This window comes from Mustela erminea, chromosome 2 (genome assembly GCF_009829155.1).
Source record: "Mustela erminea isolate mMusErm1 chromosome 2, mMusErm1.Pri, whole genome shotgun sequence".
Taxonomy (NCBI): domain Eukaryota; kingdom Metazoa; phylum Chordata; class Mammalia; order Carnivora; family Mustelidae; genus Mustela; species Mustela erminea.
Genome location: NC_045615.1, coordinates 103,226,684 through 103,450,464, shown reverse-complemented (window position 1 = coordinate 103,450,464; position 223,781 = coordinate 103,226,684). Strand labels below are relative to the sequence as shown.

The following is a 223,781-nucleotide window of genomic DNA, read 5'->3' as shown; positions in this document are numbered from 1 at the left end:
ACCCTCTTGCCCCATTCTCTTGCTCATGATTTTGATTCCTTTTCCTCTGAGAAGGTAGAAGCAAATAGGAACCTCCCCGACCCCTACCAGCCTTTCTGTGTCTCTAGGTTGCTCCCCCGAGTAAAACTACAGCTCTCCACACACACCCCTGTCCTCCCCACCAGCTCTGTTTCCGTCTCAGGACAACCACTGCCTGACCTACTCTCGATTGTACTGGTTTCCTCATCCAGATGTGAGCTCCCTGGCCTTTTGTCTCCCGTTTACAGTTATCTCCCTTGAGCCCAGGACAGTGCCTGACACTTGGTGATGCTCAGCAAATAATTGTCAAAAGAATGTTCTTGAAATATCTTTTAGTCAAAATATTGGGCCTCCTGGATAGATCCTCTAATTTTTTTCTTCTCTCTCTAGAATCCTGTTCAGTCAGACAACTTTTGTCCCCGTGACTCCACTGAACGAAGCTGTGTCCAGGTCCCCACTGCTCGCCCAGGGGTCCCCACTGTAGCTGACTCCTGGGCAGTACTGGCAGTCCAACAGTGAGTCAAGGCCTCTTTCCTCCATGAGACAAGCATCAGGACAAGCTGGGTGGTCTGTTTCTCTAGATTCCCATCGGCTCACCGGCTGCTCAGTCTCCATCTCTTTCTCCATTCTCATCAGTCTACAGTTGACAGCTGGGGTGCCTCTGAGCCCAGGTCCGGACCCCTTCCTGTCCTTGCTACCTCGCTGGGCCATCTCCTCACATCTAATGAGTGCTTAAAGGCTGTTTGCTCACGACTCTCAAACTTGTGTCCTCCAGGGCCTCCCCTGGCCTCTGACACCCAGCTATCTCCCCATCATCCTCATCTGAAGGTCCAGTAGGCCCCCCCGTCTGAAAACTTTCCAAAACCTAGGCCCTGATTCTGCCCCCTACTCTTTCTGACCTCATGAAACAGCAGCTTAATTCTTCTTGCTGCTCAGGCTAAAAGCCCTCGGAGTTGCCCCTCATCCATAAACACACGGAGCGCCTCCTGTAAGGCACTGGGGCCTCTGCAGGTGCTGGGTTTGCCTGAGGCTCGAAGAGAAAGACCTGCCCAGGCTGAGGGCCTCCCCTTGAATAAATCTGCTAGACAAAGGAGTTTGTTCCTGTAGAATAAAATTCCAGGGAGCCATTAATTTCAAATCTCTTTTCATTCATATTTCCGGTCTCTTCCCTTTCTCCCCTTATCACTCTGCCCCATAGCTTGAACTGTAATAAAGAAAAACTTAACAAGTGGTGAAAAGACTCAGAAGAGTGTGAAAGTGAGTTGGGACAGCTCAAATTATCTGACAGGGACAGGCCTGGATTTTGTGGCATGCACAAAGCCTGGGCCAAGCGTGCCCTCCCCTCTCTGGACATCAGTGTCCTGACTGCTACGGCATGAGCCCCTCCAGCCTTAGTGCTTTCTGAGTCTCCGAAAACAGCCTGCCAGGGCCAAGAACTGCCTTTCCTATTACAAAATTGGGGTGCAGAGGTCAAGAGACTGGGCAGGTCTCCAGAAGAACCCAGCATCTTAGAATGTCTGAGCTGGAAGGGGCCTTAGAAATGATACCCTGTTTCCATGGATCTCAACTTCCTGTGAGCTCAGCTGCAAGGTTTCCCCTGTGGACTCTGCGAACAGTACAGATTTGGACATTTTAGGCAAGGCCTAGGAATCCTCCTTTCAGCAAATTTCCCAGATGGCTCTGAGGCAGGTAGTAGGTGTGAGGTGCAAGGACCGGTCCCGCAGAAACCTTGGTCTTGTCTAGATCCCTCGCTGGACTGATGCTCTGAGATGGGAAGCGGTTTGCCCGGTTACAGCAGCAAAGACACGTCGTGTTTACCATGCACCAGGCACAAAGGAACTTGCTTTACTGGAGTCTGCACTTGTGAACACCGTAACCTGTGAGGTTGGTCCTGGGATCCCTCCATTTACAGATGAGGAAAGTGACCCCCTGAGGTCTGGGATCCCTGTGTCCCAGGGCATCTGGGTGGCAGAGCCTAGAGCCAGCACCAGTCCCAAGCCTGCAGGGCTTGCCTGCCTGGTGTTGATGGGCTGTGGACAGAACCACCTTCTGCCACGATATTCATGAGACTCACAGCCCATCTCTCCGTGGGGGTGAATGGCACCTGTCCTCTGTTTTATTTTCTTCTTTTTTCTGAGTCCTTAGACAGCAGAGAAAAATCAGAAAATATGTACAAGTAAAAGGGAAAAATGATTTCATCAGCCAGGGGTGATGATGAGGCTGATGAAGACTGAACCTGTCCTGACAACAGGGGCCAATACCTGCTGAGACTCTGCCCAAGCCTGGCCTCGGCCCTTCCCGGGCTCGGTACCCCTTCCACATTCCGCGTATACACCCTGGCTTGTTTCCCTGCAGCTGTTTTCCTGTGCGCTCAGGTACAAATCAATCTCGCCACTTAGACCTGTTTTTAATCGGCTTGTACCATGCCTAATCCTCTGCCTTTTTCCGCCACACATTGTGAGAAACCTCTTCCCTTGTCCCAGAAACGTGCATTGCCATGCACACCTTGAACTCGCGTCTGATATTCCCATCGCGCTTGCCCTCAGCTTGAGGATATTTGCGACGGGCCCTGCCGGGTCCTGGGCTCTTGGGCAGGTAGCTGGTGCTCCACAAACAAGCTCCCTGCCCTTGAATTTGCAAGTTCATCTGCTGGCCGCCCTGGGCGCTTCGTGGCGGCTTTTCTTCCAGCCACCAGATGGCGCTATAGCTCCTGACAATGCGCCAGAGGCGGGCGGGGGTGGGGGTCGAGGGGTGCAGTCCTCAGCCTTCCCGCAGGGAGACTTCTTGCTGGGCATCCCCCCCCCCGCAACCCTCGCAGCACCCTGCAAGTGGCAAAGTGCATTCCCCCTCCTGAACCCCCTCAAGCCTCCCAAGCCACCTGCTGGCAAAGCAGTGTTCTCTTCCCCCAGTCTGGAGGGATGCGTCCTAAGAAGGGAAGTTGCCTGGTCATGGATCACTTGTCCTTGTTGAGTGTCCTTCCGTGTCCTAGTCTCCAGTGTTCACCCAGGAGATGCCCCGGGAGCCCCACAGCCTAGGCCCTCCCCCTGCCCAGAAGCTCTAAGAGGAGCCCCCACTCAACAGCGTTGTGAACTCAGCCCAGTTCCCTGGCTTCTCCGTGTCTCTGTACAAATGAGCTTACATGAGAGCTCTAACACATGGGTAACCCTCACTAACATGATGCAACGTGAAGGAGGCCAGACCCGGCGGGCCTGCGTGACGTGATTCCATTCACATGGAATGTCTAGAACAGGCAAAGCCATGGAGAAAGAAAGCAGATGCCAGGGGCTGGGGGAGGGGTAGTTGGAAGTGATTGCTCACGAGCTTGGGGTTTCCACTTGGGGTAAAGACATTCTGGAATGAAAGAAAGTGCTTGTTGTGGACTGAATTTTGTCTACTCCCCATCCCCCCAAAATGAGGCCATAAGGCTGGGGTCCTATCCCACAGAACTTTGGAGAAGAAGAAGAGATGCCAGAGCTAATCAGGAAGTGGGGCTCCCCTCTGCTCCCCGGAGAGGGAGAATGGGGCGCCTGTCTGATCCCCCTACGTCAAACCGCCTTCTCTCCTTCCTCTACCTTCGGGACAAAAACATCCCACTGGCCTCACTACCACCTGAGAACATTCCAGCTGGGCCTAGCCTGTGACGAGCCGACGGACAGAAGACAGGAGTTCTGAAAATCCTGTCTCTCTGCCTCTTAGAGCAGATCTTCTTCAATCCCTTGGTCTTCCTCTTTGCTTCTTCCATAATATTCCTAACCTCCTCCCATCCCCACCCAAGGCAGATGGATGCTTCTGGCTATCAAGGAGGACGGTCGTGTTCTCGGAAGTGAAAGAGAATAAAATTAATAATTTTCGAAAGAGCACCCTTCCAGTTAAAGCATAAACCTGACTCACCCTGGGGCCGCAGGAGTACAAAATAATTCTTGTCTGTGGACAGGTAGACTCCGTCCTGTCCAGCTGAGCCTCAATGGGCCGCTCTCCGCAGCGAGGAGCCAGTCCTCTCTCCACTTCATATTCATGTCAATGTTCCCCATCTGAAGATGTGTCTGTTCTTTGGATTCTCTTTTGAATCAGTTAGAACATCTGCCCGGTTCTCTCCCTGATTAATGTGTTAAATAAAACCTTCAACACATATGCATAGTCATATCTGTATGAGAAGCAGGATTTCACCTTTCTCTGAAAATTATTTTTAACAGACTTCCGAAAGGGTCCAGATGTAGACAAAAATTTTCTCTTGTTTACTGTCAATGCCTGAATTTGGTAGGTTTCCAAGCACGGAAAGTACTCGCTTGCTAGGGCTGCCATCCCAAAATACCACAGGCTAGGGATTTACACAACAGACATTGACTCTTCCAGCATTCTGGAGGCCAGAATTTGGAGATCAAGGTGTGAACAGGGCTGGATCATTCTGGCCTTGCCTTGGAGACAGACGTCTTCTCCCTGTGTCCATGTCCTGACCTCCTCTTTAATAAGGACACGGATTATATTGGATCAGAGCCCACCGAGATGACCTCATTTTTCCTGAATCATCTCTTTCAAGGCCTTGTCTTCACCTACAGTCACATTCAGAGGCACTGGGGATTTGGACTCGGATCTGAATTCAGCGAGGACACAAGTCAGCCGGTGACACAGTGCAACAGACAGGGTGGGCTCGAGTCAATGACACGGAGAGGCGGCCGCTGGAACACCCCGAAGGGCCTGGCCCGGATATCACGCCGGGTGACCCAGTTCATCAGTTCGCCTGTGTCTCCCAGACCCGAGAGGGAATCAGCAGCCAGGCTACCGACACGCAAGTCCAATTGCTAAAAGACCTGGTCCTTTTACTTTTGGTCTCTCAGAATCTCAGATGACCAGATGTTCTTAGTGCGTTTGCTTTGGACTGCCCGACCCTTCGGCTGTAGGCAGATGGGCAGAGAGAGTGGACCGCCAGCTCTGAGGAGAGACATTTCCTCCTGCTGGCTGATCTGCCGGTGCTGCTCTGACCTCAGGGTTTTCTCAACAGTCTAGGCCATGGGCTCAGGCATAACAGGCTACATGGGAGCCCAGTGCACAGAGAAGAATCGAGACGCTCTGACTTAGGGAGCAGGGGGTCCCCGAGCCCTGTGTGCTGGACCCCTCATCACTGTCCCCACTGCCACAGACCCTGAGGGGGCTTGGGGACTCCAAAGAGAACAGGGGGAAGACCGCAGGCCTCAGGGACCAAAGGGACGGCTGGGAAATACCAGACCTGCACGACACTGCATTTCCTGCCATTTGGGCTCCCGTACATCAACACACAATAGTTCCATTATTTCATCGTTTGTGGTCAAGACCTGCTTTGCACCCCCCCCCAAAAAAAACCCTAGAAATACAAATAAATGTTTATATTTCTTAAGTATACAAGGAGAAATGGAGGCAGGGATAAGGGGAATCCAGGAGCGTGGTTGTTACATGGGAATGTTTAACATATGGTGATGGGTGGTGATGCATTCTGTGTTTCTGTCCAACTCCCCACGCTAAGTCACCTGGTCAAGCCCTGCCGCCAGTGTGGCTGTATTGGAGATGGGGCCTCTAATGACATGATTAAGATTAAAAAGTTCATGAGGGAGGCCCTGACACTCCAGAGAGCCCCCTCCCTGCCCCCACACACACCGACGTCTGCGTGAGAACACGGCAAGCAGGAAGGAGGCTTATCCCACACCAAGTTACACTGAAGTCCTAACGCTCAGAGCCTCAGACTCGATCTTCTTTGGAAATAGGGCTGTTCAGATATAATGAGCCAAGTCAAGTCATTTTGATGAGGCCATACTGGAGTAGAGTGGGCCCAACTTGGGATGCCCGGTATCCTTAGAAATGGAGAAATTTGGACACAGACACACACGGAGAGAATTCCATGTGGAAGTGGGAGTTCTGCCACCCCAAACCAAGAAAATACCAGAAGCTAGAAGAAAAGCCTGCAACACACCCTTCTCTACACCTTCAGAGAGGGTACAGCCCTACAGCCATCTTGATCTGGGTCTTCTGGTGTCTGGCCTCCCAAACTGTGAGACCATAAATTTCCATTGTTTAAGCCTCTCAGTTTGTGGGACTTTGTTCTGGCAGACTGAGGAATGTACATGCGGTCCTGCCAATCAACCATGAGCTTCACCTTTAGCCAGGAGCTTCCTGGTGGCCAAAGCAAAGAAGAACTCTCTTACTGGAATTGGAGTAGCACTTGTGTGCTAAGCTGGCCATCTTAAGAGAACTGCTAGGTCCAGAGTGCTCTGAGCAGTGTCTAGCACCCAGGTAGTGCTGAAAAATAAGTGTTACCTGGCATTTTAATTTTTCTTAATTTTTCTTATTTTTAATTTTCTAGCCACTGAATTTTTTCCCCCCAATATCATCCCTTTGGAAAACAGTAGACTAGAAGCTGCCTAAATTTCCCTCTAGCTCTGCACTTTTAGATTTTATAATCCTCTTCTAGTGGCTAATGTTGGTTTTCAGTCCAGAGAAGTCGCTGATAAGGGATCCGTGTGAGCTGTGGGCTTGGGCAAAGCCACGGGGCCAGGCACAGCCAGGCTCCGGTGCAGAGAGAGGGGTCCTGTTCCCCAGACGTGTGAGGTGAATGTCCCGGTGTCTGAGGCTGTGGCCCGAGGTCAGCGGTGGGGAGAGCATCAGAATCAGATATGTGATTTCGGTCATCTTCCCCGGTGGCTGAGGGAAGTGTCCTCGGACAATTTGAATTCTGCTCCTTCCAGCTGTGCTGCACTGGGGCAAGCATGCACTCTCTCTGGGCCTTGTTTCTTCCTTTGTGAAGTGATGGGGCTAGACCATCAGGAGTTTCCAGCACGTATTGGGCTCACCCAGCCCCACGTTTCGGGCAGACCCACCAGTCGATCAACCCCTGAGTTCACATGGATTTGGGGATCCTTCTCAACACCATGCTCCAAACACTGCAGCCAGACCGGTTGTCCCAAAGGGAAGGTCTTTGATGCCCCCAGAGGACATGATCCATAAAGCTCCATCAGGAGTGCGTGTTCCAGAACATCCTCATTTCTGGGATGGGCCCCTGACCACGGCTTTTCTTATCATCTGTGTTTTTGTTCTCACAGTCTGGTGGGCCTTTGAGGCGGTCTTTGTGTTTGGGGGTCTGACCATCTCTGACTAGGTTGTGCCTCCCCCCAGTGGACGCACGTGGGGGCGCCTCACAGCCCCCGCCGCCCTCCCTCACACCCCTGCGGCTCGCTCAGGCGCTGGCGCCCCCAGACTCAGATGGTTTGTGCTCACGAGGAAAGAGCCACGTATATTTCTGGGAGCTTAGGACACCACCAGCCCCAGTGGGCGCACACGACATGGGCGGATGGACCAGAGGGGTCCGGCAAACCCACTCCTGGGCATATATCTAAAAGAACAGAAGGCTGGGGCTCAAAGAGAGGTTTGCACACCCGTGTTCAGAGGAGCGTTGGTCCTGTGGGCCCCGAGGTGGAGACAATCCAGGTGTCTGTCCACTGACGGAAGGAACCTTGGTGTGCCTTCCTTGGAATGCTGTTGGGCCGCAGAAAGGAAGGAAATCTCATCACGTGCTGTCACACAGATGAACCTTGAGGCTCAGGCAGTTGAGCACCTGACTCTTGATTTCAGCTCAGATCATGGTCTCAGGTCGTAGGATCGTGCCCCGGGTCAGGTTCTGTATTCAGCATAGAGTGTGCAGGGATTCTCTCTCTCTCTCTCTCTCTATCTCTCTCTCTCTCTATCTCCCTCTCCCTCTGCCCCTCCCACTCTAAAAGAAGAGATAAGCACATATGAAAAACGACCAGTTCTGGACTTAAGACAAGGACTTTGTGGAACAGGGTGATTGGTTTGGGGAAAGGGCTCGAACCCCCAGCCTGGCAAACACCCTGAGGCCAGGCAGAGAAGGGCATTCTTGTCCTGGCTGGAAGGAACCAGTGGGGGGGGTGGTGAGATGGTCATATTGATGGGGGTGGGGACAGGATCTCAGAGGGCATCATTCCTGGTGCCTGTCATTGACCAGGTGTTCTCAGGAGGCCACGGGGCACTGCACGCTGGGCCAGGCTGGGAGCCAGCCTGCTGGGAGGAGAGAGGCTTCATGGGGTGAGGGGGTGGGGCACGTTGGGACCTTAAGGGACAGACTGGACAGTAGGGACAAACAGGTCAGCTTTCATGCGCAGAGAATGGGAATTGGATGGTTTGTCTCTGGCCTTGTCACAGGTAAACAAGGGGACATCTGTGAGTCAGATCGAAGTCACATGGGAAGTCTGGTGCTTTGCAGTAAGCTGTTTTTTTCCAGAACACCAAAGGGCGGGAGGATTTCTGAATCCTTGCTGTTTTCCAGGAGCGCGGGGCTCAGGTAGAATTCAGTATCGTTGACTTAAATAGGCTGGACTCCAGATGTGCTGTCCTATGGGTTTTTCCTGGCACAGAGTAGACCCTGAATAACACTCAGGGGACTGGTGCATAAGTGAGTCCATGGCAGGGAGCAACCACCGAGCCTTGGAGAGATCTGAGGAGGTGGCAACCCAAGTGTTGTGTGGGGCCCCAGGGAACGGCTGGTCCTCTCACACCTCCCAGCAAAACGTTTATGAGGGATGGGAGGGCAAGAGAACCAGCGTTTGTTAGGTGCACATGCTGGACGAGGGCCCTGGACAGATCCATTGGGAAGACAGAGGGCTCTCTAGTAACTCCAAGCAGGTCCCAAAGCTGTTGAAAGGTGAGGAAGATTGGACGTCGGGCCCCGTGTCCCCTCTCCTGAGACCCCTGCTGCTTTGTTCCCCACCTCCCCGCCAGTGCCAGCCTCCCCACAGCCGCAGGCTAGCACCCCAGCAAGCCGTCTGGCATTTCCTGGAAATCCCCCACAGGCCGTGAGGATGGCATCCAAGCTTTTCAAACAGATTTCCCACCCGTACAGACCAGATCCAGGGAGGCTGGCTCCCATCCAGCTGCTCTGATGGGAGACCGGCTCTACTCGCCAGCCTGGCTCCTCCTGGGCTCCGGGGAGAGGAGCAGGAGGAAGCCTGGGGCATGGCGACAGATGCCCACCCTTCCTGCAGCCTGGGACGGCCTCAGAACGGCACCTGGGCCTCTCCTCTGGCCAAGGTGATGGGCGAGGCATCTGGGACAGTCACCCTAGGGCCTGGTCTGGGCCACCTGCCGGGTGCTATCATCCCTCACCCTCCCTGCACCACCTGCCTCCCCGGCCAGGGCCCCCACACGCCCCAGCGTCTGTGTGGTACCCTTTGGTCCTGATATGAATGTGCTGGAACAAAAGGCTCAGGAACCAGTCAGGCCATGGTGCCCAGAGGTTCCCAAGGGAGCCAGTCTTGGCTTCATCGACATCCGCATCCGTGTTGAACACACAAGTGAGTTGAAGCAGAGTGAGAAGGACGGCAGGGGTGGGGTAAGGGGGGTCTGGGAGGAAGTGAGCTCCTGCACGTTGGGAAACAAGTTTACGGCCCGTGGGACAGGCAAATGCTCTTGTATAAAAGATTCATCAGGATAAAGTGGCCTCGCTGCTGTTGTTCATTAAACCCGATCTTCAGGGTCCGGCTTCCTCGCGGTAGGAGCCCAGGGAGGATCCCCCGTCAGGAAGATGCCTCCACCGGCTTCCTCTCCCCCAGGGGGACCAGGGGGCTGGTACCAGGTGCTCATAAAGGGAGGTCTCCCCAGCCCCCCAGGAGGAGGTGCAAGCCCCATGGGCACACAGCACAGCCCCACAGTGAGAGACAGTGGAACCAAGTGTGTGCTTCCTTCCAATCTGCCTGGTGCACTCTGGTGGGTCTGTAACTTCTCTCACCGTTATCTCGGGATCAGCGCTCTCCGGCCTGGCTCTTGGGGGTGGAGGGTGTGCCCTGAGTCTCCACTGCCCCCTCTCGTCTGGCAGGGGTCTCCCATGCCCTGGGTGCGCCAGTCTCCCCCAGCCCGACAGCAGGACAGTCTGCCAGAGCTCACGTTCACTCTCAGCCGAGAAATGCCCCAGCTGTGGCCAACCCCCATGTCCCACCTGCCATCCCTCCAGGCCCTGGCCTCATCCCCACCACTCCCCGCACCCCCCAAACCAGAGCCCACGGCCGCGGGCAATACCTGTTTGGGCCCCCAGCGGTCCAGCCCACCGAGACCCCGTCTGCGAGCCCCACGGCCAGCCGCATGGTCCAGATCCTTTCCCCCACCCACCGCCGCCGGAGAGAGCCGGAGGGACTCTGCGGGTGTCACGACGGGAAGGATCTCGGGGTGGAGATGTTCTCCGGGATTATGTGTCTGGGCCCTCTGTGTTATCACAGGGGTCTTTACAAGAGAGGCAGGGGACAAAGGCTGTGCAATGTGGGGAGCAGAGAGACTCTGATCCTAGGGAGGCTCCGTTCAGTGGGAGGAGCCAAGTAGCAAAGAACGAGCAAGGTATTTTCAGAGAATGACCAAGGCTGGGGTGGGGGGCACATGGTCCGCTCAGAGAGCCGGTGCGGGGATGAGGTAGGAGGGCAGCGTGCCAGGTCCCGAGTTCCTGCACGCGAGCGTGTGTGTGTGTGTACACTCGTGAGTAAGGTATTCATGTACACATTAGCTACATTCAGGCATGACACACAGGTGGGATCAGGCTTTTGCTGCCCAGATACTCTTCCCACAAGGGCCCAGAACACTCTTGCCAGAATCCAGGGGTTTTCCCGCCTTCCACACGGCACTGTTGCCCTTCATTCATTTATTCCCTCAGTCAGTCAGTCAACAAACACCTCTGCAACTCTCCTTACCTTGGTTTGCCGTCATCGCCTCCTTTGAGCTCCATAACCCTCCCCCAGGCCCTGATGCCCACCGAATGGCAGGACTCCCCTCTGCAGGGCAGTCCCAGCTGCTTCTCACCTGGAGGAGAGAATGCTCATCCAGAGGTGTTTCTCAGCCGCCCCAGAGGAGAAGGAACACCTGGGAGTCGGCAGGCCCCACCCCACTTGCCGTGGAACCCTCTGGTCCAGGCGGGGGTGCCTGGGAGCACGTGGTCCCAGCCTGTTCCTGGGAATTCTGAGTTTAGGAGACACCGCGTTTCCATGTGTGCACACAACTACCTGGGGCGGGTTAGACGCAGAGTGGAATGCAGCAGTTTGCGGGGTGGGAGGGGGGGTTGCTGAGTCTGCACTCCCAGCCGGCTTCCCAGCGGGGTGAGGGCGGCATGCCCAAGGACCTCCTCCCTCACCGTCTCTGACACTCCCTTTGTCCCCCAACAACTACTTTCTGCTGAGCCCTTCCTGGGAGTGGAACATCCTAAGGGCTTTGGGTACAGTGTCTTATTGATGAGTAATAGGCGCCTTTTACAAACGGGGAAACTGAGGCACAGGGAAGTTAGGCACTCACCAAGGGGTAGACTGCACTCAGAACACCAGAGCAGGAAAGGACTGAGATTTTCTGGGCGACGGCCGTGTGCCAGAAGAGTGTCCTGTCCTGCTGTCCTCAGAGCAGCACCATGGCGCACTTGTTAGAGAAAACTGAGGCACGGGAGCTCACAAACTGGCCCCAAGTCGTCAGTGGGCCCTAAGAAGGCAGCGCTGGGTTCGCGTCATCAGGGGGTCTCTGGCCTCCACACGTGCCATGCACAGTCCCTGAGCAGAGCCCGGGCTGGGGCCCCTTGGTGACCTGCTTCTCCACCTGCTCCCTCACCCCTGCCCAGCCACAAGCCAGCCCTGCGCTACCTGCCTGTGGCCGCTGCAGCAAACACCACCAGCTGGCTGGCTTGGAATAACAGAAATGTCCTCCTTCCCAATCCTGGGGACTGGTGGTCTGAGATCAAGGTACGCAGGCCTGCGTCCTGTCTGACGCCTCCAAGGGGAAGACCCTTTCTGGCCTCCAACTTCTAGTGGCTCTGGGTGTTCCTTGGCGTGTGGCTGGCCCACTCTGATCCCTGCCTCCACTGTCTCGTGGTCTTCTGCCCTGTGTCTGTCTGTCTCCTCTCCCTACGAGGATACCAGCCCTATCCGATCCTACGTGATCTCATCTGAACGAGTGATGTTTGCAAAGACCCCATTTCCAAATGGGGCCGCATCCTGAGGACCCACATGGATGGAATCCCATGGGGATGCTCTTCAGCCCAGGATAAGATGTCTGTCTGGTCTGGACCCCAGGCCCTAGCACCACACAAGAAACTAGGAGGGGTTGGGGAAGCCACCCGTGGACCCCACAGAGCCATGTGCAGGGCCAGCTGTGCAGTTCTGTCCTGAAAAAACAGGGACTTTTCCTCTTGGCTGCGTCACCATCCTTTCTCAAATGTCCCCCCCCCCCCCCCGGGCCTTTCCCTGCCATCTGTGGCTGGGAGCTCCCGGGCTGTTGCCGTGCTCGTGAGAAGGGAGCAAAGGGTGGCTCAGGGAGATGTTGTGAGTTACCAAGGCTGAAGTGTGTCCGTCACCCTGTTGGCCCAACAAATACAATTTGAACCTAGATACCATTTCTTGTCTTTCTAATTAGTGGATTTTTTTTTTTTTTTTTTTTTTACCGTAATCTCCAGTGCCAGCAGGGATGTGCTGAAACAGTATGTTCATGCAATGCTCATGGCCTCTTTTAGAAAGTAATTTGATAATGTTTCCCAAGAACTGCCAAAGGATGGGGCGCCTGCTCTTCCATTGCTCTGCACCTTTGCTGATGCTCTTCCCTCTGTCCCAAATCCACTGCTTATTTATTTACTCCTAGAAAACTCCTATGCATCCTTCAAAACCCAGATTGGTTCCTGTCTCCTCTGTGAACCTTTCTCTGACTATCCCCAAGGGACTTGGAGTTTCCCTCCTCTGCTTCTGTAACCTGTTTAAGAACCCAACAAAGACAGCAAGAGGCAGAGCTGGTGTTGTCTGAATCCAAACAGGTCATGTTCTTTGTCCGACACCTGGATCTGCTTCCTGGGGCTGCCGGAACAAAGCATCACAAACTGGGGGACTCAAACCAACAGAAATTCGTCTCACAGTCCCGGAGCCACAGGCCTGAAAACCAGGTGTCCTGCAGGGCCGAGCTTTCTCCAGAGACCCTGGTGACAGTCCTTCTTGGTCTCCTCCAACTCCTTGTGCCTCCCAGTGTTCCTTGCCTCGTGGCCGCGTCACTCCCATTTCCACCTCCACTTCGCACAGCCTCATCTGTCCTTCCTGCGAGTGTCTTAAAAGGACACTGCCCCTGAACGTAGAGCCCACCCAGGTAATTGCGGCAGCAAAGCCCCTTTGTCCGAATAAGGTCACATTTCCAGGTCCACAGAGGTTAGGGTGTAGACGGCTCTTTTGGGCAGTCAACTTTCAACTCGTGACATATACCTATAGCTCCCGAATTTCTGATGCAATTCGTCTTGTTTCTATGGAGTAGATTTCGTTTGAACCCAATTCAGTTCCCTCGGTGTTGATTAAACACCTGCCATGGACCAGGCCTGACCAAGTTCCAGACATGAGCCGTGTGGGCCCCTCCCCAGAAAGGGTCCCCACTCTGACGAGGGGGGCTTGCAGGAGGGGGCAGCTGTGGGCCTGCAACAGGGGTGGGATTGCCAGAAAAGATGACTCTTGAGCCCAGTCGGGGGGCTGAGGAGGAAGAGCCAAGGGACCGGAATGTCCCTGGCACAACCTCGTGAAGGCCCTGGGTGGCGGTTCCTGGCGGAGTCCAGTGGAAGGTGCTGCAGGAGGCGGCTGGCGCTTCGGTCACAGAGCCCCCCGCCCCGGGGTGCTGGCAGCTGGGCTCTGCGAAGTGGACTGAGTACCCCCAGGGTCTCAGAGAGCCCTCTGCCCTCCCCACCCGCACCCACCACAGGCTCCCCAGGACCCAGTGTCTGCAGGCTGGCTTCCCTTTCTCTCCTCCTAATGGAAGCCCTTGGGCTGTGGCTGCCTCATGGTGTCCTTGGGGCCGCCCCGGGACTATGACACCGGACTCTCTTTACAATGAAGGAAAGGGCGACCCAGCCCGCAGTGGTGCTCCACACCTGCTCCCACCGGCCTCCGTTAGTACATTAGCACATGAGTTAGTTGAAAAGCTTTCTCGGTTCTTCCTGCCCTCTCCCCCTTGCTGGCCCCCACCAGAGCCATTGTGATCCAAGCCATTGTGATCCCGAAAAGACAGTCCAAGGAGATGATGAAGGGTGAACGCATACAGATCTCCCTGCCCATCCTTCAGAGTGTGAGAGTTCCTGTGGCTCTTTCCAAGAGCACCGAGTTCACTGGGACCCCCTCTCCCAGCCCCTCCACCCTGAGCTCCTGGGGTCCAGATTCTAAGTCCCGGGGAGCCCCACTGTGAGTTGCTGGAAGGTGGAACCACATCTCCCTGCACACTCGCTTTCCTCTGTCCATCCATGCTGACCCCGCCTCAGGCTCCCACATCCCACTCATTCCTGAAGCTGCAGTGATTTCTCCAGCCCCAGTGGTGTGCTCCGCAGGGCCCCTGTGCTCGGGCCTCGCACCTCCTTCTGAGCCTCCCCGTGCGCCCCTGTACAAAGGGGATAATGGTCACCTCTGTTTCACTGGCTTTTCTTTAAATTGAGCTAAAATCTATATAACCTCGAATTTACCACTTCGACCATCATTAAGTATGCAATTCAGCGGCAGGAAGTACATTCGTACTACAGTGCAGCCATCACCACCGTCCATCTCCAGAACTTCCTCCTCTTCCCAAAGTGAAACTTTGTCCCCATGAAATTGTTCACACTCCGGGCCGCCGCACCCACCATCTCCTCGCCACAGCAGGGTTCGTCGGCTCCAGGACCTCGAAGATGTGCACCCAGCAGTGTGTGTCCTTTCGGGATCGACTTCTTGCATTTAGCCTCCTGTCTTGGAGGTCCTTCAACATTGAAACAGCTGTCAGAGCTTCCCCCGAAAGGCTGAGCCTGAAGGTCTTGTTCTCCGTCCACCGATCCAGGGACACTTGGGCTGTTTCCCCCTCTTGGCTGGCGGGAGGATGGCTGCTGGGAACTTCACATGCAGATCTCTGTTGGATTCTTTTCTCTTCCTGGTCAAGTCTTTGGAGTAGATACCCAGAAGTAGAACTGGCTAGATCTCCAGAGGGGAGACTGCTGGGTCATAGGAGAAATCTATGTTTAGCTTCTAGAAGAACAGTCAGAGGATGGCCCTTGGTGGCTGCCCCATTTTTCCTTGTACTCCAGAGGGTTTTAGGTGAGAATCGAGGGGGCGGGGAGAGCAGAGCTCCGCGAGCAAAGGAGGCCTGCAAATGTTGGATCCTGGTGTCTCCTGGGGCTCCCCATCCTCTGCGGGGGAGCTGAGCTCCCTCAGCAGCATCCCAGGCCTCTCCAGCCCCCCAGCACCTTCTCCTGCCCTGCCCCCACCAAACCCTGGCTCTGTTGGGAGCCCCTGACAAGGAGACTTCAGTCTTGGTTTGTGCCAGTTCCTCTGCCTGACCCAGTGGCTTTGCCCAGCAATATTCAGTTACGTGCCATCTCCTACAGGAAGATGTCCTGGTTGTCCAGACTCACTTAAGTGCCTTTTAGTGAATCCCTGAGGGTGTGAGAGGAATAGGAAGGAGGAAAGGCTGGAACCCTGGGTGTTTTATTCATCTCTTGACTCTGCCGAAAGCTCCCTGAGAATATGGTGTCTCTGGTCGTTCTGACCCAAAGCTATCCATCCCGCTGATTCGTGGTGCAGTTCAGGGAATCAACACATCTATGGCCATTGATATGTGCTCTGGTCAAGGGTCCCCTCCCTGGTGTGGGGCTGGGGTGCCGAGCGGGGCCCGGGGGGCTGGGAGCGTGCTCAGGAGGCTTGTGGTGTGAGGCTGCTTTGTGGCCTCAGGAAGGTGACCTGCATTCTCCAAGGCTCACCCAGTACCTGCTGAGATCCTGTGAGCATCAGAGATCATGGGTGTGGCCTTCTGTCCGGGTGGTCCCTCTTGGATGGGCTGGTGAAGGGACTCCTCCCCATCCTGGGAATGTCCCCCTCAGAGCTCACAGAGGTGCTCACAGCTATCTGTCAGCCCCAAGAGGGCAAGGCCAGGTGTCCCTTTAGAAACACACCTACAGGGGCACCTGGGTGGCTCAGTGGGTTAAGCCTCTGCCTTCGGCTCAGGTCATGATCTCAGCGTCCTGGGATCGAGTCCCACATCAGGCTTTCTGCTCAGTGGGGAGCCTGCTTCTTCCTTTCTTCTGCCTGCCTCTCTGCCTGCTTGTGATCTCTCTCTCTAATAAATAAAATCTTAAAAAGAAAAGAAAAGAAAAGAAACACACCTACATACAGGTGCACGCAGAGGAGTGGCACCTCAGTCACGAAGAGAATTCCACCTGTGTGGGACAGGCCACCAACCAGCATATGCCAAGAAGAAAGAATGGGAAGCATTCAGGGTCTGACAGACCCAGACAGATATGGCAGGTTGGTGACCTTGCTGTGGCCTCCCAGCTCCTCATAAAAAGGCTTTCTACTCTCAAGACCTGAGTCCCACGAACATGGCCGTGGGGCTCCCAGTCTTCAACATCTGCAGAGCGGAGAGGGTGACCTCGTCTGGAGTTTGCAATCCCCGCAGGCGGAACCCCGGGAGCTCTCCCGGGTTCGTTCCCGTTCATTCCTCCCACGGCCTCAGGAAGTGCAGGATTTTATTATCATCCCTATTTGAGAGACAAGGAAACTGAAGCACGGGGAGGTTAATTCCCTCGCCCAAGGTCACATTGCTCATGAACAGCAGCACTGAGATTGGAGCCCAGGCAGCTAGCTCCAGGTGCTGGGGCCACAGTCTCGGGCCCTCCTGCGGTCCAGACACGATGTGGCCTGGAATGGGGGGTGCTCCCGCAACGGCAGGTCGGCTGGCACCCCCTGCCGCATCTGCAAACAAGGCTTGGGGAGACCTCCGTGTCCTGTTAGAGACGCCAAGGGAGGCACACCTCGAAAAGCCGTGGGCTGGGGCTTGTTTAGGGGACATGAGGGGGCCAGACTCCTGGGAACCAGTATCTCAGCCAGGGAGGCTGTCCCACGCAGGTGGGGTGGGGGGCCTGGAGGCTTTGCCAAATATGGTCAGTCCTGCTGGGAGGCGGTGAGGTGGAACATTGTACCTTTTTGTCTCTCCTGCCCTGTGTTTGGGCCGCTGTGAAATCAGTGGCTAAGCATTTGCAAGCCCCTTATCCACACCTAGGGCAGTACTCATTTTAAGCCAGAATGGGACCTGTCTCTGTCCCCCGAAGCCATCCTAAAGTTAACAGACATGCTGAGACGCTGCTAGGGTGCCCACGGTGTTTGGAAGCTCCCTGGAACGAGGGCCAAGAGCAGAGCCAAGTGTTGCCCACCCCCCGCTTCCATGAAAAGCTGGGGCATTTTGGTAACATCATGAAAAAAGTCCCCAAATGAAGAGGTTTAGCCAAGGTTAAAAGCGGGGGTACTCTGGAGCCAGGTTGCCTGCGGACCTGTGTGATGCCTTATTCCCCGGCTGATTGCGGGTGGGTAACTCCCGTGTGCTCATGTTCTTCTAGGTAAAACAGAGTTGATGATGGTTCGTCCTTGCTGGTTGTTGGAGAAGCCCGTGAGCTTGTCTTAAATTAGGGGTTGGGTGGACAGCACCACGTTGGAAAGCATGCCACCCATGAGCAGCTGAACACCTCCTATAGCAGGAGGGGATGTTGCCCACGGGGTGACCCCCATGCCTTCTTGCCCAGGACTTGGTCATCCCCGGTTGGGGCTCCTCCTCTGCCCCAGCCTGTACCCTTGGGAGGGAGGAACCTGGCTGTCTGTATGGAGCATTTGGCCTCACAGCTCACAGAGGTGGCTGAGCCCTTTGCACACGGCTGGAGTCCCTGCCTTACTGCCTGGTTCATTGTCTGGGAGGAAATAACCCAGGAGATGCCCCCCAGGGCAGAGGTGGGTCTGACTGGGGACCACAGACTTGCATCCTCGGCCTGGTAGGCGCACATGTGGGAACATGGATGCTGAACTTTGTGGGGGAAAACTTCTGACAGGGGCTGCCCCCCGCCCACATACCCTGAGCACCCCGAAACTTCCAGCTCTGTACTCCTGTCCCCTTCTCCATGACACAGTTTTCCCAGATTCTGTCCACTCCCCTTAGCATAAAGAGAAGAGCCAAAGGGACATGGGTTCAAAACCCACTTTCCCTGCTTGCTGCTGTGTTACTTGCCATCTCTGGACAACTTCTTCCTCAAAGCAGGGATCATGATGCTTTCCAAAAAGGAGCTGCGAGTGAATTCAGTGAGCTCAGGGAGGACTCAGAGTGTTGATTCCTCCTCAGATACAGTCAGCCTCCTCAGACCTCCCGTTCTCTTCGCCCGTGTGGGCCCCTTCTGCCTCGGACCGTAGCTAATGCTGTGGGGGCTGCACACCCACCCGCCAGTGAGGTCCCCGAGTCAGAAACCCCGCTGTGCCCAGCAAACACTCGCTGATCAAGTACTTGCTGCTGGGGATTCACATACCCGTCCGCATGGACTCCTTCCACACGTGGCTGTTAGAATCCTGTGAAAAGAAGCAGTGAATGTCTTTCAACGTGTTTCGGGTGGAGAAACAGAGGGAGAGAATCTTTCCGTGTGGAGTGTCAGGTGTGGGTGCGGGGGAGGCTGCGGATTATGGGGCTCCGGGTCGGGTCTGGGGCTGCGCAGCTGCCGCATGGACACAGCGGGGGCAGGGGTGGGTGGTAGGAGAGCAGATCACACCATTGTCAGGGCTGTGCCCAGGGGCACAGCACCCCACACACCAGACACCACTTAGGAGCCAGTGGGCTGAACTTCTCAGTCCTCTGCATTCACCTTATTTGGCAAAAGGGTCTTTGCAGGTGGGATTAAGATAAGGATCTCCGGGCAAGATAATCCTGGATTATCCAGCTGGATCCAAGATCCAGGAACAAGTGTCCTCCTGGGAGGGAGAGCACACAGAGAAGGAGGCTGAACTTGAGAGATGGGGCCGCTCTCACAGAGGGAAGAGCAGGAAAGACTCCCCCGCCCCTGGAGCTTTTGGAGGGAGCACGACTCCACTGACACCCCGAATCTGGGCCCTGGGCCCCCAGACTCTGAGAGAGTCAATCCCTATCCTTGTAAGGCCCCCCACCCTGTGGTGTTTGTTCGCGTCGCCGCAGGAAGCCAATCCTGAGCTTTGTGACATGCAAGGACCCCTGAGTCTTACAGGTTTCAGCCTCCCTCCCCTGTCAATAACACCGAACTTAAACAGTTGTCCTAAGGATTGATCCAAGTATTTAGGCTGAATTATATCAACTTGCCATTTTTACAAGTCAGAAATAACTGGATGTTGGCGGCTTCCTTGGAGTCAACTTACTGATCTGTGCAAAGCACTTGAAAAGGCATCTGGCCAGCAAGAAGGGCTCAGCAAACATGGAGACACACCCTCAGGGCAAGAAGGGATTACTAGTCAGCTGGGGTGTCAGGACCTCACTGTCTTGGGGTGCAGTGACATTCCTGCTGGGCTCTGAGAGATGGCAAGGAGATCATACAAAAATGGGGCCCCTGGGGGACACCTCCCCGAGACGGGGCAGGAAGGGAAACTGTGGCTTTGGCAGGTGCTGGTAGAGGACAGGGGCAGCTCACCTGGGCAGAGGGGTGCAGGGGTGATGTGTGCGCCTGCAGAATACAGAGCGCTCTGCACCTGCTCAGCCCCCAAGGGGAATCACTCCCCTATCCTGTCACCAGCACGATTTTCCTAGGACACCTGCTCAGACCCCTCATGGGAGCAGACCCTGGGAGAAAGCTAAGACCTCTTTAGCCTGGTATATGAGTTTCCTGGGGCTGCTGGAATGAATTACCCCAAACTGGGTGGCTTAAAATCACAGAAATGAGTTTTATTGCAATTCTGGAGGTCAGAAATCCAAACACAGTGTCACAGGGCCAAATTCGTGGTGTCAGTGGGATTGTGCTCCATCTGGAGTCTCCAGGGGAGTCAGTGTCCAGCCCCACATGCCTCACATTCCTTGGCTGGTGGCCCCTTCCTCCATTTGCAGAAGCAGAAGCTTCTGCCTTCTGTGTCAAATCTCCCTCAGCCTCCCTCCTCAAAGGACACCTGCAGTGACACTTAGAGTCTGCTTGTATAAACCAGGGTAAACTTCCCCTCACAAGAGTCTCGGTGTAATCATATCTGCATGTCCCTTGCCATATACAGTGACAGGCATGGGTTCCAGGGACCCGGACCAGAATACCAGGGGGCTGTTATTCAGCTCACCACAGCTGCTATTCTAGGTCCCTCCTGCTTTGGCCTCTGTCTCCTTCTGCAGCTTCTGCTCCTCACCTTCCCACATGCTCCACCTGCTCAGGGAGGCCAGTGACCTCCTTCTGGAATGCTCTCCCTTCCCTTCCACAGGGTTCCTCCTTCTGGGGACCTCTGTGATGCCTCCCTGGCTGTCCCTCCCTGGTGCCCCCAGAGCAGTCTATCTGCACCCCTCATCCACAGCATCTGAATCCCCCCGTGTCAGTTCCAGACTACCATGGGAGGGACACACCATGAACAAGCACATGACTTTGAAGGTAGGAGATTGGAAAGAAAGGGACAGGACAGGTGAGAGCAGCTGGAGGAGCCAAGAATGCCCAGAACAGACACAGGTCAGGAGCAGAAGTACTCTCCGATGGTCAGTATGAAAGCTTGGAGCTAGCATTGACTGAGGTCTCACTCTGTCCCAGCCACATGACGGTGCCAATGTAGTCCCCACGATGTCCCTAAGAGGGAGAAACCGTGATCAGGTCCACTTGGTAGATGAGGACACAGAGGCTCAGAGAATTTTAGTAATTTCTACAAGGTGAGCAACCCAGAGCAGTCTAGCTCCAGTGACAGGTGTTATCCGGTACGATGTTACAGAGAAGAGGGCATGAGGGTGAGCCTGGAGCTCCAGAGCACAGACCTAAGCAGAAGCCAGAGCTCGGCAGAGGGAAGTGTCCAGGGAAGTGGCTGCTGGAGCGACAGATGGGGTCCCCCTCAACCCCTGCCATGTGACACATGATCACTGTTGGTACACAGTAGCTGTTATTGCCCATGACTAGCACAGTTGACCATGGTAGGAAAAAATGGCATGACGAGTGAGCTCGGTCCCTGGTGGGAACCATACTCACACAGCTGGAGTCATCCCCTAAGAAGGAGCACAACCGGGAGTCACTTAAGGAGCCCTTCCAACTCAGGGATCCCTAACTGAGGTGCCAGCAAGCACTGAGCTCAGGGAGCATTACTGTGTTTTAGGAGGAGAAAGAGGGTCTGGCCCCTGGAGCATATTGGTTGGGGAGAGAGAGAGAGGAGCTTCTAGACCAGATTGACCCAGAAAAGAGAGAGAAGATGAATTATCAATATGCAGAATGAAAGACGGGATGACAGACATTAATAGATGAAATGGACCAACTTTTTGAGATCTACAAACTACCAACTCATGCACTCTGAACCTGTTATTCTAGGTCCCTCCTGCTTTGGCCCCTGTCATATTTATTACAGACTTTCAATGTTTAAAATGTGGTACAAAGAAAATTCCAGGCCCACATAGCTTCATCAGCTTATTTTACTTAACACATTAGGATGAAACTACTATTCTTCAAGAAAACTGAAGAAGGAAAACAATTTCCAACTCATTTTATAGGATCAGCATGACCTAATAGGAAAACCAGACAACATTACAAGTTAAAAACAGAAAACAGGGGCGCCTGGGTGGCTCAGTGGGTTAAGCCGCTGCCTTCAGCTCAGGTCATGATCCCAGAGTCCTGGGATGGAGTCCCACATCGGGCTCTCTGCTCAGCAGGGAGCCTGCTTCCTCCTCTCTCTCTCTGCCTGTCTCTCTGCCTACATGTAATCTCTCTCTGTCAAATAAATAAATAAAATCTTTTAAATAAATAAATAAATAAATAAATAAATAAAATCCTTTTAAAAAAAAATCAGAAAACAAAAAGCTACAGACCAAGATCTCTCATGGATGTAGATGTAAACACTGACAAGACATTAGCAAATCAATTCCAGCAATATATAAAATGAATAATACTATATCATGACCAAGTGGAATTTAAGGAAGGAATTTAAGGAATTCCAAGTGGAATTCAAGGAAGGCTCAGCATTTGATAACTGATCCCTTATAACTCACCATGTTAAAGACTAAAAAAGAAAAGCTACAAGATCACATCAACAGATGAAGAAAAAGCATTTGACAAAAATCAATATCTATTCATGATTTAAAAAAAAAAAAAAAAGCCCCAAACCAAAAACTGTTACCAAACTAGGATAGAATAGAACTTCCTTAATTGGGAAAAAAGATATCTTCAAAAATTCTACAACTAATTCACAATTAATAGTAGAAAAATGAATGCTTTTCATGTTCAGAATTGGAAAAAGGCAAAGTTATATACACTTACCACTTCTATTCAACATCATAGTGGAAGTCCTAGACAGTACGATAAGGTGAGAGAAAGAAATGGCATATAGATTGGGAAGGAAGAAATAAAACTATCCCTATTTACAGAGGACATAGAAAAGCCTCTAGAAATAAAAAGTTAACTTAACAAGGCCACAGGACACAGGGTCAGTATTCAAAATTCAATCATATTTCTATATACTAAAAGCAAACTCTTTGAAACTAAAATTTTAAAAATGGTGCTATTTATAATTACTCTCGCCCCAAATAAATAATTAGGTATTAACAACAAAATATGTGCATGACCCGTATGTTATAACTGCAAAAACACTAGTGAAAGAAATCAAAGAATATATAAATAAGTGGAAAGATATACTATATTCATGGATTGGAATAGTCAATACTGTAAAGTTGCCGAGTCCCACCAAATTGATACATAACGCATCCCAATCAATATGCACAGGTTTTTTTTGTAGTTATTTACAAGCTGATTTAAAATTTATATGGAGGGGCGCCTGGGTGGCTCAGTGGGTTAAGTCTTTGTCTTTGGCTCAGATCATGATCTCAGGGTCCTGGGATCATGCCCCGCATCAGGCTCTCCACTCAGCGGGGAGCCTGTTTCTCCTTCTCCCTCTGCCTGCCTCTCTGCCTACCTGTGGTCTCTGCCTACTTGTGCCTACTTGTGATCTCTGTCTGTCAAATAAATAAATAAAATGTTAAAAAAAATAAAATAAAATTTATATGGAAAAAAATTCTCATGTTTTCCATGAGAAAGAACAAAAGACAGCCCAAACAACTTTGAAATAGAAAACAAAGCTGGAGGCTGACACTACCTGATTTAAAGACTGAAAACAATCAAAATACTGTAATCAAAATATTGTGGTATTGGTGAAAGGATAGACACATAGTTCAGTGGAACAGAATAGGGTTCAGAAGTAAGTCCATAAATATATGGTACCTTGATTTTTGTTTCTGGGAAATACCCCATTGAGATAGAATTCCCATACCATACAATTTACCGATTTAATTTTTAAAATATTTATTTATTTATTTTAGATAGAGAGCAGGAGGGACAGAGGGGGAAGGAGAGAGAATCTCAAGCAATCTCCAAGCTGAGCACGGAGCCCAACAAGGGGCTCGATCTCACGATCCTGAGATCACAACCCAAGCCAAAACCAGGAGACAGATGCCCCATTGACTGCGACTTCCAGGCAGCCCCAATTTACCCATCGAAAGCATAGTACAATTCAATGTTTTTAGTATAACCTCAGAGTTGTGCAACCATCACCATAATCAGTTTTGGAATGTTTTCATCACCCCCAAAAGAAACTCTGATCTCTCAGGCCATCATTCTGCCTCCCTACCTAACCCACGCCTTAGGCCAACCACTAATCTACAAATCTCTATGGATTTGCCTATTCTGGACATTTCATATAAATTGAATCATACAATCGGTGGTCTTCCAGGAATGGTTTCCTTCACGTGGTGCCATGTTTTCAAGCTTCCACCATGTTGTAGCGTGTGTCAGTGCTTTCCTTCTTTTTATCGGTGAATAATATGCCGTTGTGTGGATATATCATATATTATTCATCGATTCATCGGTTGGTGACACTGGAGTTGTTTATACTTTTTGGCTGTTAGGAGCAGTGCTGCTGGGAGCATTCACGTACACATTTCTGTGGGGTCACATGCTGCTATCCTCTTGGGTATACACGAAGGAGTATAACTGCCGGGTTATATAGTTAAGTCAGTTTAACATTGTAGGGAACTGCCAGACTGCTTCCCACAGCAGGTGCATCATTTTCCGTTTCTAGCAGCAGAGCCTGAGAGTCCAACTTCCTTACATTTGGGCCAACACTAGTCATTAACTGTCTTTTTAATTATAACCATCCTAGTGGGTGTAGAGTGGTATCTCGCTGTGGTTTTAATTTGTATTTCCCTGATGACTAATGATGTTGGGCATCTTTTCATGTGCTTGTTGGCCATTTGTATATCTTTTTTGGAGAAATATCTATTCAGATCTTTTTCTCGTTTTTAATTGGGTTATTTGTCTTTTATAATTGAGTTGTAAGAGTTCTTTATATGTTCTAAATACAAGTCCCTTATCAGATATTTAACTGATTTTGACAAAAGGACAAAGGCAATTCAATAAGAAGAAATAATCTTTTCAGCAAATTATTGGAATAATTGGACATCCTTGTACAAAAACAAAACAAAACAAAGACCTCCACCTATACTTCACACCTTATACAAAAAATTTAACCCAAAATGGATCATAGGCCTAAATGTAAAATGTAAAAAACTATGAAATGGTTAGAAGAAAGCATAGGAGAAAATCTTTGTGGCTTCAGTTCCACAGTGAATTCTTAGGTAACAACTAACAATAAAAGAAAAAAAACTGATAAATTTACCTTTATCACAATTTGAACTTTTGCTCTTTGAAAGACACATCTAAGAAAATGAAAGGAAGGGTACAGACCGGGAGAAAATATTTGCAAATCACACATCTAACAAAGAACTTCTACTCGGATACTAAGGAATTTCCCAATGTTACCAACGACAAAAGAACAAGCCACCTAACTTTTCAAATGGGCAAAATTTTGAGTGGACACTTCGCCAAGGAAAATAGGTGAACACCCAATGCATGAAATATCCTCAACATCATTAACCATTAAAGAAATGCAAATTAAAAGCATAATGAGATACCACTAAAAACCCATTCAAATGACTAAACACACACACACACTCACAACCAGTGCCAGTGCTGGAGAGGATGCAGGGAGATGGAACCCATGTACATTGCAGGTGGGAATTAGGAGATTAGGTTTCAACTCATGAATTTTGGGGGGACCCCCCCAACCTTCAGTCCATAGCTGGCTGACATCTGAATCCTGGGCTCTAGCTTCCAGAAATGTGGGAAACGACATTTATGGGACTTAAGCCCCCCAGACCATGCTGGTTTTGCTATGGGAGCTCAAGCTGGGTATCTATTCTCTGTGATTTCATTTATATGGCCTTCTGGAAAAGATAAAGCTATAGACATGGAGAACAGACCAGTGGTGGCCAGGGGACTAGAGACAAGAGGTTTAAGCTACAAAGGAATTTGGGGGTGATGAACTCGTCTTTGTATTCCCACAGTGGTAGTGGTTACACAACTCATAGAATTGACCTCTTCAGAAAGTGAATTTTACAAAAATATGCTTCGTGTGACAGGGAGAAAGCCCCATCTGGCTGTTGTTTGGAGAAAGGACTACACAGAGAAGACGAGTAGAAGCAGGAAGAACAACCAGTCATCCACAAGGCAGAGATGGTGAGCATAAGGCCGGGTGCCATTGAGAGGGAGGGCTGGTCAGATTGGGGCTGTGTTTGGAGGTGGAAACAACAAGATTTGCTGATGGGCCAGATGGGAGTGTGGTGAGAGAAGGAGAGAAATCGGCAGTGACATCTGAGTATTGGTTGAGCGTCTCCCCATTGGAGAAGACCATGTATGTTGGGGGGACACAATGTTCAGTCCATAATAGTGTGGTAAGCCTGAACAGTATCTTTCCACCTAAGTGTGTCTTCATCCCTGGAACCTGTGAATGTTGCCTTACATGAGAATGAAGGACAATGCAGACGAGATCAAGCTGGGGTTGAGATGGGGTTGAGTTGGGGTTGAGATCATCCTGGATTGTCCAGATGGCCTCACATGATCAGCAGGGTCCCCATGCAAGGGGACTTTGTCGGGGGCAAAGGAGAGGTCAGTGTGACTGCAGCAGAGATTGGAGTGCGCTCTTTGAAGGTAGAGGGAGGGGCCTTGAACTGAGGAATGTAGGAAACCACTGGAAGGTAGGACAGGTAGGGAAACAGATTCTCCCTACGAGCCTCCGGGAGGAAACAGCTTTGCCAACACCTCAACTTTGGCTGGGTGAAGCTGATTTCAGGCTTCTGGCATCCAGAACTGTAAGAGAAGATGTTTGTATGGTTGTAAGGCTGTGAGTTTGTGGCAGTTTGCTATGGCAACCCCTGGAAACAAATACAGCCGGGATTAGGTCTGACTGGGACAGAAAATCCCACAGAACAGCAACTCAAAGGCAAGAGCCAGAGGCAGAGTATGGAGGCTAAGGGGCCAGGGCTGTGGGAGGCTCCATGAAGTCCTTGGGGGCCCAGCTTCTTCCTGCCCCAGCTGCACCATCCCCACTGGGGCCCTTATCCTCATGCTCCAGGAAGGCAGTATCCACATAACAGGCAGCAGGAGGGACAGGTGGGAGGAAGGGACAGAGGGGACAGAGGCAAGCAGTGGGCACCTAGATGGTGACTAGCAGCCACCGTGCAACGCTTCTCTTTCCAGAACTTACTTTCCAGAATGTACTGTGAGGTCATGCCTCCTTGCAAGGAATATGAAACCGTGGCATTTTTAACCTGAGCAGACATGTGCCTGGAGGAGATTTTTATTATCAAAGAAGGGGAGAACGTACATTGGGGAATAATTCTCATTTCTGGTAAACCTAACCTGTTTGAGCCTCTGTGAGTTAGAAATTGCTCAGTCTCAAGGAACAAAAATCCTGCCCCATTAGGGCCTGAGCAAATAAAGCTTGGTTTTCTCTGAGAACAAGAAGTGTTTGCTTGCTGGTGCAGTCTAGTCACTTGGAAGATGACCACACTTGGAGGTTTGGTTTCCATCATCAGACTTAGAACCTCATGGACAGAAAAAGGCTGCTGTGGCTCCAAGCATTGCTTTTGCATTCAAGCCAGGAAGAAGGATGAAGAGTACCGCCAACCTGCATGTCCCTCGTCAACAGGAAAACAAAAGCTTTCCCACAGACACTCCCAGAAGATGTGTGTGTGTTTTGCTTATTGGCCAGAACTGAGTATCATGGCTTCTCTAGATAGAAGGAAGTCTGGAAAACCAAGGATTTCACTTTCCAGCCTTCTATCAGATAGTAGATAAAAAATATTTGTGCCCTTTGACCACCGATTTCACTTCCAGGAATTTCTGTAACAAGAAAGCTGGGCACTGAGAACGGCATATGACTAAAGATGTCCATTACGGTATGGCTTCTCAGTGTGGAAAATCAGAACCATCCTGTGTGTTCAACATGTGCTGTTTGGGGCCCAAACAGTGTGCCAGTCATTCAGTGTCTGACCCCCGCACCTCTGCTACTTCATCTGGAAAACAGAAGAAAATAGGACTTATCTTTTAGGTTTATGGTGAAGACCAGAGATAAGAAATAGTGTGTAGTCAGTGGTCATGCTTTTTAGTCTACAGCCCACCCACTATCCACCCCATCTTTTACCAACCAAAGCTATGCAGAACTGGCTGAAACTCTTTCCTCCCAATCTCTAAACTCAAGAGGGAGAGTTGCTCTGGGACAGGGTCGGGGCAGCACCGGCTTTGAGGCAGGCTGTCCCTGGGTCATGCGGGCGTTGGATGACATCCGCTCTATCATCCTGCTGGGGCGACTCTTGGCCCTTCTTCTGTGCAATGGACTATCATGAGGTTTCACGAGAAGAAGTGTCCCAGGTACAGTATTTGTGATCTAGCAAACCCCAAACAGACAACAGATGTTGGAGGAAGCTTGCTTCCCCTGACCCGGAGGCACCCTGACATCAGCACTGAGAACACTGTAACATGCGTTCTGGCTGGAAGATTCCCTGGCCTGAGCCATCTCGGGCTCCTGCCTGAAAGGTGACCCAATTATTAATGAACGCTACAGAGATGAAAGCGAAGACATAATCCACCCCTGAATGGATTCGGAAGGAGCAGATAATGGGACAATAAAATTAATCTTGTAGAAAAACACAATTAGCTGTATCGTTTATAAATCTCCTCTCCTTCTACGTGGGGTGAAGCGGGGAGCTGCTAAGCCTGAGCCATTAGCAGCTCGACCTCCATTGCACACGGACCAATGTGTCTTTCACTGGGAAAATATTTTCATTTCACATTCAAGGGGCATCGTTAGAGGTTCAAAAACAATCTCTGGAAGCCAAGATGACCCAGAGAACAGAACGAACGCAGTGGCCTTCCATCCCCCCAGCCGGATTTCTTGTCTATCTCAAGTCACTTCCATGCAACCTGTTCCACAAAGTCTCGGTGATAGGCCTGGAGGGCTTATGAGGAAGCCTCCGATCACAGGGACACCTGAGACACAGGCCCAGCCCCAGCTGTGCAAGCTTGATCAAGTACTTCACCTTGGTAAGCTTCAGTTTCCTCAGGGGTAACATGCAGCATGTAAAGGTGCCTCCCTCATTCCCAGGGCTGGGGGTGGGGGATTAGATGAAAGTCTGCAGAGCCGCCCTCCCCCCGCCCCCCAAACCCCACCCCCCCAGCTTGGGGCAGGAACCGAAACCTGGGTGACTCCCGAGGCTGAAGAGTGGGCCCTGTCAGCTGCAGAAGACAGGAAGTCTTCTCACTGGGGTCTCCTCATGACTCTTACTTCTCAGAGGCAGGAATTGAGGCTCAGGAAAGGCAAGTGACTCCCACTTCACTGGAAAGCGACCAGATCCAGGTCAGAGCCCTGCCTGGCCGGTCTGGCTTGGAAGCCACAGCTCTCTTCTGCGACATTGCTCTATGAACAGTTGTGAGCTGAATTATGTGTCCCCAAATTTCACATGCCCAAGCCCCAAGCCTCAGGACCTCAGAATGTGACTGTGCTTGGAGATGGGATTTTTAAAGAGGTGATCAGTTACAATGAGGTCATCTGCGTGGGCCCCGAGCCATTAGGACAGGTGCCCTTACAAGAAAAGGAGATCAGGACACAGACACGCACAGGGATGAGCACGTGAGACACAGGGAGAAGATGGACATTTGCCACCAAGGAGAGAGGCCTCACAAGGAACCAGGGCTGCCCTCGCCCGGGTCTCAGATGCCCAGCCGCCAGGCCAGGGTGGGGAGACATGTTTGTAGTGTTTAAGCCCCCTGGTCTCTGGTGCTTTGTCATGGTGGCGGAGGCGAGGAACTCGGGGTGTCCTAGGAACGGGGAGCTGCGGCAGCCTGGGTAGCTTCTTGTGGGTGTGCAAGACATAGTACACCTGTGTGCAGAGTTCCCGTGTGTGCGCACGCACACCCCAGCTCAGTATACACACATGCTCACACGCACATGCACTGTCACCGCGTCACGCCGCTGGCCACCACAGTGGCAGGGAGGGGTCTGGGGGAGTGTCAGCCGCTCCTCCTGTGCTCGGTTTCCCCACATGTGAACGGCTCGGCGGACAGCCCCTCCTGAGCATGCTTGCAGCAGGTACCGCGTGCCAAGCCTCGGACGTCCGCCAGGTCTTAGCTGCGTGCCTGCCCGGTGGGTGCTGGACGATGTTAGCAGCCGGTCCTGCTGGGCCTGAGTCATGCTGTCGCCGCCCTCCTTGTCATGCTGCCCCGTCCCCAACTGCTCATGCTCCAGCCATTTAGGACCAGCCAGTTTTTTTGTTTTGTTTTGTTTTTTGAGACTTAACTCATATACCATTAAACGTACTATTCCCTGGTTTTTAGTGTATTCAATGCACCCAGCACACCTGCCTAATTCTCGAATATTATCGTCACCCCTGAAAGAAGCCCCATGTCTGCTGGTGGTCGCCCCCATTCTCCCCGCACCCCCAACGCCTACTACTACTACTACCCCCAACGCCAAATCTACTTTTTGTCTGCGCGAACTTGCCTTTCCTGGACGTGTCACATCAGCGAACCGTACAGCACGCAATCTTCCATGGCCGCCTACCTCCGCCCAGCAGGATGTCGCCAAGGTCCATCCAGGGCGCAGCCCGCATCCACACTTCCCTCCTTTCCGTGGCTGGGCCAAGCTCAGTGGAAGGGATGGCCCACGTGTTGTGTATCTCTCTGTCAGCTGGGGGACACTTCGGTTGTTCCCCCCTTTGGCTTCTGTAGTCTGCTTTTATAACATCGTGCTCCCCTGTTTGCATGCACATGTGCTGGACGGCAGTTTAGGAGGGACTGCCGATCCGATGACAAATCTGTGTTTGACTTTCTGGGGACACGTGGCTGTTTTCCACACTTTCCATGGTGGCCACGCCACAGGACACTCCCACTGGCCATGGGTTAGGGTTCCGAGTCCCTCACCTCTCTGCCAACATTTGTCATTGTCCTCTGGTGCTGGGGGTGGTCACCACCACCCATGGGGTATCTCCTGTGTTGCCCCCTCCCTATCACTGCCTTGGCCCCTCCCCCCTTTCCCTTCCTCAGGTCCCGGGGTGCCACCGCGGGTTTCTGATTTCAGGTCTCACTTCCTTGGGACTGCAGGATTCCCAGGGGCCCTCCATGAGCTTCTTCTGTTTGCCAACAAAGGCTTCTGAGCTGCTGGGTCACCCTGCGGGCAGGTGTGGACCATGGCATAGCCCAGGAATGTGCTCATTCCTGTCTGTCCCTCCGTTTCCCCACCTGTAAAATGAGGTCTGGGTTAGATTAGGGTCTCACATTCAAGTGCCTGCAGGTGCCAAGCAGGTTAGGTGGCCCCAGTGAATGAAACAGAAGCTCCTCTAATGCAGGGGTGAGGCAGCTGTGGGGTGGAGGCGTGGAGGGCAGGTGTGGGGGTCAGGCAGCCATTATCATTTGCAGCAGATTTTTGCTCTATGGGAATGTCTTTGTTGTTAGATGTCTCAGATTTTCGAATAAGTAGAATCTGGATGTTTTGTGAAATCTCCCTGCTTTCCAATAAAAGCAATTTTTTTTTTCTTTTTTTGAGAGAGAGTGAGCATGAGCAGGGGCCCAGGAGTTTGCATGTCTAACAAGTCCCCAGGTAAGGCTGATGTCCCCGGTCTGGGGATCCACTCTGGAAACCACAGCCCTGGGCTAACACTCTCTTGAGTCCACTCCAGCTCAGGAATACAGGTTCAGGATTCTAACATCCAAAATGCAGCTGCTCCCCTGGGGTGGGGGACAGGGGTAGAGGCATCACCCACAGGCAGGGTGTGGACAAGGAGTTGGCAAGCTCCAGTGAGGACGGAGGACTACCCTGCAGAGACCAGCAGCCATGCCCCTTACCTCTATCAGGCTTCAATCACGCAAATTCACGCCGGGGTGGGGGAGATGCTTTGAAACTCCAAGCGGATATTTTAAAACTGCATCTGATGTCAACATATTCAATAGATGAAGATGTAAAGCTTAAAAGCATCAGGTCAGCTCTTTGGGCTGTAGAGTTTCTGTGTAAGTTTCTAGGGCCGTCATCATAAATGATCGTTGTAGGCAAGGGAGACTTTCTTCTGACCTTCAAGGTCTTCCGGCTGCAGGAAGCATGAAAATGAGGGGGGCCAAGTTACCACGAGGGAAAAGCAAAGTTTAATGACACGTGTGCGGAGGACCTGTAATAAATGACCTAAAGAAGTGACCAAGCAGGCAGTTTTTATTCTTTTTAGGCAAAGAGATAATACATCGGTGAGGTCCTGACAGCATAGGGAAAACTGGAGCTTGGGAGCTTCCATTAGTGAGGAATTCTAAACAATTTGGGCCGGGGTAGTCAGGTGGTAAAAAGTGATCAGGTTTGTTTTTGTAGCCTTCCCAATTCCAGATGTCCTATCTCTGGTGACTGGGGTGTCTCTGTCCCTCCTGCTGCTGGGAGGGTTCTTTTCACAGGGAGATTTATCCCTGCTTTCGGGGGATGGAGGGGTGGTCTGCATGTCCTTGCACTTGCTATCTCTTGTTTGTAACTTTTGTTTAAAATAATGCCGGGGCGCTGGGGTGGCTCAGTCAGTTGAGCGTCCAACCCTTGATCTCAGCTTAAGTCTTAATCTCTTGGTCCTGGGTTCGAGCCCCATGCTGGGCTATAATTAATGCCAAAGCAGTACATTTTGGGGGCAGCTTACCCTTTGCCTCTATACTACAGACTGGAGGGCTTAAAACAATGGAAACCTATTCTCAGGTCTGGAGGCCAGAGGTCCAAAATTAAGGTGTCAGTAGGTCTATGGTCCCCTCCCCCATAGCTCTAGGGCAGGATCTGTGGTGTGATTCTCTCCCAGTTTCCAGTGGCTGGGGGCACTCCTGTATTCCTTGGCTTGTAACTGTCACCTGGCCTGTCTCTCTGTGTCCTCTGCTCCTCATAGAAGGATACCAGCCATTAGCTTTTGGGCCCACCCAAATCCAGGGCAGTTTCATGCCAGGATCCTCAACCAATTGTATCTGCAGAGACCCTGTTACCAACTGAGATCACATTCTGAGGTGCCACAAGGACACAAAGTTTTAGGGGACACATCAACCCACTGCAGTCTCCTTACTCTTTTTCTTATGTGATTCTAATAAATGGGGCAATTTGGAATGTCTGTTCCCAGAAAATCCTGGGAATGGAATGAGAAGTGAGGAAGGTCCCAGGCGGTCCCCTGGCAGGACTGGAGGTCACAGAGCTCCCCAAAACAGAATCAGCACTGACCAAGCCCGGTGTGAGGGCTCCCAGCTCTGTGCAGAGAGCTGACCTGATTTTCCAAGAAGAGATAAGATTCTTTACAACATCTTCTGCTTCAGAAGGCAAGGGCAACGTGCCTTGCATTGTAGAATAAACTGGGTCCAAAATTAGGACCATTGGACCGTGAGAGGTAAAATTTCAATTTGGAAAATCCGCTCACAAGGATCCCACTCCCCTTCCCTAGCTGGGTGAGAGAAACAGGGGAGCCTGCCCGACAGAGAAAAGGTCATAAATTATAGATGTTAAAAAAAAAAAAAAAAAAAAAAGGGTGCCACGGCCAGAAATCCTCGGTCAACTCAGAGCATGCTAATGTTGTTGCGACCCAAGCCCAGCCCAGCCCAGCCCAGTGCAGCTGCTGAGCGGAGACATCGCGGATGGAAAAGCCCCATGAGGTCATTGCCAAGCTGCCTGCAATGCAGCTCAGCCTTGCACTATGCTGTCTCCAGCACACCCCGGGGAGCCTCTGAATTTTAGACACTCTCTCAGGGACCCTGGCTCCGCGGAGCGTGGAATGAATTGCACTCATCCATCTGTGGGCTTTTAAAAAATTCAATAATTAATTCAAGCGTATGGCGGTGTTGTTATTAGAATTTGGCCTTTCTGTGGTTCTTTACTTTGGCAGAGTGCTTTTATAATCAGTTACCAGCTAAATAATTTAGTCCAAGTTATCGCTACACGCTGGAACGCTGGTGCAGAAGCCAGTGCTGGCAATCACGGAATACTCTGGAACAGGGCAGGGGAAGAGCCGAATGAAATGATGCGGCCCCCAGAGTTTATGACCCAGGTCACGTGCAGTGCCTTGACCTCCACATGTCCCCGGTAATCTTGACTCTGATTCGCTTTGGGCTGTACTTTCCATGGTGACTGTGACCAATGAGACGGGGACTTCTAAACTGGAAGGGGAGTAAGTGAACATTCTAGCCCAATCCTCTCATTTTGTGGATGGGGAAACTGAGGCCCAGGAGGGCCCCTGTGCTGTCCAAGGCCACACCACCAGCATGACCTGCCTGCCCACGATTAAGGGAGTGACGGCACCATGAATGCTGGTCCTGGGGGCAATATTCAGGTTTAGGGAATTCCCCACTCCCACCCCTGTTTTGGGGGTCTAAGTGGACCATGGAACTGGGACACCAGAGGCGTAGCCAGGTCCTCAGGGTCCCTGGCACCCGCGTGGGGCAGGGCTGGGCCTTGGATGGCAGGAGGGGCTGCAATTTTGTCTGAAGTTCTTGAAGCATCTGGTATTCTCCCTTCTTTGGCCAATGAGTCCTCCAAGCATCTTTTTGACAACACTGTCACCTAAGCCCCTATGGCGTCTATAAGACCAGAAGCCCCCCCCCGCCCCAGAGATGGTTGGAGGGCACCGAGAAACAGAGCACAGAAAGTGCCCGTCAGCACTCCCTGCACGTGAGTCCTTGCTCACAGGGTCATGTCCACCCGTTGTGATGGCTTCTTGAGCTGTAAAATGGGTATAACCATACCTGCCCCTTCCCCCTCAGAATTTCCATGAAGCTTGGAAAGAAAAGAAGATGGCAGAGCGAGATCACATAATTCTTCACCTTGGAGGAGGCTCGGGGAGGGTTGACTTCCTAGCGGCTCCAGGGAGGATGGAGGCAAGAGCAAGAATGTTCTCCCTTTGAGATGCTGAGGGGGGGACAGGCGTGGGGAATGGCTGAGTGGGTCATGAAGACTACATACACAAAACACCAAACAAAACTCAAAAACTCCCCAAATCTAAAACACAAACACACATACACAGAGCTCTGTTTCACTTGGTAACGAGTCACCAGGTGACGATGAGCCCCACAGTACTATTTACTCAGTTTCTCTAAGGACAAAGAAACAAAAATGTCCTTCATTCATTTCCTAACCATTGCCTGCGTCCTTGGTAGGCGTTAAGTGTCGGGGATGGAGTATGAAGGTAAACAAAACACTAAAGCCAGTAGGAACTGAATTTATGATTTTGTCTATACCTTAGGTATTTTTAAATAAGGTTTGGAGTTTTCCAGAAGTGAGCATTTGCAGCAAGGTTGAATCTGGGGGGAGAAAGTCACCGTGATGTCATGGGCAAGCCTGCCTTTGGCTTGAATTAGACCATGGATTTCCTTACTACTCACTCGAGCTTGGCTTTACAAACCTGACATTTAAATGTCTGAATCTACTGTGAATATGAAATGAAGGGATGCCAGTTTCGCGTTTGTTTCCAGGTCCTTGCTATAGGCTGGGCTCTGTTCTAGTCTCAGGGGATGTAAAAATGAAAGATTAAGTTGTTCCACCAGGATTTGCTCACGATTCAGGGAAAGGTATAAATACAAGAACCCAGCAGGAGAGAAGCACAGAGAAGGGCCAGGCGAGGCTCAAAGAGGAGGTGACATTTGGTCTAGGCTTTGAAGGATGAGGAGGAGTTTGTGAAATGCAGAGGGGATGAGGGACCTGTTCCCTGCCAGGGAGACAGCATTGGCCCAGGCCTGGAGGCAGGTGCTTTGGGAATGGGGAGGTGGGTGTGGCTGGAGTGTAGGGTCCAAGAAGAGACAGGGAAGACTGCCCAGGTGGGCCCCGCTTCTCTCCCTAGTCCATGTCAGTGTACTAACCCACTCAGAATTAAGGATGGGGCAGAGAGACTTGAAACCATCAGAAAGGAGGATGTGTACCAAATAGGCAAGTCCAGAGAAGGTAATTAGGTAGGTCTTAAACTTCTTAACCCCACCCCCACACGAGGGTACTAGACATGTTAACTACGCTTATTGTCGAAATAGCTTCACAATCTATACGTACATAGAATCACCAAGTTGTACACCATAATAGACACACTTTTATATCAGTAAAGCTGGGGAAAATTTTTAAAAAGAAAGGGTCTTGGCACTGAAAGAGAAAGTAGATTTGTAGTTGCAGGGGGCTGGGGGACAGGGAGAATGAGAGGGGCTGATAACAGGGACAGGTGTTCTGGAATACAGATGTTCCATACAGATGTTCTGGAATTAATGGTGATGGTTGCACGACCCTGTGAGTATACTAAAAACCTCAACAATATGTATACTTTAAAATGGTGAAATTTGTGGCACGTGGATTATTTTTCAATTAAAAAAAAAGGGGGTGAAACTTGTCTGCCCCATCCTTAGTCGACATGGTCGGGCCTTGGACTTTCCCCCTCCTCCCTGCAGCCGCAGCCCCAGGTGGCCCTCGCCTGTGCCAGGGGCCAGGCTGCTAGCAGGGAAGCTGCAGGGCAGCCTCACCCCTGCCTGGGCTCCACTCTTCTGCCCCCTCCGTGGCCTGGGACCAGGCATTTCCTTCTCTGAGCTGCGGAAAGTCTCACCAGGATGCTAGGGAGAGCCTTTTCAGTCCCTGCGAGCTCGAATCCTGTGCCCACAATGAGCGCCTGGCGCCTCATCCTGGCTCCACGTAAGTCTCCTGGGAATCAAGATCAAGGGGAACAGAGCAGCGAGTAGCACTCAAAGTCGTGGCCGCAGCCAGAGTAGGTGCTGTTGTTTAAAATCATGCAGTAGCGCGTTTGAGTCTTCCAGCACCCCTGTGATGGAGGTATTATGACGATCTCCATTTTATGGATGGGGAAACTGAGGCCCAGAGAAGTCAAGCAACTTGTCAGAAGTCACAGAGCATGGAAGTGGGAGCAGCAGGACTGGAAATCAGGCTATCACACTGTCCCCCACCCTCCACCCCACTGCCATGCAGTCTGGACTTGAGCCTCTGGGCAAGGGCGTCATGGAGAGGCTTGAACTTGGAAGTGGCACCAAGTGGCAGTTGACTGCCCTGTGAACGGGAGCCTGGCCGGATGGGGGTTGCGGTCATTGTCCAAGAGGCGGTGGGTGTGTGTCACAGAGTCATTTAGGAAAACCAAATACATGACAAAAACCTTGCAAGGAGGTCTCAGTGAGACTGTGTGTATGCTTTAAAACACCCAAAATCGGTCCCAGAAGCACTGTTGTTGGCTCAGATGGCCCCACTTCTGTGACCCCCGCCACTCCAAGCAGACCTCTTGCCCAGACCCTGTCTCCCCAGGGCCACCTGGGGTCCCTGAGCCCCTTGAACTGTGGTCACCCCCGCAGGCTCAGTACCCAGGTAAATCCAGGTGCGGCCCCCCAAGACATCCGTGCACAGCCCCCAGGACTTGCGAACGTATCTCACAGGTCATGCAATGATGGCTAATCCTGGGTCATGGAGTGGGTCCCAAATCCAGTGAGCAGCGTCCTCATGGGAGACACCCAGGGAAGAGGAGACAGTGTGACTGATCCGGGGGTAGGGAAACCAGGCCACAAGCCCAGGGACTCCCAGGGCCTCAGAGGCTGGAGAAGGCAGGACCATTGTCCCCTGCAGCCTCCGTAGGGAGTGTGGCCCTGCTGACACCTGAGTTTCGGACCTCCGACCTCAGGACCTGAGAGACTATACATTTTATGCCCCCAGTTTGCGGTGGTTTGCCGTGGCGGCCAGGAAACTAAGTGTCTTGCACATCCCTTTCCTCCCTGCGTTCCCTCTGCCCTCCCTGGGGCTGTCGCACTTTGTCCACAGCCTCCCGGCAGTGACTGTGACCCTCTGGTGGGTCCCCTGTCCACCTAGGCACTCACCCCCAAGCTTTTGCTGGCTGGGTTGTAGGTCTGTTCACCGAGTCCTTCCCTGCATCCTTCCCCCGGCCAGATGCCACTTGGACACCACACAAACTGAGACTGCAAAGTCCACGTGAAAACCCAGGACAGCACGAAAAAGCAAGACTGTCCCCTGCTGTCTCTGTCGAACCATGGGTCCTTTGTGTCCCTGTCCTCCTTTGTTCACAGAGCCTTTGAGGGCAGGAGAGGTACACATGGGGTTCTGGGAGGCCCACCCTGCAGCTCCCCGTGTGAGATTCTAGCCACAGTGTGTGTGTGTGTGGCTCCTGTGTTGGGGTCAGTAAAATGCCAACACCCGAGATGGGGACAAAGCCACTTCCTCCCGGAAGCAAATAGGGTTTCACTTTACAGGTATCACTGGGTCCGGTGCTGTGGTTTAAAAGCCTCTGCCGGAAAGATGCTGGCGGCCGCACCCAAGGTCTGTGGTGGGGGCCAGCACCTGGGACACCTGCTGTCCGCAGGCTGGCCAAGGGTAGTGTCTGCCAAGATCCTGGGTCCCACCAGGCTACCCTGCAGTCAAAGGCCCACTTACACCCTGTTGGGGAGCTGGGGCAAGTGGAGAAATCCAGGGACCTCATGTGTCAAAGGGGTGGGGCCCTTCTGGGGATTTGGAATTGGGGCTCCCAGGGCCAGGTTTCTAGACTGGGCTGCAGGCTCAGGGCACAGGCAGGCAGTGGCTGCTCCCGCCATCTCCGGGTAATCCCTGCGGTTCTAGGGGAGGGGAGGCAGGTTCCAGTGATGGTTCTCAGTTGGCTGATGGAAAAGACGCGGCCTCAGCCTTCAGTCGTGCAACTGAGGTGTGGAATGGAAGTAAGACTTCGGGAACCCCTACTCTGTGTTTCCAGCAGGGCCCGAAAGAGACAGGTGCCTGCAAGGTACCGATTCCCCTGCAGCGGCCTGCCGCCAGCTTCTGGTCTTGCCCGCACGCCACGCGCGGTTTCTCGTCTGGGGAGTCCTGCAGCCAGGGTTGGCTCCAGGTCCGCAAAATGACGCCCTAATCTGGGCAGCTGCGATAGCGGCTGGAAACCCCCGCCCTTCATTCCGCGCCCCCCATCCTCTGCGACCTGGATGCTCCAGGCTGTGGCTGCAGCGAGGAACCCCCCCCCCTTCCTCTTCCTCTAACCAACAGACCAGAGAAACCTTTCCCTTTCCCTCCAACGCGGCGCAGCGCGCCAAGCGCTCTCTCTGCCCTGAATACCCAACCCTCGGGCAGCCCCGCGGCGTCCTCTCAGCCGGGCGCCGTCCCCTGCTCAGGAGAGCTCTCCCCCTCGTGCCGAAGCATTAGCATTCGCGCCTCCTTCCCGCGGGGACACCCTACGCCCTGTTTTCGGGGCCCCCTTCCCAGTCCAGCCGCGCGCCACCGGCCCGCTCCCGTGCCCCCCACTCTGGCGCTTCGCTCCATCCCTCCACTCTCCCCCTTCTCGCCGCGCCCCGCCCCCGCAGCCGCCCCGAGCCTCGGGCCCGGCGCGCCCCTCGTAGTCGGGTCGGGCTCGGGTCCCCAGGGAGGGCTCCTTTGTGCTGCCCCGCGCGCTGCGTCAGGGCGGAGTTGCCGCCACCGCCACACGCGCGCACTCACCCGCTCACGGGCGGCCCCGGGGGCGGCAGGAAGGGAGGCGGCGAGCGGGAGGAGGGAGCGGCCGCGAGCCCAATCGCTCGGCTCCCCCGCCCGGCCCCGCGCGGCGCCGCCTCCGCCATTGCTGCGCGCGGGAGCGGCCGACGCGGAGGCTCGCTGCGCGCTCGGAGCCAGACCTGCGAGCCGGCGTGGGTGAGTGCGGCCCGCGGGCCCAAGCCTTCCGCCCCAGGGCGAGGTCCGCGGGCCCGAGCCTTCCCTCCGAGGCGGGGTCCGCGGGCCACCGGTCACCCAGTGGGTGGGTGGGGAACCGGGGTGCTCCGCGCGGGTCCCCGGCGCCGGGACGGGGCGCGCCCCCTCCTCGGCCGCGGTGCGCCCCTGAGCCGGGCACTCGAGTCCCGCGGGGGGAGGGCCTGGGACCCCCTCCTTCCCCTCCTACCCCAGTCCCGGGCCCGCGACAGCTGCGTCCTCCCGATCCCTCCTCCCCGGAGGCCAAGGGGGAGCCGGCGAGCTCGCGGTGACTCCCGCCCGGCCCTCCCTCGCAGGCGGCAGCCTCGGGTCTCCTGGAACGATGGTGAAGTTGGGGAACAATTTCGCGGAGAAGGGCACCAAGCAGCCGCTGCTGGAGGATGGCTTCGACACCATCCCCCTAATGACGCCCCTCGATGTCAATCAGCTGCAGTTTCCGCCCCCGGACAAGGTGAGAGCCCCCCGGCACCCCCGCGCTGCCGGGTGCGCACCCCAAGCCTCGGGCGGCGGCCGCAACAAAAGAGACGCGCGGCGTGCGCGGGAGATAGGAAGTGGGGGCGAGCTCGGGCGGAGGGAGGAAGCCCCCCGGGAGGACCGCGTGCCGGCGCGGGATTCCGGATCCGGAGACAGCTCCGTTCCGACAAGGGAGAGCAATCGGGGGAAGGTCCCTTCTGGATTTTTGTAGCAGTCTTGTCCGAGAGGGGCCCCCGGTACCAACGCGGCGGCCCCGGCCCTGCTTCTCCCCGCCCATACTACCCCCCCAAGATAGAAGGGGACTGTGGGTGTGGGGTGAGCCTTGGGGCGCGGCTGCCCCGTGCGCCTGCCCAGGTGGGGCGGTTTCCGTCGGATTCGCCCCTCCGATTCGCCCCGTGCGGGTGAGGAGGCTCCTCTCCTTGGCCAGGTGGACCCTCGTTAAGGGGCTGGGTTCCCGTCCTCACTCTCTCCGTCTGCCCCTCCCAGGCCGGCTGTAGATGCTGCAGGGCGTCTGTTCTTCTCGGGAGCTTCCTTCTTCTCTTTGTTCCTTTTGTGAAATCTTCTAGTAAGTGCTCTGCTGGCCGGGTGTTAGCCTAACTGGGGACAACCCTTCATCATCGTTTCCCCAAAGTGGTCTTTCCTTTTCTGAATTTAGAGCCCCTTCTTTTCCTGAGTACAGTATCCAATCAAGTAGTTTCTGTATATGAAGGATAAATTTTTTCAGGAGTTAACGTCTTAAAAGGTAAATGGCAATGATTGAAAGTCTCGACAATTGTATTCCAAAACTCAAACCTAGAATAATGAACACAGCATTCGTTCTGACCACCTTGCTGCCGCTTAAAAACCACCCAGCCGCGAGCGAGTTCATTCTATTCCCCGAAGTGCGTTTCCATTTATTGTCTCATTTAGCTCCAGCGAGGACATTCTGAGTCAGGTCTTTGTCCTTTATTCCGGCTCGCTGGTGATTGCTGACCACTGAACCGGGATGGGGGGATATCTTGGCGGCAGCAGAGGGTCCTTCCCTTCTGGAAGATTCCTTTATTCCCAGGTGCACCCTTTGACTTACTCAGCTGTCTAGAGTAGAGTGGTTTCCATCCCCCGAACTCTATTGTTTGTGTATTGGGTGGGGGGGTGGAGGAGGAGAGGCGGCTGATGGCAGGTGTTTCGGTTCAGAAAGAGGATCCGCAGGGCACACCTGTGCAGGTAGGCCATGTGGGGCCAATTTGGGGTACTGAAGGTCTAGAGGAGGCTTTAGGGGAGGGGTGGGGCAGGGCAGCCAGCTGCCAGAGGCACATGCCCCTTCCCTGACTTGCTGGGCTAGCTCAGCTGCCCACCCCCCACCTTTCCCTCCCTCCTCAGCCCCAGAGTGGTGGTGGCCTGTGCCAGGAATGCTGTGTCCCGAGGCAGCACCTCTGTCAGGTGACTCCCTCCGCTCAGCCTGAGTCTCCTCTTTTGCCCTCAGTCTATTGCATTCCAGAATTGTCTGGCACACAGTTGTCTTCTACTGGCGGGGGGCGGGGGGTGGGGGGTGGGGTGGTGGATTTCAGGTAGGTATGAAATCCTGGCCAACCAATTGGGCCATTTCGAAGTAGCCTAGGTAGATCTGAAAGGTAGTGAGTCTCCCATCCCTGGGAGTGTTCAAACAGAGGGAGGGAATTGGTGGGAGTGTTCAATCAGAGGGAGGGAACCCCCTCTGGGGCATCCAGGAACCAGTGGTTGGGTTAGAAGATTTCTGAGGTCACAGATGAGGAGACTGAGTCTCGGAGAGTTCGGGGGATGGGCCCAAGGTCACACAGTGGAAGACCACAATCCCCTCTCTCTGTACAGAAGCTTCTGGCAGGGTCCCACGCTCCATCCTGCTTGGGACGTTACCTCTCATGCAAGACCTCGCTTAACACGCACAACAGTGCTGTGCTGCTCACAGGCAGGGTTCAGGGGAGGTGATGTCTCTTGTCCCAGGTGCTGTGGCTGGTGGGGTCAGGCTGGTGGGGTCAGGTAACACAGCCAGGGTTGTGAGTGGAGCCTGTCCTGAGAGCGAGCACCGAGGGCCGAGGGTCGCTGGTGACAGTGGAGCTGGCAGCAAGGCACGGGCCGGTCTCGCCTGACATTTGTTGAGTAACTTTACTGTCATGGCCCCCATTTTACACATGTGGAGATAGAGGGTCTAGTTCGAGGTCACCGAGCGTGTTAGCGGCAAAGGCGACTGAATCCGGGCCGGTAGAGTATCGACCGGGTTCGCACTGTGCTGAGGGTTGTGTGGACGGCCCCCTCCTCACTGCAGTGGGCTGAGATAGGCCGTGGTCCCATTTCACAGGTCAGGGCACTGAGGTTGGGAGAGGCCAGGCAGGTGCTGAAGGTCACATAGCGAGTCAGGGACACTTGGGATTTGAGGACAGTAGGGGAATGCACAAATGCTCCCTCCAGAGCTGGTGGGCACCCGCACGGTTTCACTCGGCGTGCCCGCCCTCTCGGCATCCAGAGAGCCTCGTGCATGGAAGGGACTGAAAGGAGGGAAGGCAGGAGTTGATGACAGGTTTTGTGGCCCGTGGATCACTTTTCGGTGGCAGCTGGCATGGGTCACTCTCTCTCCCGATTTCCTTCTCCCGGCTGGATCCAGGGTCACAGCTCAGTCCTAGAGTCCCTCCGGCAGCCCCCATGGCTCGCTATCCTGATTCTCCCCTGGCTCTTCCCTGGGGCCTATGGTTGCAGAGAGACGGTTTCCAACCCCGCTGTCTTAGGGTGGGTGGGGGGGGGGCATGGGTGACTGGCCCTCTGCAGTCCTGCTGCCGCTTCTTGTCTCCTGGATTTGAGGTGGAGGAGTGGAGACTAGAGCAGTGGAAACCCTGAGGCCTCCCTGGCCTGTGGGGACAGAGCAAGAAACCGTCCGACAGGCGAGTGGAGGAAGGGGCTGGAGCCTCTGAGGGGGGAGGATGGAGGGCGGGTGGGGGCTGGTGGGAAGCTGCTGGGGGAGCAGGGAAGGGTGTGTATGGGGCAGAGTGGGGCAGGTGCGTGGGGGGAGAAACCTCTTCACTTCGCAGTAGAGAGCAGGGGAAGAAGAGCAGGGAGATCCTCCGGGGGCCGTTGCAGGGGCGGAGCGGGGAGAGGGTGGCGGGGTGGGGGCTGAGAGATGGAGGCCGGCTCCTGCTCCTTCCTAATCTCATTGCCTCTTCCCTCCCTATACCCACAGTGGCACCGAAAGACCCATGGAAGCCAAGGGCACCCCCTGGACCACCGGGGCTTCTGCGGCATCCTGGGTGGTGGAAGGAGTGCGGTGGCAGGAGTTAGCCCTGCCCCCTCTTAGCTGGGGGCCCTCTGGCCGAGGAGCTTAACTTCTCCAGCCGGGAGTGACCGTCTTTCCTTCCTGGGGCTGCTCTCGGGATTACTCATGGGCCATTTCTCCGAAAGTCCTGGCCCCGAGATTTCAGGCCAAGGACGGCTGTTTTCCTTTTCTGTGAAATACTTGCGGGTGAAATGCTGGCTGGGCCCCCGGGGTGCCCATGCCCATCCTCGGCAGACAGGTATGTCCACGGGCTTCGGACCACACCGCTGACGCTGTGCTTCTCTGCTTCCCGGCCAAGGTGGTTGTGAAAACGAAGACCGAGTACGAGCCTGACCGCAAGAAAGGCAAAGCGCGTCCTCCCAAGATAGCAGAGTTCACTGTCAGCATCACTGAGGGAGTCACCGAGAGGTTCAAGGTGAGTGGCCCTGGCCGTGGGTGGAGGGCAAGCTGGCCCCTGGAGTGATAGGACCGGATGCCGGTTGTCTGGCCCCTGGAGTGATAGGACCGGATGCCGGTTGTCCGGCGATCCCAGCTGTGCAGAACCCACTCTGTGGTTTTCCAGATTTTCTTCTTTCTTTCCTTTGTCTTCCGGAATGACCACATACAAGTTCGTAGGAGTGTTTTTTGGTTTGAAAATTTTTTAAATTTTAATTTATTGTTTTTAAAAATTCTGGCATGATTAATACACAGTGTTATGTGAGTTTTGGGTGCACAGTATGGTGATTTGAGTCTGTCTGTGACACAGTGCTCGGCAGGGTAAGTGTTTTCTTCATCCCCTTCACCGACTTCACCCCTGCCCTGGCCTCCCTCTCCTCTGCAGCCGCCAGTTTGTTCTCTGGAGTTAAGAGTCTCATTTTGTGGGGGTGTTTGTTTGTTTGTTTGTTTGTTTTAAAGATTTCATTTATTTATTTGACAGAGAGAGAGTGAGAGAGAGTGAGATCAGGAGCACAAGCAGGGGGAGAAGCGGCTCCCCGCTGAGCAGGGAGCCCAATGTGGGGCTCAATTCCAGGACCCTGGGAGCGCAACCTGAGCCGAAGGTAGACGCTTAACGACTGAGTCCCCCAGGCAGCCCTCTACCTGCAAGACCCGCTTCAGGGCCCCTTCCTCATGCTTCTGAGCTTCTGAGCTCAGGGAGCCTCCCCAGAGGTCAGGACTGCCCTCGATCCGGACAGTTGTCTAGGGAGGAAGAGCTGCTGGAAGGGGCAGGGTTCCAACCAGGCTGGGGGGTGGAGCCTCCCCTAACATCTGGGTTCCTCTGAGGGTGGAGATGGCTGCAGTGGAGGAGAAAGTTTGGATACGGATCTTCTGAAAGCTTGTTCTTTGAGGACACACGAGAGATGGTAAAATCCCTCACCCAGTTTCAGAGGGGTGATTTGCGAGACACCAGTGGTCGCCCCGACCTTGCAGAGTGGCCGTGGCCGCCTCTCCTGTGGCTCTGTGTGGCTGTGTGAGCAGATCGCTGATGTCTGGGAGCACAGACACCTGGGCCCCCCGATCCCTGCAGTTCCCAAGGCACCTCTGCATACAGTGTCCTGTCCCATGTCCCAGAAACTCCATGGATTGGTTCCTAGCTGCACACAAAGCTAGCAGAGCTGAGGTGGCTTCACGGGCCGGGGAGGGATGCCAGGCTGGGGCGTGACCTTGAATCCCTCCTTCGTGTCGCTCCCACCGGCCGCGCAGGCTGGAAGAACACTGTGCCAGGCCTGCCTGGCTAGCGGACCCCCCTGAGTCGCAGTGTTTTCTGTCTGCGGGGTGTTTCCCCGGGTGATCTAGGTGTCCCGAGAGGTGGGTATGGCTTTACAGTGGCAGTGTTGAGGTGCAAAAAGCCCCATGTCTGGGGCTCTTGCCAGTGGTGTAAGGATGGTGTAGGAGCTGAGATGCTCTTCGGGGGGCTCCTGGCTGTGCAGTCTACATGTACCATTAAGTTCTTCACCAGGACCAGATTGGGTTGACCCAAGATTGACATCTCTCTTTCGCGCTGGTCAGCCAGCTCCGCTCAGATGGCCTGCATAGCCCATGCCCTGGGGATCGCCTCCTGGCGGAGGCAGAAGTGACCTCAATTTCAAGGTCATCCTATCCATCATTCTGATGGTGGAGGCCATCTGGATATCTGAGTGGGTCTGGGTTTCTCATGTCTGATGTAACCTTTGTTCCTCTCAGTCCTGGCATTTTAGGTACCCCCCCCCAAGAGTGGGATGCTGTCCTTTGTCTTTTGGGGTCCGTTGTGTGCCAGGCTCTGTTCCCCCAGCTCCCGTGTCCTTTGTTTGTGTTTTTCCCGCATGCTCACCTGGTCCAGGTCCCCGGGGCCCCTGTGGAAGGCATGGGTGACGCATACGGGCCACTGGGGCTCTTGGCAGCATTGGTGTGGTTACCTGGCTTCGGGTGCCCAGAAGCTGAGGGCTCAGAGGATCCAAGCCTGTCCCTGTGGATGGGGCTGTGGTGGCAGAACCCTGCCTCATCTCTGCCCGCACCTCCTGGGGGACGTCTAAGAAGGTGATGTATACAGTAAGTGATTGGTAGGGCACTGCATCGCAGTGAGCACAGTCTCCAGTCTTACACGTTAAACTATCTGGGCACGTTCATGTGCCCATGCCCATGGCCTCCATTGGGTTCACAGCCACACTGAAGGGCACAGTGCGGAGGCCTTCAAGTCCCGCGTGGTCACGGGAGGCTAGGAGACTTCTGACTGGTCTATGTCATGGGAGGCTAGGAGACTTCTGACTGGTCTGTGTCTCCAAGGCCAGTACCTTTCCTCCCTTTCTTCCATACTCACCTCCGCACAGGCCCACCTTCCAGGTCCTTCCAGGGCCAGCTCAGCCACCAGCTCCACCATGAAGCCTCCGGGGACTGACCTCACCCTCCTGAGGCCTGCGCTGTCCTTTGTTAGGAGCAGTAACAGGATGAAAACAGGGAGTGCTCCCATGAGTCACACACTGGGGCAAGCTCGTGAGACTTCTCAGCTCACTTAATCCTCATAAAAATCTTGTGAAATGGGCCCTGTCATCTCCGTCTCACAGTGGAGGGGAAACTGAGGCAGAGAGCTTGGCCCCTGGCAGCCTGTACTTGGCCGTAACCCCCCAAGGTGATGTGGCTTCCCCTGGGAAGCTCCCCGCTCCAGGCAGCCCATGGTGCTGCTTTTTCCCTTGTTTTATAAAGATTTTTAAAATTTATTTTAGAGAGAGGAAAGCCAGCACAGGGGGTGGGGTGGAGAGAGAGAATTCCAAGCAGATTCTGTGCTAAGTGTGGAGCCCACTGACCCGGGAGCTCAGTCTCACGTCTCTGAGATCATGACCTGAGCCAAATTCAAGAGTCAACTGACTGAGCCCTTCAGGCGCCCCTGGACTATTGCACGTCTAAGAATCCTTTGCCCCTTTGTTGATTTGAACCCCTCCTGGTGACCTCTGCCCTGGGGCCTCCATCTGTCCCCTGAGCCACACAGAACACAAATCCCCCTCCTCCCTGGCAGCTGCGGGATGTGGGGCAGGCCATGTACTTGAGTCCTTCAGTACTTTTCCTCTGGTCTCTTCCATCGTGTCACGGGGTCCAGGCTCCCCCAGTGAGGGGTCCAGACTTCTCTTCAGGTGTGACCAGGCATCTTGGTGAGGTCCAGAGGGGCAGCCCCTCTGCCAGCCAGAATAAGAGCCTGTCCTCTCTGGGGGTACGTCCTGGCACAGGAATAACCTGACAAGTCACTGGGTGACTAGTGATGGCACTGGCCTGGAGTGCACGGGGACTTGGGGAGATTTCCAGGGCATGCCTGTGGGACCCTCGCTCCCTAGGGATCCCTCTCTCTAGGCCATGTGTGGATGTAAGCCCTTTCCAGGTGTTAACTCATCAGTTCCTACCCGGTCGGGCAAATGACCCCCAAGGTCAGAGTCAGTGGCAGGGCGTGACCTGAACCGGGTGGCCTGGCTCACTTGGCTGGGAGCCCGGGACACTGACTCGCACAGCTGAATGCCCTGCGTTCCATGGGCACATCAGGCTTCAGTTCCAACACCCTTCTGAGCAGGGAAGGATGTGTACCTGGTCCCCCACACATCTGCCATGAGGTCTGTATGGGAGACGCAGCCCGCAGGGCACTTGCTCTGAGTGTGGTGGGGACTGCTTGCACTGGAATTGCCTGGAGGTTGATTTTTAACAGAGGGACCCAGGACCCTGGGAACGAACACTGTAATGAGCTCTGCAGGTGACACATTGAATCTGTGGCGGGCAGGCTCAGGAGGGCTGACACCTTTGGGAAATGCCAAGGGCGTTTGTTCACCCTTCTGGAGTATTCTCCCAGACTTTTCTTGCCCAGTTATGTGTTTGGCATCTTTGAGGAAAGCACACAATAGGGCCTGCTTCTCCTATGAGGGGGCAGCTGGTGGAGGGCTGGGGGGCGCAGCAGATGAACCTGCCACAGGAGGCAGGGAGGAGGACCTGCCTCCCCACCCCCAGCCCTGGCGGTGCCAGGGGCTCTCTCATGGCTGTGGTCTGGACAGAAGGTCTTCCTCATCCTGCCAGGGACCTGGGCAGCTTCTGTGTGGCGCCCGCCCAGTCATTCCTTGGTCCTTTTCATTTCCATGTGTGAACAGCAAGGATGTGATTGTGTCTTTTGGCTGTTGAAGCAACAAGTACAGAACGTGTCCTCCTTTGTCTCTAATTTGCCCACTTCAGGAGGAGGGAGCCGGCTGCTTTGCGCCTCCTCTTTATATACCTTTGGATGGCATCCTTGAGACGAGATGTCTTTTTGGACGTTACTTTATGCTTAGCGCTGGGGATGAAGCTCTTGGCTCTGGGGTTGCTAGGCTGGTTGCTAGGTAACCGCTGGGGGTGGGGAGGGTTCTGTGAGACTCCGCCACACTGGGATCGCTGGATGACTCACCTGGGGGCAGCGGCCAGAAGCCCAGGCTTCTGAAGAGGGTAGTGTCAACGAGGAAAAGTGCTCGTTTAATTAATTGAAGGTGTATTTATGCTGAGAATAAACACAGGCTGAGATGTAGCTCAAATTAAATAAACCTAAACATTCTTCTGGGGACCTGTTCCTGCTGTCCCCTCCCCCTCGGCAGAGCAGAGGGTCGGGGTGTGGCTGGGGGCTGCTGAGCCCGCTTTCCCAGCACAGAGGTTGGAGGGGCCATTATTAGGCCCATTTAAGGAAGGTTCCATCAGGTTCTGCTTTGTGGCTGCCTTGGCGGAGAGCTGTCGAAGTGTCTGAAACCCACATGCCTTCTCACCTGGCGCCAGCTCAGGGCTCCGGAGGGTCTGGGGCCAGCCTTGCATGGCCTTGCACGTGGGCGCCTTTCGTGGTACGCACGGAGCTGGGAGGATAAACCGAGTTTGTCTGAACAGCTCCCCACTCCCCTCGTTGGCTGGTGGTGCTGCAGCGGGGGTGTCCCTTTGCATCCTGTCACAAATGATTCCGTGGGCGGTTTGTATCTTTTTCTCACATCCTTAATGACCTTGAGCTTCCTGCGCGCCCGTCTGTTTTCCACACTCTCCAGTAATCCCCCGGCATGTTTCAAGATGCACTTGTTAAATATTTATGAACAGCAACACCGTTTCCTTGGCATTCGGCAGCGGGGGAGGTCTTCGTGCAGGGACACTGGGGACCCTAGAATGGCCTACCAACACCCCGTAGCCGTCCTCGGGCACAGAGCCCACGGTTTTCTGGCCCAGCTCTAGAGTGGGGGCCTCATCCAGAATCCAATAATAAGTGGTTTGAATCATCCTGGAGAGGGGGTGTCTGTGTGTTCACTTTTTTTGTGGGTTACCTAAAATATTTAGTGTTGCACATGCTTGAAGATGTCAGGATTCATCCTGTTTTTCCAAGTTTTTTTTTTTTTTTTTTTTTAACTGCATTACTCAGCAGAAAACACATTTCCTTTCCCCTCCTCCCTGGGGGTAAGGCAGTGGGAAGGGAGGAGGAATAACCTAGCCGCCATCGACCCAGTGCCCGCGGAGGCTCTGAGTGGCAGGAGTGTCATTCCTTTTCATGTTCGTAACACTCTGGAAGGCTGATCTTGCTGGCCTGACTTTGTAGGTGGGGAACTAAGGTTAGCGAGGTTAAGGAGCCAACTCCAGGTCAGCCAGCTAACCAGGGGTGGACGTAGGGTTCAGTCCCACACCCACCTAAAACCCTGAAGCCCACCGAGCTCTGTCTTCCACACCAGCTGCTGCACGAGCGCCATGGGATGGCTCTTCCCTGCTTCAGACATCCTGGTTCCACCCCAGCCAGGCAGTGGAACCCCCACACCCTCCGCCCACCAAGAAGCCCCCAGCAGGAGGAGAAGCCCCAGGCCAGGAAGAGCAGATGGCCACAAGCAGACTCAAATACCGCTCGAGCCCCCTGTCTGTAAAGTGGGGGAGCTGTCAGTTCCCCAGCAGCATGGTGAAAACTGGTGTGTGGACCAGGGACTTGTAAGTCGAGTGGCTGTATGAGTCACGGCTCGGACGGGGACACTCCGGAGAAGCACAGTGGACACTGTGCATTTGGGATGTGAGGGCAGGCACCACCGGCCAAGACTGTCCTAATAAGCATCCAGGAGATAGGGTCCCCCTTATAAACTCCGTATATAGTTCACCCCGAGGCCCCTAGCCTATTTGTTAGTTCCTTTCCTGGCTGTTCTTTCCAGAAAACATCCCTTCTGCCTCTGGGACAGGACTGCTGGGGCTGGGACTCCTCATCCTGCCAGGACCCCCGCCCCCAGGCCTGTGCCTCCCACGCCTCCCCTGCCTCGTCTCTCTCCCCTCACCATTAATCCTTAGTGTGATAAAATAGACGTGACATATGGGTCCCCATTTTTAAGTGTTCATCTCAGTGACATTTAGTACCTCTGTGGTATCGTCCAACCCTCACCAGTGTCTAGTTCCAGAACATTTCAGCACCCCAAGAGGAGACCCGTTACCTGTCAGCAGTCACTCCGTTTCCTCCTCCTGTCAACCCTAGGCGACCACAGACCTACGTTCTGTCTCTGGATGTCCCTGTTCCAGACATTTCGCATCAGTGGAGTCATATAGTACGTGTCCTTTGTGACTGCTGCTTTCACGTGTGTCCAGGGGTCAGTGCTTCCTCTTTCTGGCCGAGTCACATGTAGCTGTATGGCTAGACCGTCTTTTGTTTGTTCCTTCATCCAGCGATGGACACTTGGGCTGTTTCTACCTCTTGACTAGCGACTAGATTAGACTAGACTACCTCTAGTGTTCGCTGTGGCAAACACTCATGTACAACTTTTTGTTCAAAAAATCCTTGTTCCGTCCTTCTGGGTATGTACCCAGGAGTTTGTGGGGTAATTTTATGTCTGACCTACTGAGTAGCTGCCCCATTCCCCAGCCCACCAGTAATGTCCAAGGCTCCCAGCATCTACACATGCAGCCAACACTTGTCATTCTCGGTCTAATTATGGCCAGCCTGGTGGGTGCAAAGTGGTATCCCATTGTGGTTTGGATTTGCCCCTCCCTAATGGCTGGTGACAGGGAGCATCTGTCCCTGTGCCCCGACGGCCATTTGTGTATCTTTGGAGAGACGTCTATTCCGGGCCTTCCCATTTTTAATTGGGTGGTTTTTGTGGTGTTCAGTAGTATTCTGGATACCATGTTCTTGTCAGGCATATCATTTGCAGGTATCTGCTACTGTTCTGTGGATGCCTTTTCAGTTTTCTCCTCCTATTCTTTGCACACAATTTTTAGATTTGGAAGTACGATTTATTTTCTCTTCCCTTGCTTGTGCGTTTAGTGTCAGATCTAAGATACCACTGCCAAGTCTAAGGTCATGAAGATTTGCCTTTTTGTTTTGTCCTAAGAGTTTTATGGCTTTAGCTTTTATATTTAGGTCTTTATTCGATTTTGAGTTAATTTTTTAAAAAATTATTTATTTATTTGACAGATCACAAGTAGGCAGAGAGACAGGCAGAGAGAGGGGGAAGCAGGCTCCCTGCTGAGCAGAGAGTCTGATGTGGGGCTTGATCCCAAGAACCTGAGATCATGACTGAGCCAAAGGCAGAGAGAGGCTTAACCAAGCCACTCAGGCGCCCTTGAGTTAATTTTCGTATATGGTGTGAAGTAAGGGTCGAGCTTCTGGTGTAGATGGCCAGTTGTCCCAACACCATCTGCTGAGAGACTTCTTGCCCCACTGAATGGTCTTAGCATCTAGATTAAGAAAACCAGCTGATCACGGACATCGGGTTTTATTTCTGGACTCTGTTCTCTTCCATTTACATGGTGATTCTTATGCCAGTAGCACACCGTTTTAATTACTGTAGCTTTGCAGGACGTTTTGAAATCAGGAAAGATGAGCCCTTTGACTTACTCTTTGTTTCCAAAATGGCTTTGGCTATTTAGGATCCTTGCTATTTCCATTTCTGCAAACAAGGCTGTCGGGATTCTGCTAGGGATTGCGCTGAATCTGCAGATCAGTCTGGAAGTAGTCTCATCCTCACAACACGGAATCTAGAGTCTGTGAACACAGGACGTCTTTCCATTCACTTGGGTCTCTGACCTCTTCCAGTAGTGTCCTCTGGTTCACATTGTTCGAGGCCCTTCTCTTTCTGCTGGAGGTAGTGAACTCCAGCAGTATCCACTTTGCCTGAGGCTGTGGCCAGTGCGGCTCACACGGGGCTCTGTGTCCAGCTGCCACTGCTGCCAGAATCTTGGAACAGGGGTGTTCTCCTCTTTCATTTGAAATCACAGTATTTTTGAGATCTTGGTGTTTGCTGTGCTAATAAACAAGCACAAACACATGTGTACTTATCTATACGGAAACCCCACCCCAGGCTCTCCCTGATCCCTGCTGCTCTCATACACTGTCCCTTCCAGGCCACCGCCTCCAGCCGTGAGGCCCAGGCCACCAATAGCCACCACAGATCACATGCTGGGCGATGCTAAGTGCATACAGCTCCCACGTAGTAGCTCTAACATCTTCCCGCTGTGTCCTGCTGCAAAGCTCTTCTTGACAGCTGCACAAAAGTGATACAATTTGGGGATTATGGAGAATCTGCTCCCCCACCCCGCCCAATGCACACTGGTAGCAAACACGTCTTCCAGCCAACTGGCCACACATCCGTGGGCTATGAGAAATGGTAATTTGTCCCAAAGGGGCAGCTGCCTCCCAGCATCGTGCAGTGCCTGGTGGGTTCCTCTCCTCAATGGGGCAAACTGGGACGGGGGTCCCCTCCTGCAGGACACGGGCTGCTCCAGCCACACGAGCCGAATGCACCGTATTCCTTGATGCCTCTGGGCTCTGGCATAGCCTTCTTCCTCAGAGCACACCCCTTCCACCCTTCCTGCCCCAAAGAGCTGCTCTTCCTTCGAGGCCCAGACGTACTCCCTCCCCTCCCCCAGCCCAAGTCTTTTCCAGTACCGTGGGGGTCTGCCACTACCCACCCCAAGCCACTGTGGAGGAGCTGTGACAAGCCACCACCTTGTAGGAAAGGCCAGGTTGAAGCCGTGTGGCCAACGACATGCCAAGGGAGCCTCTGTCTTGTCTTGAGAATGTCCACTGGCCACCGGGGGATCCTAAGGTGGAAGAAGGCCAGGCCCTGGGCCCTGAGGGGCTTTTTGCTTTTCTTTGTGGGCCCCTTCCTCTTTAAAAAAAAAAAAAAAAATGGAAGAAGAAAGGACATTATTTTATGACCACCTTGGTCTAAAGAAGACTGTCATCTAGAAATCTAGAAAGGATTCACGATTATTATATAATTATTTCCAGTTTTCTAACAAAAGTAAAACCATTTTCATGGGTTGCTGAGAGCATCACAGGCCCCAGTCCTGGGCCTGGGCCTCACATGCCTCGTAGAGGCAGTGACCCTGCATCTAAGTGAGTCCCCTTCCGCAGCCCCTGGAGCTCCCAGGCCGGCCTCCGCCCCCGGGGGCACGGGTGGGGACCGGCGCTGGCTGTGGACCCAGACTCTCCAGGCCTCCAGCATCCCGGGTCCCGCCTCCTTCCCGTACGTGATCGTTTCCCTCGGAAAACCCAGACAGACTGGCACCTCAGCAAACTGAATTCATGTCCCATTGGATTCGGAGATGCTCTGGGTTGGCTCCGGGTACCCGAGGGTGGCTGGATAAGTGCCCCCGGAGAAGATGGAGCTGGGCAGCCTGCCAGCTGGATCCCTCCACACCCTCCCTCCCTCGGTGGGCACCAGGGAGATGGGCTCCAAAGGAAGTGAATTAGCTCCATGGGGCATCCAGAACCAAGCACCACCAGCGGGGCGGCTCAGAACAACACACATTTATTCTGTTACAGTTCTGGGGGCTCCGAAGCCCTGAATCCACGTCACTGGGCCACATCGTGGTGTTGGCAGGGGGCTCCTCTGGGGGCTCCAGGGGAGGATCTGTTTCCTGGCCTTTTTGAGCTCCCACCATCTCCCCATTCCTGGGCTTGGGGCCCCTTCCTCCACCTGCAGCCCAGCGTCCTCCAGTGTCTGCTGTCTCTGCATCCCTCTTGTAAGGACCCCTGGGCTTTCACTTGGGCCCGCCTGCATAATGCAGGAGAACTTCCCATCTCTAGATCTGGATTAAATCCATCTCCAGAGTCACTTTTTGCATATAAGGCAACATGCACAGGTTCCTGGGGTTAGGACCTGGGTGCCTTTAGGGGACACTGCTAAGCCGACCCAGCTGGCTTGCCTTGCACTGGTCACCTGCACTGGCTAAGCCCCAGTGTCCCTGCGGGAGAAATGCAGTCTGTAGTAGTGCCTTCGGGTGCTGTCCTGAGGGGTACCTCAGCTTTACTGAAACTGCCTGCCTCGGCACAGAGCATGGTGGAAGTCTCTGGAGCTATTCTTCATAGGGTACTTTGGCAGAAGGGGGCCAAGGCTGGGGTGGGAGCTTAGTCGCCCTGAGGCTCCAGAAATTTTCTGCAGAAGGGGATCCCCTGTTTACCCCATGGTGCTGGGCTTCGGTTGTGTCCCAAAGGATCTGGAAAGTTTTAAGGAATACCAGGGCCTAGGTATTGCTCCCAGCATTCCACTGCTGGGGCTCTGGCTGGGGTCCCATCTGGGGTCCCCTTGCTGGGATCCTCAGGGGGGGTCCTGTGATTCTCACACATAGCTGAGGCAGAGCCCTTGTGTTTAAGGCTGGGTCCCTGCATGTGGCTGCTGCTTCTCGTCTCATAGGCACCCCTGGGCTCTTCGCACCATGTGGTAGTCTTGTGGCTCGACCTTAAGGTGGGGTCTTTTGGGTGACTGAGCCTCCGTCAGGCCAGACGTGCACTGCAACAGTGTGTGGGATCAGGCTTCCCGCTGTGTAACAAGGGTTCACTCTGCTCCCTGGGGTGCCCAGTGGGGGGGTCTCCTGGGCACCCCTCTCTAAGCTTGGGTGCTAGGCTGGCCTGCCCATTTCCTTTAGAGAGGGAACCAGAGGTCGGGGACAGATGCCTTTTCCAGAGTTGAACCCCTAATGGGCCTAGCACGTGAGGCTGACATCTCTCCAAACCCTTGATCCCTAGTCATTCTCCCAGTGAACGTGTAAGAGCACGAGGCTTTGTTCTCCTCTCCAGAGATGAGATATGCAGGTGATGTTCTTAGGAACACAGCTGGCAGGTGGCAGAGCTGGGATCCAATTCTGAGCCGTCTGGGGATCTTTCTGGAAAGGGCCATGCTCTCTCCTCAGGCCATGATAACCACAGGGGAACATTATGCCACACAGCAAAAAGGAAACCCACATTTCTCTTCCTACCATGAGGCACTTCCCAGGTCTGTGCAGACATGGGGACAAGGAGAGGTTTGAGGTTTGCAAGGTGTGGGGGAAGAAGAGTGGGGACAGCCTCCAGGAAAGGGGTTTTGCCCCACCGGGCATCTCCTCCTGCCTGTCTATGGATTTCTTTCTTTGCGTCTCTCCCTTGACTATTCCTGGAACTGTCATGTTCTCTTTTCTTGGTTCTGTGAGCTCCTCAGTCATCAGGCCTGGAAATCCCAGATAAAAGGCCCAGGCCAGGTTCCAGGAGGAAGGCCCCAGAGAAAGTGGTTCCCCACAGCCTCGCTGAGAGATGGGGCTTATTTTTAAACCTAAACAGATGGGGCGCTGGGAACCAAACACAGTTGTGGCTTCCAAATTCAAGGGACAGGCTAAAGAACGCCCTAGGATGTAAGATTATGTGTGTGCGTGTGTGTGCGCGCATGTGCATGTGTGCGTATTTTCACTGAGAATTGTTTGACATACACCATTATGGTGATTTCAACGGTGTAACACAAAGACTCAATATAAAAATTGGATTGTTTGGTTTTTTGCTATTGAGTTGTAGGAGTTCCTTATGTATTTCAGACTTTAACCCCTTATCAGATACGTACAGCTTGTAAATATTTTCTCCTACACAGGAGGTTGGCTTTTCCATTTTGTTGATGGTTTCCTTTGTTGTCCCACTTTTAGTCTGATGTCCCACTTGCCTATTTGCAGGTGTTGCCTTTGCTCTTGGAGTCAGATTTAAAAAAAAAATCATTGCCAAGACCAATGCCAGGGTCTTTGGTCTTCCCTCTGTGTTCTTCTAGGGGTTTTATACTTTCAAGTCCTATGTTTAGGTCTTTAATTGCTTTTGAGTTAGTTTTTGTCTATCATGTAAGAAAGTGGTCTGGTTTCATTCTTTTGCCTTTGGCTGTCCGGTTTTTCCAGTACTGCTTACCGGAGAGGCTGTCCTTGCTCCGTGTACATTCTTGGCTTCTTTGTTGTAAATTAACGTATGTCGGCTCATTTCTGGGTTCTGTACTCTGATTTTATGTCCCAACCATACCAGTTTGATTGCTTTTGCTTTGTAATATAGTTTGAAATCAGGGAGCATGATACCTCCAGATTTGTTCTTCTTTCTCAAGATGGTTTTGGCTATTTGGGGTCATTTGTGGTTCCATGCAGATTTGAAGATTGTTCTGTTTCTGTGAAAAATGCCACTGGAATTTTGGTAGGGATTGGATTGCATTCAATCTGTGGATTGCTTTGGGCAGAACGGACATTTGAACAATATTCTTCCAAACCACGAACACAGAGTATCTTTCTATTATTTGTGTCATCTTCACGTTTTCTCATCAGTGTCTTAGAGATTTCTGTGTACAGGTCTTTCACCTCCTTGGTTACACCGGTTTGTAGGTATTCTTTAAGATGCAATTACAGATTTTTTTTTAAAGATTTTATTTATTTATGAGAGAACACAGAGTGTGAGAGCATGAGCAGGGGAAGGGGCAGAGGAAGAATTAGACTACCTGCTGATGGGGGAACCCAAGGCTGAACTCCATCCTAGGACCCTGAGATCAAGACCTGAGCTGAAGACAGATGCTTAACTGACTGAGCCACCCAGGTGCCCCAGATGGGCTGTTTTCTTACTTTCTCTTTTTGGTAGTTTGCTATTATGTATAGAAACACTGCATATTTTTGTGTATTGGTTTTGTGTCCTACAACTTTATCGAATTTGTTGATTCGTTCTGAGAGTGGAATTTGGTGGAATCTTCAGGGTTTTCTAATATGTAATATGTCATCCTACAGTAGTGACAGTTTTGCTTCTTCCTTTCCAATGTGCATGCCTTTTCTTTTTCTTAATTCTCTGCCTTGGGTTTCAGTACTGTGGTGAATAGAAGGGGTGAGAGTCGGCATCCTTGTCTTGTTCCCGATCTTAGAGGGAAAGCTTTCAGTTTTTCACCACGACGATGTTAGCTGTGGGCTCATCCTAGGTGGCCTTTATTGTGTTGAAGCACGTTCCCTCTATACCCACTTTGTTGAGTTTTTATCATAAATGTTGAATTTTGTTAAATGCTTATTCAGCCTCTCTTGAAGATGATCATGTTTTTACCCTTCATTTTATTCACATGATGGATCACATTGATTTGCGGGTGTTGAACCATCCTTGTATTCCTCGAATGAATCCCATTTTATTATGGTGTATGATCCTTTCATTGTATTACTGAATTCAGTTTGCTAATATTTCATTGAGGAGATAATATTCTAACAGGACTTCTTAACCTATTTTATGCCACAGGCCCCTTTGGAATGTTTTCAAATACCTAAAATAAAATACAAAGGGTTATGAGGCATGTGGCTGGCTCAGTCAGTTAAACATCCTACTCTTGATCTCAGCTCAGGTCTTGAGCTCAAGATCGTGAGTTCAACCCCGTGTTGGGCTCCATACTGGGCATGGAGCCTACTTAGGAAAAAAAAATACAGAGGGTTATGAAGGAAACCAGTTCTGTTAGATACAGCTCTTGCCACAGACCACCTTGGGGAAGGCAGCCTGGCAGCCCTGGACAATCCAGAGCCCCTGAAGCGGGCCTTGCTACCCCCAGGGGCTACTAGCAGGTGGCGGGGTCCTAGGCATGGAGATTGGGTTGGGGTAGACCCTGCATTCTGGTAGCTTGTGACCCGAGTGAGGGCAGGGGTGACGAGCATGACAGCAGCGGCAACAAGGGCAAATGCTTCTTAGCACGGTGCACACTGTGCCCAGGGGCTGGCCTCAGTCAGACCACATCAAATCTTCAGCCTTCTAATCCGCCTGGAGAGCTGGGTCCTTTTGGTGACAGGAACCAGACTCAGAGGAGCTGAGTACCTTGCCCAGAGGTGCCCATCCCGTGTCAGCATCAGCAAGGCTGCTGCTCTCGTTGGAAAGCACGAGGGTTCTGGCTGCTGCCTCTGTTACCATATGGCCCTCGGTCTGCCATCCCCTCTCCTTCCTTGCAGATTTGACTTCCTTCAGCTCGGCTCTCTGCTGCCTCTGCAGTCTCCCTGGACTGTCTGGGTCTGTGCTTGCCATGTGCCATAGTGGCCCCCAGAGCCCCGTGGTGCCTTTCCCGTGGGCACCTCGGGCCCCAAACTATCTGTGACTTCATCCTGTGCCCATGCGTCGGGCCTGGGCTCCCTGTGTGGCATGGACTGTCTAGGCGGACTGTGGTTTCTCTGACCTGGAGAGGGTCATGGCCTGGACAGTCCAGGTGAGGGAGGGTACCCGAAGGTCACAGGAAGGGAAAAGGCGGGTGGAGGACAGAGATGGTGATTGGGACGGGTGGGACTTAGGGATGGGGAGGCAGGGCCTAATGGGAGGTGATGCAGAGGCTTCTTGCCTGCCTGGGGCCTCAAGGGCTGTTCCCTGGGCCAGAGAACACAGGGGACAGGTGTTGCCCTGGCTGCTGTGAGCGTGAGCTGGGGAGGAGAGGGGAGGCAGGTGGCCAGGATAGGCGTGTGAGGGAAGGCAGGATCTGGGTGCTCGTGGGCCCTCAGGTGTGGGGGCTACCTGGAGCGTGTCTCATGCCCACCCAGTGCCAGAACGGGAGGGCGCTCCATGGGGGCTGGCCCCAGCATGGCAGGCCACGTGCTTTGCTTCTGAGTGGCCCAGCGCTGACCCCAGCCAGGGCTCCTGGCCACCACGACACAGGCCTGGCGAGGACCCTAAAGACTGGTGACGAGGAGTCTGGGAAACAGAGGCAGGGCCCTGGGGTGGGGCGGTGCTCACCATGGGACACACCACCATTCTCTGCGGGTGTTGCCCATCCATGCCTCCTTCCTACCCTCACAGCAACTGGGAGGTGGGGAGATGTTGTCTTGTGGCATGGGTGAGGGGACTGGGCACCACCACAGCCCTACAGTGGAACTGGGGCCACGGCGCCGTGCCTGAGGCAGAGGAATGGGGACGCATGGGGCGCCTGTCTGTCCATCTGTCCTCTGGGTGAGCGTTCCTCACACACATCTTCTCACGTGGCTCAGAGCTACTCTGTTCTCCTTTCACAGATGGAGAGCCAGTATGGTAACCGGGGCCCTGCAGGATGAGGGGACGTCTGTCCAGGGTTCCCGAAGCCCAGATGGGGCTCGGTGCGCTTGGCTTGAGGCCATGCCCAGCTTGCTGGGGGCTCATCCCCAAGCCTCTTTCACAGCTGCAGGGAGTGGTGGAGTTCCGCCGGTGCTTAGCAGCCTTGGAGCTATGTGCAGTGTGGAGAGGGAGCTCAGGGGACTCTGGAAGGGGAGGGGGAGGGGAGGAGCTAACCTTTACGGAGCCCCTGTCCTGTGCCAGCACCCAGGGCCCCACTGCCTTGGACTTTCTCCCCTGAAAGCTGTCTCTGCTAGCAGGGTGGGGAGGCTCCCCTGACCTGCCAAGGGGGCTCCCAGCAGCCAAGCGAGCAGCTTTGGTGCTTAGATCCCGTGTCATTTTGTCCCCCGTGCTCCGCATTCTCAGGCTGGGGCAGGATCTCCTGTCCCGCACCCATTTGCATGGGTTGGCTGAACCCATGCTATGTGCCGGCCAGCCTGGCATACAGCGGTGAAGAAGGCCGTGCCCCTGCACCAGCGGGGACGGCTCTCTGGGGAGGGGGCACACCTGACCACGCAGGAAGCTTAAGGGCAGAGGTGACGGGGGCCCAGGAGAGTCTGGCTTTCCTGCTTCGCTGGTCCTGGCCCCACGCAGAGCTGGTGGCCCGGGCTCAGGAGACATCTGGAATAGCTGATGAGCTGCTTGCTGATGAGTCACCTTGGTTACTGTCAGCAGCAGAAAGGCAACCCGCACCCCTGGCTCAACCATGCTTCCAAGTGTCTGTAAGTCTCTATCGTGTCTGTATCCTGAGCTCCCCAGACAGTACCTGGAAGACTAAAAACAGGGCGTTTACAATAAAGAGAGCTTGTGGATGTGGTGAGAAAGTTGTTCAGTGACAAGTGATTCTGCTGACCTCTCGTCCCCGAAGCCTCCTGGGACTACAGTGTGAGTCTCCTTCTAGAGACCGTCTCTTCGTGCACCGGAGTGTGTCCGTGTGTCTGTCTGGCTGCACCCGCACGCGGATCTTCACAGCCACCCTGATGAGCCCCACCTCTACCCACAGGTCTCCGTGCTGGTCCTCTTCGCCCTGGCCTTCCTCACCTGTGTTGTCTTCCTGGTTGTCTACAAGGTGTACAAGTATGACCGTGCCTGCCCCGATGGGTTTGTCCTCAAGGTAAGGCTCCACCTCCCCGAGGCCCCAGGCACCCTCCCAGAGGGGATAGGCACTTGAGAAGCGGGGGCTTCTCCTGCTTCTTCCGTCAAGCTGGGGGTGGGGGGAGATGGGGGGAGCATGGAAGGGAGGCAGAGGGGCAGGGGAGAAGGCGATCTGTAGCAAGGCAGCTCCTGGGACTTGAGCTCAAGCTGGGGGAGCAGAGGCCCTGAGGGAGGAAGGGCTTGCATGAGGGGGACCGGGGGCAGGGTTGGGCACATTGCCCACACACCTTGGCTGCCTGCTCCCCCTGGTGCCTGCTTGGCTGGGGTCCCTGTGCACGTGGAAATGCTTGCTTTGCTCTGATGCCTCTGCGTTCCAGAAAGTCTGCAAGGAGTACAGAAGCATACACCGGGGGCAAAAGGATTAAGTGAAGACAAAAAAAGGGCGGGTGTGGGGAGAGGTGAGGGGGAAGAGGTGAAGCATGAGGAAGTAAGATGGCCTCGCTGTTCACTTGCTCCTGTTTCCCACACACTAAGCATCTGGGCCCACATTTGGTTCTGAACTCTCCAGAGCCATTGTGAAGAGGGAAAAGGATGATTTCCTGGATCTGGTGTTGCCAGAACTAAAGCAGGAGTGGCCCACGCTGAGCACACACACGGACAGGCTTGGTTTGTCACCTGTGACCCGGTGACTTTGCTCGGTTTGGGTGATTCAAGGGCCACAGAACTCTCGCATGAGTTAGCTGGCGAAGCCAGAATTCACGCTGCCTTTCAGCCCTTTCTCTGCTGTGTATGTCGTTATGTCATGCCTGCCGTGGGCCCCTTGCGACTGCTCTTATTTGGGTGCTGAACTCCAGCCAGGACCCATTGGCTGAAGGTCCCCACCTTTGGGAAGCTCCCTGCTATTCTCAAAAGAAACGTAAAGTCAGTTGTACACCGAGTTAGGTTATAAGCGATGGAAAATAGAAGAGCAAAGCAGGGTTGGGGACTGCAGTTTCTAGAAGAGTGGTCAAGTTTGAGCAAAGCTCATAGGAGGCCAGTGAGGCAACTGTGTGGGGCACCTAGTGCCCCCCCGCCCATGCTGCCTTCAATGAACCTGTGCACCTCCTGGATGGGCTGGGAGAGGTTATGGTCTGCTTGGAAGCTCAGGAGATGCCATGGTTTAAAGGAGGCCAACCCAGAGGTCCTGGGGGCTTCAAGGAGGGGAGGGATGCCCTTGATCAAGCAAGCTCATTAGCAGACGCTGGAGACTGGCAGAGCCAACCCAAGCTGGCTGGGGAGCAGCGGTGCACAAGGGACAGCAGGGCTGTGCAGGTCTGGTTAGCTTGGAAGACTGGGGGCAGGGGGATGTGAGCCATCTATGGGCCAGGCAAAGGCCCTGGGGGAGGGCAAGGGGGAAGTGAGGACACAGCCACTCGGTTGCCTGTGGAGGCTGGAGGTTTGGTGAGATGACCCAGGAGGCTGCTGCAGGGAGCCTGGGGTGAGAGAAGGGTCTGGCCTGCTCAGGGTGCTGGGGACGGAGAGACGACTTGGGGGATGGGGTACAGGGAAGGAGGAGGGGAGGACCTGGTCCAGAGCTGGGTGAAGCAGAGTAGCTGATGTCATGGAGAGGAAGGAAAGCAGATGCAGGAGTGGTGCCCTGATGGGAACAGGGTGCACAGAGGACAGCTTCCTGGGGACTGGGCAGACTGCTTACAAACAACCAGGGCTGGCAACTCCATCGGGAGAACCCAGGGTTTGCTTTCGGACTGTTCTCTCTGGACCAGGGCAAGCTGCCTGCGTGGAGGAGGCAACAGGCTAAATTGCCCAGCCCACAAGGCCAGTTCTGCTGGAAAACCTAGGCTGGGCAGGTGGAGTCCACGAGAGGAGCCCTTGCAGGGGGAAGGGCAGGTCTCTGGGTATTCAGAGGCTCTGTGGGTGAGCCTGGGGCCCAGCCAGCCTTGGGAATTGAGAGTCCGGTAACGTTCTGTCACTGCATCTCCCGGGACTTGAGCATTTTCCACTGGCCTTTCCATCTAATTGGGGGCAGATGTCCTTCCTGGAAACCCTGGCTGGGAGGACTGAGGAGCTGCTAGTCTGTGTCTAAAAGCTCTTGGCTAAAGCTGGGGGTGGGAGGAAGGTGTGCATTAAGGGGGGTCCCATTGGACCCCCAGAGCCAGAGGGACCCCACAGGGGCCACAGAAGTCCTGGCATGAGCCTGAGGACAGCCGCCTGTGCTGTGGGTGAGGAGGTGCAGGCCACCCCCACCGGGAGCGTCATGGGGGGATTTAGGCAGGCAGATAGGGGCTGCGGGGATGCTCGGTTTCTGCTTTTTTCCTAAACCTTGAAGTTATTATGGGAGTACTATGGACAGGCTTTAAAAGGAACGGGAACTTGCCCAAGCTGCCCATTTTGAACTGTGGGTATTTCCTGTAGACTGTCCACACACAGTCTCACTGTGGTGCACGAAGGTGCATGTTCTCACCTGTGCACGAGGAACACTGATGAACGCTGTCCATGGGCCAGGGACTGCTTGGAACGCGCTTGCTTGGATTACCTCGCTGGGCCGATGGTCATTCTATCTGAGGGTGGAGGTGCAGGGAGCTTTGGTGACCTCCCCACACTCGCCCACAGAGGGGCATGAGGCTGCAATGTCTGGCCTGAGACAGGCTGGGTCAGAACTTCCTGGGAGCCCCTGGCCTCAGGCTCCCCCCAGAACTGGGGTTCTCGCCTACCACCAGCCCACCTCAGTGCCTCCCCGCAGGTTCCTCCAGCAGTCCGCGTGGGCAGCAGCAGAACCGTCCATCCTCCCTGGCCCGGCACCCAGAGGGCAGGGGGAGGGGAGACATGCTGTCAGGTCTAGAGGCCCCAGCCTAGCCTGGCGTGGAGGATCACATGGCCCAGGTTCTTGCAGGACTCTGTGCTGGCGAGTGGAGGAGGGGAGGACAGAGTGAAGGGCCGGTGGCAGCGCTGGCTGGGGACAGGGTGGCTGCCTGCCCTGCTGGACGGGCGCCGCTGCTTCCCCCCAGACATAGCCGGGTTTGAGCTGCTGCTGAGATGCAGGCGTCCCTTTGGTGGCGCCCCTACAGCTTTTGATCTTCTCTGTCCACTGTGTGAGCACGGACATATCACAGCTTCTTACCTGAGCGGTCCGTCGCTGCCTTTGGTCCTCATGGCCACCCAGGAGGTGGGGCTCCCCTGCCCCATGTCGTAGGCAGGGGAGCTGAGGCTGGGAGCAGAAGGAGCTGCGGTAGACATGACCTATGGCATGGGCAGGCCTCCATGGTCACGCTCTTTCCAGGGCATGGCTCCCGCTGCCCCCACTGACACCCTGGACAGGCAGACTGGGGTGGGCAGCACGCTGCAGACTGTCCTCTCCCGGAAATGGCTCCCTGTGTTCCCTGAGGGCCGGTAGGTAGTTGTGATCCTGGTATCTCGGGCAGTAGGGAGCAGGGAGGAGGCAGGAGGCCTGTATTCTGTGGGGCAGACAGTCCTGGGCTGAAGGGAAGGCCCGTGGTGACTATGTCCCATAACCAACCAGCCAGCAGCTCGGAGCCTCTCTCAGTCGCCCAGGCAGGAAAAGACACGAGGCACTGGCCTGGGCAACAGAGACACGTGGACATGCTGTGGACTGTGCTGGACCCCAGTGCTCTCCACGCGTCCCTGCAGCCCACACTGACCTTTCACCCCCTCACTACCCTCCCAGATCCACCAGTGAGGAAGCAGTCCCTTGCAGGCCAGGCACTGGACCAGCCACGCCAAGCAGGCACTGACCGTGCTCTGCTGAGAGGCCAGGCTTGCCACTTCCTGGTGTTGGAGCCACAGAGCCTGGGCTTCCCAGGGGAGGGCCACAGGGTGGGCGCAGGGGGCTAGCAGGGCTGGTGGCCTGGGCTTCGGCCTGGTGTTTTGGCATCCCCAGTGCCTGGCATGCTGGGCAGTCCACCCGTGGGAGAGCTGGTCCTCAGCCGTGCCTGGTCACTTCACACTGACACTTCTGTGCCCAGCGTCCTGGAAGAAGCATCCTGGGGGAGAGGGACCTTCATCATGAGAGGCTGCCACGTCTGAGTGCACAGGAGCTTTTCCACGGCTGGGGTGGCAAGCATCAAGTGCTCAGCCCTGTGCCTCTGCTTTGGACGCCAGGCAACCGCCAGGACCTGGACCTGCCCGCTGGGGAGGCCTCTGGGTTCAGAGGACATTACAGTCTGTCCCCCAAGAGGAAGTTGTGCAGGCTGTGGTGTTTACCTGGTTCAGAAAGCACTTGGCAAGCTGTCAGGGATGAAGAGAAGGTCAGGAGGGGAGAACAGCAGCGTGGGAGGCAAAAACCCCAGTCCGTTTTCTTCTGCCAGGGAGATGGCAGGTGGACCTCGGATCTACAGAAGACCTCAAGGAGCAGCCCCCCACCCCAATCTGCCTTTAGCTTTCAGAGACTGAGCAAGAGCTGGCCCCAGACCAGGGCGAGGCTCCTGGAGGGGGTTCCCCGGCTGCATCCCAGGGTGGCCCTGGGGTCTCCTGGCACCCACATCCACGGTGCAGCAGCCGTGGCTGGCCATCCTAGCAGTGGCCCGAGGTGCCCAGAGATGTGGTCATCAAAGGTCCTGTCAGTGTCCACATGGTGCTTGCCCCGGGGGAGGTGAATGGACACTTAGAGCAGCTGGGCTTCTTGCTGAGCCCTGTGAGGTGGTCGGAGTGCTGTGGGTGGGGCTTGGGCTTTAGGTCCTGGCTGTGCACCTGCCAGTTGGGTGGCTACGGCCAAGACAGGCCAGAGAGATGGCACTCAGGGCACTGAGCCTCAGAGTATCTGGGATGTTTGAACATACAGATGGCTCCCAGGCAAATGTGCTGAGTTAGACCTCTCGGGGCTGGCGGAGAATCTGGGCTGTTGAAACCCTTCCTGATGACCATGGAGGTGGCCAAGGCCAGGCACCCATCTTAGCTGCAGTCTCCCCTCACCATCTGAGAGAGGCGCCATGGTGTTCACGCGTGGCTCTGGTTGCTTAGACACGCAGGTTAACATGGCTTCCACAAGGTGGAAGTTGACCTCTCTCACGTTAAGGGCCAGCTGGAAGGCGGTGAGGTTCTGTGAGGTCATCCTGGAGCCCCGATTCTGTCTCATTGCTGCCCTGCCAGCTCCCAAGGTATTCTTCCCTGGGCAAAGGCAGCCAAGAAAGGGCCGCGGGAGAGAGCCAACATCCACTCCTGTCCCACTGGCCAGTGGTCCCATGGCCTCACCTGGCAGCCAGGAGAGCTGGGACATGTTAGCTGGGCGCCAAGTGCCTGCTTAGCTCTGGGGGGATGGCTGGTGGAAGACAACCCACAGCCCCACGCACCTCCTTTGTGGGCCTGAGCTCCACCTCTTGTCGTGTGGGCTGGCCACATCAGCCGTGGTGGGGCAGTGGCCTAGCTTGGCTCCTAGATTGATAAGGAAAGGCAGCCTGGGGTGCAGGGTTTTAACTTTTGGGGGTCCTAGACCGTTGACTAGCTGATGGAGCTGATGGTCTCCCCACCCCGTATCTCCCCAGGATTCTGTTTCTTGTAGGGGGCAGAGCCTCTTCCTTTGTCAACAGATGTCTGGGATAGCCCCTCCCCACCCCAGCATGCTGTCTGGGGTCCTCGGGGACATCTTGGTGCTCTCTGGATCACAAGGTCACACTGCTCCCTCACAGGACCTTGCAGGCCTTGTGTGGGACCTCTGGGACCCAGGCCACTCTTCCCAGTGTGTTCCTCGTGCTGCTGTGGACTGTCTTCGAGGCCGGTCTCCCCTGCCTCCAGCGCTCTCCCTCCGCCCCCCTGTTAAAAGCCTAGCTCCCAGGAGGCCTTTCCGACTTCCCTCCCTTCACTATTTGACTAGGCGGTTTCTGGTAGATGGAAGATAAATGACAACCAGGGTGAGATCTTTAGAGAAGCAGGAAGGCCCAAAGTCATTACACACATGCCCCAGGAGCCCAAGGACTGCTGTGTCCTGGCCTTGTTAGGGAGGTTGACCCTGTCACCTCCCTAAATCGGTGTCTGGTGGTTGCTGGGCTGTGCCAAGGGCAGGACCCCTTCCTGCTTTTGCGGATCCTTCTTTTTCTCCTCTCGGCCCTGGGAAGGTGCTCGGTAAACATCTGTGAGGTGTTACCTGGAGACACACACTGGCCTCCCCTCCAGCCTCGGTGCCCACGTCTCAGTGGCCTCTTGTTTTTCAGAACACGCAGTGCATTCCAGAAGGCTTGGAGAGCTACTATGCGGAGCAAGACTCCAGCGCCCGGGAGAAGTTTTACACCGTCATCAACCACTACAACCTGGCCAAGCAGAGCATCACGCGCTCGGTCTCCCCCTGGATGTCTGTTCTGTCGGAAGAGAAGCTGTCTGAGCAGGAGACTGAAGCCGCCGAGAAGTCCGCTCAGTGAGACGGGCAGGTTCCTTACTAGGTGTCACTTGAAGGTAACCAAGGGACTCGGAGGGACGTTTCATTAAATATAATTACCGATACTTTAGAGGTTACTCATTTATGGTGCAACTGCTTCTGTTTGCTGATGCTGCTTTGCAAATACAACTTGCTGCCGGCCACTCATGGGCATAAAACCAAGTGCATATCAGCGTTGCTTAAAGAGCTCTGACACCACTTTCCATGTTAAGGAATCTTCATTTAGTACTTTACTGGGACTTATTGGAAGCTATCAAAAAATAACTTTACACTGGATATGCAAGGGGTTTGGGTTCAGACAAATAATGCATTTTGTGGAATTGATTTATTTTACATGCCCCGCCCCCCTGCCCTTACCATTTGCAGTCCTTAGTCCACAGCCATATTCAGAGTGATCCCACGTTGCTAAGAGCAAGCTGTCCTTCAGAATTTCTTCCAACCTTCAGTCAGGCAGCAACAGTGCCATTGCTGAGACGCACAGTAGGGAAAGGTATAGAGAAGGAAGGAAAACAGGACATCCGGGAGTGGATGCACCCCTTCTTTCCCTGTGCTCATCCCTATGTGTGCACGTGTCCCGCTGCCGAACACTTGGGGTCTCTATTCCCCCCCCGCCCCACCGGCGTTGGCATCTTGGGTGGAGAGCACCATGTTTCGCTCCAGCGCACGTGAGGCTGTGGAAAGAGTGGTCCCTGGGCTGCGGGCTCCAGGACTCTGTCCCCCCATAGGTAGTCCGTCTGCTCTGTGACGTGTTGAATAGTAACAGAACCGCTTTGGTCTTTTGTTCTCTTTGGTTAGGAATAAATTTGCACCAGTAGCCCTGTTAGCAAGTTGGTTTTCAAAACTTATTTGTGTTGGAAAAGTGAAAATGTAATTGCTGGGGAGCCAAGACTGACTTATTTTGTGAACCAGAACTCCTTTACTGTAGAAGCAGGCAGGAAGGCTGAGAGGGGCTGGTATGGCAACTTGCAAACCCAATGACGACATTTCAATTCACAATCTTTGTAAGAAAATGATGATGTTTCAACCTGAATCTTGACATTAAAGTATATGTTTACAAAATTGCCAGTTAGATAAGTATGTAAGACGATTAAATAGAAAAAAGACATTCACAGACATTTTCTTCCATGTTATTTGAATGTGTTGTTTCTGGTGGACATGTCAAACATTTCACTGTTTTTTAGTAGATCAAAAATAAATGACAACTAGTGCAAGACCTGTTGCAAACAAGCATGGTGATCACAGTCGACTCCATTACTGTTTCCAAAACCCGATTTCATTATCAAGGGTGTTCTGAAACCAGGGCTGTGGGCTTGGGGCTGGGAGTCAGGCAGGTAGCGAGCCTGAGCTGCGCATGCAGTAAAGGCTGCGAGGTCCCTTGGCGAGCGGGGACCACACGTCTGTGAGCGTGGCCAGGCCATGTATGCGCACCGCTAAGGCAACACATCCCTTGGTACCATCTAGATGTTTTATTGGCTGTAAACTCACTCACAGGTAACTTCTGACACTTCCACTCTGTGCAAACAAGGAACACAAGGAGCCCGCAGCTGCGTGACAGTCAGTATCGCACATGGGTGTGGGGCCCCACGGACCACCAGCGAGCTTTCTGCACAGAAGTGGCTCCAGAAGTCTCGAGCTTCCCACTGCAAACCGGTGCTCCTGTTTCTTCAAGGGTCAGGCACACAGGTCGGGGAGCCGTAGGCTAGGTTCCAGCTCTGGACACAAGCTCCAGTGCCCCCCCACCCCCCGAGTGCCCAGAGTCTGTCCCCACCCTTCTTCCCCACCCAGCAGGCAGGTGTCCGCTGCACTTCTGTGACCCACTGACAGGACACGAAGTAGCTCTAGGTGCATTTATTACATTAACAGCACAATGGTTTGCTTCTAGAATATAGTGAGGCTATCACAGGGCTCAGGCAGAGAAGAAGCCACAGGAAACAAAGAAATGATCATTGTGAGAAGTTACCAACCGGCACTTCTCCCCGAAGCCACTGGAAGGGCAAGGCAGGAGCCTCCCTGAGCCCCGGGCCTCCAGCTGTAGGTGCAGCCAGTGAGCCCCCTCACCCCCACCTCACCCACCTCAAGTCAGGATTGCTGCTATATAGGCCACGTTCCACTTGTGTTATTTTCTCTTTCCGCTACCAAATGGGCTTAAAACCACAGGCCTGGGTGTTCCTTCTGTGAGAGTGTGCCTCTGTCCCAGCCCCCTCCCCCCTGAACAGCGCAGTGATGAAATCTCACAGTCCTGCTCCGATCCCGGCAACCCTTGAGCACGCGCCATCCGCCAGGAGCAGCCAGGACAGGCTAGCTGTCATACCAGTCCAGGAAGAGCAGGGAGAAGGAGCACATCACCAGGAAGAAGAGGACCCACACTCGGAAGCCAGCGTTGTTTTTAATGGCCTGGGAGGGGTGGGGAGGCGCACAGGGATTTGCGTCACAGGGGATCCTGGTTTCAAAGCCCTCCAGCACTCCGCCTGTCTGCACACTCCCCCTCCACTGGGTGGGAGCAGTGTATCGCTGGAGCCTATGCTGGCCGTAATTATTAGGCAAAACCACAGAGTGGGTCTAGAATCTGTAGGCAAACAGGTATTTCCCTGTTTCTCCCAGGAAACACCCAGAAACGGTCCACGTGTGTCCCAGAGTTAAAACTACACGCACAGACCAAGTGCACCGACCATGACTGGCCAGGCCGCGGCCCCCGGGAGTACAGTGCCAGTGGTGGCCCCATGTTAACCCAGCCTGAGCACCGTACCCAGAGGACAGAGTCCACCGTGGTGGCCCCAAAAAACAGGAACCAAGGCTCTGGCCCTTGGGGTAGGGAGCGGTTTCAAAAAGCTTCTCCAGTGGAGCCCACCCCTGGCTTTAAGGAGCTGGTCCAGCCCTTGCCAAGAGTGACCTCATATGCCTCTCACTGCTCCTTTGGAGGGCCGTGAGTCATGTCTCTTGTAATAGTGGGGGCCCAGGGTTTGGTGGGGATGGAGATGAGGCTGTGTGGTGCTATCAGGTGAGCCCTGGGGGCTGGGCCCCAGCAAGGCACTCAGGCAGCCAGCAAGACGGTGGCTGCTGCCCAGACGTGGTGCCACACTGGGGAGACCTGGGGGGCCCAAGAGTACTCACCTCTCTGATGTCTTCATTACCCTCCTTGATATTCTCAGTTGCTCCGACAACTAACTGGTGAATGCTGTCAATCTCGGCTTCCTGTGGAAGGACAGTGACAGGTGACCAAAACACTCTCTCTTTCCCTAAGTGTACAGACATCAGAAGCCAGCAGCTGCCACTTAGGGAGGAATGGGACTTTACACACATGAGCCTACGAGTCCTCACAGTGCCCCGAGGGGTAGCAGCAGCCCCATTTTGCAAAAGGGAAACTTAGGATTCAGAGAAGTTTAGTAACTTGCCCGAAGTCACACAGCAAGCATGTGGCAGGACCAGGACTGGAACCCAGTGCCTGTGCCCCATGTATCCCCAGCTGCCACCTGCTGTCCCTCTTGCTGGTCAAGAAGGGACAAACATGAGAGCTGCCTGCTACACAGTAGCCACGAAAAGCCAGGGGCTTTTCTTCCACTCTTTCCTCTACTCTTTGGACGTCCAGAGACAAATGCCTCCAAATGCATATGCTTTAAAACACATTAGCTCCTTGGGGCACCTGGGTGGCTCAGTGGGTTAAAGCCTCTGCCTTTGGCTCAGGTCATGATCTCAGGGTCCTGGGATCGAGCCCCACATTGGGCTCTCTGCTCAGCAGGGAGCCTGCTTCCTCCTTTCTCTCTGCCTGCCTCTCTGTCTACTTGCGATCTCTGTCAAATAAATAAATAAATAAATAAATAATCTTAAAAAAAAAAAATTACAAAACAAACAAAACAAAAAAAATCCCACGTCAGCTCCAGGAAAGTGCTTTGTGCTTCACCATTTTGTGTCTCTCTTAGAAAAGGAAAGAAAACAAAACACAAAACTAAGGCACCTGGGTAGCTCAGTCAGTTAAACCTCTGCCTTCCATTCAACTCATGGTTCCAGGGTCCTGGGATGGAGCTCCATGTCCGACTCCGTGCTCAGCGGGAGCCTGCTTCTCCCTCTCCTCCCTGGTTGTGCTTGCTCTTGCTATCTGTCATTATCTCTCTTTCTCTCAAGTAAATAAATAAAATCTTTAAAAAAAAGGGGGATCTGGGGCACCTGGGTGGCTCAGTGGGTTGGGCCTCTGCCTTTGGCTCAGGTCATGGTCTTTGAGTCCTGGGATCGAGCCCGGTGTCGGGCTCTCTGCTCAGAGGGGAGCCCGTTTCCCCTCCTCTCTGCCTGCCTCTCTACCTGCTTGTGATCTCTGTCAAATAAATAAAATCTTTAAAAAAAAAAAAAAAGGGAGAAGTTAAAATGTACAAACATTAGCTCCCATGTACTGACAGGCTGCCATGAGCCAGGCATGTGTACCTCTATACCAGCTCTAAGGGTGACACAGGGGACACCTGCTCCGCTCTGTGGAGGGTGGCATAGCTCAGGGCACCCTGGGTTGGAGCCAGTCTGTCTGACCCTCCCTGACCTCTGAGCTCTCCTCCCATGCTGAGATGCCTCTAGAAACAAGGCGTGTGCTCTGACAGGGACAGCTGACTTCACTTTTGTATGTATCAGGAGGCATCTATGTGAAGGTTAGCATACAGACGCCTGAAGAGTTCCTTCAGCGGGCTGTTTAAAAGGACAGCTCTTATGAACCTGAACTTCCAAACTGTTAGGCTTCATGTAATTTACAATGACTAATTTACAATGACTCGACTCTGGCTGTGAGGTTCAGGACAGGTTTTGGGAGTGGGGTATCTTAAGCCAATGAGCCCAGTTTCCTACAATGGACCAAAGTGATTTTGTCTTTGAAACTCTTCCATGGTCTGTGGGTATTATAAACAAAAGGACAAACCGAGCAGGTCTCTAACAGCTTTGCGTTACTGGCTGGAGAAATTTCAGCAGGGGAGGCAGGTACACATAACATAAAATCCTCTTAGAAGAATGATCCTATTTGCTGTGTGGATGTGACACCTGAGGGCACAGACCTGGTACTCGGAGAGGGCCAAGTCTGGGCTCTCGGAAAGGCCGACTCAGAAGCTACTTCCCCAGCAGGTGCTGTGCTGGGGGCTTTCTGGGGGCCCACCTCTGAGACTTACAGCAGCCCTGCAAGGGTCACAGCCCTGCAGAGGCAGCGGGCCGGCCTGGTTCCCTGAGGGCATGAGAACGAAGAGCGACCTGACTCCCGCCACCTTCGTGTGCTCCACCAAACAGCCTGGCTGGGCCCTCAGTTGGGTCTGGGCCACCCGAGAGCAGAGATGTCCCTGCCATGCACAGAGGCTGCACCAGGGGGACAGGAGGCCTTCCCCTGAGGAGCCCTCTGAGCACCCATGGGCCGCGTGCACAGGGCTCTGGGTGCTCGGGTGCAGAGACCAGGCCAGCTCAAAAGGAACGGCTGGACTTCACAGTACATTCATTCTTTGAAGCTAACACTTTGAACAACGATTTTTTTTTTTCTTTCTTACCTGTTGTAAAACCTTCTCTGTGAATATCTCCTGGAGTCTGGAGATTTCAACCACTCTCCCTTCGATTTGCCTTCATTTGGGGGGAATGAAAAAAAAGACGTTACAGACAACCATTAATACTTGGTAGTTCTAACAAGAATGCTATGCATTTCTAAAGGGATTGTCTAAGTGAGAAATGGAGGGGACACCACCACAGCCTCCAGAGAGGAAAAGGGACAGCGTGTCATCCGTGAGAGAGGGACGGGGCACCGTGTCAAGCTTGGGGGAGGAGACATACATTTTACTTCTCGTCTCTCCTCTTAAGTCTCCCAGTTTGGAGGGTATTGTGCCATTTGGAACCACGTCCTCCCCTGGAAGCTGACCCGCAGGGCCCTGGCGTGGAGTCCATGCCCCGGTTACAAAAGGCAGTCTTCTAGAAGGCCTGTACCCAGCCTAGTAACCACAGTAACATGGTGGGGATTCAAAAGAAAGCACCAGAATGTGCTGACAACTCAACTTTGTTACTGCTCAGTAGGTTGAGGGAGAGTCTTTCTGCCACTCTAACCAACTTCCTGTTGAAAGGAAAAACTGATTCCGTCTGAAAAATCTATCTGGGTTCAGCAACCAAGTGTCTGGGCTTCCTGTTCAGGGGCAGCAAGGGTGTCCCAGGGGTGGCCTGGGGGCTCGATCAGGCCTAGAAATGAGGATGAGCTCCCAGCCCAAGAGGCCTGCTGTGTAAGGGCAAGAGGCAGCCAATCATCCCAGGGCTTCGAGGTGTGGGAAGGGAGAGCGAGGTGCACAGGGACAGGGGTGGTGAGGGTGGAGTGTCAGAACAAGGACCAGGAGGCCCACGGAAGACAGACAAAGGCTACAGAAGAGCACGGGCCGGGTGCTGTCAGAGGGAAACATCTGCATGCAGAGTCCCCAGGGCTGTGTGGGTACAGTGCCGGGAGGCATTTTCTCTTGGGATGAGCCCACAGAGCAGCAGGGCTTCCCATTCAGATGCTTCAAACATTCTTGGGGGAACAGGCCCAAAATGCTTCCCCTGAGGACCAGCCAGCGATGGTTCACATGGGCAAACACAGCCACTTGCCTTTGGTGCCGCCGACCCCGGTGCTGGGGGAGCACACAGACCCTGGCAGAGCCAAGTGCAGGAGGCTGCCTCTGGTTGGTGGTTCATCACAAGGCCCTCATCTCACTGGGAGTCATGAGGCACAAACAACCCCCATGAGCTCCCCCTCCACAGTATTTGGTGCAATCTGCTTGAGGTCACTGGGAACAGCAGGAAAGGGGTGACGAAAGGGGGGCCCACAAGGTGACGGAAGTCAGTAAAGTTGGGCATCTGCCTTCACCTCCAAATGGCTTGGGGGGGGGGTGCATGTGGCCAGGGCCACAAGTGGACACCATGGCACCAAAGTGAATTTATTCCCCATTTCTGGGAAAGCCATCACGGAGGCCAGCAGCCCGGAGAAACCACATACACACCTCACTTCATCGAACAGGCTATTCATTTCACCAATGAGGCGCTGGTTTTCTTGTTCAAACTGTGAGGAAACAAACACATGAAGGGTGATGTCATACCCAACACAGCCAGAGGCAAGTGTCTAGCAAGGCCTCTGCACAGAAATCTTTGATCTGCCCTCTGAGGATCGCCACCGAGTCCCTCCTTCCAGCATCAGCATGACAACATCCCTGCGGCTGGACTTGTCCCCACCTGCGAGCCGCCCTGATGCCCACGAAGGTGAGCCTGGAGGCACGGTTGGGGCGGGGGGGTGGGGAGAAGCTGTCATCCCTCCCCCTGCTCTCCTCTGGCTCCCACAGGCCTGTGCTGTCTGCCGCTGGGGCCACCTGTTTTAAGTGGAGTGGTGAGGTCCAGCAGCTTAGCTGAGAGCAGGGCAGTGTGATTTCAGAGCTGTGCTTGGCCAACCCCATGATCAGAACACAGGCCCAGGAGACGGAGGAGCCGTGTTCCCAGGGCTCAGGCTAGCGATCAGGCATCGGGATGCAGTTCGGGTAAGGATGCTGCCCTAACACGCGGGAGCTCGTTGACTCTGTGAAGCAGACAGCTCTCCCCAGCCATTCTTCCAGCTCGACTCTGGCCCAACAAAGGACAGTGTGTCTGAAGCTTCGCCATGGTGTGGGGCCAGCCGATCTCCTCCCCCTCACCTACAGGACCACGCACTCCGCTTTCCCATGCCCACCCAACCCTGGGGCAGGGTTCCCACAGACCCAGCCCAAAGGCCAACTTCTCCGTGACCTACCCCGGGCCCCCAGGCTTGAAGCTAGTTTTTCTAACCTTGGCCTAGCACCTTCTGAACATCTCTTAGCATATTTCAGGCCTTGTCAGAAGCTGTGCACATCCCCAACTCCCTGTGGGACTGTGAGCTGCTCCGGTCCCTGTGGGACTGGAGTCAAACCCAACTCTGAAAAGGCCACACACCCATTCTTCCTTTCACATCTGTTAAAGCTGCAGCTGCATCCACAGAAACTTTCTGAGGATCTGTCTGTGGCAGGTGCTGCGCAGGGAACAAGTGGAAGCAAGCTCTCGCCATCCAGAGGCTTTGCCATTTGACTGAAGATCCCGCTACCCCTTGCTCCTGCAGGGACTCACAGTCTCCCGGCCACTCCATCCGGCTCCCACTTCACGGTCTCCCTGCCACTCCTTCCGGCTTCCCTCACAGGAAGGGAAGCAGCTGTGCTCGCTCACCCCTGTACCTGCCCAGGCTGCTGCCTTTGCTACACCTCCTCACCCCTCCCTGGGTTTCCCTGTCCTCCCTGTGCCTTGCTTACTCCCACTCACTGGAGACACGGGTTGGTGGGGGTGGGGTCACTTGCACGGGCAGGGCCTCTTAACAGTCCTCCACTCGTCCCTCCAGCCCTCCACGCGGGTGTCCTCTGTCCCATCTGCCACACCCTTGCTGCACCCATTCTTTGCTGGCACCTAAGCTCTGTCCTCATCATCTTTCAGTCTCTTCTCGTCTGTCTCCCACTCCTTGAGCGGTCAAAGTGAACTAAGATGCCAGTCATGTCACTTGGCAGCACACCAGCCCTGTCCCGTGGCCTGCAGATCAGTGCAGAGGTGTGGCCTTCTCCTGTGGCCCGCTGCCCCCCACCTCTGCACAGGCTGGCGGAGAGCTTGTTAGGCACCTCCTAGTGACCAGGCACCTGAGGCAGAATGAATCACCTTCCTCCATCTCTTATCAAAAGCTCCTCTGCACTTGGCCCATCAGCTGCACTTGTTGCCCCCGTTCTGGCGTCTTCCCTCCTGGGTCGGAGGCTTCTTCTCTGGCCTCTCAGCACAGGGCAGGGCCTGACACACTCCATGGCACTGGTCCCCAGCCCCACTACTTGTTCGAACACCAAGACACCTTTGCTCTACCCCAGACCCACTGGGTCAGAAGACCACGGACGCAGGGGGCTGGCTCAGCTTGTAGAAAGGGAAAAGTGCTGGGGAAGCACATGCAGGGTCGCCCTAACCCCCTCAGCAGGCCGCCTTGCTGGCTGCTGACAATGCACCCAGATGGCCCTTCTCCTTATGCGTGCAGCCAGTTATTTACGGGAATAGAAACTTCATTTCTGACTTTGAAAGTATCAACTCAGTTAACGGTCAACAGTTAATAAGGAAAAAATACAATTACTTCGGCCTGTAGGAGCTAATTTATTTTCAATAATTCTCCCAGGTACTACTTAGGGTTTTTATTTTTTGCTGGTGGCATTTTCTTATTTTTCTAAAGACAAAATATGGCCCTGTCCTTTTAAATCATCAGCCCTTTTAAGCTTTTTAAACTGTTCCTAAGCAAGATTAACTAGGGGTTTGAGGTGGTTTATTACGGGAATGTCCCCTGGGAACAAAGCTCTCTCTTCTACCCCAACTCCAGGGCACGTGGCCCCTGCTGCACATCCTTCTAGGCCTCCAGGTAACTATTACCTCTGAAAGACTCCTGCCAGCCCTGCTCAGAAGTGGGACCAGATTCTGGCTCTCATTTCCTTTCAAGCCTTGGGTTCTTAAGGGCACTGGCAAGCATCCAGTCCCTGGAGGAAGTGGGAGAAACTAATGCCTCAAGGGATCAAGCGGCAATAGCGCTGAGGAGAGAGGTTCGCCGAGGCCAAGACCTTCATGGAAAGCGGCTTCCACTGGGGTGGAAGTTACAATGACAGTGTGTTTTCCAAAACAACAAAACCTCTTTCCCACAGCCAAGTGCAAGGTGGTCAGTTCATGAGACTTGGTGGGTCTCGCTCGGGCAGATGAGGCAGTGGCCAGGCTGCTGACAACATTCCTTGCACCAGATCTCAGGGTAGTTTCCAAAGCTGTCTCAGTGGCAAACCCATACACCTCTCCTCTCATCTGCTGAGTAAGACAGGGAGTGGCAAATGCTGGCCGGCAGGGGCTGGTTGGGGACATGCCTGGGACTTCAGTGAGCCAGCCCCTACAGCCTCGTGGCAACTCCTAGATGACCCTGGACTGGTCACTGGCCTGTCATGTGACCAGGCCTCTTCGTCAAGAGAAGTGGTGATGATGCCAAGGGTGGGGAAGGAGGGCTCCTTTACTTTCTAAGCTGGACACCCTTGGGCAGCTTACTTTCCTGTGCCTGTCTTCATCACTAAAATGGGATGCTAACACGACTTAGTTAGCAGTTCTTTAACCCACTGAGCCACCCAGGTGCCCTAGTTAGCAGTTCTTAAGAGGAAGATGTGTGAATACATGTAAGTGGCTTACAAAGTGCATGGCTCACAGGAAGCTCTCACTGAGTGCAAGTTATTATTATTTAATTTCTCTGGAAGTGAGATTCCAGATCTGCAAAATGAGTCATGAAATGCTCTGAAGGCCACTTCCACCTCTCTGGTTTCAAACTTTAGAGAGCCGCTGTGACTTGAGGTCATCTCACTTGCTCCAGCATGAGAAACATTTATACCACAGTCACTGGGGCTCCCTGGCAGCTGCTGGCATCTGTCCCCCAGGAGGATGGGGACTTCACAAGGAGTGGTACCTAGCAAGGCCTGGGCTCCATGGTCAGCACCAAGGACAGGGGTACCTATAGGCCCTGGGAAGGCAAATTCCCCCGGGGGTCTAAGATACCTGTCACCCATCTCTGTGAGGCACTGGAGAGGGGGATGTGAGGCCTACATGATGGGTGAGGTGGACAAGGAGGGCCCGAGAGGCATGACAGCAGCCAGGCTTTGTGGGCCTCCTGCCATGGCTCTTTCCACTCCATCTTGTTTGGTCTCACACCAAAATGCAGCGTCTGCTCTCAGCACAGACCAACGCCCCCAGCAACCTCCCCCAACCCCTCAACCACAGTGGAAGGCACCACATTTAAAGGTTAGGAATGGGAGCTCTCCATTAAATGGGGCCAGCAACAGAACCTACCACACGGGTGGCACACACTAACGAACGCTCAAGTACCTGGCATGTGGTGTGTGTTACATGCGTGTTAGGCACTATTATTTAACCGCTTAACTCCATTTAGAAGTCAGTTAGACTTCCAAATAGGGGGCCCCAAAAGGGTTTATAATCTGGTTTAAAGGCTACAAAGCCACATTGTGAATACATTGTTACAGAAATCCTTTTCTAATCTAATCCTCTTTACTATAGTTTTAAAAAGAAAATCACTCCTACAAAGGCCTTTGAGTATAAAACGAGGCCAGAAGAGGTTATCTGCATTGCAAAGACGCAAGAGCAGCAAACTGAACAGAAGACTGTGAACCCACAGGGGCTGGAACCCACAGGGACTCAGCCCAGAAAGCACTCTGTCCCCTTGGCCCAGGACCTCTCAGGGGTCTTCCAGATAGGATTTCTTTGTGCCAAACAGCTTCATACTCATGGCTCTGTGACTCTCACCTCCACCCCTACATCTGCCCCTGTGAACCCGAAACCTCCCCAAGGTGTGGACTTCAGCTCTCAGCCGTGCAGTGCCCAGATTCTACCAACAACTCTCACCAGGAGGGCAGCCACAGATCACAAGCCCTGCCAACCAGGCACCTGGTGCTTCCAGGGGGGCTAGCACAGGGAACAGGGGCTAGGGACACCTTTCATACAGATTTGAGAACAGAAGTCACACGCACGTCTTTAAAAATCATGCTGAGGAATATATCAATTAATGCAGGTGGTTTCACTTGAAGCAAGAAGAATGACTGCAGCCTTAGAAAAGGAGGTATTTTCTCTAAGTAACATCAGAAAACAATTTGGTTTCACTCAGCCTGACCACAAAACATCTGCTTATATTAACTCAAACGTTAATATACCTGCATCATGGGTTATAAATGGAAATTTACTGTGCAAACCATATAACACTCTGCAACCATTTTGAAACATGTAACAACTGCTCCTATGGGTGAAATAATGAATTAAATTGGTATTATAGGGCTTAATTCATTATTTTACCCTGAGGAAAAATTCCAAAACAGTGATTATGAATTATGACCACAATTTGCTATAACACTTGCCAATTTAAAACCAATAGTGCCCTGCTTCTTTTCATGTTCAGGGTTGAGTGTATTAAGTAAGATTTGGGTTGGCCAGACTGTAAGACACAGAACTTGGCCATCACTCCCAATTAAGGGAGAGGTTAAGTGAGCATTAAATAGGCAGCCCTCAAAGTTCTGAGTGTCACCTCCTTCTGCCCAATCCACTTGCAGGAGCTCCGAACAAATTAGGGAGGTCTTGCTGGTTCCGATGGCTTCAGTCACTGATCCTGGGATCAGATTGGGAACGGTTGGTAGCACGTTTACAGACAGGGACTCAGGACCCAACAAGGAAGTGGAAGGATGGGGCACCAGCAGTCATTGAGTACAGAAAAGCCTAATGTTGGGACCCTTTGCTCTTCCTCTGCGTTGTCTACATCCCCTTCTGGAGAGGCGCAGTGAACGCAGGTGTGCCCTGGGGCCAACACGAGCTGAGCAGCTCCCATGGACCCTGCATGCTGCCAGGTACTCTGCATTCCCAGCAATTCTGTGGGGTGGTGGTTCTTGCCACACTCAAGTCCAGTGAGGCAAATCTTCTTGGCCCAAATTACACCGACAGACAGTGATATAAAGAGGATTTGTAACAGACTCTATCGAGTCCCTGAGCCCACACACTTTTGTCATCTCTTGCTGGGATAGGGCATCAGTGGATTACGGATGTCCTTGCTGCCAGCCTTTCTCTGGCCCATCCCAGCATGCTTTTAGAGGCTTCTAAGTGTCAGGCATCAGCAAAGGTTAACAAACTTCTGCTGCTCACCACCTCCTACAGGAGAAAGGCAAACTTCTGACTCTTACTCAAGCTACTTCATTTATGAAGTGTATAAAAGGGGAAAAAAAACCCAAACCTAACAGAAGGTAAATTCTGCCGGCATACCAATCATTCAAGGGACAGAGCTATGCATATTTTTTCTCCAGCAAAGAAATGCGGGTTCTGTCATATTATTTGGGGGAACGTGAGATCATTACTTTCATTAATAAAATTCTGTACAAACTGAAGAGAAACTGAGATTTTAAGAAACTTCTGCCATCATTTGGTTATAGGAGAAGGGAGTAAGGTCTAACCATCCTTCACTTGCACGGGCTGGCTTCTCCACCTCAGCCTCCCTCCCTGTGGAGGGTCCCCAAGGCACTGCCCTTTGCCTTGCTCCTTCTCCCCGGGACGCACTGCTTCAAACATCAGCAGTAGGATATCTCCCGCATTCACATCTCTAGCCTGAGCCTTGACTCCTACTGCCCACCAGACATTTCCCACGGATGTCCCAGAGGGTGTCTAAAATGGAATTTGGCATCCCCTGCCCTGCCCAGCCTGCTCTCCCTTCTGACTGCCAGCATCGTTTCTCCAAGTCGGAGAGCTCCAGGCTCCTCCTCCCAGTCCAGTCCAGTCCCCCAGCACCTTTCTCATTCCTGCCTCCACAGCTGTGCCCGGACGTACCTCTCGTTGCCTCCTGACTAACTAGAATCCACACCACAGTCCCTCCCCAGCCACCCTCCATACTCAAGGCTTCCGGCTGCCACATCTGCAGGGCCTGGGGACCACGGGAGCACCTACTCAGAGGGTGCACTCTGGAACACCGGAGAATCTAGAGGAAGGCAGGGGCTTGGCAAAGCCACTTGAAGTTGTTGACTTAGTCCCTTAACTCAGAATCACTTTTGCCTGTAAAGAACAAAGATAGCTCTGCTTGGTATTCCAAAGCAAATACCATAGGCTCCGAGGGAACACCCCAAAGCAAGTCCTAGGAAAGTCATAGCCAGTAGTACTATCACTGGGATCAGTTCTATGCTTCTAAGCTGACAATTTTAAAGAGGAACCAGTTGTCTGGGAGAGAGGGGTGGTAAATGTTTGTGAAACCAGATTGTGTATAAAATACATATGAATCGGGGCGTCTGGGTGACTCAGTGGGTTAAAGCCTCTACCTTCGGCCGTATCATGATCCCAGGGTTCTGGGATCAAGCCCCACATCAGGCTCTGTGCTCCACGGGGGGCCTGCTCCCCGCCCCCCCACCCCTGTCTGCCTCTCTGCTTGCTTGTGATCTTTGTCTGTCAAATAAATAAATAAAATCTTAAAAAAAAAAATACGTATGAAACTCCACTGAGCTCCAGCTGCCATGTGCATCACCCTCACTCAGTGCTCTCTGCACATGTGCATCAGTGACCTGAAAGCCTGCGCACAGGCCAGTCTCTTCTACCCTGAGCAGCAGACAGCTGGCTGCCAGGGAAAGGTGGGGGAACTCATGAGCACTTGCTGCATGCCTGGCACCATGACACACAACCCTCCCAGGCAGCTCGCTCAGTCATCAGCCCCACCGTGGGTCAGTCCTTTATTCAGCCTTGGAGAAGAAACAGCAAGTCTGGAGTGCAAGAAGATTCTGAGCCAGTGCTCTTCCCCGGCAGCTGCGATCCTAGGGAGTGGACCCGTGCACCAGGCCACCCTCACGGGGCCCAGGCTGCAGACCCGTGTGTGCACCACTGCTCAGTGGAGCCTGACTCAGTGGAGGACGACTCCTCTGCCAGGCTGCCCATGTCAGCTTGCCACACAAGAGAACATACGTAGAAGGCTCGGCATAGAGGGGGCATTCATAAGTACACATAATAGCAGTATTAACTTAGAGTTAGAATGTTCTAGTAATGCATACTGATGATCCTACTCATCAAAAGCACTCATCATTAGAACACTGTTCTAGGCTCTAGGAACATGGCCACGAAAGCAGATAAGCTCCTGCTCTCGAGGCCCTTGTATTCTAGTGGAGGGATGAGGGAATAAAATGGGGTACAGGGACAGAGGGGCTGGGGGCCACTGCAGGTTGGGTGGTTGGGAGGGCCTCTCTGAGGATCTAAGAGTTGAGACCTGCAAGCTATGAAGACAACAGTGAGGAGAAGGAGCCTGGCAACACAGATGCCTCAGTCCACGAGGCTCAAGGCTGGGACGAGACCGGATCCCTCTCTTACTTGACACAGCTTTGCCTCAGAGCTCTACTCCCTCTCTCTTCTGGAAAAGGAGAAAGATTAGAAATCTGGGGATGGAGGGTTAGTAAGCTCTTCCACTTATTACCAGGACCTTGGGCCAGACACTACTGCTTTTTGCCCAAGTGAACAGGAGACGCTGCTGTGCCCCCACCTGAGCGTGACTAGTGACCGGGTCACAGAGATGATGATACCAGTGAAGTTCCGTCCCCCCTCAACTGCTGCACAAGTTAAGCTGTTCTCATTTGTCAGATAGAGTCACTCAAAGTTTGCCTGTGGGAGGTGGGTTCCCTGCTCCGCAGGTGGAGGACAGTATCACGCCAGGGCCACTCTAGGGAACACTGCTCCTTGCCCCAGGAAGATGGACCCATTCAGCTTTGTCATGCCAACGTCTGCACGAAGTGTACACAGACACTGTTGTAAACGAGCTGGCAGGGGCCTGTGCCAGACCTATCAGTTTCCTTTTGAAACTCACCCAGAGAGGACAGCCTACAACTGGCAACTAGACCTCAGCGGTTCCAGTGTTGCTCTTCATTTATCAGTCATCACTTCTGCTTTCTCCACATTAGCACAACACCGGCAATGCAAACAATTAAAAAGCACCCCAGCAGTAATTATAAAAGACCCATTTAGTCTGGAGAACTCTTTTACTGCAGCTGAAAATAAGTCTATTATTAGTAAAATTATTCCAAGGCAATTTCTTCTTTAATTATGCTACTGCAAATTTAAAACTTATGAAAAGCGTATTAAGAATCAGGTGGAAAAGTTGTATCTAAAATATTTATTTATAACTTTGAAAACCTGATACAACAGTCAAAGCAAGGGAATTCAGGATGACCTCCTAACTAACACCAGTTAGCAACACCTGACTGGGCAGAAAAACCTTACCATTTGTATTTCTTCTGGGGATAATTCATCGTCACCTTTGCCCTCTCCCCAGGTGCCCAGTTCAGGTTGTGATTCGGCTGGAACCTTTTCTGTTAAAAGAAGAAGAGGAATGAGGAGGTGGAGGAGGAAGAGGAGGAGGAAGAGCAGGGGAAGAGGAAGGAGGAGGAGGAGGAAAGCCGAAGGCAAAATAATTCATTTTAGAAGAGGAGGGCTTGGGATGCAGGCACATTGTGAACATGGGATGGAAAAGGATCCTATAGCTTGTTCCACATCCGGTTACTGAGGCACCACACCACGGTTCCCCTACCACGCTTCGATGTGTGTGTGCACGTGCGTGTGTGCACGTGCGTGGGTGGAGTAGGCACCTCACACAGTGTCAGCACGGTGAACTCAGCGAGGTTGCAAACCAAAGGGACAGTCTCCAGAACCAGTCTTCAAGTGTATTTTTACCTCAAAACACAAATACACACTCACACGCTGCCTTTGCTTTCTAGATCCTGCCAAATATACAGGTTTTCTCATTCATGAAGATCGAGGAAATGACACACCGCTCCCTAACCCTATTCCTCTCCCAGAAGTAACCAGTGTCAGCACTCTGAGGCGGCCTCACAGACTGGACCTGGCGTGTTCACATACACACGGGGATGCAAGCCCCTGCTTCCCCCACACTTCAGTCTGGAAATAACATGGGGTTTTGTGTGTGGGGGGGTGCTTCCTGTCTAGCATACTGTTCTGAAACAGTGTTGCTGTTTCTGACTTCCCCGTATCTCAGGAGACTATCCTACCTCAGTCACCTAGATCTGGTTCTCTCTTTCAAAGTGCCATGCAGCAGTCTGCTGTAAGGACACGATGCTCCTTGCAGAGCTGCACCGCTGCAGAGGAACCTCGGTTACCTGGATTTCCCGCTGCAGTAATGGCACCGTGTGCCCGTCCATCCTTGAGCCTCTCTGGTGTACTCCAGGATAGACATTGAGCACCAACTGCTAACTGGAGGTGTAGGAACGTTCCAGAGAACTTTTTGACCACAATCACACAAACGGGGGATGGAAGCATTCTGAAGTGAACCAACTGCTCAGACTCCTAGGAAGGGCTGTACCACCCAGGACCACGCTAGAGAGGCCTGCCCGGCTTGAAGGGGGCTGCGGAGGGAACAGGGGAGTGGACGGAAGGGATCTGCCCCTGGTAGACTCTGTAACAGGGTCTCTCTTTCTAAAGGCTGATGTTGCATCTGGTGTCTCAATGCTGCCTCTATGCTTGTTGGGGGCTGCCAGGTACCGCTTCTTTTTCTTTTCTTCCTCAACCTCAGGAAATTTCCCAGAGCTGAGCTCAGCCCCATGAGATGGGCACCAGTCCAGAGATTCTGTTTTGAGACTGATAAGGGAACAGAACATATGACAGCACCGATTCAGAGAAAGCAGTTTAGGCCAACCCCGTATACAAGGTATCACTCCAGAAACATTATCACAAAAAACCTCCATGTCATCTAGAACATGGCTTAAGTTTAGAATAAACGGTGGTTTTGCTAGACCTGTATTTATAAAAGACATATTTCTATCTAACTCACATATAATAAATATACATGCAAATATAATAAACATATAACTGATATAGAAAAGAGAGACTGAAGGCACCTGTAGGAACTAGGGGGCTGTGTTTCTGAGCGGAATCTTCAGGCAGCAAACTTCGCACTTCGAACTCCCCCCACCTCCACCTCTAGAGCCCTCTGTTTCCTATATGACCTCATTATGGTATCCACGTCAAGCTTTTACTCTGATGTCAAGGGTAAGAACACCAAAATTAGAAACACAGGAACATTATTCACATCAGCTCCAAGGATAAATGGATTCTGAGCTGGAACGCAGAGTCTGGTAGGAGGATGTGTGCAGACTGCAGGCTGCTGACCTTGGAGTGGTTGGGAGCCACCCCGGCCTGCCACGGCAACAATCAGTGGGGAGCACGGCACTCTTCCCGCCACCCTCTATACAGCCCTCCCTTGGCCCAGCACCAGGCTCCATGTGCAGGCCCTCTGCCTGGCCAGGCCCCACCTGCCTTGACCGCTGGAGGCCCCACACTCCTGCCCTTTCCATGCACCGTACTGCCAACATCACATTCCACTCCATGCTTTCTGGCCTCTGCGTATTTACACACACTGTTCCCTCTGTCTAGAATCATTTCCATTTTAGGTCCAGACTCAATTCTTAGGGCATTTCCTCCTGAAGCCCCTCTGGGGGATCTCTGTTCTTCCCACCAGTGGCTTCTCTTAAGGCATTGCTCACGTTCTCGGGGGCTGGAATCTTGTCCTTCCCATCAATTGTGAGCTCCCTGAGGGCAGGAACCATGGCTCACTGGAGAAGTGTAGGAAGTATTCACAACAACCAGACCCATCTTAACGCTAGGGGAAACCAGTGTAAGGAAACAAACTGTAGACGGGAACAAGAAGGTGGTGCTTGAGCAGCTCAGTCGGTTGAGCATCTGACTCTTGATTTCAGCTTATCATGATTTCAGGGTCACAAGATCAAGTCCCTATTGGGCTCTGCTCTCAGTGGGGCGTCTGCTTCAGATTTTCTTTCCCTCTGCTCCTCCCCTATTTCCAGGTCGATTGTTCTGAAATAAATAAAATCTTAATAAAACAAAAAACAGGGCCATGCAGACCTCATGCTGGCATAGTAAGAATATGGAAGAAGGCGGCCTAACATCTGATGAGGACAGAAGGGCTGCATGACCACAGAGCTGCTTGATACCAGGGATTGCATGAAAAGTAACCAAGCCAGCGGCTTTTTTTTTTTTTTTTAATATTTTTTATTTATTTATTTGACACAGCGAGAGAGAACAGGCAGGCAGAGCGGCAGGCAGAGAGAGAGGAGGAAGCAGGTTCCCTGCTGAGCAGAGAGCCCAATGCGGGGCTCGATCCCAGGACCCTAAGACCATGACCTGAGCCGAAGGCAAATCTTTTTAAAGATTTGATTTATTTATTTGACAGAGATCACAAGTAGGCAGAGAGGCAGGCATAGAGAGAGGGGGAAGCGGGCTCCCTGCTGAGCAGAGAGCTGAGCAGAGATCCCAGAACTCTGAGATCATGACCTGAGCTGAAGGCAGAGGCTTAACCCACTGGGCCACCCGGGTGCCCCAAACTAGTGGCTTTTTTAAAAAAAAAACAGGAGTGTGGCAAGCTCTGCCCAAAACTATACCACCTAGTCCTCTCCTGAAGTATTTTTTGTCAAAGTTATAGCTCATGTTTCAAAAGAGGAATGAAAAATAGAACAGCTAGGCTGAAGGATTCCACATAGCCCAGATATAAGTCCTTCTGCAAATTGTAGGCACGCTTAGCACAAGGTCAATGGGCAGATGCATAAGCCCGCAGGGGGAGCAGCTAGGGCTGGGGGCACGAGACTGACCCGCCAGCATCAAGGTCAGGATGGACGAAATGTCAAAGGCCCCCAGACAACAGGGCAGCAGCTCAGAGGTGGCTGTAGGCTTCTCCCCTCCCTCACAAATTCCCGGGTGAGCACACACAGGCCTGGGGCTCTGCATGGCCCAGCCCCATGACACCCAAGGGTCTCCAGCCCTGAGGCCTCCCCTGAGCTCTAGGCTGTTTCCACCTGAAAATCCATCAGATGTTCCAGGCCTAGCACGCGCAGACAAGAATTCTGGTGCTGCCCCGCCTGCTCCTCCCAGCCCTGCTGCCAGACTCTGCTTCCTCCTGCCCTCCTCCCGGCCGTCCATCGGGCTGCTCGAGCCCCAGGCCCTGGTGCTCCGTCCCTCTGCCTCTCCCATCTCCCATCTCACCTACTCACTCATCTGCAGATCCAAAGTATGGCTGGAGTTGGGAGCGATTCTCTCGACCACCACCTCCATCACCACTGCTGCCTCACATGTGACACTGTCACCTGGCACCCAGACAGCAACAGATCCGGACGAGCCCCCTGCTGCCATTTCTTCCTCACACGGCTCCATCCCACGCAGCAGTCGGAGAGGCTTGGACTACAGTCTGATCTGCCCCTCTCAGCCTGAAAGCCTCCATGGGCTTCTGGCCACACACAGAATCAAAGGTAAACCTTGACCACAGCCCGCACGGCCTGCAGGCTCAGGCCTCAGACTCCGTCCTGTCTGTCCCTGTGCTGTCTGCATTAGGGCCTCTGCCTGCAGACTGTGCACGCATGTTTCCATGTGCCAAGCTCATTTCCCCTGACACCTCTTCACTGGCTGGATCTTTTGCCTGGAGAAATTTTACCTTCGCCACATCCCCTGTTGCATCATGCTTCACTTTCTTGCACATCACAGACACCGTGTTTTGTCAAAGTGAAGGTCTGTGGTAACCCTGAATCAAGCAAGTCTACGGGCGTCATTTTTCCAACCGCATTTGCTCACTTCATTTCTATGGGTCTATCAGTGTGGGGTATACTGCCGTTTAAATAACAAAAATTCTTCTCATTAACATACTTGGGATGCTTTTCCATTTATTTGGGTCATCTTTAATTTCTTTCAACAGTATTTTGTAATTTTCAAAATATAATTTTTTTTTTTAAAGATTTTTTTTTCTTTATTTATCTGACAGAGATCACAAGTAGGCAGAGAGGCAGGCAGAGAGAGAGGAGGAAGCAGGCTCCCTGCAGGGCAGAGAGCCCGATGTGGGGCTCGATCCCAGGACCCTGGGATCATGACCTGAGCCGAAGGCAGAGGCTTAACCCACTGAGCCACCCAGGTGCCCCTCAAAATATAATTTTTATACTTTGGTTGAACTTATTCCCCAAGTACTTTACTCTTTTTGGTGCTCTAAGGGAATAGTTGCTTTTTAAGTTCTACAGCTCTACAAACCAGCTCTACAAACCAACCTAAGACAGGTGATTTGTGGAACACCGACTGCACAGGCCAGACACTGCCAGGCCCTTCATACGCGAGCCCACGTGATACTCACAACAAACCACGGCCACATGGTACCACAAGAAAGCTTAGGCTGAGGGTTTACATAACACGTCCAGGGTCACAGCTCAGGACAGAGGCCAGGCTGTGAAACCAGGTCAGTCTGACCCCAAAGTCGCTTCCGTGACCCCCTGCTGCAGCCCTGTTTCTGCTCTTCCCTTACAGACCCACAAACAGGAAACAGATGAATGTGGGATACACAATGGTAATAGCTTTCTTTTGGGAAAAAAACCAACAACATGAACTATTTAAAAATCTGTTATATATGCAAGAATCTGTACAGACAGGAAATTGTGTACATTTTTAATATTCAGATTTTACTAGGCCTGGGGATGCCATGTACCTAAGGGAAAGGGGACTACATAACAAGCATCACTGAATGACCTGAAAGAAAAGGTGGTCTGTGCAGTTGCGGGGACAGTGAGGCTGAGCCAGCAGAAGCAGGCAGGTGCCAGGGTGCAGGGGAAAAGGCAGGAGAGGACTGGCCACAGGGCATCTCAGAGACATCCCAGGACCAAGAGATTGTGGGGGTGGCGGGGAGTGTCTCAAGATGCAAGGAGAGCAGTAAGCAAAGGCAACACCAGTGACAACTTCCTACCATCCCCAGGCCCCTAAAAAGTCGGTATCATCACCCTCATTTTAAAAATGGGGAACTGGTGCTCAGAAGTGCCAGGAGGTGTTAGAGCTGGGACCATGACAGCCTCAGAAGAGACACTCTTCATACCATCCTGTCTCCTATGCGGGGCTCCTGAGCTAAATTGGAGAGCGCACCCTTAGTATCTGGAGTGCTGGTTGCGTCAGGAGAGAACCTCATGATTATAAAACAACAAGTACTGACTTTAAGATGAGAATATAAACTGTGAGGAAGAGGGTTCTTTCAACCTGACGGGGTATTTCGTATTGCCCAGAGGCATGAGGTTCCTTCTACATGAGGAAACACTTCCACAGTAACTAAAAGCAATCGGCACTCCCAACCACCTTCCTGCTGCCTCTCGTGGTTTTCAGTGATGGATTGTTTCAAAGATTTATTAAGCGCCTCCTGTGTCAGGCACTGTTGTGGGTGCCAGGGTTAGAGCAGTGAAAAAACACAGAACTTTCCTGTCCTCGTAGAACCTACATTTTAGCAGGAGAGACAGATCATAAAGAACATAAATGAGTAAAACAAACAGGACGGCGGCACAGGCCAGGGAGAAGGATAAAGCAGGGAAGGTGGGAAGTGCTGGGAGGCCTCAGACCTTCATGTGCCCTTTACTCACCCTCATTCCGGGGGGATCCTAGCCTGTCACAGGGGATCGATGCTGCCTACGGACCTGCCCCCTGACCTCCAGACTCCCTACTCAACTCCGAACTCCCTACTCAATACCTCTGCCAGGCATCTCAAAATTAACATGCCTGACCCTGAGTTCCAGATCAAACCGATCTCCTGCATCGCAGTGAAGGCCAGCAAGCTTCATCCTTGTCCAAACCACCATAACCTTCCTTGGCCCCTCCTCCTTGCCTGTCCCATAGACAGAAGCGAATGCTGTGGCTCTACTTCAAGAAGTATCCAGAATTCCAGCACTTTCCCCTGCTCCCCTGCTACCATGTGTGTCGTGCTTGTCTCTGGGGGACTTCAGCAGCCTCTTCACTGTCCCTATTTCCCTTCTTCAACAGAGCCACCTATGGGGCCCCATTCTAACCCACTGGCTATGACAGTGCTGGCCTCCCCATGGCTTCCCACCTCCTTCAGAGTAAAAGCTGTAGTCCTCAAGCAGCTGGTGTCCTGGCCTGTCCTTGCTTGCTGTCCCTCTGCCTCGCTCTCCAGCCTCCAGGCTGCTCATCCACCCTGCCAGGCGTGCCCTCTTGTCGGGGCCTCTGATGTGCTTTCTCCAGCCTGTGACACTCTTGCTCAGAGAGACACAGGCCTCACTCCTCGCTGCCCCTGGGTCTCTACTGAACTCTCAAGCTCTCCGACCTCTCAGATGGGCCTAATCTCTCCTATGACCGGGACCCTCTATCGCACAGCACGTACAATGACGGTACACTACACTGGTGTGATTATGCCATTAACTTGTTTCCTGCTGGACTGTAAGCACAGGGGCCTTGTATTCTACTCAAGACTATCCCCAGCACCCAGCACAGTGGCCGGCACAGCAGCACTCGTGTGGGCTCTGGGCTCAGCAAGGGCAGACAGCTGGCCTCAGCTAGGTCCCAAGGATCTGTATGGGCTTCTCCCCACTCTCATCAGCCCTAACACCATTTCTCGAATGAATGATGGAATGAGTGTGCTGTGTGTGGCATGAGTAAATTTAGACATGCTATCACCATATGCTGTCTCGTGAAAAGCTGGGCCCCATTAGTTCATGAGTGATGCTGGGGTTTTTCTTTTATAGGGAACAGTGGAGATAGGACATGTGCAAGGCCTCTGGCCTATGGGAGCAAAACAGCCCCTAGAGAGGACAGGCTTGGGGTCTATATAGTGTAACCCAGGTGCTGCCCCTTTCTTGGTTTTGACTTTGGACAGGTTATATAATCTCTTCAAAGCTCGATTTCCTCACACATAAAATGACGACAGCACTACCTCACAAGACCCAATGAGACTCAATCTGTTGATGGCCCAGCATGAGCCCAGCACAGTGGAGGGCTCACTGGATGCTGGTCTCCCCACCGCTCCCCACGGACAGTTTCCAACTACAGAAAGCACCGCTGGCATCTTTCAGGTAATCATTCCCACACTGCATTCTAAATTCCCTCTCTTGTACAACACAGGGAGAAAATCAGATGGAGAGGCGGTGCAGATCTATGTACCAATCCTGAGTCTACCATTTATGAGCTTTTAAGTTTGCCAGCCTCTCCCAGCCTCTCAGAAGGCTCACCTCAAAAACCGGTCCACAAAACCCATCCCCGAGGGCTGCTCTAAGGATGGTGGTGGGGACTGGAAGGATTCAGGGCAGTGTCTGGCGTCCGGGAGATGCGCCAGAAATGATAGCCACTGTGATTAACACGGACGAGGGGACTGAGGAAGATGGCTGGGCCCTGGGGCCTCAGCACGCCATCATCCTGAGATTCATGCAAAGCAAAACCCCACCCCTGCTATGCTTCAGATACAGCAAACTAGGCACATGCTGCCTACACAGGGTGGCCACGCGGGGTCAGTGCTAAGAGGATGCTGAGATCGCAAGACAGGGCACCACATGGGGCAGGGGAGGCAGTGTCCCACCTTTCCTGGGGCTGGTGGGCAAGATTCCTTGAGCAGAGTGCTCTTACATTCCTCCTGGTTCAGAGTCCCCAGCCCCCACCATGGTGATGCACCGCAAGTCAGGCCCTGTCCCTGGACTCTGCTGGTTCTGGGGTGACTGGAGGAACCATCCTGCCCAGCCCCAATAGGTATGAGCTCCTAGTGGGACAGAAAAAAACGCTGTCCTTCTGTGTTTCCTTTGCTTTATGCAAGTACAAACACCACAAGATGTCTGGGACAGTGTTCCTTTCTTTGCTTTGTATTTTTGCCAACACGTCGTAAAGAAGAGATACGAGGCAAGACTTGGGTTTCAGTTCATACCTGGGTATTCTTCGGTAGCAGGTTTTTCTTCAGACTCTTGTGAAGGATGCTGTGAACCTTTCTCAGAAGACGTGGATTCTCTTGTCTTTGTATTTGGCTCTGGTTCCAGCTTAGATCTAAACAGATAAACGGCAATCATATAATTTGCTGACACAAGACAACAGAGGGAATCACGTGTGACCTCTGCACACGTGTCCTGTGCCCTCTGTAGGAGAGCAGGGTTGCTAAGCAGCAGCTATCCCAACACACCTCCCGTGGGGCACTTACTACAAGGGACCGGGGCCACCGCCTGCAGGGAAGGCTGGGCACCCTAACCGAAGCTTGCAGGGGAAAGAATGCAGTCAGTAGGTGCTGAAGGCAAGAAGGCACGAACCCACCCCACATACCGACACCACACTCAACACGTGCGCGGTGAAGCCTGACTGCTCAACAAATCCAGGACGCGATTGTTTCACACCAGTGCAAAAGTGTTGCTAAATACACACACACCCACACATCATGTAGTATATGTAAGTAGTATCTTAAATAAATTCACTACAAAAACTCAAGCGACTTTTCTCAGGAACCAAGGCCTCTGCATTCCTTCTATGCCTGTTGTATTTTCCACCTTCAGGGTGAGCCTCGATCTCACCTCACTCAGAGAGGCCTACCCTGACTGTCCCATCTCAAGCAGGCTCCCCCATGTCCCACTGTGCCATAGCCCTTGTCTTCTTCATTGGCAGGCAGCATCTGGGATGACCTTGCTAGTTCCCTTGTTTATGGCCCGCCTAGCTCTACAAGAGGGCACGCTATCAGAGCAGGGTCCTGGGCTGTCGGCCATTGTCACCATGCAGCCCCAGGTCCCAGATGGGTGCCTGGCATTCAGTGTTTAATAAATACAGGTTGAATGAATGGATATCTTCTGACAGTCAGTAATTAGCTAGCAAGAGAAAAAAACCTGTTGATTATGAACAATAAGCCTTGTAACAGATTTCCTGGGACCCACACAGCACTATAAAAATTATGGGTAGATTGCTAAAAAGATCTATGGTGAATTCCATATTACTAGCCAAGAAGACTACACATAAAAGGAACAATGTAAATATACGTAAGGATGATCTTGTTAATGCCAGCTAACATTCATGGAGGACTTATTATGTATTGGGCATTTTTCTAAGCACACTATATGGATACAGTTTTTTAATGCCATACATCCCTATAGGGTAGGCAATGATCTGACCTTCTTCCAGAGGAGGAACCGAGGTATATGGAAGCAAGGAAACTCGCCCAGGTCAACCATTTCATAAATGGCTGGGCTGGGATGTGACTTAAGGAACCTGTGTCAGAGGCTGCTCGTAACAGCTGCTCTGTGGACAGCAGAGTCTACCCACCATGTTCCATGAATAGGGACTTCTGGTAGAACGAATCAGAAAACCGAGTCAAAGCCAGATAGGGACTTTACAAAATTTTAGAGCCCTTAATAATGCTAAACTGTATTTTGAATTTCCAAAAAGGATCTTTCCCAAATAACCTGACTGCAGAGACCACTCTCATGGGGCTTTTGGAAGAAGACTAGTGTGCTAATAAGAAAGGCTGTTTAGGAAATGCTCTCCTACAACATTCCTAAAAAAATTTTCCAAAAGCAACTAACATCAACCTCCCTAAGCATCCAGCGATGGTGGCTGGGAAACGTCAGTCTAAAGCTTAGTGCCTCAAAAAAGCAATAATCATTTACTCTCCATCAGTGTTTCTGGGGCCAGAAATTTGGGAGTGGCTTGGCCGGGCAGTTCTGACTGTGGGTCCTTTCTAAGGGTGCAGCCCGATGCCAGCTTGCCACATGCCAGCCTGATGTCAGGGGGCCTGCCAAGAAGGCTCCTTCACATGGCTTCCAAGTAGGTGACAGTGGGGAGCCTCGTTCTCTTATCAGGGGTCCACGGGAGCATCACTGTCTCCCCAGAGCAAGCAGTCTCTGAGACTGTGGCAGAAGCCTAGGCACCTTTTATAACAGCCCAGAAGTCATATGCTGTTATTTCTGCCCAGCTGTCATTTCTGCCCAATGCCATGGCCCAGGCAGTTAAAATGGTCCCCTCAGGCTCAAGGGGAGGGGACACAGACCTCACACCTCCCTCCCAGTGGAGCAGCGACAAAACTGATTTTAATAAGACCATGTGGGATGGGATATGTTTAGATGCAGCCATCTTCGGAAAATACATCTGCTACTCCAAGTATCACAAATACGGAGATACAGTTATAAGGATATTGATCACAGCACTATTTACGATAACAAAACAATGACTTAAATTGTTCACCAAAAAGTGCCAGGTTGATAGGGAGAAGATTCAGGGAAAGAGAAAACACCATTTGTAAGAGCCAAAACAAAAGATAAAAGACTAGCAAGGACAACAAACATCACAGTATAGATTTAACAAGAAAAGCCCGAACCCATGTGTGAAAAGCTAAAAGATGTTCTTGAAAGATACAAAACAAATGGAAAGAGACATATTCTTAGATGGGAAAAAGAAATATAAAGAGGTCAGTTCTTGTGGAATTTAAGAAACACAACAGATGAAAATGGTGGGGGTAGAGAGAGGTAAACCATAAAACAGACTCTCAACAACCGAGGACAAACTGAGGGTTGTTGGAGGGGAGGTGGGTGGAGGATGGGCTAACCGGGGGAACGGGGACTGAGGAGGGCACTTGTGGTGACCACTGGGTGCTGTCCGGATGTGATGAATCACTCAGTTCTACTCCTGAAAAACCAGGAGAAACCTAGATGCAGCTTCCAGTTGTCTTCTCCCGCTGAAATACAACAGACGGCACCTAATTCTCCCAGCAACGGGAATGAATGCACATACAGAGTGCTGTCCACACGGAAAGCTCCCTGGGGCCTTGGCATATGGCCTTTTCACTGGGAGTCAGTCATGCAGCTGGGAGCATCCAAATAGCTAGCCTTAGTTACTCAGTCTTCAGTTCCTCCAGAGGTCAAATGCAAATAGTCTGGTCCAAGGCCCCTCTCATAAATCACACTGTTGGCATAAACTTTCTGGTGTGATGGTCTGAGGCTCCAGGTGTGCAAAAACAATACACCCTCTCATCGCGCAGGATACACCAAGAGCTTGGAGATTATCTTCCAAACACTGGCCCACAGCCAGTTTCTTCACAAGGTGCAGAGTTGGAACACCCTAATGCTATGGAATAAACCTTCTCTGCACAACTTCTACTCCAAATTTGCTAGAAGTTTTCATCATGAAGGCTTTATGATAACTTTGGGGTGTACTCTTGAGAAAGAAGTAACATTTTACCAGAGCAGAAAGGATATGGTAGGCCCAGGGAAGCTAGGAATGGGGCCACTGAGTCACAGGATGGTCTCTGCACTCTGGAGAAGTATTGGCTATTTTAATAAAGAATTATTTTATACTTTCACAAGCCACGGATGAGAGTTCCAGTTACGGCACACCTGTCCCCCAATATCTGTCATTTTTATTTGAGCCATTCTAATAAATATGAGATGGTATCTTGTTGGTTTTTTGTTTTGTTGTGAAACAATCACATGCAGAAAGATCTTCAGTATAATCTGAAGAACCCTTTCTCCTGAACCACCAAGAGTAACCTGCCAACCTGTCCCTTTCAACCCGAGTATTTTAGGGATTTCCTAAAAACAAGAGCATTCTTTGATACAACCAGAATACAACATAAGAATCACGAATCTTCATGTCACTACACTACTTCCAGCCTTTCCCTGGACCCCATTCTATTTTGCCTAGTCGCAATGATTCCCTTCCTGACAGAAAGATCCAGTTCAGAATCACAAAGGCATCTGGTTGTCATTTGTCTTCAGGCTCCTTTGGTTTAAACACTCCTATTCTCTCTCCCCAAGTTTCATGACCTTGATACATGGTGATGTGCCAGTTATCCTGTAAGACATCCCCTAATCTGAGTGTGTCTGATCTTCCTCACGGCTGGATTCAAGTTGTGCATCTTTGGCATAAAAAGTGATATTCTAGTTACGTTCTTTCTCAGTGCATTCCATCAGGCTGCCCATGGTTTCACTTTGAGCACCTGACTGAGGTGGTGGCTGCCAGGCTTCCGCACTGTGAGGTTACGCTTTCCCCCTTTGTGGTTAAGAAGTTATGGGGGAGGGAGAGCTTTGATACTAAGCAATTATCAATTTCAAACCCTCAAAGTACTCACTTCTGTACTCCTATGTAGATGGACTCACGATGTCCTATTTTATTCAGTGGGTTATCATCTGCTACTATCTTTTACTTGATGCTCAAACTGTCTCTAATTTGGCCAGTGGAAACCCCTTCAAACTGGCTTGGTCCTCCCTCCATGTTCCCATCATCTTTTGAGCCTTTTCTTGCTGTCTGCTGCAATAAAATGGTCCAGGTTCATGTTCTACCTTCCCTGCCCCAGCCCCAGACTGAGCCGTTTCCACAAGGAGCCCTGGTTCCTGGAAGCTGAACCAGCTTCATAGAAGCCAAGATCTGAGTGCTAAGCAGGCTTATGGCTACTGGGGTGTCCCTGCTTCCAGGCCTATTTGCATACCCACCCATACATACTCATTGACAACAATATTTATTTCTATTTCCACCTATGCAAACTGCACAGGAGTACACCCTGGTACCTTTCCTTCCAACCCAACACCGCAGGGTTCATTCTGGCCTCTTCCCTTTCACTTCCCCAACTGTGTGAAACCTGGCTTCTATCATCCTTATATATTTACTTATTTGATAGGTACCCCTACATAACCAACCTGTCATCTCCACTGCCACTCTTACCCCCACAGGGGCACGTCCCTCTGCTTACTCTGGCTGTGACCAGCCTTGGGAGACTGTGCCCCTCCACCCTCACCCATGCACTCACTCACCCAGCTCTGCCCCAATCTACAGGGGCAGGACTCAACTGTTTAGGAAGAAGGGCTTAATTGACTTTTAAATAAAGGGCTCCTGTAATGTCTATAATCCTTTGTGTCGAGAGTATGCTAATGGGCCAGTTTTTAATTTAAAATGAATAAAAGACTGCAATGCAGTAGACAAAGTAGAGAGCATTTTTTTCCCCTAAGTGATAAAAACAGATCTCATTATACACAGAATGTCTACTGCAATCCTCAGGGAAATTACAAATTAACTAGTTGAAGGTACTTTGAAAAAAGCAATTTTTAAAAAGTCATCAGAAAGATCAGTTTATGCCCCATGATTTATTTAAACTGTCTCTAACTGAAGGCTGAGCATTTCATAGCTGCAGTCAACACGGTTTCCACCTGGCCAACATCTGCTTCCATGTCCCTTATTTGAAAACCCTGGGATTCTATTTAAAATTTAAGAAGAGTAGAAAGAGAGAAAGAGGGAGAAATCAGGTTTCTCAGTTTTGAAACAAGAAGGTATGTGGAGGAAATTCTTTGCCTTATACACAAGTTAAAAGAAAAGTGATTAATATTCCAGAGTTAAGTACGGCTCTAACACTTCTTTTCTGCTCCCCATTAAGGCTCTCTGTAGAAAGAAGATATTTTTGGTACAGGGTATTAGATACCATCATTCCAGAAGTGGCTTTCCGACTCAGGTACCCACCCCAGTGCAGGCACTGTGCGCACACAGAACAGGGAATGCCTCCCAGTGCTGGAAATAAGCCGTCCTCACACCCACATGGGTGTCTACTGGGCATCCAGCCCCAACTGCACAAAGTGTGGTCCACAGACCTGTGCCAGATGACGAACTGTTTGTTACTGGTCGGCTATGAGACAAGCACAAAAACCAAGAGCAAGAAACATTTATAGCAATTTGCCACTGCCACAAAATCAGAAACATGTCCACGGAACAGGGTACAGAGTTTAGATGAGACTCCTGTGGTGGGGTCGGCTGCAGCATCGCCTGTGAACCTGACCTGTGCCGGGGAGTGCGCATCTGTGTACGATGGACAACAGACAACACATGACAAAAAAGCAGTCCCTCACCTCGAAGGTCTGTTGTGAGCCAGGGGTCAGCACACTTTTTCTGGAAAGGGCCAGATGGTACATATTTTAGGCTTTGGAGAACATAGATGACCTCCATCTTGTATTATTGGTTTCCTTTTTTGTTTTACGAACCTTTAAAAATGGAACAACAATGTTCAGCTCGAGGGCTGTACCATCACAAGAAAAGGCTGGACTTGGCCCAGACACAGTGGTGTGCTGATCCCCAGTTCCAGAGAGTGAGTGCAACCCAGTCATGGGTCGAGAAACAGGGCACATGCTTTCAGCTCTCGGATGAGTCAGATTTTAGGATGTCTAACACGGTGACTATAGTTCTAACACTATATTGTACAACTGAAACTTGCTAAGAGTAGAACTTAAACAATCTGACCCCCCAAAAAAAGAAAGACAGACAAATATGTGAGATGACAGGTATGCCCCTGGACGAGATGAACAGAAGCAGGAGCCATTCCACAATGTGCCTGTGTATCTAATCACCAAAGCGCACACTGTCAGCATCTTACGAGGTCACGTCACTTACACTTTGGTAAATCTGACATTTTTACAAGGGACAAAATCACTGCTATGGACCTCGTATCACATGGCATCACTTAGAGTTTTCCTTCATCTTTGTCATCATCCTTATCCCTCCCTCATAAAATTTACTTAGCTCTTAGTATGTGCAGGATCCTGGGTTAGGGGCTGGATTTTAAGAAGTAAAAGGCACAAGGCTGCCCTTGCCAAGCTTCCAATCTAGTTGAGACGAAGGAACTGAATCATAAATAATAATACAAGTACACTCTGTAAGGATCAAGTAAGCAGGGGAGAGTATGAGTCACAAGAGCACCAGTGCCTTTTTTCAAAAAGGAGGAGGAAAAAAGGAATGTAGTGAAATCTTGATCTTTCGTACCAACTTAAGGGAGTAAATAATAAATGTAAGGTCAAGCACCCAACCACGGGATCAGGCAGTATTTCCTGAAGTATGCTTGCCCGAGATTCAGGAGTGAAGGACTCCACAGTGAACAGGGCTTAGGAAATCAAGGTACGGCAATGTACGCTCAGTGTTCCTCAGGCTCATTTGACCAAGAAACTATCTTTAGAGTAACACTTACTTAGGTCACCAGAATCCCCTCAGGTACCTTAGGAAACTCTCACATTACCCTTCATTAGAATTAACAGTAGGATCTGCTAATATTCTGGAAATTAACTTTGAGCTACATGGGTAAATGCAGATGGTGCCTCATCCTTCCTCCGTAATGTTTCGTATCACCCAATGTAAGAAGTTCGGGCAGTGGGTTTGATCCTTCTCAAATCTCCCTTGAGTCAGGAGAAAATAGCCAAAAGTTCCCACTCTAAGGACATCATAGTACTAGTGAAAGTAAAGTGTTCAAATCTGGGCCTAAACCAGCACACTTTAAAGCCAGGTCATGGGTAGACACAAGATCAGATAATCCACCCCTGGGTAAGAAAGAAACAGAATTTACAGAGACAGGCCTAACAGTGTAAGTCTGAATCTGTTCCAGGGCTCCTATCTAGCCTACTGTGCCTCCAGAGACAATCCTCTGAACTCGCAGAAATGAACATCGGAGGTTTGTTCTGGTTTCTAGACAGCCACCTTAAACCTCTTCCCCAAGAAAAAGCCAGTAATACAGGACCTGATTACTTTCTGAAAAGGGGAAATGTTTCTGATTAATTCAGATGGCTTTTAGAGTATATTCCTGGGAAGGCATGTGATAGTTAAATTATAACCAAACTATTAGTGCTTTAAGATGGTTAGGATGATAAAGGGCATATTTCAAACCTTTTTGGGAAGACAAGGTCACTTATACCAATGTTGTGTCCACAACCTTTTCAACTTATAGGCTCTGACTGTGTAGACCTGAGGAGCCAGGCATTAGTGACCATGCCTCACTCCTTCCCTCACTCAAGAACCATTAATTGAGCACCTACTTTGTGGCAGCCTCTGATCAAGGTGCTGGGAGAGCCAGAGATGGAAGACACAGTGTCTCTGCCTTCAAAGGGCTCAAGGTCTTGGCGCAGGAGAAAGAAGAGACACGAGACCACAGTGAAAGTTCTTACTGGCTGTCAGGTCCAGCTGAAGACAACCAGCAGCAGGTGCCACTGCCAACTCAGAGAGCTCAGCTGCTGGGGAATGGGAGAAAAAAGTCACACTTGACAATGGTGCTACCCTTCTAAGAAAACACAGAGAGAGAAAGAACAGCAGAAAGATCAGCTGAGACCACTTCTGGCTTAATGAGCAAAACATTTCACCCATTTTGGGATAAGCGCCCTTTGCTACGAGAGACCAGCATGTTATCATCACTGTATGAAACGAACACCGGCAGAGAGTATCTTTCACTCTACACTATGAAAGACTTCAAATAAACAGCCTGACAGTTCCCTCTCTACCAAATATGCTTTACTTCTGCCAAGAACAAAAGAAACATGAGAATAGCAACTCTGCCCTAAAATGGGAGCACTCGGGTTTCTCGAATCTAGTTTAGGGGAATGATTTTTATCAATACCCATCACCAATCAAGACGAACAGTACAAAAACAACCCACAAATCCAACTTGTGAACTTATCTTTGGGCAACCTGTCCTTCACTCACCCAGCAGCCCTCAGGGAACGGCTTCCCCAGACTGGGATGGGCATCGTGCTGCGTGATGGGCTCGGGGGTCTGAGCAGCTCTCCAGAAGCGTACATGTTACACCGACGTGACAGTGTGCAGGGAACCCACACAGAAAGGAGCCACCAGCAAGGCCCGCGGGGGCCAGGGAGTCTTTACAGAGCAACCAACATCTTAACTGGGGCTGGAAGGATAAATAGGAGTTTGACTGCTGGAGGAATGGGGAAAAGAGGGGCAGAAAGTACAGGGATATGTGAAGAGCATTCTGGGCAGAGAAATGAGCAAGGATTAAGGATGAGGGCTTCAAAGAACAAGGCTTCCTGAGGACACAAAGTTATGTAGGGTCAGAGCAGAGATCCACAGGGACTGAGTGAGAAGCCAAGGCTGCTGTCTGACTGTAGTGGGCCTTGAATGTCATGCTATGAAGCTGAGCTTCTCTAAGACACAGGAAGTGAGGGAGTGGTAACACTCTATGTGTGTTTTAGGCCGTCGTCTTCTGAGATGAGGTGAGGAAAGAACAGGGAGGAGGCTGGACGGACTACATTGTGTGGGCCACATAGCTACTTCCCTCAAGGTCTTTTGCTCAAAGTAACTGGTACAGGCCAGCTATGCAGCAGGAGTCGAGCCTGTACTTGACTGTTGAAATGAGAACAACTCCCATCTGACTGATCTTAATTTGTCGAAACCTCTGTTGAGAACCAGGAAGTGAGGGGGCAGCAGCAAAAGCTTCTTCCCACTTTTACCTGGGGTACCTGCTAAGTCTCAAGGGTCAGGGTCCGCTTGGGTCAGGAAGCAGAAATGGGTGCCTCTCCCACTGGTAGGTGGGGGGCCGAGTGACCACCACCCTGGGGGGGATGGTAAGTCACTGGTGGCCAGGCCCACCCTCCTCCTCCAGCACGGCTCTGTGCATCCCACCACTTGCTCTCCTCCCCAAGCTGGGGCTGCTTTCATCCTCTGTCATCGCTTTCCCAGACCCTCCTCTTTCCATGTCCAGCACAAAGCCCATTGTTTGAGAAGTCGGCCACGTTACCCTGGCATTCAACCATGGTTCAGTTGTGTGATGCTGAGTAAGGAGCCCACATTCTCTGGGCCTCGACGTCCTCAGTAAAACCAGACACCAGTATTATTAGCAAGAGTAGTTGTGAGGATCCAATGGAACTGACATGCTAACAAGCACAGGGTGAATGCGCCATCGTAGGTAACAGCCCAAGCTAGTTACCACTCCGCACATCCCAGTGCGTTTTGTTCTCATGACCCAGTAAGGTGGGGATCTTGAATTTTTCCATTTTACAAGGAAGGAAACTAAGGTGTAGAGAAGTCAAGTGATCTTGCCAAAGTCACACAGCTTCTCAGTGGCAGAAGCAGGCTGCCCAGCTTGACTGTGAGCTCTGAGACCTGACACTATGCTACTCCTTAGCTCCCTTTCCCCCTCCTGAACTTGGTAATGGGCAAACTGTGACATATCCTGATTCAGTGGGCTAATTTATCATGTTTCCATAGCAACCCAGTCTGACTCTAAGCTTCTAGAGGGCAGAGACTCTTTCTCTCTCTGCCTATCCTCATCACCTTGCTATAATGAATAGTAACTACTTGCTGGTCGATGACTTGGATCATCTACTCACTATCCCCACAGATACTTCTGTCTGTTGGCATTACAATTTCAAATCTGCCTCACCAGTGCACAGAAGAGTTAACACAGCAGGCCTGAGACTGCCCTCCTGGGCAAGGCCTATGTGCAGGCTCAGCCCTGGGCCGGTGTCTGGGAACTGGGGCTTCGGGAGGGTTCCCATAGCCCTAACTGCTGAGGGGTTCCCTGTGCCTGAACTGTTGTAAGGACAGTGTGGTGTTTGCAGAAACATCTGCCTTCCTGCTGCGAGTCTGGAATTTGGGCGTGTGCCAACCAGGAAGGGCCTCTGTGAACAGCCCCCAGTGAGATCCCTGGCCGGTGAGTTTCCGGTGAGCTTCCCCAGCGGGCATTTCTCACGAGTTGTCACAAGTCTCATGCTGTGTGACTCCACTGAAGGGGACTCTTGGAAGCCCACTCCCAGTTTCCTCTACACATCACCTGTTCCCTTTGCCATTTGCTCTGCACCTCTTCACTGTGACAAATCCCAGCCACAAGTTCCGCAAGTCCTCAGCACGCCCCCTAACCCAGGACTATACTGAGGGTCTTGGCATAACCAGAATTAAGAAAACTTGTCCCCACGCAGTATGTTCTGTTACCTTCTCCAAGAATGCCCTAAAATAGTTCAAGGCCAGTTTAGAAGTGGTCAAGAGTTGAAGCTGGGACTTAGCACTGCCTGCTCATTTTAAGACTCCTAGCTCAGGCTGGGTGATCAGCTGCAAGGGAAGCAGCTTCGAGTCCCTGTGCTCTAGAAGCTGGCATGCACCCCTTTGGGGAGGACAGGCTGGGGAACAGACCCATGCCACAGGAGACACTAAAGGCCAGCACTGATGCTTCCTAGCTTTGTGGCCTTGCGCAAGTCATTTAACCCCCTGGGGGCTTTAACCTCCTCACTTGCAAAAGGGGGTTCCTAAGAGCACGTGGCTCTGTTAGAAGGGAGGTGCACACTGATGACCTAGGGAATGCCTCACAGGGGCGCACTGGCTGCTGGGCTCCCGCCTCAGGAAAGGACTTCGAGAGACCAAGGAGAGGCACCGGGGACAAAGAGAAAGACATACGATGGCTAAAAAATGTGCCAGCCACACAGGACTGTTACCACAAGATGGGCCAGAGCATGGATTCTGAATGAACAAACAGCCTGGGCTCAAAGGACGGTTCTGCCACTTCCTGGCTGTGGGACCTTGGGTGAGTTACCCAGCTTTGCCAGTGGCAGCCTTCCCCTCTGGAAAATGAGGATAAGAATGGTACCTGCCCCACGGGGCAGGTGGTGCGGAGTGAATCACGAATCTAGGACACTGCCTGGCACAACAGTCAGGGCTCCGTAAGCACTAGTTATAGCATTTAGTGAAGATATCCAAGCACTGTATGTTGCAAAGCATAAGGATTCTACAAACATAAGAGTTGCTATCACAACTATTATTAATTAAGGAACCCCAGCCGAGACAATACTTACAGTCTTTTCTTATCCACCACTCGTTTAACTCGGATGGCTCTCTGTTCTGAGTAAAGTTTACATACTCCTGTTGTAGGGAAAACACCAGAACAGAGACCATTTAAAACCATTTCGCAGGTAAAGGTGTCATTAAGTATAAGGAGACACTACAGTCTTCGGCTAGCACAGTTAAATTTTGCATCACGTCTATGGTGAAATGCCACATTCAACCTTTAAGATAAAATGAAATACTTTTTAAGTAATCTTCAACGAAATCCAGAACCGCGCTCCTGTGCTCCTTCACTTGCTGGGAGTGTATCTCCTTGTGGGCTGGAAGAGAAAAGGACAGCAGTCAGGTCTCTGCACTCGACTACACAGGGAACAATTCATCAGCTTCCTCAGAACAGTTTCTGTATGGAAAGTGTTTGCAAAAATACAGCGATAAGAAAAGTCTGCATCAAGGGACATTATATTTTTAGAAGAGGAAGATTTATTGGGCTTCGCAAGAATAAAAGATTTGGAAAAACTACAGTCAAAGAATGGTACCTGACGTGCCCCACTTCTTGAGAGCTGACCCCATTTGTAATACCAGCATCCAATGCTCAAGCTGACCTTCAAGTAACATGTTTAAATCGCACTCAAGCCCCACACTACCCCCACCTGTCTGAGCTGTTTTCAGTCTAGAACATTCTGTCTTCGCCCCTCAGCTACTCCCATTCCAAACCTTCCTTCTCCACGAAACCTTCCTTGACTCTCCTAGCTATAAGGATGCCTGGCTTCTGCGAACTATCATGTCTGCTTCAGGTCTGTGTCATTTATTTTGGTAGGACAGCTCTCATTTCCTGAGACTGAGTGCCTCCCACATGCAGGTGCTCCGCGGGGACATGACACATTTGACTGCTAAAGCAAAAGGCAAGCTGGAGGCCAAGTTTTTACACACAGAGAAGCTAACCAGGTTCAGAGTCAATAAGAAGCCCATGGTTTGGTACTTAGTTGCTGGTTTATTCATAATCATGTACTTCTAGATTATTTCAATGAATGTTTAGGCCCTTAAGGGTAGGAGACATGAATCATGTTTTTACTATTGGGCTGCTTAACCTGAGATTCATTCACATGAGCGACTATACACAAAATTCTGTGAGGATGTGTGTTTCTCTGGCAAGAACGTCCACAGCTTTCATCAGACTCTGAGTGGCCCATCAGGGCTATGATGGAAGCTTCCTAATAGAAATCGACGTCAAGAATTCAGCATCCTCTGGCCACTTTGAGCTCTGTGCTATTTAATGGAACCTGCCTCAGCACATCACGGAAGGGCCAAGGAAGATACACGACTAGGGAGGCTGTCTCACTGCCCCCGTGAGAATGAAACATCAGTGAAGACGACGTGCTACTGAGAGCCCAGGAGCCAGCCACAGTGCTAAGCATGTGCTGAACTCAACTGGATTCTCCTAACAACCCCAAGAGATACACCCTAGAACTGTCTCCACTACAGACAAACCAAGATGCACAACAACAGAGTGCCTTGCCCAAAGCTGTGTGGGTAGAAGGTGGTGGAGCTGGGGCAGGGGTGCACCAAACCAAAGCACCCACGGCTCCAGCGCCCTCCTCTTCAGCGCGACAGTCTGCTCTGGAAGTTTCCTACTCCAAGTAGAGAGCTGAGAATGCCCTCTTCGGTCCCTATCCACACGCCATTGACCACTGACCCCCTAAATGCCCCACAGAGCACAGGGGCGTGCAGAAGCTGTCCACTCTGGCCCTTAGGAGATGTCTGTGCGTGGAGAGGTCCTCCTCACCTCCCTCCTCTCACTGTTTAACCTGAATCACGGCCTTTTCATTACTTTCATGGCTGATCAAGAAAAGAGGAATTTTAAAGTTTTGGAAACCTAAACCTGAACAATAACACTGGAGAGACCTTAGCTGGGCGCGCCCTGTGAATACTGGCTGAGGCTTCACAAAGTCCCGGCGGGCGGACTGCGCTGCTTAGAGCACCTCACCTTGAGTTCTCAGCTGCTGAATCGCTTCAGAGCAGGTCCTCATGAACGTCTGAGCGTCCTGGTCTATCTGGTCTCGTTCTGTGTCTGTCATCCTTCCATATTCAGACATGACGTGGCTAATAAAAAGAAAGTGGGGTGGGGGACAAAATTTTGAAGCAGCCACAAATGACCACAGATGTTGTCTGGATGGGTTGTGAAGGGAAGAGAAAGCTTCCCTATCAACATGACATTAAGCCGAGGCTGGGTGAAGACGAACTGGCCAAGCCAGGAGGTGGGGGAGCGTTCTACACAGTGGAGGTGACGGACACGGAGGCCGTGAGTGGGCAGTGGGGCTGGGCATGGCGGCATGGGCCTGAGCGGGAGTGTGGGCTTCAGCTCCAAGAGCCACAGGGCCGCCAGTGAAAGGTCCCATGCCACACGAGGACAGGAGAACACCCTAGGAGCCACAGGGAGAATCACAGGGGCTGCTATCGGGAGCCTTGAGACATGTGTGGGAAGCTGATTCAGGCTGCCATTTTTTCCACGTTGACTAGCAGTCCTCATGACCCACAATAAAAGAGCTTTTGGAAACATTTCATTTCCCTGATGTTAAGTTAGAAAACGTGAGCTAGGGAGGGTGCTCACCTACACGAACGCAGCACCGTGAAGCTCAAGATACTAGGTTTAGAGTGCCTGCTCCTCTTCCTGACAGCTAGGCAGGTGTGGCAGCACTGTTATTAACAGTGATTCTGATGAGCCTAATTAAACACACTGGACATTGTAATGGAAATTTAAAATCACAAAATATCAAGTTAAAAGGGACCTCAGATAACGTACAGACTCAACTCATTCTGTTTCAATCTACTAGCCCTGCCAGTCACTCATCCTCCCTGAGAATAAAACACAAAGTACCAACTCAACATGTGACCTACTTCCTGATACTCACGCTCCTACCCTGCACCCCAACCACACGGCTGCTCTGCTGCCCACGATTGGCCACACCCACTCCTGAGCCTGCTGCAGCCTGGAATGCCATCCAGCAGCTGTTCTTCCATCAGATGTCCACACGCTTCCACCCCATTCGGATCTCAGACCACAGCCAGCTTCCCTGACCACGCCCTGCACTCTCCCCCTGCACAGACCGCTGTCGCTGATTCCTCAGTGCCTGTGCCAGACAGCACATTACTGTGACTGAGATCCAAAGGCCCCTTCCACCCTGCTTTGTGATACAGGGTCTAGGGCACTCCTCTACTGCCGTCTGTCCCTCGCTCTGCCTCATTCTCCTTCCAGCACTTACCACTCCCTGAAATATGGATGTCGATCTCCTCCCAGGAGCATGTAAGCTGCAGGAGAGCAGGGATTCTGTCATTTTCCCTTTGTTTCCCCAAACCGAAAATGCTGTCCAGCACACAGCAGGGGTCCTAATAGTAGCTGAGCTTGTCGCTTGCACCAGACACTACTCTCAATGCCTGGCACGTATTTCATGGACTCATTTAATCCTTGCAATTCATCCACTCATTTACCTCTATACTAAACCCCCATATGGCAGGCACCGTGGCAGGGACTGGGGGCCCACAATTGGAACAAGGCTTATTTCTGATCCCCGCAGAGGGCAGGTACCAAACCATGGGGGTGTTGACACAGAATCAAGGGGCACAAGGAACTGTGGGGGACAGTGTTGGTCTGCGAGTGGACGGGGGACCAGGGGGTGAGAGGTCAGTGCATGCAGGGGACAAGGGACAGCGGGAAAAGACCTACTACAAATGCCCACCTGCAGGTCACTGTTGGAATGACCATACAATGCATGGGCCACATGAGGATCGTCCAGAGTGTGAAAGGGAAAACGGGAGTGCACCAGGTGCTCCCCGCACACTGGACAGCTGGACCATGGCGTTCTCAGGGCTTTGCGCCACTGCAAGGGGCAGCATGCTACCTGTGCACAGTCAGCGTCTCCACACTGAACATCTAGTGCAAGTATGCTCTAGTTTTCAAGGGAATGTAAATGCTATTGTGATAAATATACATTTCTTTAAAATTGTACTGAAGCTACAACAGCTATTTCTCCAGTATTAATAGGTTTCCCCCAAATCGAACAATCATACAAATACTCCATTATCAACTGTAGAGGAGCCCACCAGGTACAGAAGCTGGGGACGGCTGGCATAGCCACTGGAGGACCTCAGAAAGTCTGCATTTTGCATGGGGCTAGCCTGGGGGTAGACGGAAGCAGAACCTGGGTGGTGTTGGGTGCAGGCATGGTCTATCTGAGGAAGCTGTCTTTGGCAACAAGGACTGGCTGGCTGAGAAGGGAAAGAGGAGAGACGAAGGTCCAGAGCACGGCAGGCACAGGTGTGGAAGGATAGACGTTCAGGCGTCAGGTCAAGGATAGCACAGGAAGTTTAGGACATGACAGATGAAGAGATGGAACAACTTGAAAGAGAGTTCAAACTCTCATTTTTCTGTGAGGATTTAAAAACAGCACCAGCTGTATAATGGGCCTTTGAAACACATTCATCAAAAGTAATGAAGCCCTGCCTGTGACACAGCCCCAAATTAACTATCACAAAAACAGAATTATTACTGTTTTGAAAAGGTTAACTATCTGGCAAATAAATTCCAAAAAATATATTCTCATCGGACATGCATACAGAAATTCATCAAACTTTAATTTTATTTCCTTTATGACTTACAGACGGATAATTTTATTATAGACCCCAATTTACCGAAATATTAGATCCAATTAAAGGAGACCAAGTTAGGTATAGGTCTAGATTAGTCAATTCACTTTAAGAAAAAGGGAGGAAAAAAATGGGCAGTAAGTTTATTGACTGGTTCAAAAATTCGAAGGAAATTTTTTTTTTTAATTATATGATCAGTATAAAGGGGCAAGTTCGAAATTACAAAATACCACTGACACCATGCCTATTACTTGAATATGCAGTTAGGTGCCTCCTAAAGATAGAGAATAGATAGAATAGTGTAAATTATTTTTTTAAATGATTTGAGAGAAAGAAAGAGCTTGTATATAGGGGTATGGTGGGTGGGGGTGGGCAGAGGGAGAGAGAGAATCTTGAGCAGACTTGCCGTTGAGTGTGAAGCCCAACACAGGTCTCAATCTCATGATCCTGAGATCATGACCCGAGCAGAAGTCAAGAGTCAGACACTTAGCCGACTGAGCCACCCAGGTTCCCAGTGTAAATGATTCTACTCCCTTTCAAAGGTTACTGAAAAGGCATGGACAAAAGTTGAAGGCCACAATCTTATTTTTGCTCTAAATATTACACCAGGGCAAGGACACGACCCTGTCCACAGTATATGCCTGACACACACCACAGATTACCCTGCTGATATCTAGGCTACAGAGATGAATATAGACCCTGCTCTCCATGAACAACATCACAATAGGTAACACTCACAGCCTTATGTGTACGTTTTTACATCACAAGCTAAAGGTTACATAAAGCCTTCTGTGCATTAATACTACTCACTGTGCTAAGTGTGTCACATACCCATTTAATTCTCAAAACTCCACAAGGTGGGTACTATTTACAATTCTCATTTTACATAGAAACCAATTGAGGCATAGAGAGGTTAAGTAACTTGCCAAGGTTAGACAGCTAGTAATTAGCCTAACTGTAATTCAAACTAACGCATCCTGGCTCTGGAATCTACGTTCTTAACCACCACCCCAGGGACCTCTCATGTCAAAAAGGTAATAGAGTTCAGGGGAGAGGATGCTTTTTCCCCACTAGTTGGTGGAAAGGAAGGTGACCTATGAACCCAATCTTGAAAGGCAGGATGTGGCCATGGGGAGACAAGCGTGGACAGTCTCAGTAAATAACAGAATGGAATCAGGAGACAGCAAGTCTGTCTGGAGAACAGTCAGTGGTTCCATCGGGCTGGAGCCCAGGCCAGGCGGAGCAATGAGTTTTTGGTGGGCCTTCAGCACTAGTCGAAGTTTCATTCTGTAGCCACTGGAAGGGCTGGGCTTGATGAAGATGAATACAGCAATATCTCGTTTGATGGAGGAGAGGGGGAAAGCTCGGGTAATAGGTTACCAAACAAGGCAGAGAAGCCTGCCTTACTCATCTCTGTCTCCTTAGCGCTGTGTAAGAGGGAGGTGCTAGTGCATTTCTGTTGGACTGAAATTTAAGAAAGGAGCAATGGCAGAGCGTGGGTGGTGGCAAGGACGGGAAAGAGGAGATGGATCTGAGAGGTAAAGCTGTCAGGAACAACCCAGCGTCATCAGATCCTGGGATCTGGGGCCTGGATGAGCAGCAGACATGGATAGAAACAAGGAACACAGAAGGAAGAGAAAAAGAGCTGGAAATATAAAAGAAAGAAACCACGAATAATGCTCATCCTTACAATGCAGTGTAGAAGGACAGAAGCAATGCTCTGGAGACCAAATGTTCCATGACCGACACTGTTTTGAAAAAAGAAACCAGGGCAAATGGACTTTTAGAACCGTTTGGTGATAAAATCTGGGATACTAAAGGAGATTTTAAGTAACAAAGGATGGCTTTCTGAAGTTCTAGGATCTAGGATCTAGGAGAAAGGGGTGTCACTGTGAGACACAGTGCCACGGCCACAGACTGAGGCAGGCCGGAGACCTAACAAACTGAACCACAGGAAAACAGAGGTCCCCTCTGAAACCCCAGAAACAGACTGCTGTCACGGGATGGGCACTCAAGAAATGCTTGCTTGCGTGGATCTTGCTGAATTGATCTGACCATTTTAATCCTAATCTCCAGAGGGCCACTCGTCAAAGTCTGGCTCCGGGAAGGAGAGGAGGAGGCCAGAAGTGGGAAGCCATGCTGGGGGGAACTGTTGGAGTCAGAGCCTGAGATGAAGGGGAGGGGTGGCAGCTGGAGGACCAACAGCTAATCCCTCACTGTTTGGCTGAGCTTAGGAACAAGTAGCAATCGGACAGACAGAGATCAAAACATTGGCTGTATCATAATGACTCAACTCAGGTGGTCCCCAAATGGGGCTTGGCAAGTGTGCTGCATGTCCCCGCTGCACGTGCCTTCCCATGCTTCCGGCCTGCTGTTCTTCTCTTCCCTGTGCACTCTTCCAACTGCCAGGGTGAGGGGTAACCGCTTCCTCCTTTCTGAGCTTGCTCCCAGGCTCTCTCCCATCTTCCTCTGGGCCCGCAGACACTGCCTTCTCTCTGCCTCACATGAGTGCAAGCCCATCTCCAGCTCGGCCCCTCCACCTGGCACCAGCTCGGCCCCCACAGTGCTCCGTGTCTCCCCTGTGCCACCGACCTTTGAAGAAGCAGTGTACACGGTGTCCAGACAGTGTGGGTGCGCAGTGAGCACTATGTGTATTGGTCACTCAGGGCACTTTTCCCCTGTCTACTGGATCTTTCCCAGCAAACATGGTGTTTTATCTCCCAACACGACCCAAACCAAACCAAACACTTCAACTCTATGTCTCCTACCAGCTACTGCTAGTCTCTCCCTTCATCTGGGTAAAACTTCTCTAACAGGTTTGTACCCCGGTCTCCATTTTCCTGACCACTGTTTCCTGATCCCAATCCAAACAGGCTTTATTCTCCCCACTCCACTGCTGTCCTCGCTCCTGGGGGCCCCGACTCCACAGCTGTCCTCACTCCCAGGGGCCCCCAAGGCCCCCATGCCAGATCAGCCCTTACCCAGTCACTTGGCACACAGAGGATGGAGCCAATGGCATCCCCTCCCTGGCCTGTGTTCTTCCTGTGCCCTTCACGACTCCACTCTCCTGATTTTCCTCCGACCGCACCTGCTGCTCATTTTCAGGCTTTTTATGGACACCTCCTAGCCCCCCGAAGACTTATAGATGGACAGTTCATGGTTCAGCCCCTGAATCTCTTCAGGGTCAACACTGTTCCCTGGGTGAGTCAGTCTGGTCTTCTGGCTTTAGCAGCACAAATACCAGCTTTATGCTTACAAGTCTCAATCTTGTAACTCAGTCTGAACCTCTCCTAGAACTTGAGATCCAAATCTTATTGCCTGATCAACACCTCCGCTTGGTTGTCGAATTTACCTTGTGAATATGCCCTCAACTGAGCCCTGGCCTGCTCTCCTCAAACTTCTGTTCCTTCCACCTGCTCAGGACCCACACCTCAAGTCCTCCTGACCCCTCTGTTTCTCTCCCAATTCCTGCCTAACCCATCAGCAAATCTCTTTGGCCCTACCTTCAGAATATTTCCAGAATCTGACCTCATGCTATTACACTCATGGCTATGTCTCTGGTTAATGGCACTGCCATCCCTCACCTGGACTTAACCGTGGTCTCCTAGCATGTCTGCTGCTCCAGCACGGTCCTATGTCCTAACATACCAGCCATACTGCTCCTGTTAAAAAGTAAGTTGCATCCTATCGCTCCTCCATATAAGACCTTCCAGTGGCTTCCCAGCCACGATAAAAACCAAGGTTCTCGCAAACACAAGATCCTTAAGACAACCCACAAGATGTGGTTCCTGCTATCTCTCTGAGCTCACCTTCATCAACCCCAACCCTCCTGCCCTCATCACACCAGACCCCTCACTGCTCCTGTGATGTCCCAAACATGCTCCTACATCAGGATCTTTATACTTGCCGGCTGCCTTCTTCTGGAATGTTCCTTCCCCAGATATCTATATAAACTGATCCTTTACTTCTTTTAGGTATTTACTGAATGTCCCCCTCTTAATGAGGCCTTTCCTAACCTACCTTTTCATAAGACTGATTCTGGACATATGCGAGCCACTTCCCCTGCCCCCTCCTCCTGAAAGCACTTACTGACCTCTAACACTCTACACAGTTTACTCTTCTTTCTTGTCAAATGTAAGTTCCATGAAGGCAAGGACTTTTGTCTGTTCATTGCCATATCCACCTCATCAAGAGCAAGGCATAGGATCTGGCAGGCTGATAAATCAGTACATCAAATCAAAAGCTTTCTGAATGGCCTGACTGAGCACATGTAGGACAGGCCTGATACCGGCTGCAACTGTGCTCCTTATAAGGCCACTCCCCAGCAGATTTTATCCCACCCGCCCAGACCCTACAGACCCCCTTGCAGAGCTCTTCCAGAGCCTTCCCTGGAAAAGCCATTGCCTCCATCTTTTTTTTTTTTTTTCTAAGATTTTATTTATTTATTTGACAGACAGAGATCACAAGTAGGCAGAGAGCCAGGCAGAGAGAGAGGAGGAAGCAGGCTCCCTGCCGAGCAGAGAGCCTGACTCGGGGCTCGATCCCAGGACCCTGGGATCATGACCTGAGCCGAAGGCAGAGGCTTTAACCCACTTAGCCACCCAGGCGCCCCGGCCATTGCCTCCATCTTGATGACAGCCCCTCCTGAGAGAAAAGGGAGGAGTAAGCTTGGGGTTCTCAGTCCCAGTCACAAGGGAAGTCTCCTGTGGATATGGCACCTTCCTAGCCCCCAATCCCAGCTCCTCATTTTCTGGGGGAGAGCTGGAATGACAGAAGGAAGCCCCTGGGTTCTTGGAAAATAGATGGCCCTAACCTCAGTGGGTAGTGAGGACCCACAGACCCACAGATCAGACCCACGATTCTCGGATCGTGGAAGAATGAGAGGTGAGTGTTTCCCTATCCCAATACACCCCAGCATTGCGTCTGCTTACCTAGTTTGGCTTCACATGGTAATGCCAGGTAATGCTTACAGAACATGCCCTACATAAGGCATATGCTCTGTCCCTCCTCCCCAACCCCCTAGGCAGAGCAGAGGAGAGAGAGCAGGAAGGAGGGGGAGGCCTCCAGTCTTGTGCTCCTTCCTACTAGAAATGGTCTCATCAGAATGGAGGCAAGAGGGGTCAGGGACAAGTAAACAAGAAAGGTACTCACTTCCAAGTGAACACACGCCCCGTGGGTGGAAGGGACCTATAAATGACTAATTCCAAGAATATTAGATTAACATCCTTCTACTCTATATTTTGATTTAATGGAAACTCAGCCCAATGAAACTGAAAAGGTCTAAAGGTTAATTTGACAAAACCGATCACTCAATTAAAAGGTGATGTTCCTTTAGGAACATTATACATTAACCTTTAAAGCTCGAAATTGACAGTATGGTTATTCTATTAGTAAAAACAGAAACCAAAGAAGTTTTCCCCCCAAGTGGTATTGTTTTGTTGCCAAGGCATTGCAGAAAAGGTACATCCACCAAAAGTGGAGACATTATTTTTAATTAAAATCATTCAAGATATCCAGCCAGAGGCTACCTCCGTTGCGTGCTGTTCTGCTCTAGTAAAATGTCATTACTAAAAAAAATTAAATGGGTCAATAAAGTCTGAGCTCTACATTATGGAAAAAATTACAGCTTCCTAATTATGTCAAACTAACATAGCTTTATGGGTCTGAAGGCAATTTTTCTTTCAATTCCATGTTCGTACTCCGTCCAAAATGTTCCCGGCCAAGGCCAGCACACAGCACTGGGAGGCAGGAGCAGTAAAGAAGCAGGCTGCAGACCACCACTGTCCAGAGGAGAACATGATGGGAGCCAAGAAGGACAGCCCTTCTCCATCCAGAGAATGCAGGTCGCTGAGGGGAAGCCTGCTCCCTAGTCCTCATGTTTCTGTGTGGATCAGCTCCCCTGGTGTGACCCCCAACTGCCTTCCTTAGCCTCCTGGCAGGGGAGAAGGGGACTTCTTTCTCTGATCGTTAAGATGGCAGAAGGACCCAGGCACGGGCAGGGACACACGCACGCACCTAGCCACATCTCCTTGCTCTCTCTCCTCTTCGGGATCTGCCTGCTTATAGACAGCGGACGCTCTGCTGTCGTCCTCCCTCTCCTGTGCCAGAAAGGGGCCTGCCCCCAGGGACTGCGACTGTTCAGTGGCAGCAATGGCTCAGTGAGCCTAATTCCGGAGCCTTCAATAAGGCCGCCCACTCCCAGACCTAAGCTCTGCCTGTCACTCTGTATTTTACCAGTGATCAAGCTGATCACTCTTCACCTCCACCGTGTGGACCTGACCTTGTATCCCACCCACCTACCTTCCTCCCTCCCTCCCACCAATCTCCGGCAGAAAGGAGAGGTGTGTTCTTTTCTAACTGCCCACCCCTCTAACTTCATCCTAGGTCACATGGGGTTCGAGTCCGGTTACCCTTCACCAAGGGACTTCTGTGTGTCAGGAGCTCGCACAAAGCACGTCTAATCCTCAGGAGACCGTCATCCACATGGAAAAAAGAGAACAAGCATGAGACGGGAAGTGAGCTCTTGGCACTCACATGACCTGGCAGGAATGGGGCTGAACTTAGGTGTGACTGACCCCCCCCCCACCATCGGCCCCGGGCCCCTGCTCTGTCAAAGGGACCATAACAGAGGCAGGAGTGGATGCAGAATGCATGAGCTGGCAATGAACAGCTGCCACTGGGAAAAGCAGTAAGGCTGAGTTTCTATAATGAGGTAATAGATTCGTCAAGACCAAGAAAGCCCCGGGAGCTAGAGTTCTATCTGACGCTCAAGACACATGACCAATAAGTGGCAGAGCAGGATCAGCCCTGGATCCCGGGCATCAGTCTGAGCGTCTGCTACCAGTAGCTGGGAAAGAGAAAACCCTGGGCCAGCAGCCAGCTGTCACGAGTGACATCGGGGAGAGGACTTGGAGTGATCTGTGAACCAGGACACACAGTGTGTGGGAGCTGAGGAGAAATAAATGCCTTAGTATCACCATTGTAATCACAAGTTTAAAACTACTACTGTTCTGTAACATCAGCCTTATATGATAATCTTATAAATGCACGCAAATGCACTGCATTTCAATGATGCTGTCTTATGTGAATCTCTCAACGAGCTAGTGAGGGGTCATCAAACCCTCTGTTTAGAGCAGGACTCCACAAACTTTTTTTGAAAAGGGCCTGAGAGTAAATACATTCGACTTTGCAGGCCACATAGTCTGTCACAGTCATTTAATTCTGCTGCTATAGTGCAAAAGCAGCCAAAGGTAACACATAAATGAATGGGTTTGGTGGTGTTCCAGTAAACTTAATTTAGAGACACTCAGATGGGCATTTCATTTGATTTTCATATGGGGTGAAATCTTGTTCTTTTCCCCCAGCCGTTCAAATGCTATTCTCAGCTCACGAGCTGTACGAAACAGGTGGCAGGGGGGACTTGACCTCCAGGAGGTGGTTGGTTAACCCCTGGTTTAGAGACGATGTTGGGTTTTACAGACTGATTCTCTCAGGTTCACAAGGCCAATAAGGGAGTGGGGTGGCCTGAAGGACACAAACATTTAAAACATTCGCCTTGTTGGATGCCTATTCAAGGCAAAGGGAAGTGAACAGTGGCTTTCCGTGAAAGGTGTCTACAAACACTTACATAAGATAAACAGAAAGGAGCTGGACCAAGAGGTTTAGGCCAGTTTTATTAAGCTTTCCAAAATGACTACAGCTTCCATTTTTATGGACTATACACTTGATATCCATGTACACCTCTGGAAATAAAGTTTACACTGCCATCTAGTGTTGAGCTAGTATTTTAACTGAGAACTTAAATAAGGTCTTCTTGGTACTAGGCACTAAGAGTGATTTACTACGTTCCAAAATTATACAATGAAATACACTCAGAAGCATAAAGCTTCCATTGATGACATTTCACATGTCCCACCCAACCTTCCCATTAATTCACATAGGACACTTGGAGTGCAGTCCAACTAGTGTTGAGCTAGTATTTTAACTGAGAACTTAAATAAGGTCTTCTTGGTACTAGGCACTAAGAGTGATTTACTACGTTCCAAAATTATACAATGAAATACACTCAGAAGCATAAAGCTTCCATTGATGACATTTCACATGTCCCACCCAACCTTCCCATTAATTCACATAGGACACTTGGAGTGCAGTCCCATGGTAGGCTATACCAGTGCCAGTGGGGCTCAGACAAGCATGGGACAAGGCGTCTGCCCTGTAATGCTCCTGCATCTGCTGAAAGCTGGGGTCTATTCCAGAACCCACTTTGGAAGTCTTGATCAAAATGCTTTCCTCTTTTGAAAAACCAACCTAACCAAACACTCCCTAGATGCAAGGATTCTAGTCACGCGTGTTTACATGACTTGCATCGCTCTGTTGTTTGCTTGATAAGCATGTACTGAGAAACTGTCTCATCCATGTCTATGTGTTTCACAATGTCTATGGTACCTAAAGAGAGACAAACATGGGAGCATCAGCACAGAAGGATGTCGTGACCCCAAGGACATGCGGGCTAGCAGAGCCTTCCCTGGATACAGGGGCTCCCACCTACTTGCAGATGCCAAAGCCAAACTGATCCTCCTCAAGTCAACTCTGAGTTAGTAAGTACAAAGTAAGGACAGAAGCTCAAATGGAATACAGGTATGGGAAAGAATTCAGTCACCAAAGACACGGTAAAAAAAATACGCACTTACCTATAAGCATTAATATAATCTTTCCTATGTTCCAGAAGAAAATCTCTCAGTTTGCCAATGTGTGAAATCTAGAATCAAAAGAACATAAAGAGTTTATATAGAGAGATATGTCACACTTGTCTGCAATAAATTTTAAATTAATAGACTATGGAATAGAGGTTGCAGACAAATTCTGAAGCTACAAACTGAACACTTAGGTTTTGGATTCTCACATGTAGTTGAGCCTTGAACAATACGGAGGTGAGGGGTGGCGACACCCTCCCAGTCGAAAATCCTTATATAACTTTTGACTCCCCCAAAACTTAACTGTTAGTGGCCTGTTGACCAGAAGCCTTACCAATAACATAAACAGTTGGTTAACACATATTTCATATGTTGTATCTATTATAAACTGTATCCTCACCAGAAAGCAAGCTAGAGAAAAAAATGTTACTAAGAAAATCATAAGGAAGAGAAAATCCATTTATAGGATTGTATTGTATTCATCAAAGTAAAATCCGCATAGAAGTGGGCCTACACAATTCAAACCCATGTTGTTCAAGGATCACCTGTCATCACTAACTTGTTGGTTAACTTGCCCAAAGTCACCCACATTCCTGGGCCTTAGTCTCCCATTGACAGTTCCTTCTTCCTCTAAGTGTTGTGATATGATCTAAGTTGTTAGAAGAGATAATCTCAAAGGAGCCTTGAGGTTAAATGAGGTAATGCATGTCTAGTAACTACACAGCATGTGCTCAATAAAGGCCAATTCCTTTCCTGATATGTCTTATATCTAAAATTTTATAAACAAATACTCCTTCTTCCAAGTGTCCTGGAGATGGATGCTAAGGCTGGAGATAGCAAGTTTATAGACAGGGCCCCACAGAGCAGCAGAGTTAAAAGCTTCAGGGGCAATGACAGCTCCTGACACAGCAAACCTCCATCTTCCCGACAGCCTACTTCCCCAGCTGAACAAAAAGGACACAAAGGTACAAAGGACTCTATTTGTGATGGCTGGCATCTAGTATCATAAAGCCCTACTCTAAAGCACCTGCCACATGGAGTTAGGGATTAAAATATAAGTAAAATAAAATTAAAAAGGTAGGAAGAAACCTACAACTATGGCTGATGAAGACCAAAGTGTTTCCAGAAGGAGAGAATGATTAACTAAGTCGGTGGCCTGCTCTGTCCTTTGACCACTGCTCACTCTAGCTTCCTCCTAATGCCCTTTGTACTCATTCCAAACATACATAACCCCAGCCTTGAAGGGTCCGTTGAACTTTCATCTTTTCCGTGAAAGTTTTTCTGTCAAGGGCAACTCAGGCTAATTTTCGCTTTGCTCTCAACTTAAAAGCACTTCTGCATACCACCCACGTGGCCTGAAGTTACAGAGGGCCCTGTCCTCTGGCTTCCCTGTCAGTGGGATTAGGAACCAAGCAAGCAGGACTGAGCTGCTTCCCTGCAGTTCCAAGCACAACACGCAGCACAGAGGGCGGTCCTTAAGTCTCTGCGGAACGAGTATGCGTCTAAATACAAAGATAGTATTTATCACAAAGGAAACGTTCAGCATTAGGCTGCAGATACGTCAATAGGGGTTGTTAAATTTCCCACAAAGTCGAGATAAATAATAAATATGGTTCAGAAAAGTACCTCCAGGCATTTGAAGGGCAGGACTCAAACTAAAAATGAAGTGTGGCCCTAACATTCACTTATTACCCAGTTAACAAACAAGGGCTGAGAGTCGGCCTGACACCCCTGACCCCGTGAGGTCCGTCCTCTCCCCCACGGCCCTGCTGTGGGCACGCACAGCATCGCTAATAGTAACCAGTTTAGGAGAGTGAACCTCACAGAGGCCAAGCGATTCATTGAAGGTGACACATATAGCACGTGGCCAGGCTTAAAGGGAAACTCAGGACGGTCTGAGTTCAAGTTCAGTGTGTTTTCCTACACAACACAGCTGCCTTCCTTACACCCTTACTCTGATCTACCCCTTAAAAGCACTATAAAATCTGACCTTTAAGACTGTGGGGAAAATATTTAAGAGAAGTACAAACAAGCTATTTACTGCCCCACATGTATGATTTGCAGGTTACTCTGCTGTTTTAAACTTTCAGTGGTTTATATCCCCTTCCCCAGCCCCTACCTACAAGGGGCCAGGTAAATAGCACATACGAGTAAAGCAAGGGAGGTGGATGGCTGTTGTACAGTTGGCAGTGGTAAATTCTGGATTTAAAATACGCTGAAGCCAAAAGAGGCAGCTTTGTGGCTGATAAAGTTTTCTGTAAAAAGTTTTAACAAGTCCAAAGGAATCTACCACACAGGCTAGATCTGCGGCCCATCCCCTCACTGCCCAGCACCCCTACCTTCAGCTAGCTGCACTTGACCAGGAAGCCACGGTGCACAGGCATGAGCACCAGCAGCAAGAAGGCCCCAGAGGCATCTCAGAAAACATAAACTAGAAAGCGTTTCACTTAAAGTATAACAAACGTGATCCCAAATTCTTACGTTCCGTAATGGCAAATTTCTATAAAATAAATTTATTAAACTGAAGCATGTTCCGTATAAAATGAAATTCTTGGTAAATTAAGAGGTAGTATGTAATTACGACTTAACAATATCACCAGTATGATTCGATACTTAACAGGAGTAAAATGAACAAAATAATATTTCAAATGCATAAAAAGAAAAAAATAAGTGAGCATTAAGATTTCTGTAGGTGGGGCACCTGAGTGGCTCAGTGGGTTAAAGCCTCTGCCTTCAGCTCAGGTCATGATCCCAGCGTCCTGGGATCAAGCCCCACATTGGGCTCTCTGCTCAGCAGGGAGCCTGCTTCCTCCTCTCTCTCTGCCTGCCTCTCTGCCTGCTTGTGATCTCTGTCGTCAAATAAATTAAAAAAAAAAAAAAAAAAGATTTCTGTAGGTATCTGACAGCCTTGAAAATTCTATTAGATTTCTAAAATAAATACACACATACACAAAAATCACAACAATCAGTAAGAAAAAAATATGTCAATAGGTCCTTGATGTGTCTAAATAGACAGACACTCTTAAGTCCCGAACAGTCCCTATGTGATAGGGCTATCTGCATCATGAACGATTTGACAGTTTAATCACACGAGCATGACCATGATCTTTGTAAAGATTCTTGGCCAAGCTCTGATCTGTTTAGTGTTGTGCTTAGTCCTATTTTTGAGAATAAACTGCCAATGATAGTATACTTCATATGATTCTGAACAGGCCCTTAGGTTTTCAAATTTTTAGAGGTTGAGTACTTGTATGCTTTCAATTCTGAGCACCTCTACACACACTGCCAGTTTTAAAAGAACCACCCATATGTGTGTATCCAAAGAGAATGCCTCTTATAAAAGTTTGAAAGGCCATTCCAGTGTCAAGTCTAACAAGAAAATCAGAGTAAAATGAAAGTGTTATTGCCCTGTAAAGATCTAAAACTAGTATCAATTTCTTAATCTTGGTGTCACTGAATGATATGGGGAGGGAGAGGCAGGGAGAGGGTCCTGGGAAGAAACAAGAGGTCACTGGGAAAGTCTGTGGCACCAGTGGGTGACAAAATGCAGGGGCTAAAAACAGGGAGTGCTCTATCACAGCCTCAGGCAGATAAGAGACACACCATCTTCATAGCTCTGTCCTTTTATGACTGCTCTTCCTCTGCCCGGAACAACTTTCTTTATGGCAACTCCATGCCACCAGAAGAATCCCTATTCATCCTGCAGGCTTCCACTTAAATGTCACCTCCTCCACGAAGTCTTAACACCTTCCTTAGTATTTTATAGATACCCATCAGCACTTCCCATAGATCATTAGAAGTATTTATCTGTGACCACTAGACTTCAACTGAGTTCCCTTGAGGTCAGGATCTATGCCCTATTCATCTCCAGGAGTGAAAAACGTTGGATGAGGAAAGGAGGGGAAAGAAGTTTGTGGGGGTTGAAAATCCAACAGAAAGGCCTTCAAGATCTGATAACTCCCGACATAGCAGTTGGATCAAAAAGGTATCAGAGGTATCACAAGACTGCACCTAAACAACTGTGAACAAAGTAAGAAAGATGAACATGTCGGCTACCTGTGAGAGTCATCCTCCCAGAAAGTCAGTGGCACGTGTTTTCAGAAGGTAAGCTCAACTGAAGACATGTAACCTAACACACTTCATGAGACAGGATCTGCTCTCACAAGGCTGATCGCCTCCAGTCTGACTGACAGTAGGCCCACCACCGGAGAGTTTTCATGACCATACCCGTGGTCTGACTACACTGCCGTATCATCTGACACATGTCCTTCATTTCTAACACAAACTGTCATCTAAAGTAAGAATGGAACTGTATCTAAAAAAGAAAAGAAGAGAGGAATGCAAGATGTATTTAATATCTGCGCTGTGCCAGTCACTTTAAGCAGGTTGTTTTGTTGAACTTGGACAACAACCCTGAAATAGATTCTTTTTCTTGGTGGAGAGAAACCAAAGCCCGGAGAGGTGGTATTACCAGTGGAGCTGGGGCTGGAACCCCTAATCACACTGAGTCAGCATGGGTTCCCTCAAAAGCGGTCACTTAATGGACAGGCCGGTGTTTTCTAGTTTCAGTCAAGTTACTTTCATGCCTGCTGTGTACTGTTATTTTGCCTGTTAAAGAAGGAAAAAGCCTCCCACTTAATACTGATATTAAGAAATTATAATTAATTTTTTCTCAGGTGTGATAACAGTAAGCATTATGATTATTTTAACTTTTTATGTTTTTAAAATTCTTACCTTGTAGAGATGTATACTGAAAAATTTACAAGTCAAATATACCACTTTTTTGTTAGAACGAAACGATACCACCTCTATCGTTTTGAATTTGCTTCAAAACGATACAGGGAGGGAGAGTATCAGATGAAGCAGGATAGGCCATGAGTCAGTACGTGTTGAAGATGGGGGTTCTTTATAGCATTCTGTCTACTTCAGTGTGTATTTAAAATCTCCCTTAACAAAAACATTTTTTTTTAAAGATTTATTTATTTATTTGAGATCACAAGTAGGCAGAGAGGCAGGCAGAGAGAGGAGAAGGGGAAGTAGGCTCCCTGCTGAGCAGAGAGCCTGATGCGGGCTCAATCCCAGGACCCCGGGATCATAACCTGAGCCGAAGACAGAGGCTTTAACCCACTGAGCCACCCAGGTGCCCCTAAAAACATTTTTTAAAAGTCTCCCATTTAGCATTTTCTTCCCCTAACACTTCTAGTCATTGGAAGTATATAGATCTGCTGCTGCCAAACTAGTAATACTCCATACTTGAACCAAAAACTAAATTCCATGTGAAATCTCTACCTACTTTATCTCTAAGTACTTTCGGTCTCTGCTTAAAGTTCCATTTACCAGGTCCGATGCCCCTTTGAAAAAGCAAAAAAAACCCCAAAACCTTCAGTGAGAGGGGGCCGTGTGCCCGGCGGTAGTCCCAGAGCTGCATGTGCGTTTGCTCCCTAATTCTCCCAGGCGTGATCGCAGGGAACACCATCACACCTGTTCTACAGATGAGAAAACAGAGTCAGAGACAGGATAAATAATGTGCTTGGGAGTGAAGTCTGGTATCAGACTTGAGTTCTTAACCTCCAAACCGAAGCACAGATTGTGCACAGGTCACAACTGTCGTCCCCCGACAAGGGGGACGACGGAGGAAGGTACCCGAGTGAGCGACGTCACGCTGATCCTCTCTTCCTCCATCCTACTCGGCAGTGCACTACACACTTGCAGACACCCAACAGCGATGGCCACATGCTGACCACCCGCCATGGGGAGGTCACACCGTGCGTCAGCTGCTCGGTCCATGTGCGCCATCGTTTACTCTGCTGGAACAACTGGACGACTTAGACGTGACCCCCGTTCCCGTTTAAGACACATGGAAACTGCGGCTCATGCAAGGTTACAAGGCTAGTGAGAGGCAGAACTGGGACGGATCACAGATGTGTGTGCCTCAAGGGTGAAGTTACCCGTCCTGTATTATCCTGCCGAAAGACTAATCGGACTAGTAAGATTTAGCTTACTGAAGTTTGGGGTTTTTCCTCACGATAATATAAGCTGTGTTTCATGTGGGAGTATGGGGGTACAATGCTGAATTTTAAAATGTTTAACTACGTGGATACAGAAAGATCCAAGAAAGGCTTCCACACACAGTGCTCATTTTAAAAGTCACCTATATGCTAGGTATCTCAGTAGGAAACTTCACATATCTAAAGGGAATGTGTCCACTGGCTCACGTCCTCTCCTTCCAGGTCAGCTGCCATGTGTTGGGTTTGGCAACATAGTAGGCTTGGGGTTGGCAAAGCTACCCGGATGTGGAGAGGAAGGCCCACAAACATAAGCAAGGAAACAGGATGGTCAGGAAGCCCGGCAGTGCAATGCTGATCAATTTGTTCTGAGTATCGATCATCAAACTACCACAAAACATGGCTTAAAAGAACAATGAAGACAACTTCCCAGACTGCTTTTCTTCCTGAGTGCCCCTATGGCCACCTCCATACAGTTCGGGCAGGGTCTGGGCAGAGGAGCACAGTCTGGGCGGAGCACAGTCTGGGCGGAGATCAGTGGGCAAGAGAGGGATGGGCAGGAAATCCAGGGAGGGCAGAGATTCTTGGGTTCTGACCTCTGCTTCGCCACCCACTGCTGAGGGAGACCCCGATCCCCACTCCTTAGGCTTTACATGCAGGGGCTTCAGCGGGACCAATATTCCTGGCCTCAGACAGGGGAGGAGCAACAATGTAACTGGCTTATGATTTGGAGAAAGGAATGAGCAAGCTCGGCTCTGTCTCGCCCTTTCCTCTGTGCACAGCAGCCAGCCAGCAGAGAGGGCATATTCTGACCCAAGCTCTCCCCATATTTGGCTACAAATCTAAAGCCGGGTTCCCCATGTGGCTTTTTCATGTTCTGACGCCTGTATTTCTCTTTCAGGTGGTTCCAAAATTGGGCTGAGAAGAAAGGGGTGCTTTTACAAGCTCCCCTAAACTCTTAGCCTTTGCCAACTGAAATTTTGAGCAAGTTGCTTAATCTCCCTGGGCTTCACTACAAAGAGAGGGAGTAAACATTGTTTTTAAAAAACAGTAGTATAATGAGCTACCTGCCAGCTTTTACTGAGTGCATACTATGCGGCAGGCCCCTGTGTGAATGCTCTGCACCCATGATCTCATGGACTCTTCATGACCCTGCGGCATAGGTTCTATTATAATCCCAGTTCACAGATAGGAAGACATGGAGGTATAATTCTGCGGAAATAGTTCTGAAGAAATGGGAGACTGTGACTCCCACACCAGGAACCTGTATGTTTCTAGTCTCTGCAAGTCTGTCCACGAAGATGGTTCTGCTGTCCCAGCTGAGCAAGGCAGGTCTGAGAGACTTGCTTTTACTGCAAGTGTAGATGGATCGTTCTGAGATAAAAAATGCCCAACACTGGACAGAGCTGTTTGGATTAAAGGCACGGGCTCTAGCTATGGGAGAGCACCAAGCTAACAGGCACACTCCAGGATCAGCCAGGATCTGGCTTTTTTGGGAGGCTGACACTTCACCCAACAAGGGATTTGAACTGCGTTCTAGAACTACAGGTGTTCATCTGACTCCTGTATTCCTTGTGTTTTCTGAACATCAACTGAGTTCACTTTTAAGTAGCTATATAAATTTAAAGACTCTTTCCCCAAATCAAGACACTGAAATTCTCCATAACCCATTTATCATAAAAGCAATGTAGTTTCTAAATCAGATGCATTTGACAGGGAAAAAAAAAAAAGATTCTCACATCATATGTCCTTACACAAAAAGGTTTTACTAGGAGGGACCAAACAAAACCAAAAACTTCCCAGTCTGCACACTCGTGAGATTGTGTGAGGTACCCTGGGTGAGTCTGAGCTGCCGACATAGTGGGTTTGCCCACAAGCTGTTGTTGGGGGGTGGGGATGGGAACGCGGCTTGTCTGAAACACACACTGCATGAACCATTTACAGAAAAGATGTGAAATGGCACCTAAAGTTGTACACACGCAGAAAGGAACCTAAAAGATCGCCCATCAAAATAACTGATGCTTGTCTGGCCGGTGAGACTCGGACATTTTGTTTTCTTAATATCTTTTTGTACTTTAACATTTTTCTACAATTAGTATGTATAGTCTTTGTAATCAGACAAAAAGTGTTTTTAAACAGAAAGGCAAATCTTCCCACATACTTCCTGACTAAAAGTGTACACTGACTCCCCATTAGCGACAAATCAGACCTAGCCTAAGCCTGAGGCCTGGGGGTCCCTCTCACTGTGGACATCTCCAGTGCAGAAGCGCCCCCCCCCCATTCCAGTCTTCTGCCTCAACTGCTCTGCTTAAGGGAGACACCTCTTCGAAGTCTTCTCTGCCACTTCCAGGCCAGGTTAAGACCCCCTCCTGTAAGCTGACCCCTTTCAGAGACGCTGATTAGCATCTTGTGGAATGTTTTTGTGTCCATCTGATATAAGCCGCTCAGGCACACACCGGCCCAAAGCCCTTCCTCAATGAGTCAGTGTTCTGAACCGCACGGATTCTCTACCCCTTTCACAACCTGAGAGCGGGGTAAAACCGCACAGTCCGGCGGCTCATACTGGACATTATCCACTAGGTGGCGATACCAGGACTGCCGCTGGGGCAACAGCAGGAACTCGAGAACACATCACCCTTTTCTCCCAAGGGCTTTTACTATTTCTCGGGTTCTTTGTTGTTTGATCTAGAATCAAAGGATTATTAAAGGTTAATTATTCTGCACAGGCCAAAGCTGAAATGACATTGTTTGAAAACTTACACGTGCACTTGGAGGAGTCCAAGACAACTTGAAAACCCTGCACTCGAGGCAGGGCGGACACAAAGGGAGCCGCAGGCGCATGGCTGCCATCTGCCGTCCCAGGCGGCAGGCCCAGCTCTGTTTACGTGTGTCCCCCATAGACCAGTCCTGCGAGCTGCTCCTGGCCGGGAGCTGTGTAAATTACCCAAAGCAAGATAAACTGTAAAACAAAAACCCTGGTACAAAATGGTGGGATTCTTCTCAAAGGATGACTGCCTTTTAACTGTGGGGCGAGTTCAAAGCGGTCACAAGTGTCCTTTGCTGGTCACAGCAGTGGTTTGACTTGCAAGCCACCCACCCCCCACCCCCACGATAGGAATTCTGTCTGCTGGCACTCACAGCCCTTCCAACAAAGCCCTGATTGATTATGAAACACTAAGTACCGATTTGCATAATTTGCCTCTGCAAGAAACAACCATTGTTCAAGATTAAAGAGACTCCAGTAGGTCCCTCTGGCATATTGTAAAAAGTTCCCTGTTACACAAAATCATTATTTTTTTTCATTCAATCAGTGGACACAGCTTGCTGTTCAGTTTAGTATGCAGCCAAAGGCACAGCCAGAACCACTACTGCCATATAAATGTTTGCCAACTACTGATAAGCTAAAATGATTTTTCACAAGGATTGTGTTCCCGAGTTTCATTGGGAGGCCCACTAACTAAATTCTGAACCCACTCCCTTCAGTTCTAACTGAAAATACATCAATACCAATTACAGCTGCAAGTTCAGAACCAAGGCGCCTGTGGAGCACGGCAACCCTGCAGCCGTCACGGCGGGGGCTGTCTGTGCCTGGTCCCCAAGCGAGAGAAGCTCCCCACTGACTAGTCACCCACAAAAGAGCCTGGCAAGGCCACAGACACCCACTGGCGCTTTGGGTCTCAGCAGCCGGCCTGTTAAGAGACCGCCTACATGAACCATTCCTTTCTTGCTTCCTTTCTTTCAGCAGCTGTTTAGGAAGCGAGAGCACACAGGCAGGGCCCCTCCCGGCGGCCCCCCTCCAGATTTCTATTGCAGGATGCTGCCACCATTCAATGACCAGGGGGCACTGGAGGGGCCACAGTCATGTAGGCAATTCTGGCCACTCCCTGCCTGCCTTCACAAATTCCTAATGCCCTCTCCCCAACCTCCCCCTCCGGAAGCTCCATCCTTCCTCTGCTTCCTGGACCCCACTCTCGCCAGGTTCTCCTAAACCTCTGGCAAACTTTCTTGACCTTCATTCACCGCCGCCTCTGCCTTTACTAACCTATGAGACATACTTAGGTTCAGCATGCTCACACGGCTGCGTGCGCAGAGACTCCCTCCCTCTCATCCACAGCTTTAGTCACCCTCCACAGCACACATCCACCTGCCTCTGCCCGGCTCCAGGCAGGTGCATATAACCTCCACCATGAGTCCGGCTGGTGCCTCCAGAGCAATGTGTCCCCAGGCACCAATAAACCAACCATGGACACTCCTCCCTCCTGGCTGACTCAGTCCTTCCCGTTCCTGGTCCCCGCCCTCCAAGAGAAAGAGCTTCTCTCGTGATGCCTCAAGCTAGAAAGGTCATTTTAGACTCTTCCCTCTTTTCCACCCCACAGACTAAACGGGTCAGCCAGGCCTGTCCATTGGAACTGAACCACCGTCCAAGCTCCGGCCCTTCCTGCACCCATCCCACGTTCCAGACCCACAGAGCCTTTCCCTCATGAAGACTTCTCTTCACTGCTTCTGCATGTTGGCCCCCACTATTCTCTCCACCTGCAACGTCTTCTTTCTCATCAGCTGGGCCCAAACATGCTGGGCCCAAGGAGGTATTAACGCACGGCATTGTGGGTTCGCTCCCACTTTCTCTGCATGAAGCCCTCCTTGAGGCACTCTATGTCTGTTACTTAAATGTTATAAGTGTTAGTCTGACGTATATATGTTATGCACATTATATACGTATGTGAAAATATACATGCATAAATACATAAATGTTATTAGTTCAATATAGAAAATGCTCTATTCCATCAATTTGGAAACCTCATTAGAAAAAAGACACACTTGATCATGACCTACAGAAAACTGTAATCAACCTATTCTGGATTTCTCTTGAGAACCAGTACCAACCTTACCAGACAGCAGTTTTCAGAATTCAGCATGTGCTGAGAGAGACAGACAAACACATGGAGACGGGGGAACGATAAATGTAAGCACAAAAGAGGAGAGAGACTGATGTTTCTATTTCCACCCTTCTATTCTGGCTTCAGTCTTGAGTAGCAGGCAGCTGGGATGGTTAAACTAGGAGTCAAGGATGACGAACATTTGTTGGGATGAATTTGGTGGCCTAATATCTCGTATTAGCAACCTGAAAAAGTATTTCTTCTAACATTAAGCTTCTATCCCTTTGAGAAATTTAGAAACTAAAAAAATAAAATCTTAGATTCTTCGTGTTAATGAGGTCATCAAAGAGTGTAGGACGTAATCTTGAAACCAGAAAGAGCACTAGACAGCATGTAGAGACGCAGGAGCTAAGTGCAGCTTTCATTTTAAAACAGGTCTAGGTTTCTTCAACTTCAAGAAAAAGCAGAAGCCTACAACCTTCCCAGCCTTTTTGTCCTCATGCTTCTGACCTCAACTTTTCTCTTTACATCTCCTGGTCTTCGTGATCATACCTCAGTCTAATTAAGCATCCTACGCTTGTTCTCCTAGCACCCCAAACTGCGTTCAAATGGCATTGCTAGCACATTCCCATTTCCAAACTCTGTCCACTCCTGGTCTCTTTGGCCTTTCTCTGTGCCTCATACATGCTGTGTGACACAAAGGGTATAAAGCAAGTAAACCTCTTCCTTCCTGGATTCTCAAGACCAGAAAGGGCCTGGATGATGCTTACCTGCTTTGTCTGATGGTGAGGAGCCCACTGTCTCTTCCAGGTCACCCATTCCACTTGGAACCGTGCCAAGTTCTTTCCCACTCTGAGCTAATCTCCCACTAATCTCCTCTGAATGTTGCAATGGGTCTCAAAAATCAAATGCGGTTCCCAGAACTGACTCAATATTCTGTGTGTCAGCCGGAAGTGCAGAGGAAAGCAGAAACATCACCCTCCTGTTCTAGCTTCTGGGCTTCTATTAAGGCTACCCAAGAGCATGCTCACTTTCATGTCACTGAGTGAGGCTGACTTCATACCAACTATAATCATTTCCTCCATGACTGCTGCTGCTTATCTATGCCTTCCCTATAGTGCTATTTTCCCCACTTCCTGTTATTTGCCACTCTCATCATTCTGCCATTAAAGACATCTATGACTAAAAATAATCAATTAGGGCGCCTGGGTGGCTCAGTGGGTTAAGCCGCTGCCTTCGGCTCAGGTCATGATCTCAGGGTCCTGGGATCGAGCCCCGAATCGGGCTCTCTGCTCAGCAGGGAGCCTGCTTCCTCCTCTCTCTCTCTGCCTGCCTCTCTGCCTACTTGTAATCTCTCTCTGTCAAATAAATAAATAAATCTTAAAAAAAAAAATAATAATCAATTAAACAAATGGGGTGAAAATGGAGCTGAAAGAGAAGTAAGGAGTTCTAGCCCCCTCCCCATGGACCGGCAGCTCAACCAGCCACATGTGCCTCCACAGTACAAATCTTCAGTTCATTTAAAACAATGTTTCCTCCACAAAAATATCACGGAGACTTTTATGACAGCCTTCTGAAAGCCCCTCTTCCCCGCACTTCCCCGCCTAGCAACCCGACACAAACGAGGCTGGCGGCGGGTACGGCCCCTGCTTCGTGAGCTAGGGCTGGATAATCTCACTACTTTCTTTTCTTTGTGCCTGGAAACCTTTCTTTTATTTCTTCCCTTGACAAATATGGCAGACCCGGAATGGGCCAAGCACAGTTAGATGGGAGGTAATAAAGAAGAAGAGAGGGAGGCAGGAGGGTGAGGAGAACAGGAAGTTTCAACTCAAGGGTCTTACATGGCTTCACACTGCTTTTCAGATCCCATCCAAGCCACATCTGGGCCAGAGACACCGTGCAGAGCGCATGCAGAGACTGTATATACAGAGCGTGTGCAGATGCTGTGTGCGCATACTGTGTGTGCAGACTGTGTGTGCACAGACTGTACAGCATACATGAGAGACTGTGCATGCAGAATGTGTGCAGAGACTGTGTGTGCAGAGACTGTGTATGTGCAGACTGTGCACAGACTGTGTACAGCATACACAGAGAGACTGTGCATGCAGAGTGTATGGAGAGACTGTCTGCTAAGCACGGAGACTGGGTGTAGAAACGGCATGTAGCGATGGCACATGTAGAGGGTGTGTGTGCGGAGTGTGCACAGGGCTGCATTCCTCCCAGTCCCGGTTGCCCGAGCACGGCTGACACAGATGGGAGTCTGGATCCTAGCTCCGCCACAGCTCTGTCACTGACCCGTGATATGGCCTTGCGCCAGCCGCTGAACTTCTTCAAACTGTAACTTCTGACCGTGTAAATGGGAAACTGACCCAGAAGGCGACCACAAGCCATCAACGTGAGCAGTGTCCATGCAGGCTCTGTCTCGGTGTCAAGCCCCTAGCACCCACAGCAAGGGGAAGGGCTGCCGCAGGGAGAAGGCAGGAATCTCTCACAAAGCTGTGGCAGTGGGGAGTGTGGCGAGTCACAGCAGTATAAGCAGCCGCAGAACTGGATGCAGCACAAACCCAGCATGACAGGAGACGAGTGGCTGTCGCACCAGTAACCACCGCTGACTGAGCAGCATACTCCACGCCGGTCTTAACCTATTGAACGCACACAACAACCCCTGTTGTGGGTGCCGCGGTCACCCCCGGGGAGAGAAGGAAACCGAGGCCAGAAGGGAGGCTGGACACACAGCCTGTGGTTCCACAGCAGCTCGCTGACGTCGCAGAAGGAATGCCCAGAGGTTCCGGCCCAGGGAGTCCATGGTGAACCTCCCCCTCGGTAATGGGTGGTCCTCGCGGGTTCTGAGGTCAGGAGCAGAGGTAGGCAAGGCCACAGAGTGACGAGCGAACGGCAGTGGCACAGGCAATCTGAGCTGGGCTCTGCTCCACGATAGCGGGGCATCTGGAGAAGCCCTTCCAGAAAGCAGCTGAGGGACGACTCCCCTGGGTACGACCAGGAGACGAGTGGCCGTCGCACCAGTAACCACCGCTGACTGAGCTCACTCCTGAAAGAGCTGCACTTGGCCTCACGCTGCGTGTCCTGCTGTAATCTGACCACCTCCACAGAGCACTGCCCCTGATGTCGGCTTAACTTGGGTGCAGAAGGTGAAAAGCACACACCATCCCTACGACAGAAGAGACTACACTGGGTTCCAGCACACATTTTCAACAATCTGCTCAAAACAGCTCATCTCCCCCACACTTGGAATCCATGGCTGTTTCTTCAGCTGCGCATCAGAGGAAGCGGCTGGTTTGAGTTTAGGAGCCATGAAGAGTGTGCAGATGCTCCTTCTCAGATGCTAGGATCCCAGGCAGTGAGCAAGATACTCTTACTAGCAGAGGCCCTAGGGAAACGAATCAGCGCCGGGGCCGGCGAGTCCCAAGCCCCATCCCGCCCTCGGTGCTCAGCGCCCACACAGGGTCAGACAGTAGGCACCACTGACATCAGCATTTCCTTTCCGCGGAATGCACAGATAACCTCCTGCTGGTCCTGTGTGTGAGGAATGCGCCTCCAGTGCCCAGCTTGCCCCTCCTGCAGCCCTACACGCTCCACCAAGTCTTCTCCCTGCTTCCCTCGCTGCAGGTGCTCTGCTCCGAGTCACCACACGTGGTCTCTGGGAACCACTGTGCACACCTGCACTCCACAGCCAGCCCATATCCGTTCTGTTCCCTTGGACAGCCCAGTGTGCTCGTGAGCAGGTATGCTGGACTCTTCTGATGCTCTCCCAGCTTCTCAGAAGAGCTTAAGGATTTAGGTCCTTGGGATCCTCGTTGATTCAGGTTTTCTGGCTCAGAACAACACAGCTATGGACAGAACCTTGGAGAGACTGGTCATAAGAAATTAGAAATATTTATAAAATTGTTCATAAGGCGTAGGTGAAAAAGTAGAAGATGTACCTAATGTGTACACATTATAAATATTGTTAGGTAAATGTTCAACAAAACAGTAACAGCAACCACTCAGTACTTACTATGACGCCAAGGAGAGCTACAAGGGCTTTGGTCAGATGACCCCACTTAATCCTCACTGGGACCCTCTGAGGTGGGGCCATCATTAATCCCTCTTTCCAGATGGGAGAGGCTCACTAGTAAGTGTCAGAGTTGGACTCCTAATCTCTGGCTCTTCCCGTTCCCTTTAGAACTTTGACAAGAGGGCTAAGAGGAAAACAGACTCCATTTATATCTGAGTTCTTCAAATTGAAACCTCAACTCTATCTTTAAAATTATTTATGTATCTTACAAAACAAATAGTGTAAAATTCAAATTTGTGCTTCATTGGGGGGGGGGTTTATATTCTTAATTTCTTGAGTTGCCCTTCCAAAAGAATCATGAATATTTACAGTCTTTTACCTTTTTACCAGGCAAAGAGGCCTATGAGCCTCTGGCAAAAACTATGTGCCTGATCTCTTCCCTACAGAAAACAAATATTCACACAGATACAAACAGACTTTCTGCTCACCATTTTGAGCTGCAGAGGCTGTTGGTTCATAGGAACTCGGGTCAAGAGCCTCTGATGATAAAACATGGTACAACAGGCTCAAACACAGGAGGGTCCAAACTTTCTGCAGACCCCATGCACATAAGGAGCAGCTCAGCATGAGGAGACAGCGGTGGGCTGTCTGTCTGCAGAGTCTGTCAGAATGGTAATGCTAAGCAGTCATGCCAAGGGGTGGCTGGAGATGGCACAGGCCCTGGGGCCTGCAGGGGTGGGAGGGGGGCAAGCAGGACAGCCACCCACACAACTGCCTTACAAAAACATGTACAAAAGGGGCGATGGAACTAACTGATCATTGTCACAGCATCATAAACATTTAGTGTTTATTATGTGTCAGGGCATGGCATTAAGCCCTTGCATTTAACAGATGAAAAACAGCTGAGGAAACTGAGGCACAGAGCCGTCAAGGAACCTGCCTCAGGACATACTTCTAGCAAGTTGAAAAGCCAAGGTCCATATTTCAAAGCCTATGCGCTTAAATTCTTCAGTCTGTGCCTCCAAATTTGGGCTCTGCAACGTTAAGACTCAAGCTGAAGAACCGTTCAGACCAAAGAAGAGTGGCCGGGCAGCCCCTCTACCACTGGCCACAGGCCAGACTCTAAACTCCCCGCAACAAAGCTGCCAACTGGTCAGTTTCGTTTATCAGCTCCCCTGGCAGAAAACACTAAGCACATAAAACACATTTATACTCCACAGCAGTGCATTCCACATCCCAGGAATATGGTCACTCCGTTTTGTGGTGAAAATTACAAGACCTTTAAAAAGTATGTATCCAGTGTTCATTTTGGATTTCCAAAGCCTGGCGAGGTTCCTAGCTCCACAAATGTCAGCTGAATGGGTGACACATTCTATTAAGAATTTGTCATTCTAAAACAAACATTAAAGAACAGCTATACCTAGAAGTAGTTTTTCTTTTTTAAATACAGAATTTTGTCACAGTTTTTGCAAATGTTTTAGTATACACTAAAGGCACACTCCCCTATGTAACAATCAGCCAACAACTATGCACAGTTGGTAACCAACGGCAACCCTCTCCACAAAAGGTGAACAGATTAGCAAGGGTATAAAGTTTGTGGCCACAAACAGCTTCTACCCAAAGGCAGATTTTTATTACTCAGGTTAAACATATGCACTCAAAAACATGAAATGCTGCCCTATTGACATTTTAAAAAATTATCTTTTTATTTGAATTATAATACCAACTATAAGAAAAAAATATTTGTGAAGATGACAAGGACCAGCACGTACATCTACAGAAGTGAGAAAACCACAAATAAAAATGACGTATCAGAGCCTGCTCCCACACTCATTCTCCTGGGATCCTAGCCCTGCGTAGAAATTATGAGCAGGGAACAACATGAAACCCCTTATTTGCAAGCCCAGGGCAAGAGTTACATCAACATAGATTAGTTCTCTGAATCTTCCACCCATCCCGGCAAGTACCGTTCCCGTCCACCAGGTGGTGACCTGCACCACCCTGTTCCTCCACCAACAGTATAGTACATCAAAATGACAACAGCCTGGTTTTAAGATGATTTGTCTCTTGAGGATATACATTTGGTTTAAGTTTCCACTGCAAAGTTAAAGTTCTTAAGATAGGTCATGCAGATCAATTGCTCCTGTAATCTGAAACTCAAAAGAGCAAGTAATATCTAAACAAGGGGAAGGGGTGGCCCTGAGCTTATAAGGTTCTCTAAAAGCCAGGAGACAGTCAGCCTGGCTACCTCTAATCTCATCATCAAAACTGTTACCTTGTCCAGTTTCTGCTTCACATCAGCAAAGAGAAGAGTGAAATCAATGACGGACAGTACAAAGGGAGAACCTACACTCAACTTCCATACCACTTGATAGAGGCCAATAATTTACATTCAACAGAAAATACTGCTTGATGATATTCAAACCCCAAAAGCATAAGTGCTTTGCTTTACTATATTTTTTTCTCTCTTGGTAAAAACAAAAGCAAATGACATAATGTGCATTTTATCATGAAGCTCTGAGAAAGAGGGTTTGGTAACCAGATACCCAGCCTTTCCTCCAAAGTCATCTTTCAACTGAGTGAATGGGAATAAAATGCAGAGTGTGCCGGCCTCAATCAGGAATACGAATGTTCATATGCCATGCAAAACTCAGGACCTGTTTCATCAATCCCTGTCTTCCAAAAAAATAGATTCCTTTGCTTCATTATGGTCTTCTTTGGAGTAAATAAGGCATGAAACTTAAAGCACTTCTGTAGACGGCAAAGAAAAACAAACAAAAGAGGCAGAAAATATTATTTCAATTAATAAGTTACAAAACATTCCAACATCCTCTGCTTGAAAAATGAAAATAAGACTGACTGGTTTCTGGGATTTAGAAAAAACCCCAGCAAACTGCTAACTGCTAAGTTTTATAAAATGGGGACTAGCCTGATAAAATTGATTCCTAAGTGTTCAAAGTAGCATCAAATAATTTAGCTCCTAAGAAATCATTTGCTAGAGAAAAATCTGTGTATAAAAATACCCAGAAAAGTAATGGTTAGACCCTGAGCTATACATTACTAACTTTGATTCTGAGAATCAAATTGTGTCTCTTCATCCTACTTTTAAGATTTACTGTTTTACCTGGACACAAAAATGTTTAAGCCCTATATTATATTTTATGTTTTAAAAGTAAAACCAGTATATACTATTTAAATCCTTTTTAACAATTTTTAAGATCATTAGGTAAAGCATCTGAAACACCACATATATAAAAATTTCCTTTCTTATCACAGACACAAATTTTAGTTAAACTCACATAATCAATTTGTAGGCAATAAATTTGTCATCAAAATGTAACACTAACTGCCCCCCCAAACACATACATACACACTATAAGAGACACATGTAGCAACATACCGAAGAAAGGACAGACAAACTTTACAATGTTCAAGAAATCCTTCAAAAACTCTATACTATGTATTAGTATCTGATGACTATTTCAAAAGTGCCAAACCTAATAATGGGTAAAGTGTTCTCTTTCTACATTTAAAGTCTCATTACAGTAAAAATTAAAATAAAAAATAAATAAATAAATAAATAAATAAAAAGACACATCTCCCCAAGAGTTGGGGAATAAGCAACTAAAAATAAAATACCAATTTGCAGTTGTGAAGTCAATGTCCTAATGGTGAGATCACAGTTTTTAAATTTTATTTTTATTTAGACTCTATGATTGTGGTCTATTTCAAAATTAAACAAACTAAAAAATTTTCCCTCCTTGCAAAATTAAGAATTTCCATATATACTAAAATTTAATGCTTATTTTGTAAAACAAAAACAAAACTGCTTAAATTTTCCTGGCAACTAAGTGTGTATTTTGTTTTTTAGTTGGAGTCTATAAGTACATCCGTAATTTCTATGCCTATCGTTCAAAGGGGGCACTTCAGGGATTCCTAGAACAATCACTAAGGCTCTTAAAAACAATGCAAAACTTCATCCATACTGAAGAATTCCTATTTAACCCTTATTTTCAATTACAGTCAAAGTGTGTGTTTCAGAGCCATGGAAACCAATATCCCTCTCTCTGCAACTTCGTCTGGAGAGAAAACATTATTAAATGTCACATTTGACTGTCACAGTTTCCCCAATCACTTCCCGCGTGTTTATTATCAGACTCTAATCGTGACTTTTGCAAACTGAATTTATACTTTCACACAAACTTCCAAAGTTTTCCCAACTTAAATAAAAACCCACAAAAACTGTGGGAAATGTTTCGCTTGAAAGATAAAAGTAAACTGGTTCAAATGTACATGTGCAATAATCAGTGTTTACTTTCTGTTGCTCAACTCAGCTTATAGCACTTTCAATATCTGCATTCAACTTAATTTTCTCGTCGCTTAAAAAAAAAGAGGGAACGTTTTCTTTCTCTCCCATTTTGCTCTCAAAATATAAACTCATTTAATGCAAAGCATTCCTGAATCAGGAATGTTTTAAACTATAAGCATATCTAGTCTCAATAGCATTCATATTACATACGAAATGCCACTTCTTTCAAAACTTCAGTCTGAATATTTTGTAAATCTAATTTTACTTTACCTAATAAGCAGAAGACATTTTACTATGCAAGACCCAATTACAATTTTAGTAAATGAAAATAGCAAAAAATCTGGTATTACAATACTAAAGGAGGAAAGAGGGTAAGTATTGACTCATTTACTTAAGAAGTTGGGGTTTTTCCCCTATAGGCACCTCTACTATAGATTTTAAACTACATTTGTTTAAATATGACATACCTTTAGCCTGGGAGCAATTTATCAGTTAACAGGATCTACTAAGAGAGGGAATATACTTAAGGTAAGGAAAACACTAGAAACTATTTATGCTGCCCTTATTCAAAGCTATTTAGAAAACTTGGCTATGTGCTTTTTAAATAATCATTAAAAACGGTCTAAAAGAGAACTGTGATATAGTTAATCCACAAGCCAAGTGATGCCATTTAAGCTCAGAGACAGAAATTTGTCTAAGGGGATCTAAGACATCTATATATGTAAAACAATAATACACATTAAAGGTAATAAAACTAGAAGGAAATATTTCCTAATAGAATGAGCACATTTTAAAGTTTGCATGGCTGGCAACAGAAAGATTTTTTTTTTAACTATTAAAAAAAAAAAAATCTCCTGACAAGAGATTCTGGGTTTGAAGTATGTCACACCCCAGTTCCCCAGCCACGAATCCCAGTTCATTTTTTAAAATGAGGTCTATTTCCTGTAATTTTAGATATTTTAGAGTACAATTATTTTACATTTTTATGATGCCTTTGGGGTATCATTACAAATATTTTTATGTGTTTAAACTTAGGAAAGTAAAATTAAGTAATAGCTTCTCTTAAAGGGAGCTGTCAACTCTCTCCTGAACAAAAATCTTTGTTTTAAAGCAATCTAGAGATTTATATCCCTAGTAACCATAGAAATTAATCTTAAGCTTTAGAAAAAAAATGCATAAAATGCTCCTTATTTAATTAAAATCAGAGCTCTGCTCTTTAGAAATAAGGACCCTCTTTTGAACAGAAAGAACTCTCTCCACAGAGTAGAATTGTTTTAACTCAAGGTAGCATTCTTTGTGACAAATTAATCAAACACATGTTTAATTGGCTCTTGAATTTGTGTGCATCCAAAACTAAATACTTTGTTGGAAAGGATTTGCTCAGGGAGTATATCCACTGAAAACGTCTGGTAAGAAAAGAAAGTGAAACACACAGGACCTAAACCCTCTTTGTAGATTATCTAAATGTGGGTATAAAAAGAGCAAGCAAAGAATTTAACAGGAGAACCACGCCCAGCAGAACTCACTTTGTTTTCATCAGGAAACTGGAACTATTATTCACTGTGTCTTAATATGAAGACTGATCAACACCTCGTAACTCAAACTTCACCCTGGGATGACTATCACTCTCTGGAGTTCACACACACGGAGACAGAAACAGGTTCTCAATTCTTTCCCCATCTCACTGCGAAGCTGAGCTCAGATTTAGAATCCAGTCAGGGACGTCTGGGGAGGCAGCCGGGTTCTTCGGGCAGGGGTAGACTGCTCTCTTCCCCAGCAGTCTGAGAGAATGTGTGCCCTGGAGGGACGGTCAACATGAGCTCCTCAAACTTTTGTCAAACATCAATGCTTTCAAGGCTTATGCAGTGCAGGTTCTGAAGAAATCTGGTGAACTTTCATGAGATTTAAATTTTACAGCTTCAGGTTTTTTGCTGCATAATGAGTATTTTTTAAAAGTTACGCCACATTCTGCTTCCACTATATTTTCTGAAACCCACTCATTTCGACTTTTCGTTTTGGAAAAGTGAGACAAATACAAAAATGGTTAAGAGCTTAGTGCACAATCAGGAAACAAAGATATCGATGATCATGTCAAAAAACAAATAATACATGTTCATAAAGTTCATACAGGATACATGTTCATACAGGATATTGTAAACACCAAGTGCAAATTATACATGTTTCTGTTCTCACACAATCAGAATCTGAAGAGATTTGGAATAGGGGTCTCTCCATGTGAGTTCAGGCACTGCTACGAATGCGAAACATCAATCATTTTCTCTAAGCAACCCAACTTTTTGGAAAAGACACTGGCGTTTACTTCCCATGCCATCCATAGCTAATCTCACAGTCCTCCAAAGGAAAAAGTCCCCAAGCATTTAAGAGAATCAAGATGTCTTGTATAGGTAGTAAGTTGCAAAACGGGATAGAAAGTGATTAAAAACTATAAATGATATGACTCGGTAGTTTCCACTGTACTGAACACCAGAATGTGTTCAGCTTTATGATTCTAAACACTCTTTTGCAGGGAGGAGGGGATGACGACATGGGGAGGGGAGATGGGGCACAGGGGTGGGCACAGGGGCCAGGAATTTTGATTGTGATATTAGAAAATGACACATCTCATTATCTCTATTGCACGCAGCATACCCGCCTAGCAACTAGGCCCCAAATCAGACACCACGTAGTACATGTCCATGAACTGGTTTCACTTTTAATTCAAATTATAGTCACCAACAAAGACAAAATCTAAATATCTATTCTGAAGTATCAGTAGAAAAAGCTCTTTAGTTTTAAAATAATCTCAAAGCATAATGCCATTTTGAAGCTTTAGCAGCATGATGTTTGGTAAAAATGAAATATCAATGTCTCCTTGAAGCAGAGTTGTAATACCTCCCTCTGCTTTTAACCTTACACATGTGAGAACTTAGGAAAGAAACAAGAACCCCATTTTCACAGAAAGCACAAGAACTGGAAAGAGGTTCGTGGACTGAACCAATGTTTTGTTGGTATGTTCTTGGCTCTTCTCCTGCTCATGTAAGAAAAATCAACAAGGTAAATACATGCTTTTTCTCCTACCTCCTTAACCCCGAGTGCCACAGTGGCTTCCTTTAGGACTTTACCTAACAGCCAAAACCCTGCCTCGGGCTCAGACATTCTAGGCCTGCAATGTGGGCCTAGAAAGATTACAGAACACACACGAGTCGATGGAGGTGATAATGCAGACATTATGAGGCAAAAAGGAGCAATAATCCTGGCAGTAAGAAAGTCCATGTTAACCACCGGTTTGTACAGGGGACACAGGAGTGTTGGTGCAGAGAAGGCATCTGGGCACACTCCATGCCCCTGGTCAAGTCACTTCTTCATGCTTTGGTCTCCTTGCTTGGAAAAGGACGAGATCCTTGATCCCCAAGTCCCTGATCCCCAAGGCCTATCTGAGCTCCAGAGATTCCATGACTTTTCGTATTTGACTAAAAACTGAATAGTGAGTCTTCAAGCAAGTTTTCACATCGCAGTTTTATGGGTAACTAGAATTTAATTTACAAGGGAAAGAATTTAGCACTTATTTAATATCTTGGGAGGGGGAGAATCTCAAGCAAGCTCCACACTGAGCACAGAGCCCGACGCAGGGCTTGATCCCACAACCCCAAAATCATGACCTGAGCCAAAATCAAGAGCAGGCTGCTTAACCAACTGAGCCACCCAGGCACCCCTAGCATATATTTCTGGTAACCTACTGCAGGGCAGAACACATTGCATATTTTCACATATTTAATCTTCACAACAATCCTCTATTATCAACTTTCCCATTTTATCAACAAGAAAACAGACAAGCTAGAGGTGTAAAATCAGATCTGTCCAATTAACTATTCATGCTCTTTCTGTACATCATGGGCTCTTTCCTGCCGCAAAATAATGGTATGCTGAATCTCCCAACGAGAAACTGCAATCCAGTGCTTTGTACACATAAGACACTGTGCCAAGCAGGACGCACACAGGTGGGAAGCACGTCCTTCTCCCCACGGGCCCAACCTTCTGGGACTAAACCATAAAGGGGTATGCCCTGGATTGCAGCAGGCCACTGAAAGCCCTACATCTGCCATGAAATCAAGGGGAAGAAGGGGTACGGTCGGCTGGAAAAACAGAGACCTTGGACTTTGGAAGCAGGAAGAAGAGGGAAGACTTCACTGGCCTCACACAGGACTGGGTAAAATTTACATCCCCCATGGCCCTCTCCACAAGCTGTCCAGATGATTCTAAAGTACAAGCAGGGCCGAGAACCACTGATGGTGGGGACACAGGAAAGAGAACTCAGGAATCAGTCACTAGCTCTGTGGTTCCCCAATTACTTAAGCGATATTTGCCTCAGTTTCTGCATTTGTAAAATGGGAAAAAATAATAGTATATACCTCTTAGGGTGCGTGAGGATGAAATGGGTTATTTTCTGCAAAGGGCTCAGAAAAATGTCCAGCATATAACAAATACCACGCAAACATCCGAAGATCTTGGATGCCCAGTAAAGGACTTTCTGTAAGTCAACAGTGTTAAATGTTCTCTTAGACAGAGATGACAGAAGATGACAGCTTTTCTTCTTTCTTTCGTTCTTCCTTTCATATTTAAATTGTATACTTAGATGCAAGAAGGAAATGGTAACCTTATGCCAGTCCCACTTCAGCACCAGGGCCCTCACCCCTCTGTCTGAATTTACAAATAGGAACAAAATAATAATAAAATTGATTTTTAGGGAAAATAATCTGTTGAGTAAACTGTAACCAGTAAGATTTTTTTTTAAAAAGGAAGTTCTCACAGTACCCTGGCAGTAAGAAAGAACAAGTTAAAATGGATATAAGAGTTCAAAATAAGGGACGCCTGGGTGGCTCAGTTGGTTAAGCAGCTGCCTTCGGCTCAGGTCATGATCCCAGCGTCCTGGGATCGAGTGCCACATCGGGCTCCTTGCTCCGCAGGGAGCCTGCTTCTCCAGCTGCCTCTGCCTTCCACTCCGTCTGCCTGTGCTTGCTCTCACTCGCTCTCTCTCTCTCTCTGACAAATAAATAAATAAAATCTTTAAAAAAAAAAAAAAAAGAGTTCAAAATAAAATGACAGAGCACAGGGGCACCTGGGTGGCTCCATCGGTTGGGCGTCCAACTCTTGATTTTGGCTCAGGTCATGGTCTTGGGATCATGAGATTGAGGAACCCCTGTGTCGGGTTCCTTGCTCCATGGGGAGTCTGCTTGAGGTTCTCTCTCCCTCTGCCCCTCCCCCTGCTTGAGCATGTGTGTGCTAACAAATAAATCTTTAAAAAAAAAAAATGACAGAGCGCAGTGGTGCTGTCAACAAACACACTCTGGGCTCTAAACCTGGCCACATCTCAAACACTGGGATGGTGAAGGAGAATGTCAGTGATAATCAGAATACGTGATTTTTAAAAATCCTAAAGTTGAATTATGGTTCTTTAGATAAGTGCACCTTTGTCAAGATCTCTTTGTCATTTATACTTTCAAAAACAAAATTTCTCCTTTTTCCTCCACTTACTATATACATTCCCAAAATGAAGAAATGGAGAGTCAGAGGGCCTGCCCAAGGCCACGGCTCCAGGAACACATAACAATCTCTTGAACAGGAGCCCTGGCAGGGAGGTTGGGGGAAAGCAGAAGCCTGGACAGCCGGGGGAAGCAGCACCCAGCACCCGCTGGGGCATCTCCCGGCCCTCACATCCCCCCATCTCAGAACACAACCCAGGGAGATCCTGGGGCCACAGTTCTGCGTCAGTGAGGGGCTTGGTGAGGAGGGCCTGTCACAGGTCCTGCCTCCCCTGAACTGCTCCAGCCAATCCGGTGGCAAGTTCTGCATATTCTGCGGCTTGAGTGACTCCTAAACGCAGCCTTGCTGGTGGTCCAACTCCTCACTGCTGTCCCTCTGCAGGCTTGCCTGGCTCCCATGCTGCGTCCACGCTCCCACACCTGCTGCAGGGCTAGCCCAAGCCCTGTGCGGGGAGGAGCTGGGCCTGGGATAAGTGTGGTATTTGAAAGTCCGCAGCATGGAGCATCATTAGCCACGAAGGCTGACCTCCATGACAGTGGGCAGAAATGCTGATGTTTTACCTCTAACGCTCTCCGTGCTACATAACTGTTGTACCATGGGTTTGCAATTGAAAAGACCCGACCACTGGCCACATTAAACCATGGTGTTGGGTGCAGATTCCAATTCTAGAAGCCTTAAGCACTCCAGGCATGCAGAGAACAGATGTTCCAAGCGCTGAGTGAAGGAAGGGTGTGCGGAGTGCTGACCTCTGTGCCCTCTGCAGGAGGGAGGGAGAAGGCTCCCCCACACCAAGGCAAGCTACCCAGTCTCTTTGCAGGGTGCCTGGCCAACATGAGGACCGGCTTCTTCATGTTTTACACAGAACTGAATTCCATAAACCCAGCATGTCAGCAGCACGGTTTCTGAGGATTGTGGCTGGGCCTGCCACCCCAGATCCATGACGACCCAGACGGGCTGTAGGAATGCATGATCACAGGCAATGGCCCAGACTCCCTCAGGCTCCACAGAGCCAGGGAGATGTGAAGACATGATACTCCCCCCATCTCCCCAGTATCCACACAAGAAAGCCTCTTCGGTGCAGGTTTAGGATAGTGTGACCTCCAATTTAGCTCTGAGGCTCAGGCAGAATTGCCAGGATTATCGGACAAAATGCCAGCATACAGCACAGACTTCCAGTTTCTAAGATGTTAACAATGCACGGTCAATGAAGCAAACAGGGGGTGCGAGGCGAAGGGGAGGCACTAAGGAAAACTAGAAAAAAACTAGGAAAAAAGTCACCATTCAACTTACTCAGCATTGACTCATCGGGCCCCAGAGCCAGAACTGGTGCTTTACTATTCTGTGAGGAATACCAACAGCATCGACAGACAACTGAACATCTATTCCCTCACTCACTGCCTCAGAGAACACTCGGCACCAGGCGATGTGGCACTGTCCTACAAGTATGAACTCAATGAATTCTCATAAACAACGTTATGACATAAATAGTATTCTTATTCCCATTTTACACATGAGGAAACTGACGCACAGAGTTAAATGCTGTGCCCAAAGGCACTCAGCTAACAGGCAGCATAGCTGGATTAAAACACCGTTAATCTGACTCCAGAATGTTCGCTTTTAAGGACTGCCTATTACATGCTACAATTTATAAAATCTGCCAAGAAGATATGTCCACTGGTCACCAGAACAACCTTGTCATACCATCCTGAGATAAATCTACTGTGCCTAGAAGGAAATCTGTATGGACCCTGCTGAGTTAAACTAAGATTAACTTTATCTTCTAGACACAAGAATATAGGAAGACAATATACCATCACAGCCGGAGAGCCTATTTCTAAGTGTTTCCATGTGAAGGTATAGGATAGGAGTCAAAGAGAGGTATGACTACTAATTACTGGACATGGACAGATGCTGTGGGAATTTCTACTTACTAAAGAAGTCACCTAAGACTTTAGTGACAATATTAACAAGGAAAATCTAACTTAACTCTCGTTCCACAGAACCCCAGTGCACACTTTGTTACCCTAACTACAACTCATTTATAAATGTCTTCTCTGGAAGTGGTTTTTTTTTTGAAGAACAAAAAGTGGAGGGAACCACTTGCAGAAAATAGAAAAACAAGCAGATTCGAAGTGACTTTTCTACTTGCTTGCAAAGTAAGAGTGGATAACAAGCCCAATAATGATAATAAACCCCACGCAATGAGGACACTACCGCCGATCCATCAGCAAGGTTTCCCTCCTAGACTTGCTGTGCTTTGAAACACCTCCTCTCACCCGTTCTGGCATCTTCCATCCTCGGCACAATGACTGGCACACAGTCCCAGTCGTCCATCAATATTTACTGACTTACTAAACAGAAGAAAGTACATGTGTTTGGGCCATTTGTGTCACTGGTCCAAACCAAAATCAAAGACTTCATAATCTCTCCAAGAAATATAGTTCTGTGATGTTAATTCATGGTAAATAACACCATTGTTAGGACAAAACAATCAGTTATAAAACACAGGCAGTCAGAACATTTAGGGAGGATAATAAGAACAATTAGCTTATATCCAAAGAGGTATAAATTAGTATTCCAAAATACTAGGCGAGTAGCAAAGCATTTTTAATTTTAAGAAAAAGATCTTGGTTTCATAGTAGATGAAAAAAAAAAGGAGAAAAAGATGGGGGATGAGAGACTCTAAAAGCTGGGGAGACTGAAACCTCTCTCTTTGAGGGCCTCTGAGTTAAAACATCATCTGTTTCCAAGGCTTAGGGTTATTTTTGCAAGAAGACAGAAAGCTCAACTAGACAGCATATTCCAGCTCTAGAATTCCTGCATTATAGCATTCAAATCAAAATACACAACTAGGCCGAACAGCCAAATGAATTAAAAAGGTGCCACTTCTTAGCCAGGGGACAATTTCAGGCTATCCTGAGTTTACATAAAACAAACATTTCAAAAATTTACCCCAGTGCCTAACAAACTCTCCTTAAAAGATCTTTTCTTTTAAATTAAAAACAGTAGCTTTATTAATGCACAACCCATTTCAAATTTGAAACACAACTCTAAGCCATACCTTGTTGAATGGAAAGCCATAATTGTAATGTGGAATGAGACCAACTGAAATCAATGTAAGATATCTGAAGTAAGTAAATACTTTTTTTTCCTAGGGGGTAGTATGAAACGTATGAAATTACAGTAGTAAGAAGTTATTAATTTGAAATTATAAAGTGGAATTGAAGACTTCAAAATATTCATAGATTTTTTTCAAAGAATTTTGAAAGCAAAGAAAACCATATCATTCTCTGGAAAAGCCTTACCTTTTAGTAAAACAACACTCAGTGTGCACAGTTGTTTGACCATGTCCTGCAAAGCAACAGCAACATGGATCCCACCAAGCCCGGCACTGTTTAGAGTTGGGTTTGGAGGTTCACAGGTATTATTACACTGATTGGCTTCTACACAAACATCCATTATTTAATAGCTAATCCAATTTAATTATTAAACCTGAGCCAGGTGAGAACAGGAACTGTGTCAAGTTACCTGTAAAACAGAATACTGTGCCAAGCAGATTTATGAAAATTCCAACAAACAATCAGTAGGCAAAGAATCACCAGCAGCAGAACATCACCTCCAAGTCAGAATAACTAACTACTGGGCACTCAAAAATGTTTGCTAGATGAAAGACTAAAGGAATGTGAGTTCGATGGGGAAAATGGCCTGTTAAGTTTATTTTCTCCCACTAAAATGACTGATTAAAACAGCAGTTACTCGTGGATTTCACCCCACTGCCCACAGTCCAGATGGGTCACTGTTCCCCACCATTAGGATCCATGCCTGGGGTAGAGGTGGGGGGGAAGAGCTGTGTGTAACTTATCTGAGCACAAGCATCAGTGACTGTGTATCTATGATCCTATCCTCAGAGGGATTTTAAAGTAGGTTCTTCATCACCTGGTATTACAAGAAAAAAAAAAAATCTTGCCTCTTCAACTATATTTTAAATTTCCTTTATAATAACTTTATTTTCTGCTTTTTGTGAAAAATGCAGAATATAAAGAAGAAAAAAAAATCAACCCATCATAACACCATAATCCAGAAATGAGCTTTTACCGCTTAGATGCATTAGGACCCATTTTATGCACATATCCTTTAATAGAACTGAAATCTTCTTATATATACAATTCTATACTCTTAATTTAATTGACACCATAATGAGAACTTCCCCATGTAATTAAAAATTCTCCTAAAAATTACTTTCATGGCTATATAACATTTCATTGTTAAAATTCACTGTAATTTGATGGTTTCTCTACTGCTAAATGGCTAACTTGTTTCCTCTAATTTTTCACAGGGATAAATTATGCTGTAATGAACATCTTTTTGCTAAACCATACCAGAGTATTTTTGTATACTGAATCTTTAGCAATTTAGTATTGCTAAATCTTCTAGTAATTCTTTGAGGTAAAGTCTTAAAAGAGGAACCACAAGACCAAAAATTACCAACAGCTTTAAATCTCGGCATGTACCACCAAACTGTATCCTAGACCAAAGACAGCCTCTGCCTCCTGCGGCACCCCAGCCCCAAGCACAAATCAGTGCTGTGGTGCTGCCCAGAGTGCCCTCTCTTCCACGATTTAAAACAGTCCACAACCTGATTAACCTAATATCACTAAACCCAATTTTTTTTGCCTCAGGTTAATGAAAAATTTCTTCTCTCTCTCTCTCTTTTTTTTTTAAAGAACAGAGTAGCATTTATTTCCTAATGATAATTTTCTACACCACCGGGCAGAGTGAGACTTCAGTCTCCTCATCTGGAAAGCGAGGACAGTCAGGCTGCACGAACCCCGAGACTGTGCTGATTCTACCGTCTGAAGATCTTCTCTGTCGTTGCACAGACACCATGTGCGCTGGGGTTCACAGGACACTGACACAGGAAAAGAATGTAACTTAGTCACTCAAAACCGTTCAGCTGTTACTCATCTTGTTTTTCCTGGAGCAAATCATGAACAATAACTCCGCAAATTGGAAATACATAAATACAACTGCCATCCCGTTTTATAAAAAGAAAGATAACATTTACTTCCGGTATTTAAATTCATAACCTAGTTTCTGATTCTCAATTCAGGCTCTATAAAACTAGATGCAACAGCTGGAAATTCTGACTCAAAATTATGACTTCGCAGCAAACCAGATGCGATATCGAAGATAAGGTTTCCTGGAGAAGTACAGCATTTTTAGAGGCAATCGAAAACCTGTATTAAATTTTCTGCAGAAAAACAGAAACCTCCAGGATACTCCTAAGCATTTAGAACCTGCACAGTAACAGAAAGACAAAGCTGCCAATCTGCAGTTCACATCTCTTAACAGCACCACAGCATATTTACCTGATGCACGCACACAGAGCTCTATTACACTCTCGGTATAACGCGCCTACAAGTACCTACCAAGTAGCTCAAAATCACTGTTGGCAAAAAGAAAACAAATAACACTAATTTTTTAATCCTATGAAAATTACATTAGGATAAAAAGTACCAAAAATACCCTAAACATTATTTTAGCAGCAAACTCAAGCAGACCCCTGTTACTTGAAAAACAGTAAAAAAGTTACCTAAAACAACGTAACTAGGAAAAGAGAAAAACAAATCAGGGAAAGTGACATTATTATTAAGTCAGCAAGACAGCTACCAAGTCAAAAACTTCACTTGTAAAAAAAAAAAACGACAAAAAAACCCATTTTTATTCTTGAAACTTAAAAATTAATTTCATAGTATATAATGCTGTTGGGGGACAAAAACATTTTCCCTTTTATATCTTTTCAAAGGAAGCTGAAACGGTTAGTAGATTTGGAGTGAAGTTTTACCCAAGAATTTTAACGTTTGCCCTTGGATCTTAGTAAAAAAAAAAAAAAAATACTGAGTTCTTATTAGATGCCTTGAGTTGAGAAAAAGGACACAGTTCTTTGCACTCTTGTTGGATGCTTGGGTGCATAGTGGGGGCAGGCACCCCTGGGGGTGCAGGGTGACTTGCGAAGGTGCACCTGGCTTGCACACTTTGAAGGGGACTGATGTCCAGGTCTTCCACCTCCATAAACACCCCTCTCCCGAAGCGGCTCTGCCTGGGAATCTGCTGAAACCCAGAGCCCACTGGCTCTACTTTCCCACAGGCCCTTAACAAGCACCTCACCCACTTCGTAAGAGGAGGGAATGCAGCCCTCCCCACACCCGAGTCTTACCATGAGGCACCATCCTGGGTGCCCAAACCTCTAACAAAGGAACACTTGGAAATCCCAGCTGAGATGACAGAGGGGACGGCTCCTGACTGCACAACAGACCCCCTCCCAGGTCTACGAGGCATCCTTTTTTTTCACTTATTAAAATGAATGAAGGATCGAACAGCTGCCACCAGATAGATTCTTTTTAGAGTTTTGATGGCAGTTTTGGATGTAACTCAGAGGAAGTTCAAAGAACTGAGAGGAGTGGCTGTGCTCTAACAAACTCCTTCCATTCTTGTCCACATGTTGATGCAAACAAGGTTTCTTACCTCTTATGTTACAGGAAATGAAAACTAAGAACGCAGTTGCTATTGAACATGGTCGGATTCTAGAAAAAAGCAATATTCACTCACTTGCACATGATCTGGTTAGGGGAAAAAAAAATCCATTGCCTTAAAAGGTTTTCTGAATGAAATGGCTTTTTTGGTTTTAATCCGTATACACTAATAACAATCACAAAGGTAACTCAACAGAGAACAATTCAGCATCTTGGTCACAGCTGGAAATTTTTTAAAAGTTAAGTTTCAATTTGCATACCCATTTTTATTGCAGAGATGTATGAGAGAATGAGCAATAAAAGGTTTTCAAGCATAAACAGAGATAGGGTAATATTATGTGGGGGAAGTGAAATGAAAATACAAATTCGAGGAGAGAAAGAAAGGTTGTGAAATTTATAACTATAATAAAGTTTTTTCACGGATTCTTTTCAACAAATGATGGGTAAGTTCAAATACAGTATTTAGATTCTGTGGGATACATTTAAATGAGTAATCAAAAGTTTCACTTTAAAATGTCAAGTTTTATAGTATCCTGGAAATTATATCCTTCGCAACTATTTAAACTTACAATGAAAAATTATAGATGTCACAATATAAACATGTGTTTATACATAAACATATTTATGTGTGAAAGGTTACCTAGTTTTTTCAAAGTTCTTTTAAGGAAATGAGCGAAAATGTTTAAAGGTCCCTGGTTTATGGTCTGGTGGGGTGAAAAAGACTTAACATGTAAAATTACAGATACTCAAAGTTCTGTGAAGCAAAAACAGACGGAGACTATAGCCATGAAACAGAGGTGCCCAACCTAGTCTGGGGGAAGGGCTAAGAAAAGTAAGCCTCAGGAGGATAAGTGTTGTGCCCTTCTTATTCAATCTTATATTCCATGGGTCTAGAATAAATGACTGAAGGTGATGTTTGAGCTAAGAAGTAAATAAAAATAAGGGGTTGACCTGGCAAAGACCGTGGAGGCAAAGACAGCTGGCCTGGCAAAGACAGTTTCAGATAGAGGAAATAGCACAAGTAAAGGCTATGAGACAGAGAACATGAAATGTTTGAGGAACCAAACTGGACCATGCCATGCATTACAATCTCTATTAGAGATTTTCTTTTTCCTAAAGAGGTAACTGGAAGGAAACATTTTAATCAGGGAAGTAAACCTAATCAGGTTTACTTTTTATATATTTATTATCTCTCAGGGGGAAAAAAAAATCTGTTGCTAATCAGGAAGAAGAAGGAACTCATTCATTCATCCATCAAGTATTAACTGTGCATCTGTTTTGTGCCAGATACTATATTGGGCACTGAAGATACAGGAGTAAACAGATAATGAAGCCCTGGTAGAACGTGCAACCCATCAACAAGCATTTATGTTGAGAGAGAGAAAAGAGAAGGTACTTGGGAGACTAAGAGAAAACATGTATTTGCTAATCACCTATCTGCGAAGGACCTGTCCCCACAATATATAAAGAACTCTCAAACCTAACACTAAGAAAACAATACTCAGTTTTAGAATGGGCAAAAGACTGGCACAGACACCTCACTGAAGATGGCGAATGGGCATGTGAAAGATGTTCTGCATCTTTAGCCATTAGGGAAATGCAGATTAACATGAAATATCACAACATACTTATGAAAATTGCTAAAATAAAAAACGCTCACAATAACAAGTATTAGTGAGGATTCAGAGTACCTATAACTCCCACATTTGCTGGTGATGATACAAAGTGGTATAGCCACTGTGGAAAATAAGTCAGCAGTTAATTTTTTTTAATAGTATCTTGGCCTGAGATAGAATTTATACAGCATATAATTTACCCATTTAAAGTATGCTAATCAATGGTTTCTAGTATAGTTACAAGTTGTACAACCATCACCCCAATAAATTTTAGAACATTTTCATCACCCCCAAACCCCATATCCAGTAACAGTCACCCCCCATAGCTCCCCAAACTCTTCCAGCCCTAGGCAACCAATCTACTTTCTCTATGTCCACCTGTATATGTTGATATGGATTTACCTCTTCTGGACATTTCATATTGATGGAATCATACAATATGTGGCCCTTTGTGACCAGCTTCTTTCACCTAATGTGTTTTCAAAGTTCATCTGTGTTGTAGTATCAATACTACATTTCTTTTCCTTGCCAAATAATACCAGTTGTATGACTATATCACACTTTATTTATCCATTCATCAGTTAGTGGACATTTGGATTATTTTCACTTTTTGATCATTATAAGTAATGTGGCTAAGAACATTTGCACAGAGGTATTTTTTATAACATTAAGTATATATTTCCCATATAACCTAGCAATCCCACTCATGAGTATCTGCCCTAGAAAAATGAAGATTTATGATCACCCAATACAAATATTTGTAGCAGCTCTTTCCATAATTGCCAAAAACAAGAAACAACCCAAAAGTCCTTTAAGAGGTGACAGATGGATGGACGGATTTGATATATCCATCAAATACCACTCAGTAATAAAAGGAACTATTGACAGATACACACACATCCAGAGTGATTCTCAAAAGCACTGTGCTAGCTAAAAGAAGTCCCCAAAAGACTCCTATATGATTCCACTTACATAACGTTCTTGCAAACACAAAACTATAGCAAGGAAGGCCAGGTAGGGGAGGGATAGGAAGACAGGTGTGGCTACAAAGGGATAACATGAGACAGATTTTGGGGAGTGATGAAACCATTGTGGATCCTGATTATGCAATGGTTACACCAAGTGTGTGTATATGTATGTATGTATGTGTGTGTGTGTGTGTGTGTGTAGGTATGTGTGAGAATGTGTAACGTTAAAATCCATAGAAATGTACAGCAGAAAGGTCAATTTTACTGTATGTTAATTTTAATTTTTTATTTTTTATAAACATATATTTTTATCCCCAGGGGTACAGGTCTGTGAATCACCAACTGTATGTTAATTTTAAAACAAAACTACAGTTAAGAAAAAAAAAGAAGCTAACTGGGCAGACAGACACGGATCCTCCCAGCACCTTATGCTCCAGTCTTGGAAAGGAAGCATTCCTTATTTACTGCATGCTTATCACCCACAGGTCACCGTGTCAGAGAGCTGATCTCAGAACAAATGATTCTGGCCCCCCAAACCCAGAGGTACAAAGTCTTCTGAGTCCAAATGTAGGGTGTTTGTTCATGTAAATACAAGCCCCCCACCCCGGCTGCTTGGGAAAATTATGAGCCATCATTAAATCAATCAGTCATGACTAACACCCCTCCTAGAGTACAGGACATAGAAATACCGAGCTGAAAAGCACCTGCTTTAGGGCTTTCAACTTGGGGCCCATATCCCAAACCACTGCTGTTTTGTTTTTGTTTTCTATGTGTTCACAATGTCCTAACAGTCTATCAGGTGGGCCACACCACACTTCCATTTTAAAGCTGCTCTGGAAGAAAACCACCTCTCTTTAGATCACCCCTTCTTGCCTCTGGGTTATGCTATGTAGCCTGTATTTAACTTTAGATGATACCAAACATAACTTCCAGAGTTGAAAATCCAGGGTTTTATTTGGGTTGCAGTCAGAAGCACAAAGAAACGTCACTTTAATTACACAGGTTTTACATATATAAAGTTTATTACTTTAAAGCAAATACTGAATCCAAAACTTCAGGAGGCCCACGAGTAGTACATCCCAAAATGTCAGGATCATTATTCTGAAGTCAACAAGAAGGAGCTGGTTTGTAGCAAAAACTGAATTGAACATGGGAGCCAAAAGACCTCAGTTTGAATGATGACAAACTTTGCTTACAATAGGGCCAGGTTCCAAACAGCTGATAAACAAGCACATAATATGTTAAAAATAACATAATATAAACAGTAAATATTAATAAGGTGTGCTAAATGGTGAGGAACATTATGGGGGATGGGGAGAAAAAGTAGAAGTGAAGGGAAATCCAGGTAGAGCGTGGTAAAAATCCGGGTGAAGTGTGGGGAAAGAGGTGACTTGCAATTTTAAATGGGGAAGTCAGGATGGCCTCTTTGAGAAGATGATGTGTAAGGACATGTTTGAAGGAGGAGAGATAAGAGTTAGCGAGACAGAGATCTAGGGGAAAACATTCCAAGTAGAGGGGGCAAGGCCCCTAAAGTCCCGTAAAGGCCCAAAGACAGAATTCCTAGCATGTGTCTACTGGACATCTCCAAGCAGAGATGCCAGGCAGGGAGTCAAACAGAAAGTTAGAAAGGGAAGTCTAAGCTAGGAAAAAAACTGGGGAGTTACTGGGATTCCGATAATAGAGCTGCAGGGCTGGATGAGAGCACCATTCAATCATTCTTTGAACAAATATTTAGTGAGTGCCTGTGTGTCAACTCCGTGGTGAAAAGAGGGAAAAGAGACAGACAGAAAGAGAAACTCAGCCTCACAGAACACCTTACGGTTCAATTCTAGTTTAACCAGAGCAATGGGGGGAACCCAGGGGAAAGAAACTGAGATAATAAAGAAAGTTAAATAAAAGATTTAGTGTAAAACGTAGGTAATCCTAAATCAGATTTGTAATCTAGGTGATGAGCTGCAGGGCTACACTCCATGTCTCCGATCATCACTGACACTCTGTTCATCAACCTGCTCTTTGAGAAATTCAGGAACAAGAGTCAGAAGATGAATCAGAGGTACCTTCCTTCCAATCTGTTTCAAAGAGGAATTTTGCCTGCCCAGCCCATGTTCATGCAGATGCTGGCTATTCCTTGTATCAGCAATGCACATCAGGGCTGTTATATAACAGTGTTAGTTTTTTGTTCTACACAGCTGAACATTTTATTTTAATCATAGCTATTCATAAAAATGAGTATTTCATCCCCCCATATGTGACAGATATCTTAGGGAGGGCAGCATAATTTTGATGCAATACTAACAGTGACTCATAAATAGGCTTTGCTTCAAAAAGTTCTACAGTTTGGAATATATGTTTTTTGGACAACCAAGAGAGCCAACAAATGTCCATTTGAACCCGTGTGGCAAGTGAATTAACAGTCCCTTAAAACCTGGGGGATGGCATGTCTGTATATTAGGTCAGCTGTGTGCTAGAAAATCTTAAATATTGGACTGAAATGTGTGCTAACACCCGAACACCACCCAAGATTAGTTTATGTGCACTGCCAGGTTAGCTGAGGTTCTCTTGAACAGAAATTAATTCTAGCTAGGTTTCAAAAGGAGGGGAGAAGTACTGAATGGATAGTAAGGTTATTCAACCTATTTGAGAGATGGACTAAAATTCAGTGTTTATCAACTTAAGCTCCACTGACATTCTGAGCCAAATAATTCTACGTTCTAGGGGAGCTATCCCAGACATCGCAGAATGGCTCAGCAGCATCACTGCCCTCTACCCACCCAGATGCCAGCTGCAGCCCCCAAGCTGTGATGACCAAAAACGTCTCCAGATAAAGCCAAATAACCCCAGAGGAGGTAGAACTGTCCCCAGCTAAGAAGCCTGGTTGACTGAATAAAACACCAGGAGGAGAGCAACAACAGAGATGGGCCTCTGAAACCACTGGAAACCAAGACTGGAAACTCCTCCAGAATGCCCGACTTTGAATTCCTTTTTCTCTGTATTTTAGCTGTTGAGTCCCAGCAATGGAAACATGGCCACCAATAGCTCTTGACTTTTGTTTGTTAAAGTCTAGGCCTCTGAACAAAGAAGGAGTCCTTTTTCCTAATTCCAATTTTTAAAGACTCCTAGGGAAGGGTTCTGATTATTCGGATTTGAAGGTGGAATCTGCCCCTGGTCTGGGACCTGGAGGGAGATGTTGTCAGGAAACACAGCAGCTTTTGCTGAAACCACCAGCTTTAAGTCAGATGAAGAGCAAGAAGGTGCTATTGTTGATAAAAGGCTGGTTTGGGGACAAAGAAAAAATAACAGGTAGGTACCACAACCATTCAATATTGGCTCAAAAGCATAACCACTGCAAATAGCCAGGACATCAACAGTTTTCCACAATGCTGAAGTGGATTTGTTTTTCTATATTTTGGGCATGTTTGCAAATAAGATTCTCTGGGAAACATTTGAGTCAACTGGGAGACCACTATTAATTTCTGGATAAGTGGGCAAGCAGAGTCCATTAGTACCTATTCTACACTTGGCTGTTTTGTCACTGGTGTATTTTAAAGTGAATTTCTGGATGGCACATTTAAGTAATCCACAGATGAAACCTGGGAATATTATAATATTATTGCCCACAGTCAGACATGACAAAGGACTGACAATTGGTATGCTTTGTGGGCTACTAACAAAATATACTTTCAACATGTGACTCTGCCTAAGTCAATGGAAGACCATAATTGGACAACCATTGCCCAATTTGTGGGCTAACATAAAACCAAATGTTTGCCTTGAAACCTTCCAATTGGATTCAAGAAAAAAAAAATCCAGGAATATGATAATATAAAAAATCCAGAAATATGATAATCAAAAGGACATGAATGCATTCAATTCAGAATTTAATGAAGAAAACAGTCTTAAGTTAAAATTTTTTAAGATCATCCCAAAAATGAAGAGGAGACGGGATAGAGGAAATCCTTCCGGCTTCTCTCATTAGCAATTCCCAAAAATTATGTTCTGTATTAATTCAAGAAACACCTGTCCCTTGAGAGGGACAGAAAGAGGGTGCACTCTGGCCTGGATCATAAGACAGAACTCTTAAGCCTATAGAAGTAGGCTCAAACACCTGCTTATCACCTTCTCCCAGAAGATGCACCCTGTTATTGGGTCAGGAACCCATCATAATCAAAGGAGGGACACAGAAAACAGTCTGAAGCAGGAGATGAATCCCCTTGGTCAGCTTTGTGGGACCTGGGCCTAACAGTCACAGCACTCTTTGTTCTTGTATCTGTGTTATAGTTGGTCTTAGGGGCTACACACCCCAAGAAGCAACACAAAGAAACAGTATTTTCAAAGTCAACCACTCGGTTACTTAAATATGGCACCCCGGAAATCTCTAAAACCCCAATGTTACTACAAATCCCATGCCTCTGTTTTAAACAGACACCCAACAGAAAGAAACAACCAAGATTCTCCACCCTCTGGTGGGGTAAAGATGAACCCTGCTCCCAGATTCACTGAAAAGCCAGAGGCTGGGACATCTTCTTGCTAATGCACTAATAACGTGCTAGTTGGCGGTCATTAAATGACTACAAACGTCTATCTTTCCTTATAAAGGACTGATATTCACTTACTGCTCTTATAAATGCTGTGATTTCTTTCCACCTTGCATGGAGAAAACCATGCAAATATGTAAGAGTCAATATTGGAGGAAGAACTGTAAGATTTCACCTCCCACTGAGGGGGAGAACCCAGCCTAAAGGAGACATGATGGTAACCCCTCAGACTTCGAAAACCATGAGGCCAGGACCTGTACACTAGGACTTCATGCATCAGGCAGCACCCTGAAAGTGTTCAGTAACTGCATACCAAGTGATTATTTTTGCAAGGCTTCTTTATGAGTCAGAAAGCCTTGGAGATACACAAATCAGAGAAATGTTTCTCAAACTTCTCATTGCAGATGGGGAAAACAGTTGCATAAATCATTAAGTTAAGCAATTTGTCAAGCACAGTGATAGATAGTATTTCAATAGAAAACAGACTTCATGAGTAAAATTCATTTTCTCATTGTTCTCATTTTTAAGAATCAGAGTAAGAAATAAAAATATTCTTTCTTTCAGCTATTTGGTTATGGTAAAAGGGAGGGGGGTATAAATGTTACTTAGATGTGATTTCTATTAACTTTTAATAATCCTTCAGTCCCAACCTTTTCATGCTAAAAACCCTGAATGGATAATCCACTTTGTCTCCATTTTTCAACACATCCATTTATTTAATCTTAATCCCTTAGGACATGGCTTTTCAACTCTTCACTGAAACTATCCCCTACATGATAACCAATTAACCTGGTCAAACCTCCTGGTCTTTCCTCTGTTGCATGATTCTTAGCCCATTATCTGATCAAAATTCTCTCTTCCTGGGGATCCATGGTATTCCAATCTGTACCCTTTATCTTCTGAAGGCGCACCCCAGGAAAAGTCCCGGCTCCTGGATAAAGGACCTCTTCTTATCACTTTCTCCCTAAACTTGACTTGTGGAATCCATATCCATCCACGGAGCAGTATATGCAGAACATACTGCATAAGTTTTGTTGAGTGAATGCACTGTTGCCTTAGGAATGTTCTCCCATACTAAATGTTCAATACTCACTAAGTGTTACCGCACTGACCACCCTCCCTCACAGCAACTCCGTAGTGTTTTGTTTTGTTTTTTAAAGATTTTATTTATTTATTTGACAGACAGAGATCACAAGTAGGCAGAGAAAGAAAGAGAGGAGGAGGCAGACTCCCCACTAAGCAGGGAGCCCGATTCGGGGCTCAATCCCAGGACCCTGGGATCACGACCCAAGCCGAAGGCAGAGGCTTTAACCCACTGAGCCACCCAGGCGCCCCAACTCCATAGTGTTTTCTACTACTTTAATTGTTATTGTTACATACAATCAATGCTGACATTTGTTTATGTGTGGATGCCTAACTTTATGGCCCAGCGGCCCTCTGTAGTCCAAGTTAATAAAAGCTGGTATTTCTTGAACATTTACTATAAGCAGAAACGACTCCTAAGTCTATATATTAACTACTCTATGAGGCAGGTACTATGACAATCCCCATTTCACTGATGAGAAAACTGATGCACACAAAGGCAAAATAACTTGCCTGAGTCGCACAATGAGAAAGTGCCAAACGTGGGGCTTGAAACCTAGGCAGGCTGGATCCCAGCACCTCCATTGTCCACCACCACACGCACTGCAGGCCTTTACACTGGGCCCAGGGACTTCTTTTAGATTATGTACTTATCAAAGGCAAGCATGGTTTTCCTCCCAACTGTTCTTCCAGTGTAGTGTAGAGTGCTCTAACAAAAATAAGGTATGTTAACTGTACTAGTTAAAGCTTTATACTTTGCAGTTATTTCTTTCACTTGATTCACTATATTCATTCAACAAAAGTTTTCTGCATTTCTATGTGACCTTGCACTGTGGACTGAAAACCAAACAGGGTATGGCCAGTGCCCTGAAGCAGGGAAAACAACCAGTCAACAGTTGCAGTTTTAACAGACATAATTACAGACTGTGTCATTTCAACCAGTGAACAAACCAGTACAATTTTCTATGTGTCCAGAACGTATATAAAAATAAAACTAATAAAATAAAATACTAATAAAAGAATCTTGATAAACCAGTAAGAACATAGGGGTTAGAATGACAAAATCCTGATCTGAATTCTTGTCCAGGCACTCTGGGGTTAGTGGCTCCAGTCAAGTAAACTTGGGTTCTCGGGAGCTCAGGTCTCTTGCTCATCTATGAAACATGGAGACCTTCCTAAAAGGAATGTTAGAATCAAGTGAAAATGGCAAAGTGGAATATTTCCTATACTTGACCTCACATGGGCCCCATAATAGCACAACCCAAAAGACTACACTGGTCTCTATCAACAGAGCAGAAGGTAATGTCCTCAACTATAAAAAACATAATTTCTCCAAGACAATGTTCAATTAAGTATAAATAACCGGACAAATACAAGTATATTTTAAAAAGAGGTATAGTTTGGAACAGGGAGGTCTCAGAGGGCTGGGTCATTTTTTTAATAGGAAGGGTAACTGGCTGGCTGAAAGGGAAAGCGAGGGTGTTCATGGAGGGGCATTACCATGCATAAGTTCTCTGGTGAGGGAAATCAGACCTACACAGTGAAACCACGTAAAAGGAAGGAAGGGAAGGACCAGCATTGGTTAAGAGGGGCTTGGATGATCTTGTATTAAAAAAAAAAAAAAAAAAGATATAGTGACCAAGCCAGGGAGAGAGGACAAAAGGCAGACAGTGTGTCTATCATGTAGCCAACGAGGAGCAAGTGCTTACCACCAGCCAGGCATTATGTTTGATGCTGGAATACAATGGGAGAATAGAACACACATCCAGCCTTTGATCTAAAGAAGCATATAGTCCAGTGGGAATGGTATAAACAGGTTAAAAAAATGCAAAAATCTAAACCTTGCTAAGCACTATGAAGAAAGTAGCATCAGTGGTCCACATGTTATATAATGAAAGGAGGAGTGCTGGTCTAGGAAGCGGGTGGAGAAAGAAGCAAGAATGTTTTTAATGAATTAGATAAGGAAGTAAATGAGAGGGTCCAAAGGCCCTCTCAAGTTCGTACTTTGGAAAACTCTTTCACCTTCTCTATGAAGATTCTAAGAAGCACAGGGATAAGAAGGAGGTAGATATTCTATTCTCCCGACTGTTCTTGAGCAAATAGTCTCAGAAATATTAAGCATAAGGGATCTGTGATCTTCTTTCAGTTTAATTTACCCACTGTAATTCTTAGAAAGTACATTCATGCAACCTGGTAGAACTACTTCTCTTCCCCATGACAGAATCCTTAAAACCTCCCAATGAACACAACTTTTAAAAAATAATATGGCATACTGGGAATGGCCATAAAGTTTCTAGAAAAATTCATGGTCTAATATGCAATGATTACAATCCAATAAATACCTCAAAACATTTGTTGCCCATACTAATTGGAATGTGGATGACTTGAATAATAACTCATGGCGGGGGGAGAGCTCTGAGTGTTGCACAAGCAATCTCAAAACCGTGTTCATCTTTTTGTGTTTTAAGAAAAACTTGAATTGCCAAGGTTCCTTAAAATTTAAGTATTTTGAACTGGCCATGGCAATTTATCGTAATTCTCACCCAAAGACTCATCAAATCACAAGTGGACTTATGAAGAGAAATGATTTGAAGGGGATTTTTGAACATTACATACTGAATCTCACAATGGATACCAGCCTGATGAGCAAATGCAACAAAAATGTGTGAAGAGAAAAAGACTGGAAGACATATTTGACAAAAGAGAGATGTTACAGCAGTCTAGTGCATTTTTTTTTTTAGTCTACTGCATTTTTAAAAAAATATCTTATTAAGTATACAAAGCAACTGAAAATTACTTTAACTATAGTTTTCTCAGTGTAGGAGGAAAATAAATTATTTTTCCTAGCACATTTAAAAAAAAAAGAGTTCTAGTCAGCAGCAATATTTAAGGGCTATTTTTTTAAAAAAATACCTCTGAGGATATGATCCCCTCCCCCACCCTACGCAGTCTTTTCTCCAGTGCAAATTATTGATTTGCAGACAAAAGTATTCAGAAAACAAACATCTGATTATAACATAAGCTACTGCTAATACAAAATCTTTTGTGACGAGAAAAATCAGTATCTCAAATCTAGGAAGGTAAAACACTAAGTAGCAAAAATGAATCCTTTAAGAACTATCAAACCAAACAAAAAATAAAATTAGATATAAATTCAAGTTTTAGACTGTGGTCAATTGAGGTCTAGACAAAACCCTATGTTTGTTCACTGCCTAGTCTCCAGTCTGCTCCAAGTTTGAAAAGGTAATTGAACACAGTCTATAATTACTGGATTAGACACAGATGGGCTCTGTACATTTCAGGGGGAAAAAAAGCACTGTTTTGATTCATTTTATGATTGCCTGTAAGGTCAGACTTTTCAAAATGTACTTTCATCTGTTAAATGGTTTCTCAAATTCCCTGGGGTATATCTTCAATAACTGTGATGTTTTAAGCAATTTGGGCCTATCAGATCCTGTCTTTGAATGTAACTAGCTGCCCATTTTCTAGTATTATAAATGTGCATGTAGGTTAATTGCTACATCTCTTACATATTTTCTGAAGTTGCAGTTTTGGGGGGGAAAACTGAAAAATTGTGCCCCTTTTCCAACAGGAATTGGTCGTGTTGATGGAGATTGCCAAGACAGGGAAAAAAAACATAGCTATTTGATAACAAATGATTTAGTGTCATCTAAAGACCATGAAAAAGTATTTTCTATCTGACTTAAGTGAAAAAACAGAAACAAGGAAACAGCAACATTTTAGACAAAAGTTATAAGCAAAGTTTAGATTTCTTGCAAGTGAATAATGTGTAAAAACACAATTAACACATACTTGACTCAAACCCTATGCGTTTTGATGTAATAACTCTAAATGACTGAGATGTATGCTGTCTGTGCTAACACAAAAAAGAAAAACACTTTCTAACCGACAAGGAGAAAACCCCTACACATAACATTCTATATCACAATTAATGACATCATTATATAGCAATGTATTATAAATTCACAGTGGAAAATAATATCTAACTTGGAGAACTGGGAATTTGGGTCCCTTTAGGGTACTGTCTACCCTATTTCCAAACATCTCCTATTAAAACAATTTTTTCAATAGAGCTAGACATAAAATTTTTAATTATGAAAATCTGTGGCATACCCAACAGCTTGGGTTAAGATGCCATAAAAAGTCTTCTTTTCTTAGTGTACTTAGCCACAGAAAACAGGTTCATAGGCTAAAGGCTCGGTCAAAGGAGCCCCTGGCCCCACCACACAACCCCAGGAAGAGCAACAGAATTCCAAGAGCTGCTCGGTGTCGGCAGTGGTGGGGTCGCCAGAACAATCTGCACTTTATCCCCACCTTTCTTAATGTCCTAGGATAATTTTAGATTCTCCACCTTTTTAGAAGTCTCCTTTCTGATCATAACTTCATTTTCTACTCCCCAAATTCACTTCAGTTAGCTACTGTGTGATCCCGTTGGAACAGAAACATCCCAATGTCAAAAAAATTAAGAAGACCACATTGAATAAATAAGGAATCGTTCCAAACAGTTTTTTTTAAAATATATATCTTGGAAAGTTAGTTTTGTGTGTTTTAACAAATAAGGAGAAACTCAATAAAATAATGAAAACATTTTAAAAACCTTAAGCTGAAATTCATGAACTTACACATGTAAGGAAGTGTTTATACCAAAGATTTACAGCCATGTAGTAAACTCACTGATCCTCTGTGAGATGCATAAATGTGATCTACTTATAATCTCCTCTTATCACAAAACCAAGAAGTTTCTAAACCACACAGATAACCTTGTGTTTTTAAAACCACACTAATTTGAAGAAGGAAAGTTGTAGGGAGACGAATGTTTTTATCACTATTTACATGAACACAGCTGTCATCATTTCACTTGTGTTTCTACAAAGTGTTGTTGCAAATATAATGATCCACATGTACTAAGGAAGTGGTTTTATAAAAATTAAATCTATTACATATTTGCTGTATCTGAATGTAAAATGAACAGCTGCCTCTATTTTATATTTCACGTATATTTGGATTTTCTTATAACAATTTGCTAAATATAAGATATATTTGTATTTGAATGACTAGAAGCTCAGAGTACCACATAAATGCTGTAGAAAATTATTAACAGTTTCCGCCTATGCTCTTCATAGAGCTCATACACAAAACTAAGATAATATCAGAATAAGGCATTTGTACAAAAAACCATGACAGAACTTTAGCGTTGTTACTGTGTGCTTCATGCTTTCTTCCTAAGGGTGTATATAAAACTGAGAGCAATAAGCCAACCGAAAAGGTAAAACTGCCAAAGAGGTAAGTATCTTTAGGTAAATCCATTTGTGAATTTAAACGGGAGTTTCACAAGATAAGTTACCAAAAACTGTGCTTTAATGTCGATTATAAACATGCAACAAGTTCTTAAGAGGGTTTTTGAAAAAAGATATACATGCTGTTATAAATTAATGCCGTTCTTCCTTCTTCCTTCTCTCTCTTCCTTTCTTCTGTAATTTCATTTCCACAGCCACAGAAAACATATTTTGAAAGACTATAGCATGTTGAATTGATGTGCATTATTCCGCACTGAGGCCCGAGTTTAGTCTGGCTCTTGCTCACAACCATTTTGCTCACATACACACGCACTTTACTTTTTGACATTAATGTTCCAAATAAACTGCAAGCTTAAAATCATGAAACTGACTGTAAGAACAAAAGCCTGGCAAGATTTCTTCCTAGACTTTCTCAAAAAAGGCCTTTCGCTTTTTAAACAATTTACATGATGTTTTATGGTCCTTTGAGAAGAGAATTATAGTAAATGGCACTCCAAGTGGGTTGTGTGAACCCACAAACCACTCCTCATAAAAACTGCTATAATTTTCCAGGACAGGGACAATAAAATATCATATACAAGCCAAAGCTAAATCACGGTGTGACCACTGTAACAAACACATTATTTTCATGAAAATTAAGCATGATAAAGCTAACAAAGAGATGACAAAGAGACAACTTCTGACAGATCTTTCTCAATCTACTTAGCATTTACACAAGCCTTTACAGAATTTTCCTCTATTCCCTCAATAGCTTGAAATACAGGTGCTAATCTAGTACTCAAGTTTTTATGTGTAATTCATCTGTTTTCGGTGAGATTAAGAAAATAAATAACTTCGACTGTGGCTCAAAGAACACTTCAAATACGCCAGCCAACCTACCTAAAATTATTTAAACATTTTTGTTTCTAATCAAATGTTAAAGTTTATGGAAAGTTCTAATGAAGTTTTTAGGAGATGCATTTCCAATCTCAGACCGCTAGGGACCCACAAGTGTCTTCCAGTCCCAAATCAGTAACTTCACAGTTAATCGAACTAACAGGCACAAACAGGAGCGGCAGAACCCTCCTCCCTCACGGAACCACACTCGTTATCTGTACAACAGATGAGGACGCTGCCCAGAGAAAAGCGGGTGAGCGTGAGCTTTTCAGAAGATGAAAGTTATTCAAATGGTGTTATTCTTCAATCACCATCTCCTCCAAAAACGTCCCACTTTCCCTTTTCCTGCAGTAGAATTACTTAACGTTAAAACTGAAAAAGAATAGAAGTGCTTTTCCGATCTGGCGGTGGGAGAAATGGCAGTACCACACTGATAGAGAAAATAAAGCCTGCCTAATACAATTCACTGTAGCTGATCACAGCAGCTTATTGCTAAATCAGGCATAATACTGAAATTAGGATCGGTAAGCCAAGCCAAAATATCTATAAAAGAGTATCATTTACAGAGAGTTATCTTACGATGCAATAATCATGGTAAAATGAAACAACATTTTCTACTGAAATCTGTTATTATTACTTCTGGTTAGAGAGAACTATGTAAAATATTTACAGCACCCCTTTAGAGCAAAACACTGGGAGAGAATTGGAATGAAATAGTATAAGACAAACCTGATACAAACCTTAACAGATATATTTTACCACTTATTAGATTCCTCGCTAAAATGGATGGCTCTTTCTAAAGTAACAAATCATGCTAAACTTATCCAATACTTTTGCATACAGCTCAAAGTTCCCAACTCTTTCTAAAAGGTCACTGCGAATTTGCATTCCCAATTTCTAGAAGAATATGGCAGTGATTCCATGAACTGCTAAGACACTGTACACAGAAATCTGTTCTTCTTTCCACAGTCATACAAAATGAAAAATATTAAGAATAGAACAATGAGCTAGAGAACAAACAATACACCTGAAATGTGTACTGGCCAAATTCTTTCATACAAAAACAGACATTTTTACAAGAACAAATATTTCTGCTCTTAAATCAAACTTTAGTAAGACACCTAAAAGCTGTTTATACGGGGTATAAAGAATAGTCACATTTAAATAACATGCTACTAAAAATGAATCTGTTATCCTTGAGCTTAAATAAAATTGTTCATGATAAAATATGTCGTCATATTTGCTCAGACAGTCCAGTGGTCCTTTGTTTGTGTTTATTGGAAAGGCCTTCCATATACTGAAGCTCCAAATTAGAGCTTCCCAAATGGAATTTGCAGAGAAAAAAAAACACTGATTCCAAAAAGACGACTGTGCAAACAATACATAGTTCCAAGATAAATAAATCTATCCAAACCAACTAAACTATTTTTCCAGGTTAATCAAAGACTCCTGCCTAGCAAAATCTACCTTTCTGAGAACATGAGACATCCACATGTCAAAGACTTAAAATTAAAATGATCTTCAGAATTTAAAACTTTTCACCATTTCAAACACAGCAATGAACAATTTATCTAGTCTTACAAATTGATTTGAAAAATCTTGGAAGATGGGAAATATATTTCAACTCATCCTACAAAATCCAACCTGACTCCTCCTCCGTTTACCAAGGTCTACCCACCCCACCCCACCCCACCCCACCCACCCCACCCCACAGCCTTTATTGGACTCTACATTATTTGCCTAATATGGCAAAATCCTTATAAGCAAAAAGAATTCACTGAATCTCTTTTTGCTCTACGGCCTGGTTTCCTTTAGGTCCCTCACTGACATCTCTCTGGCCCCACAGCATGGGGGTACAGGCCGATCTGCATGGCTGGCTATACAGACATCTCATGAAGCCTTTACAATTGACCACACAAACACAATACCACAATGTAGGTCAACTTGTGCACTCAAATACCAACGTGAAATTTATATGGAAGTAAAGTATAGACCTAAATCTGAAAGGGTAGAATTCCACCCAATGATCCTAAAATTATTTCAAGGAATCAATCTCCAAGAATGCATCATGAAATCAGAAGAGCCCAGTTAAGCTTGTGGGGGGGGGGGGGCAGGAGAAGAAAGAAAGAAAATGAAAGACTTTAGAAGCGGCAGCAAAGGTTTCACCAATCATTATATCATTGAAAGGACTCAAACTACAGATGAAGTTAGAATACAGAAGACTGTAGAAAGGGCATTTAAAATTATTAACTGATCAAAAATTTGTAGTTGTCATTAAAAAAAATACAACTTAGCAATTCAGTTCAGAAAGAAGAATATCCCCAGGAACATACACATCTGTTTAATATTACAAGCCAACTGTCAACATCCTAAGTGAAGTTTTAATTTAATATTTTTTCTTTCTTGATGTTTTACCTTTAATCAATGCCTCATGAGAGTATCAGCTTTCTATAAGAAACTGTTAAATATAAAGAAATGTTATTGTAGCATGTTTATAAAATCATAGTTCGAGAACTTTTTATTTTTCCAAAGCCTGACCACAACTTAATTATCTGCAGGACATTCCAGGCTCACAATTGCAAGCTCCAGTTCCCAAGCAATTTTAAACAATATCTACTGTACAGGACAGAGGGTACACAACAGACCGCAACATGGTTATATTTCCAAAAGTCAGCATTAGGCCCTTTAGACATGGTTTTTATTTTCATTAAACAGTATTTGTTTCCTCACTAATCATTAAATGGTTTTCATCACTATCGCCTGTTTTCCTTTCACATGCCGGTTGTTAGCATCAGTGTTTGTGTTCATAATAAATAAAAAGGTGACCCACCCAGTTACTTAAAAATGAACACACACGATGTCTGGTTCAACGAGTGTTAAAGATTCGGCATCATACGCACACCCTGAATACCATTCTATTTTCATCTAGACTCTAAAAAAACTTTCAGAGAGTAATAGACTCTGTACATACTCCTTTAAATCAGATTTAAGCTTCATGCCTGCTTATGTTATTGTGGGCACACAGATCTAATCAGCGGTTCAAGACATTACGTGGGAAAATGGAAGAGGAAGAAGAAAAGACAGCAAGTTCATATTCCTGACCATAATGGAGAGGAGTTGAAAATATTGCCAGTTCCTACAGACGGATGAGAAAAGCAGCCTGATTAAAAGTAGCATGCCAGTAACTGACCAAAATGCGGGGGAGCGACTAATAGAGCATTCCAGAACTTTAGGAATGACTCTGAGGAAGGAAAAGCTTAAAAAAAAAAAAAGAAAGAAAGAAAGAAAGAAAAGAAAAGCAAAAAAGAAAGTTGTATGCTACAAGGTATTAGGAACAATTTAAAAATATGTCATGTAGAAGAAACAAACCTACATCAAAGTCAGAGGTAAAATTAATAGCCAATACAAAAAATAATCCAATAAATAATCTGGAAAACCATCAAGAAGTCTGATACTTGCCTTACTGCATTGGAACCACCAGAGGTTTCAGACAAGCCAATTATTTAAGTCCAAACGGACTAGCTTTGAGTTTTGGATTTACTGGCCAGTGGTACAGGAACTCAGAGAGACAGAGCTACAAATGCAAGGTGTGCACATGTGTTTATTTATCAAATACTTTTATCACATTTCCTATGTGTCAGGCACTCTGAAAGTGCTTCACTCTTTCAACCTTCCAAAATTAGGTACCACTCTATTACCATTACCTAGATCAGGAAATGAGGTAAAACCAGTTTATCTACACGTCACCCGCCAGCAGGTACTAGAGCGCAGAGTCACTGCTCAAAACCACCATGCCACAAGCCATCCCAGGTGACATGAACTTTATCAAGATAAGAGCTCCATTACTGGAGGGACCCAAATGCCTAACTTCTCTGACTCCTGCCTCTGCTGGTCTCCCAAATGTTGCCAGTCGAGGCCCTCTTCTCACCCGAAGTTCCCCTCTGGCAATCTTGCTCCTTCCTTAAGGACTCAACCTCAAGCTGGACCCTGATGTTTCCCCATCTACAGCTCTGGCTAGGGCTCGGAAACCTTTCCGGAGGTCCACTTCTGTACTGACAACTGCCAAACACGTGTACCTTGGCTGTTCAGCAGGCACCTCAAATAACTACAAAACAACTCATTTGGCCTCCCACCCAGTCACCCACAATTTAAACCTCGAAGTAACCTAGAAGTATTGATGTTTCATCTCCTACATCTAACAAGTCCCAAATCCTGTCAAACAGATCTTGCATCTGTTCTCGGTCCCGATGGTCACCAGCTTGGCTCAGGCTTTCATCATGTCTCAAGAGATCTTCCTCCTTGCCGCCAGTCCTTCTCACCTCTGCTGGGTCTGCCAATAGCCAGCAGTAGTATCTTTCTAAAATCCATACCTGATTACGTCAGTCTTCTACTGAAACTTGCTATGGTTCACCATGGCCTTCAGGATGATGCCCCTTCTTTGCCATTCTAGGGAATACCTTTTATTCTTCAAGACTCAGCTGGAGACTCATCTCTCCTATAAAGCCCTTCCCCCTTCAGCCCCTCTCAAGTGAAGAGGTCTTCATGTCAACTTCTATAGCCCTACATACTTTGATAACACCACTTTTGACAACATGCTTTAATTATTTGCCTCTAGGTGGGTCCTCTCACTAGAATGAGTTTCTCCAAGTCTCACCCATGTCTGTATGTATGTCCAGTACCTACTTGTATGTGTGACACATGCTGGATGCTCAATAAATAGTAAGTGAACAAAGAATCCATTCCCAGAGACACCTTCCGTTCAAAGTGTGGCCCCCCACATCCACAGCTCTCATCCTCCTGGAAATAGCTCCCCAGATGTCCACTGGAAACCATACTTCTCCTCCTCTGAAGCTCTGTGTACCGGGTGGAAGCCTTTCTTCCTCCAGATGGAGTAGTATGGAAAGGAAAGTCTGCAAGTACTACAGCTTTTGGCTACCATGAAGCAAGAGCTTGGAGGTACCTTCAGGAAGATCTTAACACCATGAATGGCAGAACGGAGAGAAAAAAATCAAGCTTTGGTGACACTGCTATGTCCCCTGGGTCCCGCCATGCCGGAGGTTAAGTCATACCACTAGACTTTTCAGAGATACAAATTAATACATTCCCGCGATTATTCCAGCTAATTTGCAATGGGTTGTCTCTCACTTGTAGCCATAAGGCTGCTGATGCGGTAAGAGTGTTTATGGGAAGAAATCAAGCTATACATTTGAAGAAATGCACAGAAAGAGGCAGAACAAAGACAGGGTAAGAGTGAGCAGCAAGTTAAACCGGACAGGTGATAAAAACAGTCCACAGGGTGCTCCAGACACGAGGAAGAGAGAGACTCAAAGTGCCCGTCATTCCAGGCGGCACTAACCAGGCCCTTGTAGGGGTAGCCTGTGGGCCACTTATGAAAAGAATAAAGTTTTACAAAGAGTGAGAAAAAGAAATAAAAAAATAACAAATGCTTCTTTTTAAAAAGGCCTTTATGAGAAAAAGAAAAGGCTTTGGGATAATTTAATCTGGAGAAAGCAAGTCCTCGAGGCAATTTAACGTGGTGAAGGGTTATTTATAAGGAGGTGACTAAACAGCTGTTCTCCAATTTCACAGGGCAAAGAATTGGAGGAAATTGATTTACGTTTCAGCACGAAGCTAAGGCGGGCAGAAGGAAGAAGTGCTGGAGGGAGAACTGTTAATGATGAAGAAAGGCTAAATGAAACACTGGATTTTTATGGCTTTTAAAAGATGGAAAATCACTGATGTTGATTTAGTTTTGAGTCAAACTGGTAAACACACATTTGAGAATGCCTTCTATTCGTGTACTCACATATGAGCTACTGCATCCCTCCTGTGGGCCAGGCCTGGTGCTAGGCCTGGGAACCCCAAAATGATGAAGAAGTGGCTGCCCGTCCCAAGGCTGCAGTGCTAGCTGGCTATGAGGGCCCGGCGAGAAAGACAAAGAAGCATCAGATCAGAGTCCCACTTCTCCCTTCCCACCCCTCCTACCCAAAAGCAAGCAATACAGTTTGTGAGACTGCACCACAGCACCTGGAAAGTTAAGCAACGATGCAATCATTACATGAGAACACGAAAACAGACACACGAAAGCTGTCATAGCCAGAATCCCTTGCTTAATGAGTAATGTGGCAGCAAACGCTTTGAATTCAGGAGAAAGAGACCACTTTAGGAGAGAACGCGGCTTTCACGATGGGAAGAATCTGAGTAAACGAAGGGGAGTGAGCCAGCCACGCAAGAGAGACAGTGGGAGGCCGAACAAGAAAACAAGAAAGTAGAGGAGGCTGTAAATGGAGTAGGTTGGTTAAAGCTGGTGGGATGAACGAGGGGGCACCGGGTGTAAAAATGGGAAAGTGGATAGTATTAGCTTTATAAGGGCCTTTGAAGGCAGGCCAAATAACTGAGAATTCGTTGTGTGGGGAGTGCGCGGTACTGAATGCTTCTGAGCAAAGTAACATGATGAAAGCAGCATTTTCAGCCCAGTGGCTCAGCTCCAAAGGAGATGGAGGGCTCAGTTTGCCTGCATCACAGCTAGGAGTCAAGATGGTGAGGGCCTGAACCTGCATGGTTGCAGTGCAGTAGATGAGAAAGAGGAAGCCGAGGCACCTTTTTGCTTAATTCATTTCCCAAGTATGTGTGGAACTCTACACGGTGCTCTGTGCTGTGACGGGGAGTGCAACACAGTCCCTGTGCTCTCGGGCCTGAGAATTAACTGGCTGGGGGAGTCCAGGGAAAGAAGACCGATGGAACCCCCTGCAAAGATAGCGCTTAGCGTGGATGAGCGTCTGGTAGGCTCTCATTCTGAGAATTTTATTTACACAAACTGGAACAACGACAAAATGCCAAAATATAAACAGAAAACCCACTCTCCCCAAAATATCACTTCATGTGTATCATGGGAGATACTGATTTTTACTGCCAGTTTGAGTCATGGAAAAGTATAGAAGCAAATATGCCCATACTGACTGAGCTGTACCAAGTAATGAATATAAAAAAGGCTTTTAAAAAGAGAGAGAAGGTCTTTCTTTTGGACTGAAATGTTTCCAGATTTCATCTTTTGACATAACTGAGATATATTCACAGATTTCCCACTTACTCAGAGATAGATATTTAGAAGCTTTCAGAAAATTCATCACCTCTCCTTGATATCTTTTTTTTTTCCCCTTCCTTCCCTTAATTTAATTTTGATTTAACTTCCTCTTGTCACTGCTTGCTTACAAATCACAGCCTCTATGTCTGGAGTCAATTAGGGCTATAAAGTACCCCACCACGCCTTCATCTGGGGACCCATTTATATACATTTTCTTATTTCAAGAGGTAGAGCTAAGAGCCTGTAACACCAAAAGTTTCCAATCAACCATCACATTCTATTCTTTGGAAATGTATGCTTCTCTCCATAGTTAAGAAGGCAACATCAAACTACATATTTTGCAAGAATATTTCCTTTCCACCTGTATAAAGATGAATTGTGCTTTGGGAATTCATTTGCCAAAAAAATGGGTTGAGTATGTGTAATACATGCTTAATAGCAATAACATTAAAAAATCTTTCTACCATTTAAAATTAAATGTAATTTCCTTATTACTTTAATGGAATCCCTTGGAGTTAAAGTATTTAACTAGTCGCTTTCACATCAAGTATTCATTATATAATTCCCTTTAAATATTAGGTATATTAGGTATGTAAACTGTCCATTGACAGAATAAAAACACACATTTCCACTGAAACAGAAATAGGAGAAGGACAAGGCAGCTTGATTCAGAATCTGATAATGGGTTACAGATTCTCTTCCAGTTCAGATTTATAGTCAAAATGCCGTAAGAGTCATTTACCACCTCTAACCTTTCAGGTCATATTTGGAAGAGAAGTATGAACTGCCACTAAAAGAAAATCTGTCTGAGGCTGAAATTCTTGACTTTTCCTTACTGCAGTGTTGAGCTACAAAGGGGGAGAAAGAGAAATAGATCTCCTATGAAAACTACCTTAAATAAAAAGGTAGAGATGAACTGTATAAGGTCTATCCATAGGAAGGAATTCCTTTGTCATTACCTTTTAGGGTCGGCCTTGAGAGGGGCTGCAAGACAGTCCTGTGTATTGCTGGCTGGTACCGGCCTACTGACTAACCCCATCCTACCCCACAGGACACCTGACAGACATAAGAAAAAAGCTCTAGGGTGGGCAGACATCCTGAGTCATGGATTATGGATGCAAAGCCCTAACCACACTTCAAAACCAACCCCTCTCCTCTCCAGCCTTCCAGTCTCCTTTTGGACCTCCCACTGGCTGAACCCAATCAGAAGCCAGAGTACAAGGAAACCCATGCAAGCGCATCATAAAAATCAGCCGCCTGGGGCAAGAACAGAGTGGAAAGGGTAGAGAATGGATCTGGAGGGGCCAAAGGAAAATACAAGGCACACTCCATTAGCTATTTCTCACACTCCTTCCACTAAACTGAGCTTTTCTCTGTAGATTTTACCATCCTGTGCTTTCCCACCTTGGAGTCCTTGTCACGTGTTCCTGTCCTACTTCTCCTTTCTCCATTTCCACCTGTGGGAAGTCTATGAGGCTCACCTAAATGTTACCTCTTCCTCAAAGTCTCCCGTCAAACCTACCCAGTAGTAATCTCTCTGTCCTCTCAATTCTTGAAGTTCCTCTACTGAAGATAGTTATGGATATGTCTTAAAGTTACTAGTTTATTTAACACCCAAGTATTTTACATATGTTTATTTATTTACTGTAAGTTTCTCATTAGAATACTGGGGCACCTGGGTGGCTCAGGCAGTTAAGTATCCAACTCTTGATTTCGGCTCAGGTCATGAACTCAGGGTCATGAGATGGAGTCCCAGCTCTGCCTCCACACTCAGTGTGGAGTCTGCTTGGCATTCTTTTTCTGCCTCTGCCCCTTGCCCCATGAATGCTCTGGCTCTCTCATTAATAAATAAATCTTAAAAAAAAAAAAAAAAAAAAGGAATATAACCTCCACAAAAGCAGAGATTCTATCTTAACTTTGGTTCATCCAGGAGCCAAAACCAGTGCACAGCCTATACTAGATGCTCAATAAACGTTTACTGAATGAATGAATGAATGAATGTTCCCTTCTAGAGTGTAAGCATTTGATGGCCAAATGAAAGTCTCTCTCATCTATCCTAAATAGCAATCTGAATGCTTTTAGTCACAGGCAGATACTCGACAAATAGAAGCTGGTAAAAGTAGCTGCCGTGGAGTGAGAATCTACAATGTTCCAGCCTCAGTGCCAATAGCTGTACATACAGTAGCTCATTCAATCCTCACAACAATCCTAAAATGTAGCATGGCACAACTGTGTTTTCAGGATCAAGGTCCTCATACCCCCAACTTCCAGAACTGCCTGCCGATGGCTCCCAGCTAAATTTGTCTAAGGAACTCCCCTCAGTAGGGGAAGCTGCTTCACCCAACATTATGGTTCTTCCCTGGGGGAAGCCTGCATCCAATGGCTGACCACCACAGCAGTTTCAAAGGCCTGACCCCTTGCGTCACCTGGGTAATTCTGAAAAGTCATCTCGGCTCTGCAGTTCTCCATGGGACTAACTACTGAGTGAATAAACAAAGTAACAAATTAATGTCCCAGACCAAAAAAACAAATCAACACTTTGTCAAGTACCTATAATGTAAAAATTGGGTTTCCTTCCTTCTCAGCGATTTTACTGATAAAAACCATAAACCTTTCCCCCTTTTCCTCAAAAACAGACCACAACACTGCCTATAAGAAATGTATGGTCCCTGGGTAGTTGTCGATTTAAAAAAGAAAGAAAGAAAGAAAAAAAGAAAGAAAGAAAGAAAGAAAGAAAGAGAAAGCAAGCAAGCAAGCAAGCAAGCAAGCAAACAAACAAACTTGGTTGGAGGTGGCTCTATTTCCCCTACAAGCAAGTCAGGAACTTCCAAATATATAGGATTTATGGGCCAAAATATGCTCCTGAGGACAGCAGATGATGTGCCAACAGGCCAAGGAAAAAATCACCAGTGATCTGACCTGTGGAATGCCAAGACCTGGGACAGCACTCCTTGCCACGTGGATGGCCGTGCAGTCAAGGCCTGGGAACCCAGGGCATGCTCATCAACCTAGCCTCATCCTGGGCAGCTCACTCGACCTTCTGCACGTAGGTTTCCTCATGAGGAAGGGAACCTAACCCATAAGGACAGTCAACTAAATGAGAATGCTCTTCGCACCATGCCAGGCAGAACAGGTGCTCAACAAGTGGGAGCTATGGCTACTGCTGAGGAGTTTGCAGAATGACAAACCAGAAAGGAAAAACATCCGTGCAACATTTGTAGAGGATTTTCTTGTAGAACTTCAGAAAGCCTGAGCTGAAAATCCAGCTGACTTACAGGAAAATTACTCCCTTTACAAAAGGTTTTACCACAGACTTCCTTCCCCATCATGCATTTAATATATAACCAGATACCACTTATTAATGACACTTTTCATATTGAAAGATATTAATTTCTTCTCCATTTCCTACCACAGCAAAGAAAAACTCATCTGCTGGGAGTTTTGCTTTTTCTGTCTTGCTTTCATTTCAAAATATGTGCTCAATGAAGAAATTCAGATGGATAGAAATAGGAAAAAGAAATCATCTGAGTCCCCTCTCCAAAAGACAGCCACAGTTAATTTGTAGTGTATTCCCTCCTGATCACTACTTTCCACACCTAGAGGTTTTTTTTTTTTAATTTCATATACATAATTTTGTCTTGCTTAAAGATTTATTTATTTTAGGAGGGGCAGAGGGAGACTCCCTGCTAGTGGGGAGCCTGATGTGGGGCTTGATTTCAGGACCCTGAGATCATAACATGAGCTGAAATCCAGAGTCAGATGCTTAATGGACAGGGTCACCCAGGCATCCCTCGTATACATAGCTTGAATTCTATCTGGTTTTGGTAGTAAATTTTTTTTTAAGATTTTATTTATTTATTTGACAGACAGAGATCACAAGTAGGCAGAGAAGCAGGCAGAGAGAGAGGAAGGGAAGCAGGCCCCCCGCTGAGCAAAGAGCCCGATGCAGGACTCGATCCCAGGACCCTGAGATCATGACCCGAGCCGAAGGCAGCGGCCCAACCCACTGAGCCACCCAGGCGCCCTGGTAGTAAATTTTTTAAACTAAAGTGATAATATAAGCAATTTTCCTCATGCCATGACTTCCTCTTCAGTGTGCTATGTTTTCCTAATAATTTCCCTGTACTTGGGAATATTGCTACCTGTCTCTTTGTAAAGTAACTGTGATAGTTGCCATCACAATCATCATTAAAATCATCACCATTGCTATTATTATAATTACTGCTGTTAGTTTTTAAACTCAAAGACCTCCTACTTCCATAAGACAAAATATTCATATTCATTTTTATTTTCTTCAGTTTTGCTTTGGCAATGAAAGTTTTAGTTCATCTAGAAATATATTTTAATGTATATACAGTAAGATATAGACAAAAACAAACCAGAACTTTTTTCAGAGTGCTAACCAATTATCCCGCAAATCATCACTGAATAAACCTTTTTTTCTTACTGATTTACAATGCCCCTTTTAAATCTTATATATATATGTATATATATTTTATATATAAATTTTACATTTTATATTTATAAAGGTAACCCACACACACTTGGCCTTATCTGCTTCACTGGTCAATCCATATACACATACATTACTTTCTGTCTTTAAAATGTTTTAATATCTGGCAAAACTAGTATCCTCGCCCCAACACACACTCTTCCACTCTTCAGCAATTATTCTCACACATACTTTTTTCTAAGTGAATTTCAGAACCACTTGCAGGTTCCTCTCAAAAGAGTTCTGTTGCAATTTTGAAGAAAGCTGCACTAAACCTACAAATTAATTTCAGAATAATTGATATCTTTATAATTTTTCTTCCCTTCCAGTACACAATATGTGTTTCTATTTACTCAAGTCTTCCATATCCCTCCACAAAATTCTGAAGTCTTCTTCAAATGGGACATTTCCATTTCTCATTAAGGCTATTTCTAGTAATAATTTTTGTTACTACTATAAAGTTTTCACTCAGATATGAGATGACCACTGATTTATGTGCATTTATGCTGCACAAGAGCTCTGGAGGCTTCTGGGGTAGGACCATAAAGCACCGCTCTGGATTTAATTCACACTGCCCACAAAGAAGCACCACTGGCTCAATCAGCCAGCTTCCTGTCACTGACATTCTCTGAGCTCACACCCACCACATACTCAAATTCACTTGCTCTTCAAGGCTCTGCTCCAATTTGACAGCTTTTCTGACTACCCAACCCCTAACTGTTACCTATCCCTTTTTTTATACTCTTCCAGTGTTGATAGCAAGTTCTAATATATTTAACCCTTCAAAAAAATTCCCTTCAAAAAAATTAGGGATAATTTTCCTTTTATCAATATTAGGACATCAATTTTTTTTTTATATTTGAGAAAAGATGAAACAGAAAACATGTGAAATTATAGATTTTTTTTAACCTTTGAAGAGATTATAAACTTGAGACAAATTTGGTGAAAATGTATTATTGTTTAAAATAGTGACAGGGGTGCCTGGGTTGCTCAGTGGGTTAAGCCTCTGTCTTCAGCTCAGGTCATGATCCCAGGGTCCTAGGATGAAGCCCTGCATCGCATCAGGCTCTCTGCTCAGCAGGGAGCCTGCTTCCTCCTCTCTCTGCCTGCCACTGCCTACTTGTAATCTGTCTGTCAAATAAATATATTTTAAAAATCTTTAAAAATAAATAAATTAATTTTTTAAAAAAAGTGATAAACTGAAAGCAGCCCAAATATCCTTCAGTAAGGGTTCAGTTAAATAAGTTATGTGAAACTATTTACTTATCTACTTATTTAGAGAGAAGGAGGCAGAGGGAGACAGAGTTCTAAGTAGGCACCACTCCCAGCGCAGCCCGAGGCGAGGCTCCATCTCAGGACCCTGAGATCACAACCTGAGCCAAAGCCAGGAGTCAGATGCTTAATGGACTGAGCCATGCAGGCGCCACTATGTGAAACTATTTGTAATGACTATATAGCCAAATAAATTAGTGACACAGAACAATATATACTGACATAGAAAAATGTTCACAATACACTGTTAAGAAAAAAAAGCAATTAAAGGAAAAAAAAGGGGGGGGGCTACCTAACAGCAGTATAGAAAAATTCTTTCTGTTTAATAGGAAAAATGCCTGGAAACTATGTACCTATGTAGTAGGGGCTATCTCTGGCCAGTGGTACTATCTGTGAACTTTATTTTCTTCTTTACTCTGTTTAATGAGCACTTAGTACTTTAATAGATTTAAAATAGTGAACTTCAAAAATATAACCCACAGATAACAGTCCATTACAAGAATACAGACTCACTATTACACCAAATGTATTTACAGAAAGAAACATACCAAACTCCAGCTTTGAAAAACAAACTCATTGTCTCATTTAAGTGAAAAATTATGAGTACGTAGGAACTCAAGGATAAAGTCACACAAGACACTGAGCAGTCGTCACTGCAAAAACCATTTTCAGATATATCCTGGGAATTCAGAAAAAAGAGTATTGAATGGTTCTGTTGAAAAGGTCCTTAAGGATTACCCAGCCAAAGCCCCTCATTAAATAAACAAGAAAAAGCGAGAAACAAAAAACAAAAAACAAAAGACATTAGGTGAGTTTTCTAAGATCACCCAGTTAATTAATGACAGTCTAGAGTATTTATAATTCAAAACCTATGCTTTTTAATTCCTTTCTCAATTCTGGAGTCAAGATATGCTGCAGGCTGTATCACTTCTATTTAGACTGTAAAATGCAAATGTTCATTTACCAGGGTTTTCTTATCATCCAACTAAAAAGTGAACAGAAAAGTATACAGTGGTTTGAAATGGAAAGATTCACACTCTTGGTTAAGCATATACCTTATGTGCTGCAACAGAGAGTTTTGACAAATAGCCATACACTGGATTGTGACAAGGAGATGGAGGAAACTCTAATATTTACAGACTTTGAGAACCTGAAAGTCAGGGAAAAAAGTACTACTGAATTTTAAACTAAAACCGGGCTGCAAGCTTTAATATCTAAGTTATAGAAGTTCAACATTCAACACATCATCCTTTCATTCCTCCAGTTTACTCACTTTCTTCCAGTCAGATCTGAAGGGGCCTTTTTTTAAGTCAGTCTTAAACCTACTATGTCATAAACTCAATGGGTTGTCTATATACAAGCCATAATTAACCACTGTAGACTTCACTGATCTTTGCCCACCAGAGGGAGCCCATATGGATTTCCATGCAACAAGAAACTTCAAACATCAAGTTTATATGAATTCCATCATTAGAATCATATTATGCATAATATCAACATTTTAAAATCACTTAATAATATTGTATTTCTATCTTTCCCAAAAGATAAAAGTTAAATGAGATCAGGTACATCAAGTTCTTACCAGAGCTCCTAACCTACAGCAGAAGCCCCAAAATGATTGACTTTCCAGAATTTGTATCCTCTTGAGTACTAATCACACTGCTCAAAATAAACAAACTTTTATACAAGTTGATGTGAGCTTGGTTGATATCTGTCCCAATAGATAGTTCTACCCTCAATATGTTGACAAATCTGGTTTTCAAGCCTGAGGGACAGTCAGACCCTAAACAGGAAGAATTCATTAAAAATGTCATCCTAGGAACACCCGGGTGGCTCAGTTGGTTAAGTATCTGCCTTCGGCTGAGGTCATGATCCCAGGGTCCTGGGATCAAGTCCCACTTTGCGCTTCTTGCCCAGCAGGGAGCCCACTTCTAGCTCTGCCTGTTCTGTCTGTAGCTCTCTGTGCTTCTGCTCTCTCTCTCTCTGACAAATAAATAAGTAAATAAGTAAGTCATCCTCAGGAGACCCATGTCAGCAGCCCTGTCCTAGTAGGTGATACTCTGAACTGCTGGTGACCCGCCAACTAGAAACTTGAAAGAGAGAACTGTCTGACCCATTCTAGATGTTTCTTGGCATGAAGGAGAAAATCAACTGACTACCCCTGGGCACCACGTCTCTGTAGTATGTGATACAATCATGACCACCAAGACAAGTCTCTTTCAAGAATGAAGAAAGCAAAACTGAGGGGAAGAGAACTCTGCACAAGAACCTGGCATCGAAAGGAGCCCCACTGAGTCTCTATCCCCATCTTCGATCTGGTGAGCCTGACTCACCTTCTTCCACTTCTCACCATCTCAAGGCCCAGGCCAGAGTTTGCTGGATGTGAGGCCCACTGCACAGCTCCAGGCAGTTGGCTGGGCATATGTCCCAGGTGCCTATTTTGCAGACTCAGTGGTCTCCAGGATAGAAATATGACAAAGTGGGAGGATCCCACGGGGTTCCAGCTATGCTCTCCAATTCAGGTTTGCCATAAAGCACTGCCATTGGAGACTTATCCACCACTTGCTGTCTTTTTTTTTTTTCCCTAAAATTTATTTGAGAGACAAAGCAAGCTTGAGTGGTGGGAGGAACAGAAGGAGAGGGACAAGCAGACTCCAAGCAGAGCATGGAGCCCAGTGTGGGGCTTTATACCGCAAACCACAAGATCATGACCTGAGCCAAAACAAGAGTCGGCCTATCAACCAACTGAGCCCTCCCAGTGCCCCCACCACTTGCTGTCTTCATAAAACTCCAATGCCCATCAGGCTCCTTGGATGTATTTTCTACTGTTTAGAACCAAAAGAAGGCAGGAGTAACTGGAATTCTACTCTAACTTCGGAAAGAAATTTATGGTGATGCCTATTACCATTTAACTTTCTAGCTAGAAAACCAGGAATTATTTTACTTCTTCGTCCTTCTAACCCCACTTGTTACTGCCCGCTGCATATCTACTTCATCCATCCACACCTGGCCAACCCCACCGCCTCTAGTTCACTGCTTTCTCCCAACTGGCTGCAACAGCTTCCCAGTTAGCTCTTCTAGGTCAGTCTTGTGACACTCTAAACCCACCCTCAATACTGCTGATTATTTTAGAACACAAATATGGTCCTTTCATGCCTCTGCTTGCACAGCTCAGAGCACAAAGCCCAAACTCTATAGCACTGCTGACGGTGCTCTCACCCAAGGGGTGCCAAACTTACCCTCTATAGGACCAGAGAAAAATATTTTAGGCTTTGCAGGCCCCGCTAGACTACAATTCTGCCATTCTATCACAAAAGCATCCACAGCCTGTATGTACACAAATGAAGGTGGCCACATTTCAAGAATGCTTTGTTTTCAAAAAGTGGGCAGCAGGTCAGCCTTGGCCCCTGGGCCAAATTGTCCACATGCTCTATCCAGTCCAGCCAAGCCTTCTCTCCTGCCACTCTGACCCTCCTCCAGGCCTCGTCCAGAAAAGGGTTCCCCGCTGCAGTCTTGCCTCTGCTCCCCACATCATCCTGCTGTTGTGCATTGGGGCCTCTGCTTATACTCTTCCCTTGGCCAGGAACATGATTTATCACCTCTCCTTTGTCTGGCGGAACAGTTCTTGTCCTTCAAAGTCTAGGTTGATCTCTCACTGACTCCTCAAGGAGATTTATTTACCCTTTATCTGTATTTCCAAAGCATATGTCTCATAGCTTTTCGTGTCCTCACAATGCCTGAAACATACCAGGCATTCAGTACTTACAGGATGATGGGAGTAAATGAATTACTGAAAAAAACAGAATTTCAAAAATTGCAGTACACAGTTAATATGATCCATAAAAACACAATATCATGAAACTAAGAGAGGCCTTGGAGAACATTAACACAGTGGTTTTTAACCTGTGTGTCTCTGAGTCCTATGTTTGATTTCCAAGAGGCTCCTCAAGGAGAAGGGGGAAGGTGGCAGAGGGATAGGCTGGCTAATGAATCCCTTTCTTCCTAACCCCCTCCCTCCAGCCTTAGCCAAAGCTGCTCCTTATTTCATTTGCAATAAGGTTCTGTTTTAAAAAAGAAAAAAAAAATCTATATGACTTAACAAATGCATGCTCTGTTTGCAGCCTACATCCTAAATCTGCATTATTTCCTGATCTATTCCTGTCCTGTGTGGCCCTATGTCCAGTTTCTCATTGACCCCCGGCACCTGCTGCCTGGTGTCCTTCTTAGAAGCATGCTCCCTGGACTGAAATCCCCAGTTCCGTATTACACTCAATCCTTAGAATAATGTCTATCTCTGACTGCTCTGGTTGATAATCCAGGTGGTCCCTCCCAGCTCAACTTCTGGGTCCCTACACTGGCACACAAGGTAAACCACGTGATGTCAAAGGAATCAAGGAGGACCTGGGGACTCAATGCTGAGAGGTTACAGCTGTCCCTCAAACAGCTGTCACCTCAAAAGTTGTGCTATTTGTATGTCTGCTTCTCCACAAGACTGTAAACGTCTTGAGGTCAGAACTGAATCTTAATAATATAAGAGACTACTTAATATTTATTCCAGATATTGGATTAAGTGTAAATGTATATTGAGTAATATTCAGGAATAGTAGGATCACACATTTCTAGAATTGGAAGGACCCTTGCACAGAGATCAACTAGCTCCAAAACTGAAATCAAAGGAACAAGAAATACTGACTACCTACGTCCCTGCCCTGTCTAGAACCTATGGATTCAGTGGTAGACAGCACAAAGTCTTTGTCTTCACAAAGTACAAATTCCAGTGGATACACAAAAGTAAACGGATGCATGATATGTTAGATAATGAAAAGAACGCAGTAGGGTGAGGGGCAGGGAAAGGATGCTACTTTATACAAGGCAGTCAGGGAAGGTCTCATGGAGGCAACATATATGAGCAGAGACCTGAAGATCAAACCACACAGAATCTGGATGAGACGTGTCCCATGTAGAGGGAATGACAAACACAAAGGTCCTAAGGTAGGAACTCATCTGTTGACGGGAGAAAAGCAAAGGGGTTAGGGCAGCTGGAACAGAGTAATTGAGAGGAGGGGGACAGGAGGTGAGGTCAGACAGGCAGCAGGACCAGAGCTCCTGGCTTTGGGCCACTCTAAGAACTTTGAATTTTAGGCAGACACTCAAGATAATCAGTTCCTTAAAAACTCAAATAAATTTAAAATGTTCAGCTTTCACAAAAGCAATGTGTAGTAAACAAAGAAAACTTCATTTGCTAGCCTTATCCAAAAATAGAATTTCCAGAGCCAAGGGTTGCTATTATGTGACAGGGAATCAGAACACCTTTGTTTTACAAGAAATCACTGCAGTTACATAGTCCAAGTGCTCAGTGTAAACGGAGTGGAAACTGAGGCCCAGAGAGTCTATGGCCTAACTCCCTCATGACAGACCTTGCACTACAGTGCAGGTCTCCTGATGGTCTGTTCAGAGCCGCTCATTGGCTCCTGCTGCCCTGGGCCCAGCCTGGCTACTCAGAGCATCCAGGTTCCCCACATGGTGCTCCCCCAGGACTCTGCAATCTTTATAAAGCTTTATAAACCTTTATAAAGGTAAGATAATGAAAAGTTGACACCGGAAGGCACCTCCACACATATGCCCACACCAAAAGCCCGTCCCTACAAACTTGCACGATTCTTCATTTTCCTTCCCACAGAGCTGAAGACAACCAGGCAGCTGAGGGGAAGGCAGGTCAGGCACTGTGCCGGGCGCTGTGAAGTACATTTCAGTTGGTACTGCCTGCCCACCCTTACTGCCTACTCCTCCTCAGAGCACTCCCTTTTCCAAAGTTCTAGAGAGGGGATAATCACCCCAACCACATGTTGGGGTGGACATATATATGACTTGGCCATAGGAAGAACCTTAACCCCCTAAGGCCATGAGGGCTCAGGATGCAAGCTGAACCAACTAGAGTCCTTTCCCGGGTTTTATGGATAAGAGCTGAAGAAGGAAGCTCTATCCCCTGTGTTTCCCAGTTACGTGAGCCAAGACAGTCCCATTTTGCTCAGGTTAGCTTATATTAGGTTATTGCTACTTACAACCCAAAGAATTCACACTCCTGCAGGGACATGCATACCTTTTCTCAGTTCATCTGTATAACAATCTTTTAAGGCTGCTATTACTCAATTTTAGAAGGAAGGAAACTGAGGTTAAGTAACTTGCCCAAGTTCCATACAGTGAGCACAGAGTCTTCAAATTCATACAGTGAAAGGCATTCAAACTCAGGTCCTTTGCTCGAAACCCATTCAGAATCCACTTATGAATTTCATATTTGCTCAAGAAGGAACTCAACTGCCATTCAAAAGCCAAAAAATGTCTGGTTTAAAAGGTATGAGGACATAGCATAGGAAATAAACAGCATCAAACCAGGGTCAAAGGACCTGGCTTCTACATCTGGCTCAGTTCTATGACTCAGCTATTAAGACTCCGAGCAAGTCATTTCACTTACCTGGGTGTTTGTTTTCCCACCTACAAAATGAGAAGCCTGAACAATATGAACTTGAGATCCTTTTTTTTTTTTTTTTAAAGATTTTATTTATTTATTTGACAGAGAGAGATCACAAGTAGGCAGAGAGGCAGGCAGAGAGAGAGAGGAGGAAGCAGACTCCCTGCTGAGCAGAGAGCCCAATGCGGGACTCCATCCCAGGACCCTGAGATCATGACCTGAGCCGAAGGCAGCGGCTTAACCCACTGAGCCACCCAGGCGCCCTTGAGATCCTTTTAAGTACTTAACAAAAAAAGTCCATGGTTCTGCTTTAAGCATACAGATTCTATTTTCACTCTGTCAGACAGGATGTCAAGCAGATCTCAACTTGACTGCCAGGCCCAAAAAAACGGCTGCCTAGGCCATAATGACACAAAGGATTCTGAGCCGTAAGATCTAGGAAATCAGTACTGGTTTCCATGGTCACAGGAAGGTAGAGAGAGGCACAGCTGCATTTGTTACTGCTGATAACCGAGTTTCACCTTCACAGAGGGATGCTGTGGTCCACACTATCGATGCTCCTGGCTTTTGCACAGGATTTTCACTGTTCCTTTGTGTACCTCCTTGGTTCCTCTTCACAAGAAAGGAAGGAAAGTATGGCTTGGGGAATATAGCTGAGAGCCACTGATGAAAATGTCTGAATGGCTTACATGCAGTAAAGGTAGGGGGCAATGGGGAACAGTAACAATCAGTGTGGTTCTCTATGACACACAGTCTCAGAAGATGCTGGTAATTAGCCTAGGAGTTCAGTAACGTATGATCACGCCTATGTGACAGCAGTGGAAAATGATCCTCAAGTAAGAGGACTTGCCCAAGTCACCCACTTCCAAGTAGCAGAGCCCATATCTGAATCCACATCTTCTGTATCTGAGTTCCCATGCTTTGTCCACTCCCAAGGTCCCCGTTCACCTCACAGACTGAAAGTGTTGACTAAACCAGTTCCCCCTGCAAAGCAGCATACTCGTCATTGTTTGTAGTTCTTCAGATACAGAAAGTTCCTCACCCCAAGATAGGTCGTTACCATCTGTTCGTAATTTAATGGGCACACATGCATTGAGTATACTTGAATTCAGCAAAATTGAGCATAAAAGTTAAATATTTAAAAGGAGTGATGCTGAAGAAACTAGCCAATGGGGGGAAATTAAAACTCAACACAGTTTTATTAATCTTAATAAAACCTCTACAACAATTCAGTGAGATGAAAAACTGACATCAGGAATATGCTTTGTCCAAAATGAGGAATGAGAAGAACTAGAACTGAATCAGGTAATGTGCATCCTCGAAATGACCGAGTGCAACTCAAGGAAGACATTCAACCGAAGGCATTACTGTAACTGCTACATTTCCTTAGGTCTGATGACCAGAGCTAACCCCGAACCAGACTATGTGTTCGAGCACTGGCCAGACTTTTATGTATAAGGAATCCAGGCCAAATAAAATAACAGTCAGCCTTCTGATGCATGTGACTGTGGCAAGAGCACAGGACACCCCTCACCGGCTCTATACTACATTTTGAGGAAGGGGGATTGTGGAGGGAATGGCTGCAAGAACAGGAGGTAACACACAAAGCAACCACAACATAAAAATCAAAATTCCTTGGGGCGCCTGGGTGGCTCAGTGGGTTAAAGCCTCTGCCTTCAACTCAGGTCATGATCCCGGGACCCTGGGATACAGCCCCGCATCTGGCTGTCTGCTCCACAGGGAACCTGCTTCCTCTTCTCTCTCTCATCCCGCCTCTCTGCTTACTTGTGATCTCTGTCTGTCAAAGAAATAAAATCTTAAAAAAAAAAAAAATCAAAATTCCTCAAAATTCCTGAATAACGCAGCCTATGTCCCCCTTCTTCACAGATTCTCCAAGCCTCAGCATCTACCCACATTATCAAGTATCAGAACTGGACTTTTCAATGGCACACAATCTAACCCTCTAAGGCACAAAGTTCTTCTCCAACATCTCTGACAAGCAGTCATCCCTCTGACTAACTGTCTCGGGAAACAGGAAATTCAGCACCCCAGGGTCCTATTACTGCCCTTGAGGCTCATTAATTCAAAAGCCTAAAGCATGCTCTTGTCACTCAGGGAGAGGCCTAAGGCCTAAACCTCCTTAAGGTTTGCCATCCCCTACTCCAGAAGAGGATCCAAAATTAGCCCAGTGCTCATAAATCAGTGATTTCAGAGTTAGAAAGGGACCTCCCAAAACCAACTGTGACTTCTACATATCACAATTCCACAGGAGGAACCTCAGGAAGAGCCTGGGCCAACCTGGGGGGAGGTAGAGAGAGAACATCCTAGTTTCCTTTCCTCTCATTTCAACCAGAGAAGCTCTTCCTTCAATCTGCTATAAATAGGGAATCAAAGCAGTTTAAAAGTCTTCTGCTGTTTGAAGGAAAAAAAAGGGAACATATACAGGTAAATAAACTAGGGCCATAAAACTTGCTTAATAACCTCATACAGCTAATAGTTGAAGGGTTAAAACAACAACTTGGTCTCTTGGCTCCTTCTTTAGTGCTCTCTCTACCACATAACATTCGTCTGCCATTAGAGCAAAGTTCCCACATTCCAGCCACACTCAAATGCTTATCAAAACAATTCAGTAACATTGCAGAGTGACTCATCATTATTTGGAGTAATTCAGACAATATAAGTTCTTCCCAAAAAAACCCTGAAATATCATTACTAATATCTCTGCAATTTAATGGATGGACATGCATTGAGTACACATAAATTGAGCACAAAACTTACTTATCCCCACACCTTTGTGCACACTCTTAGTATCTCCATGATTCTCTATACTGGAATCAACTACTCCTCTTCTAAGATTTGTTTCAGGCATCACTGCCTCTAAAAGGCCTTTCCTGGCCCTCATGTAGAGGGGACAACATTCACCAGACAACATTCACCTCAGCGCCCTACACACTATCTAGGAGGAGGTATGGTGCTTCTGTTGTTACTGTCTCCCCCACTACTCCTTTTAAATTGTTATATTCTAACAAGGTGCTGGACAGAAGGCAGGTGCCTAATAGATGTTTACTGATAGACTGAGTGTCTTCACCTGGTCCAATCTGCCTTCTGACCCTCCCATATGCTCTGCAAATTGCCACATATTAACTCGTGCATATATTCACTGAGAACTATATGAAGGCTGACAAAGTACCAGGTATTGGACTGCATGCCAAAGAGAAGGGGATATACCATGAAATTCATTTAGTTTTAGTTTGAGGGCCCCTCACTTGCCCCTTCCAAAGCTCTGAACCTCTTCCTGTGATTTTGTACTCCTCTTTCTTAAAAAGGACAGAGAGAACTGTATAAGCTTCAAGCTCCACAAATACTAGATCCACCCCTGGGGCCAAAGATACAAAAGTGAACAAAGCCAACATTCTCTCTCCACTTAGAGAGTTTCCTGTTCAGTGGGGAAGACAGACAACCGTCTGTCCATTCGTTCATTCAAAAAACACTTCCTGGGCAGTGCCAGGGGTCGGGCATTGGGATTCTGAGGTGACACCAGCTCTGTTTCTGTCTTCAATGAGAAGTTCTCTGCTCTCCTGAACGAAAGCCTACTATTAGGGAACAGAAAGCACTTTAAATAACAGTGTTAGTGAAAGGTTACCCTAAACCAGTCTTAAGACCTACTGATCCCCAGCATGTAGCGCTGAACCTATAGCAGGATGCAAGCGGAAGGGAAAGGTCGGGTATAATATGATCTTTGATCTCACTGAGCCAGGAAGGGGGTGGAAGAAGAGAGAGACGAAACAAGTCAACAGAACAGGCAAATACACTGTGGTCGGTGCTGACACACAATAGCAAAGGCCTGTGGGGAAGTCTCCCCGACGTTTAAGTCTGCAGTGACCATGACCTCAAAACCTGGCCAAGCAGCCCAAGGACTGCATACAAGAGACTCTCGAGTTCCTCCAAATGTGTTCCCATTTCCCGAAATAAGGCTGTTCCTTTCCCAGGACAGCTGGAGGCTCCCTGATACCAACTCTCCTGTCCCCACTTCGGACCCCTTTCTTCCCAAGCTGCTCCTTCAGACAGTGAATACCCGACAGAGGCTGGTCCGGAGCCTGGGGTCCACGTCGCGGGTCCGCCCCCCTCACCCGCCCGCCCGCCGTTTCCATAGCAACCAGCTCACCACTTCCCGCGCCCGGCTGGAGAAGTCGCCCTTGGGCCGGGGGCTCCGGCGGAACAGCTCGTCGCGGCTGCCATCGACCCCGCCGCCCACTGCCACTCCCAGCGCTTTGTTGCGCGTCTTCACGGTCTTGACGCTGGCCCGGAATAGCAGCGTGATATCCACCGCCATAGCGACCTACGCTCCCGACCCCCTTCCTGGCCGGCACACGTCAGCAGTTTGCGACCGCGGCGTGCGACCGGCCGCTGGAGGACCGTTTCCGGCTCCGCACGCCTCCCCCGCCAACGCGACGCGAGAAGAAAGGTTCCGGCATCCGCAGGGTGACCGCGGTGAGAGGCAAAAGGTTCCGGCTTCAGCCCCTTTCTCCTCCGGGCAACCTCGGAGGCCTTGGGGCGGGAGGTCAGGCTTGGGGCGTGTGGGCCCGGGGAGCAAGAGGATCCGGAAGCCAGCAGAATGACTCCCGTTTTTTGGCTCTCCCACTGACTGGGCGCGGGTGCGGGGAGTGGGGTGCACTGGAGGCGACCCTTGACCTTCAGGACTCAAAGCACGTGGTCGATGACCACGTGCTACGGTCGAGCAGGTGAGCGAGGCACAGAGCGAGAGGACAGGGGCCATTATTTTTCAGCCTACAGCCACCAGATCTGTAAAATTAAGGCAGTGTTATTGTGACAGTTGAAGGCGGTAACACGTGTCAAGTGTTTTGGCGCTGCTTGGCTTGCAGTGGCCGATAAAAGTTACCGCTATTAGTGAGAACGCTGCTATCATTCTTCTTACTATTGATGTTGGAGAAGAAGAGTACAGCAGAGGAGGCATCACCCAGAGAAGGCAGATTTGGAAAGATGAGGCGGAACTCATCAGACGAAGACAAGGACAGAAGAGTGTCCCCTGTTTCTGTTCATCCTTGACATACAGCTTTTAAATACCCTCTGAAGTCGTAGTAATTTAAGTTAACCACAAGTTAGCCAACGAGTTCTCTCTGTATGTTGACTCTAAGCTCAGATTTAATTTACCTGCTGGTTGCTCTTTCTTTTTAAGGAGACTGCACGACTAGGGTGCGTTAAAACAGCGGTTGGCAAAGCGTGGTCCCCAAGATAAAAATTATCTTCCTGACACCAAGATGCTCCCTGCCTTTCACTCTCATTCTCTCACAAGTTGTACACAGTTGAGTTTTCCAGAAGCCGTGTGACTTGTGACATTGCAAATATGCTGAATGCAGAACAGCTGTCTTCTATTAAGCCAGACTTTAAAGAGGTTTGCAAAAATGTAAAACTGTGCCATTTGCGCTAACTTTGTTTCTGAAATGTATTTTTTTCACAAAAGGATCTCATTTATGTTAATGAGGAATGGAATTATTTTTGTTTTTAAATGAATAGTTTAGGGGTTTTTTTTTTTATTTCTAATGTGGTAAATATCAATAGGTAAAACACATAGAAACAAAGTTTGTTTAGGGTTGTCAATAATTTTTAAGAGTGTAGAAGAGTTCTGAGACCAAAAGTTTGTTTTCAATAAGTTTATGAGAAATAGATGTCACATACACCTGAAAGGAGGAGGGAAAGTGTTATTTAAAACCCAAACTGTAGCCACTTCAGCCTTCTTCTAGGAAGAAAAATAAATGTCCACACAGCTTTCTTACACCCACGTAGTAAGAGAAAATAAGAAAGAAATTACTAGATCTCTGCCAGTGATTCAGTATTGCATAAATGGCCCTTTGTTTTATGGAGACATTAATGAATCTTTGGCTATGTAAAGTCAAGCCTGGGGCAGAGTAGAAGGAAAGAGAATTAAACAGCTCTGCATAATAAAGTGAACGGGATTGAATTAGGGGAAAGCTGGGGAAACCAGAATCCTAGGGGGAGGCCAGGAAAGGAAAAAAGAAGTTCCTAGAGAAATGTTTTCAAGTGGGAGGGGACTGAGCTAGCTACACCAGACCTTCAGTGAGTACTGCCTTGTAGGATTCCTGTGTTGGGGGCAGTTGGTTTTGGGAGGTAAAAAGGTGGGGACGACGTTCTAAGTTTTCAATCTGCATCTGCAAAAACGAAGATTGTGGAGATGACACCCAAGTGAGCTTAAAACATCAGGCACTAAAACCACAAATGACTACAGTATGTAAAATTACTCGGAAAGTCACAGACATTTTGAGGAAGCTCTTGGGCTGCACACAGACCACAGGCTATGATATTTCACTGGGGCTTTTTGTTTTTGGTGTTTTTGCTCTTTTCACATCAAAGAGTAAAGTGACTTCAGGTTGGCAATAACCATTTGAAACCCTATAAAGCTGAGAGGCACTGTGGTGAAAAAGGAAGAACAGAATGTCTTGGGAATGAACTACATACTGTCCAGTTTGACATAGAACATACATTATGTTTCATAAGTAATAACACCTATTCATTAGGCCAGACACTTTTCTCTTTAAAACAACAACAACAGTAAGTCATATTTGAGTCCCTGAAGGTAGCTCCCCATAACAGCATCCTCCATACAATCAGGATAAATTGTAGAATCTTTTGGGGACTCACAGAACTCCTCAAATGCAGCCTCTCTCCAACAGAGGGTATATATTGCACATCCAAATGCCCAACCCATGACAGACATGCTACGTATGAGAAATAGAATTCTGTTGTTAGCCATTGAAATTTTTGTTATTGTTACATCCTCTAGAGAGGTTGGTTTTATAACCCACTCAGTGAGGGAAAATGGTAAGCAGGCATCTGTTTTATAGAGTATGAATTCTTGTAGGTAGAATGGGGAGACCAGAGTTTTTTGGATCCACAGGATCATGGACTTGCTGAAGACCCTCTGTACAAGTTTATTTTATTATTCATCTCATATTCATGTCACCTCCCTAGGAGAGGTTTATAGCTTCTTGACCTATTGAATGACTATCTTGGCCAGGTGATTCCTCTTCCCCAAGAAAAGTGACCTGTGTTACAAATGTAGGAGATAACATGTGGTTTACTATGCTCTCTTTTCCATCTGCCATGACAACCCATAGTGTTCCAGTGTTTCATGAGCCTAGGTCCCTGAGTAAAGATGACAGGGAGCACAGCCAACCGCTGACAGGTACTGGCAATGAGAAATCTGCCTTTGTTCTTATTGTCTATGGAGATTTGTGGTTTCTTGTTACTGCAGCATGATTAGCCTATCCTGATTAATACAACCTCTCTCCAGATATCTGCGCAAACAAGTCTATTAGATGCATTCTTCACTTACCTTCATTACCATGTTACCTCCCAGTGGTAAAGCGTGGAGAGGAAGGACTACTAGTTCACACCTAGATCAAATCAATAGTGTTAGACTAACAGAAACCCTGGACGATTGACCATGCCATGGTAGAAGTCACACTGAAAGAAGACAGGACTGAAGACCATGTATTTTCAAATTAGGAAGTTGACTTTAAAAAGAAATTAATTGAAAAAAAAATTTTTTTTCTCATAGGCTTTAGAAAGGACCATGATTCTAGGGATGGGAAGCTCAAAGAATAAACTTTTGTTCTTAAGAAGGAACAGACAGAGCTAATAAGTCAGGGTGCTGGAGAAGATGGGACCTCTGTGTGTGCCAATGGGAATATAAATTGGTGGCACCATGTTTGAAAACAAAAAATTAAAAATAGAACTCACTTAGGGGTGCCTGGGTGGCTCAGTGTTTGAGTGTCCAACTCTTGGTTTCAGTTCAGGTCATGATCTCAGGGTTCTGGATAGAGCCCTGGGTTGGGCTCAGCTCAGAGTGTACTAGAGATTATCCCCTAAGCCTCTTCTCTCCCTCTACTCCTCCCACTGCTCGAGGCTCTCTCTCTTTCTAAAGTAAATAAATAAAATCTTTTTTATAAAGGGGGGAGGCACCTAGGTGGCTCAGTTCTTAAGCAGCTGCCTCTGGCTCAGGTCATGATCCTGGGGTCCTGGGATGGAGCCCCATGTTGGGCACCCTGCTTAGCAGAGAGTCTGCTTCTGCTTCTGCTTCTGCCCCTCCTACTACCCTCCCCCACTCATGCTTTCTCTGGCTCACTCTCTCAAATAAATAAAATCTTAAGGAAAAAAAAAAGGGGGTTCCTGGATGGCTCAGTCAGTTAAATGTCTGTCTTTGGCTCCGGTCATGATCCCAGAGTCCCAGGATCAAACCCCACATTGAGCTCCCTGCTCAGTGGAGAGTCTGTTTCTCCTTATTCTACTTTCCCTGCTCATGCTCTCTGGCTCACTCTCTCAAATAAATAAATAAAATCTTAAAAAAAAAAAAAAAAAAAGAACTACCATATAATCCAGCAATCCCATTTCTGGGTATATATCCAAAAGAATTGAAATCAGGAGCTCAAAGAGATAACTGTACTTCCACCTTCAGAGCAGCATTATTTACAATAGCCCAGATTTGGAAGCAACATAAATGACCATTAACAGATGAATGGATCAAAAATTGTGATACATATGCACGATGGAATAGTATTCATCATTAAACAAGAAGGAAAACCTGCAATATGCAAGAACATAGATGAACCTGGAGGATTCAGAACATAGATAAAACTGGAGGATTATGTTGTGTAAAATAAGCCATTTGCAGAAGGACAAATACTGCATGAGCCACTTATATGAAGTATCTAAAATAGTCAAAGAGAAGGTGAGAGTAGATTAATGGTTGTCAGGGCAGAAAGTGGAGGGAGGAGTGGGGAGTTGCTGACTGATGAATATAAAGCTCCAGTGAAGCAAGATGAATGTGAAATGCAGTGCCTAAGGCTAACAATACTGTGTTTACACTTAAGAATTTATTAAGAGGATAGAACACGTGTTAAGTGTTCTTACCACAATAATGAAAATTTTAAAAATGAGAGGGAGGATTTTTCCCAGAAGATCTCTGTCATGAACATGCTATGAAGAAGGCACACATTCCAGTTGTGTCTTTCTACAATGCCAGCGTTATTCTATCATAAAGCAAGGTTACCATGATCATAAAGCAGATTCAGGATTCCAAACTCAGTGGCATTTCACCATGTGTTTTAGCTTGGCTTCTTACATGTCACACAAAGCAAGGCACAAGACAAGTCACACAATATCACACAAGACAAAACAGAGGGTAGGAAGTTAATGAATCAGACTCCAAGTCACTCTGTGAACATGCAGTTGAATGAGGACCCATTTGGTCCATGTCAGTTCTCAGCACTTATTGTATTATATTCCAGCAGTGAAGGATCTCTGTTCTTTTCAGAGATCAATCAGGCAGAGCCTTCTGGAGCAGTTGCCTTTTTGAAGTGGTCAGACATAGAGGGGTCAGTGTCTGAGGAGTCTGACAGTTTGCTTAAAAAAATCCTCTCTTTTTAAATGGATTTAATCAGTCTTGGGTCTTTGCAGACCTCCTCTGTTTCTGCTGGCTAGCAGTTCTGAGTGTGTCTGGTACAGGCAATGCCCTTGGCTGCTTGCATCATTGCTTGACACAGACCCCTGCCTGACATGAGTGACTTCATTTTGCTTGCTACACTCTTACAGGAGAAAAAAAAGGGAGGGAAGGGGAAAGGCAGGAGGCAAACACAGAAGGCTGTTGTGGCCCAGCCCTTCCAGGGGCTACCTCAGTCCCTCCACACCCTACCAGAGTACAAAAAAGAGGAGGGCCCACATTCTTTATTGTTACCCAGTTATTGGCTTGGTTTCTGAGACCCTTGTCCTGACCTACTGGTCTATTTCCTCCTACTTTCTGTCATCCCCCACCCTGTGATGAGCTAAATGTTGTCCCCCCAAAGATAGGTCCACATCCTAACTTCTAGAACCCCTGAATTTTACATTATCCAAAAAAAGGATTTTTGCAGATGCCATGAAGGATCTTGAGATGAGGATATCATTCTAAATTATCCAAGTTGGTCCTAAATCGAACAACAAGGGTCCTTGTATGAGACGCACACAGAAAAGAGGAAGCTATGTGAAGACAGCAGCAGAGATCTGACTGAGGCAGCCACAAGCCCCAGAATGCTGACAGCCATCAGAAGCTGGAAGGTGCAAGGAAGGACTCACCTCCTAGAGCTTCTTGGAGAGCCTGGCCCTGCTGATACCTTGATTTTGGACTTCTACCCTCCAGAACTGTAAAAAATAAATTTTTTTCTATTTTAAGCCACAGAGTTTTTAGTAATCTGTTACTGCAGTCTCAGGAAACTGATATAGACCTTGACTACCTCCTCCTTCTCCTGCCCCTCCTTCATTGCGCATTCCCTGGACCTCTCCCCTCCAATTTGATCCTCTTGGTTCTCAGTCACTGTTTGGACAGTCCCTCAGCTGCCATGCCGCCATATCTTTCCTAGTTTTAATTGTCTTGCAATTGCCTACTTTTCTGCTTTTGTCTCTTCTTTTAACTACCACCATCATCCATGCTTGGAGAGTAACTTCTGCGTGCCCTCGCGGGCGCGCGCGCGCACACATACACACACACACACACACCTCTGGAGGGCTGGAGGGCAGAATGAGCTGAATTTGGCCAAAACAACACACACAAGATCCCTTTTGCTAAATTTGCAGTGGAATGGATGTCCAGTGGGTCACTGGTTTGTACCAGATGCTTCACTCTCAACATATGGCACAGAGAAGGTAGATACACTCAACTCATCCTTTCAACTTCTTATCAAGGAGCTGTTTGAATGCAGAATATGAGAGAGAGCTTGTTTGGAGGATCTAGCAGTAGCTCAGAGCATCAGGAATGTTCCTACCCAGAGCAGCCATTCTCAATCTGAAGAAGCATTCAACTTTGGGCAGTTCAAATTAGTGCAAAAAGAGAAAAGGGACACTTCCCCATACAGCCATATCAACCTGAAGGGGGTGGAAGGGCCAACAAGTGACAAGATGCCACCAGAACCCAGTGGTCTGCAAGAAAGTCAATCTTAAGGAAGGAGCATATGGCAAGAGAACAGGAACCACTTGACAAGGGGCTTGGCATAGGCATAAGGTGTCTCTTGGTTTCTCCAAGTCCTTGCCACCACATCCGTGTGAGTACCTTTCAAGTGACAAGGTTGCAAAGAGTAAAATTGTGGTGGGCATTTTCTATGGCTTGAATTCTGCCAGTCACTTCTCAGAGGGTCACCAAGAGGAGTTTACCTTATCTGGAACATTATCTCAAACTAAGTCCTTTTGTTGATTTTCATATAGGAAGACAAGGGGTGTGTGTGTGTGTGTGTGTGTGTGCGTGCGCGCGCGCACGTGTGCTTGCGCAAATGTGTGTGTAGGGGGATAGTGAAATACAAGGGTTAACCAACTGGTTTTCTGTGATCTCTGCCACTGAACAATGGTCTTGGGAAAGACCCCCTTACCTTCTGAACTTCTAGGAGACTTTCATGGTTTCCTCGTAGAAGTTGGTCTTCATGGCAGGAGGGCTGAGCATGACGGGCACGGAGTTTGGCACAGCCTGAGGATCTGACTTTGCAGGTGGTGAGTTCCCTGAGTTCAGACTACTCTATCAGGACCCCCTTTACTCCAGTCCTTGGCTCCGTAAAGATTGTTGAAGGTGAGAGTCACAGTCTGGTTGGAGGACTGCAAGCCTGGACATCAGGCAGAGACAGAGGCCCATGGCCTGCCATGGCATGCACTCCCCAGGAACCTCACAGAGGTGGAGACGAAGGAGCAAAAGTCTTCAGACAGGAGTAAGAAGTTACTGCTCTGTTAACCCTCCTCAGGATCCAACCTGGAGACCCCGGACCCTGTAAGACCTGGACCAGCCTCAACTATATTGCATGCACGTTGTTCTCCTCTCTGGACCGTGGTGACTGTGAGTGTTTTAATATCTAAGGAATTTTTGTAGGGTACATAAGGGACATTTATCAGATCTCTGAGTTATTTCTAGTTTAAAAAAAAAAAAAAACAAGGTCCAGGTAGCAGTTAGCAGAGAACAAGTAATAAGAAAAGCAAATGAACAAACAAAAAGTATATGAAATTAGGAAACTGAAAGACTAGAGTGGTTTGGATTCCAACTACACTATTTACAAGCTGTGTGATGTGGGCTGAGTTACTTCACCTCTCTGAGCCTTGTCTGAAAAATGGAGGAACACCACATCTATTCACTGCTGCTGATTCTGGGAGCAGGGCTTCCCCCAAAGTCCCCTTTCCTCCTCTCCATGGAGCCAGTATTAGTCATCTGGTTTTTGGGCAACGGTTACCAGTCTACTTTTTTTCATTTGTTTGTAGCTGATCTATCAATGTTTCTGAACCGAGGGCATTGGCTCTTTTGCAAATTTCTGTGGGGTGCAGTGACTAGGTGAGGGGTCTGTTCTGCAAAACTGTACCTCACCTCAGAGGAGAGCTAGGAATTAGAATGCTACCAGACCTCTCTTTATCTCTCTCTACCTCTCTCTCCCTCGATATAATTATGTCTATAAACCAGCTTTCTTTGCTTCTTTGCTCATGTGGCCGAACATGGGTCTCCCCTGCCCTCCCCTGAGTTTATATGTCATGCTGCTAGTAGTCATAGCTGTATCAGTCCCAAGGCCAAATTCTGAGCATGCAGACAAAAGTTAGTCCAGCTTGGGACACACATCTACCCCTGGTCCAATCACCTATGGCTCAGCATCTGGAGTCACATGGTTCACATGGCCATCAGGACACCCTCTGCTGGTTGGAGGCTTTGGGGGGAGTATAAGAGTTTCCTGTGGCTGCTGTAACAAATTACCACAAATTTACTTGCTTAAAACAACGCAAAATTTGCTGGGTTACAGTTCTAGAGGTCAAAATTCCAAATGGGTCTCGATGGGCCAAAATTGGACATCTTTGGGGGCCATTATCTTGCCCACCACAGGAGATAGCCCCAACAGAAAGGCAAGATGGTGATGAACTGGGCAGATGCCCCTTGCTTTCTTCCTAGCTGAACAGAGAGACCCACCTGCTTTTTTCCATTTCTCAAACATTTCTAGATCTGCTCCTTGTAACCCTCCCAGGCTATACAGCAATAAGGAAAACCGAACAGTCATCCTTAAAGGATAAACTCTTGTAGGAGGCTTTCAGATATCTTAAGTCAAGGTGAAGTTCCTCTGAAATCTTCTAGCCCTTTCTAGCTCTTTCTGTCAAACATGGTGCAGGACTTGACTTGCAATGGTGTAACCAGCAGTTGTCTGTTCAAGTAAGCTCTGCCCTCACCCCACAGGTTTGGAAGTTGGTGCCATTTTTTCCCGCCCTCACTTCATCCACCCCAAGAGTTTCATAAATCACCTCATAAAAGCCCATTTACTGCCTTCCCCAACATAATGGCAAAAATAAACTGCTCGATGCACACTTGGAAACTCCCTCCAGAAAATGTACTCGTCGTTTTGTTGGCATGGCATCTTGGTTTCCAACCTGAATTTCTACCATCTTTGCTTTTCTGACAGTATCTTCTGTAATTAAGAAGGCCGAATCCTCTACTTTTTATTGAGTTGGACAGCAAATCGCAGAATAAATGCTTTCGCTTGCACTTTAAAAGGATTTAATAGGAAAATATTTTTCCTACATCCTGTTTCAAGGGGAAAATGTGATTTTAGGGGGACATTTTATAGTTCACAACAGGATATTGAAGGGCATTTGGTTTTGCTTAGTTTATTATGACTGTGTTTCTCCAGCATGAAGTGGTGTTTTTGTGATTATTTAGATAAGTCTGATTAAGGTAGGTTGATAGCCATAGAATTATGGAAATTTAGGACTGGAAAGCACCTCAAATATTATCCAGGCCAACTCTCCTCATATTTCTGATGAGAAAACAAGTGACTTGTCCAAGATCACACATTGAGCTGGCGAGAAAAATGAGATTACATTCTTTATCTTCCAACTATCCTATGACCCCGAACCATTTGTGTGTGTGTGTGTGTGTGTGTGTGTGTGTGTGTGAGAAAATAAGGGTGGAGGTAGGGGGATGACATTTATACAAAGGGATACATATGAATCTGTAAGTATTTTTGCATTTAAGAATTGAGGTAATTAGTAAGTGTTGATTTGTGTGTGTTTTATCCATCCATCCATCCATTCACCTATCCACCCAGTCATTTAGCCATATTTCAAACAAATTTTGAGTGTCTACTCAGTAAATGGCTGAAAATATACAAACAAAGCTAAGGTTCCACCCAGGAACAGGTCCAAGCCCAATGGGGCAGACACATCTTTACACTGATAATGATAATTAAACATAATAAGTGCAACAATGGAGTTTGTTGTTTTTAAATGACATCACTAAAGAATGAAATTTTCAAAACTTTATATATTACTAGCCCACTCTCTGAAGACAGGAGAAGATCAGCATGAATTAGGCTCTGAGTCACACAATCCCAGGTTCAAATTCCAGTCACTTATTAGTAATGAGATCTTTTTAGATATTTTAGATTTTAGATATTTCCACATCTATGAATCAAAGATAAAAATATCCATCCCACAGAGTTGTTACAGGCATTAAATGATATGATCTATGTAAAACATGTAACCCAGCATCTGGTGCAGAGCTAGTAATGAAAATAGAGCCATTGTAGCATTGAGAATGTTGAGGTTGGTGATAGATTGAACTTCACAGCTGATGGCACTGGAATAGCTGTAGGTGGCAGAACGTCTTCAAATACTGGCGGGACCCTTGCTTTACTTTTGGGTCTCTGTAGCACCCCCTGAATGTGTGCTGTTCAGGAATAAAAGCCAAGATAGTACCTTGGATCAATGTTGGAATTAACGGAGGCACTTAGAGAATAATTGGCTGCCATGGTTTGGGTCTGTCTCAGAGAATGTTTCTGGGAACTGGAGTATTTATTCTGGAGAAGAGCAGAAGATTTAGCGGGGAGGGTTGAAATAAAGTCCCCAAGTGTATGAACCAGTGGATGGAGAGCAGCTGTTCCCTATTTCTGTTTTGGACAGAATGAGAGGAAATGAGCTTACACTGAAGCATGAGGGATTTAGGCTAAACTTGAAGAAGAATTTCCTGGATGTGGGTGTTACTGGACTTTGGAATGAGTTACTAAGGTGTTTAATATCAACACACTGTCTCTTCTGGCCACAGATCTTTGAGTGTGGGTGCATTGGCTGCATGGAGGGTGGTTACACACTCAAGCCCCTTTCAAATTGAAGAGTCCATGACACCAACACAATCCGCCCACACAAGGACATGAGTCCCAGCCAACCGCAAACCGCAGTTCTAGACTTTGGTCTATCATAAGAAACGATGGTGATACTAGCTGGACGATTACCTCCAGCAATCTGCAGTTCAACATTCCACAAATACCACAATTGCTTAGGTAGGCTGGTTCAGTGACCAAGCACCTCTCCTCTTTGAAAATTTATTAAGAAATTCTCTGTGGGGCTTCTCGCACCAAAAGTGCATTTAATAAAGCTTGGAATTTCCTCACAACACATTTATTCTTGTTGATATATTTTTAGATCTCCATTATTAGTTGTCTTCACCTTTCTTTGCTGTGTCGACACAAGGCAGGCCAGCATAGCAGGATTCCAAAAGTTATCAATAACCAGGAATTGGCCGCCCCGCTGGAGTTCTTCTACCCAACCATCCTGAGAAAGCCAAGCTTCTCGTGGTTGATTTAGGAATCCTTTAAGCCAGTCACTGGTTTTAATAATTGTTCACTAAAAGGACAGGCAAATTAGAGCTCTAAGTTCAAACTTGAACATGCTAGTCTCATTGTGAGCATCGGTGGGAATAGTTCTGAGATTTTCCCCCCAAAAGTAGTTTGTGGTGGGTTAGGTTTGTTTATTTAAAAATAGATTTAAGGGGCGCCTGGGTGGCTCAGTGGGTTAAAGCCTCTGCCTTTGGCTCGGGTCATGATCCCAGGGTCCTGGGATTGGCCCCTCGCCGGGCTCTCTACTCGGCAGGGAACTTGCTTCCTCCTCTCTCTCTGCCTGCCTCTCTGCCTACTTGTGATCTCTGTCTGTCAAATAAATAAATAAATAAATAAATAAATAAATAATCTTTTAAAAAATAGATTTAAAGTTGAGTGGCTGTAACTTACACAGGGTTTTTAACAAAGAACCTGCATATCAATTGTTCAGTGGCTACCAAATATGCCCCCCAAAACCCCAAAGTGTTTCGTTGGAAATGTCACAATCTATTAATTTAACTTATGAGCACCCTAATTGTTTTGTTTTGTTTTTTAAAGATTTTATTTATTTATTTGACAGACAAAGATCACAAGTAGGCAGAGAGGCAGGCAGACAGAGAGGAGGAAGTAGGCTCCCTGCTGAGCAGAGAGTCCAATGCAGGGCTCGATCCCAGAACCCTGGGATCATGACCTGAGCCAAAGGCAGAGGCTCCAACCCACTGAGCCACCCAGGCACCCCATGAGCACGCTAATTGTAAACAAAGGGTTTTCATATGTTGGATGCCTCTGGTGGACCCAGAGGACACTGTTGGGGACTACGAATGAACCCAGTCCAGCACTCCTTCCTCTGTTATAGATGAAGGAGTCGTGATTTCCATAACAGAACATACTTTTATCCAGTTAATCCCCCCACAGAGTCCAGAAAGATGTGCAAGTAGTACTTTACTCCAGGTTCCTCCCCACAGAGGACCGATAGAGGGAGGAGAGTCAAAGGTAACAGCTTCACCCACCATCATCCCAGAGCGTGGGGCCTTAGCCCTCCCTTCCCCAGAATCCCACTGTGGCTGCCCCTCTGGTCTGCAAAGAGACATCCTCCCCTCAGACTTTCCTTCAGTCCTTCCCTTCCCACTCCTGGGTCTGGCGAAATCCTGGAGGTCCCATAGGATCTTGCCCTTTCTTGGATTGTCATTCACATCCACACCTGCTGCTCACGCTAGGTCTAAGCTGGGAGGGCTGTTGATTGTGTAAATGAATCAGACCTTGCGATCATGCTTCATATGTAAGCTCTGCTGCCTCCTTTTCTTTTTAAGATTGATTGATTGATTGATTTTAGACAGAGAGCATACATGGGAGCGGGAGGTGGGAGGTAGGGGCAGAGGAAGAGGGAGAAGGAGCCTCTTGGAGCTCAATTCGGGGCTCGATCCCAGGACTTCGAGATTAGGACCTGAGCCGAAACCAAGAGTGGATGCCCAACGGACTGAGCCACCAAGGTACCCAGAGACCCAATGTCTTCTTCCTCCTCCATATTGAGTTGTAGTCCCTTTGTTTGTCTCAGCCTTGGGGGGTGTAGGTTCCAGGAAATGGAGGGTGGGAGCAGAGGTGAACATTCATTCCCCAGAAGTAAATTAGCTGAAGTTTCTGGCTTCAGTAACTAATTGACATGACTAGAGACAGAGGGTGGTGATGACAACAATAGCAAGTCCTTATGTATCACTTATCGGCTTCCTTACAAACGCTATTTTAGGTGCTCTATGGGCAGTAAATCACACCACCCTATGAGGTACGTAATCTTATTCCCCATTTTATGGGTATGAGAAATCAAGGTACAGAATGGTTAAGACACTTGCCTAAGGTCACACAGCTAGCAAGTAGTCGAGCAAGAGTGAAATCCACGCAGCCCAACTCCACCGTCTGAAATGCCTCCCACGGAAAGAGCTGTCATGCCAAGAGCGTCTGTGGGCCAGCCAGCCGGAAATGGAGAGCGGCTGTAGGAAATCTGGTTTTGAGGCCAGAGGTGGACCCAGAGGCAGATTTGGGGGCCATCCCCCACCCCCCGTCTCGGGCTCCTGGCCTGGCTAGACCTCCCCACCGGGCTGCTCCTCCGGCTCTAGATCAGCATCCTCTCCTTTTCTCCATTTCACTTACTTTCGCCCATGCACCCTGCTTTGTAGCCATCACATCCCACCCTGACATCTCCAGGCTCAGTTTGCACTTTCTGCCATTGGAGTTACTCCAGCGCCAAAAGTCCCGCCTCACCATTATTCCGTTGCCTGCCCATTGGACTTCCGGCTCCCTTTGCCACCAGCATCTTAAAGCTCATGCTTATATACAGCATCCTGAAGAGGGATTTGGTGTAGAGTAAAAAAGCAGATGCAGTTACAATAGAAGGAGAATCTTCACCAGGTGGTTGTTTGCCTCCGGTCTGCTCTGCCTCATCCCTGCTCCTGGAACAGGAAAATATGATAGCCCCATATAAACTATGTGTAATTTACATAAAAGAGTTTCCAAATTTACTAAGGGAGCAGACAGCAAAAGGAAACCCACAATTAAGCTTTGCATGCATTCGGTATCTTTCCCTGGCTGAAGTATCATCTTCCCGAATTAATGAGGTCTGGGCAAAAACTGCAGTGTAAAAGTATACTTCACTTTCAAGACCTCGGGGCATGTATCATCCTGGGTGGGGTAGGAGGCGGGGGTGGAATTGGCAGTTAGAGCCCAATCGGCTCTGTTAGGAAGTTTTGCCGGACTGAAACTGTCAGGCTGATACCATAGGTACGGACAGGAGGAGGATGCGACGTTTGTATACCATAAGCTCTCCACCCACTGGTTTTACTGCCCATCCTCCATCTTTCACTTAGCTAATTCTCTATCCACCCATCTATTACATACTCCTATCCTACCCAGTTTGCAAAAGCACTTGAAAAAGGTAGCCAGAGATCTGGAGGCAAGAACAATGAAGGGAAGAAAGGGTTGGGCAGGCAGCAGGAAATGCCCAAGATGAGCTTCAGTAAGACCAGAGGCCACTGTCCCCTGAGCAACTGGTGGCAAAGATCGAGCACTGGCTTTGGAGTCGTGCGCTGCTGGTTCGGCACCCTGACTCACGCAGTTACCCACACCAATGAGTTCCTTCAACTTATTTCTTTGTCTTTAAGATCAGAATCACACTTTCAGCCACTGGGATGTTCATAGATGAAGAAGTACTGTAAATAATGTGTTCATTCGATGACGTCTGTCATTGATGCAGGCAATAACTGTTTTATTCATTCTCTAAGTGTTTATTGAGCATTTACTACATGTCAGTTGCTACTCCAGGAACTGAGTTGGGGAGTAGGATAGCCCTACCCTCACTGAAGTTTCTTCAAGTACTTATGGGCCTTTTCCTAGATAAAAATGTTCACACCAAGTACAACATCAGTATACAGTTTTTCTAAGCCTTGGAAATGAAAGCAAGTAAAAGAAAAGGTATCAAGACCCAGAATCTCAGACACACGCTCATGTGACTTCATCACACACACACAAAAATCACAAGAGGTTTTGCTGTTTGTTGTTTGTTTTTTAGGAAATCTACAACTGTTTATAGAAAAGAAAAAGTAAGTAGGACCTGATGTTTCAGCTGCAGGCATAATATCCCAGACATTTCTGAAACCCACAAGGATAGTTTTTACTTCTCCAGAATATCCCTCCTCCCACCGTCTGCCTTCCTTTTTCCTCCAGGGGAGTAATAAACACAAACCCTACCTTAGAATATTGTAGGAAATATGTGCCAGCTTGGAAAACACAGCCCCAACCAAGTCTAAAGGATTGAATTCAATCATTCATTCATTCATTTACTCACTCACTCACTCATTCATTCATTCAACAAATGTGTATTGCTAGGTATTGTTCAGTGAGTACCCTGCAAGTGTTAGGCGCAAAATGGTACAAAAGGAATGAACACAGGTGTCAGAAAGAGAGACATTAAACATGTCTGGGGTAACGCCATGACTGCTCTGAAGAAGTGATGAGCAGTGGCAGGTGGTAGGGCATCTCCTTGGGTGGGGAGAGAGAGAAATATGGCTCCAGGAGCTGATGAGCCTTGCACAGGTTACTCTTTTCTCCCCCCTCTCTCCGTCCTTCTTCTTTCTGCCTATTCTCCCTCCCTTCTCCTTGGAAACCAGTAATAAAAGAGAAACATATGTCTAAGAGGCGGATACAGTGAGGGCTTTAACACCGAGACCAATGGGATAAAATTCTCAGGACTTAGAGTTCAGTATCCAAGCCCTCACTGGATGCCTGGGTCTCTCTTAGAAAATCTTCAGCAGGGCGCCTGGGTGGCTCAGTGGGTTAAGCCGCTGCCTTCGGCTCGGGTCATGATCTCAGGGTCCTGGGATCAAGTCCCGCATCGGGGTCTCTGCTCAGCGGAGAGCCTGCTTCCCTCTCTCTCTCTCTCTCTGCCTGCCTCTCCATCTACTTGTGATTTCTCTCTGTCAAATAAATAAATAAATAAAATCTTTAAAAAAAAAAAAAAAAAGAAAATCTTCAGCAGGGACCGTCTGTGTTGGATGTAAATACTCCTGTGGATGATGAGCTCTCTCCTTTCTGGAAAATCCCTTTGCATTTGGGGACGCTCCAATGTGTTCATTCAGCAAGTATTTACAGAACCTCCAATGTATTCCCTCCTCTGTACCAAGCACCAGGAAGACTGAGATGAATCAGACCTGCTCGCTGCTCTCTAGCCACTGCAGGCTTCTTGCTTCTCTCTCTCTCTCTCTCTCCGTTATTTTTTAAGGTTTTATTTATTTATTTGAGAGAGATTGAGAGAGCACGAGGTGGGGGAGGCTTATGATGGAGAAGCAGATTCCCAGCTAAGCAGGGAGCCCGATGCGGGGCTCGATCCCAGGACCAGGATCATGACCTAAACTGAGGGCAGAGGCTTTAATGACTGAGCCACCAATGCGTCCCGCCTCCTTGCTTCTTCAAGGCCACCGCCTCTGCCCTGCTTTCCCTGTTCCCTCTCCTATTGTGTGGCTTTTTGTTCAGTCTCTGTGTGCCTGTGTGTCCACGTTTCTTCACAGAACCAAGCCCCCGACTTCAGGTGTGGTCTGGCTCATGCACCTCTCGGGTCTCCCATGCTAAAGAACGTTCTTTTATTAAAGTGGCTCAGAAGCTCATTAATGTTTTTGGCAGCCAGACCCTACCCTGACTCACTGGAGCTGGCGGCCACAGGTGCCCTGTCTTCATCCCATGTGCTGCTGCTAAGCTTCGCCTCCCCCGTCGCCTCCCCGTGTGCGGCACTTTTGGACAAATGTTCAGCGCCTGACACCTGCCCTTATTAAACTTGGTCTTATTACATTAGTTCCCTTGTTCTAGCTCCTTGAACTTTTGAATCTTGTTTCTGTTACCCAAGAAGACCTCAACAGCTCAGCATCTCCTGTTAAAGTGTGTGTGTGTGTGTGTTTGCATGCATACACCTCCTATCTACAGCTCTGAAAAGCCCACCCATAGGATTTGGGACACTCCTCCGTGAATACAGTTCATTCAGACCCAAATTTATTCACTCTGCAACTTTATTCAACATCCCCTAATAAAACTTTCCTTCTCTGAAAATTTTTTGCCTAAGTATTAGAAAGAAAATGGAAGCAAATTAATCCTCACTAGGGAGTGAATGACTGATAGTTTTCACCCTCTTAACTACCCCTGGGGTGTCTGGTTGTTAACACAGGTGAAAATCTTATTGGTGAAATACCATACGGTAATAGCTATATGGTAAGTGGAGATTTATTTTGAATTATATGATTCAGCTAACTGTGACAAAGAGACCTTTCAATGCAATACGTAACCCTCTCTGTTGAAGCTGCTAGAGAAGGAGGCTGGCTACCTTCAGGATCTAGAAATGTTCAGAGAATCCTCAGCGCGCATTCCGTTCATCCTAGCTATTCACCTGGAAACTTCATTGAGCTTAGAAAGGCAGTGGTAAAATTGAGTGACGGGCATTAAGCAGGGCACATGATGTAATGAGCACTGGTGTTACATGCAGTTGATGAATCGCTAAATTCTACCCCTGAAACTAATACTACACTATATGTGAGCTTGAATTTAAATAAAATCTTGAAATTAAAAAAAAAAAGAAAGAAAGAAAAGAAATGCAGTGGTGACTTCAGAACTCCAAGACCCTCTGATCTTTCTCCAGCCTCAACTTGAAACTCTCTCCCTTGTTCTTGGAGGAAGATGGTGACTTGGGTTCAAATCTGTTTCTCAAGGCACTTTCTTGTCCAGACCATACACAGGTACAGTAAAACTTCATGTTTTCTTGTGTTGGGGTGAGAGCAAATGGACTAAGCTTTGTGCCGCAGGAGTCTCGGTAAAATTGGGTAGAAGAGCTTTAGCAGATCAAGCCTTTGGGAAAATTCTAATGTGGTATTAATGCCACTTTCTCATAGGATTGTCAAAAAAATTAAGCTGCCTAATGACTGTAAAATTCTAAGCACAGTACCAGGCTTTTGATATCTATACCTATTTATTAGCTAAGAAAGTTAAGTTAATACAGAACAATTCTTAACACAAAAACCTCCTTATGGTAGCTTAAACAGAGAAAGGTGTTATTTTCCTCATGTAGTAAAATGTCTAGAGTAGTCACAGGCATCGGTTCAGCAACTCAAAGATGATGGGGCCAATGTCTCTGAAATGTTTTGGCTATTCCCTCATGGTTGCAAGGAGGCTGCTATAATTCCAACAGTTGCATCCTTGCTCAAGCCAGGAGAAAGGGGAAGACTGCTAACCACATCTGATCTCTTTGGCTGGGAAAGAGAGAGCTTCCCCCAGAAACCCATGAAAAGTTTTCTGTATAAGTCTCCAGTGCCAGACTGAATCACATGACTATTCCCTAGCTGCAAATCTAGGGGACAGGATCCTCATGACTGATATACCAGCAATGAGTCATGGCCAGGAGGAAGTACGGGGTTTAGACACTAAGAGCGATTACCACAGTGATCATTACCAGCTTGAGTCTGCTTCTCCATCCTTGTGCCCTTCATTTGTACTGAGTTATTGGTGGTCTGGTGCCAGTTATGAGTATTCTCCAATGTACTCCAATGTACCTGCTCTAAACCAGGTTTTCTCTTAACCTCCTCACTCACTCCTTCCTATTATTGAATATTGCTTCCTGATACCCTCATTCCCTAGGAAGTTTTCTGTACTAGTCACAGTGATTGATTATGCTGTGTAACAAAGAGCTCTGGGATGGTTAATTTTATGTTGTCCGTTTGGCTGGGCTCAGAGAGGCCAGATAGCTGGTAAAACACTGTGTCTGGGTGCATCTGTGAGAGTGTCTCTGGAAGAAATTACCATTTGGTTGAGTAAAGATCTGCTCTCACCAATGTGGGCAGGCACCATCCAATCCACTGAAGACCTGAATAGAACAAAAAAGCAAAGAATTAATTCTCACCCTCTCTAATTGAGTTGTGATGTCCATCTTTCCTGCCCTTGGAAATGGGAGCTCCTGATTCTTGGGTTTTGGAACTCCAGGACTTATACCAGCAGCTCCCAAGTTCTCAGGCCTTTGGACTTGGACTGAATGACACCGCTAGCTTTCCTGGTTCTCCAGCTTGCCGATAGCAAATTATGGGACTTCTCAGCCTCCATATTCACATTAGCCAATCCCTATAATAAAATAATTCTCCTCTTATCTATCTCTCCACATATTCTATTAATTCTGGTGTCTGGAGAACTCTGAGTAATACAAACTTCCAAATAGCAATAATGTTTATTTCCTGTTTACAAGCCTGCAGACCAGCTGCAGTACCTCTGGTCCAGGATACAGGCTCAGCTCTCCTTATGTTTCTCATTCCAGGGGCCTACCCAGAGGAGCAGTAGCTACCTAAGAGACATTCTCCCTATGACAGAGTGGGAGAACGCAGGACCAAACTGCATGAGCGCATTTAAAGCTTCCGCTTGCGTCACAACTGCTCATACCCCATTGTCAGTCAGAAGGCCAAGTCTGACAGGGAAGATGATCCCTCCCATAGGGAGTGAAGGAAAAGCTAGTATTTGCTGAGTAAGGATCTAATCCATCATGCCTTCCCCCCATTCAAATGTGGGTTGGAGGGCTTCCTTAGACACCTGTGGGCCTCAGTACAGCTTTGGTTTCCAGCTTATTAATCTTTGTTAACCTTATCTATTCAGTTGTCTATCTTCCGCACTAGACCAGACAGAACTCCCAGAGGACTGGGGGACTTGTCTTGTTCATCTCTGTGTCCCCACATGCCTGGGGGTAAGGGTGGGAGGGAGCAACATGTGCCAACTTCCTGGGGGAGGATGGAACTGGGTATCACCTTCAGAAACCTGAAAGGAGTCAGACTGTGGCAGGGCATTCCTTATGTGAGACTGGTTTGGGCTTGACTTGGGAGGCAGCAGGGGGACCTTGATAGGGTTCATTCTGGCCTGGAGGAATAACGGGAGCATATTTGGGTTGCAAAAGAATTCCTTGTGCTGTAATGTGTTGGAAAACTATTGTGGTCTCATCCAGATGAGGTGGTAAGTGTGATTGCTATGGTCATGGTGGTGAATTATTTAATAGATTATCAGCAAAATAATAATGACCTAAAGTTAAAAAAAAAAAAAAAAAGCACGAAGGATAAGTTACTTGAACACCCTGATCAGACTCTAGTTCTCAACATTATTTAAACTTAATTTTAGCATGCTGTAGATAATAATCTATCAACAGAGGTTAGGTCTTCCATGTCCTACAACATCAAATGTGGGCTCTCGGTTTCCTATTTTATTCGATGGGCTATAATTCATTACTATCATTTTTTTTTTTAAATATTTTATTTGTTTATTTGACAGAGAGCTAGAGAGAGAGCACAAGTAAGCAGAGCGGCAGGGAAAGGAGGAGAGAGAGAAGCAGGCTCCCTGCTGAGCAGGGAGCCCGATGCGGGGCTCGATCCCAGGACCCTATCATTTTTTAAATGTTTGAATTGTTCTAGATATAGCCAAATGGCTTCTGTGTTCTTCTGATGTGTCCCCATCACTGTTCGAGCTCTTAATTTCTGAACACCAAGATAGTCCAGACTTATCCTTCTGTAACCCTCGGACCAGCCATTTCTCCATGGGTCCCTACTTCCTTTTTGTTGAAATGGTATTTAGAAGCCAAAATCTGGGTGCTTTGTGTGCTTTTGAAGTATCATTACTCTCACGTACTCTTAGTGATATGAAATATATATGTGTAATGAACACACATATATACACACATATTTTACTATGTTTACTGTTTACCCTTGAATAACATAGTTTGAACTGCGAGGATCCACTTATAGCAGGGTTTTTTTTGGATAAAGATAATATAGTACTTACAAATGTATTTTCCTTATGATTTCCTTAACATTTTCTTTTTCTCTAGCTTACTTTACTATAAGAATACAGTGTATAATACATATAACATACAGCTTATATGTTATTTGTTTATGTTGTTGGTATGGCTTCTGGTCAACAGTAGACTCTTAGTAATTAAGTTTCAGGGAAGTCAAAAGTTACACACAGATTTTTCAACCAAGCAGAGTGGCAGAAGGTTAGGGGCCCTCACCTTTGTGTTCCTCAAGGAACAACTGTAATTATTTCTTTATGTATGTAGCTATTGAAAACCATAAGGTCACATCAACACCTCCAATTGTAATCTAACCCATAGGAATCTTCCCATAATTATAACTTGATTTTACAACAACAAGAAATCTTTCCCCTTTAATATGTCTGCTTATCTGATCAATTTCCTTGTGTGTGAGGAGGACACACAGTCCTCCTTTCCATGGTTGTCCCCTCCTTATGAGGATTCTTCTTACTCCACTGAGGCTCTGTTACCTGGTGCTAGGCATTCTCCCTACATGGATGGCCTCCTTCCCCTGCTTGGGTTCTGACCTCTCTTCAGGGTTACCCTCCACAGTCTGTATCCAACACCTGGCACAGAGCTGCCCCTTTTGGTGGAGGCTTTTCTTATCCAGCCAGAACTCCAACAGTCACACTGGGCAGCCTTCATATATAGCACTCTCCTTGGGTTTCTATATCCCACATTGGGCCACTCCGTACTGCATTTTAAGGAATGCATGGAAGCCTTGAGCGTGGGCCTCACAGATCTTCAAGGATACCAGTGTAAGAGACGACAACCCAGCAGCTGTGCTCTGAAATCCATCACTGCAGTAGCCTTAAGGACATTCATCCATCAGCACCATCCCTCAAGAAACCTATTAAATGCTAACTTTCCATTCTGCTCTCCCCCAGCCCCTGGCAATCATCGTTCTACTTCCTGTCTCTATATGTGGAATAAGATTCCATATTTTGTTTATCCATTCATATATTTATGGACATTGGTTTGCCTCCATCTTTTGGGTATTATGAGTAATGCTGCTATGAACATGGTTATTCACATGTTTCTGAATCCCCCCTTTGGATTATTTTAGGTATTTACCCCATAATGAAATTGCTGGATCAGATGGTAAGTCTCTGCTGAACTTTCTGAGGAACTACCAGACTGTTTTCCGCCACTTTGCATTCCTGCCAATAATGCACGGGGTTCCAATTACCTTACATCCTCCCCAACCTGTCATATTTTCAGTTTCTTTCCCTCTCTTTTTGTAATAGCCATCCTAAATGGATTGCTTTTTTATATATTATATGCTTTACCTATTTATAGTATTTATATTTTTCTTTCACAGGAATTCAGGATTTTGAGGACAAGGGTCTTTGTTTCATTCACTACTATATCCCAAGTGCCTAGAAATAAAAGGTCAGCATGCAGGCGATGCTCAGTACAGATTATAAGGTTGTTGGGGCTCAGATGCAGGTGCATGTACAATGCACACATTGCATGTGTGCAAGGGCACACAGTAAGAGCTGGAGCCTGAACTCCAGTGCACGTTCCTTCTGCTGAGGTCTACAGAGTACAGAGGCTGTCTCACCATTGAGGCTCATGTCCACCCTCTGCAACATCACACTGCCTTGAGGGTTGAATGGCCTAGTACCCCCACATGGCTGCCAGGTCTGGGGAATGGGGTAGACCACCATTCTTTGTACCTGTGCCACCCGAAACAGTGTGTGCCATACCGAGCAACTGAAAACCAGGAACGGAGCTCAAATGCATCCAGGGGCAGCTCAGTTCCCTCCTTCTGGAAGGTCGTACCTATTTTCATAGTCTGTAGCTCTGCCTTTTTCAAGGGCTACAATGAAATCTGAGCAGAAAACAAAAAGCACTCATTTCTTTGGTCCTCTCTGAAATCATTACATCATTACTAAGTTTCCACAAGTTACTATTTGATGTTGGAGCTCAAAGGACCCCACTCCCAGAACCTGCCTTCTCACACCTCTCTGTTCCTGCACATGCTGATCCTTCTTCTGCTTGGAATGCTTTTCCAAGACTTGATAAAATCCCTCCACTTCGAAGGGGTTTGACTCTGTGAAACTTACTTATCCCTAACCTTGATCCCACATTTAGTTATTCAGTTTTCTCTCTGCTACTATTTCCATGCTTAGCTGGTTTTAAACATTTAAGGATTTATTGCGGTTCTGTGCTGGTCCTAGGAAAGAAACGGAGAACAATATATAGCTCACCCTAGAACCTACCACATCGCACACATCGCACACCCTGGCACATATACACACCCCACACACAACATACACACATACCACACACCACACCCCCCACACCCAGCACACACAAACATACACATCATCCCCACCCCCAGACCACACACACACCACACACTCCATCCTATATACACACCCCACACAGAACACACACCACACATAGCACACACATACAACACACACAGATCGGCTGTCCTGACACTAAGGTCCCCGCCAATCCAGCCAGGCCCGGACAAGCGACTCCCATTATGTCGCTTTTCCTGGTCAGCCTCAGCCTCAGGATTGCTCTGGCCTCAGATTAGCAGGGCGGCGGGAGGGGTGGGGGTGGGGGGTGTGGGCTCTATTCAATTTCGGAAAAGAGGAGATGGGAGATAATCCCGCTCCCAGCTTGACGGAAATGGACATGGAGCGTTTCAGTGCTGGCCATTCTGGGGAAGGCGTCCCCCCATCTCCGACCACCGACGGCCCTGTCAACGGCGGCCCCTCGGTGTCGGGAGCGGTGCCGCAGGGATGGATCCCAACCCGGCCCCCTTCGGAGCCGGACGGCTGCGCACACTTTGAAGTGCGGCGGGGGCCTAGTGAAGGGCGTGCTGGGCCGTGGGATCAAGAGGCAGCGCCGCCCCGAGACGCCGCAGGGCAGACAAAGGGCGCTCGGCCGCCTCCCGGAGCGGGGCGCGACAAAGGCGGAGACGGGCGCGCGGCGGGGTCTCCGGCAGCCGCGCCAACCCCGCGCCCCGGAGCCCGCCCGGCTCCCCTCCTGACCCCGCGCCCCACCTAGTCCCCAATGCCCCGGCCCCCCGTGCCCCACCTGGTCCCCCGTGCCCCGGCTCCCCGTGTCCCTCTCGGCCCGCCCGTCCCCGGCGCCGGCCCCGGGTCCGCTGCCCCGCAAATTGCCGCGCAGGTCACTCCCGAACTCTCCTTTGCCCAGCTCTGGCCCCAGCGAAATTTTGTTTGTGACAGTGCGACCTTGGGTTTCTCCTACAAGGTGAGAATTTCCCAATTTCTTTGCACTGTAATTATGACTTAAAGCGCCTAGCGGCTAGGCGCTCTTCTAAATCCCTTAGCTCCTGTTAACCCATTTCCGGCTCCCGTAACCCCGCAAGGGGGCCAGGGTGGTGGGGGTGGCGGGTGATGGTTTGGCCCAGGGTGCAGATTCAGGAATGCGGGCACGGACTGAGGGTAGTGCCCCTAGGCTGGCTGGCTCCAGGGTCCTTTGATTTGGTGTTTTCCTCCTCTGCTTTTTTTTTTTTAAACCTTTTAGAACATATTGCATTAAAATACTATTTATCTTGGATAGTGAGGAGTTTTTTGCACCCTCTTAAATTTTGTACCTAGTAAGGTCATGCCTAGCCAGTACGGACTCCTCTCTGCCTGGCATTGGAGGCCTTGGTGTTCTCCCTAGCTCCCAGCAACTGGGGTTACTGACTCCCCGGGATATTTCAGAAGGAAAAAAGCTGAAGTTCAAAGGGAACTAGTCGCTGAAGTGACTTGTCCAAGGATTTCGGCTTGGCAAGTCTGACACCAGTCCTGAGGTAGTTAAGGGTCCAAGTTGTGGTAAGGTGTAGGGGCTTGGGCTAAGTACTTCTGTTTTGGTGGACTCGGACCTCATCATAGCACACTCTTTTTTTTTTTTTTTTTTTAGATTTTATTTATTTGTCAGAGAGAGAGGGAGAGAGAGCGAGCACAGGCAGACAGAATGGCAGGCAGAGGCAGAGGGAGAAGCAGGCTCCCTGCGGAGCAAGGAGCCGGATGTGGGACTCAATCCCAGGACGCTGGGATCATGACCTGAGCCGAAGGCAACTGCTTAACCAACTGAGCCACCCAGGCGTCCCATCATAGCACACTCTTAAGAGCAGCATCACAAACATTACATATAGCTTTTTTATTACATTATTTTGGAGGGATTTTTTTATAATTTTAATTTCCCTTTTATTTGGCTGCAAGGCCCTCATTTACAGTGGTTGCTATTTCTTAGGACTGATTGGGCACACCGGGAAATTCTTGCAAAGTGAGAAAATCTAAATCATTTTGTCATGTAATGAAACTTTAAAGAATAATTAATTTAACATTTTAATGATGTTGACATGGTGCTACCTTCTGTAGACATTTAATTATACATTTATTAGTTTTGACTTTGCCGTTTGCATTTCTCATGGTGGAGCCAAAAATTACTTTCCCAGGTCTCCAGAATTTTTGTTGGAAAGCCTTCCTAGGGGCTTGTGAGTCCTTGTACCTCCCCGAGGGTAGCTAGCTCCTAGAATGATCCCACCCACTCCAGCCCCTGCCCCACACTGGGAAGGTTTACCTCGCATCATTCTAGTGTTGTGGCTTTTAAATAAACAGAACCTCCTCTGGTCAAGCCCCTGCCAAGCTCTGAGCTTCTCCAGAGCAGGTTCTAATGCAGCTACATCTCAATTACCCTCTGACCCCATGGAAGGAGGACACTGGTCAATATCGGCTGAATTGTGATTTTATTATAGAAACGGGGGAAGGACATCCAGTACACCGTATACCAGGAAAGGGGTGGAGAGTCCTAGTGCGACTAGCAATCTTGTGTGTCCCCAAGGAGGTCTCTGACTCTCTCTCTGTTGTGGGAAATGAAGACGGACTAAGAGATTTCTATTCTGTTGTCCTTTTCAGGCTACCGTATCTCCAAGCAGATATGGGTTTGTGGAGAAAGCAGTTGGGGTCCATCTGAATGAGCATCATGAGAAACAAGGGCTCGAAACTTGACTTTGGCAAATGGGGTCCGTCGTTGTTGCAACCGGAGTGTCTTGTGATTTTCTGCATTTTTTCTGGGTGCAATCCCTCTATTGCCTCCTTAGATCCTTAGCAGATATGGACAACCTGCCTGTGTCTTGTGGCACGCGTGACCCCCAGGCTGTAAGCACATGGGAATTTTTACTGAGAGCCTGGCGCCAAGCCTCATGCATGACAGGTACTCAGTGCATGGCCATCAGGGAAGGGTGTCTTCTCAGGATGAGGAAACTGAGGCACAAAAAGATGGAGAGGAAGCAGCCATCTTGTGGCAGCCACAAGCCAGCTGCTGTGATTTTTTTTTTTTTAAAGATTTATTTATTTATTTGAGGAGAGAGAGAGAGTACTGGTGGAGGGGCAAACCAAAAGAGAGACTCTCAAGCAGACTTCAAGCTAAGCGTGTAGCCAGATGCAGGCTCGATCCCACGATCCCGAATTGATGACCTGAGTGGAAACCAAGAGTGGGTTGCTCAACCAAGAGTGGGTTGCTCAAACCAAGTGACTGTACCACACAGGCACCCTACTGTGATGAGTCTACACAACTTTTCCTGCAAGAGGAGGGATTTTACGTCTGCAAATTGGGTGGACTTTCTTCTTCCCTGTAACCAAATCACAAGCTGAATGAGGTCAGCTTTCCCACCAGGACAGGTTTCAGGAGAGAAGGCAGAGAACTTTCCTCCTTACTTAGGAAGTTCATCCCCATTTTCACACCAACCCATCTTAACCCAAGCTTTCGGGCCAAAGGCAAATGTCTTGGAGCCCTGAAGCCTAGGTTCCTGTTCAGCTCTGGTGCAGACATGATTAGTGACTCTGAGCAGTCCTGCTCTTCTCTGCACCTTTGTGTCCTTGGCAGTAAACCAGAAGGCTGGATTAAAGCAGGGCTTCTCAAACACATCCTCTGAGGATCCTGTTAAAATGCCATCTGATTCAGGATGTCTGGGGCAAGGGCAGAGAGTCTGCATATCTTATAAGCTAGCTCCCAGGTGATATGGTTGTTCCTGCCAGACTTTGGACCCACTTTGAGTAGCAAGGACCTGGAAGACTTCTGGGCTCATTTCTTGCTCTTGAAGGGCCAGACCTTGAGCTGGGGCGACAGCAGGCATGAGAAGAATGACAAATAAAGAGTTGCCCAGCTCCAGTCCAGCAAGGGTGATACAGACCATGAAGCAATTCCAAGGGGTCCTTTTGACCAATGGTTACAAAAATCATTGTGGCCATGATCATCATCACCAACAACAAACATCGTGCAGTGCTTTTTTGCTGCCCAGAGCAGCTGTCACATCCTTGAACCCAGCTGACCCCTGCATGCACCCTGGTGGGAGAGGAGGACATGGCTAGGGAATCTATTCAGTCCTAGCGTGAGGATTTGGGCAAGAGAACAATAGCCCCTAAACTATTGTTTCCCAGTGGCCCTTTGATTTTCTTAGCAATTTTTTGGTGCCTGCTCTCTGACCCCTTTCTCTTTTGTCTCCTGCTGCACCTCCTCCCATCCTAATTCTCCCCTCCCCCAACACACACACACACACAAACACACACACACACACACACACACACACACGGTGTCAGGGGGAGAAAACCAGTATGCCCACCCCCAGATTTCCCACTTTTGATCTGATCCTCTCCCCACTGACCAAATAGAATCCAGCTTCAGGGGTGGAATCCTGGCCCATTGTGGGGGGACCTGGGGCAAATCACTTCATCTGTCAACCCCACAACTCCCATAAACTTCTCATTTATTACAATGATAATTTTCCTGAAGGTGACATTTATTGAGGATTCATGCTGTTTGGGACATTACGCTCATGACTCCATCCTTACAACAAGGCTAGGGAGTAGGAACTATGACCATCTCCAATTAGCAGATGAGGAAACTGAGGCTCTAGGGAGTTTTCCTGCCCAAAGTCACCCAGCCGGTCCGTGATAGATTCAGGACATCAAAGCTTGGATGCCTGTTATCAGAGATCATTGTAGATTTATAAACAGTTGTAAAAAATAATACAGAGAGATCCCTTTATCCAGTCTTCCCCAGGGGTAATATCTTGCAAAACCATTGTATGGTGTTGCAACCAGGATATTGACATGGATACCATCCACCAATTTTATGTAGATCTCCTCAGTTTTACTTATACTTGTGTGTGTGTGTGTGTGTGTGTGTGTGTGTGTGTAGTTCTGTGCAATTTTAGCGTATGTGCAGGTGTGTGCATTAAGCACCAGTGAAGCTAAAGAAGGGCTCCATCTCCAGAAGGACCCTCCCTGTTGTCTAAAGATAACCACACCTTCTCTACCCCACCCCCATCCCTAACCCCTGCAACCACTAATCCTGTTCTCCATCTCTCTAGCTTTGTTGCTTCAAGAATGTTCTGTGCAGGTTCCTGGGTGGTTCAGTGAGTTAAAGCCTCTGTCTTCGGCTCCAGTCATGATCCCAGAGTCCTGGGATCGAGCCCCACATTGGGCTCAGTGTTTAGCAGGGAGCCTGCTTCCCCACCCTCTCTCTGCCTACTTGTGATCTCTGTCTGTCAAATAAATAAATAAAATCTTAAAAGAAAAAAAAAAAAAAGAATGTTCTGTGAATGGAAGCATGCATGTATATGCTTTAGGGGTTGGCTTTTTTCATTCAGCCCGATTTCCTTGAGGTTCACCCAGTTTGTCGTGCATGACCATGCTTTGTTCCTATTCATTGTGGAGTGGTATCCTGTGGTATGGGGGTACCACAGTTCCATCGTCGTCCACTGAAGGTGGATGTGCTTTCATCTGGTTTGCAGATTCTGCGTAAGAGGAATAAATCTGCTGTAAACATTTGTGTACAGGTGATTGTGTGAACATAAATTTTCATTTTTCTGGAACAAATACCCAAGGGCATAAGACTCTTGTTTTTTTTTTTTTTTAAGATTTTATTTATTTATTTGACAGAGAGAGAGAGAGAGATCACAAGTAGGCAGAGAGGCAGGCAGAGAAAGAGGAGGAAGCAGGCCCCCCACTGAGCAGAGAGCCCGATGTGGGGCTCCATCCCAGGACCTTGAGATCATGACCTGAGCTGAAGGCAGAGGCTTAACCCACTGAGCCACCCAGGCACCCCAAGACTCTTGGTTTTAAGCCTGATTTCTTGTGGCCCTCCAGATGAGATGCGAACATAAAAATACCACCACCAACAAAAAAGCAACATTTATGGAGATCTTACTACATATAGCACTATCATAAATATTTTGCATAGATCAACTCATGAGTCCTCAGTACAACCTTAGGCTTAGATCCTAGTATTGTCCCCATTTTACAAATAAGGAAATTGGGATGCAGACAGGCGACATAGTCTAAGAACACACAGGTTGCAAATGGCCAAGCCAGAATTTGAACGCAGGCTGTCTCATTCCCTATCTGCCTCTTTAAGCACTACCTGACCTTTCTAGGAATTAAGTTTCTTTTTCTTTTTTGGCAAACTTCTATGGAAGAAAAACATATTCAGCAATTTTTGCATACCTTAAGTGCATGGCTTTACGAATTTTTTACAAAACGATGACTACCCTTTGGAAACCCCCAATTCCTACTGAGATACAGAGCATCACTGAGGCCTGGAAGTCTCCCTCATGTCTGCTCCTAATTATTATGTCCCACTAAAGGAAACCACCCTTTGGACTTCTGTCACCATGGGTTTGGTTTTGTTAGCGTTTGAATTTTATGGACATGAAAACATACAGTGTATTCTCGTTTTGCATCTGGCTTCCTTCCCTACTGTGTACAGTAGTACCGGTTCTTTCTTCCTACTGCACCATATTACATTGCTTGGGTAGACCACCACTTGTGTATCTCTTCTCCAGTTGAAAGACGTGTGGTTCGTTTCCATTTGGGGTTACTATGGTTAATGCGGCCATAAATATTATATTTTGTTTACTTTGAGAGAGAGACAATGTGCAAGCAAGGGGAGGGGAGAGGGAGAAGGAGAGAGAGAATTCCAAGCATACTCCATGCTCAGCACAGAGCCCACGGTGGGACTCGATCTTGCAACTCTGAGATCGCTACCTAAGCTGAAATGGAGGGCTGGATGTTCAACCGACTGAGTCACCCAGGTGCCCCAACAGTTACCCAAACTTTTTATACCAATTCACACCCCCACAGCTGTTTAAGAGAATTTCAATTGCTCCACACCCTTGTTAACCCTTTGTATTATCAGTTTTTGTATTTTAGCCATTCTGGAGGAAGTGTCCTGGTAACTACTGGTTTCAATTGCATTTCTCTAATGGTCTATGACTTTGAGAGTTATACATATGCATACTGGTCATTTGGATGTCTTCCTAAATGTTTATTCAAGTTTTTCCCCATTTAAAAGAAATGAAACTTTTTCTTAATAATTTGTTATCTCTATTTTTTGAAGATGAATATTTTATAGGCTATATATATATATATTAAAAATATATGTATTTCTTACCATTCTACAGCTTGCTTTATACTCTCATAGTAGTGACTTGTTATCCTTCTGATATTGGGAACGTGTGTCTTCTTTCTTCTCATCAATATTCATCAGTATTATTAATCTTAAAAAATCGACTTTAGGATTTGTTGATTTCTCCCCTAAGTTTGTTTTCCATTTAATTGATTTCTGCTTCTGTCTTTTTTGTTTTCTTTCTTTAATTTCCTTAGGTTTATTTTTCTGTTCATTTTCCAGGTTCGGATCTGAAAATTCATATTAGAGGCCAGCAAATTATTTTCAGTAAGATGCCAGATAATAGGTATTTTAGATTTTGAAGACTATGTAGTCTCCATTACAATTATTCGATTCTAGCATTATAGTAAAAAGCAGACATGGATAATGCAGAAACAAGTGATTTTGCTCTGTTCCAATAAAACTTTATTTATAAACCAGATTGGAGAGGGGAGTAGATTTGGCTGTTGGACTATAAGTTTGTTAATTGTTTCCTCTTTCAGATCATTGATTTTTAGTGCTTTTTCCTTTTTCTAAAAGATTATTTGTGTATTTATTTATATGAAAGAGGGAGAGAGACCAAGCAGGGGGAGCGGCAGGCAGATACAGAGGGAGAAGCAGATTCCCCACTGAGCAGGGAGCCCGATGTCTAAATGACTGAGCCACCCAGGCACTTCTGCTTTTCTCTTTTCTGATATTTGTCCTTGACTTTATAAATTTCCCTACAAATTCCATGTTAGTTGTATCCTACAAGTTTCGAATGTGTCATTTTTATTATAATTTAGTTCAATATATTTTAAAAATTTCCATTGTGTTTTGACTCATGAATTGTTTAGAAGGATATATCTTAACTTCCAAACATTTAAGACTTTCCCAGTTATGTTATTATTGATTTCTACTCTAATTTCACTGTGATTGGAGGATATAACTGCATGATGATAATCCTTTTAAATTCGTTGAGACTTGCTTCTTTGCACAGTATGTGGTTTCTTTCTATGAATATTCCATGTGTTCTTGAAAAGAATATTTACCAGGAAGTTGTTGGTTACAGTGCTTTGTTGTTGTTAACAGTGCTTTGTTACTTTTGTTGACTCATATTTGTCAATTACGTTGTCCACATTTTCTCTAGCTTTACTGAATTTTTGTCTGATTTCTCTTTCTTTTTTTTTTTAAAGATTTATTTATTTATTTGAGAGAGAGCATGTGTGTGTGTGTGTGTGTGTGTGTGTGTGCGAGCAGGTGGAGGAACAGAGGGAGAGGAGAGAGATAACCATTGAGCAGATGCCCAGCTGAGTGTGGAGCCTGGCTTGTGGGTTAATCCCAGGACCTCAATATCATGATCTGAATAGAAATCAAGAGCCTATCAACCAGTCAACCGAGTCACCCAGGGACCTCTGATTTCTCTTCTGATAACCAACAGAGGTAGTTAAAATCTGCACTGTGATCGTAGATTTGCCTATTTCTCCTTTCTCTCAGTTTTTGTTTTATTATTTTGAGGCTATGTTGGTGAGGAAGTGGAACAAAAAGAACCTCCATGCACCATTGGTGGGAAGGCAAATTGGTGCAGCCACTAGGGAAATTGGTATGGTGGTTCACCAAAAAATTAAAAACAGAATTCCATTTCTGGCTATTTTTCTGAAGATAATGAAAACACTAACTCAAAAACATATACATTGCTATGTCCTTGCTGTGTCATTTACAAAAGCAAAGATATGGAAGCAACCTAAGTGTCTACTGATGGATGAGTGGGTAAGAAGATTATATATATAAAGAGGATCATAGATATGCTCCTTGCCAGCTGCAGTTATGGAACAATAATCAATAGCTAATTCCAAGTCAACTTTTGTAGATTGGTCATTAGAGTGCTAAGGGTACCAAATTCTAGCCTGGGGTTGTGACAGGGATTAGATGCTATGACCCCGGTGAGCTAGTGGGCTGGACATGCAGGGTAGTAAATGTCACTAATTTATTTTAATCTTGCTCTGCCATACCTTGTTTAAGTTTACATTGCCTTTATATATCTGCTCTGCCCTACATTAAACCTTTCATCTAGTACTTTCCAGAGAAAATAAAATATTATTCTATGAAGCACTAAGGGCTCATTGTGAGAATAGACAAACAATTCAAACAAAAGGTAACAACAACTTGAGCCTAACACACCAGAGTGAGGGCACATTATCATCCCTAAGAAATAACCCTTGACTTTGAATTAGCAGAACTTCCAAGAGAAGCGAAACCTTAAAACAGGCAATGAGAAGAATATATTTTATGTTATTTTCTTTAATATTGTGAAGTAGCTCTAGTAATAAATCTTGTCTTAAAGAATATATTGTTGGGACGCCTGGGTGGCTCAGTTGGTTAAGCAGCTGCCTTCAGCTCAGGTCATGATCCCAGGACGCTGGGATCGAGTCCCACATTGGGCTTCTTGTTCGTTAGGGAGCCTGCTTCTCCCTCTGCCTCTGCCTGCCATTCTCTCTGCCTTGTGCTCACTCTCTCTCCCTCTCTCTCTCTGATAAATAAATAAAATCTTAAAAAAAGAGAGAATATATTGTTTTGAGGCAGCTGGTGGCTCAGTTGGTCCAACTCTTGATTTCAGCTCAGGTCATGATCTCAGAGTTGGGAGATGTAGCACCACGTTGGCTCTGGGCTCCCTGCTGGGTGTGGAACCTGCTTAAGATTCTCTCTTTCCCTCTGTCCTTCCCCTCCAACTTTTGTGCACATGTATGTGCTCTCTCTCTCTCTCTTAAAACTTTTTTTAAAAGTTTGTCTTATTTTTTATTTTTTAAAATATTTTATTTATTTATTTGACAGAGAGAAAGAGAACTATCACAAGCAGGCAAAGAGGCAGATAGAGAGAGAGGGGGAAGCAGGCTCCCCACTGAGCAGAGAGCCCGATGCAGGGCTCGATCCCAGGACTTTGAGATCATGACCTGAGCTGAAGTCAGAGCTTTAACCCACTGAGCCACCAAGGTGCCCCTTAAAACATTTTTTTTAAAGAATATATTGTCTTTTTAACCATATGTTCAATACATATAGCTATTTATATGTCTACACATCAGTATAGATAATAGCCATAATTATATTCTCATTAACTATATGTTAATAGAGTTACCTCAGCTTTTCCTATCCTTCTAATTTTAGTACTTTAGGCTCTTTATATGTAAGGTACATGTTTCTTACAATCACGATATAACTGAGTCCTGCTTTTATAGATGTCTGACAATTTTGGATTAATACAAATTTGTTGGAATGTATTCCATCTCCTCGCTCTGCTGCCTTGGTAGTCATATGTTCTGTTATCATTCCTATGCTGGTTACCCTAGAGGATAGAACACTACCCTTTGATTGACTGCATCTACTTTTGGAAGTTACCACTCTCTGGATAAGGCAACACTTTAAGCCCATTTATCCCCTTTGCTTTTTGTTCTGCGTTGTCATGTATTTCATTCCACATACACGGTTGACCCTTCAACAACCTGGGGCTTACGGACTCTGACCCTCTGCACAGCTGAAAATCCCTATGTAACTTTTGACTCCCCCCAAATTTAACTACTGACAGCTTATTGTTGATTGGAAGCCTTATTGATAACAGAAACACTTGATTAACACATATTTTGTATGTCCTATCTACTGTGTACTGCATTCTTCCAATAAAGTAAGCTAGAGAATAGAAAATATTAAGAAAATCATGAGGAAGAGAAAATATATCTACAGTCCTATACTGTACTTTTTGGAAAAAAAAAAAGTTGTGTAGAAGTGGACCCACACAGTTCAAACCTGCGTTGTTCGAGGATCAACTGTACTCACCCATGTATGACTCTTCCCGCTGTCCCTCATTTCCTCCCTCTGTCTTTGTACTTTGATTTCAGATCATTTTCCTTGAATATTTTTTGTAGGGATGGTCTTCTGGCCACAAATTTTCTAAGTTCCTGTTTGTCTAAAGTGTCTTTTTTCTATCTTCATTTTATTATTATTATTACTAGTATTATTATTTAGAGAGAGTGTGTGTGAGCAAGGGACAGAGGAAGATAGAGAATCTTGAACAGGCTCCACACATAGCATGGAGCCCTATTCTCACAACCCTGAGACCATGACCTGAGCCCACAACCAGTCTAACCTGACTAAATGAGCCACCCAGGTGCCCCTCTTCTACCTTCATTTTTAAAATGGTGTCTTTGGGGTGGCTCAGACGGTTGGATGTCTGACTTCTGATTTTGGGTTCAGTCATGGTCATGGTCTCTGGGTGTCGGATCAAGCCCCCCAGTGGGCTCCACACTTGGTGCAGAGTCTGCTTATCCCTCTCCCTGCCCCTCCTTCTGCTCGTGCTCCCTTTCTCTCTAAAATAAATAAGTGAAATCTCTGAGAAAGAAAGGAAGAAAGAAAGGAAGGAAGGAAGGAAGGAAGGAAGGAAGGAAGGAAGGAAGGAAGGAAGGAAGGTGTATTTTCACTGGGTATGGAATTCTAGATGACTATTTAAATGTCATCCCATTATCTGGCTTCCATCATTTCTGTTGAGAAATCTGATGTCAGTCTCACTGTTGCTCCTTTGAAGATAAAGCTTCTTGTCCTTTAGTTTTCAGAAGTTTATTTTACTTATTTGGTTTATGCTCCTTGCCTTTAGTGTTCAATGTGACTGTGATTTGCTGTACTAGAGTCCCGGACTCCTTGTTGTGATGTTTGATGGTGACAACCTTTGAGCTCCAGACCCCCTCCTGCCCCTGCTGCTCTACCTCTGGACAAGCTAAGAAAGTCTGGCTGCTCCCTCCATTTGTACCAGTGGGAAATTCAAACCACACAAGCTGGGGTCATGTGTGGGAGTCCTCATCTCAGCTCTGTCCCCTAATCACCATAAAAACCCAAGCCAGTCTTTTTAACTGGCTCTTTCCATCTCTTTTTGTACCTGCTTGGGGGAACTGGCCCTGCTGTCCCCAGAAAGCCTCATTATGTGAGTAATAAACTTTTCCCCATCCTATTGGTGCATGTGTAACAACATTAGTTTCAACATCCAAACTGAATTTTAAGTAGATGGGTAGTTGTTGGGATGGAGGAGGGAGGTCCATTCAGATCTGTAGGGTGAATAAAACATGCCTAGTTATTTACAAGTTTCCCCAACTATCCAAAAGTAGAGTGTTTCTATAAAAACTTTATAGGCCAAAATGGCATAAAGTGAAAAGTAGACCCTATCTTCTGAAAGTTCATATTATGTCACTTCACTTTTATTAAAGACCTACATCAGGGGCACCTGGGTGGTTCAGTGGGTTGAGCCTCTGCCTTCAGCTCAGTTCGTGATCTCAGGGTCCTGGGATCGAGCCCCACATTGGACTCTCTGCTCAGTGGGGAGCCTGCTTTCCCCTCTCTCTCTGTCTGCCTACCTGTGATCTCTCTCTGTGTCAAATAAATAAATGAAATCTTTAAAAAAAAAAGACCTACATTAGTATGGTAACAGCTTTTTTATAAAAACAAAAATCTCCTTTGGATTTTTTCTATCCTTTTCTTTCTTTCTTTCTTTCTTTCTTTTTTGATTAGTGAGAACATGTAGGTTTTTCATATATATGTGTTCATTATCTCTCTTCATATAGAGAAAGAAAGAAGAAAGAAAGATTATAGATAGTTTTATTTAAAGGGATTTATTTTAAGGAATTATCTTACATGATGTGATGGCTGATGACTCCAAAATCCTTAGGGCAAACCAGCAGGCTGGAGATTCAGGTAAGAGTTGATGTTACAGTCTTAAGTCCAAAGGCTGAAAATGGAGACAGAATTTCTTTGTTGCAGTTTTGAGGCAGAATTCCTTCTTCTTCAGGATACCTTAGTTTTTGCTCTAAAGGCCTTCAACTGATTGGATGAAGCCTACCCACATTATGTAGGGCAATCACCTTTACTTAAAGTCAACTGACTATAAAATACCTGGACACTGTTTGGCCAAATAGTGGGTCACTGTACTATAATCATGTTACACATACTGTTAACCATTAAATGCCATTTTCTTCCCCTCCTCTATTCTTGGGACTCCAATCGCAAATTGTTTAACGTTTTCTGCATGGTCTCTTAAACAGCTAATTTTTTATATTTTTTATTCTCTTTTTTTCTCAGCTTTAGTTTGAATATTTTTATACTTCTATTTTCCAGTTGACCAATCCTGTCTTTTAATATATTTATTAACCCAACTATTAGAATTTCATTTTCTACTGTATATACATATTTTTCAATTTTAGGATATCCAGTTGATTCTTTATAAAATAGATGCTATTTTGTGGTAATTTTTCTCCATCATTTCCTCTATTTTCTTGGGCATATTAATTGCAGTTATATTCGAGTTTATGTTCAAAAACTCCAGTATCTCGTTCCTCTGTGCCCTGGTTTTACTCTTTACTTTTCTCTTGATTTTCAGTATTTCATCTGGTTATCTGACCTTCCTACTAACATTTAATGTGTGCTGAGAATTACATGTGAAAAACTGTAGGGCTTCTGGATGATATCATCATATTCTTTCAGAAAGAATTTGATTTTCTCCTAATTGACAGATAAAGCATGGCCACTCGTCTTTAATGAAGCCCGTTTCCCATTTACACATATTCTTAGGGTCTGGTCCCTTTACGATCTCAGCTTAAAAGCCTGAAGTGTTTATTAGGAACCTTCATCCTTGATTTTCCCTGAACACCAGTTTTTGCTTCCCAAGCTCTGAATTATGCACTGAGCCTCCTAGCTGTTGCATCCCAGTTGGATTCTCTGAGTCTCTCCATGCGACTGCCTATTCTATGTGGATCCCCTTTGTCCAGTATTGTGTCCCCCTCCGTCATAGGTACTGGTTACCCCCAATCTCTAGGTTGTTATTTTTTTTTTCCCTTTATCCTTCTGATCCCAGAAATACATTGCTTTATGCTCTAGATCACTGCTTTCCATTTGGACTCTGTGACCTACACTGTGAAAACTATGCTGAGAGCTCAAACCAGCTGAGAATGCAACACACACTTAAGTGTATTTCTCTCAGTCTTGATCCCTCAAGTCTGGCCTGCATGGAATTTTTTTTTTTTCATACCTTCAAACAACATTTAAACTTTTTTTTTTTTTTTTTTAGCTTTCGTAGCTGTTCTCAGTGAGAAGTTTAGTCTGATACCAGCTACTTTTCTACCACCAGCAGCAGAAGAAATCTGAGTTAAGTTTTGTATGGAACATATAGAAAATTTCTAACTTAGTGTGGGCTCTGTTCTCAGATGAAAAAGGGTTAATGGTCTGTTTGGACAGTAAGGAGGAGATTCCAGTATTCTTTGATTTTTTTTTTCCCCAAAGCATGCAATCGTTCTAATTGCCCTAAAAGGATGTTGATATTTGAGAACGAAGAGGGGAGAGTGTCTGTCCCGTGTCAGCGCAGAAACCCAAGGCCGTGCAAGAGTAAGACAGGCAGGAAGTACAGAGAGCGGCTGGGGTTCAGGACCCTCTCGTGGATGTTCCTCAGTGGGTAGGGGAAATTGCAAGCAACAATCATGTCTACCACCATCTGTGCTTTTATTCAGTTCTTCGAGAGTCCTGGAGACAAAAGGAAAAAGATCCAGGGATCTAATTTGAGGAACCGAGTTCCTCACAGCTCTGGAGTTTGGAAGTCTGGAATCTAGACTGGTTTCCGGTGAGACCTCTTTTCTAGCTTCAAGGGAGCTGCCTTATTGTTACGTACTCACATGGTCTTTCATCTCTGTGCCTAGAGAGAGCGTGAGTTCTCTGGTGTCTCTTGCTCCTCTTATAAGGACACCCTGCTACCAGATAAGGGCCCCACCCTTATGACCTCATTTAGCTTTGATGACATCCTTTATGGCCCTATCTCCAAATGCAATCCCATTCTGAACTGTTGGGAATTAGGGTTTCAACATATAAGTTGGGGGGGGTCATATACTTCAGCCCTAACAGGGCTCCCCAAGATGATGGTCTGTGATAAAACCGAGACTGAAGCTGAGATTCCCCTTACGAGATGAGTCCTTGTTGGAAGAATGTGTCTGGGGCCTCTGGACCTCCCATGGTGGGCACTCAGTGAATAGCTTACTGAGCAAACCTAGAGGTTAAGTGGGATGTCCTATCAGTACAATGCAGTTTTTCCTTCCGTAATGTAAGAATGGAGGCCCAGAGAAGGTAAAGGTTTGCCCCTAATCACACAGCAAGTTGGTGGCTGCAGCCCAGCCTCCTGCCTCTGAGCTCAGTGTTTTCTCCCCACACCTGGGTGGGCCTCTTCCACTCCCTCACTCCCTGCTAGAATCAGAGAAAGGGGAGCAAATCTGTGAGTCCGGGAGTATGCACCGACTCACTTCCTCTCACAGGATATTTGTGTTTAAATCTCTGCGCCAGGCAGAGGAAGAGAAATCCAAGCCATGTGTGTGTAGTGGGCTCGAGGCGTTCTGAAAGGGCCTGTAGGTAGTGAGGCCAGGAGACAGGGTCATCCTGGGCAGTCCTCAATCTGCTTGTCCTCCTGATTTTCTACCCCCAACCCCAACTTCATCTTGTGACACTGGGGAGTGTGTGTGTGTGTGTGTGTGTGTGTAAATTTGGAAAATTGGACTGCGTCTCTATACCTAAGGCTATAGTTTTCCAGTCCCCCATCCCAAATGAAAGGAAAGCCAAATTAGTCCATGTCTTCAGATCCAAATTTTAATTTAAAATTTTAAAAAGTTAAATGTTCCTTAAAATGTTAAAAAAAAAAAAAAAGAAAAAGTATTTCAGTTTCCAGGATAGAGGAACAATTCTGCCACAAAGCTAACAACTTTCCATGGAAAAAAAAGGAGATCTCTGAGTAGTGGTTACAAAGCTTCCTGAACCTTCTGGGCAGGCTGAGTGTTCTGCCTCTGACCTTGCCGCGCACGCTGGCTGGTGTTTGGCATGTCCCCCGTCCTCCCTGGGCCGTGGTTTCTTCTCTACATCGGTTTGTTCATATGAAGGGATCACCATTTGTTGGTGGGTCTTCTCCACAAACCTATGCTTTGGAAGGGAAGGGACACAGCCCTCCGGTTACAAGCACTAGGAACCAACTCTGACCCACTTCCGTAGAAAGGCGACATCTGGGACGATGGTTGAGGCTTTCAGAGGCCACAGGAAGGCTGACAGCAGGCTCTG

General features: G+C 47.5%; 2 protein-coding genes and 1 long non-coding RNA gene across 4 annotated transcripts; 2 read left to right on the top strand and 1 right to left on the bottom strand.

The window, feature by feature from the left end:
* The first annotated feature begins 38,724 nt into the window (after nt 1-38,724).
* On the top strand, nt 38,725-67,246 carry NSG1 (neuronal vesicle trafficking associated 1). Its single transcript, XM_032333817.1, has 5 exons — nt 38,725-39,005; nt 39,356-39,510; nt 43,112-43,228; nt 59,562-59,672; nt 65,815-67,246. Exons 2-5 carry the CDS (start codon nt 39,382-39,384, stop codon nt 66,016-66,018), a joined length of 561 nt encoding a protein of 186 aa, XP_032189708.1. The 5' UTR covers nt 38,725-39,005; nt 39,356-39,381; the 3' UTR covers nt 66,019-67,246.
* Nucleotides 67,247-67,486: 240 nt separating this feature from the next.
* Nucleotides 67,487-184,656, bottom strand: STX18 (syntaxin 18). Of its 2 annotated transcripts, none has more exons than XM_032333815.1 (11): nt 184,402-184,656; nt 115,241-115,308; nt 103,894-104,009; nt 102,152-102,229; nt 101,921-101,987; nt 90,286-90,401; nt 81,828-81,916; nt 73,001-73,059; nt 71,537-71,606; nt 69,147-69,227; nt 67,487-68,429 (listed from the first exon to the last, which is right to left on the bottom strand). In XM_032333815.1, the coding sequence occupies exons 1-11, from the start codon at nt 184,567-184,569 to the stop codon at nt 68,334-68,336; spliced, it is 1,008 nt and encodes a 335-aa protein (XP_032189706.1). In that variant the 5' UTR covers nt 184,570-184,656; the 3' UTR covers nt 67,487-68,333. The 2 variants fall into 2 exon arrangements, with proteins under 2 accessions (XP_032189706.1, XP_032189707.1); XM_032333816.1 differs by lacking the exon at nt 184,402-184,656 and adding an exon at nt 184,295-184,315.
* LOC116584871 lies at nt 73,065-78,806 on the top strand. Its single transcript, XR_004283356.1, has 2 exons — nt 73,065-73,256; nt 77,109-78,806. It is a non-coding gene; the product is annotated as an uncharacterized LOC116584871 (long non-coding RNA).
* Nucleotides 184,657-223,781: the final 39,125 nt, after the last annotated feature.

Excerpts from the sequence above, each read along its gene's own strand:
- NSG1 (XM_032333817.1), top strand. The coding sequence starts at position 39,382 with ATGGTGAAGTTGGGGAACAATTTCGCGGAGAAGGGCACCAAGCAGCCG. Across the intron at positions 43,229-59,561 it reads GAGTCACCGAGAGGTTCAAG|GTCTCCGTGCTGGTCCTCTT; the intron begins GTGAGTGGCCCT and ends CTCTACCCACAG. Across the intron at positions 59,673-65,814 it reads CCGATGGGTTTGTCCTCAAG|AACACGCAGTGCATTCCAGA; the intron begins GTAAGGCTCCAC and ends CTTGTTTTTCAG.
- STX18 (XM_032333815.1), bottom strand. The coding sequence starts at position 184,569 with ATGGCGGTGGATATCACGCTGCTATTCCGGGCCAGCGTCAAGACCGTG. Across the intron at positions 90,402-101,920 it reads GTGGTGGATAAGAAAAGACT|ATCTAAGCTGGAACCAGAGC; the intron begins GTAAGTATTGTC and ends TTATCTGTTTAG. Across the intron at positions 68,430-69,146 it reads GTAATGAAGACATCAGAGAG|GCCATTAAAAACAACGCTGG; the intron begins GTGAGTACTCTT and ends CACCCCTCCCAG.